The 288,358-nt window shown below is 42.4% G+C and overlaps 2 protein-coding genes and 2 pseudogenes across 16 annotated transcripts; 3 read left to right on the forward strand and 1 right to left on the reverse strand.

Annotated features, from left to right (window-relative positions):
- Nucleotides 1-52,657: 52,657 nt before the first annotated feature.
- On the forward strand, nucleotides 52,658-53,220 carry LOC133242704 (large ribosomal subunit protein eL31-like; annotated as a pseudogene).
- Nucleotides 53,221-63,158: 9,938 nt separating this feature from the next.
- ADGRG2 (adhesion G protein-coupled receptor G2) lies at nucleotides 63,159-190,667 on the forward strand. Of its 10 annotated transcripts, XM_061408007.1 has the most exons (31): nucleotides 63,159-63,467; nucleotides 70,806-70,880; nucleotides 84,095-84,208; nucleotides 104,687-104,746; nucleotides 119,444-119,562; nucleotides 145,588-145,623; nucleotides 148,124-148,171; nucleotides 148,268-148,291; nucleotides 149,736-149,774; nucleotides 151,991-152,032; nucleotides 155,411-155,464; nucleotides 158,675-158,730; nucleotides 159,794-159,849; nucleotides 160,711-160,753; nucleotides 161,218-161,255; nucleotides 162,865-162,959; nucleotides 163,498-163,564; nucleotides 166,539-166,930; nucleotides 168,384-168,555; nucleotides 168,759-168,915; nucleotides 170,056-170,199; nucleotides 171,277-171,399; nucleotides 172,026-172,071; nucleotides 172,192-172,295; nucleotides 173,053-173,174; nucleotides 174,756-175,024; nucleotides 177,992-178,091; nucleotides 178,746-179,029; nucleotides 183,528-183,629; nucleotides 184,601-184,753; nucleotides 188,920-190,667. In XM_061408007.1, exons 5-31 carry the CDS (start codon nucleotides 119,445-119,447, stop codon nucleotides 189,102-189,104), a joined length of 3,069 nt encoding a protein of 1,022 aa, XP_061263991.1. In that variant the 5' UTR covers nucleotides 63,159-63,467; nucleotides 70,806-70,880; nucleotides 84,095-84,208; nucleotides 104,687-104,746; nucleotide 119,444; the 3' UTR covers nucleotides 189,105-190,667. The 10 variants fall into 10 exon arrangements, with proteins under 10 accessions (XP_061263991.1, XP_061263990.1, XP_061263996.1 ...); XM_061408006.1 differs by lacking the exon at nucleotides 104,687-104,746; XM_061408012.1 differs by lacking the exon at nucleotides 104,687-104,746 and having other exon boundaries at nucleotides 160,714-160,753.
- LOC133242234 (etoposide-induced protein 2.4 homolog) lies at nucleotides 132,286-133,344 on the reverse strand (annotated as a pseudogene).
- A 4,815-nt stretch (nucleotides 190,668-195,482) lies between the features above and the next one.
- PHKA2 (phosphorylase kinase regulatory subunit alpha 2) lies at nucleotides 195,483-287,145 on the forward strand. 6 transcript variants are annotated; one of them, XM_061408017.1, is made up of 35 exons: nucleotides 195,486-195,690; nucleotides 196,091-196,298; nucleotides 224,068-224,226; nucleotides 227,449-227,496; nucleotides 228,944-229,112; nucleotides 233,175-233,257; nucleotides 235,518-235,598; nucleotides 236,717-236,815; nucleotides 238,876-239,022; nucleotides 240,692-240,745; nucleotides 241,432-241,554; nucleotides 246,960-247,055; nucleotides 251,578-251,685; nucleotides 253,403-253,481; nucleotides 255,764-255,898; nucleotides 256,557-256,666; nucleotides 257,769-257,913; nucleotides 258,187-258,265; nucleotides 262,904-263,073; nucleotides 263,959-264,132; nucleotides 272,666-272,754; nucleotides 273,719-273,852; nucleotides 274,233-274,389; nucleotides 275,083-275,162; nucleotides 275,359-275,437; nucleotides 275,522-275,651; nucleotides 275,754-275,855; nucleotides 280,165-280,283; nucleotides 281,020-281,049; nucleotides 282,113-282,166; nucleotides 283,641-283,811; nucleotides 285,010-285,063; nucleotides 285,921-286,121; nucleotides 286,483-286,636; nucleotides 286,894-287,145. In XM_061408017.1, exons 2-35 carry the CDS (start codon nucleotides 196,221-196,223, stop codon nucleotides 286,950-286,952), a joined length of 3,750 nt encoding a protein of 1,249 aa, XP_061264001.1. In that variant the 5' UTR covers nucleotides 195,486-195,690; nucleotides 196,091-196,220; the 3' UTR covers nucleotides 286,953-287,145. The 6 variants fall into 6 exon arrangements, with proteins under 6 accessions (XP_061264006.1, XP_061264001.1, XP_061264003.1 ...); XM_061408022.1 differs by lacking the exon at nucleotides 275,754-275,855 and having other exon boundaries at nucleotides 195,483-195,690; XM_061408019.1 differs by lacking the exon at nucleotides 282,113-282,166 and having other exon boundaries at nucleotides 195,487-195,690.
- Nucleotides 287,146-288,358: the final 1,213 nt, after the last annotated feature.

Raw genomic sequence — 288,358 nt, forward strand, 5'->3', positions numbered from 1 at the left:
CATAGCTTTTCTTCCAAGGAGCAAGCATTTTTTAATTTCATGGCTGCAGTCACCATCTGCAGTGATTTTGGAGCCCAGAAAAATAAAATCTCAACTGTTTCCATGTTTCCCCATCTATTTGCCATGAAGTGATGGGACTGGATGTCATGATCTTAGTTTTCTGAATGTTGAGCTTTAAGCCAACTTTTTCACTCTAGTCTTTCATTTTCATCAAGAGGCTCTTTAGTTCTTCTTCACTTTCTGCCATAAGGGCGGTGTCATCTGCATATCTGAGATTATTGATATTTCTCCCAGCAATCTTGATTCCAGCTTGCATTTCATCCTGCCCAGCATTTCACATGATGTACTCTGCATAGAAGTTGAATAAGCAGGGTGACAATATTCAGGCTTGACGTACTCCTTTCCCGATTTGGAACCAGTCTGTTTTTCCATGTCCAGTTCTAACTGTTGCTTCTTGACCTACATACAGATTTCTCAGGAGGCAGGTAAGGTGGTCTGGTATTCCCATCTCTTTATTTTCCATAGTTTGTTGTGATCCACACAGTCAAAAGCTTTGGTGTAGTGAATAAAGCAGAAATAGATGTTTTTCTGGAACTCTCTTGCTTTTTCTATGATCCAGCGGATGTTGGCAACTTGATCCCTGGTTCCTCTGCCTTTTTGAAATCCAGCTTGAACATCTGAAAGTTGTTGTACTCTGTACATAATATACTGTTGAAACCTGGCTTGGAGGATTTTGAGCGTTACTTTGCTAGCATGTGAGATGAGTACAATTATGCAACAGTTTGAACATTCTTTGGCATTGCCTTTCTTTGGGATTGGAATGAAAACTGACTTTTCCAGTTCTGTGGCCACTGCAGGGTTTTCCAAATTTGCTGACATATTGAGTGCAGGACTTTGACAGCATCATGTTTTAGGATTTGATATAGCTATTGTCAACGAAAAAAAAGAGATGTACAACTTGAGAGTTGTGAGTTAAGTTTTATTTGGGGCAAAGTGAGGACTGCAGCCCAGGAGGCAGCATCTCAGATAGCTCTCAGAGACTGCTCCAAAGGGGCAGTGGGGGAAAGTCAATATATAAGGTTTTGGTGAATGGAGTTCTATGCCATGAAGCACTCATTTTACAAAAGATTTTTGTGAGTCATGAGGTCACCCTGAAGGGATTTAGTGCTTCTCTAGATATGAGGAGATGCAAGGATTGAGATCATAAAATCTGTTGCTAAAAACATCCAACTATCTGAAGACCTGTCCCTCCAGATTCCCTGGAGCACAGAGTGCCTCACTCCACCCTGAACTCCCTCAGGGATTGTTGAAGGTCAACAGAAGCAGCATGGGGTTCAGTCTCTGTAGATGCAGATGGCAAATGCCTTTGTTGTTCAGTCATTGGCAGTGCTCTTGGTAACTGCCATTTGTGGTCATAAATCCGACCATACTTTGGGGGGCATTTCATGACCATTTTACCCCACGTTGCTAGGAAGGCTCATTCCCAGTTCTGAAGAAGGTTTTGGTGATAAGACACTCGATGTGCTATTACTGGACTAGGTCTTAATAGTCAAAGATCTCTGGACACCTGTCTTCTAGTTATGGTCCAGGAAAGTATTCCCTCTCACTGCATCTTTTCATACCTAGAGGTACACTATTACAATCATTCATCATTATCGAGCTATACATTTGATCAGCTGCTTCAAGTCTAGTCATCATTTTTGTTGGAGGCTCAGTCATACACTTGGTAATATAAGAAATAATAATCTTGTGAAACAAGCAAAATACAAATGGTATAGTGAATAACATTAGTGGAATTAAAAGTAAATATTTTAGCCATGAGCCTCCCACACCAAACCAGTTTTTTTTTTTTTTAAAGATCATCAAGACTAGGGAATGGGTCACTATAAGTAGAAATCTGATTTTTCATGTGGTTCATCAAATGTGTTACATTAAAGTATTTATCAAGTATGAAAATATAGCATTCACTTTGAATTATACCACAGGTATCTTCCCCAAATGCTGTAAGGTGTCAAGGGCCTTGCAGTTGTGTAGCACTGCCTTTCTTATCATAGAGATCTCAGAATTCAATAGGCTAATAGCCCGGTTACTAACATTTAAAGCTTATGAAAGTTGTTAAGGCTTCGATATGGTCAATTACATCCTCCAACCCCATTGAAGGGGCACACACACAACACACAAGCTGCTAAATTGTCATGCCAGTAGAATACAGGTCTTTGACCCACTGGGATCATACCAATGGTAGATTGGTTGGGGTTACCTCTAATTTGTTAACATGTATGACCTTAAATTCATGGGAATCCCAGGTTATACCTTTGTATCCATCCCTGTAGATGTCAGGCCATAAATTAGTGCCACAAATCCACTGAGTTCCATACCAATCACTCTCTCTAAGAGTAATAATAGGCATAGTTCATAAAGCACCCAGCTTTGTCTCATAATTACCAGGTTGATCATTTTTAGTATGATTTAACCATTCCCAACATAGAGGAGCCTTTAAACTTAAATGACCAAGGCCGGGTGTTAACCATGTAGATCCACCCTATAATTGTGAGAGTTTTCCTTTTAATTGATGAGAGGTTAATTTTTTTTTTAATTGAGACTTAGCTTGTCACTCTGCTTGAGTTTGAATGACCCTAAGAGAAAACTTAAATCTATGGACAGCATCAGAGCAAGTATTATTAATTGGCCATGTGAGAGGATCTCATCTAGTAATATCATGAATAGATAGAACAGGACTGAACACTCATCTAAAATAAATTTCCTAGGGGGTATCCAATCAGAGCCCTAGAGAACAGAAATCCACCAAGGTAACCCAGAAGTACTAGGCACAAGTATTTGGCCACAATCCAACAATTGGATTGAGTTTTAAACTAGCATAGAATCGTGTCCATGATAGAAAACATGTGGTTGATAGTCTTAGGTCCAAGAAATCAAGAATACATGATAAATGATTGTAAAAGTCAGATCAGCATCTTGGGCAAGCAGTCTACTTGTGATGTTGCCTTCTTCTCATCCTCATGTATTATAGTTTCCTCTGTTTGAGCTTTGTTTAAGGTGAGTTTGAGGTCAGCAGGCCCCTCTGTAGACCAGCCCAGCTTAGGGGTCTTTCGAAGTGGGAGTTAACCCAAGAGTCAATTTCCCTTCAGTTTCACTGTGCATGAGCTAGTGAAGAGTACCTGATAGAAAGGTCCTTCCAGGTTGGAGACAGTTCCTTAAATTATGTCTTCTTCCAGTCTTGATTGCAGGTCATGTGTGAGGCATCGTATCTTTATCCAAAAGACAGATTACTGAGATAAGCTTCAGAAACAACCTTAGAGTGTCCTTTAATGATTCAATTAAATTTTACATTCAGTTCAGTCACTCAGTCATGTCCGACTCTTTACAACCCCATGAATAGCAGCATTCCAGGCCTCCTTGTCCATCACCAACTCCCAGAGTTCACTCAGACTCACGTCCATCAAGTCAGTGATGCCATCCAGCCATCTAATCCTCTGTCGTCCCCTTCTCCTCCTGCCCCCAATCCCTCCCAGCATCAGAGTCTTTTCCAATGAGTCAACTCTTCGCATGAGGTGGCCAAAGTACTGGAGTTTCAGCTTTAGCATCATTCCTTCCAAAGAAATCCTAGGGCTGATCTACTTCAGAACGGACTGGTTGGATCTCCTTGCAGTCCAAGGGACTCTAAGAGTCTTCTCCAACACCACAGTTCAAAAGTATCAATTCTTCAGTGCTAAGCTTTCTTCACAGTCCAACTCTCACATCTATACATGACCACTGGAAAAACCATAGCCTTGACTAGACGGACCTTTGTCGGCATAGTAATGTCTCTGCTTTTCAATATGCTATCCAGATTGGTCGTAACTTTTCTTCCAAGGAGTAAGTGTCTTTTAATTTCATGGCTGCAATCACCATCTGCAGTGATTTTGGAGCCCCCCAGAATAAAGCCTGACACTGTTTCCACTGTTTCCCCATCTATTTCCCATAAAGTGATGGGACCAGATGCCATGATCTTCGTTTTCTGAATGTTGAGCTTTAAGCCAACTTTTTCACTCTCCACTCTCACTTTGATCAAGAGGCTTTTTAGTTCCTCTTCACTTTCTGCCATAAGGGTGGTGTCATCTGCATATCTGAGGTTATTGATATTTCTCCCGGCAATCTTGATTCCAGCTTGTGCTTCTTCCAACCCAGCATTTCTTGTGATGTATTCTGCATATAAGTGAAAAAAGCAGGGTGACAATGTATAGCCTTGACATACTCCTTTTCCTATTTGGAACCAGTCTATTGTTCCATGTCCAGTTCTAACTGTTGCTTCCTGACCTGCATATAGGTTTCTAAAGAGGCAGGTCAGGTCGTCTGGTATTCCCATCTCTTTCAGAATTTTCCACAGTTTATTGTGATCCACACAGTCAAAGGCTTTGGCATAGTCAATAAAGCAGAAATAGATGTTTTTCTGGAACTCTCTTGCTTTTTCGATGATCCAGCAGATGTTGGCAATTTGATCTCTGGTTCCTCTGCCTTTTCTAAAACCAGCTTGAACAACTGGAATTTCACGGTTCACGTATTGCTGAAGCCTGGCTTGGAGAATTTTGAGCATCACTTTACTAGCATGTGAGATTAGTGCAATTGTGCAGTAGCTTGAGCATTCTTTGGCATTTCCTTTATTTGGGATTGGAATGAAAACTGACCTTTTCCAGTCCTGTGGCCACTGCTGAGTTTTCCAAATTTGCTGGCATATTGAGTGCAGCACTTTCACAGCATCATCTTTCAGGATTTGAAATAGCTCAACTGGAATTCCATCACCTCCACTAGCTTTGTTTGTAGTATGTTTTCTAAGGCCCACTCGACTTCGCATTCCAGGATGTCTGGCAAACACCCTCTTCCAACAACACAAGAGAAGACTCTACACATGGACATCACCAGATGGTCAACACCAAAATCAGAGTGATTATATTCTTTGCAGCCAAAGATGGAGAAGCCCTATACAGTCAACAAAAACAAGACCAGGAGCTGACTGTGGCTCAGACCATGAACTCCTTATTGCCAAATTCATACTTAAATTCAAGAAAGTATGGAAAACCACTAGACCATTCAGGTATGACCTAAATCAAATCCCTTATGATTATACAGTAGAAGTGAGAAATAAATTTAAGGGCCTAGATCTGATAGAGTGCCTGATGAATTATGGAGAGGTTTGTGACATTGTACAGGAGACAGGGATTAATACCATCCCCATGGAAAAGAAATGCAAAAAAGCAAAACGGCTGTCTGTGGAGGCCTTACAAATAGCTGTGAAAAGAAGAGAAGTGAAAAGCAAAGGAGAAAAGGAAAGACATAAACATTTGAATGCAGAGTTCCAAAGAATAGCAGGGAGAGATAAGAAAGCCTTCCTCAGCGATCAATGCAAAGAAATAGAGGAAAACAACAGAATGGGAAAGACTAGAGCTCTCTTCAAGAAAATTAGAGATACCAAGGGAACATTTCATGCAAAGATGGGCTCGATAAAGGACAGAATGGTATGGCCCTAACAGAAGCAGAAGATATTAAGAAGAAGTCGCAAGAATACACAGAAGAACTGTGCAAAAAAGATCTTCACGACCAAGATAAATTTTACATTAATATACCCTAACAGCAAAGAAATATACAGGAAATGAGTCTTAGTAGATACAGACCTCCATTAACAAACTGAACTTTAACATTCATTGAAACATCTTTTTCTCCCTAAAATCACTGTCATTTTTACCAAATATAACCAAACTAAGACCTGTTTGTAATATAGGGCTGGTCTCAATAAACTTGGCCTGATGGTTTATGTGGAGAAGGCAATGGCACCCAACTCCAGTACTGTTGCCCGGAAAATCCCATGGATAGAGGAGCCTGGTAGGCTGCAGTCCATGGGGTCGCTAAGAGTCAGACACGACTGAGCGATTTCACTTTCACTTTCCACTTTCATGCACTGGAGAAGGAAATGGCAACCCACTCCATTGTTCCTGCTTGGAGAATCCCATGGACGGAGAAGCCTGGTGGGCTTCCATGGGGTTGCACAGAGTCAGACACGACTGAAGTGACTACTCAGCAGCAGCAGCAGCAGATGACGTATGTAACAATAATTGATCAAAGAATTTTTTGCTTTGCTGAGACTTTTATAGAGTTTCAGACTGAACTTTTATCTGATAAAGTTACTAGAAACTAAGAGCTCCCAATCTCTGGAGGGTTCAGATAGAGAGAAAAGATAAATGTTTCAATTTGTTTATAAAATACAATTTTACCAAATTACTCTCATAATTAGTGTGAGAGGAAGGTTGGTCTTTTTTTTTCTTACACCTGGAAAACACAGATTCAAATCAGTAATTTTTCAGATAGAAATCATAAAAGTTATAAGCATATTCACCAGTTCATTCAGTCTTTTGTTAACCTTTGTGAAGTCATGGGGTTTTCTATTAGAATCCTTACCCAGTTCAGAAACTGATATTTATCTAAAAGTCCTTGTTATAAATCTTGTTGAAAAGGTGAAACTTGGTTAGTGCTATGACAATATTTTGAGATAGTAACTAGAATTATGACTGATAACATTTAACCCAAACATATCAGAATTTTAAGAACTCCATACAGTTTCTAGGATATCTATATTAATAACATTTACCATGACCAACCTAGACAGCATATTAAAAAGCCCAAAGAATTGATGCTTTTGAACTGTGGTGTTGGAGAAGACTCCCTTGGACAGCCAGGAGATCCAACCAGTCCATCCTAAGGAAATCAGTCATGAATATTCATTGGAAGGACTGATGCTGAAGCTGGAGCTCCAATACTTTGGCCACCTGATGCAAAGAACTGACTCATTGGAAAAGACCCTGATACTGAGAAAGATTGAAGGTGGGAGAAGGGGACAGCAGAGGATGAGATGGTTGGATGGCATCACAGACTCAGTGGACATGAGTTTGAGTAAACTCTGGGAGTTTGTGATGGACAGGGAGGCCTGGCATGCTGCAGTCCATGGGGTCACAAAGAGTCAGACAGGACTGAGCAACTGAGCTGAACTGAACATTTACCATACAATATAACACCGAGACTTTTTACTCACTTGACAATACTTCCCATCTAATTCTGTATACAAAATGAATGTAATTAGTGTAATATCTTTCTTTGGGATGTTTCAGGGGCCCTCTGAAGCATCCCAAAGTTAGCTAGAAATCTTCTTCACTAGAATTATTTAGGAAGTTTTGTCAACAAATATCAAAAAGATTTAGAACACTCAGTCAGATAGGCTTATAGGTCATTGTGAAACAATGGCTATGTACTTAGCCAAAATAACAATAAAGGATTTCAGACCAGACCATTTAAGAGATAAAGAGACTTAAATCTATTATCAAAGGCGGTTCAGTATCTGAAGAAAAGGTGTCCTCTTAACAGAGAGAAAAGCTAAATTCAAGTTTTTGCACCAGCTTACTTTACTTAAAAGGTAAACCTAATTAACTTTATTTTAAACTTCAGTTCAGTTCATCCCCTCAGCTGTGTCCGACTCTTTGTGACCCCATGAATTGCAGCACGCCAGGCCTCCCTGTCCATCACCAACTCCCTGAAGTTCACTCAAACTCACGTCCATCGTGTCGGTGATGCCATCCAGCCGTCTCATCCTCTGTCGTCCCCTTTTCCTCCTGCCCCCAATCCCTCCCAGCATCAGAGTCTTTTCCAATGAGTCAACTCTTCGCATGAGGTGGCCAAAGTACTGCAGTTTCAGCTTTAGCATCATTCCTTCCAAAGAACACCCAGGGCTGATCTCCTTTAGAATGGACTGGTTGGATCTCCTTGCAGTCCAAGGGACTCTCCAACACTTAGTTTAGCACAAACAACCCTTAGAAGTTCAGGTTACCCCAATCTGGAGAGACTATTTTAGACAGACATTCCTAAAGCATCATTATCCTTTTTTTTTTTTTAACATCATTATTCTTAACAGAGTTTATCTAAAGGCTCATATCTCATTTACGTTTTTTAAGAAGTTTTTTCACTGGAGGTAATTTCCTTGCTGACAAACTTGTAACATATATAATATTTAACTTATGTTAAAACTAAGTACAATAAAAATATTCTGCTTAATGTTAATTACTCTTAGACATGTCTACATTATTTAGATAAACAAATAAACATTAATATCAGATGTTTAACACTGAATATTTCCCAGTTCACATGAACCTGAAATTCATTTAGGTTAATTTCTCTTGTATTTAGAATTATTTGATTTGTAAATGCTTACTTTTTTTTAAGGCCAATTAGATTAGAGCTCATTTACAAACTGATCTCAGCAATATTATCCAAAAAAAAAACAAAGACACACACTGAGATATACATATATCCAAATAGATACAAGAGATCCTATAGCTTTGTTTTCCAAACTTAGTTATGAATAAAAAATGGTTGGAATAAGATTTTTAAAGGCTTTGTTTCCTTTTTTTTTCTTTTTGGTTTCAGAAATTAGATGTGGTCTAGATAAGTGATCCCCCCAAAAAAGTTTCCCCTCCCAAGGGGTTCCCAGGTAGAGTGCAGAACCTTACAGTGAGCAATTCCCACATTAGCTCAAGCAGTTTGTACCAGATGTCTGTGCACTCAAACCAAACCAACAAAACCAAACCAAACCAGAACTTCACCAGCCAGGATTCAAACTGCAAATGAAACAAAAGGCAAAGAGATACCCAGAAATCAAAAGCCAAGTGGCAAGAATGCCCCCAAAAACTGGTAAAGTGATGCCCAGAAATCAAAAACCAAATGGCATAAATGTCAAACGTGACTTTCCATTTCCACTAGCCCTGCGACCTGGCAAAGTCAGTGCTAGCAGCCTTTTTTTAGTTTTGCTATAGTTTCAAGCAATTTCTTGTTGATTTTCTGCAGAGAGGTTACTCTATCATTTCCTGTTTTATAAGCTTCTAGATACCAGTCAAAATAAGCACGGCCAGGCTTTTCTAATTGTGTATGCAAAGAATATCAATTTTAGAATATCAAAAGAACCCCAGTTTGGCCATTTTAGATTGAGATCTCTTTTAGTATAATGTCTCCAATTAACTAGGTACTTGCAAGTATGAGCTCCATACTATTGTACACGATCTGGCTAGAGCTTTAGTCAGAGGCTAGCTTTCTGACCCTCTTTTGTTTCTGTTTTTGAGAGATTTTTGTTTCCCATTTTCAGCTGAATTTGTCAGGGATAAAAATCACTAGTGAACTTGTGTAGTGGGCCCATGTGCTGCTTGTGAGTTTAATTCTTCCACCTGTCACCCCAGAGTTGTTTCAGCTTATCTTACATGTCTTGGATTCTGCCTCCAGCAATCTAAAACCACCGTGGCTGCTCAGGTCACTGAATGGCCAGTTCTTATGTGTGACCCCCGGACAAGCAAGTATTTTAATTAATGAATGGGTTTCCCTATGGGACCACTGCACAGTATGAAGACTAGGCCTCCACCACTCCCGTAAATTTCTCAGTCACCTGAGAAAACCAAAACTGGCCGGGAGGAGTCTTGTCCCTTTTCTTCAAAGCAAAGCTCTCATGTACTTTCCTCACTTTTATCCTGACAAATTCTATAAAGGCAGTCAAATTGAGGAAAAGTGTCAGATCAACCTCTTACTTAACCACTCAGCCAAGACCATTTAGTCCCCTACAACGGAGCAACCTTAGCATCTTTCAGCCGAGCCCTGGGTATTCCTTGATTTTTTCCCCTAATCAAGCCCTCCCCTACCCAGTACCTTTCCACTGGGTGGATAATTCCCCCGGCATCTTTCAGCCAGCCCCCTTCCCAGTATCTTTTGCCTGGGTGGGGATTTCTTGGTATCTTTCAACCGAGCCCCACTCATTGTCTAGACCACGAGTGGGTATGCCCTGGGTGTTTCACTGGGGCCCCACCTAGTATCTTTCCTACTGTAAGGGGGCAGGTAACCTGCTTCACTGCCAAATAAAACTCAGAATCTCAACAATACAGGAGATTCGAGAACCAGGAGAGACTTACCCAAATTCATCTGCACTCTCCGAGGAGGCAGATGGGCACAAGGGGCCACTGCTGGTACCAAAGCTCTGGTTCCTTGTGGAGTCCAGTCACAGGAAGGAGGTGCACTCTGGATTGCTTCGTCAGTTCCCCTAACTGTTGACTAAAAAAAGATGTACAACTTGAGAGTTGTGAGTTAAGTTTTATTTGGGGCAAACTGAGGACCGCAGCCCAGGAGGCAGCATCTCAGCTCTCAGAGACTGCTCCAAAGGGGCAGTGGGGGAGAGTCAATATATAAGGTTTTGGTGAAGGGAGTTCAATGCCATGAAGCACTCATTTTACAAAAGATTTTTGTGAGTCATGAGGATCTGAGGTCACCCTGAAGGGATTTAGTGCTTCTCTAGATATGAGGAGATGCAAGGGTTGAGATCATAAAATCTGTTCCTAAAAACATCCAACTATCTGAAGACCTGTCTCACCAGATTCCCTGGAGCACAGAGTGCCTCACTCCACCCTGAACTCCCTCAGGGATTGTTGAAGGTCAACAGGTATAGCAGCATGGGGTTCAGTCTCTGTAGATGCAGATGGCAAATGCCTTTGTTGTTCAGTCATTGGCAATGCTCTTGTTAAGTGCCAATTTGTAGTTGACACAATGAAATAGCCTATGAAATTACCCAGCCTTATAAAAACAGACAACCTCATACCCTGGGGCCGCTCTCACCTGAGATGGCCCACACTCTGTCTGTGGAATGTGTTTGTCTCCGAATATATCTACTTCTTAACTCACTTTTTTTCTCACTGAATTCTTTCTGTGATGGAGACATCAGGAAGTTTCCTGAGACCAGGTGTGTGAGCTCAGTTAAAAGATCTTGGGTTCAAGTTCCAATCTGAGCTATATTCATTCCATTTTCAAATCCCTGTCCTACCACTTTCTTGGTCTTTTCTTGAACAAGTTACTTGATCTTTGGCCCTCAATTTTCTCATCTGTAAAAATAGTTAATTCTCATTTTTCAAGATCATAATTACAGATAATCTATAAAGCAGTTAGCATGGTGCTTGACAGCAAGCTTTTAGTAAAAACTGTCATAATTGCTGTTTTATATTGATATGTCTATTGTTGTAGGGCTCCACTTTTACGCAATTCCAATTTTTACTTCCTTCTCTTGAAGTAAGTACAGATTCAACTATAACCCCTGTTTTGGAATGCAAATTCCAGCGTCCAACACCCAGTGAGGCCAAACAAACTGAAGCATCAGAGTTTGGAGCAGAGGAAGGTTTTCTGCAGGGCCAAAGATGGAGAACAGATGGTTCACTCTCAAAAATACCCTGAACGCCTCAATAGCTTTTGGGGAGAAATTTTTATAGGCAAAATTTGGCATGAGGGCTGCAGGATGTGTAAATTTCTTCTGATTGGTTGGTTGTGAAATAATGGTGGTGTTCCAGGAATCTTGTGCTCAGCCTGAAGTTACCATCCTCCACCTGGATGGGGGCCTTAGTTCCTTCAGAAGAACTCAAGAGACATTGTTATGTATATCTGATGAAGGACCAGGACTTTGCTTTGTTGTTGTTGTGCAGTCACTCAGTCCTGTCCAAGTCTTTGTGACCCCATGGACTGCAGCACACCAGGCCTTCCTGTCCCTCACCATCTCCTGGAGCTTGCTCAAACTCATGTCCATTGAGCTGATGATGCCATTTGTTTTTACCATAACCACAGTACAAAATACAGTATATGCATTTATAATGGAAATAAAAATTTTATATGAGCAATACTTGCCCTCACTAAATGCAACACATTGCTATTTTATTTTATCCTCTTCTGTGCCATTCTGTTGCATTTTATTCTCTTTTCGTCTATTTAATTTTTAATATCCTGTTCGAAAGTCACTAAATTGACTTCACAGCCCATTACTGGGTTCCAGTATGTGGTTTGAAAACACTGGGTTAGGAGCCATGTGAGTTTGAGAGTTGGAGTAAAGAGAGGTGACTCGGGATTCTTGGCTTCAGACACAACAGAGATGGAGGGTGTGTTATATTGCTAGGGCTGCCATAACAAGGTACAACAGAGTGGGTGGCTTAAACAGCAGAAATACAGTTTCTCACTGTTCTGGAGTCTGGAAGTCCAAGCTCAAGGTGCTGGCAGAGTTGTTTTCTCCTGAGGCCTCTCTCCGTGGCTTGTGGATGGCCACTCTTTCTGCCTCTTTACATGATGGCTCCTCTGGTGTCTCTGCCTCTTTTTATAAAGACAGGAGGAGACTTACTGGGGTAGAAGTCTGCCCTAAAGGCGTTATTTTAACTTAATTGCCTCTTTAAAGACCTTATTTCCAAATATGGTCACATTCTGATATACCAGGGGTCAGGACTTCAACACATGAATTTCAGGGGGACATGATTTAACCCAAAACAGAGAGAGGGCATGAGGATATAAGCCCTGCTATGGTCTTTCCATAATATGAAAAGGCAAAAAGATAGGAAACTAAAAGATGAACTCCCCAGGTCAGTAGGTGCCCAATATGCTACTGGATAACAGTGGAGAAATAACTCCAGAAAGAATGAAGATACAGAGCCAAAGAAAAAGGGAGTTGGTGATAGACAGGGAAGCCTGGCATGCTGCAGGCCATGTGGTCACAAAGAGTTGGACACGACTGTGCAACTGAACTGACTGACTGATGGTCTTTCCAGTAGTCTTGAACGGATGTGAGAGCTGGGCCATAAAGAAGGCAGAGTGCCGAAGAACTGATGTTTTCAAACTGTGGTGCTGGAGAAGACTTGTGAGAGTCCCTTGGACAGCCAGGAGATCAAACCAGTCAATCCTAAAAGAAATCAACCCTGAATATTCATTGGAAGGACTGATGCTGAAGCTGAAGCTCCAATACTTTGACTACCTGATGCAAAGAGCCAATTCATTGGAAAAGCCCCTGATGCTGGGAAAGATTGAAAGCACAAGGAGAAGGGGACAACAGAGGATGAGATGGTTGGATGGCATCATTGACTCAATGGACGTGAGCTTGAGCAAACTCCGAGAGATAGTGAAGGGCAGGGAAGCCTGGCATGCTGCAGTCCATGGGGTCGCAAAGAGTCAGACACGACTGAGCAACTGAACAACAACAACATGTTTAAAGAATTAAAGAAATATATGATAATAACGACTCATCAAATATAGAATATCAAATAAAAGCAATTTTTTTTTTATTGCTCCAAGAGATAGTGAAGGACAAGGAGGCCTGGTGTGCTGTAGTCCATGGATAGCAAAGAGTCAGATATGACTTAGTGATTGAACAACAACAACAACAAAGTCTTTAAGGCAGAGGGTGATGGTGAGGCTGTAAGTGTTGGAAGGGGAGGGTGGGTCTTGCAAGGGGCACTCAGTGCTTTGGGGTCCCTCTTCCCTCCCACCCTTGGAGGCTTGGAGACCCAGAGAGCAGTGTGCTGCTGCTAAGTCACTTCAGTCATGTCTGACTCTGTGCAACCCCATAGACTGCAGCCCACCAGGCTCCCCCGTCCCTGGGATTCTCCAGGCCAGAACACTGGAATGGGTTGCCATTGCCTTCTCCAAAGAGCAGTGTACCGAGCTTAATTGATCAGTATCTGGTCTGCATTTAAACCTGGAGCTGTTTTGTTATAGCTTCTTATTAAGATGGTGAAGACATAATCTGTTTTTATTCTGGAGTAAGGAGCTTGTGAAAGTTTTTCAAAATTGATTTTCTTAACCAGCTAATCAAAGTGTAACAAATGAAACAGATTGGGAATGGGGAAATGAAGGGAAGCAAGATTCAGTGGCAGGGATATGTTACCATAAAACTCCAGATGCAGGACTTTCCTGGTGGGTCCAGTGGTTAAGAATCCACCTTGTAATGCAGGCATTGCAGGTTTGATCCCTGGTTGGGGAACTAAGATTCCCATGTGCCAAAGAGCAACTAAGCCCACGTGCTGCAACAAAAGATGCCACATGATGCAGCAAAGGCCTGACGCAGCCAAATAAATAAGTAAATTTTTTTTTAAAGACATAAAAAAAAAAAAAAAACCACTCCGGATGTTCATGGAATGCCTAACATACTTTGTCCTTGTACATTCAGTAAGTACCTACTGGGTACAGTGAACCTTAGGTTTAGTCAGAGAGGAGAAAGTATATAAAATTAAACCACAATCACTATAAGAGTTGAAGGAAAAAATATGCATCATTTTAACTTTGTGCAAAGCAACAATGCAGAAGTACTAACAGGTCTTAGACTAAAGGAAAACTGAGAGCATAAAGCATGTTACAAATAAATTACTGCTATCTTAGTGAAAAAGAGAAGTTGGTTAGGCTCAAGTCGTAAATTTTGAATTTGAAAGAAAATATAAATGTCTGTGCTTGCTGATATTAATATCTAATGAATATTTTCACAGTCGCTTTTGGCTTATTGATCCATGTTTGAGTCAAGGTTCACTTATCATAAATGAGAACTGGAAGTTCTTTTGCATTTGGACAGGGAGGCTGTCTAGTCTCAATAAGCTATTTCTGAGAACATTTGAAGAACAGAATAACATTTTCTTTGCAAACATTAACTTGCCACATTGTATGAAAGTATTCCCCTTGGACCACCTATATCAGGATGGTACCACCTCAGTTTTCCAGATATGGAACAGCTCAATTTTCTCCCTGAGGTTGCATAAAGCACCAGTGGCTCAAACTAATGCCAAATTAAGCAATCAACTGGTTCTCATCCAATACAGCTAAACCAGATGGGCTTTTTTAGTGACTTCAAGGCCAATTCTACCCATCTTTCAACCCAAATTTAATAGATTGGTGCATTGTTTGTCTTTCAGGAGGGAGAAAAAGAGAACTTTGTTTTGGGGGGCTACTCTCTAGTCGCAGTGTGCGGGCTTCTCACTGCAGTGGCTTCTCCTGTTGCAGAGCACAGGCTGTAGGTCGTGAAGGCGCAGTAGTTGTGGTGCATGGGCTTAGTTACTTCACAGCATGTGGGATCTTCCTGGACCAGGGATGAAACCTGTGTCTCCTGCTTTGGCAGGTGGTTTCTTCACCACTGAGCCACCAGGGAAGCCCAAGAGCAGATTTTTAATACCTCGTTTTTTTAGTATATATTTTATACCTTCCTGTTCATGGAAAATGACAAGTTAAATAAAAATGAAATATAGGTCATCCATAACCCCACTGCCCACTTTAAGGCTTTAACATATTTCCTTCCAATATGTTTAATGGATTTTTATAATGAAAATTATTCTACTTAGAAACAGGTATTCTTATCCTGCATGACTTGCTCAAGATTAGATCCAACATCATTCTCATTCCACTTAAACTCTTACTAAGCATCATTACACATATTTTTCCTTATGTGTATCCAATGTAAATAGGGAGATGGCACTCCAAGGTGAGACTCAAGCTGAGAAAGTAGTCCAAAAAAAGTCAAGGGCAGACGAGAGATATGTTAAAAGGGCCAAGATGGTCATCAAGAAAGCAGACCAAGAGAAAGCCCGACCAGAGCTTGTGGTTGATAAGCCTTGGGGTAGAATGTTGGGGAAGGGAGAGTTTGTTGCAAGAAATTAATGTCCCTATGGCATAGCTGCATGCTGCAGTTCGCCACTTCTCTTGAAATCTCGAAGTGTATTGCTGAATCCAATTTATCACCCTAAATCCCATCTTTTCTAGATTACTTATTTTTGGGGGGCCCCTATGGTCCTTCCATATAAGTGGGCTTCTGTTAGCATCCTCTTCCTCCCTACTGAGCCTACCAAACATGTTTGTATGTATCAAAACTCCAACTGTGGGTTTGAGTTAATGCTTTTTCTGCTTTAGCACCCACGTGTATCAGGGCTTCCTTAGTGGCTCAGTGGTAAAGAACCCAACTGCCAATGCAGGAGACATGGGTTTGATCCCTGGGTTGGGAAGATCCCCTGGAGAAGGGAATGGCAACCCACTCCAGTATTCTTGTCTGGGAAGTCCCATGGACAGAGGAGCCTGGTGGGCTACTGTCCATAGGGTTGCAATAGAGTCGGACATGACTTAGTGACTGAGCATGCACAGACACCCATGTGTATCAGTTAATTCAAATCTATACTCAAAGTGTGGAAACATACAACATATTTGAGTCTGTGTTCTGGCCTAACTGGGGCCTCTGCTACAGTGATGTACCATTATTCTAACAAGGGGATTTCACTATTATAAATAATACTGTAATAAATGCACTGTAATGCATTTTTTTGCATTAATCTCTGGTAATCACAGGTAATTTCTTTCAGAAAAATTCCTAAAAGTGAAATCACACAGTCATAAAGTATAAGCATTTTAAAGAGTCTTGATATATAATGCAAATTCTTTTTCCCAAAGGTGGTTTGAATTTTCACTTTCAGCTGTGACCTAGGAGAGTAGAAAAGGCACGTTTTGGAATATATTTCTGTTTCTAAGAGTAGGATGGCTGATGGGTGCACTGACTGCTGGAGTTACAACCAGAGAGCCTTGGTTTAAACCCTGGCTTCCCACCTATGTGACCATGGTGGGTCACTTACTTTTTGAAGACTAGGTTTCTTCATGTATCTAATGGGACTAGTGACATCTTCCCAAAGAAGTATTAGAATGAATAAAAGAGAAATTGCACATTTAAGGCTTAATTCACACCCCTTTTCAGATCTTCTTGGAGGCGAGTTAATTTGGGGAATAAATGAGTTTATATTTTAATGACCAATAATGGTCTAGTGGACAACTCTTCCCAGTAATCTTCATCTAAGCAGAGTACATGGGAACAATCTCCCCTCTTCCCTTCCCCCTCTCTTCTTTTTCCGTTTTGACTGGCCAAGCTTAGAGGCTGAAGGTGGGGGCTTCCACAGAACCCCTAGACCACACAGTGCCAGTACTGCCTGCCCTGCCCTCTAGTGGAAGGTCACGCCATCCCACTTTGATAGGATAATAAGCCGCATGGTAGGTGCAAAAGTTTGGACTAGCATTTCTGGTTTAGAAATGATTTTACTGTTCTGAATTCGACTGAGTACCACACTTGCCAATAGCAAAGTAAGAATACAATTCAGCACCTCATTAATCCCAACATTATTACATGTGTGGTTTTCATTTCACATTTAATATTTATTTTTCTCAAGAGCAAGCCAGGATCAAGTTAGGCATGTTATAGTCATCCAGCCCAAAGGTCAGGAAGGTACTGGTGGAGGAGGGAGAGGCAAGGGTTTTGGCGGGAAGCAAAGACTGTGGCTGACTTTCGTTCATGTTCTGATGGGAATTGCTCATTGATCATTTGTGCAGACTTCAACATTGAAGTGGATGTTGGGACCGACTAAACTAAAATCATGGGAAGCATGAATAAATTTAGTCTCTGAGTCTTTGAATCTACTCACCTATACATTTCCGGCAACCACAGCTTCAAATCATAGAACCTTGTTAATAACATGTTAGCTCTAAAATGGATCTGTGAGACAGCCTCCTTGTTTTACAGATGAGGAAACAGGTTCAGAGACCTTACATGACTTGTTCAATATCACATGAGCTGTTAAGAGAGGAGCCAGGCTGTACACCATCTTCCTCCCTCTGTCTGCATTTGTGAAACATTTATGATTACAATACCTATTGTAGTTTAAACAAACTAGAAAGCAATTGGAAAATCACTGGCTTAGTCTGTGCCACTGCCCCCCAACAATGTAAGTTAAATTCCAGTATAATAAACTACAGGAGGATATTCATCTGGGGCATTTTGTTCTAATTCGGCTGATAAGAGCCCTAGCTCAGGAATGAAAAAACTGGGGATGAAGAATTTGTTTCTATTCCAGGCACAGAAAATTTTTGAAGTGCAAAAAAGTACTTTGAAATTCTCTGAAGTAGAATAAAGGTAGAAGTGTAATGCTGAGCTGACTTTTGTCACCTTCCTTTAAGCTTTTTGATTCCTCAAATATTTAGCAACTGTGAGCAGACAGGTCAGCAGGAGCACCAGACACATTAAGGCCTTCAAGGGCTCTGTGGGTCAAAGGCTGGGCTGGGGTCTGGGCAGGCTGTGAGAGGGTTTGGGGGAATTCCCAGGAGTCCAATGGTTAGGACTCTGCACTTTCACTACTGGGTCAGGGAACTAAGATCCCACAAGCCATGTGGCATAGCCAAAAAAAAGGGGGTGGGGTTGGACTTTTGTTCACTTATAAAGTGGGGTAATAGTTAAGGATTGAGAGCAGGGGGAACAACACATCCAAGCAATGCTTTCAGTTCAGTTCAGTCGCTTAGTCATGTCCGACTCTTTGTGACCCCATGAACTGCAGCATGCCAGGCCTCCCTGTCCATCACCAACTCCCAGAATCTACCCAAACCCATGTCCATCGAGTCGGTGATGCCATCCAGCCATGTCATCCTCTGTCGGCCCCTTCTTCTCCTGCCCCCAATCCTTCCCAGCATCAGGGTCTTTTCCAATGAGTCAACTCTTCTCATGGGGTGGCCAAAGTATTGGAGTTTCAGCTTCAACATCAGTCCTTCCAATGAACACCCAGGACTGATCTCCTTTAGGATGGACTGGTTGGATCTCCTTGCAGTCCAAGGGACTCTCAGGAGTCTTCTTCAACACCACAGTTCAAAAGCATCAATTCTTCGGGACTCAGCTTTCTTCACGGTCCAACTCTCACATCCATACATGACCACTGGAAAAACCATAGCCTTGACTAGTAGTAGTAGTATTAGTGAAGTCGCTCAGTCGTGTCCAACTCTTTGTGACCCCATGGACTGTAGCCCACCAGGCTCCTCCATGCATGGGATTCTCCAGGCATGAATATTGGAGTGGGTTGCCATTTCCTTCTCCAGGGGGATCTTCCTGACCCAGGGATGGAACCCGGGTCTCCCGTATTGTAGGCAGACACTTTACCGTCTGAAAATATATGAAGCAGAAACGCCAAACCTCAGATGGCTTTAAGGAGAGGGAAATAATGTAAAGCCCAGGATGAAAGCATGGCATCTCTGGGTGAGACAGTTTTTCCTCCACTGTTATTTGCCCCTTTCCTTTGATCACAGACCCATGCAACCCCTCAGGATTTGGTTCGGAAGGTGGGAGGCAGCTACTGTGACTTTTACTCCTAACTGGAGTAGCCTGGGTGTTGACCCAAATTGGGATGAATTATTTTCATGAAATCAGTAAATATTTATTGAGCATCTTCTAGGTGCAGGGAACTGAATCAAACGTTCCGTGGCTTGTAAATATGTCTGTCCTGGAGGACCTTAGACTTTGATAAGGGAGATAAGATTCACACATCAAAAACTCTAAAAAGTCAAAAAGAATAAATGCTCCTCCTCAGCTCTAACTGCCCTTTGTACTTGTAACCATTAAAGCAATTATAACAATATTAATAATAATAGAACCCATTTATAGAACACTTTCAGTAGTCTAGACTCTGTGAGGTAAGAGTTATTGTTGTCTTATTTTACAGATGTGGAAACTAAGGCACTTGCCCAAGTTCACACAGCCAATTAGCATTGGCACTGAGATTCAAATCCAAGCTGTCTGGCTGCAGAGCCCACACTCTTAACAACCGAACTTCCTACCGCACCATCATTTTTTTTTAATATTAAGTTGTACGTGTACACAGCTATTTCCCAGTTACTCTGGAAGGTTCTGTGAGGTAGGAGACTTGTGTTTTCATTCTTGTGTTCTAGCACTTCTCACAGAGTCTGGTCCCAGAAGCTTCTTAGTAAATATTGAACGAATGAATGAATGAACTTGAAGCATGGGTGAAGCTCTGTGACTGTTCAGAGAAGGGAAAAAATGACATTTATTCATAGGCATTAGGGAGGGCTGCATGGAAGAAGTGCCCTTCAGTATCTACTTCGACTGGTGACTAGGAGCCATGGTTAGGAGGAACGGTTTTCAATTCTGTGCAGAAGGTGCAGACCTTCAATCACTTGGGAGGATGCTGACTGATTAGAGGGCCTACAGCCTGTGATGTTAGCTCACCTGCTCCCCAGAAGAAATGGACATTCCATTGACAAGTGCCTAGAGCCATGGGCCCATCTGGCTCCAGAGGCCAAGAGACTGCTGGAGATGGAGCCACTGGACAGATACCCCTCAAATGGAGGACTGAGCATGTGGGAAGCTGGGCAGTGAGAGGCAGCACCACCCGGCCGTGCTGGGCTGGGTCCACCCCAGAGCCCCAGGACTCTGAACCGAGGCATTGCTAGTCCTGGAAATATGGACACAGGGGCTGCTGCTGCTGGGTGGGACCCACAATGGGAATCTCATGGCACACCAGCATGGTGCCCAGGGCAGCCCACCTTGTGGTGCTGGTAGTGGGGCTCAGTTCAGTTCAGTCACTCAGTCATGTCCGACTCCTTGCAATCCCACGGACTGCAGCATGTCAGGCCTCCCTGTCCATCACAAACTCCCGGAGTTTACTCAAACTCATGTCCATCGAGTCAGTGAAGCCATCCAACCATCTCATCCTCTGTCATCCCCTCCTCCTCCCGCCTTCAATCTTTCCCAGCATCAGAGTCTTTTCAAATGAGCCAGTTATTTGCATCAGGTGGCCATAGTGTTGGAGTTTCAGCTTCAGCATCAATCCTTCCAATGAATGTTCAGGACTGATTTCCTTTAGGATGGACTGGTTGGATCTCCTTGCAGTCCAAGGGACTTTCAAGAGTCTTCTCCAACACCACAGTTCAAAAGCATCAATTCTTCAGTGCTCAGCTTTCTTTATAGTCCAACTCTCACATCCATACATCCATACATAGCTTTGACTAGACGGACCTTCGTTGGCAAAGTAATGTCTCTGCTTTTTAATATGCTGTCTAGGTTGATTATAACTTTTCTTTCAAGGAGCAAGCGTCTTTTAATTTCATGCCTGCAGTCACCATCTGTGGTGATCACTGTTTCCACTGTTTCCCCATCTATTTCCCATGAAGTGATGGGACCAGATGCCATGATCTTAGTTTCCTGCATGTTGAGTTTTAAGCCAACTTTTTACTCTCCTCTTTCACTTTCATCAAGAGGCTCTTTAGTTCTTTGCTTTCTGCCATAAGAGTGGTGTCATCTGCATATCTGAGGTTATTGATATTTCTCCCAGAAATCTTGATTCCAGCTTGTGCTCCATCCAGCCCAGCATTTCTCATGATGTATTCTGCATATAAGTTAAATAAGCAGGGTGACAATATACAGCCTTGATGTGCTCCTTTCCTGATTTGGAACCAGTCTATTATTTCATGTCCATTTCTAACTGTCACTTCCTGACCTGCATATAGATTTTCAGGAGGCAGGTCAGCTGGTCTGGTATTCCCATCTAAAACAAGATATTGGCAGATTGCAAAAAGCCCAGACAGAGCCTGGGCCTGAGGAGGAATCATGTGGCTCTGAGAGCTATCACATCAGTTGGGACTGGGTGACCTTGGGAGGGGCCTTACTTGTACTGAAAACTTTGGAAATCAGACTTCAAGGATGCTTTGTAATGAAGGGAACCATTCACATGGGGCCTGTGGAGAATTGAGTCGTGGTTCAAGGCTAACTCCAGGGGCTAATAACTGGATTGTTGGAACTTCATTGACAAAGAACCCAAACAGAATTGCTTCAGTTCAGTTCAGTTCAGTCGCTCAGTCGTGTCCAACTCTTTGCAACCCCATGAACTGCAGCACGCCAGGCCTCCCTGTCCATCACCAACTCCCAGAGTTCACTCAAACTCAGGTCTATCAAGTCGGTGATGCCATCCAGCCATCTCATCCTCTGTCGTCCCCTTCTCCTCCTGCCCCCAATCCCTCCCAGCATCAGTCTTTTCCAATGAATCAACTCTTCGCATGAGGTGGCCCAAGTATTGGAGTTTCAGCTTCAACATCAGTCCTTCCAATGTACAACCAGGACTGATCTCCTTCAGAATGGACTGGTTGGATCTCCTTGCAACCCAAGGGACTCTCAAGAGTCTTCTCCAACACCACAGTTCAAAAGCATCAATTCTTCGGCGCTCAGCTTTTGTCACAGTCCAACTCACATCCATACATGACCACTGGAAAAACCATAGCCTTGACTAGACGGACCTTTGTTGGCAAAGTAATGTCCCTGCTTTTTAATATGCTATCTAGGTTGGTCATAACTTTCCTTCCAAGGAGTAAGCGTCTTTTAATTTCATGGCTGAAATCACCATCTGCAGTGACTTTGGAGCCTAAAAAAATAAAGTCTGACACTGTTTCCACTGTTTCCCCATCTATTTCCCATGAAGTGAATTGCTTAGGAACTCATAATGCTATAAGGTGGGTTTTTTGTTTTTTGGTTTTTTTTTGCAGGGGGTTGGGTTCCAAGCTGTGAGGCTTGTGGGATCTTAGTTCCAAGACCAGGGCTCAAACCTAGGCTCTCTGCATGTACTAAAAGTGTGGAGTCCTAACCACTGGACCACCAGGGAATTCCTCATAATGCTGTTAAGTTGATGGGGAGATTCTTGGCACCCCGCATGATTGTTTACCCTTCTGATCCCCAGTTTGGATTATGTAAAGTACTGTGGAGAAGTGACTCTCAGTGTTAAGTGGCTGGTTGTGCGTTAGCAGCAACAAGGGATGGAATCAGAAAATCCTAGGTACAAAAAATAGGCAGTTTTAACTTCCTGTTTGATGACACCACAGCTTGGCAATATCAGTAAAGCCCAGATAGAGTAGCTAGAGAAAACCAAAGGCACTTACTCTGAACCTTAAATTCTCTACTCTCAGATGGCATCCTCCTTCTCCCACTGTCCATTGCAACTGTTTCAAATTTTCACAACAGGAACCTCCCTGGTGGTCCAGTGGTTAAGACTCCGCACTTCCAATGCATGGGGCATGGGTTCAATCCCTGACTGGGAAACAGGATCCCACATGCCACAGGGTGTGGCCAAAAAGTAAAACAAAAACAAACTTAGACACATTTTTTTGTTTTGGTTGTGGTGCGGCTTCATTGCTGCTTTCTCTAGCTGTGGAGAGTGCGGGCTACTCTCTAGTTGCAGTGTGCGGGCTTCTAATTGCAGTGGCTTCTCTTGTTCTGGCACAAGGGCTTAGTTGCACGGAGGCATGTGGGATCTTTCCAGACCAGGGATTGAACTGGTGTCCCTTCCATTGCAAGGAAGATTCTTAACCACAAGACCACCAGGGAAGCTGCAACAACATACTTTAAGTCCCCTACTTTCAGCATGTGACATTCTCACACAACACAGAGAACATGATTGCCGGGGACCAGCCCCAGCAGGATCCAGGGGTACCCTCAGGATGACAGCCTAGGCGATAAGGATAGCAAAGCAGAGAGCAGGGCTTGATCTTTCTTGATTAACACAGAAAGCCAATAAAGCTCCTGTGTTTTAAGGAGTCATCCTGAAAGAAAAACAGAGAGAAAAAAGGAGGGAAAAGGAAAAAAAGAATGACACGGGGAGACCAAGCTTCGGTGAGCAAGGCCTATAACTTTATTTTTAAAAGGAACTTTTATACCTTGACTTGTACATAGAGGGAAATGAAAGATGCAAAGTCATACAGAGTCAGCCCAAACATTACATCTGTTTTGTCTTTATCAAAACCAGGATTTTTTTTTTGCATACCTTTTCCATAAACAATATTGTGTACAATATTTTCTGGCCTTGGAGGCCTGTGGACATTTTATGACCCTTTTTTGATAAAGGCTGATCTGCCAGAAAACTTATCTTTTCTTAAAGTGTTTTTTCTCTGTTTTTTCCAGCCTCAGAAAATACTAAATAAAGTTACATTTTCACGGAGCAAAGGTGCAGTGGGTCACAACAAAGAAAGAACCAATTAGGCCAAAGGTCTGATGTGGTTAATTTCAAGGCTGCTACTTGTTTTTCTTACATTTTAACTATGTTAACCAATGCGCTCCCAGGTGCACAACGGATAAGGGAAGGGATATGGGAACTTGGCAGCAAGCATTGGCCCAATAATGAAGCCCTTTACCAGTACTATTTATTTTAATAATTTTTCATCTCTTAAAGGACTCTATGCTCATTAGGACTTTTAGAATGTTTTGGCTTCCCGTGTCTTTTAAGGTTGGGAGTTTGGAACAATCATGTGTGTTAATTGAAAAAGTATGGATAAACCTGTCAGGCAAGCTAGAATGTCAACAGAGGGGTTTGAATTGAAATACTCCTATCATGTCCATTAACTAAAGCCCTAAGTTGATTTTTTCCAGAGAAAGGTGGTCGGGGACAGCCCCCTGTTAATGTCAGAAGAGTTGGTGAAAGGCACAAAATAGTAAGACAGACAGATTTTGGGGTGGATGTTCGAACAGACTCAGAGGGTCCCTTGAGGCCTGATCCGCCTTTGCCTGTCAGGTCTCTTTCACATGACCTTTGTCATGAGTGGGATCTCCCGTGGTGGCTCCCGGCACATGATGTCACCTTATAGCCACCCCCTGGAGAAGGAAATGGCAATCCACTCCAGTATATTTGCCTGGAGAAATCCATGGACAGAGGAGTCTGGCGGGCTCCATAGGGGAAAGTTAAGTTCATGGGGTCACAAAAGTCAGACACAACTGAGCGACTAAAAACACACACACACTTATAACCACCTGGGCAGGAATGCCTCTCCCTTCCCCCTTCTTCAGTGACTTGATTCTTCTGCATCTTCAATCCCCATGCCTCCTGTGCCTTTTATTCAGCTAGGACATAAACACTTTCAAATCCAACTCTATTCTCTCTCCCATCTCGCCACAGCCATTCCCCCCCCCCTTTTGATCCATCTTTTTATTATGATCTTCACTTCTCACTCCCATTCATTATTCAAACCACTTCGATTTGTCTTCAGCCCTGAACCAGTCCCAGCAACCGCTCACACAAAGGCAGTTAAGGACCTTGTTGCCAAATCTGGTTCACACTATGCTGCTGGCCACTGCCTCCTTTTTAGAATTCACCTCCCGTGACTTACCTGAACACCATGCTATCCTCTTGTCCCTCCTGACCTATGATTGCTCTTTCTTTGCCTTCTTCATGGGCTTCCCATGGTTGCTGCTTCTGTCCTTAAATATTGCTGTTTTCTAAGCTCTGACCTCGGTCTTTCAGTCACCTCTCCTCCCCTCTCTTCTCCCTCTCGACACCTCTTCTTTTACTGCCTCACTTCTCATTTCCACTTTTCTCTTTTTCTTCCTCTCTCCACCTAGCCCTTTCTCCATAGATTTCGCCATTCCCAGGATCTCAATTACCACCCATGTGTAAATGGCCCTCCCCTCTGCCATCTGTATTTTCCTGGCTGGGATACTCTCCTGAACTCCAGACCTGTGAAGTCAGCCCGTCTGAATGGTTCCACTTGGATACTCCCACACTTAGCACGTCTGAATCTGAATGTGCCTTTCACAAAATTCCCTCTCTCCTCTGTGATCTCCCATCTTGAGGAACAGTGCTTGTGCCTAGCCCATTACCCAAGTGGGAAACCCCAGAAACCTGGCAGTCTTTCCTCATGACTTCCTCTCCTTTCCCCCTTCACACATGGAGCTGCCAATATCTAGAAGGTCTTCTGTCATTTCAACCCTCTACTTTCTATAGATTTTTTTCTGGCCTGGATCCCAGCACTAATCCAACCCATCCTCTGTCAAGTACTGCTGACAAGCTTGCTGTCAAGCACACCTTTGGAAGTGAACACCTTTTAGATCATTCCCCTGCTTCCTGTCGTGAGGAAGCTCCAAATGGCCTTCAAGATGAAATCCAAACCTCTCACTGTGACCTCTGAGGGCTCTGATTTCTGCCCAACCCCACACGCTACACTTCCCTGGATCCCTCCTCACTCTCCTGCCATTCTTTCTTTTCCAAAAAGTTTTTTTTTGTTGTTGTTGTTGTTGTTTGGCTCTGCCAGGTCTTAGTTGAGCCATGTGGGAATCTAGTTCCCTGACTAGGGATTGAACCTGGGCCCCCTACATTGGGAGCATGTAGTGTTAGCCACTGGACCACCAGGGGAGTTCCTCCCCTACTGTTGTTTCTACCCAAAGCACTCTCATTCACTCTGTCTCTTTCTTTCTTTTTTTTTTTTTTTTTTACTGTCACTTCATCTCCTCTGGGAAGTCTTCTCCAGTCTTTCTCCTTTCCCCATCTCCAGGCTGGGCTAGGTGCCCCCTATTCTGCCCACAGCCCCCTACACATTTCTCTTGTAATCCTCAACACACTGCCGAGTTTCCTTGTCTATCTCCCATTATTGGTCTATGGGTAACGTGACCTTGTTAACCTGTGTACTCCAGCATCGAGTACAATACTTGACACATAATCAGTAATGTTTGATCCATGCAAGAAAAATCCTGGACACCATGATGGAGAGGGCCACAGATACCACAAACACACCCCTGAAAATAGAAATATTGAATTCTTGGGCACCTCTGTCATGAAGAATTCAATGCTCAGCCTGGCACAGCACAGCCTGTAACCTAAAACATTTACTTTCTTGACTAACACTGTTTGGGCTCCAGGGAAATGCTTCTGCACACCTCTTATCCTGTGGCCCTAAAACAAAAGGCAGCTGTGTCCAGCTGCTGTAAGTGTTCATGCTGGCACAGCAGTCGGCCTAAAGGAGCTATAGCTTTGGAGTACAGGGAAGATTTCGGTTGTGGAAAGGCCTAGCTAAAACACAAGTTAGTTAATTAACGTTCCTCGTCAAATATAATGAATGTAACGGGTCTTTGCATAATGAAATATTGCTTCCAGCAGCCCCAGACATCCAATTTTTCCCTTCCCTTCTTGTTTAAGAGATATTCGTGAGGTAGTATGGTATTCAACTGTGGTTGCACACGGTGGCTAGCAGACAGTTTCCGATACTAAACAATTTATTAGTCTTAACTTTGTGTGAATGGGTAGATAGATGAAAAATGTGTGAAACACGTATGACACTGATTTGAATTTGGTAAGGCTGCTCTAAACTTTCTTTTTTAAAAATTGTGATCAAAATATAATTGATTTACAATGTTCTATTAGTTTAACAAAGTGTTCAGTTTTATATATATATATATATATAATTCTTTTTTAGATTTTTTTTCCATTGTAGGCTATTACGAGATATACAGTATACTTCCCTGTGCTATGCAGTAGGTCCTTATTAGTTATCTCTTTTATATAAGTGTATGTGTGTGCTCAGTCATATCTGATTCTTTTCAACCTCCTGGAGTAATACTCTAGGCAAGAATACTGGAGTGGGTTGCCATTTTCTTCTCCAGGGGATCCTCCCAACCCAGGGATAGAACCCAAGTCTCCTGCATTGATAGGTGGATTCTTTACTAGTGAGCCACCCGAGAAGCCCCATTTTATATATAGTAGTGTGCATATTTTAGTCCTAAACTCTTTATTTATCCCTTCCCTGCTTTCCCCTTTGTAACCATAAGTTTGTTTTTTATGCCTATGAGTCTATTTCTGCTTTGTAAATAGGTTCATTTGTATCATGTTTTCAGATTCCACATATAAATGATATAATTTGATATTTGCCCTTCTCTGACTTACTTCACTTAGTATGATCATCTCTAGGTCCATCCATATTGCTGCAAATGGGCATTTAATTATTTTTTATGGCTGAGTAGTATTCTATTGTTTATATGTACCGTATCTTCTTTATTCATTTCTTTGTTGATGGATACTTAGGTTGCTTCCATGTCTTGGCTGTTGTAAATAGTGCTGTTATGAACACTGGGGTGTGTGTATCTTTTCAAATGATAGTTTTCTCCAGATGTATGCCTAAGAGTGGGCATATATCATGGAATCATATAGTAACTATATTCTATTTTTAGTTCTTTAAAGAAGCATGAATGATACTGATTTTATTTTGGTAAGGCTGTGCTTTCGTTGGGCTTCCCTGGTGGTTCAGTGGTAAAGAATCCACCTGTAATGCAAAAGACCTGGGTTCGATCCCTGGGTCGGGAAGATCCCCTGGATGACGGCAGGGCAACCCACTCGAGTATTCTTGCCTGGATAATCCTATGGACAGAGGAGTCTGGTGGGTTACAGTTCATGGGGTTGCAAAGAGTCGGACATGACTTAGTGACTGAGCACACAAGCATGCTCTTTCATTATTCTGTGCTTTAGGAAAACCATCATTTTATTATTATCTTCAAATGGTTTAGTTGCAGTGACTTCTAAATAATTCAGTTCATGCAATGGTTTGTTATTAGTTCATTGCAGTGTGTCTGGTAAGTGTGGAGTGTGTTGATATTCATAAATACAAAGGTTTTTAGAGAATTGAAAGACAATAAAATTTGAATAAACTTTCTAACATTCCTTTAAATATCTTCAACATAAATCTTTTGAATCTGAGAAAAGACAACGAAGAAATAATTCCAGTAATGAACTGCAGCCTGTTAAATTTTCGGGTAATGGCAAAAATCACAAACAGCTTGAAACATCCTTTGATATCAGGTAAGAATCAGTTCAAAGTAAAATAATTTGTAATTCTACAATTAAAAAAGCAGCTTGAGGACTTCCCTGGTGGTCCAGTGATTAGGACTCCATGCTTCCACTGCAGGGTATACAGGTTCCATCCCTGGTTGGAGAATTAGGATCCCACATGCCCAGCTGCTGCTGCTGCTGCTAAGTCGCTTCAGTCGCGTCCGACTCTGTGCGACCCGAGATGGCAGCCCACCAGGCTTCCCCGTCCCTGGGATTCTCCAGGCCAGAACACTGGAGTGGGTTGCCATTTCCTTCTCCAATGCATGAAAGTGAAAAGTAAAAGTGAATTCGCTCAGTCGTGTCCGACTCTAGCGACCCCATGGACTGCAGCCTACCAGGCTCCTCCGTCCATGGGATTTTCCAGGCAAAAGTACTGGAGGGGAGTGCCGTTGCCTTCTCCGCCCAGAGGTACATCCAAACAAGAACAAAAACAAAAAAAATCAGCTTGATTATTTCAACAAAAAATACATGTAGTTTATTAGTCCTACTGACACAAATGCTACATTCAAATGGACTAAAAATTGTATCACTAATTTGAAAGTGCCAAACTGCTTTTTCATCAAAATGACAATCACGTTCTATTAAAACTCATGGTTCAGGGCTTCCCTGGTGGCTCCTTGGTAAAGAATCCACCTGCCAATACAGGAGAGATGGGCTCAATCCCTAGTCTGGGAAGATCCCACGTGCCTCAGAGCAACTAAGCCTGTGCTCCACAACAAGAGAAGCCATCACAGTGAGAAGCCGGAGCACCACAACAACAATTTAAAACAAAAAACTCACGGTCCAAAAAACATTCACAGTCATCAATCACAGAAGATTTGAAATAGCATCAAGAATCAATTCCATAAAGCTTTTGAAATAGTAAAAACATCCCCCAAATATTTAATCAATTCTCAAAAAAGCCAATAAAAATATTTAGAAAACACACTCAGAATTTTAAACATTGTCTACTGTGCAGTTAAAAGTAATCAAGCTTTCTCAGGAAGGAAAATGTTATGAGAAATTCAAAGAAAGAATAATATTGATATAAGCATATAATGCAATCTAGACTTTAAGTCCTTCTTATGAAACTTATCTTGTGAAATGACAAAATAATTTTCAAGAAAATATAAAGGAAGATGATACAAATTTTAATGATTACCAAAAGTGCTCCAACTATTCACACAAAAGAATTTTAATGACATACTTAAATTATGAAATTCAAGACAATACAGTTTAATGGGATTTGTTGATATTATAAAACCAAAAGGAATAATATATTAACTCTATTTTTGGTGCTTGGGAAAAATATTTAAATGACAAATATTTACAGGAAAACCTTATTGCTTGAGAAAAAGAATGAAACTTCAGTCAAAATTTAAGAAACTTTCTGGATATTTTAGTTTGGAAATAAGCCACTGAATTCAATTATTTGGGATGATCCAATAAAAATGTAAATTAGAGAGAACAGAGATCCTTCCTTGGGCCCACGTGCCAAATCTGGCCCACTACCTGATTTTGTTTGGCCTGAGAACAAAAATATTTTGCGACCTGAAAATTATATAAAATTCAAATTCCAGTGTCCATGATACAGTTTTGTTGGAACCCAGCCATGCCCATTCATTAACAAATTTGTGACCACTTTTCTGATATAGCAGCAGAGCTGAATAGTCACTACAGACACCCTGTGTCTTGCAAATCCTAAAATAGTCACCATCTGGCCCATTATAGTAAAAGGTTACCAACCACCAAAGAAAAATATTGAAAATCCTTTCTCCACAAATTTTATGATATGATGCCATACAAAAATAATGATGGGGAAGGATTAAGTAAAATGTCTGGAAACTGAAAGCAATAAAAATGAGAATATTTTTATCTCCTGGGGCAGGCTGTAGAACTAGAAGCAGCAGGAGCAGTTTGGAGATGATACCTGACCTTGTATAGTCATGTTAATTGAAATTATTGAATGGAATTAATTATTTGGAAAATGTAATATTTTAAAGAGATTTAGCTGAATTCAATAATATTCTGAGATGTCAATAACTTTCTTCAACTCTCCAAGAAAGAAAAGCTTTGATATTAAAGCTTGCAGATTAATTTGATGGAAAGGGAAAAGTTATTAGTATATATAATAAAGTATAAAGACAGATGTATGATATTATTAGAGATAGAGAATTAGGACCTATCCTTTCAAAGTGAGTAAATGGCAATTCCAAGAAGAAATACTATTCACTTGCTTAAAAATGAATGCATTGTTTAATGACAAATATGAGGGAAAACTGCATAATATTAAAACCTGAAATTTGACCAAATGATGTTTATGAATCTCTTTGGATTGAAGCAGAACAAAAAGTTTTTGAATTAAGACGACTAATTTTATATATATTTCCAGTAGGTGATTTTCAGAGCTTAATTCTAAAATGTCAAGAAAATAAAAAAGATTTTGAATCAACAAAATTCTCAGAACTGTAAGATCCAGAAAGTCTTCAAATGCCAATGCTGTAATCTCAGCAGAAGCTGAAAGAGACATCAGCACATCAGCACCATGAACAATATAATATTACAATGGATTTTCTATGAATTGAGACGACAGGCTACCAAATGACTATGGTTTAATGGTGTGGTTGTTAAGAGAACAGCTGTTGCTCCTGCTTCAACTCACTGCTCACTCTGAGACCTTTAGCGGTAACAGGCTCTGTGGAACAAAAGACCAGATTAAGATTTTATAAAAATCAACTAATAATTTTTAAAATTTAAAAATAATTTTTATATGGACCATTTTTAAAGTCTTTATTGAATTTGTTACAGTAGTACTTCTGCGTTATGCTTTGTTTTATGGCTGTAAGGCATGTCGGATCTTAGCTCCCCCACTAGGGATTGAACCCCATTCCCTGCATTGGAAGACAAAGTCTTAACCACTGGACCATCAGGGAAGTCCTAATCAACAAATAATTCAGAAATTAAAATTGTGATGAATTATTTAATAAGCAGCTTTATAATATATAAACACAAAGATTTAGAGAATAAAAGAATTTATAAGTATTTAATTTCTATTATATACTATATATCAATATATCCAAGTATGTCTTTGTCTTTATCTACACATACAGTATTTCTGTATCTGCATCTGTGTCACTAAGAAAATATTAGTTGCTCAGTTGCATCTGACTCTTTGAGACCCCATGGACTGTAGCTCGCCAGGCTCTTCTGTCCTTGAGATTCTCCAGGCAAGAATACTGGATTGGGTTGCCATTCCCTTCTCCAGGGGGCCTTCCTGACCCAGGGATCAAACTCAGGTCTCCTGTATTGCAGGCATTTTCTTTACTATCTAAGTCACCAGGGAAGCCCCTATGTTACTATACCTGTTGTTAAATATTTTGACCATGGCCCTGAGGCACAACTCACATTCCATACTGGTTTTCTGTCCTGGCCTCACCTTTTGGATGGCACACATGAAATTGATTTTCCAGCGCTGACCTTGGTTCCAGTCAAGAACTATTCTGGTTCTCCCCTGCAGCTGGCTGCACTGCCACAGACTGCCTTGAGTCACACCCCTTTTAACTCAGCCCAGGCCTTGGGAACCTTCCTTCCCTGGCCTAGCCAGTGGGGAGCACTCCCACTTATCTTGCCTCTGTCAGTCTCAGCTGGCCCCGAGTAGTTGAAGGAAGCCGGCTCATTCCCTTTCTGCCTGTATCAAAACTTGTGGTCAGGAAAACATCTGAACTCTTAGTCACAGGCTCTTTTCCCAGGGGCTATTTTCATTTCATGTCTTGCAGAAGGAAAAGCTATATTCTTTTATAGAAGAATTTCAGGCATCAAAGGCAGGTGGGGAAGAATTTTGGGAGCTGAAGAATCTAGAATCCTAATGTTTTATGAGTCCACCTGCAAGTCAAAAGAGAAAAAATTTGGACTTTTAATATATTGTTTTTCCAGAGGTGGAAGGAGAAGTTCTTCTACATTCTTTGGTTTCTGCTTTATTTTTTGGATGGATCATGCAAGCACCACAGGCTTAAACAAGATGAAGTTGCTGTCTGATACATCACTTGTTATGTTATGGAGTATAAAGTTATGAGGTTTAAAGGAAAAATACAGCTTGAAAAGACATCTGTGTAAGCTTTTAGAATCATGTTCAAAAGGTCTTAAATCTTAACATTGATTAACTGGCCATAACTTGAAACCACTAAGTATGTATCTTTGATAACCCATTCAATAAAAAATAATAGCTAGCATTAATTGGATGCTTCTTCTATGCCAGATGTTATGTTAAGAATTATATATATAATCTCACTTAATCCTCAAAACAAATTTATGAAATAGTTACTGGCTTTTGGTTTGTGTTTGTTTAATTTTTGGCCATACTGCACGGCATGTGGGATCTTAGTTCCCCAACCAGGGATCACACTCATGTCCCCTGCATTGGAAGAGCAGAGTCTTAACCATTGTACAACTGGGGAAGTGCCAATAGGTACTATTTTTATACCATTTACACATTTTACAGCATGCTGGATATTGTCTGCTTGAATCCCTCTTCTTAATCCATTTTTGGCCCATCTGGGTCCTACTCTGTACCCTAGGACTCTCGTATCCCCTGGATTCTGTTTGGGTTTGGACAATAGGAGTCATCACAGGAGACTGAAGGATGGGAGAAGAAAGAGAGAGATTGAGGTATTCTTCCCAACTCTTCTCTTCTCCATCTGTATGATGATGGCAGCAGCCGCCTCTGTTCACTACTACAGCTTCTGTTACCAACCCCTCTCCGTAGCTCCAGCTCTCACTAGGAGCATGAAACACCATTGCTTCCCCTTCTCCTTTCCAACCCAGGGATAGTAAACATACCACTGTTGCTGATATCTCTTGGTTCCCTTAACCTTGCACACATGTCTATAAATAGTCTCCTCACTAAATTGTCTTTACAGATCCCAGCTGAGTATGCCTTCTGTTTCCTGCTAGAACTCTGACTAATAAGTTAATATTTGATCTCAGAATTACCTGCCAAAGATCCTGTCCACTTAACTTCTTCACTTACTGTGCTTTTCTAAATACTGTATTTTTGTTTGTTTTGAAATATTTATTTGACTTTATTTGAAGGGAGCTGATCTTACCATAGTTACCTATGTTTCAGGTGAGCACTGATTATTTTAACCTTTCACTGTAGGAACCATCTTCTGTAGCTATATATACATATTCAAGGGTATCAGTCCTCTCCATGGTATTCAGTCCAGTCCAGTTCAGTTCAGTCGCTCAGTCGTGTCCGACTCTGCCACCCCATGAACCGCAGCACACCAGGCCTCCCTGTCCATCACCAACTCCCAGAGTCCACCCAAACCCATGTCCATCGAGTCGATGATGCTATCCAACCATCTCATCCTCTGTCATCCCCTTCTCCTCCTGCCCTCAATCTTTCCCAGCATCAGGGTCTATTCCAATGAGTCAGCTCTTCGCATGAGGTGACCAAAGTATTGGAGTTTCAGCTTCAACATCAGTCCTTCCAATGAACACCCAGGACTGATCTTTAGGATGGACTGGTTGGATCTCCTTGCAGTCCAAGGGACTCTCAAGAGTCTTCTCCAACATCACAGTTCAGAAGCATCAATTCTTTGGTGCTCAGCTTTCTTTATAGTCCAACTCTCACATCCATACATGACCACTGGAAAAACCATAGCTTTGACTAGACAGACCTTTATCGGTAAAGTAATGTCTCTGCTTTTTAATATGCTGTCTAGGTTGGTCATAACTTTCCTTCCAAGGAGTAAGCGTCTTTTAATTTCATGGCTGCAATCACCATCTGCAGTGATTTTTGGAGCCCAGAAAAATAAAGTCAGCCACTGTTTCCACTGTTTCCCCATCTATCCCCCATGAAGTGATTGGACTGGATGCCATGATCTTCGTTTTCTGAATGCTGAGCTTTAAGCCAACTTTTTCACTCTCCACTTCCACTTTCATCAAGAGGTTCTTTAGTTCTTCTTCACTTTTTTCCATAAGGGTGGTGTTATCTGCATATCTGAGGTTATTGATATTTCTCCTGGCAATCTTGATTCCAGATTGTGCTTCATCCAGCCCAGCGTTTCTCATGATGTACTCTGCATAGAAGTTAAATAAGCAGGGTGACAATATACAGCCTTGACGTACTCCTTTTCCTATTTGGAACCAGTCTGTTGTTCCATGTCCAGTTCTAACTGTTGCTTCCTGACCTGCATACAGGTTTCTCAAAAGGTAGGTCAGGTGGTCTGGTATTCCCATCTCTTTCAGAATTTTCCACAGTTTATTGTGATCCACACAGTCAAAGTTTTTGGCATAGTCAATAAAGCAGAAATTGATGTTTTTCTGGAACTCTTGCTTTTTCGATGATCCAGCAGATGATGGCAATTTGATCTCTGGTTCCTCTGCCTTTTCTAAAACCAGCTTGAACATATGGAAGTTCATGGTTCATGTACTGCTGAAGCCTGGCTTGGAGAATTTTAAGCATTACTTTATTAGTGTGTGAGATGAGTGCAATTGTGTGGTGGTTTGAGCATTCTTTGTCATTGTCTTTCTTTGGGATTGGGATGAAAACTGACCTTTTCCAGTCCTGTGGCCACTGCTGAGTTTTCCAAATTTGCTGGCATATTGAGTGCAGCACTTTCATAGCATCATCTTTCAGGATTTGAAAGAACTCAACTGGAATTCCATCACCTCCACTAGCTTTGTTCGTAGTGATGCTTTCTAAGGCCCACTTGACTTCACATTCCAGGATGTCTGGCTCTAGGTCAGTGATCACACCATCATGATTATCTGGGTTGTGAAAATCTTTTTTGTACAGTTCTTCTGTGTATTCTTGTATTCTTAATATCTTCTGCTTCTGTTTAGGTCCCTATCATTTCTGTCCTTTATCGAGCCCATCTTTGCATGAAATGTTCCCTTGGTATCTCTCATTTTCTTGAAGATATCTCTAGTCTTTCCCATTCTATTGTTTTCCTCTATTTCTTTGCATTGATCGCTGAGGAAGGCTTTCTTATCCCTCCTTGCTATTCTTTGGAACTCTGCATTCAAATGGGTATATCTTTCCTCTTCTCCTTTGCCTTTCACTTCTCTTCTTTTCACAGCTATTTGTAAGGCCTCCTCAGACAACCATTTTGCCTTTTTGCATTTCTTTTTCTTGGGGATGGTCTCAATTCCTGTCTCCTCCATGGTATTAATCCTTCTTATTCATGAATGTGTAATTAGAAAGTCTCAAGGGCTGGCATTCAGTTAGACACAAGCACACATTTTAGTAACTGGCAAGCAATTTTTATCCCTTTAAACCAAAACAAACATTTGGGGGCATTTCTGGAAGATGTGATTAGGCAAATTTCAGTAAGATGCTGTTTGTGGCTTTAGCAAGGTCTGTGTGGAGAAGGACTTTCTTTATTGGTAGCTCAAGGAGTTCAGCAGCTCAATTGCATTCTTTGGAAAACTTGAATATTTTCAATTTAATTTTATAAATGGATAAATGTTCTTGTGTTTGGGCAAATTAATGTGCTTTTAAAATCAGAACAGAGATTGAAAATAGAGGCTGGAGTTGTAGCTTCACACTGGCCCCTAGTTTCTTAGAGGTGAAGTAAGAAAATATGTTTAAAAGCTTGTCCTGGAATCTATATGCCTAGACATAACTCAGTATCAAATAATGTGTAAGACAACCACACACATAATGAATTTTAAATTACACATAAATGTAATCCAATTTTCCTTTTCACAACCTTCATGATTCATATCTTCTTAGTCACTGAAATTCTTACATATAGTTTCCAAGTTGATAGGATTGACTTTTTTTTTTTTTTTAATGATGGCATGACTAAGCAGAGATAGCCTCTTGTTAGAGCTAGGGAACTCCAGGCACCAGTTTACCACCTGGGTATGTTCTGCCATGGGCATGCATATGTTAAGATAATTGTGACTTATCAAAGTCCAATTCTAGATTTTAATTTTCTCAGTGCAAGTCCAAGGAACAAACAAACAGAAAATACACATCATAGCAGTGCATAAGTCTGAATTCCACTTTTAGGAAAGAATGAGATTTTCATCCAAACCAACCAACATAGTACTTAAACATTACCTATTATAAGTGTAATTTACACAAGTAAATAATACAATTAGCTCACTTAATTTTTGTTTTCTAACTTGTTGTTGTTCAGTCATTCAGTTATGTCCAACTTTTTGCAACCCCATGGACTGCAGCAGGCCAGGCCTCCCTGTCCTTCACCATCTCCTAGAGCTTGTGCAAATTCATGTCCATTGAGTCGGTTATGCCATCCAACCATCTCATCCTTTATCATCCCCTTCTCCTCCCACCTTCAATCTTTCCTAGCATCAGGGTCTTTTCCAATGAGTCAGTTCTTTGTATCAGGTGGCCAAAGTTGGAGCTTCAGCATCAGTCCTTACAATGAACATTCAGGGTTGATTTCCTTTAGAATTGACTGGTTTGATCTCCTTGCTGTCCAAGGAACTCTCAAAAGTCTTCTCCAGCACCACAGTTCAAAGGCATCAATTCTTTGGCACCCAGACTTTTTTATTGTTCAGTTCTCATGTCCATACATGACTACTGGAAAAAAGTAGATCTAATATAAAACTAAGAAGAAAAATCATAAATGGTCTTGACCACAGAAGGATAATATTTTCAATCTTTTATCATTCATTTAAGCATTAGTGGTGATAAGGGATCTAATAAATCAAAAAGAGAATAAAAAAGCAGTGGGATCTGAGAAGAGAAGAAGGAAGGGAGCAAAACTGAATTAGGGAAGGAAAGCTAAAAAGATTCAGTACTTGGCACTTAACTGGTTAATCAAGAATGATTTGTAGAAAGAAGGGGGAAGAAAGGAAAAAAGAAGGAAGGAAGAAAGGAAGCCAGGAAGAAAGTATTGCTCTTTTGTTAATGCTTTGGAGATATAGACCTGTTTTACTGATTTTTCTTTCCCTAAAAACCCCAGCACAATATCTTGCCATTTAAGGAATTTGGATGTAAAATCTTTCCTTTCTTTGGGATCTGATACATTTTGTTCTCCCTTGAAAATGTCACATCATTTTGTCCTCTTCTTATATATCACTCTCTCCCACTAAATCATGCATTCTCAATGGGAGTGGCATGGCCTCTAAGGGACCAAAAAGCTTAGGTATGGCAGTGATTTAGGGCTCTCCAAAGCACCATAAAGACATAGAGTGTACCTCTGAATTTAAAATTTCGTGAAGGGCACTCTATTATGGGAAAAAGAGGTCTACATAGGCTCCTTAAGTGAGGAAATAATGAAAACAAGATTGAGAAACACTACAAAAACTCAGAGTTCCTTGATGTCTGTAAAGAAGTCTCATTCATTCTGTGTTCCCAGAGCCTAGCATGGCACCTGGTACCCAAAAGGTAAATGAATGTTTGTAGAATCAATAAAGAAATGTCCAGAAGGGGACTTCCCTGGTGGCCCAATGGCTAAGACTTTGTGCTTCCAGTGCAGGGGGCATGGGTTTGATCCCTGGTCAGGGAACTAGATCCCACCTGCTGCAACTAAAGATCCTACATGCAGCAACTAAGGCCTGGTGCAGCCAAATAAATTCTTTTAAAAAAAAGAAAGAAAGAAATTTCCAGAGGGACAGGTTGATAGAGAAGAGTTCAAATATACAAAGAAATATTTCATTAATATGACAGTTTGGGACTACCTCAGCAGTAGCAGCAGCTAACCCCTGCCCTACCAACTATGCCAGACAGCAAATGAATTCCATCTACCTACCCCAGAATGTATGAACCTTGATGCAAAGGTTGATGAAACAGAGAACAAAGATGAAGACAGAATTTAAGCAGAAGCAAAAGAGTTGAAAAAAAGTATTATTTCTAAAAGTACCAGAAGAATGGGAAAGAAAAGAATAGAGTGGGGAATGTGAACAATTTTCTGTCCTCATCTATCTCTGTTTCTCTCTGTCTCCTGTTTTAATATTTTCACCTTTCACAAAAGTTTTTAAAAGTTCTGAGTCACCTGGCAGGAAGACATTGAAACTTCAAAAATAGCTCATCTTTTGGAAGACTAGAGGAAATCTGAAAATGTTTCTCACAATGAATACAATATTATTTGAAGTGATGTTTCCCCTAAATTCTGGAGTTTCGATGTGTACTTGTTTGAACATATGGACTAAATGCAGATTTTTCATAAAATATAAATGCCTACACATGTGCATGTGCACACACAGACTTATTATACATACACACACAAAAGACACATGCTTTGCTATTCTGTAGGGCTTCCCTGATAGCTCAGTTGGTAAAGAATCCACCTGCAGTGCGGGAGACCTGGGTTTGATCCCTGGGTTGGGAAGATTCCCTGGAGAAGGGAAAGGCTACCCACTCCAGTATTCTGGCCTGGAGAATTCCATGAACTGTATAGTCCATGGGGTCCCAAAGAGTGGGACACGACTGAGCGACACTCACTCACTTTGCTATTCTATAGAAATAACCTAAAAGGAAACTCTGTGTGGGGTTTGACAATGTTGATCACCTTGGGGGCCCCTGATGAATTCATTTTGGTAGATCAGTTCTAGGTCATTCCAGCTGATGACTTAACAATGAATGCATTCTAAATGTTTTTTTTTCAATAACAGTTTTTTAAAGATATAATTCACATAACATACAACTCACTGTTTAAAGTGTACAATTAAAAATTCTTTATATTACAGTTGTGTAACTGTCACCACAATAAATATTAGACCATTTCATCACCCTAAAAAGAAACCCCATACCCATCAGCAATCAATTCCCATTTTCCCTCAAACCTCTCCCTTGCCCTGCTCCAGCCCTAGGCAACCAGTAATCTACTTTCTGTCCCTATATATTTCCCTATTCTGGACATTTCATATAAATGGAATTGTACAATATATAGTTTGTGGCCTTTTATGACTGATCTCTTTCGCTTACTGTCGTGTTTTCTACAGTCATCCATGTTGTAACATCTATCAGTATCTGTTTTGTTTGGCAGCAAATTATGCTTAGAGACTGAGATTGTCTTTGCCAATAATCTATTTAACACAAGCTCAGTGCAGGAATTATAATAATTTCACAAGCCAATAGCATACAGGATAATTTCTCTTAATAAGCCAATAAAGAAATATCCCAAACCAATGAGAGATTAATCACACTACTATTGCAGGCAAAGGGGAGATGAAAACAAAGTCCAAATTTAGATGAGGTATACCCTTCTATGACTTGGTTCTCAGGAGAGTTGGCTTAGCCAACCAAGCGCTGACATCCAGCTGCGGGCGCAAAAGTGCAAGTTCCTTATTTGTAGAGCATATTGCCAGGGAACACAGGCGCTGCTGTTGGCTGGCAAGATGATCTCTTTTGGGGGGCATTTATGGTTTTCACCACTGCCAGCAAAGAGTCATTTTGCCTGGGCAGGAGCTAATGCCCCAAGGTCTTTGGAGAGCTGTTTCGATCAACAGAATAGACTCGTCCAAACTGAACACTCTATAGTTGCTGGTCAAAACGCTCCTATTTAAAGCTTAAATAGACCCCACCCAGTGGCTCCTCCCCCAAGTTCAGTAGCTCAGTATCTAACCTACTGAGTGCTTATCGACAACCACACATGTGATGACATCATCCTGACACAGCCTCCTCCGTGTAAACAACTTCACTCTTAGAACTAAAGCACTTCATTCTTAGATCAGAACAAATGGATTTGAAGTCATATCAATTCAATACACAGAAATACCTCATTCCTTTTCGTGGTCAAATAGTATTTTATTGTATGAATATACAGGATTTTGTTTATCCATTCATCAGTTGATGGACATTTGGCTGTTTTCAATTTGGAGTTATTATGAATAATGCTGCTATGAACATTCATGTGCAAGTTTTTGTGTAGACATATGTTTTCATTTTTCTTGAGTATATACCAAAGAGTAGAATTGCTGAATCATATGGTAACTACATGAAACTTTTTGAGGAACTGTCAGACTGTTTTCCAAAATAGCTGCACCATTTTACATTCCTACCAGCAGCGTCTGAGGGTTCCAATTCTCCATATCCATACCACTACTTGTTATTTTCTCTTCTTTTTATTATAGCCATCCCCGTGGGTGTGAAATGGTATCTCACTGGGATTTTTATTTGCATTTCCTTGATGACTAATGGTGATGAGCTAATTTTCATGTGCTTGTCGGCTATTTGTGCATCCGGTCCCTATTTGTGCATCTGGTCCCATGACTTCATGGCAAATAGATGGGGAAACAATGGAAACAGTGAGAGACTTTATCTTGAGGGGCTCCAAAATCACTGCAGATGGTGACTGCAGCCGTGAAATTAAAAGACACTTGCTCCTTGGAAGAAAAGCTATGACCAACCTAGACAGCAACCTAAAAAGCAGAGACGTTACTTTGCCAACAAAGGTCCATCTAGTCAAAGCTATGGTTTTTCCAGTAGTCATGTATAGATGTGAGAGTTGGACTATAAAAAAAGCTGAGCACCGAAGAATTGATGCTTCTGAACTGTGATGTTGGAGAAGATTCTTGAGAGTCCCTTGGACAGCAAGGAGATCCAACCAGTCCATCCTAAAGGAAATTACTCCTGAATATTCATTGGAAGGACTGATGTTGAAGCTGAAACTCCAATACTCTGGCCACCTGATGCAAAGAAGTGAGTCACTGGAAAAGACCTTGATGCTGGGAAAGATTGAAGGTGGGAGGAGAGGGGAACGACAGGATGAGATGGTTGGATGGCATCACTGATTCGATGGACATGAGTTTGAGTAATCTCTGGGAGTTGGTGATGGACAGGGAAGCCTGGCGTGCTGTAGTCCATGGGGTCTCAAAGAGTTGGACACGACTGAGCAACTGAACTGAAGTGAATTTTAGAGAGATGTCTGGATCCTTTGTTTTTAAAGTGGTTTTATTATTATTATTATTATTGAGATGTAAGAGTTCTTTATATTTTCTAGGAACAAGTCCTTTATCTGTTTTATGATTTGCAAGTGAGGGGGAGCAGAATTTGCTACCCCTAAATATGCATCCTTGGCATATTGATTATTTTGAGCTGATTCTTTTGGAGAGGCTGCAGGTACAGAAAAAAGTCTCTGAAAACAGAGTGGAAGTTGCCCTTTTGTTAGAGACATTTACATTTATAAGGAAAAATCTCCACTTGTAAGGGTGTCTCCATCTCTGTACCAGGAAGAAAAGAATGACTAAATTTCTAGAAACTCTTATCAATGGCGAAGGCATGAACTTATATCTGCTTGACAGCCTTACCCTTGTTTACTGTGCATTTCCTAGTCACCTCCCCTTAACAGGCTTTCCCCAGTTCTACCCACAACATCTCCTTTTGTCTTTAGCTGGAGATGGTATTGAAGTTGGGGCTTGGGCCATTTCAGGGAGTTACTCAGTTCCCCTGGGTCTCTCACTTGTATACCACAGGTGTACATGTTCTTAAACTTCTATTTTTTTTCTCCTGTTAATCTTTTTTTTTTTTAATTATGGTGTGGGTTGGGGATGAGTCTCAGACAAGAACCTAAAAATGTAGAGGGAAAATAATTTTTCCTCCCCTACACAAATATATTCTTTCAATCTGTAGTTTTCTTGTTATTTTCTTTATCTTTTATTTTTTCATTGGAGGAAAATTGCTTTACAATGTGTTGGTTTCTGCCATACAGCAATGTGCTGCTGCTGCTGCTAAGTTGCTTCAGTCGTGTCCGACTCTGTGCGACCCCATAGACAGCAGCCCACCAGGCTCCCCTGACCCTGGGATTCTCCAGGCAAGAACACTGGAGTGGGTTGCCATTTCCTTCTCCAATGCATGAAAGTGAAAAGTGAAAGTGAAGTCGCTCAGTTGTGTCCGACTCTTCACGACCCCATGGACTGCACCCCATGGACTGTGCCTTCTCTACAGCAATGTGAATCAGCCTTAATCAGACATATATTCCCTCTCTCTTGAGCCTCACTCCACTCTCCCTATCCCACCCCTCTAGGTCATCACAGAGCTCCAGGATGGGCTCCCTGTATTATATAGCAATTTCTCACCAGCTATCTATTTTACACATGGTAGTGTATATATGTGGAGAAGGCAATGGCACCCTACTCCAGTACTCTTGCCTGGAAAATCCCAAGGATGGAGGAGCCTGGTAGGCTGCGGTCCATGGGGTCGCTAAGAGTCAGGCATGACTGAGTGACTTCACTTTCACGCACTGGAGAAGGAAATGGCAACCCACTCCAGTGTTTTTGCCTGGAGAATCCCAGGGACGGGGGAGCCTGGTGGGCTGCTGTCTACGGGGTTGCACAGAGTCGGACACGACTGCAGCAACTTAGCAGCAGCAGCAGCAGCAGCAGTGTATATATGTCGATGCTACTTTCTCCATTCGTCCCACTCTCTCCTTCCCCTACTGTGTCAGCAAGTCCATTCTCTATATCTATGTCTCTATTCCTTCCCTGCAGATGGATTCATCAGTTCCATTTTTCTAGATTTCATTGTTATTGTTCAGTCGCTCAGTGGTATCTGACTCTTTGTGACCTCATAGACTGCAGCACGCCAGGCTTCCCTGTCCTTCACCATCTCCTGGAGCATGCTCAAACTCATGTCCATTGAGTCGATGATGCCATGAAACCATCTCACCCTCTGTCTTCTCCTTCTCCTCCTGCCTTCAATCTTTCCCAGCATCAGGGTCTTTTCCAGTGAGTCGGCTCTTCAGATCAGGTGCAGATAGTATTGGAGCTTCAGCTTCAGCATCAACCCTTCCAATGAATGTTCAGGATTGATTTCCTTTAGGATTGACTGGTTTGATCTCCTTGCAGTCCAAAGGACTCTCAAGATTTCATATATATGGATTAATATACCATATTTGTTTTTCTCTTTGTGACTTACTTCTCTCTGTAAAACAGGCTCTAGTTTCATCCACCTCACTAGAACTCACTCAAATGTGTTCATTTGTATGGCTGAGTAATATTCCATTGTGTATATGTACACATCTTCTTTATCCATTTATCTGTAGATGGACATCTAGATTGCTTCCATGTCCTGGGTATTGTAAATAGTGCTGCAATGAACATTGGAATATATGTGTCATTTTGAATTGTGGCTTTCTCAAAGTGGCTCAGAGGTTAAAGCATCTGCCTCCAATGCGAGGAAACCTGGGTTCGATCCCTGGGCTACGAAGATCCCCTGGAGAAGGAAATGGCAACCCACTCCAGTATTCTTGCCTGAAGAATCCCATGGATGGAGGAGCTTGGTAGGCTACAGTCCATGGGGTCGCAAAGAGTCGGACATGACTGAGTGACTTCACTTTCATGGTAGATTTATTCCCAGATTTTTAAGGAATCTCCATACTGTTCTCCATAATGGCTGTATCAGTTTACATTCCCACAAACAGTGTAGTAGGTTTCCCTTTTCTCTGCATCCTCTCTAGCATTTATTGTTTCTACAATTTTTAATGATGGCCATTCTGACTGGTGTGAGGTGATACTCCTTGTATAGTTTTGATATGCGTTTCTCTAATTAGTGATGCTGAACATCTTTTCATGTATTTATTAGCCATCCGTATGTCTTCTTTGGAAAAAACATCTGTTTAGGTCTTCTGCCAATTTTCTGATCGGGCTGTTCATTTTTCTAATATTGAGCTATATGAGTTTTTTGTGTATTTTGGAGATTAATCCTTTGTTAGTTGTTTCATTTGCAATTATTTTTTCCCATTCTGAGGGTTGTCTTTTAATCTTGTTTATTGTTCTTGTTATTTTCTTAATGATGTCCTTTAAAGCACAACAGCTGTTAATTTTAATAAAGTATCATTCATCTATTTTTTATTTTGTTGTTTGTGCTTTTGGTATCATGTCTAAGAAATCATTACTTAATCCAAGGCCAGGAAGACATAGGCCTATATTTTTTCCAACAGTTTTACAGCTTTTGCTTTCATATTTCAGTCTTGAAGTTAACTTCAAAAGTTAACTCATTTTGAGTTAACTTTTGTATATGGTGTAGCAGTAATCCAACTTAATTCCTTTGTGTGTGGGTATCCAGTTGTCCCAGAACCATTTGTTGAAAAGACTCTTCTTGCTTTACAGAATTGTTTTGGCACCCTGGTTGAAAATCAATTGACTGTAAATGTGAAAGTTTATTTCTGGACTCTTAATTCTATTCCATCGATCTATATATGTGTCTGTCCTTATGCCAATACCACACTTTATCGATTAATGTAGTTTTGTATTAGGTTTTGAAGTTGGTAAGTTTAAGTCCACATTTGTTATTCTTTCTAAAGATTGTTTTGGCTATTCTGGGTCCTCAACATGTCCATATAAATTTTAGGAACAGCTTGTCAATGTCTGTAAAAACAGCCATCTTAGGCTTTGCATTTAATGTATAGGTCAAGTTGCAGACTATGGCTATCTTAACAATTTAATTCTTCTGATCCATGAACATGAATATCTGTTCATTTGGCTAGGTCTTTAATTTCTTTCAACAATGTCTTATAGTTTTCAGAATGTGCTAAGTCTCTTCAGTCATGTCTGACTCCTTGCAAACCTATGGACTATAGCCTGCTAGGCTCGTCTGTCCATGGTATTTCCCAGGCAAAAATACTGGAGTGGGTTGCTATTTCCTTTTCCAGGGGATCTTCCCAACCCAGGAATCAAGCCTATGTCTCTTAGGTCTCCTGCATTGATAGGCGGGTTCTTTACCACTAGCACCACCTGGGAGTTTTCAGAATATGTTTTCATTTCTTTCTTTAATTTCATTCCTGAGTGTTTTATTCTTTTTGATGCTACTGTAAATGATGATGTCCCCTTTTCACTTCTGATTTTATTAATTTGAGTCTTCTCTCTTTTTATCTTGGTCAATATAGCTAAAGATTGATTAATTTTGTTGATCTTATCACAGAACCAACTTTTGTTTCATTGATTCTATTGTTCTATTTTATTAATGTATGCTCTAATCTTTATTATTTCAATGTTTTCTTTTATAAGTGAAAATACTGTGGCTCTAAGAAGCAGAGAGAGTTGCCCTAAAAAATTAACATACATACATGTTATCCTTTCTTTTACATGTAAGTCTTAAGCTTCAGAAGTATAAAATGAATCAAGTATCAAGACTTAAGATGCACAGTATAGGGTTTTCATATATCCCTGTTCACCGTAATAATCAATCTTCCATGTATGAAGGTGCTAGAGAGTGGCTAGCTGATCACTAAAACTAGATCTTCTTCCTCCTGAACACCTAGGTGAACTGCATTTCCCAGCCTCCCTGCAGTATATGCCATATAGCTGAGCTCTAGCTTGACCAATAAAATGCAAGCAAAAGTGAAGTGCACTATCCAGACCTGGCTCATAAAACTACTTATTCATGGACTTCCCTGGTGGTCAAGTGGTTAAGAATCCTCCTGCCAATTCAGAGGACACAGGTTCGATTCCTGGTCTGGGAAGATCCCACATGCCTCAGAGCGACTAAGCCCACGTTCTGCAACAAGAGAAACCACCGAAACAAGAAGTCTGTGTGCCATGACGAAGAGTAGTCCCGGCTCACTGCAGCTAGAGAAAGCCTGCTCAGCAGCAAAGACCCAGCATAGCCAAAAGTAAATAAATAAATATTTAAAAAACAACTACTCATTCACAGTCCTCCCTGTCTTCCCCCCACCTGCTGGCTGGATGTTGGCCCTCTGGGCCATTTTGAACATCATAGACTGCAGTTGGTAGAGCCTCTCTTAGTGGCTGTGTCTACCCTATTCATTCACACTCAAGAGTAGTGTAACCAAGTTTATTTGTGATTTTTTTTTATTTGTGATTTTTGTTATAAAGAAGAAAGAATTGAAACTTTGCAGAATTCAACCCTGAGATGACTGTAAACCTTGTAGATAACAAAGTTTTCCCACTTGGATATTCTGTAACCTCTGTATGCCTGAATCTTTAGAATTTGCGTGGTGATTTAGGTGGTATAAAGGGCTGTCATATATTATCTCATTTAATCCTAAAAACAGCCTTAGAATGGAATGTCCTGAGAGTAGAGAATATGTATATCTTGGCCCCTTCCTCAGCTTTAGCACCTCCCACAGTATCTGGCACATAATAGATACTCAATAAATACTTGCTGAATGAATGGATAGGAAAGCTTGATTAGTTTGAGGGTATGGAGAGAAAGACAAGAACCTATAAGCCAATTTAAACTGTGATTCTTATGTCTAGAGCAATATTAATGTACAGTATTAGCATCTGGCACATAGTGGACATGAAATAATATATATTATTTATATATACCTATAATGTATATATGGAGAAGGCAATGGCACCCCACTCCAGTACTCTTGCCTGGAAAATCCCATGGACGGAGGAGCCTGGTGGGCTGCAGTCCATGGGGTCTCGAAGAGTCAGACACGACTGAGCGACTTCACTTTCACTTTTCACTTTCATGCATTGGAGAAGGAAATGGCAACCCACTCCAGTGTTCTTGCCTGGAGAATCCCAAGGATGGGGGAGCCTGGTGGGCTGCCGTCTATGGGGTCGCACAGAGTCGGACATGATTGAAGCGACTTAGCAGCAGCAGCAGCATAATGTATATATACTGTACATATCACATATGCTATTATTATCTACTTTGAGTGTGTGCTAAGTCACTTCAGTCATGTCTGGTTCTTTGTGACACCATGGACTGTAGCCCAACAGGCTCCTCTGTCCATGGGATTTTCCAGGCAAGAATACTGGAGTGGGTTGTCATGCCCTTCTCCGGGGGATCTTCCCGACCTAGGAATCAAACCCAGGTCTCCAGCATTGTAAGTGGATTCTTTACCACTAGCACCACCTGGGAAGGCCATTATATACTTTAATATAGCATAATTTTACTAATTAATTTACATATATATGTACAATTGGTATTAGAATAACTTTAGAACTTGATCATCTAGCCAGAGTAAACTTGACAAATAGAATCCAGTAAGAGGCATTCAAGTGTTTCAGCCCTTTGAGATAGGATAAAATTTCATAACAGTGAAATAAAGCACTCTGGATTGAAAGTTTTTTTTTTTTTATTGACTCTTATCAGATGAAAAAGATAAAAGAAGTTACAAAAGTAAATAAGCCTTGACTTGAACTTACTCAGGGGATTCTGAGAGCAAAACTGACCTCATTTATGGAACCTGAACTTGGAGTTTTCTGCTGGGATAGCCATTATGAAAAAACGTGGGGAGGGGAGTAGGCACAGTAAAGCAGTTTAGTTGTAATAAAGATCGTTATGAATGTGTGTAGCTCCAGGCTTCACATTCTGACCAAATCTCAGTCAGCTGAGAAGATAACTCCAAATTTCACTTGGTGTGTGGCCCCAAATTGCTTGCAATGACACCATTGTCTCCTTAAATGGTACCTTTAACCCAGGGTTTCTCCACCTTGGCACCACTGGTATTTTGGACTGGATAATTCTCTGTTGTGGGGAACTGTCCTTTGCACTGTAGGGTGTGTAGCAACATCCCTGATCTCTATCCACTAGATGCCAGCAGAACTTCTCCCCAACTCAGATTATGACAACAAAAATGTCCCTGGACATTGGCAAATGTGCCCTGTGAGGCAAAATTACCCTCGCTTGAGAATGTTTTGTTGAGGTTGTTGTGTGTGCTCAGTTGCGCCAAACTCTTTGAGATCTTGTGGGCTGTAGGACACTGGGGTCCTCTGTCTATGGAATTCTCCAGGCAAAAATACTGGAGTCGGTTGCCATGCCCTCCTCCAGGGGATCTTCCTGACCAGGGATGGAACCTACGTCCCTTGCATCTCGTGCATTAGCTGGTGGATTCTTTACCAACTGTGCCACCAGGGAAGCCCTTTGAGAACCTCTGCTTTCACCCTATGAAGATTTACAGTTAAGTGTAGAGCTAGAGAAATAAATCAGACCTACAGTATAAATATTTTTGTCTTATATGTGGGAATTCTTTGTGTATATCTACTTGCAATGTTTAAGATAATTTTGAGTATTTAATTGTCTAACAAATTGGCCTTATGTTTCTAACTTAAAATGTGAACATGACTAATTGATTTAGGCTAGTGATGACTAGTTTACCAAGTTTGCAAACCGTATTAGGACATTTGAAAGAACTTATTTAGAAGATTAATTTATTAGATTTATTAGAATCAGCTACAATCTTGAGGTTCTTTGTTAAGAAACCACTGATATTTTTAAACAGAAAATAAAATCTATTAAATGTATAAACTTGGCTTAAAATTTTTTAAAAGAACTTAATTAATTGGCAAAGGCCCTGTAAAATTACTGATAAAATACAATTACATTTATAAAGAAACAAAAAGATTTGTAAGTTGATCTTAAAAGCTAAAGAAAGATCTTAGTTTTTGTTTTAAAATTTGCTAATTTAATTTAAATCAAATTTTATTTCCATGAACCAAATTAGACTCTGATTAATATTTTCTGTTTGTGAAAGCCATCCTTGAGGATACAAAAGAACTTCACATTGACAATAAGGAGTTAGTTGCCTCATAAGGGGTGTGACTGATGGTTTTACACTTGGTCCCTGGGGGCTCTGAGGAACAGTCTTACACCCTCTTTTTTCACAGAATCATTTTCTGGAATGATGAATAAAATGTATGACTAAAAATGAGAAAATCAAGGGGGATAATGTAGGGAAAAGTATTCCCTCCAAATGAGGGAAAATGGAAGACATTAATATTTGGGAGTTTTTAAAATTTCTTTTGAGGGGAAAAATATTCAGGATAAGTTGTCAATACTCTCCTAAATCAATTTTTTAAAATATGGAGTAAGAAGATATTGTATAAAAGTGTCTAAAACAGTATTTCTTAAATTTTTATGTCCATACAAATCACTTGGGGATCTTGTGAAACTACCATTTCTTGGACTTCCCAGTGGCCCACTGGTCAAGATTTCACCTTCCAATGCCGGGGATGTTGGTTTGAGCCCTGGTCTGGGAGCTAAGATCCCATATGTCTCATGGCCAAAAAAAACAAAACATAAAACAGAAATAGTATTGTAAAAATTTCAATAAAGACTTTAAAAATGGTCCACGTTAAAAAAAAGAAAATACCAGTTCTGTTTTGGAAAGGGATGGCATGATACTTTTTTGGCAGCTCCACCCAGCTTGTGGCATCTTAGTTCCCCAACCAGTGATGAAACTTGCGCCCACTGCAGTGGAAGTGCGAAGTCTTAACCACTGGACAGCCAGGGAAGTCCCAAAATTGCTTGTTTTATGGGAAAAAAAAAAAAGATATAAAATAAAAACAAAAAGCACCACAAATTCTGATGAAGTATGCCTGGAGTGTGTCCTGAGACTCTGCATTTCTAGCTAGCCCCCAGGTGATAGGTGCCACTACTGGTCGTAGGACCACACTTGAAGTAGCAAGAAAATGAGAGGATCAGGCTTAACAATTCTGTTCTCTAAAGACAAGAAATATCCTTAACTTTCATAAGCAGATACCAAAAAAAATCTGCCTTTGTAAGGGAGGGAAATGGAGTGATTAGGGTTGTAGCTGGTGGTCTTTGCTTCCTTATTCACATAGGTGCCAATCAAGGCTCCCACCCTCAGAGACATGGGTATCAACAGCCAATATCAACTGAAATATGTTGAACCAAGATTACAAGCAGCAGCATTCTTAGATCTTTATGCTTCAGCCAAGGTCTTTGAGTGTTCTGAAATAGAACAGAAGGCTTATGTCAGGAAGGAAAGCATAGATTTTCTTTTCCTCCCACAGAACATCAAGGTCTTTGTATCTGTGTCTGAGTTCTCTCTTGATTGAGCCTGAAGAATATGGAAGAAATGGGTCTGTGTCAGAAAATTCATGGTCACTAAAATATTTAACAATCTTCTAGGCAAAAACCAGTAAGTAAAAATAAATGTTAGAAGAATCAGAAAATAGTCTTATAAAATGAGACTGATTTGGTGAAGTCTCAGGTGACCAATGCTATATTCAATGAGCTTGGGGTTTAGGGTTGTGTTGATTTATGAATTTGTTTGGTAATATGGTAAACTGTAAGTCCAGAAAACATGGAATTTTTTTTTTAATCACGATGTCATTGGGTTCTCTGGTTGTGGAATTTCACTTTTCCCGGATTAAAGTCTCTTCTTTTTAAATTTTAAAAAATTAAAAAAAAGTTAAACTAATGATTTTTTTGTTCTCTGAATAAACTCTGCATTAAAATAGAATATACCAAGCATGATAGTTTTAAAGACCAGTCCTAATTTTGTGACATTTTTATTTTTCTAAACTGAGAAAGAACTATATGGCTGTCAAGGGCACTGAAGATAGGCAATGGAGAAATATTTTCAATTTAATTTACAAAAATATAATCCCAAACTTCGTTATTGGGTTTTCTCCACTTATAATTAAAACATTTGTATTTTACATCATTAATAATGAGTAACTTTGGGAATAAATGTTTATTTTGGTTAAAAAATGGTACAAAGACTAAAATATTAATGAGAGGGTCCAGAAAAAATTTGAGAGGCAGGGATAGAAATAGAATAATTTATCTTGAGAATTATCAGTATAAATATTAGTAACGACCAACACTGAACCTTTACTGTGTGCTGGATAGTCTACTAAATCCTCAATGCCAGTGCTTCTCAAATTGTAGCATGAATAAGAATCATTTGGTGCTCAGTCACTCAGTCGTTTCTGACTCTTTGAGACCCCATGTAGCCCGCCAGGCTCCCCTGTGCATGAGATTTCCTAAGCAAGAATACTGGAGTGGGTCTGTTACCGTGTCCAAGCTCGCTCTGCTTCCCACACGATAGGCCAATCAATCTGGGAGACGAGGTCTTGAGGCAAGGAAGAGACTTTAATCCGGGAGCCGGCTGACCAAGAAGATGGCAGGCTAGCACCTCAAAATAACCGTCCTACTGGGGTCTGGATGCCAGGTACTTTTATAGATCAGAGAGAAAGAAGCAATGAGGAACTAAAGTCAAATGGTAGAACAGAGAGGGAGATGCAGTGGGGAAGTGAAGTGAAGGGTCTTCAGTATTGCAGAACATCTCCAAGGGAATGGCCAGCCTTCAGAAGGGGTATGTTAATCTCTTCTATTCACAGGTGGGCAGGGACAAATTCTCTCTCCATGAGCAGAATGAAGGCACTTTAGTTTACAGTCAAGTAGAGGGGCAGGGTCCAGGCAAGCCATTGAGTATGAGTATAATAACAAAAGCAAGTCAAAGAAACAGTTTCCAGCATGGAGTCAGAATTGGCTTCCTCCCTGCCACAGGTTGCCATTTCCTACTCCAGGGAATCTTCCCGACCCTGGGATTGAACCCTCCTCTCTTGGTTAAAGGCAGATTCTTTACCACTGGGGCACCTGAGAAGCCCTTAAGAATCATGTAGAATCATTTGGGGATCTTTAAAATGCAGATTTTGTTTCAGTTGGTCTGGGGGTGGGAAACCTGAGATTTTGCACTTCTAAGAAGCACCCAAGTAATGCAGAAACCACTGGTTAGGTTTGTGAACTAAACTTTGGATAGCAAAATGTTGGTTGGATCCTGTCATTGAATTCTCATGATAACTCAGTGTACTACTAATGTCTCCATTTTGCAAATAGAGAAACTGAGTCCAAGGGAGATTAAGTGATTTGCCTAAATAGTGAGGTCGGCATTCTGACTCTAACTCTACATTTTAAAATTAGAATCATCTAGCCAGTAGTTCTCAGCTCTGGCTGTATATTCGCTCGCTCACTCAGTCGCTCATCATGTCCAACTCTTTGCGATCCCGTGGACTGCAGCATGCCAGGCTTCCCTGTCCTTCACCATCTCCCAGAGCTTGCTCAAACTCATTTTATTTTATTTAAATAAATTTTTTAAATAAAATAAAATATTAAAAAAAATTTGGCCCCATCGCATGTGGGGTCCTAGTTCTCCAAGCGGGGATAGAACCTGCACCCCTTTCATTGGGCCGGCAGAGTCTTAACCACTGGACTGCCTGGGAAGTCCCCTAAAGAGCTTTAAAAATACTGGTGGCTCCACCACTTAAATCAGATTCTCTAAGGATGGTGCTAAGCGTCAGTATTTATTTCAAGCTCCTCGGTGATTGTAATGGGCAGTCAAGTCTGAGTAGCTTTGATCTGGATCAACCCCCTTCTTTTAGAAATAAGGAAATTGAGCCTCCCTCCCCCCAAAGGAGTCAGTGTTTGTAACAAAGAAACCAAGACCCCTGATTCAGTCAATATCCTGAAAGGAAGCCACTCTAATACAGGCTGGGGTTGGGAGGGGGAGATGTTTATCTTTGTTGGAAAAAAACACCTTAATTTAAACTTTATTAAACTTTCAAGTAACAAAAGCCTACAGGGTACTCACTCTAAGACACTAAAGATAATCTAAATTAAAGTAATTTACTTTATTTTGAGGAAAAAGTGTACTTGACTGTGTTTCCAGAGACAAAGCAGGATCAGAATAAGCCTCAAAAAGCCAAAAGAATGTAAGGGTTAGTGGATATGATGGGTCTTAGCATAATTCCTCTAGTTTCTGCTTGGAAGAAACTTTAACAAAGAAAAAAACAACAAACTGTACTTTGGCTGGGTAAAATCATGTGAATATCTCAATAAATTTCACACCTATCCTCAGTGTGCATAAGATCACCAATTTTGAAGATTTCTAGGTTCACTAAGGAAAGATTACACTCTTTCCAACCCAGGCCCGGCAGAATGGCTCCCACAAAGAAGGGCAGCAAGAAGGGCCTGTCTGCCATTGACAAGGTGGTAAACAGAGAATAAACTATCAACGTTCACAAACGCATCCATGGAGTGAGTTCAAGAAGCGTGCCCCTTAGGCACTCAAAGAAATCCAGAAATTTGTCATCAAGAAGATGGGAGCCCCAGGTGTACACCAGGCTCAGTAAAGCCATCTGGGCCAAAAGAATAAGGAATGTCCCATACCATATCCATGTGCAGTTGTCCAGAAAACCTAAAGAAGGTGAAGATTCACCAAACAAGCTCTACACATTGGTTACCTATGTACCTGTTGCCACTTTCAAAAATCTACAGACAGTTAATGTGGATGAGAACTGCTGATTCTCCAATAAAGTTATAGACCCTCCAAAAAAAAAAAAAAGTTTACACTATTCATGAAATGATTCATCCACTCATTCAACAAATATTTGTTAAGCACCTGTTATGTACCAGACACTAGATCCTGAAAATATAGCAGTGAACAGGATAAAGAGGTTACAATCTGAGAAGGGTCCTGCCCATTGTAATGCTCTAGCCCTTCACTTCAAGTGGAGGCATGTGACTTAGGCTTAACCAATCATAATACTCTATTCCCCTCACCATGTGATGGTCCAAGCTGGGCCAGTGAGAATCTGTCCCTGAGATTATTGTACACAGAACCAGGAGGCAGCAGTTATATTTCTTCTCCGGGATTGCTGTCTGGGCTAACAGAAGCTAGATTGTCTACAACCCTGTCTCGTGCAACTTAGCATGAAGAAGCCCTGTGAGAAGGGAGTGGATTGGGACCAATTGCTGAGACAGAGATCTGATGATATAACTTGAATTCCTGTATCCAGAATTCATTCCACGTCTGTCCTTCCCAGATGTGTGCACTGATAGATTCCCTTCCTTACTTAACTCGGTTTTAGTCAAGTTTCTGTCACACACCCAAGAGAGCTCCGAACTCAGACTTACAGACTTATTGAATGAACAAGCAACAGGAACCTCTGAGTTCTTCTAGTACAGGGGCTCTCAAGTGTGATTCCTATACCAGCAGCCTTGGCCTCACCTGGGAACTTGTTAGAGACACCAACCCTGGAATCCTATCCTAAACTTGCTGAATCAGTAAGTCTGGAGAAAGCACCCAGCCATCAGTTTTAACAAGCCCTCTGGATGATGTCAATCCACACTAAAGTTTGAGAAACTGTTTTAATATAGCTCTTTCCATGTATGTGGAACTAGAAACCCAGAAAAGTTTGGTGACTTGCTAAAGTTCACAAAACTAGTTAGAAGGTGCTTTAGGTCCTCTCAGTAATTTGGGGGCTGTGGGCTTTGAGAAAGGAGGGCCACTTGGAGTTTTGAGGGAAGTAACACATGGATTGGCAAATAGAAGGGGAAAAAATATTTTGGGTCAAATAATACAGTATGGTTGGAAACACTTGCTGTGTGTTTCCACAGGAGTTTAGAGAATATTTTATTCATCTTGGCTCCCCAGCTGAGCCAACAACAATGTGTTAAAGCTCCATAGCCAGTGGCAGGGATCCAGGAGAGTCCTTTTTATGTGCCAGCAAAGAGGAATTTCTTAGAAAAGCTACAGAAATTACACTACTATCACATTTCGCTTGGTGGAGTGAAGGAATAAAGAGGATGAAACAAAAAGCAGGGGATTTCAGTTATTCCTAACAGTCCCACCTCTCTGCTTGGGAGAAAGGGATTTTATTGTTGTTCTTGCCAGGGCAGAAGTTCCCCGGAGGGAAACTGGGCACCTAACCTGGTGACTTGGAGAATAACTTGCGTTTTTTGAACTTTTATTTTCAGGTGGAAGAAGAGAGCAGCAGTGTTCCAGAGTGTCCCTGGAAACTCTATTTAGGAGCCTGTTTTCCGATGATTTGCCCAGCCTGCCCTGGGGACGTGGTCCATCCAGAGGCAAACCGAAGAGAAGAAAAGCCCTGGCACCAACATTTATGAAGCTTTCATTAGTTTGTCCTTCTCCTCCTCTTGAGTGTACAGATAGGAGGGAGCAGAGCAAAGGGTCAAGGGAAGTTTCCAGCACTACAGGTTTTACAGAGTATAAGTTTTTAAGAGGCCATGTACACTTTTCCTTTAGTGTATCTACTCAGGTAAGGCCAATGCCCTCCAGGAAGTTACCTGATAGAAAAACAAAAGCATCACCTTCTCTTATATGAATATATGATTCACACAGTCATTCACTCATCAAATACTTACTAACTATCAACTAAGTGGCAGGGACATTGGAAAAGGAAATGGCAACCCACTCCAGTGTTCTTGCCTGGAGAATCCCAGGGACAGGGGAGCCTGGTGGGCTGCCGTCTATGGGATCACACAGAGTCGGACACGACTGAAGCGACTTAGCAGCAGCAGCAGCAGCAGGTGGCAGGGACAGGTCTAGCTAGGCACTGGGGACACAGCAGTAACAAAAATAGTGAAAACAACAACAAAAACAACTTTGCCCTTATGGGATGTATGAAACTTAGTTTCTATTGTTTGGGGGAGATAGACAGTAAACAAAACAAGCAAGTAACATAAGTTGGAAGGAGTGCTGTGGGCTGGTCTGAGGAGCCAGTGGGACCAGTCACAACAGAAGTACATGGGCGTCTGTCAGAACACTACTGCAGCATGTAGCTATGAGGGAGTGAAGGCCTGAACCAGGGAAAAGAGGGCATAGTGCCTGTGCCTTCAGAGTGGGGTTTAAGAACCAAGAGCAGCCTCTCAGGTCTCACTCCACACATACTGAAACAGAATCTTCATTTTAGGAAGATGTGTAAGTGAGGCACATTAAAGTTTGAGGAGCATTGGTTTGGCAGACACCAGCTGATTGTCTACCTTCAACCCATTCCTCTCTTCTAGTCTTTTTCAGGCATTCATGCTTCCCCCAAGCAGCTCATATGACTCAGGGTACATTGATCCCATCCCCAGCTGCAGAGTCAGTCTGACGAGTCTATCCAGTGGTGCTCTTAAGTGTGGTTCTCAGGCTAACAATATCAGCATCACTTGGGAGCTTGTTAGAAATGTACAATCAGAAAAGGAAATTCTCAAGACCCCTGCCCTCCACCTCCCCAAGACTACTGAATCAGAAACTCAGGGGTTGGGAGCCGTGCAGTTTGTATTTTAATAAGCCTGTCTGCTGATTGTGATGCAGGCTTATGTCTGAGAACTACCTGTCCTCACTAGTCATGTTAATCATTTTCCTTGATAGTTACTGGGTCCTGAATCCAGGCTTAAGCCAATCAGTGTCTGGTATTCCCCTGGTAGCTGAACTTGTCCAGTCATGTGACTGAATTTGGCCCAAATCAGACTGAAGAGAAGGCTATTGAAGCCATAGTTGAAGGAAGATTTTTCCTTCCCTAACCTTGCTTCCAGGACCCTGCTCCTTCCCTTATTCCTTTGGATACACAAGTGAGGTTGCCTTCTTTGCAGGTGATTGCCAACACACAACCATGAGGGAAACTAGGCTGAGGACAGAACTGAAACGGTAATAGTGAAAAGGAGCCAGAACCCTCGCACTGTGCCTATTCCCAGAAATAACACATTTTCTTATGATTTAAGCTAGTTGGATTTGTGGTTTCTTGTACTTATAGCCAAAAATGTCATAACTACAAAGAAGTTATGAGACCAAGGAAGTATGGGGCCAGTGGGCATACCAAAAATATGATGAAGGATGTATTTAGTTAACAGGCATGTTTTTCCACCAAGTTCTCAAACACTAGACCCAGCTAGAATGACTTACAACTCAGGAAAAGCAACTTAGGACAAATAAAATGGAACATGACTTCATGCAATGGGTCCCCACGTGGTGAACTGACAAAAAATACACAAATAATCTTTTTTAAAAGAGAGGGGGACTTAAGACATCTTAGGTGAAATGAAAAAAGTGGAGTAATACACAAGGTGAGCCTGGAATATATTGTTTCCAGAAAGTAAAAAAGTTCTTGAAAAAAAATGGGACACAGGAACCAACCTGAAAGAGCTCTCAATAACTGAAGCCAAGATAATTTGATAACAAAGTAAATAATGATAGCTTTGAATTATAAAGCAAAGACTAATAATTACCTGTGAGCCCATACTGATATAAATAAGTAATTGAATAAAGAAATGGGAGAGAAGATACAACTCTTACCTATAAAAGAGTTCCAATGAATTAATGTAGATGGAACGAATGAGAGAAATGAAAAACACAGTTAGAACACCACAGTTATCATTGTTGCAAGTGTGATCAGCTGCTAAAGTGAACGGAAGAAGGTTTGAGGAGAAGCAGGGTATTTGTTTTACTCTCAAAGGATCTTCCCCAAGGGAGAAAATGAACGTACAAGACAAACAAGGGTGCCCTAGGGCTATGTCTGTCCAGAGTTTTCCCCTGAAATATGCTCTGTGGTTTCAGAGACAGGTAAACGGAGAGATTCAGTTTAAAACTGCATGTCCAGGACTTCATGGGTTCCTCTAAGAAATAAGAAGGGCCATTGCTGTTTAGAAACCTTCACTTGGGACTGAGCTGGGTGTGGCCTGGCTCAGTGTTGTCCCCTGTGTCCTACTGAAGAACCCAATGGGCTTATCTTCCTCATGACTCCCCATCTCTACCCCAACCCCAAGGCCCTGGGATTGCTCCCTTCGGGAAATGTGGTGGTGAGTTGCACAAGCTAATGCCAGTGGGCAGATCTACTGGGATGTGTTTAGTTTTCTATGGATTCTCTGGTTGGTTTTCTGTGTTGGCACGGGCCCATGCTCAGTCCCTCCCAAATTGGAACACATTCTCTGAAAGGGCTGGATTCATCATCCACATCTTGGTGGAGGTCAAAGTCTGGTTTCATTTTTCATTCAACTGCTATTTGTAACTTTCACTGAACAGAATGACACCATGTCCAACTGTCTTCCTTCAGTATTTAAATGAGAGAGTTTTTTGCCTCCCATGAGAGTGTATGATTTCCTTGTCTCTTGCATTGTGCAACAGGCTCACCACCATTACAACTAGAGCCATGTTATGGGGAAAAAATTTTGCTGTATCACACAGTGACCTCACTCACACCAGCAGTGACTGGTTTCTCACCTAAGTCCACCAAAGCCTGCACCACAAAGGATGAGATCACATCACCAGAGACTTCTCTGGTCTGAAGGTGAGTGCCTGGAGGGCTGCGATCATCTCTTGCTCATCTTCATCTGCCCAGAGTCCGGTACATAGTAGGTGGGATAGTCATCAGTGCATGAAGTATGATGACATACCTCCCCACTTCCTAGGTCCTTGTAGGGCTGCATTTCCCAGCTCTCTGTGCCTGGGCGATACTATAGGAATGGTGCCAGTTGGTGAGTTGGGAGGAGAAGTGCTGCAGATCACTTCTGGGCTGGAGCATTGAAATGCTTGTGGTCTAGAACTTTCTTTTCCTTCTAACTCAGCAATCTGCCTTGTTTGAGAAGGTGGTTACTCAGTCAGCCTGGATCCCTGAGTGACTGCAGGAAGTAGAGCTCCTTGTTCCAACCTTTAATGACAATGTAGTGTAAGACATAAACCTTTGTTCCATTGTGCATGCTGTCTGCTAAGTCACCTCAGTCATGTCCAGCTCTTTGAGATGCTATGGACCGTAGCCCACCAGGCTCCTCCATCCATGGGATTCTCTAGGCAAGAATACTGGAGTGGGTTGCCATGTCCCCCTCCAGGGGATCTTCTGGACCCAGGGATCTTATGTCTTCTGCATTGGCAAGCAGGTTCTTTACCACTAGCGCCACCTGGGCCATAGAGACTTTGAGAATGGTTAGGCAATGGCAACCCACTCCAGTACTCTTGCTTGGAAAATCCCATGGACGGAGGAGCCTGGTAGACTGCAGTCCATGGGGTTTCGATGAGTTGGACATGACTGAGCGACTTCACTTTTACTTTTCACTTTCATGCATTGGAGAAGGAAATGGCAACCCACTCCAGTGTTCTTGCCTGGAGAATCCCAGGGACAGGGGAGCCTGGTGGGCTGCCGTCTATGGAGTCGCACAGAGTCGGACATGACTGAAGTAACTTAGCACTGCAGCATCCCTCAGCTGGTAAAGAATCTGATTGCAATGCAGGAGACCTGGATTTGATCCCTGGGTTGGGAAGGTCCACTAGAGAAGGGAACTGCTACCCACTCCAGTATTCTGGCCTGGAGAATTCCATGGACTGTATAGTCCATGAGGTCGCAAAGAGTCAGACATGACTGAGCAACTTTAACTTAATCACATACTGCAGCATCACCTAGGCTATCCTCACCGATACTGTAGGCATTAAAAATAAAATAAAATGTTTGTTGTAGGAATGAATGACTTAAACCAGAAGAGACTTCTGAGCAGTGGTAGCTCCAGAATTTCTAGGGAAATTCAGAACTTGGTAAGCTGATTACAATTTTGTGTGAAGTGGGAACCATGTTGACTAGGGGATTTTTATTTATGTCAGATCAGATCAGATCAGATCAGTCACTCAGTCGTGTCCGACTCTTTGCGACCCCATGAATCGCAGCACGCCAGGCCTCCCTGTCCATCACCAACTCCCGGAGTTCACTCAGACTCACGTCTATCGAGTCAGTGATGCCATCCAGCCATCTCATCCTCTGTCGTCCCCTTCTCCTCTTGCCCCCAATCCCTCCCAGCATCACAGTCTTTTCCAATGAGTCAACTCTTCGCATGAGGTGGCCAAAGTTACTGGAGTTTCAGCTTTAGCATCATTCCTTCCAAAGAAATCCCAGGGTTTAAAATCTCCTTCAGAAAAAATAAAATAAAATAAAATAAAATCTCCTTCAGAATGGACTGGTTGGATCTCCTTGCAGTCCAAGGGACTCTCAATAGTCTTCTCCAACACCACAGTTCAAAAGCATCAATTCTTCGGCGCTCAGCCTTTATTTATATAGTACATTCTTTTTGTTAGATGCCTTTTATTTGGAGTGTTGGAATGTTGGTGTAGATTGTGGAGGCCTAAAACACCCCACGCCAACTCTTAGCACTACCACTAGAGCTTAGATTGATCTTGTCACCCCTTATGTATATTTTATAAATGGGGAAACTGCAGTCTAAGTGACTGCACCAGTTAGTTTGTGGCAAAACTGGTAGGCCCCAAATCCTTCATTTCCTGATTGTCAGATAAACATTTCCTGATTGTCTATCTGATGCATTTGCCATCTCAACAGTCCACCTTTTATATTCAGACATTAAGATTACAGGAACTGGAGAATAACACTGCCTGATTCCATTCCTGGCTCTACCACATCATAGATGGGCATCTTAGGAGAAGCTACTTAATCTCTGCATGCCTCAGTTTCCTCAGGTGCAACCCACAGTGGGTTGGCATGAGGGTTTAGTAACAAAGTACAAAGTATGTAAAAACTGAGTAAGTATGTTCATCAGCCTAGTTCCTCTTCCCACTGTTGTGACTTGCACTCATGTTCTTGTTGTGCTCATTTCCCCTGGAAAATAATGAATCTGTTTGAGGCCACTGTGTGGTATATCTTTAGACTATTTGGCCACAGGTAAAGTTGCATTTCAAGTTCTGAGGAAAGAGCTGGGCCCTGAGCACGGGCGAGCTGCCCTCCTCTGCCACCTCCCTTTGCTGCCTACACGGGGCCCACCAGTGGGAGGGAGCAACAAGACGAGGACTTATGCCTTCCCCGCAAGGTCGCTGCCATGTTTCCTGAGCAACTGAGGTCTGGGAATCAAACTGTATCACTGGGGAATTCCCTGGCAGTCCAGTGGTTGAGACCTCACCTTCCAATACAGAGGGTATAGGTTCTATCTCTGGTAGGGAGCTAGGATCCCACATGCCTTGAGGCCAAAAACCAAAAGAACAAGAGAAATGGAATATTTCCTGCCACATCGGTGAACAAAGGATGTCATAGTCATCAGCAATTCCAGCCACCAGGGAAGGTGAGCTGGTGAGCCCTGAGGGAACTCAGGAAGGAAAAGAATACCTGCCATCTAGGAGCCATCAAACTGCAGTCGCTCCCTAAGATGAGCCCTGAGGAAACTCAGGATGTGAAGAAAAAAACAAAACAGGAAACTGGCCCCAGATAGCTGAGGTGCTGCTGCTGCTAAGAATTTCAAGCAACTTTTACTATGAGCTCTACATATTTTAACTTTTTATTGAAGTAAAAGATACATAGAGAAAAGTACACATATCATAGGTGAACAGCACAATGAATTTTCACAAACTTAACAGATCGTGTAAGTGGCACCCAGATCGAGAAACATTGCCTGTGCCCCTTAAATCCTCCGTATCATCCTTGTAACTCCTTCCAGTCATCAACTCCCCAGTGACCACCATCCTGACTTCTAACTTCATAGATTGTCTTTGCTTGTTGTATATTTTGTATAAACGGAACCACATAGTATGTCTGCTTTTGTGTCTGGTTTCCTTTGCTCAGTATTGTTTCCGAGGTCCGGCTACACTGAGCGTAGCCGTGGCTTGTGCATTCTCTGTCTGGTATTCCATTTTGAGAGGATACCACTGCAATGTTTTCAATCCATTCTACTGCTGATGGGCATTTGGGTAGTTTCCAATCTGAGGCTATTACAAGTACATGGCTATGGACATTCTTGTTCCCTATCCTCTGGTAGACATATGCACTAGCTTCTGTTGAGTATATACCTAGAAGAGGAATTGGGACATTGGGTAGTTTTGTGCTCATCTTTAATTGATTCTGCCAAATAGCAGTGTATGAGATTTCTGGTGGTTCTACACAATATGAAGTCTATATTCTCTAACATATGTAAGTGTTAATGCAAATGTGAACAATTTAACCCTTTGGAATAGCATTCAATCTGTTTATTAAGAATACCATTTCAATGCCATTCTCCCAAATCATCCTATGCTCTCCAATTAAAATAAATAAATAAAAATAAATAAAAAATAAAAGTAGAATAAAAATACTATTTTCTTCCTTATCATAATTCTGCTTCCAACTTGTTATGTTACCTGGATGAGCTTCCTGTCACCCACTCCCCCTTAATCCAACCAGTCAAAAGTCTCTCTGAAAACACTTTCCATTCATTTATCCAGCTAGACTGTTATGAGTGTTAATTGGTGTTTGCAAAACAAAATCAATCCCTCCTGCAACACGGAGTATATCTCTCACGGGCGTTGTGTTTAATATGACAGAGTTAGGCACGAGTGTGCTCTGCAGATCTGCACTTTTAAAACATCCTCTCCAAAGCTCTGGATGCAATTCAGAATTTTGGTGGTAAAGAAAAATGGAATATTCTCCTGTAGGTTTTAGCGGAAGAGACTGCGTGCATTTAAAGTGGTAAAATATCTTGCAAATATTGGAGTTAGTTGACTACAAGGAGGAGGGCTGGAGAGGGTAGTGTGGGGGGAGGGTGTAAAAGGGGCCAGAGGGCCTTGAGTGCCTGCTCTCTACAACCAATCTTATTGTAGGACCGAGCTAAGTTCCTCTAGGCCTATTTTATCATCCAGTAACTGGAGAAGGAAATGGCAACCCACTCCAGTGTTCTTGCCTGGAGAATCCCAGGGACGGGGAGCCTGGTGGGCTGCCGTCTATGGAGTGGCACAGAGTTGGACACGACTGAAGCGACTTAGCAGTAGCAGCAGCAGCAACACTGGTTCAGATCAGATCAGATCAGTTGCTCAGTCGTGTCCGACTCTTTGCGACCCCATGAATGGCAGCACGCCAGGCCTCCCTGTCCATCACCAACTCCCGGAGTTCACTCAGACTCACGTCTATCGAGTCAGTGATGCCATCCAGCCATCTCATCCTCTGTCGTCCCCTTCTCCTCTTGCCCCCAATCCCTCCCAGCATCAGAGTCTTTTCCAAACACTGGTTAGGTGGTGTGTAAATCCTGTCCAGATCTACTTTTTTATTCTAGACTGTGCACAGGTAGGAGATGCTGACAGAAAAGGTAGAGGGGACCAGGAACAACTCACTTAATATTCCACCCCATCCTCCCCCAGCAGCCATTGCGCTGGGGATCCCAGTTCCTAGGTATCTGGTGTATCAGGTAACCATGGAGCTGAATTCATTCTCAGGACCTTTTCTTTTTACCGACTTCTCCAAATCCCCTTCCAAGAGGTCTGACCTCTGCATCAGAAATATTGTGGCAGACGGGCAACCTCGGGTTTCCCACCCATCACACTGCACGGTGCTGAAAGTGGTGGGACAAGCATTGGGGTACCAGGGCGACCCCTAAAGGTGAGCGGCTGGGCGTGGAGTCTGGGGTCCCCGAGGAGCACGCCGAACCGGATGCGGGGCGTCGGAGGAGCAAGCGGTCCAGGAAGTCCGGAAGCGTCGCGGGGACCTCCGCAGGGTGGGGTGGGACCTCCGCAGGGTGGGGTGGGCCGCCCCGCCCCCAGCTTGAGCTCCACGCCGGGCTTCGGCCGCCGGGCGGTTCACTCACACCCTTCTTCCTCCGCGCCCCGCCCGCTCCCCACCTCCGCGCCTAGCCTCGTCGCTGCCGAACGCCGGACGCGCCACGCCGCGTTAGGCAGCTGGAGAGCGGGCGGGCGAGCCGTCCGGGAGCGGCGGGGGCGGTACCCAGCCCGCGGGCGGGAGTAGGAGGGACGCGGCCCGAGGGAAGGCGAAAAAGGAGGGCTGGAGAGCGCCAGCTGCGAGGCCGTCGGCGGGGACCGGCAGGTAAGCGCGCCGCGCCGGGATGGGTCTGTCTCCGCGGGTTTCTGCGACCCGGCCGGGGAACTGGCGACGGGCGCGGGCGGCTGGGGCGTAGCGCCGGGACGTAGAGTGCGACGGGACGGCGGGACGAACGCTCCCTCCGCGCGACTAAGGCTCGGCGGAGCTGGGGCCCGGGGCCGCCCTGAAAGGCGGGGGCCGAGGGCCGAGCTCCGGGGGCCGGCACCCCGACAGTGAGAGAGTGCGCGCCGCGAGAAAGGGGCTCTGGCGACGCGTTCTGTGAGGGAGAGGGGTGTGTGTGCCCTGAAGCTTAAAACGGACTCCAGCTCTCCCCCGCCCCCCCCACTCCCCCACCCCCCCCACTCCCCCACTCCCCCCTACTCCCCCACACCCCCACTCCGCGAAAAGGAGCCACGAGCCGTGTTTGCGCCGGCGGTCTTCGAGAACCGACTGGCGGGGACTCAGTTTTTCGCGCCGCTCAGTGGGTGCGGCGGAGCCCGAGGAGCGCGGACGCGCCCCGGGCCCCGGACGGCTGGGCGCTGCCGCGTCAGACTGGACCCAGAGCAGGTGGCTACGGGCGCGGCGCGATGGAGCGGCAGCTAAGAGCCTGAGGGTGAGGATGGGCTGGAGGCCTCGGGTGAGCGCTTTTCCACAGCGACTTGCCGCGTCCAGGCTCCGGAGCGTTTCAGGTGAGAAGGAGCGCTGACGGACTTCCTGAGAACCAAATGAGGCAGGCGGCGGAGGTTTTCCATGGCTGCTTCGACAGTGACTCTTCTTTGTGTGTACTGTTCCCATACGAATTCCCTGGGGACCTTGTTAAACTACAGATTCTGATTCAGTAGGTCCGGCCGGGGTGGGGCCCGACCGTCTGCACTTGTGACTGGCTCCCAGATGCAGCTGCTGCTCCGTGGACCACATGGCAGGCCCCGCAGAAGTACTTTTTGTCCAACAGACTGAAAACCTTAGGAACATTGGGAGAGGAGATCCTAAGGCTTTACAATCCCACCTTCTCCCCAAATACACAAATTTCAAAGATTCCTACTCATTTAGTAGCAAAACACCTTACTCTTCTTACTGCGTCACGAGTCAGATATATTATCTGATAGGGCTGGCTTCATGGACATGCAGCCTGTATTTGGTTTAATGTTATGCAGTCGCTTGTCGAAATTCTGAATAATTTTTGAATGAGGGGCTTTGCAGTTGGCCGTCGAAATTCTGAATAATTTTTGAACAAGGAGCTTTGCATTTTTATTTTGAAATTGGCCCTATAAATTATGTAGCTGATCCTAATAATAGTCACCATAGGCAGAAAAAGGACCCCATTTCTTTGATTGGGTTGGGAGCTGGTGGGTGATGGAGAGTGAAGGTTTATTAAGTAAATACTAGCTAAATGTTGCAGTTTCTTCCATCTCTTAACTTCTCCTCAGCTATTTTAAGAGATAAGCCTATGTGTATAATCTCAGTTACACATGGTATGCCAGTATTTTTAAATCAATAATTTATCAAGAGCTTAATTATTAATACAATTAAGTTTAATTTTGTGATAGTTTATGGGTTGAGCGACGAAAGTGTATGCCATTTCCAAAGGATTTGGGGGGGTTCTGTTTAGTGTCCGAAGTTTTGCTTAGTTAAGATCTAAAGTGAGCTGGACACTGCTTAGTTGGCTGCTTTTTCAGCTCAAGTGCAAAGCTGGAAAACAAAAAGTGGCCATATTTTGAAGCTGCTCAGGGGTTATTGCTTTACAGGGCCTCAGTGCGATGCCAGCCCCTATCGGGTTTCCTCTGCTTTTATCATTCCCACATCCTGGCAAGGTGACTTTCAGTAAAAGGGGGATAGAGCAGATTTTGCTGTTGAAAAACACTGAAGAAGTGCAGGACCAGCATCAGTGTTTTCTTTGTGAATAATCCTTGCCCCAAACCCACAGATTTCAGATGTGTGTGCTTTTGTAGAAAAAAAAAAAAAGATTGGTGACACAGAAAAGAAACAAAGAAGGAACTTTAATTATGGATATGATTTTGTTCAGCAGAAGGAGGAAAAAATCTCAGAAATGGCATTTCATTGGTGGGTTTGGCAGGCAAAGGAGAGCTGCTGTGTTTCTGGTACCAGGAGCAGCCTTTCAGAAATGGCGAAGTGAGTTTGTTCAGGTGTTAGAAAGAGCTGGTGAAGAAGCTGCTCTTCTGTGGCTAACGTGGTCATTCTGGGTGCTCCCGTGTGACTAACGTTTTCATCGCTCACATGAAACCGACCAACACACATTTTTCCATTTCGCCGCCTGAGAGTGCCAAGATACTTCAGATACATGCTACAAACTGGGAAGAGTACCATTACTTCAAAAAGAAAGAGAGGGGTGGGGGGGAGGGGAAAAATGCGTATCTGTTAGCAGTTCTGAAGATACAAAGGAGAGAGTCTCTACCTTAAAATAGAGAAAAACAATTTTTCTTTTAAAATGTTTATGGTTTTAAAAATACATGGGTCTTTAATCCACATGGAAATTATTTGAGGGGCATGGTATGAGGTAGGAGATGTTGAATGTTAAGAAATGGGCTAAACATTTGGGAAAAATTATCATAAATTCCCTCAATCAAATAAAAGTCTGTGAACACTCTGTTCCATTTAAAAATCTACTTAATTAATTCTTGAGCTGATTCCATGCTTTAAAAATTTAAGTGCAGTTTATTTAGAATAACATTCACCCTTTTTAGTATATAGTTCTATAAGCTTTGACAAATACATGCACTCATGTAACCGCCACCATGGTCAAGATCTAGAAGAAGTCCATCACTCCAAAAAATTCCTTATGGACCCTTTGTAGTCAGCCCCTCCCACCACTCACAGCTCCTGGCAACTGCTGGTTTGTTTTCTGTCCCTATAAATTTGTCTTGTCCAGAAAGTCCTGTGAATGGCTTCATACACGATGTAGCCTTCTGAGTCTGACTTTTTTCACGTAGCATATGAGATTCACTCATGTTGTGTGAATCACTAATTTGTTCCTTTTTATTGCTGGGTAATATCCCATATTTTGTCCATTTACCAACTTTTGGTGATTATGAATAGGGCCAATATAAACATTCACATACAGCTTTCTGTGTGAATGTAAATTTTCAGTTCATTCCAGTAAATAACCCAGAAGTAGGATTGCTGTATTGTGTGGTAAATTTAACTTGATAAGAAACTGCTGAACTTTTCTTAAATGGCTACTCCATTGCCCACTCTCACCAGTGTGGGAGAGATCCCATTGCTTGGCATCCTTGATAAGCACTTGGTATTGTCAGCTTATTTTATTCCAGCAGGTTTATGATGGCATCTCTGTGGTTTTAGTTCACACTTCCCTGATAACTAATGATGTTGAGCATCTTTTCATGTGCTTTTTGATCATTTGTGTATCTTTTATGAAATGTCTGTTTTTTAATTGTATTGTGTGTTGTCTTACTGAATCATAAAAGTTCTCCATACATCTGCACACAAGTTCTCTGTCAGATACATGTATTGCAAACATTTGCTTTTAGTCTGTGGCTTGCCATTTCATTTTCTTTATTTTTTTAAAAACAGTTGTGGTAGGAACACAACATGAAATTTACCCTCTTAAATTTTGAAGTGTACAGAACAGTCTCGTGAACTATAGGCATGATGTTGTACAGCAGATAGCTGGAACATTTTCCTCTTGCATGACTGAAACTTTATACCGTCCGAACAGCAGTTCCCCATTTCCCCCTCCCTCTAGCCCCTGGCGACCACCATTCTACTCTCTGTGAGTCTGACTGTTTTAGTTGACTCATATCTCATAATATGTGGAATTAATGACTTTTCTTTTGAAGAGCAAGCATTGTAAATTTCGATAAAGTCTAATTTATCAGGATTTTTCCTTCTATGAATACCACTTTCAGTAACCTGTCATAAATTGTCTTCCTCCTGTTTAGCAAGATTTTTTCTTATGCTGCCTTCTGGATATTTTATAGTTTACCTTTTATATGTAGGTTTTTTACTTCATTTTCAGTTAATTTTTGTATGAGTCAAGGTTCACTCTTTTCCATATAGATAGCCAGTTGTTGTAATACCATTTGTTGAAAAGACTATACTTTTCCCTCATTGTATTCCCTTGACCTCTTTGTCAGAAATGAATTTACTTTATGTATGTGCTTTGAACTTTGAACTCTATTCTGTTCCATAGATTTGTACATCTGTTCTTATGCCAGTACCACACTGTGAGGTGCTACACATTCGTGTTAGGTGAATTCCTGGATTGTTTTGTGTGTAATTTGTATTGCTTTTAGAAATTGTAGCCTTCTTTCTCCATTTCATGTTGTTATGACTGTACTATTGTACACTCAGGTGGCAGAGTTGTAAAGAATCTGCCTGCCAGTGCAAGAGACACAAGAGTGGCAGGTTCAGTCCCTGGGTCAGGAAGATCCCCCCGAGTAGGAAATGGCAACCCACTGCAGTATTCTTGCCTGGAAAATTCCACAGACAGAGAAGCCTGGCGGGCTCCTGTCCATGGGGTCATGAAGAGTTGAACACAACTGAGCGTGCGTGCACACACACAGTATTATATAGACAGGCTTTTTAATTTTTTTGTAGGTCTAGCATAATCAAGTCATGTTACTAAACTGTCATTAATTCTTATAGTATTTCAGTCAATTTTCTTCAATTTTAAAGGTAAATAAGCTATCTACAAATGGCAGTGGTATAGGTGTCCCCCCCTGCTCCTGATAGTTTTTCCTCCACGTGTCTGCTCTCCTTAGTGGCTGGGCTGCCCTATGGAGCAGGTGGAGGAGGAACATCTGACTCGGGTGGAAATGCTTCTCCTAGCTTACTGCTAAGTATTATGCTTGCTGTGGAGTTCTGGCATTTGCCCTTATTAGTACCTTCTGGAGGTTTTCTTTGCATTTCATTTTTAGCTTCGAAATGTTAAAAAATTTCATTTTAAAATCTCTTGTTCTGTTTGGGTGATTTTTTGTTTCATGGAAAAGCCTAACAGTTTAGAGGTGAGTCAGTCTTGCTGGCTTTGGAGGGTCATATTTTGATTTTCCTGGAGGAGCAGATAGTGTAGCAGAAGTCAATTTGTTTTTATTTAGACCAGAAAGAAACTACCTTTGGAGCTTTTTAAATAATATTCTCATCTACAGGGAAGGGGCGGGGGATGCCAGGTATAGTGAGGAAAGGAGAGAGAATAAAGGAACAGTTTATATGTATAAGTAGATGTTGTTCAGTTGCTCAGTCTTTGCGACCCCATAGACTTCAGCACACCAGGCTTCTCTGTCCTTCACCATCTCCCAGAGCTTGCTCAACCTCATGTCCATTGAGTCAGTGATACTATCCAACCATCTTGTCCTCTGTTGTCCCCTTTCTTCTCCTGCCTTCAGTCTTTCCCAGCACCAGGGTCTTTTCTAATGAGTTGGCTCTTTGTATCAAGTGGCCAAAGCATTGGAGCTGAAGCATCAGTCCTTCCAATGAATATTCAGGGTTGATTTCCTTTAGGGTGGACTCATTTGATCTTCTTGCAGTCCAAAAGATTCTCAAGAGTCTTCTGCAGCACCACAGTTCAAAAGCATCAATTCTTCAGCACTCAGCCCTTTTTAAGGTCCAACTCTCACATCCATACATGACTACTGGAAAAACCATAGCTTTGACTATATGAACCTTTGTTGGCAAAATAATGTCTCTGCTTTTTAATACACTGTCTAGGTTTGTCATAGCTTTTCTTCCAAGGAGCAAGCGTCTTTTAATTTCATGGCTGCAGTCACCATCTTCAGTGATTTTGGAGCCCCCCAAAATAAAGTCTCTCAACTGTTTCCATTGTTTCCCCATCTATTTGCCATGAAGTGATGGGACCGGATGCCATGATCTTCGTTTTTTGAATGTTGAGTTTTAAGCCAGCTTTTTCACTCTCCTTTTTCACTTTCATCAAGAGACTCTTTAGTTCTTCTTTCCTTTCTGCCATAAGGGTGGTGTCATCTGCATATCTGAGGTTATTGATATTTCTCCCAGCAGTCTTGATTCCAGCTTGTGCTTCATCCAGCCCAGCATTTCGCTTGACGTACTATGCATAAAAGTTAAATGCAAGGTGACAATATACAGCCTTGACATATTCCTTTCCCAATTTTGAACCAGTTCGTTGTTCAGTGTCCAGTTCTAACTGTTGCTTCTTGACTTGCATACAGGTTTCTCAGGAGACGGATAAGGTGGTCCGGTATTCCCATCTGTTTAAGAATTTTCCACATTGTATGAATGAACAATGAACGAACAATAAGTAGATATCTTATGTGTAAATAAGGTAGCTTTTGTTAGTGGTTTTCAAACTTTTCTGCCCACCATTTACAGTGATAAGTATAAATCTCAGCTCAGTATGAACGTATCTATATATAATTGAAACAGAATCTCAAGAAGTATTATGCATTTTTCCTCTGTGAAGCGTATTCTGAAATTTTCAATTCTCTTTCATCTGTTGTATTCATTTTAGAATGATGATCATTGCATTGATTTGACACTCTTTCATAAAACTACTGTGTTATAAAACTGTTTGTTTAGTTTTTAAGTCCCCAAACTGCTGAACTGTGTTCAGGATAGATTCATTTTATATCAGATCCTCTTATGATGCTAAGTGAGTTCATTTTTAATACCCTGAGATGACGGTGCGTGTTGATTTGCTTTAGTTGTGTCCGACTGTGTGTGACCCCCCATACTGTAGCCTGCCAGGCTCCTCTGTCCATGGGATTCTCCAGGCAAGAATACTAGAGTGGGTTGCCATTTCCTTCTCCAGGGGATTTTCCCAACCCAGGGATCTCGAAGCCAGGTGTCCTGCATTGCAGGCAGCTTGTTTACTGTCTGAGCCACCAGGGAGATAATGGTAGCTACCCCAATTTTTCTCTCAAATTTATATGTAGCCTGTAACCCAGTCTCCCAGTGCCCACCCTGACCCCAGAGAATTACCAGTAAAGGCAGTCTTGTAAATCTACTGCTCAAATCCTCTACCATGCTTACACTAGACCCCTAGCTCCTTCCTGTAGCCTGAGGCCCTATATGACCTTTACCCCATTCTTCCCATACTTTTCCAGCTATGCCAGCCTTCTTGCTATTCATCACGTCAGCCAAGCATTTCCCTGCTTCCCAGCCTTAGCATTTGTGGTGCTGCCTGCCTGGAGCATCATTTCACCAAATAATCTCCTAACTTGTCCATCTGTTTCATTTGGGGCTTCTCTAACCCTCATTCTAAATCAGCATTCCTCACCTACCACTAGAAATGTCCACCCCCTTCATCCCACTTTTGTTTTCTTGTAACATTATTATCTGCAATTATATTATTTAGTTATTCATTCACTAATTCCATGTCTTTTTTTCCCTTGCTAGAAAACAAGTTCCAAGAAGGCAGGGACTTTGTGTCTCTTGCTCAGGACCTAGAACAGTGGACATAGTAGATGCTCAGTAAGTATTTGTTGAATGGATGAATGAGTGCACTTAGAATCTAGAAGAAATCAAGCACTAATCTTAAGAGAAATTCAAAGCACTCTGCTTTTTTGTTCAGTTTTGGTGTGGAAATTTCTTTAGGTTAAACAAAAGAGTATATTTTATTTTTATTATTTTATTTTGGCTGCACTGAGTCTTTGTTGTGTCATGTGGACTTCTCTTGTTGTGAAAAACAGTCCCTAGATCACGCTGGCTCAGTAGTTGTAGCAAGCAGGCTTACTTGCCCCTCTACATGTAGGATCTTAGTTCCCTGATGAGGGATCGAATCTATATCCCCTGCATTGAAAGTTGGATTCTTAACCACTGGACCACCAGAGAAGTCACTTATTTTATTTATTTTTATAGTATATTTTAATGTGAATACTTCGTAAATCAACAGACCTCTGGTGTCCACTACATTTCTCATCTGTGATAATAATAATATGTGCTTAGTCACTCAGTCGTGTCTGACTCTGTGACTCTGTGGACTATAGCCCATCAGGCTCCTCTGTCCATGGGGATTCTCCAGGCAGGAATACTGGAGTGGGTTGCCCTTCTCCAGGGGATAGTAATAACTAACAGCTAATATTTATTGGGCAGGTGGTGCTCTTACTGGTTTACCTTTGTTAACTCATTTAACACTCCCAAACTCTTGAGACAGGTACTATTTTTTATTTAAGTGTACAGATGAGTATTCACTGTTTTTTTTTCCCCACCATATTTATTAGAATGGTCTTTGCCTTCAGAAAGTTATAAACATGCCTTTAGCATTTAAGATGTGCTGCTAAGTATCCCAAGGCTCCTCAGTCCTTTATGTAGCAAACACACCCATCCACCATCGAGGTGGGTACTATTAGCATTTTACAGATGCGGAAACTAAAGCATGCAGAGGTTAAGTTTGTTCGTGTCCTTTGTCCACAGTCGCACAAATGATAAGCAGTAGATCTAGGGTTTGAACACAGACCATCTGATTTCAGAGGTGTGGGTTTTTTCTTAATTGAAGTATAGCTGATTTATAGTATATATTAGTTTCAGATGTATAACATACTGATTCAGTATTTTTTACAGATTATGCTCCATTAAACGTTAGTAAAAGATAGTGGCTCTAGTTCCCTGTGCTATATGATACATCCTTGATGTTTATCTATTTTATACATAGTAGTTTATATCTTTTAATCCCATACCCCTACCTTGCCCCCCTTCCCTCTCCCCAGTTGTAACCACTAGTTTGTTTTCTATATCTGTGAGTCTTTCTGTTTTGCTGTATACCTTCATTTGTATTATTTTTAAGATTCCACATATAAGTGACATCATACAGTGTTTGATTTTTTTCTCTGACTTATTTTACTGTCCATTAACAGATGAATGGATAAAGAAAATATGATATACACACACATACACACAAAATGGAATATTACTGAGCCATAAAAAAGAATAAAATTCTGTCGTTTTCAGCAGCATGCATGGATGTAGAGCCTGTGTTTTTAACCACAGTGCTCATAGCAATGAGGAGCATACACAATTTTTGATCTTTAAAAACATGTCATGTTTATGGCCTTTGTTTCTGTACCCAAGCAAGTGCTGGTGTGCCTATGGCACAGAAAGCCAAACTTGACACTGGGTATTTGCAGCAAAGTCAGGGTTTACTGTAGCGCACCAATCAAGGGAGTGGGAGACAAGCCTCAGATCCATTCCAACTTGATCTTTGAGTTAGGGGCTTTTTTAAATGGGGAAGAACAAAGAGGCTGGGATTAATCATCATTTTGTGATGTTTCTGTGATATTTCTTCATCATAGCTTTGAGAGTCAGGATGTTTCTGGTTTACGATTCTCTGGCCAGGTCTGTTACTTCAACTTACCCAGGAGAAACAGCCTGAGTTTGTATATTAATGGTGATGTCTATAATAGCAACTTCAGTACATTAATGATGTTATTAATGACAGTAGTTTTAGTCGTCTAACTTTGGTTGATTAGTATTCAGTTAGCAAAGGATTGAGGTCAGAAGGGACAGGAAAGGGAATAAAGTTTTGGATGCATGCATGCTCAGTTGCTTCAGTCGTGTCTGACTCTTTGTGACCCTATGGACCATAACCTGCCAGGCTTCTCTGTCCATAGGGTTCTCCAGCAAGAATACTGGAGTGGGTTGCCATACCCTCCATGGGATTTTCCCGACCCAGGGATCAAACCGGTGTCTCTTCTATCTCCTCCATTGGCAGGCAGGTTCTTTGCCACTAGTGCCACCTGGGAACCCCAAAGTTTTGGATAGAGATATTAATTATAAACTCACTAAGGGAACTCAGTAGAGGTTTCATTTCCCTAGCATAAGTGGCTCTCAACCAGGGTCAGTTCACCCCCTGCCCTGCCCCAGGGCAAATGTCTGGACATTTTTGGTTCTCATGACTGGCAGAGGTAGTGGTGCTATTGGCATCTAGTGGGCAAAAACCAGAGATGTAGCTAAATACCCCATAATGTGCAGAAAATGACTCCCCACATCCCTTTCTCCTCACTGATAATTATCTGGCCCAATATCCATCATGCTGAGGTTGAGAAACCTGGCCTTAACACAGTAGCTCTGAAAGCTGCCTGTCTATTTGAATGACTTGGGGAGTTTTTAGAATAAATACTGATGTCTAGGTCCAGGTCCTGACCTTAATAAACCACAAATGGATCTTCAGCATTGCCTGGTGATCCTACCATGCTTGAATAGTGGCTGTGTCTTTCCAATTTCCAAAACAGCTATTTTACCCTTCTTTTACTTTCTCTGTTCCTCCTACTTCAGCTGCTGACTCTGTCTCTTTAGCAGAACCCTCCTTGTATTCTCACCACCCAGACTCCCAGCATGTGTACAGGTGCCCAGGTGAAACTGACTGAGATGCCCCGCTGTTCTGTGAAACTGACTGAAACATCCCCAGTGTGTCAAAGACCGGCTTCTTTGCTGGGCTCTGGACTTCTCATCCTCTTTGCCTTCTCAAGGACATGTTCTCCCCAACCCCCCCATTAAAAAAAAATTGGAAAGAATTTCAAACTTTACTAATAAATTGCAAACATAAAAATTGCACAGAGAACATCCATATACCCTTTAACCAGATTCTTCTGTCCTTAACATTTGACCCCATTTGCTTCATCCATTGCACTCTTCTTCATGCACATAATTTTTTTCCTGAACCGTTTGAGGCTAAGTTACATGCATCATGACTTTTACTCCTAAGTACTTCAGTATGGATTTTCTAAGAATAAGAATATTCTCTTACATAATCACAGTAGTTGTCAACTTTGGGAAATTTAATATTGATACAATATTGTTTTTAATCTCCCATCTGTATTCCAGTTTTAAAAATAAACCTGCTAACATTTACAGCCTTTTTTTCTTCTAGTACAGAATCTGATCTAGGGTTGTTCAGGCATCTAGTTGTCATGTTTCATAGCCTCTTTTAATCTATAACATTTTCACAGCCTTTCTCTGTCTTTTATGACATTGGCATTGTGGGGGAGGAAAAATCATTTTTCCTTTACCCTTCTAGGTTCTTGGCTGAGACCTCCCTATAATGAAAATACATTAATTAGAGAAAAACAAATGGTTTAATAACATGCATATGTGGCAGATACCCAGGAAAACTGAGAAACTGTGAAATGGACCAAGCCACCTTAAATGCCATCTCTAGCTAAAGATAAAAGATGTTGGCTTGGGGGAGGCCAGTTATAAGACTAACAGGCAAAGCACAGTAAACAAGGGTCATGTTGTAAGGGTCAGGTTGTTAGGCACATTGATAAAGAGTTTCTAGAGATTAAAATCATCTTTCTGTCTGTTATAGCAAGAAATATGTCTGTTGTAAATTGTCTCTTACAAAAGGGTAACTTATACCAGGTTTTCAGAGCTTCTCCTGTATCTGCTGTTTCTTAAAAATAATCAGCCTAAGGACTTCCTTGGTGGTGCAGTGGTTAAGAATCTGCCTTACAATGCAGGGGACCCATGTTTGATCCCTAGTCGGGGAACTAGGATCCCACGTGCCTAGGGGATACTGAGTATGCACACCTCAACTAGAGAGAAGTCTGTGTGCTGCAACAAAGACCCAATACAGCCAAAAAAAAACACACCAAATAATAATAATAATCAGCCTAAAATAATCAATATGCCGAAGAGGCATATTTTGGGATGCCATATTCTGCTCCCCTTTAACATTTAGAATGAAAACAGACCACCTCCCTCTCCTTTTTATTTTATTTTAAAGTTTTTATTTATTCATTTATTTTTAGTTTTGGCTGCGCTGGGTCTTTGTTGCTGCTTGGGCTTTTTCTCTCGTGGTGAGCTGGGGCTACTCTAGTTGCAGAGCATGGGCTTCTTGTGGTGGCTTCTCTTGTTGCAAATCATGGGTTCTAGGCACATGGGCTTTAGTAGTCGAGGCTTGCAGGCGCTAGGGTGCTGGTGCTCTCTCTGTCTCTGTCTGTCTGTCTGGCTGGCTCTCGCTCTCTGTCTGTCTGTCTGTCTCTCTTTCTCTCTCTCTCTCTTTATATATATATACACATATACACACCTCTTCAGATTCTTTTCTCCCATAGGTTATTACAAAATACTGAGTATAGTTCCCTGTGAGATATAGTAGGTCCTTTTTGGTTATCTGCCATTTATTTATTTATTCATGTATTTATTATTAGTATGGACTCATAAATTTCTGTTTTTCAATACTCTGTAATTAATTACTTAAATTATTTTGGTGCTCCAGTTGTGAAGGACTTGACTTATTCCAGTTCCCTCTTTTTTTACTGCTTTGCCAAGCATCCTCCTCTCTTTTCTGGATTGTTCTCATCAGCTCATAATCATGATCTAATATGTAGTATATCCATTGGCTCTGTATCCCCTCCAGTTGCTCCCACATTTCTAGTTGCCTCTCAGAGGAACCTCTTAAAAGGCTGCATATAGTTTATTGCTGCACATTCTTCCCTTGTCTAGTCTAATCAGGGTCCTGTCCTGAGTGGGGCTCTTCTTGGCAGTCCTTGATGAACTCCACGTTGCCAAATTCATCAGTTGTCCCTTCTCTGGCTTATTGTGCTTGACTTTGCAGCAACATTTTCTCCTTTTTTGAACACTTTCTTCTTGTTGCTTCCATTACCCTACACTCTTGATTTTCCTACTCTTGCTGGTAACTTACTCTAAGTCTTCATCTCAGGCTCTTCCTCCTCTACTCAACCCACAAAGGTTGGTGTCCTTCCCGGGCACTAGGACTCTGTGCTCTCCTGATATGATCCATCCAGTCTGCGGCTTTCCATTCCATGTAGATGCCAGTACCCATGACCTTTCCCACACCTCAAGATTTACTAATTCACTTTAAAAAATGTTATTTTAGTTGATTTACAATATTGTATTAATTTCTGCTCTATAGGAAAGTGGCTTAGTTATATGTATATATTATTTTTCATAATTTTTTCTGTTATGGTTTATCACAGGATATTGAATAGAGTTCTCTGTGCTATACAGTAGGAACAAATTCATTCTTTTAAAAGACTCGTCTGTACTCCCTGCCCTTCTGTCAAGCTTTATTGAGATATTATTGACAATATGAATTGTATATCAAGGTGTACAATTTGATGTTTTGGTTATGTGTATATTGTGAGGGGCTTCCCAAGTGGTGCCAGTGGTAAAGAATCTGCCTGCCAATGCAGGAGATATAGGAAACACAGGTAGGATCCCTGGGTTGGGAAGATCCTCTGGTGTAGGAAATGGCAACCCACTCCAGTATTCTTACCATGGACAGAGGAGCCTGGAGAGCTACAGTCCATGGGGCTGCAAAGAGTTGGACACGACTGAGCACAAACACACACTGTGAACTGATTACCGCACTCAAGCTAACTAATGTATCCATCACCTCACAGTTAAGTGTGTGTGTGTGTGTGTGTGTGTGTGTGTGTGTGTGTATGTATGGTGAGAACACTTAGGATCTACCCCTTTAGCAAACTTCAAGTGTACAGTTACTATTAACTGTAGTCACCGTGCTGTACATAAGGTCTCCAGAACTCCCTTGTCTACACTGATTTTAAGAAGTAAACTCCAGCCTCTTTAGCATGGATTTCACACTGCACTACCACTGTTCAGTTCACTTCAGTCGCTCAGTCGTGTCTGACTCTTTGCGACCCCATGAATCGCAGCACGCCAGGCCGCCCTGTCCATCACCAACTCCCGGAGTTCACTCAGACTCACGTCCATCGAGTCAGTGATGCCATCCAGCCATCTCATCCTTTGTCGTCCCCTTCTCCTCTTGCCCCCAATCCCTCCCAGCATCACAGTCTTTTCCAATGAGTCAACTCTTCGCATGAGGTGGCCAAAGTACTGGAGTTTCAGCTTTAGCATTAGTCCTTCCAATGAAAACCCAGGACTGATCTCCTTTACGATGGACTGGTTGGATCTTCTTGTAGTCCAAGGGACTCTCAAGAGTCTTCTCCAACACCACTGTTCAAAAGCATCAATTCTTCGGCACTCAGCTTTCTTCACAGTCCAACTCTCACATCCATACATGACCACTGGAAAAACCATAGCCTTGACTAGATGGACCTCTGTTTGACAGAGTAATGTCTCTGCTTTTGAATATGCTATCTACGTTGGTCATAACTTTCCTTCCAAGGAGTAAGCGTCTTTTAATTTCATGGCTTCAGTCACCATCTGCAGCGATTTTGGAGCCAAAAAATAAAGTCTGACACTGTTTCCCCATCTATTTCCCATGAAATGATGGGACCAGATGCCATGATCTTCGTTTTCTGAATGTTGAGCTTTAAGCCAACTTTTTCACTCTCCTCTTTCACTTTCATCAAGAGGCTTTTCAGTTCCTCTTCACTTTCTGCCATAAGGGTGGTGTCATCTGCATATCTGAGGTGATTGATATTTCTTCCGGCAATCTTGATTCCAGCTTGTGCTTCTTCCAGCCCAGCGTTTCTCATGATGTACTCTGCATATAAGTTAAATAAGCAGAGTGACAGTATACAGCCTTGACGAACTCCTTTTCCTGTTTGGAACGAGCCTGTTGTTCCATGTCCAGTTCTAACTGTTGCTTCCTGACCTGCATACAGGTTTATCAAGAGGCAGATCAGGTGGTCTGGTATTCCCATCTCTTTCAGAATTTTCCACAGTTTATTGTGATCCACACAGTCAAAGGCTTTGGCATAGTCAATAAAGCAGAAATAGATGTTTTTCTGGAACTCTTGCTTTTTCGATGATCCAACAGATGATGGCAATTTGATCTCTGGTTCCTCTGCCTTTTCTAAAACCAGCTTGAACATCTGGAAGTTCATGGTTCATGTACTGCTGAAGCCTGGCTTGGAGAATTTTGAGCGTTACTTTACTAGCGTATGAGATGAGTGCAATTGTGCAGTTGTTTGAGCATTCTTTGGCATTGCCTTTCTTTGGGATTGGAATGAAACTGACCTTTTCCAGTCCTGTGGCCACTGCTGAGTTTTCCAAATTTGCTGGCATATTGAGTGCAGCACTTTCACAGCATCATCTTTCAGGATTTGAAATAGCTCCACTGGAATTCTATCACCTCCACTAACTTTGTTCGTAGTGATGCTTTCCAAGGCCCACTTAACTTCACATTCCAGGATGTCTGGCTCTGGGTGAGTGATCAGACCATCGTGATTATCTTGGTTGTGAAGATCTTTTTTGTACAGTTCTTCTGTGTATTCTTGCCACCTCTTCTTAATATCTTCTGCTTCTGTTAGGTCCATACCATTTCTGTCCTTTATCGAGCCCATGTTTGCCTGAAATGTTCCCTTGGTATCTCTAATTTTCTTGGAGAGAGCTCTAGTCTTTCCCATTCTGTTGTTTTCCTCTATTTCTTTGCATTGATACCTGAGGAAGGCTTTCTTACCTCTTCTTGCTATTCTTTGGAACTCTGCATTCAGATGCTTATATCTTTCCTTTTCTCCTTTGCTTTTCACTTCTCTTCTTTTCACAGCTATTTGTAAGGCCTCCTCAGACAGCCATTTTGCTTTTTTGCGTTTCTTTTCCATGGGGATGGTCTTGATCCCTGTCTCCTGTACAATGTCACGAACCTCCATCCATAGTTCATCAGGCACTCTTATCTATCAGACCTAGGCCCTTAAATCTATTTCTCACTTCCACTGTATAATCATAAGGGATTTGATTTAGGTCATACCTGAATGGTCTAGTGGTTTTCCATACTTTCTTCAATTTAAGTCTGAATTTGGCAATAAGGAGTTCATGATCTGAGCCACAGTCAGCTCCTGGTCTTGTTTTTGACTATATAGAGCTTCTCCATCTTTGGCTGCAAAGAATATAATCAATCTGATTTCAGTGTTGACCATCTGGTGATGTCCATGTATAGAGTCTTCTCTTGTGTTGTTGGAAGAGGGTGTTTGCTCTGACCAATGCTTTTTCTTGGCAAAACTCTGTTGGTCTTTGCCCTGCTTCATTCCGTATTCCAAGGTCAAATTTGCATGTTACTCCAGGTGTTTCTTCGGAGAAGGCAATGGCACCCCACTCCAGTACTCTTGCCTGGAAAATCCCATGGGCGGAGGAGCCTGGTAGGCTGCAGTCCATGGGGTCGCTAAGAGTCTGACACGACTGAGTGACTTCACTTTCACTTTTCACTTTCATGCATTGGAGAAGGAAATGGCAACCCACTCCAGTGTTCTTGCCTGGAGAATCCCAGGGATGGGGGAGCCTGGTGGGCTGCCGTCTGTGGGGTCGCAGAGAGTCGGACATGACTGAAGCGATTTAGCAGTAGCAGCAGCAGCAGCAGCCAGGTGTTTCTTGACTTCCTACTTTTACATTCCAGTCCCCTATAATGAAAAAGACATCTTTGTTGGGTGTTAGTTCTAAAAGGTCTTGTAGGTCTTCATAGAACTGTTCAACTTCAGCTTCTTCGGTGTTACTGGTTGGGGCATAGGCTTGGATTACTGTGATATTGAATGGTTTGCCTTGGAAACGAACAGAGATCATTCTGTCATTTTTGAGATTGCATCCAAGTACTGCATTTTGGACTCTTTTGTTGACCATGATGGCTACTCCATTTCTTCTAAGTGATTCCTGCCCACGGTAGTAGATACAGTGGTCATCTGAGTTAAACTCACCCATTCCAGTCCATCTTAGTTTGCTGATTCCTAGAATGTCGATGTTCACTCTTGCCATCTCCTGTTTGACCACTTCCAGTTTGCCTTGATTCTTGGACCTAACATTCCAGGTTCCCATGCAATATTGCTCTTTACAGCATCGGACCTTGCTTCTATCACCAGTCACATCCACAACTGGGTATTGTTTTTTGCTTTGGCTCCATCCCTTCATTCTTTCTGGAGTTACTTCTCCACTGATCTCCAGTAGCATATTGGGCACCTACTGACCCGGGGAGTTCCTCTTTCAGTGTCCTGTCTTTTTGCCTTTTCACACTGTTCATGGGGTTTTCAAGGCAAGAATACTGAAGTGGTTTGCCATTCCCTTGTCCAGTGGACCACATTCTGTCAGACCTCTCCCCCATGACCCGCCCATCTTGGGTAGCCCCACGGGCATGGCTTAGTTTCATTGAGTTAGACAAGGCTGTGGTCCTAGTGTGATTAGATTGACTAGTTTTCTGTGATTATGGTGTCAATGTGTCTGCCCTCTGATGCCGTCTTGCAACACCTACCGTCTTACATGGGTTTCTCTTACCTTGGACGTGAGATATCTCTTCACGGCTGCTCCAGCAAAGCTCAGCCGCTGCTCCTTACCTTGGACGAGGGGTATCTCCTCACAGCCGCCCCTCCTGACCTTGAACGTGGAGTAGCTCCTCTAGGCCCTCCTGCACAGCCACTGCTCTTTGGACTGGGGTAGCTCCTCCTGGCCGCCGCCCCTGGCCTCGGGCATGGGGTAGCTCCTCCCGGCCACCGCTGTTAGATTAAAACATAGTATTGATTTTATTGTGTAGTGGAAATTGTCTCAAAAATATCTTTAAGATCTTTATACTGGCTCAGAAATTTCATTGAGAAACACTAGAAAACAATGTTGATAAATTGACTACTTCTAAGAATGCTAAAAGTTTTGGGGGAAAGTTGAACTATTAACAGGCTCAGAAATGAGAGTTATAGAAATGAAAAATGGAAGGAAGTATAGGAAAAATCATGTTCTTAAACATTTTGTGCCTTTATTTATTTATTTTGCCGCTCCACATGGCGTGTGTTATCTCAGCTCCCTGACCAAGAGTCAAACTTGTGCCCCCTGCTGTGGAAAAGCAGAGTCTTAACCACTGGACCACTAGGGAAGTCACCATTTTGTGCTTTTTAAATATAAAAATTCAAAAATCTTGAAACAAAGAGACCTACTAATCCACATTTTTGATTAAAGCCAATTTTTGATTCCCTGCCATCTCCATGCCATACTTGATTTTCTCCCCATGACACCATCTCAGTGTATGACACCACGACCCATCTAGTTGTTCAAGCTCTATGCCTACAAATTTCCTGCCCCACATCCAACCTATCTACAGATCTTGTCACTTTGACTTCCAGAGTGTATTCCAGGTGTTCCAACCTCTCTACTTGGACTCCTCCACGATTCTCCCTTCTGCCGCTATCTTTCTTGGACGATTGTAGTGGCCTCCTATAATCCAATTCCCATACAGCAGCTGGAGCATCTCTTTAGAAGTATTAACTGGATGATGTTACTCCCCTGCTGGATTATGGTGTTCTGCCATGTTCTGACCCCTGCTCTTCCCTGTTGCAGACCACACTTCCTCCTTTTGATTCTTCCAGCACATCAAGCTCCTTTTGGTCTTTTGTACTAACTGTTCTCTCTGGAATGTTCTCTCTGCCCCTCTCTCATCTTTCTCTGGCTGGCATCATTCATCTCTCAGTTTAAGTATCACCTCTGGTTCCTTGCGGAGAAGGCAATGGCACCCCACTCCAGTACTCTTGCCTGAAAAATCCCATGGATGGAGGAGCCTGGTGGGCTGCAGTCCATGGGGTCGCTAAGAGTCGGACATGACTGAGCGACTTCACTTTCACTTTTCACTTTCATGCATTGGAGAAGGAAATGGCAACCCACTCCAGTGTTCTTGCCTGGAGAATCCCAGGGATGGGGGAGCCTGGTGGGCTGCTGTCCATGGGGTCGCACAGAGTCAGACACGACTGAAGCGACTTAGCAGCAGCTGGTTCCTTCATCCAAAATAGATTCCAAGTCACTCACTGTATCATTCTCACCTTACTGTAATTTTCAACATTGCACTTATCATTATATTAGCTTTATTATTTATTTATATATTTATTGTTCCCCTCTCCTTCTCTGCCCCACCCCCCTGCTCCCATGATAGAATGTGAGCAGGGCCCACAGTTTATCCCTGGTACCTAGTATTTGGTATATAGTAGGTATTCAGTTAAATGAATGAATGAGTAATAAACTACCTAACATGATCTCCAGTACATGAAATGAAAGTCACTTAGTCACATGAAAGACACTGAGTAAATGTTCTCTTTCTCCAGAAATTCATGTCTCTGGGCTAAGTCTAGAAGCTGCTGGTGAGAACAGTGATCTGATGAACAAATTAATATCTCTGTGTTAGCATCCTAAATATTAGAGTTTCCAGACATAAGGGAATTACATTTTACCAAGAAAAAAACAGTGATAAAATTCCAGAGATCACCAATGTCACATTTTTTAGTGGGGGACTCTTCTGGTCCTAACTATAAGACTGCTTCTCAGATTTTTAAAAAACTTGGACATGTTTTCCTTGAGTTTTAGACATGTAAAGTTTCTAAACCTTCTAGATATTCACAAATTGAATATATGGAAGGAGAAGGAGAAAGATTAGGAGGATGTATGCCAAAGTGATTTCCCTTTTAGACATAATTTGAAAGTTAGCCATGATTTTTAGGTAAACTCTAATAGTACATTCTGTATAGTATTGAAGCTTCCAGGAACAATCAGTACAAATGACCTCCACTAGTGATTTTGCTATCCAGATAATTAACTTTTTGACAGAATATATCACATGTCTTGGAGTATTTGGAGAAACCATTACCCTTGTGAAAGTAAAAGTTGCTCAGTTGTGTCTGACTCTTTGCAACCCCGTGGACTATACAGTCCATGAAATTCTCCAGATCAGAATACTGGAGTGGGTAGCAGTTACCTTCTCCAGGGGATCTTCCCAACCCAGGGATCGAACCCAACTCTCCTGTATTGCAGGCAGATTCTTTACCAGCTAAGCCACAAGGGAAGCCCACCCAATAGTATTTATTTTTTACATTGGATCGATGCTCATTTTATATCCATAGTTCATACATGAGTCAAAAGCTGTGTACCATTGTTCACTCTCCTCATATTTATCACCTATGTGTCATTATTAGTCATTTTTCTTTCTAGCATCCATTTTTAGTGAAAGTAGGCAAGTGTGGCAAGCAGTATTTCTTAGATATAGAGTCTTATTCTTTGTGACTCATCTGTGAAAGTGGATAAAATGTATATACATATGTTTATAAAATTAAACTTTTTAATGAAGTATACACTATATGCGTTATAAGTGTATAGCTCAATGAATTTTTACCAACTTTGCACACTCCTGTCACCAGTCCCCCATCAAGAATCAGAACATGAGCGGCTCCCATAAGTCCCCTTCATGTCTCCTCCTGGGCACGCTCACCCCCCAAAAGTAACTACTATTCTGATTCTAATGTCATAGATTGATTTTGTCTGCCCTTGAATTTCATATATATAGTACCACACAGGATATCTGACTTTTCATTTTTGTCTGGGAGATTCATCCATATCATTGTGTTGTGTGTTGCAGTTACTGAATAGTATTCCACTGTATGACTGTACTGCAATTTACCCTTCCTACTATTGACGAACCTTTGGTTAGTTTCCCCTTTTTGGCTTTTATGATTAGTGCTGTGAGGAACACTCTTGTACATATCTTTTATTTTTTAAACTTTTTTATTTTGTATTCAGAAATAGCTGATTAACATTGTTGTGATAGTTTCAGGTAAACAGCAAAGGGACTCAGCCATACTTAGACTTGTATCTGTTCTGCCCCAAACTCCCCTCCCATAAAGCCTGCCACATAACATTGAGCAGAGTTCCTTGTGCCGTACAGTAGGTCCTTGTTGCTTATCTGTTTTAAATATAGCACTGTGGATAATACCTATCTTTTGATGAACACATGTGTATGTTGACTTAAAAAATATTGGCAATCCAAAAGTTGATAGTTATGTTTTATTCGGCAGGAATTTTTAGGACTTCAAGCCCTGGAGACAGCATCTCAAGTAACCTTAAGGGAACTGCTCTGAGGAGCCCAGGTGGAGAGGCTGGTTATATAGAAGTTTTGCAACAAAGGGCAGGTAATCTGAATGTCAAAAGATTATTGTTAATTAAAGAAAATGAGATATCCCAAGTTAAGGAATTCAGTGTTTTTCTATGTATGGGAGCTTCCCTAGTGGCTCAGATGGTAAAGAATCTGCCTGCAATGCAGGAGAACCTGGGTTGGGAAGGTCCCCTGGAGAAGGGAATGGTAACCCACTCCAGTATTCTTGCCTGGGAAATCCCATGGACAGAGGAGCCTGGCTATAGTCCATGGAGTCACAAGGAGTCAGACACGAGTGAAGAACTAAGACTTACAGCTATCTGGGGCCTGTATTCTGTGTTTTCTCACCCTGAGTTTCCTCGGGGCTCATGATAGGGAGTGGCTGCAGTCTGATGGCTGCTAGATGGCAGGTATATTCTTTTCCTGAGTTTCCTCAGGGCTCACCAGCTTATATTGGAGGGCTGCAATCACTCTTGACTGTGACATCCCTTATTTACTGATAGGGCAGGAGATGTTTTTCTCATGTGCATTGCTACTCTGTAAATGCTATAGGAGAAGAAAAAGAACGTTCCCTCTACCCTCCTAGGTTCTTGGCTGAGACCCACCCTGTAATAAAAAGACAGATGAACAGGAGAAAAACAAACAGGAGTTTAATAATATATATCCTCCTGTATACATGGAAGAGACCCATGAAAACAGAGTAACTTCCCCTAAATGGCCCAAGCCCCACTATGTTCAATACCATCTTCCACTAAAGACAAAAGATTTTTTGTGGGGTGGGGGAGGCCAGTTCTAGGAATTATCAGGAAAAGCACAGTGAACAACAGTTGGGGTGTTATGCAGATTTGAGTCTTTGCCTTCTCCATTGAGAAGAGTTTGTAGAGATTTAAAGTGACTGTTCTGGTATGAAGAGGGAGACACCCTTACAAATGGAGGTTCCCCTTATATATGTAAATATCTCTTACAGAAGGGTCACTTCTACTCGCTTTTCAGAGCTGCTGCTTTGTATGCTGTTTCTTAAAAATAATCAGCCTCAAGATAATTCTTACACCAAAGAGACATTTTGAGATGTCATATTCTGCTCCCCTTCAATACCTAAAAAAGAACGCTTGTGATGTTGTCGTAAAGTTGCTTACTCGTGTCTGATTCTTTGCAACTCCATGGACTGTAGCATGCCAGGCTTTCCTTTCCTTCACCATCTCCCGGAGTTTGCTCAGACTCATGTCCATTGAGTCAAGGATGCCATCCAAAGAAGGCTTCTAATGCATTTCTACTTATTTTCATGGTTGTCAGTTATTTTGTACTCTGAATGCAATTAGGATTAGTAACCACATCTGCGTATACTTCCATGTCTGTATCCATATACCGTATTGAGGCTTTTTATTCATAAGTTGAATTAAGTTTTAGTATGAGTTGTTTTTCTTTAATGTTTGTATGTTCATTTATTCCTTTACCAGCTACCTATATCAAAATGTCATTTTAAAATTTCTTAAGAATTTTAACTTTTTTTCCTGTGATACATACACATGATTATTTTGAAATGAATGACACTCCTGGAACTGTCAAATGTATTTTACAGATACTGAGGCAAAGGTTTACCCACATGAATAGTCTTAGAATGGTACAGGTTTATTAAGCAGTGATTAATTTTGCCAAGGAGGCAAAAAGGGAAGAATGAAATAAATGAAAGAGGTTTTGAAAAACTAAAGTATGCTTTATTTTGTTGTGATTACACCCAGGTTTGCAGGTTGACACGATTATCTCCCTTTGTCCCAAATTTGTCCCAAATTATCCCATTCAGCAAATCTGAAGTTTAATTTTACAAACTGAATAGAGCACATTATCCTGAAATGGAGCAAATACCTTCCACTTGACTTCGGTAGGAGTCACAGTCGCTGAATATACTCTTTATGCAGAGAACACTTGGTGAATTACTATAGTCTGTAGCCGTGCTTTTTAGATATACAGGTAGATCTTTTTGAAATGTAGATGCGGGTCCTGGGACAGGGCTGGAGATGCCTCCTTTTGGGGGACCATACTTTGAATAGTGAGGCTTTAAGCACAGCTGGGATCTTTGTCCATAGCCCTTTCAGGAATGATAAACATCCCTGTCCTCGCCTCTCAGGTTGGCCTCCCAGCACGGGCTGACAAACCAGACGCGTTCAGCCTGCATTAGAGCACAAAGCCCAGTACTCCTTGGGTGTTTCTTTAAATCTCAAGTAGCAACTCCTTTCAGCCTTCCCTCACCTAGTCTCTTCTCAAACATTCCAAACAGCTGAAGAAAACCCACTGAACTCCTCAAACGCATGCCAAACCCACACACACACACACACTCTCTCCCTCTCTCTCTAAATCCCAGATACTGACTTGAAGGGAGGAGTGGGGCAGGGCAAGAGTGAAACTGCCTTCTCTTCTGCTGGCTTCGGTGCCTCAGACTTCCTCATTTATTCCACAGAGACCGGGTGTCCGTTTTAAGATCCTGGGCCCTGAGCACCGCGGTACACCCAGTCCCCTTCCAGCCACTAGCTGGACATTTCTCTCCACCCATGTGGCAGCCTGGAGTGCCAGGATAAACCCTTCCCAGCCCACCCCCGGGAGCAGCCCTCAGCCAGGGCTGGTAGGTATTTAATCCAGCTCTTTGCCCCTGAGTGGGACCCCTGAGACAGCTGGGCAGTCTGCACTGGATCCCAGAGCTTCCAGGAATGAGACAGCCTCCCCCAGTGGTAACAGGCTTGATGATGCATCTGTATGAACTGCCTTCCTGCCCCCATCTCACCTCCCCATTCTCCTGTGTCCTGGGATCACATGCTAAATAAATTGCTTGCTCTCGAATCTTTGCCTCAGATTACCTTCTGGAAGAACCCAAACTATAGCAGGGCTCTTTGAGGCCAGCAGTCAGGAAGTACTTTTGTTCATTTTAATAAAACCCATGATATGAAAACATGGGAGCCCCTTGGGTTGGTCCTCGGGAGGACTTCACCAATGTCTAGTTATTTTGTTGGCGTGACACCAAGCATTCAGGTGGCTGGAAGTAAGCCCAATCTTAGAACGCTTCCGTGTTCTGGACTGTCAACAGAACTGATACCTGGACTCCCAACAGAGCTACCTCTTGTCCTTCTGAGTCTTGCTGGGCCAGGGGTGGGGGTAGGGGGAAAGTGTATCTCTGAGTTCTGCCTCAGAGCCGTTGAGCACATCTTGTGGCCCTGGCAACCCTCGCCCTGGCTGCATCCTACTTCCGTGTTCCTCTCTGTAGGCTTCCCTCCCTGGGGTTCTCCGTCATGTGCTCTCTTGCCAGCCCCTTAGGACTAGGAGTCCTTTCTTGGACCTTCAGTTTACTGCATGGAAGCTCCTGACTTTAAGATTCAAGGACGTACCACCCCTGTTTTCCAAGCTTTGTGCCAGTGATCAGTGCTCCTCTAGTCGTGTTTGTTTTTTAATTAAATTAATTTGTTGGCTGCCCTGAGTCTTCATTGCTGTGTTTAGACGTTCTCTAGTTGTGATGAGCAGGGGCTTCTCACTGTCGTGGCTTCTCTTGTTGCAGAGCATGGGCTCTAGGGAACGTAGGCTCAGTAGTTGTGTCTCCCAGGCTCTAGAGCACCGGCTCAATGTGGTGGTGCACAGACTTAGTTACTCTGCAGCATGTGGGATATGCCTGGACCAGGGATCAAACCTGTGTTCCTTGCATTGGTGGGCGGAGTCTTTACCACTTGACCACCAAAGAAGTCCATAGCCATGTCTTTAGCTTGTCCCCCTCCTCCTGCCTTTCTCTCCAGACTGGAGTTGGACCCAAACTTTGGTATAATTTAAACTTCTCAGTGCATTTTAGAACTGTCTGTGCTAAAATTGGGGATCTTAGCCCTTCTATATACTCAGAAGCCTGCCTTTCCCCCTCGAGACCTTGTTTGCAGCATTCCCCTTTCTGTGGTTCCTTGAATGATTGGAACCCACACCAGGCACAGATATTTGGGAGGGTGGCCTGACCTGGCATCTAGAATGGATTGCTCACAGTCTTGTTGTACCCCTGCCAGGGTGTGCTGCCCACTATGTCTTTGTTTGGGCCTCCTGGGATTCCTGATTAGAGACCCATGTTCCTTTGGATTTGGTATTTTAGGAGTACCCACTACATCAATGGGACTAGCTTTAATGTAAATATGTATGAAAACATCAAGGATGGATGGTTAGGTGAGTGCTTCCCTGTGACTTTGGGCTCTCTTCCTGGCTTGTAGACTGCCACCTTTTTGTTGTATTCTCAAATGATGGAGAGAGGTGATAGGAGAGAGACTTTTTCTCTTCTTAAAAGGCTTAGATTAGGGTCCTACCCTTATGACCTCATTTAACCTTAATTATCTTCTAGAGATTTTATCTCCAGATACAGTCATGTTGGGGGTTAAGGCCACAAAATATTAATTTGGGGGTGAGGAGTGGGACTCCAGTGATAGCAATAATTGTGCTTAGCTTTCCCCCCAACTCCTCCATTCATGTAGCTAAATCCTGAAATTCCACTCTTAGAGATTCATTTCTTTGACTTAAATAGTTGTTAAAATGTAAATGAATTACAGAATTTGGTTGATGTGTCTTGATATGAGGTCATCTCTTAAGAGCAGATAGGATTCAAAAAGTAGGAGGCCATTGGGTGTCGACAAGTTGTGAATGGGCCCTAAAGAGAGAAAGAGTACTAAAAAGGAAGTCAGTTTTCCCTGAGCAGCATCTTTTTGTTAACTTTGCCAAGGACTGTTCCAAGTCCTCAGAATTATTTAATCAGTTCCTGCAAAATAACGCTTAAAATCAAATAACTGAGTACTTAACCTAGCTTTCTTGGATCTACAAATGATTTGAAAGCCTTTTAAAGAAGTCTTATCAACTCTCTGCAAAGAGAGAAGTATTGATAGAAGTACAACTTCTCATTGGCTTATCCAGCCTTCTGTCAACACTTTTTATTAGCCAACAAATTATGTGTAATGACAACAGATGTTTGTAGTAAAGATTCTTGTGTTGTTGGAGCCTAAAGTACTTTTTGAATCACCAAAGATTAAATTATGTACAGGATAGTTTTCATATTAACTGTGATATTGATAAAGTCTTGGTTCCTGCTTGTTACTGAATGATAATCCTTTATCGGCCAGGATATTTCCATTTCAGTACTTTGTCTTTCTCCGGTGCTAACATTGAAATGGTACCTGAGTTAAAATGAGCCCTTCTTGTGGCTTGTTACTGCTAGGATAGGCTGCTTTGGGATAATTAAGGTAATCAGAACACTGTGTATGAGTCAGGCATGTGGCTTTGACCCCAATGTGGCCTTTGCTGTTAAGGAGACCCCTAGAGAGTGGGTCAGTGTTTGTTCAGTTCTGCTAAGGAAAGTGCATGGAATTCCATCTCCTTTGGACCTGCTCCATCAATGGTGTCATTTAAGTCTTCAAACCTGGCCATACATTAGGTTTTTTTTTTTAAAATTATTTATTTATTGGCTATGCCACGCAGCATGTGGGATCTTAACTACCCTGACTAGGAATCGAACCTGTACTCCTGGCATTGGAAGCACAGTCTTAACCACTGGACCACCAGGGAAGTCCTCGTTAGCTTTTAAAAAGTGCACAGAAGTAAGTGCTGTCCTGAAATTGGTCTTCATCTTCTCATATGTTTCTTTATACTTATCCTATATAGGAATATGTCCCTTAGTAAGAGAAAATGCTGCTTGCATGCTTTTTTTTTTAATTGGAGTATAATTGGTTTACGATGTTGTGTTGGTTTCTGCCGTACAGCAGTGTGAATCAGCTGTATGTATACATATATTACCTCCCTTTTGGGCCTTCCTCCCATCCCGCCTCCTCCATCCCACCCCTCTAGGTCATTATTTGCATGCTTTAAACTATGTGGTTGGTATTTTTTTTACCCCCACATTATTCTGCAACTTTAATTTTGTCATTGTCTTTTTTGTGAGATTTGTCCTCATGGCTACATGTAGCTCTTACGCATTTCTTTTTCTCTGCTCTGTAGTAGTCTGTTGTGTAAATATATAATCTATTGGTACATTCTTCTATTGATGGCCATTTAAATTGCTTCAGGTTTTATTATTAAAAATGAAGCTGCTATGAACAGCCTTGAACATGTTTCCTTGTGCTAATATATTTCCATAGAGATTATATTTAGAAATGAAAGTACTTAAAAAAAATCTTTTTTAAATTTAAATTGGATGATAATTGCTTTACAATATTGTGTTGGTTTCTGCCAAGGAATGGAAGTACTAGGTGGTAGGGTATATGCCTCTTCAACTGTACTGGTTATTTCCAGATTATTCTCCTAAGCACCTGGGAAAGAGACTTCCTGTTGCTCAGCATCCTTGCCAACACTTAGCATAGTCAAACGAGATTTTTTTAATATTGCTGAAATGGTATTGTATCTCTTTTGGTTTTAATATGCATTTCTCTGAATATTAGTGTTCACTGACTGTTTAAATTTAATCTTCATGAAATTCTAGTTCAAGTTTCTTTTTTCTTCTATCAGGTTTTCTGTATTTTAAAATTGACTTGTAGATGTTCTTTATATACTCTGGATACTGGTTTTTAGTGATATATGTTATAAATAATACCTCTCAGTCTGTGGCTTATTTTCTTACTTTTTATGGTGTTTTCTAATAAGATTCTTTCATTGTAGTCAAATTTCTTTCTTACTTCTTTTATGGTTTGCACTTTTATGTTTCTGTCCCAAAGACCTAAAGATATCTCTGTTGTCTCCTAGAAGTTTAAAGTCTTGGCTTTTGAAATAATTTTAGTCTAATTGGAATTGAGGGAGCAGTCTATGTGTGAATTGTTTTTCCATGTGGAAAAACACTTGTCACAGGATTAGTTATTGAAGAGTTGATCCTTGCCCTCCCTCAGCTGCATCTTCCCTGGTCCTCTTTTGCTATATCAAGTGCCCCTATATGTGTGAATCTGCTTCCAGGCTCACTAAAATTTGGCTTCCTGGTATATTTGTCAAACCCTGAGTAATAAACAGCCTTGATTACTGTAGTTTTCTAAAGAGTCTTGGTATCTGGCAGTTCAGGCCCTCCTTTGTTATTCTTTGTCAGATTGTCTTGGCCACTTTCTTTTACATTACATATACATTTGGCCCTCCATATCCATTGGTTCCATATCCAGGAATTCAACCAACTGCAGATTGAAAATATTTGGAAAGAAAAATTCCAAAAGATTCCAAAAAGCGAAACTTGAATTTGCCATTAAGTCAGCAACTATTTACATCACATTTATGTGGTATTAGGTAGTATATGTAATCTAGAGATGATTTAAAGAATACATGCTCTGTAGATTATAACTTGCCTGGAAAATCCCATGGATGGAGGAGCCTGGTGGGCTGCAGTCCATGGGATTGCTAAGAGTCAGACACGCCTGAGCGACTTCACTTTGACTTCTCACTTTCATGCATTGGAGAAGGAAATGGCAACCCACTCCAGTGTTCTTGCCTGGAGAATCCCAGGGATGGGGGAGCCTGGTGGGCTACCGTCTATGGGGTTGCACAGAGTCGGACACGACTGAAGTGACTTAGCAGCAGATTATAACTGGCCACTTTATAGAAGGGACTTTAATATCCTCAGATTTTGGTATGTGTGGGGTTTCCTGGAACCAATCCCCCTCGAATACCAAGGAACAGCTGTACACCTTGTTGTTTAGTCACTCAGTCATATCCGACTCTTTTGTGACTCCATGAACTGTAGCCTGCCAGAGTCCTCTGTCCATGGGATTTCCCAGGCAAGAATACTGGAGTGGGTTGTCATTTCCTTCTCCAGGGGATGTGTCCAACCCAGGGATTGAATCCGAGTCTCCTGCATTGCAGGTGGATTCCTTACTGCTGAGCCACCAGGGAAGTCCCAGTGTACACCTTAGAATTACCATTAAGTTCCATAAAGAACTTCATTAAGATTTTGAGTGAAATTACCTTGAATCTGTAGCATTATTTATTTTTCCAAATTACTTTGATATAGATTATCCCGTTTGTGTCTTGCAACAGCTTGAGAGTTAAGTTAATATTGCCCCCTTTTCTCAGATGAGGAAGCATATTAGAGAAATTAAATGCCTTGTCCACAGCTCACAAAGCTAGTCGATGGCAAGAGTCTGGTGTTCTGTTTTGTTTTGTTTTGATCTCCCCCTTTTTTGTTGAGAAATAATCCACATACTATAAAATTCACCATTTTAAAGTGTACAATTTGGTGGATTTTAGTGTATTCACAAGTTTCTGTAACCATCACCACTATCTAATTCCAGAACATTTTCATCACCCAAAAGAGAAGCCCTGCACTCATTAGTGGTCACTGCCCACTTTCCCCTCCTCCCCTCAGACACTGGCGGCCATGCTCTACTTTCTTACGGCTTTGCCTCTTCAGGAGATTTCATAGAAATGGAATCATGCACTATGTGGTATCTGGCTTTTTTTCACTTAGCGTCATGTTTTCAAGGGTCCTCCATGTCACGAATCACAACTCCACTCCTTTCTCTTTCCCTTCATTTTTTTCTTAGATTCATTTCCTTTCTTCATTTTCATCTTCTTTTCCTTTTTCAGTCTATTCCGTTTCCTTCATTCCTTCAGCTAAGTCTTTTGACTCAGCCCAGTGGTCTTTTTACAGTTACCATGTTAAAGCAGTCAGTAAGTGGAAATTTATTTCTTTAAGAAATTAAGGATAAAATGGTAACGCATGAGCCTAACAACGAAGTTCTCCAGCCTCACTCCCTGTTGGCATTCATTAGGTGCTCAGACATTGAGCTGAGTGCACCAGAATAAAGGATCAACGTCAGAGATCTTTAGAAGAGTCTTGCCAGTGTTGTTCTTCTATGCTAAGCCAAACTTTTGCTAAGCTGTGTGCCTGGAAAGCGGAATATTGTTTAGGTTATCAGCTGTGCATTAGATATACATACTTGTTTTTGTAGAAGAGAAGTCTTATTTTCTTCCAAAGAACTTGAGGTTGTTCAGTTGAATGTGTTATACAGATCTTGGTTTGAAAGAGTTACATAAAGCACTGTGTGTAAAGAACCCTTCTCTCTTTAGAAATGGACTTATTCAGTTCAGCAGTATTTTGCTGTTAACCTTAACCTTCAGTTGAACTATGAAGAAGAATCAGAATGAATGACACTACAATTTGCCAAGCCCTGAAGTTAACTAGGGACAAATATGTATGTTTCCCTGCAAAGTATGCTGAATTAATTCCTTACCACTCCTCAGACCACTCCCAGTGAACAAACAGAACCCACATTTGTTAGGGTCAGGAGAGAGGAAAGATTAAATGTGCACACACTCGCGTGTGTGTGCACACACAGACACACACACACATAATTAGTTGATCTGCAACAAACCTCAAGCTGTTCTCTTAACTAAAATTAAATTCATTTAGGTTTTAACCAGCTATTTTGGAAATTGTTTTATAAGGCTTTAGTTCTTCCAAATGTTCACAACCCACAAAATTGGTTTTGGAAATAATCATTTTTCCCTTTGCCTACAAGGAATCGCAAAATTGAGTTTGAGTTCATTTGCAGTCATTTTTCTTCCCCTAGGTTTTTAGATATCATTTTTTTTCTCTGTTTCCTTTTTTTACTGGCCATGGATTTTCCCTTCTTTCCCTAGTAGTATGTCCAGCTCCTTCAAAATCTCTCCATTCATCTATGCACTCTTTCAACAAGTCTTTCTAACATTCCTACTATGCCCAGGCACGCTTCTAGTCATTAAAGACTCAACAGTGAACCCAACAGGCAAAACCTCAGCCTTCAACAAAGCTTATTTTCCAGTGAGTGAAGCAGATAATAAAGTAAATAAAATACACATTATGTTAGATGGTGATTCATGCTATCTGTAGAGGAAAATGTATCAGAACAGCGGCACAGGGAGCATGGAAGGGCTGCAATTTTAAATAGCATTTCTGTAAGTCAGGGGTTGGCTAACTTTGGCCTGTAACCATCCACCTTTTCCTGTAGATAAAGTTCTATTAGCACACAGCCACATCCATTCATTTACAGGTTGTCTGTGGGGTTAATTAGTTGCAACAGAGACCATATGGGCAAAGCTGAAAATATTTACTCTTTGGCCCTTTGCAGAGAGATGCAGATTTTATTTATTTATTTGTCTGTTTGGCTGTATTGGGTCTTAGTTGTGACACTCAAGATCTTCGACCATCATTGTGGCCTGTGAACTCTTAGTTGCGGCATGTGGGATCTAGTTCACTGCCCAGGGATTGAAATCCAGGTCCCCTGTGTTGGGAGTGCTGAGTCTTAGCCACTGGACCACCAGGGAAGTCCCTGCAAATTTTTAATTACGATAACAGTGTATAATAGTATGCATGTTGTGCTTTTCAGCTTCCAAATCTTCTTTATGAACTACGGCCTTGTCTGAGTGTGGCCAGCGGTATCAGGGTAGGTCCAAGTAGCTTTGTTTTACAGGTCACTGAATCAGAGAGGTTGCTGGGGTTGTCCAGGGCTTCTGCTCTTGTAAAGTGGTGATGTTTAGCTCTCACAGCTGGTGCATTTCCCGGCCTGATCTACTGATGATAAAGACAACCCAGCTTTTTAGCACTGGGAGCTTCCTAGCATACACAACACAGGCAGGCGATACTAGGTAGGCATCAAGAGTGTGGGCTCTAAATCTAGGCTGTCCAAGTTCAAATCCTCACTCTGCCACTTCCTTCTGTGACCTCTGTACTGTGCCTCAGTTTCCTTTTCTATAAAGGAGTTATAATAATACGGTTTCTGGATAGGGTGGTGATGCATCCCAGTTTGCCCGAGGCATCTTGGATTCATGCCTACTTTCTCTGCATTAAGTAAGAGTGTCTTCATTTTATTCCCAGCTGCTCCAGTCTGAACATTAAGTTATATACGTACCCTAGCTAGGGTTGTCGCTGGGCTCGAGTTAGTACAAATAAGGCTTTTAGAATCCTGCCTAACCATAGTCTGTAGCAGTGGTTTCTTATCTCTGCCGTGCCAACTCATCAGTTCATTTTCTTCTGACTCATTTTTGGTTCCATTAAGTCCAGACTTGTTCCCTTGTGAAGTGATTTTGTGTGTCTGGGTTAACAGGTGATAGAGGATCCTTCTTTCAGGGTACAGAGCCCTCCACCTGCAGTGTTCATCCCCCAGCAGGCCTCTGGCCTCACTCCCTGACCTCCTTCCACAGGTCTTTGCTCATATGTCATTGTCTCATGATGCTTTCACAGGCCACTTCTCTAACTTGCCATACCATCCCACATGCTTCGTGTCTACTAACCTGCTTTAGTTTTCTACCTAATACTTATGTAGATTACTGAGCAGCTAATAATGTTTTTAGTGTAGTTTTGTTTTGCTGTTGGATAGAAAGAAAAAAAAAAACCAAATAGGCCTGTGAGATTACTTTTTTTTTAAATAGTGTAGCTTTATTGCTAAAATTTGAAAAATTACAGAAAACCACAGGGCCACAAATATAATCCACCCATAGTCCCACCCCTTCCCGCATGGTTCTCATTTTGAGGTGTATTAAGAACAATTTTATCATAGAACTTTAGCTAAACAGCTATAAGCAAGTGAAAATTTACTTAGTTCTCTAAGGATTATAATTTTGATTCCTTTAAGGTAAACCTGTCTTCATGTTTTCATCTGAAACTGTTCTGAGAAAATATCAAAGCACTGGTGCAGCCTGGTCCAAACCCCAGAAGTAAAAGAAAAAAACATGGCAGAGAGTGGAGTGAGAAAGCAAGCTTCCCCACTGGGAGTTAAGGTCTCTTGGCGTATTGGCAATGCGTTAGCTTGACTCTTGACAATGTGAATGTCTTAATAGAAAGGATCTTATGGTGACATGTTTTTATTTGCTGATTTCCTTTATCATATGGAACAAGTTGCACATTCTTTGTGCCTCACTGTTTCCCCTAAGAATATAATTCAGCTGTGTGTGTTTGCTCCGCAGCCCTCTTTAAAACTTGTAATTGTTTCATGTATTTGTTCATTTACACTTTTATTTGAGTGCCCCACCAGCATGTCAGTTCCAGAAGGGCACAGTTGCATCTGTCTTGCTCACCAGTGCGTTCCTAGCACCTCACGTAGTGCCTGGCACATGGTATTTACTCACTAAATATTTGTCAAATGGGGAGTCCACTGAGCCTGGTGGCACACACACCCCCTCCATGCAGGGGACCAGGGTGGGGACGACCCTTGTGCAGGGTTCTCAGTTGCAAGAGACTAAAGCCCTAAAAGATGGCCCTGGCCCCTCAAATATCATCCTCATTTTCTCCCCCAGTCCCCCAATTCCTTTAACAAATGACAGAGTTATTAATTCAGCCATCTGAGTTGGTTTAAAGTGTTGATGAGTTTTGAGACAGTAAGCTCATTAAGACCTTCATACTCAGGGATCAACAGGGATTCTCACTGTGGTCCTGTGAGGTGGTGGGGGGGAGGGCAGTGATGATGGGGTGGGAATGAGGAGAAGAGCCCAGGGCAGGGAGGTGGAAAGAGGGCTTGGGCAAAGTGGAATGGCCAGAGCGGAAGAACACAGGAAGGGTAGTGGGCCCACTGCCCACACAGACTGTATTTAGAGAAGCTCGTTCAATTTCACCCGCAGCCCAGGCCTTTGAAGCAGTCAGCCAAGTGCCTGACACACCTGAGCAGTGGATGATGGCAGTGAGGTCATCGCTAAATGTTTTGAACATGTACTATTAATATGAGCCACACTCTCTGCTCAGCACATTTCCTGTACTTACTACTCCTTTGCAAGAAGTTTAGGAGACAAATACTACGATTATTCCCATTTTATGGATAAGGATCCTCAGTTGGCAAGACGTTTAATATCCGAGACAACTTTGTCCTGCGGCTTGTGGCAGGCTAAAGTTACATATTCGTTCTCATCAGTACTCAGTAAAAATATCTTGGCCTCCCCACCACCTCCCTTTGTTCTGCAGTATCCTATATGTGAAAGTGCTTTGGCAATTTCGTCAGTAATTTGACATGATTACTGTAGAATAACTAAAAGCAACTTATAATACGTGTGGAACATGAGTTTTAACAGCAGCTCTTTTGAGATACTGTGCCCTTTTTCTTTGCTTGCACAAGCCCACTACATCTTTATTCAGGCAGATCATGCCCATATGAGATGCTGTGTTCAACATAAATTTCTAACTACAACATTGATTATTACTATTAATTGAGAATTTGCTATGTGCCAGGAATTATTTTAGGTGTTTCATGTGTAGTGACACATTTATATGTCCCAACAACTGTGAGATGGATGCTGTTGATATTATCTCCATTTTATAGTTGGAGAAACTGAGGCACACAGATAGACTGAGTTAATTGCCCAAAGGTTTTAGGAGCAGCAGGTAGCAGAGCCAGAATTCAAAGGCAGGGGCTTTTGTCTCTTTAAACACTCTGCCATTTGCTTCAGGAGTGGGCACGGCGACCTTTCTTTACTGTGGTTAATATTTATTGACAATTCATGAGGAAGTTACTGAATATTCCTTCCTGAGATACCCCACCAGCTGACTTTCCCACTTGGGTTCATTTCCTTTCAACCTGACCCTTTCCAATGAGAACCCAAGAGATGGATTGAAATATTCTCTTTCATATTCATCTTGCAGTTTTTTACTGTGAGTTTTTTCATCTATTTCTGAGACTAATGTGTGTGTTATACTTTGGAAGAGAAGTAATCTTTACTTTTTTCCTCAGCATTCTAATTATCATTCTAGTTGAGTTGCTGGTTTCACCAGTAAAATGTTTTAGCCTCCATTCTCTGTGTAGCAAGCTTGAAGTCCACATGGCAGAAGGACTTCTAGGAGCTGCCTTTCTGCTATCAAGTTTTCTGACCCCTTGTAGAGTTCAAGGTCAAATTAACTGGCCCACACGGGATATCATATGACTTTCCTGCAGTGTATTAGAGTGAGTTAATAGGGCTTCCCTGGTGGCTCAGATGGTAAGGAGTCTGCCTGCAATGCGGGAGACCTGGGTTCGATCCCTGCGTCAGGAAGATACCCTAGAGAAGGAAATTTCAATCCACTCCAGTATTGTTGCCTGGAAAATCCCATGGACAGAGGAGCCTTGCAGGCTACAGTCCATGGGATCACAGAGTCGGACATGACTGAGTAACTTCACTATAGACCTTCTAACAGGCAAGCCCAGTGTGCCTCCAGGTTCAAGGAGACTTTGGGGTCTGGTGGCAGAGTTGAAGCTTTGGGACCACTCATGTGATCTGCTCCAGATTTCCAAAAATGTCCGGGGAGTTAGACTTTTGCTGTAAGGGAAAAAAAAACAATACTCTCTCACCACTTGGAACACCTCAGTTTTGGAAAAATCATTAAAAAAAAAAAAAAATGCCATGAAGCCACCCATGCTGCATCAGTGCTGGAGGGTCATTAGGCAAAAGGCAGCGTCCAGACACTTGTGGGAGGTATGATTTTTATGGGCTGTTTGTGTGTCCAGTTTTCAGAGGAGGACTTCACTGGGGTATTCAATGAAAACCATTGAACCTGTCATGCTGTTGTTTGCCAGGTTGCCTGGAAAAACACCCTGGGCGGGTCAAAGAGGGGAATACTTATTAAAAAAAAAAAAAAAGATGGACAGCCCTGTTCTGGTGTGAGGCCAGGGCTCAGTGTCACAGCCAAATTCCCTGGTGAGAGAGGAGTTTCCACCAGGGCAGGCTTTCCCCACCCTACCTTACACCATCCTGTCTGAAAAAAATAATTCCACTTTCGGTGGAGCCAAGTAGAGTCACTTGAAGGCAGTGTAAACAAAAGGAGCAGGTAGTGTTGGTTGATGCTTGCAAAGAACATTCTAATGGGGGAGAAAAAGAAATGAAAAGACCAGCTAGCAAGTGGGAGGTTTTCCTGGCTGTATGAGAGCTGCTTGGAATGGCATTGACATCTGGTTTCTAAGGACCAGCCCAGCAAACCTAAAGCTCTAATGTAGGCAAACTCTCCTTGGGCATCTCTTCCCCATCTGTTCCCTTTTGCCCTCACTGAGCTAACGGCAAGTTCCCATCTCAATGCTCCTATTGTCTGTGTCTGACCCCGCAGGGCTCTCCCTGGTCATCCATGCCTGTGTTATCCCCACTCACCAGCAAAGCTGACTTGATCAGTTGAAATTAGCAGTCTTTAATGGGTGTCAGTGCCTTGCAAAAAGAGAAAAATCAAGCCTTGACAGGTGGTCTTTTAGTTATTAGTCAGAAATTAAGAACTCTGAGGGTAGGAGAAGAGTTCTATGCTAAGCTGCCTTTAACAGGGCAGCCTCTCCTTCAGTCCTGCTGATAACGGAACAAGTTTCTTAGTCCTCCACCTCCCAAACACACAAAAGATAGAACCAGTCACTCCCATATTTGTGTCCTCAAAGCTCGCTCTTAGAACTCCAGCACATTTTATAACACTGTTCATCTGTGAGTAGGAATTGGAATGAAGATGTTTCTGGCTTTTCCAAAACAACCCATTTAGCCTTTCCCAGTGCAAATAATGGGCCAGCCTCCATTTAGAAGGGAGTCTTAATTAGGAGCCAACTTCCTATAGATGATGTTATCAACCGTCAAAGGCTGCTAACAGGAGGATTTAGCTGTGGACTGAGAAGTCACTGCTGAGCTAGGTGAGGTGGGAGTCCTGGGTGACCTTGATAAGAGTAGCACAAAATCCTGTTTGAAATCATTTCCAGAGAGGTTGGGAAGAGAGAGAGTGGCCATAGCAAGTATGGACAAGCCCTGAGCAGGTTCAGTGAAAGGACTAGTTACAAGGAAAAACTCTGCTTCCTCGAAGAACTGTTTTCTCCTCTTCATGGATGAATTCAGAATGGAACGTGATTCTTTTTCTCTTTGGGCACCAGAGAGCCCTGTTTGTGGTTTGATATTTGATAATACAAATGTGAAGTCCTTATGTCCTTGCTATTTGTTTTCTAATGCCCCTCCTTGGTTTTGATCTCCTTTTCTAATGTGTGTTCTCCTTGAATCTGCTTTTTTTTGTGTGCAAGGAGAGAGAGGGAATCAGAATGGCATCTTGTCATCTTTGGTCTCCATTGTTGAGTACCTCTTGGCTTTTTGTCTGCCATAAATCACCATACAAGTGGAAGGCATAATTGCTATCAAGAACAGATGAGAAGGAGGACAAGTAATTCTCTTTATACAGAGGGGTTCTATGGATAGTTGTGGAACATGAGAAGGGAGATACTGGAAGACACCTGAGGCAATAAAGCCTTCCTCAGCTCTTCCAGAAGCTGGCATTGAGAAATCGAGAAAAAAATCCTAGCAGTGTGTTCCAGAGGGTGTACTTCTGATTTACTCTTGTTGATGGAAGCAGTAAAACCCCTGTTGGCCTGACAGTTTGATGGTCAGTCTCTGAATACCTTCACGCATGCACCTAGAGAAGAAGCAAACCTCTGCAGGGAATCCTAGGGAGAAAAGAGTTCCATTGAAAACACCATTAAGAAAAGTGACCATTTATCCAACCCTGACATCTAATTTGCCCTTTCTAAACATTTAATGTTGTAACCACAAACAGATGACAGGTTCCAGGACGCCAGGGAAAAGTAAGCTTTTAAAAAGTCTGTGAAAACATCGTTCAGGGGAAAAAATAAGTTAGAGTGGGAGTAAAGTACAGACTATAAATGAGGAAGAGGAAAGAAAAGCGTTTTAAGAAATGACCTTCTTGTGGCTTCTGAGTTGTACCAAGTGGTTTGATGTCATTAGCCAGATGATCCTATTGATTTTCTTATATTCATGTAGTGAACAAATGGAAATCTAAGCATTTTCCCACTTCATAGTGTGTTGTTTCCTATAGTTATAAATATATCTTCCAGTCACTTAGGGTGGCCAAGTAAGGGAAGGGGTCTTGGGCTATGCTCCTTAACCCTTGGGTGTCTGGCCTGACAGGCCCATTTTCTTATTGTATGTCCCCTCTGCTGACAAGGAGTAACAGGGCAAGGGGGTGGCTAGGACGCCTCAGGAGTCTACTCCACAAGTCACTGTGATAAATGACTCTCCCAGGGAGATTTTTACCAGTAAATGCCCAGAGGTGGGCTGCAAACTGCAAGAGTCCACCCTTTTGCCTGCCAGTCCCAGAAACATCTTTCCCATCACTTTATGAGCACGTCCCAGAGACCATGTGAGATGCCTAGAATCTGTTTTATGTGGGCTTCAGAGGGATGGGTTAGGAGGAAATGAGACCGACTTTGAATTGAACTAGCCCAGGCCACTGTCTTTTGTGCTTTGTGGGTTCTTAAATGGGTACCTGTAGTACTCACAGAGAAGGAAATGGCAACCCACTCCAGTATTCTTGCCTGGAGAATCCCAGGGATGGAGGAGCCTGGTGGGCTGCCGTCTATGGGGTCGCACAGAGTCAGACACGACTGGAGCGACTTAGCAGCAGCAGTACTCACAGAAGGAAAAGAGAAATGCAAAAAGCATGGGGGGAATAATGAAAGGGAGGAAAGGTAGCTAGAGAGGAAAAGAAAGGTGAAGAGGAAAGGAAGAAGGAAGATGCATAAGTTAGCTTTTTCTGTGTAACAAAACACCCCAACATTTAGTGGTTTAGATAAAGCCACAGCCATGTCATTTGTTCCCAGTTCTGGAGTCTGCAATGTGGGCTGGGCTCTGCTGGAGTCTATTTGCTCACTCATGTCCCTGCAGTCAGTCCCCTGCCAGTCAGCTAGATGACTGTGCTGGAGGTTGGCACAGTAGTGGTAAGTGGTAAGTGGGCACACATGCCTTTAACCACCCAGCAGGCTAACTCAGGCTTGTTCTCCCTCTCACATAGTGACTCGAGGTTCCAGGAGCAGCAGGAAAGTGCAAACTTCCATAGTCACACACTTTTTAAAAGAAATATTTGGCCACACCATGTGGCACGTGGGACTTTAGTTCCTTGGCCAGGGATTGAACCTGTGTCCCTTGCACTGGAAATGTGGAGTCTTAACCACTGGACCTCCAGAGAAGTCCAAAGCACTTTTCAAGCTTCTGATGGCATCACATTTGCCACTGTCCTGTTAGGCAGAGCAAATGCGAGTCCATCACACATTCAAGAGGTGGGGAAAGAGATCCCGCCTTTTGCTAGGAGGAGTTGCAGTCACAATGCAGATGGATTGGCATACTGGCATAGGGAGAATTTATGGCCAGTTTTGCAATCTCCCACAGAAGGGAAAGGCTAGAACTCTTTTGCTGGCAGGATTGGCAGAGATGTAGCAGTGTAGAGATTAAGGCCCTCACCTTGAATTTTAAAATGATACTATAAATCACCAAGTTCCTATATTCCACAGGTTATCTGTCGAATAGGGCTGGATAATAATGTAACCTCTTACTCATTTCCAGTGGGAACAAGAAAAACTTTATGGGCAAAAGTTTCCTCCTCTTTTACTCCCTGGAATTGGACTAAGGAGGAGTTAAATGCTTAGTACGTCTCAAGTGGCAAATGTATTTGGAAACAGAAAACTTTAAGGCAGTAGACTTAATTTCTAACTTGCGTTGAAGATGCAACAAAAACTTAACAAAGGAAAAACTGGGAACTTTTCCTGGTGGTCCAGTGGCTAAGATTCCAGGCTCCCAATGTAGGGGACCCAGGTTCAATTCCTGTCAGGGAACTGGATCCCACATTCCGCAACTAAGAGTTCGCATGCCACAATTAAGACCCAGCACAGCCAAATATAATTTTTTTTTAAAAAAGGAAAAATTGACATGGTGGTGTTCTTAGTTACTTGGTGAGACCCATCCTATACCTAAAATTGTTTGTTTTTTTCCTCATCTGTGTATCTTTTCATCATATTTCATTACTGAAAACAGTATCAAAGCATAGTTTAAGTAGAGGAAAATGCTCAGAATTTGTTGCTATCCAGTGGAAAGAGGAGTTGAGAGTTAATTAGAAAGCCTCAGGTCTGGCAGTTGGAATTGATTTAATGCAGCAGTAGTTATCTAAATTCAGTTTTCTTCAGGAAATGTTTTCATACAAAAGGAAGAAAGTCCATGTCTAGTAAACTTTGTATGAATATAGCTTAATGTAAGACTGTCATTAAAAAAATCAAGTAGGTGTTTTTGTGAAATAGACAACGAATGCTCTGAGAAAGAATTCATTGGTACATCCTTACCTACAGATTCACTTTTAAGATGGTAATTGTTTATACCCTAAGGAAAGGCATGCCCTAAGTTTGGAAATGCCTTTAGTTCTGCCATGTTGCAGGGAGACCTGTGGTTGCCTCACCCAGGGGGTCGGGTCTGCTGATCAAGAAGTCATTCGAAGGGGGTCCCTCCCTTTGTGCTCCTTAATACCCTCTTCAGCTCTGGGCAGAGGTAACCATCAACATTCTAGCCCATGGGGTACATTTGGAAAACCTCAAGCTTAGAAAGGGGAGGGAAGGAGAAGAGGGAAACTGTAGGATGAAGGAGAGTAGAAGGGAAGAGAGGATGAAAAAACTGGAGAGGAAGGAGGAGAGAAAAGGAAACGTTCAGTGCCACAGAAAAAACATCATTGGACCAACCGTCCAAGAGGTCTGCCAGCTCCTTACCCTGGCCTGGTTCATTCCACCTCTGACCTGGCATCACCAGTGCCACTAAAGAGGTCATCTTTGCATGGGACTTCCATTGTGGTCTAGTGGTTAAGAGACCACTCACTTTGCATTGCAGAGAACTTGGGTTCAATGCCTAGTCAGGGAAGTAAGATCCCTCATGCCTCAGAACATGGAGCCCATGTGCCACAAGTAGCGTGAATCTTTGTGCTGCAATGACAATTTCACGTGCTGCAGCTAAGACCCAGTGCAACCAAATAAATGAATAAATATTACCACTGATGTAGTGATTCTGCCAAACAGAATATCACCCATAAATAAATAAATATTAAAAAAATAAAGCAGTCATCTTCTTAGATGTTTCAGAAAGCAATTCCTTCTACAATTTAACAATGCTCTGAAGCAAGATGTTTCTCTTAATTTAAATCCTTTGGGCTGTAGTTTAAAGCTACCTTCTAGCATTGCCTTGTGCCCACGGCAGAGATGAAGACCACCTCCCTGTCACGGTTCTTCTCTGAGGGCCTTGTGTACATCATGGGTATTATTCCTAATCCATCGTAACCTCCACCTGGACTTGCAGTGTGGATTTTTTCCAGTCTATTCACAGATTATGTTTTTAATACATTTTCCTGGGTTGTCTGCTCCATCCCTCCAGGTCCCTTTTGACCATTCTCTGCTTTGCTTTTGATGCTTCAGCAGCATCAGACTGACTCTAGCCCTGCCCACTCTGTGCCAGTCTTTGGCTCTGTGTCTCAGTTGAGGCACTTACCTCTTCATGTAAAGAGAGTTCCACATCCTTTAAGATGCAGCGTGACTGTTACCTTCTGGAGGAACCTGCCAGATTCGTTTTCCTCTGCCAGCTTAGGTTCCCTTCCTTGAAGCTCCCACTGTACCTGATTCATACGGAACTTCTGGAAAACCTAGCAGTCTGCATTCAAGCTCTTATGGTCCTGTTGGCTAAGTGCCTTTGGCAAGGGTGTAACCTGAACACCCCTGTTCTTTGGCATACAGTAGGCCTTCAGTAGAGTTTTGTTCAACTAATTATCTTTGCAATCTTACAGAACCATCTCAGTTGGACTCCTCTTGAATGGTGGCATCCAGAACTGAACCAGTCTGTGCAGGTAAAGATCCTATTAGGTGGGGTCCCCTCAGTAATGGGGCCACCACAAGGTTTGACAGCCATGCTTGTTTGTTCCTCGATGGCCATACTCACCATTCTGTAGCCAAGCCTGGCATATCTCTGACCTTCTTCTGTATCTGCCCAGCAGCCTCACCTTCATCCTCTCCATCTGTGAAGTTTGCTTTTCCTACCACTGTAGAGAAGCTTACCCTTGCTTATTTCTGCTCCTCTTCCCAGTTTATTGAGGCTTTTGGTCCTTTTTCCATGGTGTTGGTGTCTTTGTCAGGAACTGTGAGCCACTCTCTGCCCCACAGTCTGGGCCACTAAATAATCATTAGGTTCTCAATGAAGCAGTGAGCCCTCAGGATGCTGCACATCACATCACTGGTTTTGTTTTAGTTGCTCCTTGGACCAGCATCACATTACCCAAGAGGACAGTGGGCAACTCTCTGGAGCTGCAGTTACCTGTGCAGTTACCCAGTGGTTTCGTTGATTATCCCAGGATGTGTGGACCCCACAGTCAGCACCTGGGCCTCTGAGCAGCCAGTGAGTACAGGTGTTCCAGTTCTTGGATGCAGCCGCTCTGAGCTTCCTCTGCTCTGGAGCTGGGCTCTGAGTACAATCAGAGATAATTTCCTTCCCGTCCAAGCCACTTTGTATGGTGTCTCTCTCTCTCTCTCTTTTTTTTTTTTTTCTGGTTATGCTGGTATTACCCTGGGTTTTAGCCAGCTTGATAAATAGAGGAAGTTGGATGCATTTCCAGCCTTCATGATGTCATGGTTTGGGGCAGTCTGCAGCTGTGGGAGGTTTCAATTAATCCTAGCAATTGGTGAGTTTGCTGTTCTTCTCTGTGAAGCTTCTCTGTTCTGTGCCATGTCTTACATAAGTCAGTATGGTTCCTTTTGTGACTTGCCCTTTCCTTTCAATGATGTAAGAAGCCCAAACATTGGCAGGCACTGTGTTTTGTTACTGGAGTGCTGGTGCTGATCCTCATCAGATCCCGAGTCCTGCTTAGTTTCTTGTGGAGATAAAGGGAAGTGGACATGTGGCAGCGATAGTGGCAAAGACAGATCCAGAGGCTGATGGATGGGCAGTTCTGTAATTAAGTTTAGGCCTCTGTGTCCATCAGCCATTTTCACATCATTGCTTTTGACATTTCTTTTCCACAGCTTGCTCAAGTGAGTTCTTGCTCCCTGGCTGGGTAGCTGGTTTCTTGGCTCTGAGAGCAGAAGTCTTTGTGCTCTCAATGGCCCTTTCTAATTGTGCTAGAGTGGGTCCAAGGGAGACGGTGTCCAGCTGAGCTAGTGATGGCCTTATGTTCTAGTTAGTCTCCCTCTGAGCTTGTGCGTTCTCTTTGAAAAACCTGGATGGCTTGGCCCAGCCTCCCTCTGTTCTGCCTTTTGCTAGAAAAAAAATATATGTAACTGTATAGTCATACGTGCGTCTGTGCCCATGTTCTATTGGCCTTTGTCCTTTCCCCCATCACATGCCTCTCTATGGAGGCTTGGTGGGTTTCCTTCCAGGCTTTTTTGTATGTGGCCACACTTGTCACTATACAAATAAGCATACATATATAGAGCTTTGTTTGTTTCTTAACATATCCTAGTAGCTACAGTATTAAGAAACTTGATTTTTTTGAATGACTTACACATATTGACAATCTCTATGTATCAACACATGTAGATCAACTTCATTTTTCTTAAGCATTGTATAACATTTCAGAATATGGATGGATCATCCTTTTTTTAACTATTCATTTACTGATGGATACATAGGCTTTTCCACCCTTATACAAAGCTGCAATAAGAGTATCTGTGTCTATATTTTTGTGTCTGTGTGTCGCTATTTCTGTAGGGACAATCTCTGGAATTAGAATTTCTGGATCAAAAGATATGCACATTTAAAAATTCAAAACATAGCTCAACTGTTATCTCAAAGTTTATGTATCCACCAGCAGTGTAAGCAAGAGTTCATTTCCCATGTTCCCTTGAACATGCTTTCCAGTTTTGGGTATTATTAGGCTTTTTAATTTTTTCATGCAGTAGGCAAAACAAATTTCATTGTTGCTTGCCCTATTTCTCTACCTGAAAGTGTTCCAAAGGAGCAAAGAGAGACTCATGTTATTTATTAATAAACTTGATTTACTAGGCACCACTCAGCATGCTTTATTGTGGTTATCAGTAAGGTTTTGGAAGAGGCAATGTGTTTGAGTTGTGAAATTTCATCAAAAACTCCTATGTAGAAAATTCTCATTTACACAAATATAAAGTGAAATTATTTCCATACTCAAGTCACAATCAATTTGTTTCTTTGTTTGATTATTTTAATGTTTTACAGTTGTTAATCTTCCATTCATTCCATGTTGAGCATTGGTACATGTGTTTATAATTTGTTCATCCTAGGACAGGACATCTTTCTTGGCTTTCCTTTTTGTCTTTAAACATTGGTTAATGAAGTTTTTCTGACATACTGGGCTTTTTTAAGAACTAGTCCTTTTTTTCCCTCTTAAAGAGCATATAATCAATAGTAATTCACCATGACTTCTTATTTCCTCTTTGAATTCATATCCTGTGTCCTCCTGGAGCATTGAACTTCTGTCTTAACAGTTTGTTAACTGAAGCCAGGAGTAGATCAGTTGGTTCCAGGATCACTCTATAGATTGTTACCTCTTGCAGTTCTTGATTTGAACATCGTTATGTCTGTATTTCTCATGAGGGGAGAGCATGGTGTGAAGTGACTGTCATCTTTGAGCTGATAGCTGTGCCCATATTTTGGTTTTGAAGCAAAGCATGATGGAATATTCTGAAACATACAAGTCAGGTGGTCAGTAATGTGCTCTCTCCTGAGTGGGCACATGATTTCCTTTCCCCAGAGTGCATCTGCCTTGGCCTTCTCTCAGGTCATTGCCAGTGCCTCTGTCTCCCCCTTCCAACTGTGAGCCAAACTGGACAATCAATAGAGAGTTATTTATTCAGCTCCTCTGTGGATAAAGAATTCTGCCCTGGGCTTTGGGGATGCAAGTGCCATAAATGACACCCAATCCTTGATATCAGGGAGTTTAGGTTCTAGGGAAATTAAGTCACAAAAACTGAAGAAAGGGCTAATGAAGTAGAGTCTCTCAAAAAGACCACCCTGCCTCAGAACTGATCACTTCATTGTTCAGTGCCACTGTGATGTGGTTGATGAAGCCCGAGTAGTAATACAGGCTACTAAATATTAACAAGGTCAGCCTCCAAAATGACTTTGTCTTGTCTTCCAATTTGTAATAAGTTCCTTAAGAGTAAGGTTTTCTTCCTGCATTTCTTTTGTAACTCTGCTGCCAAGTTCAAGCCTTCGTAGACAGCAAGGGGTCTAGAGTCCTTGGCCGATGTGCTCACTGTACTACTGAAGCATCATGGTGCCAAGAAGGCCTGGTTTCCATTGGTCTAATTCTTTGCTTTTTTAAAAATTTTTAGACTTGTGCAGAACTTCCTGCCAGGTGAGTGAGTCTCTTTCTGTGTGAAAATGTAGAAATGATGAACATGTTTGTTTTTTGTTTCAAATTACCCCCCTCAAGTCTCCCTCCCCTTAAACACTGTATTCATTTTGTTGGTTTGTTTGTCACTCTTCACTCCCACTTGGAGCCTTCTTTTCTTCAGACATTTTCTCTTCCTTGGTGATTCTGTCGTTGACCTATTTCTTCTCAGTAATCCAATTGTTTTTGAATAACTTCAGTAATGGGTACAGATTTTGAAATTACATGGTGCAGTAAAATCTGGGGAAGGAGAAGGATCATTTACGTAGAACTCTTTGGGATTTTGTTTCACAGTTTTCCCCTTTCCATCTCCCTGGACTGGCTTCCCTATCTCTAACAGCATTTCTCATGTTTTGAAATGGACCATCAAAGTATTCTCTCTCTTACCCAAAGTGCTATGCATACATATATGGCTTCCAAAGACTCCTCCCCAACAGGTTTCTGCTCCTAACCCCCTTCTAAATACAACTTCTGAGGTCACTATTGACTTGGATTTCCTATTTCCTCTGAGACTCATAAATAAGGATGATTTCTGGTATAAATAATAAAAATCTTGTCACCAATGCAAATATTTATTATAGTTAATGTAAATTAGAATTCACATAGCTACAATAAATGCTGATAAGTTACTGTTAGAAACAAGGTTAAAACACTGGAGCAGAGTCACACAGCTAATAAATGACCAAGTGGGGACTTGGAACAGGAGTTGGCATGCATGCTCAGTCGCTTAGTCATGTCCAACTCAAGAGTACTAGAGTGTGTTGCCTTTGCTTCCTCCAGGGGATCTTCCCGACCCAGGGATCGAATCCGCATCTCCTGCTTTGGCAGATGGATTCTTTACCACCTGGCCACCTGGAGGTTGGCTTGATGTGACAACAAAAGCAAGGAAAGGCACAGAATGTTGGTGGGTGGTTCCCTTTCCTTAGGACCTTCCTTCCTCTCAAATACGATCTCCTGAGGCTCCAAACCCCATGTTTCTGCCTCATCTCTGCTCCTACCCCCCCAGCCTGATCAATACCTTGAGGATGCTTTGAAGGAGTCTTCTATTTCTCTCCTCTACATATTGATAGAATTATTATACAGCAATAAGTTCCAGACCAAATCAATTTTAAAAATCTTTTTTGAGTGCCTACTGTGATTGGAGTTGCATGTTGTGAGGGTTGGGGTGGGGTGAGGTGGAGACTAAGTCTATGTAGGACAAGATACTACGTTCTGGTGCTTTGTTTTGGTTTTTAGATCAAGTTGAGTCTTATGGACTATGAAGAGAAAGTGTCTTTTAAGTAAAAAAAAAAAACAAACAAACAAACAAAAAAACACCCACCATTTATTTGGCCACACCAATGACTGGTGAATCTAAACAGTGTCTGTAAGCTCTTGAGGGCAGGATAGATACCTGTCTTGTTTAATGTAGTACCTTGAGTCCCTAGCATAGTACCTTGTATGTAATAGAACCTCAATAAATGTTTGTGAACTAGTTGAATGAATGCAAGAAATAATTCTGAAGTCTATTTACATTTAGTGCTAGGGTATACTATAAACTTGTCTTCTAATTATGCTTGTAATAATAGCCAACATTTCTTGTCTATACTAAGATCTTGATTATATGGCCTCATTTTATCACTGTAGAAGCCTATAAAGTAGATTCTATTGTTACCTCCAGTTCTTTGGAAGAAAAATTTAGGTCCAGAGAGGTTAAGGAACAGGCCAAGGTTACACTGTTAAGTGGTGGAACTTAGATTTGAAGGCAGGCAGATGACTTCCCAGGATAAGGCAATGGCACCCCACTCCAGTACTGTTGCCCGGAAAATCCCATGGAGGAACCTGGTAGGCTGCAGTCCATGGGGTCGCTAAGAGTCAGACACGACTGAGCGACTTCACTCTCACTCTCCACTTTCATGCATTGGAGAAGGAAATGGCAACCCACTCCAGTGTTCTTGCCTGGAGAATTCCATGGACGGAGAAGCCTGGTAGGCTGCAGTCCATGGCATCGCACAGAGTCGGACACGACTGAAGCGACTTAGCAGCAGCAGCAGATGACTTCCCATGTGTGCTCTTGTACCTTATGCTTTTCTGCATGTGTTTTAAACATGAGCATTAGGGGAGGAGCCTGAAGAGTGAGGGCAGAAGAAAGTAGGCTTTCACTTTGCCTTGGGTAATTCAAACATGGGTAGTCAAGAGGGTCGGAGAAGGCAATGGCACCCACTCCAGTACTCTTACCTAGAAAATCCCATGGATGGAGGAGACTGGTAGGCTGCAGTCCATGGGGTCACTAAGAGTCGGGCATGACTGAGCGACTTCACTTTCACTTTTCACTTTCATGTATTGGAGAAGGAAATGGCAACCCTCTCCAGTGTTCTTGCCTGGAGAATCCCAGGGACGGGGAGCCTGGTGGGCTGCCGTCTATGGGGTCGCACAGAGTCAGACACAACTGAAGCAACTTAGCAGCAGCAGCAGCAGTCAAGAGGGTAGATTACAGGTAGGACAGTGGAGAAATTTGGAGATGAATGAGAGAGTGGAAAAATATAACACCTTTCACAAGGTTTTGTGAATATTTGTTTACTTTTAAGTATATAATTTATTTCTAATCTTACATATCTGGTATTGATTCACTTGTTTTATTGAATAAAGCTTTTTTCCCCTGCTGCGTTAGAAAGCATTTAGTTCGTATTAAGAAAGTCATTTTCACTTTGAAGACCAAACAAATTATTTTCCTTCCCTTTGCTCCTAGAGACAAGAAAGCTTTAAATTATCATCATGCTGTGTAGTTCACCATTGACTTTACTTTGGCTATGACAAATGATATCCAAAGCCGCTGTTTTGGAGTTCATATTCAGCCCTTAACAGTTAACCCACTTTCTGTTTAGAACTTTTTTTTTCTTTCTAGCGTACAGAATGCCGTTTCTCCTACAGCATTGCTGTCTGGCTTTAGTTCTTGGTGATTTTATCTTCAAAAAATTTTGTTGCTGAAGTGTGGAATAGTTCCTTTTGTCCTATATTTCTTCAAATTACAAGCTTTGAAATTGCTGCTAGACATTTTGGTGAGCATTCCAGAGAATTCTGTGAATAGTCTCATTTGGTTTATAAAGTGGGTAAAAACATGAGGACTTTCCTTGTCAGGTTTTGGCACCAGGGTTCTCCTAGCCTAGTAAGCATGAATTAGGCTGTTTTTTTGTCTGTTCTTTGACTTTTTGTGAGGTTGGAATTCCTGTGAAAACATCTGGGCTTGGAGTTTTCTTTGTGGGGGAAATTTTGAGACCTTTTAATTATACATCTATTTAGGTTTATTATTTCCTCTTGATTCCTTCTTGGAAAGTTATATTTTTTTTTCCTAGAGATATGCATATTTTTATCTAGATTTTAAAAATTATTGAATAAAGTTCTTACTAAGATCCTTTTATCTTTTATGTTTATAGCATTTTCATTTATATTGCTTTTAAAATTTTTTCTGTTGGTTATTCGCTTACACTTCTCTGTCTTTACCTCCATCTGTAGCCTTCCCTCCAACCTCCTTGTAATTTTGCCACAATAGTCTTTTCAAAGAACAGCATTGGCTTTATTAAAACCTTTATTTTATGTCTTTTTATCTTTTATTTTTTTATTACTTCCTTTCCTCTTCTTTGGGTTTATTTTGCTGTTCTTTTTCAAACTTCTTAAGAAGGTACTTAACTCATTAATTTTCAGCCTTTCTCTTTTTTAAAATATGTGCATTTAAAATAGAAATTTCACTCTAAATATCTTTAGCTGTGTCCTGCATGTTTTGAGATTTAATGTTTTTATTATTGATACAGTCAAATATTTTCTGATATATGTTAGGACTTCTTTGACCCTAAAGTTATTTGTTAAATAATAGTTGAACTTTTTATTATAACTTAATTTTGTTGTGGTCAGAGAACGTAGTCCTTTTCTTTTTTCTAAATCTGTTTTTGAGACTTCTTTTATGGCCTGGTTGGCTTTCATAAATATTCCATGTGTACTTGAAAAGGTTATGTACTCTGTAAGGTTCATGTATGGTCATTAAGTCAGGTTAGTTTAATGTGCCATTCAAATATGCTATATCCTTAGTGACTTTCTTTGAATTTTATCGATTGTTGATAAAGATGTGTGGATCTCTCTCAATGTGATTGTAAATTTGTTCTATTTCTCCTTATATTCTGTTAAAAATACTGGTTTGTATATTTTGAGGCTGTATTATTAGTTGCATTCACATGTAGATTTGTTTAGTCTTCTTACAGAATTAATCCTTTTATGAATGCATCATTTTATTTATAGGTAATGCTTTTTGCTTTAAAGATAATTTGTCTGATATTAACATAAACATTAATTTTCTTTTGATTAGTAGTGGCATTGAATATCTTTTCCATCCTTTTATTTTCAAACTTTCTGTATCATTGTTCTAGTTGTGTGGTCGTAAACAGCATATAGTTGCATTTTGTATTTTTTCAGTCTTACAATCTTTGCCTTTTAATTGAATGATTTAGTCCATTTATTTTTCATACACAAATCATTGATTTGTGTGTTTAAACCCAGCATCTTTTATTTTTCCTCACTGTTCTCTGTTTCTTTTTCTCCCCTTTCTTGCCTTTCAGAATGGCTTAATATTCTAAAAAATCACCCCTCCCTGTACTAGTTAGGAAATTATATACCTCACTTCTGTTTTTTACTAGGTCTTATTGAATTTATAGCATCTACTCAGCTTTTCGATGTCATAAGATAATCAATACCTTTAGCCTCCTCTAGGATAATACAGGGACCTTGGAAGACCTTAATTTTTTTAATTTCACTTTTCATCTTCTAATTGATATGTTAAATATAGTTGCCGTGTTTTTTTTCTATCATGTTTCACTTATCCCTGCAAGATATTATTGATATTTTATATTTTGAATTTACCACTATACAGTACTACCCTTAACTCTGGGCAGCTGTGGCCTCTGCCCTATGTCGCATGCTTTAGAGGCTCCCTCTCTGGCCCTTCCCTAGTCATATCCCTCTCCAAAGGATGAGGACTTTTTTATACAAGGAAGGCAAGCCCAACTCCTCCCCCAACCCTTCTTTCTAGATTGTGTACTGGGAACCCAGGAGTCAGGTATTTCCTGTCCAGATATTTTGTATCTATTTCCAGGAGCTGGGCAGTCCTCTTCTGCAGACAAGCCATGCTGCAGGTGTACATTCCTCTAGACCTGAGGGATGACCAAAGGATAGCTGCTTAAAGGAGAGAAGGGGGTTTAGATCTATGGACTGAGGTGTCAACATCTGTGTGCACAAAGCCTCTTGCAGTTTGAGATGCAGCCTTAGTGGAATAATAAGGGCAAACTGGATCTCCTTTCAAACTTTGACCTGTATATTACAAATGTTAGGAATGGGTCTGGTCACATTTTTTATTGCATCTCAGATCTTACATTTTTTGCCTGAACATATCTTTTAGGATTTATTTAGTGACGATTTGCAAGTAGGGAACAATATCACAGTTTTTGTTCATCTTCTGGTTTCCATTGTTGCTTCTGAGGTGATAGCTGTCCATCTTACAGATGCTCCTTTGGAGGTTAGCTGTCTTGTTTACTCTGGCTACTTTCACGATTTTCTCTGTGTTTTTGGTTTTCGTCAATTTCACTATTTTGTGTTTACATGTCGGTTCCTTTTTATTTATTGTAGAGGTTCTTTGGGCTTGTTGGATCTGTGGATAGGTGTGTGTGTGTTTTTTTTGTTTGTTTTTCTTACCAGTTTGGGGTCAGTCTGTCAGTATGACTTCAAACATTGGCTCTTGCTCCTTCTCTCCTCTTTGAATTTTGTTTAAGTGTATGTTAGACCTTGTGTTGCTTTTTTCCATGTCTCCCAACTGTTCTTTTGTATTTTGTATCTGGAGCTCAAGCTTGCTTCATTAGGCCCAAACCCTCAGGCATAAGTGGCTCCTTTGTTTGAGCAAGCTCTGGGAATTGGTCATGGACAGGGAAGCCTGGCATGCTGCAGGCCATGGGTTCGCAGTGTCCGTCGTGACTGAATGACTGAACTGAACTGAACTGAACTTGCCTATATTATCTCCCTGAATTCCTCCTTTGGCTTCACCTTTGACCTGGTGATTCTTTTCTATCTTGTCAGCTCTCTGATATATTAAAGAAAATGCTTTTTAATATTTTATTCATGATTTTTAGTTGTCTCAGCAGAAGGTTTGATCTAAATAACCTAACCCAACATATTCTAGAAACACTGAAGAAAAAGAAATTGGAGATATTTGTTGTATCAGGATCTTTTAGTAGAGTTAAAATTGAAATTTAAGTATGCTTTTAGTTTCTTGATTCTTTTTTTAAACATATAATCAAAGATTCTAAAGAAAACCAGCCCTGAGATTCTCTGACTTCTTTGACAGTTGAATGATCAAAGTCAGTTGCTTTTTCAGCTTTTAGTTCTTGATTTTATCTGCCCTCTTTAGTACCTCCTTTTACAATTTCTCCTTGTGCTAGTCTTGTTAGCCAACATTCATGATTCAGTGTAAATATCTCAAAGGCATAATATTTTCTAAAGATAGATTTATGATTTATTACCATTCAAGGTTGCACCGATGGTCTTTAAAAATATATATGTATACTATTTAATGAAATTGAAGAGATCTAGAATAATTTCTTGGAGTGGCATATAATTTCTTGGAGGGCCATGGCTTTCAGTCATGTAGCTTATGTACTGTCCAACCCTAGGGGTTGCCATTTACATCAGTCTACAACCCTAAGAGATGAATCTGGGATAATCTTTAATTTGTGGATGTGTTAATGTCAAGGTCTAGTTTTACCGTTCAAATGCCAGCAAAAAGTTTTCTTTGTCATGGATGTTGTCTCACAAGCCATCCTCAGCAACTTGAAATTTTGCTAAGAACCAGTGGCTCTTCAAGTCACCTCTGTTGATGACCTAGATTGCCTTGACCTAACCCATCTTAATCCAGGAGATGAGGAATAAATAGTTCCAGCTGAAAAAGATAAAAATGACTTTAATGTACAATGAGTAAGGGTTTCAAAATCTACAGCTTTCCCTCTTTGATCAGTGATCCCAGAAATGTCCTGACCCTGTAGGATGTTCTCTCGTTTATGCAGAGGGCAGTAGGGGTAGCACTATTTTAAATAGCATAAACTCCTTCTCCTATTAGGAAAGTATATATTCAGCCTTGAGGAAACATACTCCAGGCTTGACAGTGAAAAGCAGTCTTTTCAGTGATGCCAGGTCTGTAGTAAGTTCTTCCTGAGCCATATTTTCTCTCCTAGATGATTTCTGGAGTCACCCTTCATTTCCGGCCTTTCCTGCCGTCATCTGGGGATTGAGTGCAAGCTCTCTTCAGTGGAAAGGCATGGTTTATTTTGGTCAGAGGCCCAAGTCACAGCACATGTTAACCAGTCTCTGTGTCCCATGACTGATTTAACTTCGACCATAACTTATAAACCACTTATGCCCTACCCTCAAAGTTGGTAAAGCTCATGAATGAGGTTGCAGAAATTTTGAAAATTCTGTAATAGCATTTTGAGTTTGTTGTTTCATTTCGCCTTGGAAGTTTGCTTCCGAGGGGATCATTTCTCAGGAATGCCAGCATTGTGGCCTGGTAGAAAGAGTAGGAGTCCCACCAAACAAATGACCATGACCCTTCCCCTGGAACAGGGATCCCTAACCTCTGGGATCTAATGTCTGATGATCTGAGCTGGAGCTGATGTAATAATAATAGAAATAACGTGCCTAATCAATGTAATGGACTTGAATCATGCTGAAACCAACACCCCTTTCCCCCTACCCCCTGGTCCATAAAAAATTTGTCTTCCATGAAACTGGTCCCTGATGCCAAAAAGGTTGAGGACCACTGCCCTGGAATATATTGGGCATCTTTCTATACCTATAGAACAAGAATCTCAGCTAGGTGAATTCTGAATTCCTTTCCAAAAACAGACTTCTCTGGTACTCTTTCTAGAACTAAAATTAGATACTTGTGCAATAAATCTTCTAAGTCAGCTCTTTGAATTCCAGGTGGAGTCAGGCCTAAGGCATTTGTATAGGAGAGTTTTTTTGGTAGAGATTTGGTTCATTAAATACAGCTTTTTTAAAAAAGGAATGCTCCAGCAGAAGCAATATGGGAAGCTGCTGTATAGCACAGGGAGCTCAGCTGGGTGCTCTTTGGCGACCTAAATGGGTGGGATGGTGGGGGGAGGTTCGAGGGAGAGGATATACACAGCTGATTCATATCATCATACAGCAGAAACTAACACAACATTGTAAAGCAACTATACTACTGCAATCAAAAAAGAAAAAGGGAATGCTTTTGAAGGGGCAGCTGAGTTCAAAAATTAAAAATAGATTATTTTTTAAACTTATATATGAAACTTATGCATATAAGTGTTTAATTCAGTCAATTTCTGGAACTGAACACATCATGTAACCAGCAAGCAGAATATTACCTGAACCTCAGAAGCCCCCTTGTGCCCACTTCTAATTGTTACATCCGCTGCTCCTTTCCAAGGATAATGACACTCCCAACCTCACTCCATCGATTAGTTTTGTGTGCTTTTGTTTCTCATCTGAATGGGATCACGGGCAACATGCATTCCTTTATGTCTGGCTCTTTTATCTTACAATATATTTCTGAGGTTCATCGATATTATTGTATGTAGCTGTAAGAGACACTTAAGTTTTTCTCCAGAGAGACATTGCTGTATCTTTGCACAACGATATTAGCATTATCGTTCAAGTGACTCATTCTGGAGGATCAGCAATATACCATTATGAACAAAGAGAGGATAAAAGTGCTGGAGAGGAGGGACAAACCAGAGGCGCTTTATAATTTATTAACATAGCATGTTATTAATATATAATACAATTTACAGTATTGATTTTAAAAATTTAAGTCCTCTTTGGAAGGAGGATTCACTTCCTGCCCAAGGACGTTATCTTGCCATGCATGTCCAAGGAAAGAATTACCTCCCTGGTACTGGCAATGGCTATTAAATTATAGGGTTCCTTTTATTAAAAATTTTTTTTGTTTATTTTATTTTTGGTTTCACTGGGTCTTTGTTGCTGCAGGAGCTTTTCTCTAGTTGTGGCGAGTGGGGGCTACTCTCTAGTTGCAGAGTGAGGGCTTCTTGTTGCGGTGGCTTCTTTTGTTGCTGAGCACATGCTCTAGTTGCATGGGCTCAGTAGTTGTGGTACATGGGCTTAGTTGCTCTGCAGCATGTGGAATCTTTGCAGACCAGGGATCAAACTGGTGTCCTTGCATTGTCAAGCAGATTCTTATTCACTGGACCAGCAGGGAAATCCAAAATTATAGGACTCAACAATTGCCAGCTTTTCCTGGAGACTGAGAAATCGTAATTTATTCCCATGTTTCCATGTCCTCATCTCTGTAATCCTCACACAGATGAGGTACAGGGTAGCTGTTTGTTTACTGACTGACTGAAGAGTCTACAGCTAGCATTTATAGTCCCTTCACAGTGCCAGCCCCTGTGCCCAGATGTCTGCTTTAATCACCACAGCAACACTATCAGGCTGGCACTGTTATCACAGTTTGTTAGGTGGGGAATCTTGGCCATTGGAAATAACTTATCCAAAGTCACTCAGACATTGTGTGGCAGAACCAGGACCTTTGGCCCCATGCTTTTTAGCCTTCACTGTGGTGCTGCATACTGTCTATCTTGAGTTCAGGGAGGTGCAGTGGTGACTGGGTTTGTGGGTGCCCTGTGGCCGGGAGCTCTGCCAGCTGAGAACACATAGCCTAGTGTGTCCTGGCCCCTTCCCTGATGGCTGTGTAGAGGGAGCCTGCTCAGTGGGCTCTTGCTGCCTGAGCCCTGTAGGTGGATTGTGATTTCCTGGCTGGCTTTTTCCTCCCTCAGCATCTCACGCCAGCAACTACTGCTGGTGCTGACTACCTGTCCTGGAGTTCAGTTGGTCATCTCCTCTGCAGTTTTCTGTGTGCCGAGCTCCTCCCAGCCCCTGCCCCACCTCCACCACATGTATTTCATCTAGTTACCACCTAGTCAACCCTCACATCTCATCTAGTGTATATTGGCTCTCAATGAATATTTGTTGGAACAAGGTTAATAAATGAATGGTAAATAAGACTTTTAAATTCAGTACTGATACAAATTTTGCTTTTTGAAAAATGTTGACTCTGCTGAAAAATGTCGAGTAATAAAAATGGTAATGAATTAACATCTAATAAAGAGGAAATGGAACATATCCATCCTTTTACAGCCTAAGACATAAATGGGATAAGATTCTGTGACCTCTTCTGATTCTTAGCAGTTTTTTAACTAGCCTTTATATAGTGGTAATCGTTACATATGCAGCATTTTGTGTTTTTAAATTCCTCTTGATATTTTACAGGTATTGATGTAATAGGGGACAGCTAGTTGGATGTTGGATCTATTTCTTTGACTTTAACCTTTGCTTTTCATGGCGTTTGTTATTATGTGGTTTAGTCACTAAGTCATGTCTGACTCTTATGACCCCATGGACTATAGCCTACCAGGCTCCTCTGTCCATGGGATTTCCAGGCAAGAATACTTGAGTGGGTTGCCATTTCCTTCTCAATTTGTTGTTATAATCATACATAATGTCCTACCTCAGGGGACCCTGCCCCTCTGTCAGAATGTTAAACCAAAGTGCCTTTGTTCAGCTCACAGGGAGACAATCTGCCCCTGCCCTGTGAATGGCTACAGAAAGAAACATGTGCCCTCCTGTTTTGCAAGATAAATGGAAATGGCCTTTTTACTTTACTTCCTCATCTCCTCTCCCTCTCTGTTCTATAAAATAAACTGGCATCTAGACCCCATAAGATCAATTTTGGGGGGGACACTAGTCTACCAGCTTGCTGAATAATGTCATACTCCTTGCGTTGAATACCTCATCTCGTGGTTTATTGGCCTGTTTTGCTACAAGTAGAGTGAGCTTGGACTCGGTAACATTGATGCTTTCCATAAATCTACATGGACTACCTTGCCAATCATTTTTAATGTATATTATCCTAGTGGCTGGGTCACCCATAATAAACATGGGTTTTGCTTTTTGTAACCAGTGCCCACCTGGCATTGCCAATTCTCTGGAACTAGAGTATTTTAAAGGGAGGGGTGTTGCAGGTTGTCTTGCTTGAGGAACCGACCTTTGGACATTGCTATCTTACGATTATAGCAAGCTGTGATGATGTGTTTTCCCCTTACTTTATTTCAGGATGTTTTTCTCTGGTGGGCAGTGTGGCCATGTTGGCAGACCTGAAGAACTTTTACTGATGTTTAAGATAGCCCTTGTCATCATTTTTCTTCATATTACTCTGGTTACATCCCTGGAAGGTAAGATGCTCATTTTCCTTTATCTTTTTTTCTGTTTTATCAGTGTGTATGTTTGTGTGTTTGGGATTTTTTTTTACAATGGCAAAATTAGTGTAAAACATTTTAACAATTTTTAAGTGTACAATTCACTGGCATTAAATGTGGTTCACAATTTTGTGTAGTCATCACCACTATCCATTTCCACAACATTTTCATCATCTCAGATAGAAACTTTGTACCCATTAAGCAATAACCTGCCTCCCCGCTTCCTCCCAGACCCTGGTAACCTCTGTTCTTTCTGTCTTTATAATTTTTCCTCTTCTAGGTACCTCATATAAGGAATTATACAATATTTGTCCTTTTGTGCGTGGCTTATTTCTCTTAGCATAATGTTTCCAAGGTTCATCCACGTTGTAGCATGTATCAGAATTTCATCTCTTTTTAAAGCTGAATAAATGCTCCATTGTATCTGCATATCATACTAAGTTTATTTATTCAGTGTTAATGGCATTTGGGTTATTTCCATCTTTTGGGCTACTATAAATCATGCTACTGTGCACATTGTTGTGTAAGTATCAGTTTGAGTCCCTTCTTTTGAAAGTAGAATTGCTGGTCATAGGTAGTTCTATGTTTAACATTTTAAGGGTCTGGCAAACTGTTTCCCACAGTGACTGCACTATTTAACATTCTTACCAGCAAGTCACAAGGATTCCAAGTTCTCTATATCCTCACTAAAATTTGTTACTTTCTGTTCTTTTGATAATGGGTGTGATACGGTTTTTGTTTACATTTCCTTAATGATTAGTTATGTTAAATATTTTTTCATGTGCCCATTAGAATCATTTGTGTATCTTCTTTAGAGAAATGTCTATTCAAATCTTTGGTCCATTTTTGAATTGGATTGTTTGGGAGTTTTTGTTGTTATTAAGTTTTTGGAGTTCTTTATATAGTCTGGATATTAATCCTTTACCAGATATACGATCTGCAAAAATTTTCCCCCTTCTGTGGGTTGTCTTTTCACTCTTTTAAGTAGTGTCCTTTGATGCATAGAAGTTTTTAATTTTGATAAAATCCAGTGTATCTATTTTTACTTTATTGCCTGTGCTTTTGCTTTTATATCAAATAAATATCATTAAGATTTTCCTCTATTTTTCTTCTAAGAACTTATAGTTTTAGCTTTTATGTTTAGGTCCTTTGATCCATTTTGAGTTCATTTTGTATGTGGTGTGAGGTAAGGATCCAACTGGGCTTCCCTGGTGGCTCAGCAGTAAAGAATCGGCCTGCAGGGAGGGAGGAGGGAGGAGGGTTCAGGATGGGGAACACGGGTATACCTGTGGCGGATTCATTTCGATATTTGGCAAAACTAATACAATATTGTAAAGTTTAAAAATAAAATCAAATTAAAAAAAAAAAAGAATCTGCCTGTAATACAGGAGCTGCAGGAGACTCTTGTTCAATCCCTGGGTCAGGAAGATCCCCTGGAAGAGGAAATGGCAACCCACTCCAGTATTCTTGCCTGGAGAATTCCATGGACAGAGGAGCCTGGCAGGCTACAGTCCATGGGGTCACAAAGAGTTGGACATTACTGAAGCGACTTAGCATGTGCACGCACAAGGATCCAACTTCATTACTTTACATTTGGATATCCAGTTTTCTTAATACCATTTGTTGAAAACACTGTCTTTTCCCCATTGCATAGTCTTGGCACCTTTGTCAAAAATTAATTGACCATATATGTGAAGGTCTGTTTCTGGTGCTTATTTGTTTATAAAAGTAGCTACTCAAAGGCACCTCCATATGGAAATTTAAGGGAGATAGAGAATCACACTAATGAAGCATTATTTTCAGAAAAGAAGATCTCTATAAGCTTATGAAAGAAGGAGAAAAGGTACCTGAGGAGGGCAGTAAAAAGACCAGAATTACCAGGGCTGCAATATGTTTGGGTACAACTCCCAAAAGAATATAGTGCTGTGTAAATGTAAAGAATCATTACAGGAACTTCCCTGGCCATCCACTGGTTAAGACTGCACTTCCACTGCAGTGGGCTTGGCTTTGATCCTTGATCAGGGAACTAAGCTCTCACATGCCACATGGCGTAGCCCCCTCCCCCTAAAAAGAATCATTATAAAGAAGACACTATTAAGGACACACAGAAATACCTTTCTTATTTAGAAGAAAATTGCAGGACCAAAGAATCTTTGTTGGATAAAACAAATATGTACTGGCAGCAAACAGTGTAAGTATAACACACATGGATGCACACAAATAGAAAACTTCACAACAGACTTGTACACAATTGGCAGTCTTTCAAAAGTAGGCACTGGGGCATATTGTCAAGGAGCCACGATACTTTACACGAAGAAATAAAGAGTCAATATGTATTGACTACTTACAGTGTGCTGGGTCTCTATGTGTTTTGCATATCAATACATCCAGTCTCTTAAGCTGCTAAACCAAGTCTGTTGAGGGGAAATCCTAGTCTTAGCACCATTTCACAAATCAAGAAACTCAGGCTCAGAGAGATAAGTAACTTGCTCAAGGAAGTGGCTGCTGTGGGAATTGTACCTAACTTGGAATTTTGTACTTGTAACCACAAAACCAAAGTTTCCAAACTTGAGTGTACATCAGAATCACCTAGAAAGCTTGTTAAGACAAACCCATCCATGAGAGTTTTGGATTAGTAGCTTTGCGGGGGCCCTGAGAATTGGCATTTCTAACAAGCTCCCAGGTGATGTTGATGTGACTGGTTCAGAGGCAATCCCATTGCCTCCACAACTGGCAGAAGACATAAGTAGGAAGAGAGAACTCCAGATATACATCATGGGATACAAACTCTGTTGTGGCCACGTGACGTTCTTATAAACTGTGCTCACTCACCATCTCCTTGGGGCATCTTAATGTAAGTATAAGAAATTACTCGTACCCTGCACACTGACATCCCTGTGGGATTGTCAGGGCAAAAATCAAACGTCCTCACTTTACTGATGAGTAAATGTCCCCAGGGACATTATTGGTTAGGAAGCGGTGGAGCCAGACTAGATACTAGATCTTTGGTCTCATGTTTCAGTGCTTTTTCCACCACAGGGTAGATGAGGAACAAAAGTGGAACACGAAGGGGAAAAATCATCCGAAGGAAAGCTGCTTGGTAGAAATAAGTCTGTTTTGAAGAAGTATATTTAAAAATGATGAAAATAGGGGCTTCTGTGAAGCCAGAAGGTGGTCCAGTGGTTAAGAATCCACATGCCAATGCAGGACACACGGATTCAATCCCTGATCTGGAAAGATGCCACATGCCGTGGAGCACCTAAGTCTGTGGTACCACAGTTACTAAATCTGTGCTCTAGAGCTTGGGAGCCACAACTACTGAGCCCACCATGTTCTATAGCTACTGAAGCCCGAACGCCCTAGAGCCCGTGCTCCACAATGAAACTGTAGCCCCTGATGGCCAAAACTAGAGAAAAGTCCACACAGCAACGAAGACCAGCACAGCCAAAAGTAATAATAAAATTAATTAATTAATTTCAATAAATGGTGAAAATGGGCCAGGTAAACAGGAAAGGACACGGCTCTGACACCAACCCGAGCAGGGAAAACCTGAGTGGATGCTAAGGTCACTGAATGTATTTCTTGCTCTGGCTCTCTGATGAATTAATTTCTTCAGGCAGTGGTTCTCAGAGTGTGGCCCCCAGATAGGCAGCATCAGCATCACCTGGGAGCTTTTCAGAAGTGCAGATTCTCAGGCCCAGCCTAGACCTGGTGGGTTGGGAACTCTGGGGGTGAGGCCCAGCCATCTGTGCTTAAATCAGCCCTCTGGGTGTTGTTGATGCCCACCCAAGCATAGAACCACGGTCTTAAAGAATTGGCTGAAACTTTACTGTGCCGCATGATATAGTAGAATATGGTGAGATCCAGGGTTCGAGCCCTCCACATGCCTGCCACCTGCTATTGTATGATCTCGATTTGCTACTAGACTGATACAGGGCTCAGTTTCCTCATCTTCAAAATGGGTGTAACCCTGAGCTCCTCTAGAGGGCTTTTGTAAGGCTCAATATATGTTAAAAAAGAAACTTTATGATGGCAGACATTTTTCTCTTCCAGTCCTATTGACATACAACATTGTATATGCAAAGGTTTTTCTCAATGAAGTGTGTTGGGATCTGGAAAGGGCTAAATTGGAGATCGTTATTGTCTTTCAGAACTCCCATTAAGAGTATTCATTCATGTTATTTAATAATTACTTTGATAATATTTACCTTGTGCCAGCCACTGTTCTGTGGAGAAGGCGATGGCACCCCACTCCAGTACTCTTGCCTAGAAAATCCCATGGACGGAGGAGCGTGGTAGGCTGCAGTGGAGGTCGCTAAGAGTCAGACATGACTGAGCGACTTCACTTTCACTTTTCACTTTCATGTGTTGGAGAAGGAAATGGCAACCCACTCCAGTGTTCTTGCCTGGAGAATCCCAGGGATGGGGGAGCCTGGTGGGCTGCTGTCTAAGGGGTCGCACAGAGTCAGACACGACTGAAGCGACTTAGTAGCAGCAGCAGCAGCAGCCACTGTTATGAGCCCTTACAAAAAGCTATTTCATTTAAAGCTTACTCAGTAACCCTTTGTAGTAGGCACTAGTATTATTAGCTCCATTTTACAGGAAACTGAGGCACAGAGAAGGTAAGCAACTTGCCCTAGCTTGCACATTTTCATTGCAGAGCTGCAATTCCAACTCAGGTCATATGACTCAAAGTTTGTGTGTTTAACCACAACACTATCCTATCTTCTAGCATCCTTAAGCTCTCTGCTACACTAGGTTGTGTACTCTGCATAGCAGTTGTATATCTGTAGGTTAAAAATAAAGGTGGAATCCACTTTAGGACTGGATGTCAGACTGGATCATCCAGATGGCTTATAGGTACCATCTTTCTGAGCAACTTTGGGCTGAGGCAGGTTCTCCGCAGTTCAGGATGCTTGGTCTTTGATGAAGGCTGAGGGGACCTGCTGATTGTACTACACTGGATAAGCAGTTGTGTTGTAATGAGTACCTGCTGTGTGCCCAGCATTACTGCCTGCTGAGAGAGCATCATCTCTGAGTCCAGGGAGTTTACACTCCAGTTGGAGGGGCATGACTAGGATACATGAAAAAAAGTACAAACTATAACTAAATCGTAAAGTGTGAGTCAGTGCTGTGGGGCTCTAACATATATGGCCTCTGGCTAAGTTCATGCATGACGCTAGTAGGATGTTAAGCACCTGTAGCAGATGCTATTGGTGCTCTGCCCATGTCCGCTTGAGCCACCCAGAGGTTATCTTCAGACAGATCCTGTGCCTTCTTGATGGCTCCCATGTCTCACTGACTGAGAATCATCTGTGCCCATGGGTCTATGCTTGGCCTGTGCAAGGAGCCAGCTAGTAGTACCAGAGAGTTAATACCCCAGAATGGTGAAGAATGGGAGTTGGTACTTAACTATGCCAGCTTCCCCAGCCCTTGGTGGGATCATGCTAAAGTGTGTTCTGTACACCCAGTGCATTGTTGGATTGGGCCCCAGTTGTCCACGGTAGCAATGTGCTCATTAATGTACCCACTGTTGGCTTTACTCCCTTCCCTACTCCCTCCCTCTGCTTCCTGGGGTCATCTCCATTGGGAAACATGCTCATTCTCCAAAGTGCAGCCCAATATGACTACCTCTAGAGAACCTCCCTTGACCTCTTCAGAAGAAATAAATCTCTCTTGTCAGTGCTCCCTTTTGTTTTTATCCATGTCTTTTTTATACTTGTCACTTTGTGTCATGTCACTTTGTCTCATGTCAAGGAAGTCAAACGTACTTCCTTGGCATCATGAGTCTTTTCAGCACATGGTATGTGCCAAGTGAGAAGGGGGAAGAAAAGTTTGACAAGGTGGGTGAGAAACTCATGGGATGAAAACTAATGAGTATTGAGGACCTGCCCTGGGGCAGGCCATTGAAGGTGCTTTACATAGATCATCTTGTTTAATCCTCGCAAAAACCCTTTATGGTAGATATTTTTCATTTCTGTTTGCAGATGAAGAAACTGAGTGTCAAAGAGATTAAGTCATTTGCCCAGAGTCAAACAGCTTGGAGGATTCCCCATTGGAATCAGTAGCCTGTACTGTTCCTACTCTACCTGGTTGCCCAGGAAGGGAAGACTGAATGAACATGGCATGAGACATGAAGAGAAGATGGAGAGGGAGCCTGAACTAAACTGCCAGAGAGCAGCCACTGCCCCTGGCTCTGGGGATGTGGACTGCAGGCATGGTAGCTTCATCTGGACGCCTGAGAGATGACTCAGTAGCTCCTAGCAACGAGGAGAGATTGGACTGATACTCTCTTGTTAGGTTGCTGGCCACCAGACAGAGCCCGTAGAACTTCACACTTCCAGTTGTGTAGTTTGGTGGTCATTCGTGTAGTTTGGTAGCTTCGAGGGAGTCATTCTTTGTCTACACAATGCCCAAATGAGCTTTGACAGGTAACTCTTACTTACTTACCTCTGGTCTCTAGCTCTCTTGGGCTATGCCAATGTCATTTTTTCTTTGCTTTTTTTCCTCTGTTGCTGCTGCTTTTTTGTCTTCCAAGGAGGTCTCCTTTTAGGTACAACTATTTTCCAGAGGGTGAGATGACGTATTAGTGGAAGATGGTTATAATTTCATTCTTGCAGAATTGTCTTTCCCACTTGGAAACAATTACACATAAGAGCCAGTTTGGTGATCTCATGAGCTATAATCCCAACTTAGTCTCTTTCTGGGCTGGATCTAGATCTTTCTGTACTGCAGGCATTTCTAGTGATAGATTTCTAAGTCCCCTTCTCCAAGGCCTCACTGTCTTCTCTCCTCTTACCCTCTCATGCTTTGTCCATCCAAGTCTTTGTTCTTGTACAATGCATGTCAGAGCTGTAGGAGGTAGACTGTGTGCTCCTGAAAGGCAGGGAAACACTCTTGTATGTAAACCCAGTGCTGGTCTACTTGTCCCTCAATTCCTCTCTATAAAATTGAGAAGACTCTTGAGAGTCCCTTGGACAGCAGGGAGATCAAACCAGTCAATCCTAAAGGAAATCAGTCCTGAATATTCACTGGAAGGACTGATGCTGAAGCTGAAGCTCTAATACTTTGACCACCTTATGCGAAGAACTGACTCATTGGAAAAAACCCTGATGCTGGGAAAGATTGAAGGCAGGCAGATAAGGGGACAACAGAGGATGAGATGGTTGGATGGCATCACTGACTCAATGGACATGAGTTTGAGCAAGCTCTGGGAGATGGTGGTGGTCAGGGAAGCCTGGTGTGCTGCAGTCCATGGGATCGCAAAGAGTCAGACACTACTGAGCGACTGAACTGAACTGAAAGTTGAGATTATAAATACCACAGTGGTGATCTGATACTAGGTTAATCTCTCAACCTCCCAAAATCCCCCACAGGCATGATGAGGTCACTTCTGTTGGGTCCTGACTCTTTCTCTGATAGGTAGAAGTTGTGACAAGGAATGACAGAGACTCTGAATGGGTTGAGGAGGAAACTGAAACCAGAGGAGATTGTGTCTCACTTTCCACTTAGAATTCTGGGTGAGAACTCCTCACGGTGGCCCACACATCAACAGAGAGCAATGGTAGGGATGAGAAATGGCAGCACAGTGTGTTTAGGCAGAGAGGAGGCTGGAGGTGGTGTTCCGTCCAAGTCTCTCTCATTTCTTGTGTGAAGGAAAGGGATTCTAAATGGTTCTTGTGTTCCTAGCGGGTAGCTCTGCTGAGAGCCAGGGCTGCAGAGATAATGGTGTGGACAGCTGAGACCAGGGGCCACAGGGAGGATGTGACAGACACTTGGTAGTAAGATCTGAGAGGAACTGGGTCAGCAAGAGTGGGGCCCCCAGGTTGGGCAGGATTCTGAGAGAACAGAACATGGGGCCCACTGGACATGGCCTTAGCAGTGGATACCAGTGGGCCCCGAAGGAACCCTGCTGGGTGAGGGGGATCTCCGGAGAGGCTGTTGAGAACCCAGGGCTCAGCACGAGGTAAGCTCACTGATGCAGAGCCCTTCTCCCTGCTGTGAGAACACTGGCTTCCCCTTCCTGACCTAGAAGCAATCTTGACTACCAAAAGGAAGAGGAGGGAAAACAAAGATTGCGCATTTATCTGGAAGACATGGGGTTGACTAGAGAGTGTTTTAGAGCAGAAGAGAGCATTCTCTTTAGTCATTCATCAGGTTTAAGGATCCTTCTCCTGTACTTCTGGAATGGAGGCTCCAGCACAAGATGGAGTCATCCTGAACATCAAAGGAAGCTTGAGGGCTTTTAAAATTTTGCTTGTTTCTTGTTACTACTGTTCGTACATCTAAATTTTGTCCATACATTTTAACTCTTAAAGCACATGCATATTGAACACTTAGGCTTTGTGAGAGCACTGATAGGAATTGTTGAAGGCTGTCACTATGTCCTGAATTCTGCTCCTCCTCATGGTTTTATCTTTGCCAATATGAAGTAATATCTGGTCAGGTCCCAAGTTCAGGCTCAGGTCCTCTCTGTGTCCTCCAAAGTGTTAGCACATAGTAAGCGCTCAAGAAACTGGCTGCTTGGTTGCTTTTGATTTGTGGCTCTATTCTAAAGTCTAGAGATATACTAAAACATGGACTGCCCTCCTCAGCTTAAGGCACCAGTACTATATTCATCTGAACCCAATGAGTTCTGATACAACATATATTATTCCCCTAAACTTTTGCATAGACTTCAGTGAGGTGGCTGGACATGAGCACCAATTACCCTTGAAGAATGTGTTTCCTTTCCTCCATATGATGAAGGGGCTCAGCTGATTGCCTGTTAAAGTTCCTTCACACTTTGACATTATGAGTTCAATTATCCAGTAGGTTCTGTCTTTGAATTCCTGATCTGTTGTCCTGGGATACTGGGGATCCTTGGGGTTTGCCTTGAACTAAGAACCACTCATCTCTGCAACCCCATTTTAAGGCTGCTCTCCTATTTGAAGCTCCTAATAAGAAATTGAAAACAATTTAAAAGTCACATTTTTTTTCCAAACTACATTTTTCTATTTGACACGATTTTAAAAGCTCTTAAAGTTACAACGAAGCCAGTGAATCTCTTGGTTTCCGTATTGCTGAAAGCTCCAGAAATGGCTTTTGCTGACTGGTAAATCTCCCAGTGACCAGTGCTATCCTTGCCTTGCTGATCACGGAAAAGTTCCAGGGTCTCTGTAGGATCCAGTGGCAACAGCACATAGTAGTGAACATTAAGAACAGCAGCAGCAACCCCTCTGGACATTCCTGTAGCTCTTCATGGTCTGTGGAGCACCTTGGCATCCATCATCTCCCTATGTCCCCCTGAAGTGGGTGGAGAAGTTTGTATTATCTTCACTTTGCTGATGAGAAGACTGAAGCTCAAAGTGGTGGGTCCTTTTCTAGGTTACCCAGCAAGAAACAGTATCAGGGTGCCAAAAGCAGCTCTCCAGAACTTTTCTTCTACAGTAGCCCATATGAAGTGCCTACTTTTGGCCATATGAGTACGTTTTAGCCAAGATCTTTAACATGGGTGACATTAACCATGAGGGATGTTGTTCTAGATGAGGGCTTGACAAGCTGTTCTTTAAGGAACAGGATGATAAACATTTTGGCTTTGTAAACCATATGGTCTCTGTAGCCAACTGCTAGGCTCTGCCCTAGTAGCTCAAAAGCAGCCCTAGACAATATGTAAATGAGCTGAGTTAAGTTGCTTAGTCATGTCCAACTCTGAGACCCCATGGACTGCAGCACATCAGGCCTCCCTGTCCATCACCAACTCCTGGAGCTTACTCAAACTCATGTCCATTAAGTCGGTGATGCCATCAAAACATCTCATCCTCTGTTGTCCCCTTCTCCTCCTGCCTTCAGTCTTGCCCAGCATCAGGGTCTTTCCCAATGAGTCGGCTCTTCACATCAGGTGCAGAAAATATTGGAGCTTCAGCTTCAGCATCAGTCCTTCCAATGAATATTCAGGGTCAATTTCCTTTAGGATTGACTCGTTTGATCTTCTGGCAGTCCAAGGGACTCTCAAGAGTCTTCTCCAACACCACAGTTCAAAAGCATCAATTCTTTGGCACTCAGCTTTCTTTATGGTCCAACTCTTACATCCATACATGAGTACTGGAAAAACTGTAGCTTTGACTAGATGGACCTTTGTTGGTAAAGTAATGTCTCTGCTTTTTAATATAATGTCTAGGTTGATCATAACTTTTATTCCAAGGAGGAAGCTTCTTTTAATTTCATGGCTGCAGTCATCATCTGCAGTGATCTTGGAGCCCAAGAAAACAAAATCTGTCACTGTTTCCTTTAGTTCCCTATCTATTTGCCATGAAGTGATGGGACTGGATGCTATGATGTTTTGTTTTTTGAATGTTGAGTTTTAAACCAGTTTTTTCACTCTCCTCTCACTTTCATCAAGAGGCTCTTTAGTTCCTCTTCACTTTCTGCCATAAGGGTGGTGTCATCTGCATATCTGAGGTTATTGATATTTCTCCCTGCAATCTTGATTCCAGCTTGTGCTTCATCCAGCTCTGCATTTCGCATGATGTACTCTGCATATAAATAAGCAAGGTGACAATATACAGCCTTGGTATACTCCTTTCTCAATTTGAAACCAGTCCGTTGTTCCATGTCCGGTTCTAACTGTTGCTTCTTGACCTGCATACAGATTTCTCAGTGGGCAGGTAAGGTCTGGTATTCCCATCTCTTGAAGAATTTTCTACAGTTCAATGAGACCATGTGCTATGCCATGTAGGACCACCCAGGATGGATCGGTTATGGTGGAGAGTTCTCACAAAATGTGGTCCACTGGAGAAGGGAATGGCAAATCACTTCAGTATTCTTGTGTTGAGAACCCCATGAACAGTGTGAAAAGGCCAAAAGATATGACACTGAAGGATGAACCCCCAGGTCAGTAGGTGCCCAATATGCTACTGGAGAAGAGTGGAAGAGAAGTAGCTCCGGAAAGAATGAAGAGGCTGAGCCAAAGTGAAAACAATGCCTACTTGTGGATATGACTGGTGATGGAAGTAAAGTCTCATGATGTAAAGAACAGTATTGCATAGGAACCTGGAATGTTAGGCCCATGAAGCAAGGTAAGTCGGGTGGTGAAATAGGAGATGGCAAGAGTGAACATCGACATTTTAGGAATAAGTGAACTAAAATGGACTGAAATGGGCGAATTTAATTCAGATGAACATTATGTCTACTACTGTGGGCAAAAATCCCTTAGAAGAAATGGAGTAGCCTTCATAGTCAAGAAGAGAGTCCAGATTGTAGTCCATGGGTGCAATGTAAAAAAGGACAGAATGATCTCTGTTCGTTTGCAAGGCAAACCATTCAATATCACAGTAATCCAAGTCTATGTCCCAACCACTAATGTAAATGAGTAGGCGTGGTTTTGAGACAGTAAAACTTGAGTTGCAAATACAGTTGGTGGGTGAGATTTGGCCCATGGACTGTAGTTTACTCCTGATCTAGACAGTACAGAAGCTGTGTGGAACTTACTGCTGATCATTAATGTTACAACCATGCTTTGTTTTTTTACTTGCTGGCTAAGCCTGGCTTTGTAGGATGCTCTCCTCTTTCCACCCTTCTCATGAGTAAATCCTGACTTCTTTTTTTTTTCAGGTTTAAAGGGTTTAATAAGTTTACTCCTTCAGTTCCTATTTTCAACACCCAATATTCTTTGGCTTCCAATATTCCAGGCTTCCCTGGTGGCTCAGATGGTAAAATATCTGCCTGCAATGCTGGAGACCCAGGTTCGATTCCTGGGCTGGGAAGATCCCATGGAGAGGGGAATGGCAACGCAGTCCAGTGCTCTTGCCTGGAGAATTCCATGGACAGACGAGCCTGGTGGGCTACAGCCCATGGGGTCTCAAAGAGTTGGACATGACTGAGTGACTTACCCACAATACTCCTTTGAAACACCAGACAGACCCTGAAGTGGCCAGCAGTCAAGTTCAGACCTCCAGAGTTTAAAAGTTCAGGTTCTTTGAGCATTCCTTGTTGCAGTGGCACTTGTCTGAAATTGGTACCTCCCTATCTTTGGCGGATCTTTAAATGTACCAGTGAAAAGGCTTTTTCCCCTTAAAGGTGGAGAAGGAAAATCATTCCTCAAACACAACGGAGATCTGGCTGTGAGGTCTTTCTTCTGTCCTGTGTCTTCCAGCTCCTGTTTTGTTTTTTGTTTTTGCAGTGGAGCAAGAGACCAAAATCTAACCTGAGTTACAAGAAACAAGACAGTGATGACTATAAAGTGAGTGACCAGGAGCAGCCGAGCCTCCTGTCCCTCCCACATTGAATATATGTGCTTCACAGAAAAACAAAAATAACAGGTCCACCAAATACAACAGGTCGAATTACAAAAATCCATTCATCCAAGAGTGGTGGAAGTCAAGATGGGGAAGTGAGAGGGGAAATGGCACAGGGAGAAAGAGTATTCAAATCAATCCAGGAATGGGGCTGGCATATGCTAGAAAAGAACTGCAGAAAAACCTGTGGTCCTTTCAGACTCACCGGTGTTGAAAATCCATACTGGTTGGTATCAGGAAGATTCTGCCTTTTGCATGCACCAAAGACAAAAATCTGGATTCCTCAGAGACAATGGAGTGTGGGCAGGGCTCTTGGCAGGGTAGGCCTCACCTTCCCTGGGAGGGGATGGAGGTGAGCCAGGAAAAGAGCTGCCACAGCGTCTTTCTGATCCTACCTGCCTACTCTGGATGGTGGGTGACCAACTCAGTGGCCCACAGCAGCCTTCAGTTTGGCAGGAGATGGATGTGGTGATGGGAATTCTTCTGCAGAAGTAGATCTACTTAGGGCCGACAGCAGGTAGGCTGTCTTGTGGAAGAGTCTTTTGCTTAAGAAAACTACCAAGGAGAAGAGGCACAATTGGAAAAGGTATGCTTTGCCAGGCGTCTTTGCTTCACTGGTGCTGATAATGAATAAAGGAAAGAGCATAGAGAAGAGGCAGCCACCGACAATGAAGGAGGACTGCATTGCTGTGAGGAAAGCCAGGGGTAAACCAAATCCAAAGTAGTAAGGCCAATTCCTTTCCATGTTTGGCAGCCACTGGTGCATTTCAATTCCTTTATTGAACCAACGATATTTGAAGCAGTATAGTATGCAAGAGATTAACCAGCTGACCAATAAGATGAATGGGAAAGAGAGTCACAAACATCCCTTGGAGGAGGAAGAGAACCTGAAGCAAGCGGTTGAAGAGCATGTCAGCAATTATTTTGCTGATACTAGGGAATGGGTGAGGCTTCCTCCCTGATACCTCAAATGCCAACCAGGTTGGCTATATCCTGAAACCAAATCATGTTGACGACTTTGTTGAGCACAAAGAGGGCAGCACCCAGAGAGCACTGAAAAGTGATGTAAGGAAGAACTCCAGCCATGACCAGACATCCCCATGTAGTATGGATCACCAATAATCTGGGCCGTTACTGACTGAAGGACAGGAATTCGAAAAAATAAGAGGAGACTGAACCAGAAAACTCCACCATTCCAAGCGCAGCACTGAAAAATTCTCCTAACAATATGTGGTTCACTGCCTTGCTTCCTTTCTATGCTCTGGGCTCTCCTCTGAGCCAGGACACTGCTTGCCCTTCTTCGACGCTGCTCCTGTCTCTTTTGCTGAATTCAAGCATTTAGCTTTGAGATGGTACAAATTCCCCAGATGGAGTCTTTGATTCTCCTGGCAAGGTCCTGCAGGAAGGTTTTGACACTGTTAGCTGTCTCTTTACCGCCCAAACTATCAACTACAGAAAGAAGGGAGAAGTGTCCCCAGATATTTCATCATGAAGGACCCGAGAGATTCGCTGCCATGGCTCTAGCTCCAGCCGGGCCCCTCGCCCACCATGGGCCAGCTCAGCTCCTCTGAGCCCCTCCGTGCCCTGCTGCCTGCTGTAGCTTGGGTGCTGCCAGGGCTAGGGCTGCTGCGCCTGCACTGAATCCTGATTATTTTAAGCTACCTGTGGAAATGGTTTTCCTTGCCAATATTTGATTTAGGAATAGGCATGTGACCAGCTTTAGCCCAAAGAGACACCTGGGAAAATCTGCTGGGGGACTTCTAGGAAAAACTTCCCCACTTTTGACACTCCAGGTTTCTCCTCTTCCTCTAGACATGCACTCTCTTCTAATATGATAGCCACTAGACACATGTGGGTATTTAAAATTAAAATAATTAAAATTAAGTGAAATTAAAAATTCAGATCCTCAGTCACACAAGTTACATGTCAAGCACTCAGTGTTCACCTGGGGCTAGTGGCTGCCTTATGGGACAGTGCAGACACAGTATTTCCATCATTGCAGAAAGTTCTATTTGATGATGTTGTGCCTGGATATTTTGAGTTTGGATTTGATGCTGAAACAGTGATAGCCATCTGAAAAACATTGAAAGGGGCTAGGGATCTCAAGTGAAAATGCAGATAACCTGAGGTTTTGAAAGGTTGTCTTCCCTGATAGCTCAGTTGGTAAAGAATCTGCCTGCAATGCTAGAAGATCCTGGTTCGATTCCTGGGACAGGCTACCCACTCCAGTATTGGGCTTTCCTTGTGGCTCAGCTGTCAAGAATCTGCCTGCAATATGGGAGACTTGCATTCTATCCCTGGGTTGGGAAGATCCCCTGGAGAAGGAAAAGGCTACCCACTGCAGTATCCTGGCCTGCAGAATTCCATGGACTGTATGGTCCATGGGGTCGCAAAGAGTCAGACACTGAGTGACTTTTCCTTCACTTTGAAAGGTTGAGTCCCTAAACTAACAGTATCTGCAGGATGAAAGAACAGAAGGCTGGAGAGCGTGTGGGTCTTCATAGAGGTTTACATTTGTCACATCATTTTAAATACTTTGGGACTTTTCCTGGTGGTCCAGTGGCTAAGACTCCACAATCTCAATGCCAGAAACCCACATTCGATCCCTACTTCGGGAACTAGACCCCACGTGCTGCAACTAAGAGTTCACATGCCACAACAAAGATCAAAGACCCCACGTGCAGCAACTCAGACCTGGCTCAGCCAAACAAGTATTTTTTAAAAAGCTTCATGTGTTACCTTAGTGAATCCTGACAGGAGCTACAATCAGGTGTTAATCCTTTATTTTCTAAATGAGGGAACTGAGGCTTGGACAATTGGAGTCACTTCACACAGCTGAAAAGTAGAAGTGGTAGCATTCTTGAGAGCTGTACTATAAAAAAGGTTGAGCACTTAAGAATTGATGCTTTCAAGCTGTGGTGCTGGAAAAGACTCTTGTGAGTCCCTTGGACTGCAAGGAGATCAAACCAGTCAATCCTAAAGGAAATCAACCCTGAATATTCATTGGAAGGACTGATGCTGAAGCTCCAGTACTTTGGCCACCTGATAACAAGAGCTGACTGATTGGAAAACACCCTGATGCTGGGAAAGATTGAAGGCAAGAGGACAAGGGGGTGACAGAGGATGAGATGGTTGGATGGCGTCACTGACTGAATGGACACGAGTTTGAGCAAACTCTGGGAGATAGTGAAGGACAGGGAAGCCTGGCGTGCTACAGTCCATGGAGTTGCAAAGAGTTGGAGACGACTAAGTGACTGAACAACAACAACAGCATTCTAGAACTTGGGTCCTTAACCACTCCCTCAATATTTAGTCCCTGAAGCAGTTGAAAGTTACTTTTACACAATTTTTACTGAAACTTTGCTGTATTCATTTATCTTGTGATGGATTTTTACCTCCAAGACATCTGAGGAATAAAAGCAATAGTTTTGCTGATTTAATCTATTAAGAAGTAAGTTGATGTTCCAAGAGAACATGCTGTTTGAAACGTACCATGATGTGGGTACATCTTTACTTCAAGGAAATAAGAAGAAACAGATTGATCTTGGCAAGAAGCCTCGTGTTCACAAGATCACAGTGCTGTAAAAAACCATCAAGGTAAATTGAGGATGCCTTTGCAATGATGTCTGTGGCAGTAGTGCTTGTTTTTAATATAAGTGTCTTATATGACCTACACCCTTGCCTTTTCTTTGCTTTTAGGAATGCAAACGACATAAAGTTTGGATTAGTAAAGAACTTTCAGTGATAGAGTATTTTTCAAGGTGGAAATTTAAAACTTTCAAGTGAGTTGCATAATATCACTAAAATGTAAACTCTGTTTGCAGCCAGGGGTTTTGTTTTATTCCCTGCTTGTATTTTATTCCCTGCTTTATACCCCCAGTGTCTCGTATACAGTAGGCCTTGAAAAATTGAAATTAATGACCAAGCTTTGGGCAGATCCCTTCATGTTCCTGAACTTCTTCCCTCCCTTGTAGACTGAGGGGCTTGGACTGATTTGGTATCTAGTCTTTTCCAGACCTATGGCTTATAATACTTTTCTTCCAGTGAACTCCAGGTCCTAAAAGATCTGTCTTTCAAATGATATAAGTAAAATTTTCCTCCCTTTTTTGTGTCGAGCAAAGACCACAGAGATAACTGTATCCAGTGTTTGTGATCAGCAGTAGAAAACCAGGAGAAAGCTAATTTCAAATAAAGATCACACACTCTTTCCTCATGCAGCCTATGGTGGGTAAATAAACGATTTTTGAAGTAAAGAAATAATGGTGTAAGTGACTACCTTTGCCACTTTTCTGGATTTACAGTATTCTACTAGGTCATCTCAAGTCTCCTTCACCTCTGAAATGGTTTCTGTGAACTTCGATTTCCTGATGTGTAATACAAAATGATGGAACCCATGGTCTTTCTAGGCAATGTTGCTAAGCTAAGGAAACTTGCATTAGACAAACACAGTGTTGTAGTAGATACTCTGACTCTTCAAGCATTAGTGAACAGATAGGAATGTTTTAGAATTAGAATGGAAATGACATCATACAAGTCTTAGAGAGAAACTACATGATTTTTTAAAAATGCTCCTCTGCAAATTATTTATATCACATTGTTTGCATTAAGAAAAGCAGTTTATTATATAAAGGTAAACTTTATCCAAGGACACAAAGTCATATAGCCTGAATTAACATTAAAACTTACTGTGGAAACTGTGATAAAAGTACTTTGTAAATGTAATATAATTTCATTTAGAATAGTTGCCCCCATTTTACAGATGAAATGCCAGAAATTTATTCACAGCAGAGCCAGCATTTGAACGTCTCCCTTAAGAGCCTAGTCTCTTATTCACATTTAAAGTTATTTAAGGAGGCATGCTCATTCATCCTTTGGAAATAGAGTGGTCTGGGTCAGTCTCTCAGGGAAGATGATATTTGAGCAACATTTGAAAGAGACACCAGGGCAAACCAAGAGGTTCTCTATGGGAAAAGTATTTCAGGCAGAGGGAGCAGCAAGTGCAAAGGCCCTGAGGTGAGGCTATGCCTGGTGTGTTGAAGAGACAGCTGGGATGCCAAAGTGACTGAGGGGAGGGCCAGGGAGCTGAAGTCTGGATGGAGGGCCGTGTTTCATGGACATGGAAGTAGATTCCATGAAGATGCCTGGACTTAATACCAGCATTCAATAGAGGCACACTCCCTCGCTGCCTCTTAAAGCACTAAGCATTTACATATCAGACTAAAAAGCTCCAGAAGCTACAAGCCTTTAGAAGTAGAGTGAACCCAAGTTGTGGCTAGCATTTTACAATGGAAAGCATAACCCAAGTACTCCATTATCTGCACTGGCCTTGACCAGAAGCCTAGATTACTGTCTATATGTCTAACTGCACAGACACTGGGAAGTGGGGGATGATGCTCTCATATCCCTCACCTGTCAGAAATAGTTTACTTCAAGGCTCTCCTCCTTCCTAAAGTGCACATCCTTCCTGGTGGAGCAGGGTGGATGGCCAGCAGGTCAGTGGCCCATCGTTGTTTTAGATCACAGCCCAAGGTGAGAAGCAGCCCAATGTAGTAGGGCTGGAAAGGCTAGGCTCAGACCCTAGCTCTATCCCTTTCCATGTTACTTGACCTCCTGTGCCTCAGTTTCCCCATCTGTAAAATGGGGATTACTTTCCATGTAATATTGTCATGAGAACTATGAGATAATATTTTTGAAGTGCCAGGTCATAGTAATGCTGTATACATGCTTGTCAACTTAAATAGACTTTCTTTTGGGACTCTATTCTTCCCGGAAAAAAATGCATGTAAATACACACAAAATGCATCTTCTAGATTGTCTGCTAGATCTGTTAACCCCTGAGAGAGGCCAGATCAGCTCTGGAGTGGTTTTCCTATCCTCACCCAGGAGAGGAGCAAGACCCAGAGGCTGGGGGATCAAGAACACATTTCACTCTTCCCATTTTGGCCAAGGCCCACTTACAATTGCCAGTTGTTTGCACTTGGGGAAATTCCATCAGCTAGGAGCTGAAGTTTTCTTTAGTGATGTCATTACTAATTGTTTAATAAAAATATTATGTCAGTATTTATTGAGCACTGTGACGTGAGATGGTCACAGCTTAAGTAAACACATTTCGGTTGTGTCACTGTAGAAATGTTTTCATTCATTTTGTCTGTTATGTAGTAAAGTCTGAAAAATATGCTTCTTGGAAGAGTCCTTGAGAGCTAGTATAAAAAAATACTGTTTTGTTTGGGGTTCCCATATAAGAGTGCCTAAGGCGTGGTACCTTGTTTTGAATCATCTTTCATTGAAACGGTAATTCAATCCAGAGAAGGACTGTCACTGGATTACAAATTTTAGTTGGGTCTAAAATATTCATGCTAATGGGTCTAGTCATTCTTTTTCGACCCATTCCTAAAAGATTAAGCCTTTATCTTTCCCATCCAACTTGGGGTGGGGGTATGTGCTGGGAGTAAAGAGTTACTACAACAGTTTCGGGTTTAAAGACAACTGACTGTCTCCCATTTGAAGTCATATATTTCCCACATATCAAATAGCAGAAGAAAAAGGAAAAACCTCAGAAACCTCACACATGACCTCGTATGACTTGGGTGCAGGTTGTTTTTGAGTTGATCCCAGGAATCAGGAGTGAGGGAGCAGGAAGAGAGCATTAGGAACAGAGGAAAGGTCAGTAAAGGTATAGTATTGAGATGTTGCTGCAGGAGATGCTTGTTTGTTTGAATAGCCATTTTTGTGTTCCTTTGGAAGATATGTTAGGCAAGATGGAGTGACAGTTGTGGTTACTACTCCAGAGGGCAATTTTGAGCAATAACCATCTAAGAAGTATTAAGTCATTCCTTCATGGACTCGGCCTCACTGCTCTCACTCAGATCTGCCCATCTTTCCCCTGATGTGCTTTGTATCACAGGGACTTGACCCCTTGAAGTATTTGCATTAAATTCCTGCTCTTGAACTACCTGTCATGTTTTTCTGATCAGATCAGATCAGTCGCTCAGTCGTGTCTGACTCTTTGTGACCCCATGAATCGCAGCACGCCAGGCCTCCCTGTCCATCACCGACTCTTGGAGTTCACTCAGACTCACGTCCATCGAGTCAGTGATGCCATCCAGCCATCTCATCCTCTGGCGTCCCCTTCTCCTCCTGCCCCCAATCCCTCCCAGCATCAGAGTCTTTTCCAATGAGTCAGCTCTTCGCATGAGGTGGCCAAAGTACTGGAGTTTCAGCTTTAGCATCATTCCTTCCAAAGAAATCCCAGGGCTGATCTCCTTCAGAATGGACTGGTTGGATCTCCTTGCAGTCCAAGGGACTCTCAAGAGTCTTCTCCAACACCACTGTTCAAAATCATCAATTCTTTGGCGCTCAGCCTTCTTCACAGTCCAACTCTCACATCCATACATGACCACAGGAAAAACCATAGCCCTGACTAGACGAACTTTTGTTGGCAAAGTAATGTCTTTGCTTTTGAATATGCTATCTAGGTTGGTCATAACTTTCCTTCCAAGGAGTAAGCGTCTTTTAATTTCATGGCTGCAGTCACCATCTGCAGTGATTTTGGAGCCCCCCAAAATAAAGTCTGACACTGTTTCCACTGTTTGCCCATCTATTTCCCATGAAATGGTGGGATGCCATGATCAGATGCCATGATCTTCGTTTTCTGAATGTTGAGCTTTAAGCCAACTTTTTCACTCTCCACTTTGACTTTCATCAAGAGGCTTTTTAGTTCCTCTTCACTTTCTGCCATAAGGGTGGTGTCATCTGCATATCTGAGGTTATTGATATTTTTGATAGAGACTCCTTAATGATGTCAGGCAATCCAAACATATTTTGAACATCTATCACATACAAAGCCCTGCACTGGATTACTGAAGATAATAAAGCATCAAGCAGTAGCATTTAGTTGGGAAAACAAGACATACAGGGAAAAAGTTAAATATTAATAACAGTGCCCAGTGGTATACACCCAAGTGCTAAGTAAATGGTGGAGTCAGTGAATACACTTTTAAGATAGAAAGAGGAGAGAGCCGTATCCATCAGCTTCCTGCCAGAGCATGGTTTCAAGGGCTAGAGAGCTGACAGAGGTCATCTGAAACTTCCAATTTTAGAAGGGTAAAATTTTGGAATTTTATTTGAAATCTGATTTTTAAATGTTGGTAAGTCAAACTTTCAAAAACTTCATTGTGAGTCCTATTATGTGGGCAAGATAAAACAACGGAGCTCAATTGGAATTGTGGCCAGTGGTATGCATTCGGTGGCTGGCTCACTGAACTGTGGGAGAAGTCAAATGTGAAGAACGTTAGGATCCTTTCCAGTTGAGAAGATTCCAGCTCCTAATATTTCACTTAAGTCTGAGGCGATCAAGATCTGGGTTTAGAAGTGGGCAGTGTGCATGGGAAGAAAGAGATGAGAGAGAAATTAGGGAATATTAGTAATAATACTCCACATTTATATACTAAACTTATGGTCTGCAGAGTTTATCATGGGAAGCAGAATAGAGGGTAGCCTCTGAAATCAGACTGCCGGGGTTCAACCCCCATCTCTACAGAGAATTCTGAGGGAGCCCTGGAACAATTCAGAGAACCTTGCCCAGCCTTAGTTTCTCAAACACTAAAAAGGACTGATTCTAAGGAATCCACGTATTTCATACAGTTGTTGGCTGATTAAATAATAAAATGTGTATGAAGCCCTTCATGTGTCAAGCCTGGCTCACAGGAAGCATCAGTCAGTGTTCACTGTCACTACCATCACACACACAACATTTCTCTTTAATCCTTGCAAAAGCTCGCTGCTATGGTGAGAAGAATACACAGGATGGATGACTGGATCTGGAGGTGGGAGGTGGAGAATGGGAGGAGTCAGGAGTGAGACTTTGGTTTGTAAACTCAGCTATGTTGCTGAAACTAACTCTAGGGTTCTGGGCCCTTCACTTTAGCCCTGTGGGACTTTTTCTTCACAAAGTGTGGTTCCTTGCAACTCATATTCTCTGTAAGTTTAAAAAATTGAATTTTTGAGTCAAAAGGAAAAATAATTACTCCCCAAAGATGTCCCCTCCTAATACCTGTAACCTTAAATATGCAGCCTTTAAGGGATTTTTCAGACATGACTAAAGACTAAAGATCAGGACTATCGGATGGAGAGATGATCCTGGATAGCCTCGGTGGGCCCAATCTAGTCACTTGCATTCTTAAAAGTGGAAGAGAGAGGCAGAAGAGTGATTCAGAGGGATGCTACATGAGAAGGACTTCCCCACCCCATCCACTGTAGCTAGCTTTGAAGATTTAGGAGTGGAGCATGAGCCAAGAAATGTGGGTGGTTTTTAGAATTGGAAGTTTCTTACAGCCAGCAAGAAAATGAGGACCTGGGTGCTCCAACTGCAAGACACTGCTATTTATCCAAATAAGGAGAACACATATTTTCCCTCAGTCTCTAGAAAGGAATGCAGGCTGTTGACACCCTGATTTTAGTTTGGCAAGACTGACCAGACCAGGTGAACTTCTGACCTGCAGAACTCTAACATAATGAATTTGCATTGTCTTAAACCACTAAATTCATGGTAATTTGTTACAGCAGCAGCAGGAAACTAACGTACTAAAGTTTCCAGCTTAAATTGTTCAGCTGGTATTACTAAGTCAAGCTCACTCTGCTAGCTGCACAACAGCCCACTAAGTCTACAGAGAGGTGTTGAAGCGAGGAATAACAACTATTTGGCAAGACAGCAGACTGAGAAGATGGCAGACTAATGTCTCAAAATAACCATTTTATGGGGTCTGGATGCCAGGTTCTTTTATAGAACAGAGTTGGGGGAGGTGAAGGAAAAAGGCCATTTATCTTGAAAAATAGGGGATATATTAATTTCTTTTCTGAAGCCATTCCCAGGTGGGCAGGGTCAGATTGTCTCCCTGATAGCTGAACAAAGGAACTTTAACAGTGAGGAAGAAGAGGAGGGTTCCCTGAGGCAGGCCATTATGTATGATTATATTAACAAAAGCAATGAAAAGCAAAGGTTACAGTCAAACAGATCCAACGTGGAGTCAAAATTGTCCATTCCCTGTTAATTTCCAGCAGTCTATCAAATTCAAGAATGATAAGATGGAAATGCTGTGGGGTGATGAGGGACTAATTCTTAGATGGGTTAGAGGGGCAATGAGAGTAAGGTGTTCACATGGCAGTGCTCAGACTACACTTGGCCATGTGGGATTGGATTTGAGGAAATGGTGGCAATAACTTTGAAAGAATGTGCCAAGGAGGTGACGTAGGGAAAGAAACTCCATGGAGGAGAGGACGGGGGCAGTTTCTTGAGTTTCCAGTTCCTCCATTTGACTTCCATTCAAACCTTAGCCATGCCAAACTCCTGTTCATCATAACTGGAATATATGGACTTTGTTTTTAAAAAATCACTAGGGAGTCATATTGAGTAGATTTTATAGATAGATCACAATAATTTTATTTATGGACTTAAATCAACACTTCAATAAATGAATAATGCTTTGAAATTTGCTTTTTGTAAGTTTCCAAAGGAAAGTCTGAAAAATTTAAGTGTTTTTCCTTTCCTTGCTTGTGAATCTTTTTAACAATGGAAATGTTTTGTCTCCTAAGAGTGGCATGGAACTCAAATATATGACTCACTGGAAATGCCGACCACCTCTTTGCTAGTAACAAATGGGAAGTGAGTTGGGAGAGAGCCCAAGAGAAACAGAGGCTGATACTCAGGAAAGTGGAAGGCCTATGGGGACATCTCTATGTTGAACCAGGAGGAGTGATGTGGAGCATTATAATGAGAGACAGAAAAAGTGAATAAAATGTTAGTCATTGATAATTGGGCCATTAGAAGGGGGAAAAAAAAGCCAAAGGAAAAAAGTGGACAATAACAATTTAAAAATCTCTAGCTTTTATTTACTGGATTCCCTCCATTCATCAATGTAGGTCTCTGCTGGGAGCCCTGGAGGCTGGGCTGATCTAGCCTTTGATCTATGTTTTGATTAGGTTTTTCTTGATTGTGAGTCCATGCCTACCAAACTTGTCTACCCAGAGATGGCCCAGTAAAGTTCCCTTCTCTACTCTGGCTCTCCTGTTACCCCTGAGTTGTCCATTTCCTCTAGCATCTAAGAAAGAGGTAAAATGCAAATCAGCCCCTTTCCCTGTGGGTACATGCTGCTGCTGCTGCTAAGTCGCTTCAGTCGTGTCCGACTCTGTGCGACCCCATAGATGGCAGCACACCAGGCTCCCCTGTCCCTGGGATTCTCCAGGCAAGAACAATGGAGTGGGTTGCCATTTCCTTCTCCAATACATGAAAGTGAAAAATGAAAGTGAAGTCGCTCAGTCGTGTCCGACTCTCCACAACCACGTGGACTGCAGCCTACCAGGCTCCTCTATCCATGGGATTTTCCAGGCAAGAGTACTGGAGTGGGGTGCCATCAGGTACATAGTTCTCATCAAAGGATTTTGCAATGGAGAAGCTAGAAACCATTGGTGACTCAGGTAAGCCACTGGACAAAATTAAAAAGGAAGCAATATTATCCTGTGTTGTCCTTCAGCATCACTCTCCATCCCTTTTTCCTGATCTCAACTTTAACTCAGTGCTGTTCCCTGTCTGTGCCATGTTCCCACCCCCACTCTACCTCACCTGCCTAAACCAATGTGTCATTTTCAGGTAGCCCATACTGAATATTGATTCTTCCCAGAAATTTTCAACATGGCTCAGGATGGTAGATCTTTGCTACATAATAAAACTTCAGCCAACTGGAATTGATTCATTCTAAGTTGTGAATAACTGATTTCCCTTTAGTGCTCCCAGGAGCATTCTCAAAATTAAAATCTTGTTAACACAACAGACTCATTTGATTGGTGGAATATTAAGGTAGCATGAAGGGATATATTGAAGGGCAGATTGAGAAGAGGCAGTGCCAATTAAATTAGAGAATCAAGGCACTAACTACTCTGCACTACCCACTTGAACATTCATTCAGTGTGCTTTCAAGCAGAACTGGGTTTTATCCCAGAAAATAATCAGTACCCTACCACCATGTAAGGAAAATAGGTTCCCACAAGTTACCAGGTATGCTTCACTGTGCAATTTTAGTTTTTAGTATACTTACTCTTTCTTTTTAATTGTGTATCAAATACTACTATGGAAATAACCATACCTTTGTAACTAAAAACAGTTTAAAAATTTATAACCCCCTATGTGGGTTAGAGTTTGGGAAAGTAATAGTCATGTACTGCAAAGGGCAGTATAAATTGGTTTGTTTTCTGTAGGTCATCTTGGCAATCAAAATTCATGGAATTTCTGAAGGAAATAACTGAGTGTGTATGCAAAAATTTACCAAGAGGATTTCTTGCAGCATTTTTGTAATCATGACAAATTGTACACCCTAAAATGTCCATAAAAGGATGTTTGTTATATAAATTAGTGGCACATCCAATCAATGAAATGCAATGCAGTCATCACAAAATTATATTGGAGATAATTGTTTAATGATCCAGCACAATGTTTAGGATATAGTGTTATGAGAAAAATCATGTTACAAATACAAATTTGTGACATGATCTTATTGTACATTTTTGCTCAGTCATATTTGACTCTTTGCGACCCCATGAACTGTAGCACACCAGGCTTCCCTGTCCTTCACTATCTCCCAGAGTTTGCTCAAACTCACGTCCACTGAGTCAGTGATACCATCCAACCATCTCATCCTCTGTCACTGCCGTCTCCTCCTGCCCTCAATCTTTCCCAGCATCGGGGTCTTTTCCTGTGAGTCAGCTCTTTGCATCAGGTGGCCAAAGTATTGGAGCTTCAGCTTTAGCATCAGTCCTTCCAGTGAATATTCAGGGTTGATTTCCTTGAGGATTGACTGGTTTGATCTCCTTGCAGTCCAAGGGACTTGCAAGAGTCTTCTCTAGCACCGCAGATTTATATGTATTATCTCTGGATGGTGAAATTATAGGTGGTTTTAATTTTCTTCTTTTTGTTTATCTGTGTTTTCTGAAGTTTCTCCAGTAAGTGTATTCATTTTCATTGAGAAAAAATAGAAATACTTTTCTTTTAAGGAATCTGAGCATCCTCCCAAAATAAATAACACAGTAGTTTTTGTAGTTTTTATACCCAGAGGTGTCTGATCTAGGTTAACTCAGAATAAATGAGTGGTTTAATTAGAGGTATAAAGTCTGTGCTAATAGGTATAAAAAGAAATACAGTTAAGGGAAGTTTAATTTATGCAGGTATACACATTTACACATTCTAATGAACATTAGCCAACAACCAAAGTTCTTAGTCATCATTTTTAGTTTAAAATGTACTAGACCATTATATAACAAATATATAGGGCACTGTCAATAGTTAAATTGGAAGAATTGCTTCACCAGAGATAAGTCTTTGTGGAGAATTGATAGAACTGATTAGACTGTTGAAAATAATAGTAAATTATCATACTGCCCTCTTTTGGTAGCTATTTGTAATTCATTTTACATTCACTCCCATTAAAGATGTTAATGTACAAATTCATGCACTAACTAAACCAATTTTGTTGATTTAAAATTTTTTTCATTGAAGTATAGTTGATTCACAGTCAATGTTTTGTTTCAGGTATACAGCAAAGTGATTCAGCTATGTATATATACTTTTTCAAATTCTTTGTAGGTTATCCTATTGAATATTGTTCCCTGTGTTACACAGTAGGTCCTTGTTGTTTATCTACAAACTAAACTAACTTTAAATCACCTTTTCCCTCAACAGAACATGCTTACAATTCCAGTTTGCTGTCACCATCTGGTAAGATTGTTACTTTATGACTTTGGGGGCATTTCAGGAATAAAGTTCTCCATGCAGTGTCAGACCCAGCAAAATTGTTTTCTTGCATGAAGCTTAATTCAATTCTGTCATTAAACTTACACCTGAGAAATCAATAGCAAAAGACAACAGGACAGGCATACCTATCCCCCCACATTGTTAAACAGCTGGAGACTAAATTGTGGATTTTCATCATGGTAGCTACTAATGTTCTTCAGTGTTCTTTTTAGTATTCTAGTTCATAAGTGTCCTGAAGAGTATCAAGAACATAAACATGCTGAATGTTCCTATAAAGCGTTGAAATGTTCTCTTAAATATACTTCGTTAGCACCACACTAAATGAATATCTTTCAAAAGGCTTAGGACTCATGAGAATGGGAAGGCAAATGAGTTAAAAAGTTTATAACTGGGACCCATCTTGGCAGGAACCAGGAACAGAACCCACATTTGAGACTGCTGGCTGTAATGGGACCTCAGGGATAAAGTGGTACTACTATCCCTTAGTTAATGACACAGTGATGCCTGTAACAGTTGAGTAACTTATTTAATTTCACACAGCCTTTTGCCTCAAGAGGCAGCAGGTAGCTTCTCTGACTCCTCCTCCTGTATTTCTCTCTTTCTGCAACGTATATATAACAATCTTTTGTTACAGAACAATCTTTTTTTTTTTTTTTGTATAAGGAGTGAGTCAACTCATGTTCTGTCCTTAGTTGCATGAAAATGAGTTTCTACTGTTATTAATTCATTCACTTAAATAAAATTAGTAATCATTGTTACTGCTCATGCACATACTACATGCCTAGGAGTCTTCCGACATCTCATTCTGCTTCCAGTCTTACAGTATAGGGATCATTATATTCATGTTCTACATGAGGAAACTGATGGTCAGACAGGATGAAACTTGCTCATTCTCTGGAGCCACGCTACTTGGGTTTGAATTTGGCCACTACCCTCCCATCTCCATTGCTAGCTGTGTGACTTTGGACAAGTTCCTCCACCTTACTGTGCATCAGTTTCTTCATCTATAAATTGGGGAGAATAACAGTACTTACTTCATAGGCAAGTTGTGAAAATGAAATGAGATAACACATGTGCCTGGAACAGAGTAAACCCTCAGCAAGTAATAATGATTGTTATTATTAAGTCATCAGGCAAAGATTCAGACCCAGGACGGCAAATCTCCAAAGCCCAAGCTCTTTTTACCAAGCTAGTTTGCTCCTTCTTTGTTACACTTGTAGGATAAAATGAACCACTGTATTTTTCTTGTGCTGCATTAGTCTTCTTAGACTTAATCATGGTGATATCTTTGCAAAGCCGTGTTTGCATGGAATGAGGTCGGGGTTTGGAAATGTACATGGATGCTGGGCACAATCTTGGGGCCCAAGGGGGAGAGCCAGCACACATCCAGGGATGGACAGACAGCTGTGCCTGCAGGCCTCTTTGGGTGGTGTCACCATTCAGAAAAATGAATAGTCATTCATTAAAAGCCAGCTTTGGCCAAATTATATTGTTCTGCCCCAAAAATAAAGGATTCTGTATTCACACTTTGAATGTTGTTGCTCAAGAATTGCCTTGCTTCTCAAGAAATATACTTGGTAAGTTTTAAAAATGTAGTTAAATAAATAAATGAAAGAACTAAAAAAAAATGTAGTAAATGACAAAATTTGGAAGCAGTAATGTAGGACAGACAGGGTGTGTGTGTTTCAGCCAATGCATGAATGGTCTAAAACAGACAGGCCGGCCAAGTGCCTTGACACACCCAGATGTTGTCCTTACCAGCTGAATATCAGGCTCCCTACTGCAAAGCTTGTTTTAGTTGTAAACTGTTTATTTGTCTTGTATATATGGAGAGGTCAAATTATTGGATATTTTTAATATTTAAACATGCAAAGCGTGTGCAATAGACTGACCTCTTAGTGTAAGTGGAGTTATTCCACAGGAAATTTACAATCTGATTATTGATTGCCTTAATAGCAGCCGTATTTTAAAATAACTTACCAGGAAATTGTGTTAGGTAGTACAGTATTGAGTGATAGCAGTGTTGTTTTTTAAAATCCTAAATTCACTGTGAGTAGAGTTACCAGGTGTGATTATAAAACAGAGTAGAACCTATGTGTCAAATTATTAAAGTATAACATGTCTAGAACTGTCTGACTGAAAAAATTTGAAAATACTTTGTTGTGGTCCCTAAACTTATTTCCATAATATTCTATAGGTCACAGCAGGCTTTGCAGTCATGAGTCTCATGTTGGCTGTGAAATGAAACAGTTATATTTATTTCATCTCCTAGGTCCTTTCTTTGTGATTTTTCTGATAAAATGTATACTCACTGAGTGATTATGGGACTTACAGGTTTAACTAGATATTGGTCTGATAGCATGTTGTCTACTTTTCGTGATTATATCTCAAAAGTTCTAACTCCTTAAAATTCAGTAAATAAATTTGTTTCAAAGTATTTATTGGAATTTTTTTTCTCCTGCAGCTGAATCATCTCCCGTTGATTTTGTCCCCTACTCCAATGGTACTCCAGGCAAGATTTTGAAAAAATTTAACCTAGATTTACCCCAACTTGTTAAGCTTTGATTTAATTATACCTTTTTCTTGTCTTTTTTCTTTGGGATAAAAGAGGTTGAAACTACAAGCCTAAATGGTAAGAAGTTTTCTAAAGCAAGTAAAAATTGAACCCTTAATATAATGAATGAATGTGTAATGAATGATGTTGAAAGTTTCCTTATTCAAATAACAAACACGAACACAAAAAATCCCCCAGACTCTCAACCCTGGAGAGCAACCTAGATTTTCTGGTTTATCGTGGAAGAAGAACAGTGTCTGCCACTCCCTATTCTCTGAAAGGAAAGAACTATCGATCACATTTTGAGAGCCTTCCTTACTTTCCGGAACCATGCCAACACACTGTACAGGACAGATTGTTTAAATGGGAAAAGCACATCCAGTGACTTTAATATGATTCAGCCTGGATTTAGAGGCACAGAGTGTTCAAAGACAGCCTTTTACAGAAGATTTTATCAATTTTTAAATAGTATCAAATACCAAAAAAAAAAAAAAAACAACCAACAACAACACTCTGGCTTCAGGAAAAGAGCAAAGAATTGGGCTGTATTCGAGGGAGGTGGGCAAGGCGGCACACTCTGTTCCCTTCCTCTGTGGGTAGACAGCTTCCATCTTACTGAAGTCAAAACCCAACACTTTTCACAATCTCTTAGTTAAAATGAAATCTCACCATGTGGTTGGTGGTTAAGGAGCTAAACAATTAGAGATGCAATGCATGCTGATCAAAACTGTCTTAAATTCACATTTGGTCCAGTGGAAAGGGCCAGACATTATCATTTTTATGTGCAATTACTTTTTTACAGTGAAAGAACATCTTTAAAATCACTTGGGCAGTAGTTTTTAGATCCCATTTATGTGGGGTTTTTTAAAAGTGTGATAATATAATACATACCTTTTTTTTCCCCTTAAAGTTTCATCCAGAATAATAAATTCTAGAAGGATTTTCATTTAAAGAAATACCAATAGGGTAAATTTTAAGTAAAACAAGATCAAAATGAGATTACCTTAAAAGTTGGTTAAATACCGTGTTCAAGATCTCCGAATTTAAATTAGAATTCCTTAAAGATTGCTTTATAAGAGGATACCATTAGGTACAAATGCATTAAGCATCTATAGGGCTATGTATTAAAGTTAGTACTAACTGTAGAAGGGATACTAACTGTATCCCTTAGGGACTTTCATTATGATAGAGAAAAAAGGGGACAAAATATTAAGCAACATGAATGAGTTTATTTAAATCTAATAATTATAGGAGTGTTGCTGTGTTTTAGGCACATAACATGTGTTCAGGAAACACATTTTTAAATGAATGCTTCTCAGGCATTGTCTGTGGGAGTTGGGGAGTGATAGTGTGGTAAGGGGGTGGGCAGCAAATACATTTGCTAGTGCCAATTGGCTTTTGCAAAACTCTCTTAACTTCTCCAGGATTTGAGGGAAAGTGAAATGTTTAAGGAACCTATGAAGATGCATGTATTTGTTAATCATGCCAATAAATTGTGCTAATTTTTATTATTTTGTTTCAGATGCTACTTCAAGCGTGTTATCTACTTTGAACAAAACAGGTAATGTCAAATTATTTCTGAATATAATAACTTGTCTTCTGTGGCTTCTTGAGTTTCTCACTGTGTTCCTCTGGGTTAGTAAAAGTTATCTCCTTGCCCATTTCCTATGACTCCCAACTGTTGACTTATTACTCATTTTACTTTGAGCTCAAACTGTATAGTTCTGGTGTCACCACACTTCTGAGCTTCCAAACTCTTACAGCAATAGCATTCTATTTAAAATAACATTTATTATTTTTCTGATTATAGTAGTAATTCATCTTAACTCATAAAAATGAGGAATATAGAAAAATGCAAAGAGGAAAATTATAATCATTTTTAATATTACTTTCCTAAGACTATTACTGATAATAATTTGGTATATTTCCATTCACTATCATATATATATATAGTATGTATATGTGTATAACAAAATCGTCATAGTTTACATAAATTTTTATATCTTGCCCTTTTGACTTCATACTAAGCTATAAGTATTTTCCAGCATCCATTACTACTTTTTTGCTTCAGTTGATTTTATTTATTTATTTTTGCCACTTCATTTACTTTTTTAATTGAAGGATAATTGCTTTATAGAATTTTGTGGTTTTCTGTCAAACATCAACAAGCATCAGCCATAGGTACACCCATGTCCCCTCCCTCTTGAACCTCCCTCCCATCTCCCTCTCCCCTTCACCCTTCTAGATTGTCACAGAGCCCCTGTTCATTCAGCATCCATAACTATTAGTGACTTAATAATATTCCATCTTGTACTGTATATGAACATTAAATTTGTTTTTACTTTTCAAATTAAAATAAATTTATATTAAAAAATAAAATCATAAAAACCTTGGGGAAAAAAAGAAATTGTTGCAGTGAACATCCTTGTGCCAATATCTTTGCATTCCTCCCTAATTTCTGTAGAATGCTCTTCAAGGATTAGACTTATTTAGATCAGCATTATGAATATTTTAAGGCCCTTGACACCTACTACGCAATTACCTTCTAGAAAAGTTGTACCCAACAACATTCCTTCCAGCAATGGATGAGAATGTCTTTGTAACTGTACCTTTGCCCAGAGCTGAGACTATATCATATTATTATATCTTCCTCTCAATTCCATAGGTTCCATTTTGCATTTTTTATTTGTAAGGCTAAAGAACTTTCTTCCCTAAAAGCACTTTCTTTTTTCACTAGAACCAGGAGTTCATTTCACAGTTGTGTTTTATTTACTCTGGAAAGCAATGTATTGGAACAAACCATATATTTAAAGGATTCTTAATGCAAAAGGCTGTCAGCCTTTATGATTACCACCAATCATTGCCCATGGCTCTTTCACATACTGAAACAGAAACTCGTCAATAACATATAGAAATGAGATTTCTGAAACTCAGAATGCCATCATCATTAAGTGCTCCTCCAAGATCTGACCTTGATGTTTTCTTCAGAACTTGCCACTAACCCTAGGAGACAGACCTTCTTAGCAAATCTGTGCCCTGAACACAGTCTCTTACATCATCCTTACAGTAAGGAATTATGAGCCTGATTCTCTCTTCACTGGAAACCAAGCCATGGGCTCTGTCCCCAGAGTGTGTTGGGAGGGTATTTCTAAGGTTTGCTTCCTCAGAGTATGTTAATATTTGCCTGTGAATCAAGACTTTGAACAGTTCTCTCCTGGTTCTGCTATGAGCTTATTGTATGACTGTAGTTGGATATTCTCTACTTCTCTGAGGATAATTTTATCTGCAGTAATATTACATTATTATTATATTAATGTCTTAAGAAAATAGCGGGATACTTCATGATATTAGAGTATTATAGCAATATTTTCGATCTTGTGTTTACTGTTTACATTAATGTTCATTCTGAATTGCCCTCTCTTTAAAACCTATCACATGAAGATCCTTATAATGACTTAATTCTGCATATCTGATGTGTAAATCCACATTAATTTGTCTAGCAGCAGCACATGGAAACTGTGGTAGAATTATGCAAGCAGTGGGGTGTGTAACAGATGTGATCCAACTGGGGAAACAGCAGTCCAAATCCAGACCCACCCTCTGCCAATGATCTGAGTACGTAAAGCTCATTCATCCTGCTGCTGAGATGACCAATAGTGTCTTGAAGGTGTCAACAGTATGATTTTCTTAATAGTTCACTGAAATGATACTCATGGTAAATTGTTTTTAAAAAATAAGTAACAATTCTGCTCTAATGTTTAAATTGCTTCTTTGCAGAAAAAACTAAAATCACTATAGTAAAAACCTTCAATGCATCAGGTATGACTTATTATCAATATGTAGACTTTCTTTTTTTATACCTAAAGTTAAATAAATAGTGGTGGGTGTTTATATTTTCTTTTACCTTTTTCCTGTCTTTTAAAAATGAAATCTGTACATAATGAATAGATGTTTATGCACTGGGTACCTTAAATTGTACTAAGTGTTTGGAGTTATATAATAATGTACTGTGTTGTGTGCTGTGCTTAGCTGCTCAGTTGTGTCCAACTCTTTGCGACCCCATAGACTGTAGCCCGCCAGGCTCCTCTGTCCATGGAATTCTCCAAGCAAGAATACTGGAGTGGGTTGCCATGCCCTCCTCCAGGGGACCTTCCCAACCCAGGGATCGAACCCAGGTCTCCCGCATTGCAGGAGGATTCTTTACTGTCTGAGCCACCAGGGAATAAAAGTTATTATTATATAATAATAATTAGACGCAATTCCCACTCTCTAGAATCTCCTAGTCTATGGGGAAAGACAAGAGAAACAAACATAACTATATGAACATATGAGCGAATAAAGGCAATGATTACACAAGTGTTTCTGACATGGTTAAAAGGCATGGGAGATAGGAGGACTGCTGCTAATGATTATCAGTGGTATGCAGTTTATGAGGGAAAGATTCTTAGAGGAGTGAACCTCAGAAATTATTTAAATCCAAAAAGGAATGTACTTTTAAGTACCTATTATAAGATTAAGGATTCATGATTTGCTTAACAAAGGCTTCCAATTGATCCAAAGCAGGGTTTGGCAAACTATGGCCTGTGGGCCAAATATGACCCACCATGTATGCATGTAAATACAGTTTTATTGGAACACCACCATGTGCATTTGTTTATATACATTGTCTATGGCTACTTTCCTGCCACAATGAATAGTAAAGTAGCTGCAACAGAGACAAAAAATATTTTAGACACACAAAGCCCCAAATATTTACTATTTAACCCATTACAGCCAAAGTTTTCTCACTCATGATTTAAATGCTGACCTGTGGCCATATCCTTGGGGGAAATTATGGATAACAGCCCTAGCAATTGGAAAGAAAATTCTCAGTATGCATGAACAGCAGAAGACATATATCACTGGAAATGAAGGTACTACTAAAAATTTAGAGAAACAGGAGAGATGATAGAATGAAAAGCTTAGTGAGCAATAGACCAATGGTTGTAAAGAACATATAAACCATTACAACCCACCATCCGTATATTCTATAGTATTTGCATAGTATATGTTTTCAATGAGTTATATCCATAAGTAAGTATATTTTAAATGAAATCTTTCTATTTTGGTGTGGGTAACATTGCTGGACCAGTATAGAAATCTACATGTCAGGTACCTTTCACCATCTAAATTGTTTGCTCACAGAATCAAAACCCTTAGCTGAAACATGATGCCTACACACCAAATGTCAACTAAATCATTCTGGCAGGAACCACATCACATGTACTAACTCAAAATATAATTTTAGTTTATATCCAAACTAGTTCTCTTGGGAAAGAATTAAGCACTCATAAAGTGCAGTAGAAATAAAATAGCAACCAGACATTGCATACATAATTTTGACCAAACCAGACCTAACAAGGACAGCAAAATATTTCTTAATATGACAACCTTTTCCCCTCAGCAGTCTGCTAATACACAGTCAACATTTGTCCCTCACTTTTGTTATAGATTTTTGATAATTCGCCAAAAGGGTGAAATTAATGAAGGAAAGATTCTCAGTGGAGTAAATTTTGAGCTCTTTTGAAATCAAAGAAAAGATGTACCTCTCTTTTCACCAAAGGAGAAGGTATTTCTTAGGTTAATATTTGTGAAGTTTTTTGTTCTAACATGGCTTATTTCTCCTCCTACTCATCTCTGCCTCCTTTGTATGCCTATGTCATCTGTTGTACTGGCCATCACTCCATTTTGCCTTCACTATAACTTTTTATAACATCATGTGAAATGCCATGCTGGATGAAGCACAAGCTGGAATTGAGATTGCCAGGAGAAATATCAATAACCTCAGATATGCAGATGACACCACCCTTATGAAGTGAAGAACTAAAGAGCCTCTTGATGAAAGAGAAAGAGGAGAGTGAAAAAGCTGGCTTAAAACTTAACGTTCAGAAAACTCAGATCATGGCATCCAGTCCATTCACTTCATGGCAAATAGAAGGGGAAACAATGGAAACAGTGGCAGACTTCATTTTCTTGGGCTCCAAAATCACTGCAGATGGTGACTGCAGCCATGAAATTAAAAGACACTTGCTCATTGGAAGAAAAGCCATGACCAACCTAGACAGAAACCTAAAAAGCAAAGACATTACTTTGCCAACAAAGGTCCATCTAGTCAAAGCTATGTTTTTTCCAGAAGTCATGCATGGATGTGAGAGTTGGACTATAAAGAAAGCTGAGCTCCAAATAATTGATGTTTTTGAACTGTGGTATTGGAGAAGACTCTTGAGAGTCCCTTGAATTGCAAGGAGATCAAACCAGTCTGTCCTAAAGGAAATCAGTCCTGAATATTCATTGGAAAGACTGATGCTGAAACTGAAACTCCAGTACTTTGGCCCCCTGATGCGAAGAACTGACTCACTGGAAAAGACCCTGATGCTGGGAAAGATTGAAGGCGGGAGGAGAAGGGGACAACAGAGGATGAGATGGTTGGATGGCATCACTGACTTGATGGACATGAGTTTGAGCAAGCTCCAAGAATTGGTGATGGACAGGGAGGCCTGGTGTGCTGTAGTCCATGGGGTTGCAAAGAGGCAAACACGACTGAGCAGCTGAACTTATCGCTTTTTATTTACTGGCCAGTATCCCTCACTAGATTGTAAGCTCCTTGAGGGCAGAGTCTGTATCTGGAACCTCCCAAAGCCTATAGAAGGTGGGAGATGTTCAGCCAATATTTTTTGACTTTTACAGGTTTTGCCCCTGTGAAAAGATATCACACATTGATGTTATTTCATACATATGTTTACATAAGGAGCTAAGACCAGCATTAGAGTGTTCATGGACTCTCAGGAAAGGAAAGAGGATCTATGAGTAAGGAAGGGCTACTTCATTTAAAGTCTCTATACTCAGTTGTATTCATGCTGTTCCTTCTTTATTGGGCAGAAAAGGGATTAATTGGGAATGGGACAAAGAAATTTTCAGGAGGAGTAGGGGATCGGATACTGACACACTAAAGAATGGTGTGAGTCCACTTCCATAGCTTAACTACTAAGAAATGAAAACTCATTCCTTTAGTTTTTGTGGAATTAATCATAGCCAGTTATATCCAACATATAGTATTTTGGGTACATGTTCAATGCCTGAATTTGTGAATTCTCTTAATGTTGTATTTAAGTGCAGGTGTTAACATGTTTAACCCGCTGGGTTGTGTTTTCTTTGCAGGTGTCAAACCCCAGAGAAATATCTGCAATTTGTCATCTATTTGCAATAACTCAGGTTAGTTCTTGTGTACATTACACATGACCAAATAAATTAGCTCCACAGAGAAACGGTTTGTTTTCCAGCTGTTAAGTATATGATGTGGGACCCTCTGATTTATCTCTTTTCATCACACCTGGCTACCCAGAGTCTCAAATGAAAACCAAAGCAAATTTTAGATATGATTGAAAGTGAGATAATGGGTTAACTCCTTTAATATGAGAACATGAAACTCTGCAGCAAATATTTTTCACCATAGCTAATATCCTTAGAGTTAATTCATGAACATAATTAATAATGGATTTAATTATTGAAAGCCATTTCTTGTATATAAAGTCCTCAAGCTTTTCTATAGGACCTTCAGTATTATAACTTAGAAACAGGATGTTGTCTTTTGCTAAAAATAAAACAAACTGCTTTACTAGAATGTTGAAAATCTCACATACACCTTGTTTAATTGGACGCTAATTGCAGGAGTGCCCATAGTGTATTTTGCCATCACTAAGACTGTCCACTGTTTTTAAAAATTAAAATGGAAACCTCTTGAGAACATGCTATTTTTGAAATGGGAATATTTTCCCTTCTGCCATGGGCCAGAAGGAGTGAAGCAACCACTTTTCTCACGTTGGTTTGGCTCTCTGGCCTCCCTTCCTTATTAAAATCAATGAAAGCAGATGTGAAAAACAGAAAAACATGGTGTGACAGGTCAGAAGTGGATCACGGGAAGAGAGAAGAGGAAGGTAACAGTATTTTATAATGTTAAAAGTTTTAGTGTGGCTCCAATGATATAAAAAAGCCAATAATTATGGGAATACTTTCATTTTATTCTGTTCCTTTTAACAGTTTAATACTTTGTTTGAAAAACATAGGAAACAATTTCAAGTAACATACGTTAAGGTTGGATAGTTGAGAAAACAAGCAAACTTTCCATTGAAAAAATGTTCCACAAACACTTTCTATTTGTGTGAATGTAAAGTTTACTTACGTGAGCTTTCTGCTAGTAGTATTCTCCAAGTTGAATATAGCAGGAAAATATTAGCTGACTTTGATTAAAGAAAAAAGAACGTTTTGGATACATTTCACTTCCATGTATTGTGTAACTCTCTTCTCTCCTCACCTCCCGCCCCTCGTACCCCTCTCTTCACTGGATACTCCATAATTTCATTATTTTCATGCTTCATTTATGTTTTGGACTGGTGACTAATGTCTAGCTTAATGTTATGTCTACATGATGTTTGATAACTGTTTCAAAGTTGAACATTTAGTAAAAAAAAAAAAAATCCTGGTCATCTTGAATAACAGATGCCGGGAAGCTAGTTGGAGTAATGTTTTCCCCAGTTAAGCTACTGAATTGACCATTTGTTTTAGTGTCTGGTGAAAACAACCTTTTCAGGGGAGCAACTCTTTTGGCACCAGAAATTCCACAATATCCTGCCAGAAACCTTCACTTCTTACAGATTCCAATCTGGATTTATTAAGGGAAATGGAGGCTGGTGAGAAAACTGGGATCTGACCAGGTAGAGTCAGGCTGAGGGTCAAAAGGTAGTGGCTTCCTGGCTGCTCTGCTACCATTGTATGCCCAGCACATTCATGAAACTGAACATGTGCTCAATGAGACCGAAGGATGAACTTGGAGAATGGAGAGGCAAGGGAGAAAAATTGTGTGTCAGCACACATACAGTTGCTAAATAAGTTTTTAAAAGCTAAGATTTTAGCAAAAATGGACAAGCAGTTCTATGCATTTATAAATTATCTCGGGGCTTCCCTGGTGGCTCAGTAGTGAAGAATCAGCCTGCCAATGCAGGAGATGTGAGTTTGATCCCTGGGTCAGGAAGATCCCCTGAAGAAGGAAATGGCAACTTGCTCCAGTATTCTTGCCTGGGAAATCCCGTGGACAGAGGAGTCTGGTGGGCTGCAGTCCATGGGGGTCACAAAAGTCAGACACAACTGAGCAACTAAACAACAGCAACTGATTATCTTTGCTTTTAATAATTATGTAGTGTATTAATTTAAATTTCAGTATCAATATGCAGAATTTGGGGTTCTCAGTAGAAAGGTGGCTGGAAAAGGTAAATCATGTTCACTGGTCTAATGGCATTGTCAGCCATTTTAAGTGGAAGTGGACTGCTGGGTCCTTGGCTATGGGAATCAGTTGTATTTTGGAGTGCAATGAAAGATGAGATTGGGAGGCCTTCCACCCTCTAGCTCAGGAGTTGGCAAACTACTGCACATAGTTCAAATAATAGCCTGTCACATGTTTTTGTAAATAAAGTTTCGTTGGAACCCAGCCATGCCATTCATTTATATACTGACTATGGCTGCTCTTACACTATAACCACAAAGTTGTATAGTTTCAACAGAGAACATATAGCCCACAAAAACTTCAAATATTTATTTTCTGATCTCTTACAGAAAAGTTGGTTGAGCCCTGCTCTAGTTTATACAATATCCTTGCCTTTCTGCTCAGGAGGCCAGTTTTTTGTCTCTAGATTATGAAGTGCACACAGTGTACTTCTGTTAAGGAGTCTCTGTTTTATTAGTTTCCACATGGAGCCAAAGCCCCTCCGAGTATACCCTGCAGGAAATGCTTTGAGTTCTGAAATTGAGTTCAGTATTTCTCAAAGCAGGTGTTTCCAAAACAGAGTTTTCTGGCTTTTCTGGGATGAAAGTCACAAGTTGTTCAACTGAAGAAAGGATTTGCTCTGCATTCTATTCAGGTTTCAAAGCAAAATCTCAACTGTGTTCCTAGGAAAGACAGTGCATTTGGTAACTGCATTTTAAAACAACAACAAAAACTGCAAATGGCAAGGAATAAATAGACTTCCATAAGGTAGCTTAACTGCTGAGAAATACTTTTTCTCTCCCTTCCCTGTCTCCTATAACTGCAACTATAACAGCTTAAAAAGATTTTCAGCATTAGAGCCACAGTTCCCCTAGTTAACATCTTGACAGAAAACAGTCTTGATGAGAAACAGGTAGGGATAAAATTTCTTGACAAGCAGATAAGCTTTTTCTTTTTCTGCATTGCCACATAAAATGTAGAGTTGATATTTTCTGAAAATTGTACTGATTGATAATCATTGAATAACTTTCTGACAGAAAAGAGAGTAAATGTGAATAACAAAGACTTTGTTATAAAGTAATATGATGATCTTTTCCTGTGTCATATTAATCCTCAAACTCTTAAGGATGCAAGTCTCAGATTTCTTTTTGAAATTTTATTTTTAGCCTTTTTTAGAGGTGAGATCATGTTTCAATATGACGAAGAAAGCAATATTACCCAGGTAGGTTTTAAAGATTTTTTAATTGCAATTTAAAAATTGAATTCTCAGATATTCAAAGATTTAAGGTTCAAATTATTTATAATATTTTGCATATTTACTTTTATGACCAAATGTAAATAAAGTATGTGTTGTTGAAACACTAGCTTTGTCAGGAGAGCTTGATTTCATGATAATCATGGAGTTTTGTTAAAAATTATGTTTTAGTTTTCACTGGGTTTGCTGCTGAATATGAGTGTTTATATGATATAGTTCTATTGCCAGTCAGAATTTTAAATTATATTAGAAACTCCTAGCAATAGGAAATACCTTGATTCTAAAAATAGTCTCAATCTGATCCTGTTCACTCCCATCTGGGACTCAGACAAGTAGTATCAGCCTTCCCATAACCTAGATTGGTTCAGAAAGTGAAAAGTGAAAGTATTAGTCACTCAGTCCTGTCTGACTCTGTGGGATCCCATGAAGGGTAGCCCCCCAGGATCCTCTGTCCATGGAACTTCTCAGGCAAGAATACTGGAGTGGACTGCCATTTCCTCTCCAAGAGATCTTCCCCACCCAGGGATCGAACCTGTGTCTCCTACACTGCAGGAAGATTCATTACCATCTGAACCACCTGGTTCAGAAGCCCAGATTGGTTCAGAAGATCCCAGCCAAATATGGTTTGTTAATTCCACGAATATTTCCTGAGCACCTACTATGTGCCAGGCAATGAGCTAGGTGCTAGAAATGCAGTGATGGTTGTTACCAAGTATCCCTTTTTACATTCACACAGAGAGCTTTAATAGTGTTCTTTTGGGGGGAATTCTTGAAATAACAAAAGATAGAAATTAGCACGTCAGACTTGCTGATTCAGAATATTTTTTAAAGAAAACATAAAAACAAAGACTGACTCAGCCAATATGTATTCACTCTTTTGCTAGACAACATTTCATGTAGTTAGGAATCACAGTCTTTGGGGTGTAGGTCTTTAGGTGCCCAACAAAACTAAAGAACAACTTCTTGTTAGAAAGTGTTATAAAACAAAACAATGATTGCTATATTCTTAACGATGTTGTGCTTCTAACAGAATCAAGTTATGGCTAATGGCACGGTAACTGGAATCCTGTCTCTAAGGGAATTGAAGTGAGTAATCTTGCAGTTTGATTTAAAACCTAAGACATCAACTCTGGAAAGATACTTGTTGAGCTATCTTTACTTTTGGAAACCAAGAATAGGATAGAGACAGACCCGGAGATATGAAGAATTGGTCCTTGAGTTCTTCACAAACTAACCATAGTAACCTGTTATCAACTAATATCCCCGTGAGGATGTTCTCTTTGATGCTACTGAATTATGTAAGATCTTCACTAAACCAGATTTCGTTTTGCCCACTGTGCAACAAGCTAAAAAACTGAGAAGCCAAGACTTGCAGCAAAGAGAGGGCTTTTTCCTAACGTAGCCACATGAGGAGAACAAGTCTCAGATCTACCTCTCCAAAGGCCAGCAACTTGGGGCATTTATGGAGTAAAAAATAAAGTGGCAGGGCGGTCTGAGGTTGTGGAGTGTGGGGACCATGGCTGGAGAGTGCTGGAGGGTGGAGGAGGGTGTCAGTTGGAGAGAAGGAGGAAAAATCAGAGACAGAGGGCCCCCAGGGTGAGTGACTAGCCAGTCTCAGAAGTTTTGCCTTGGGCCAGCACTTCCTCTGGCCCTTTGCCAGAGGCAGCTGCCTGGGAGTTGCAGTAGCCTAATAAGTAATAAGATTGTTTAACCATAATTTATATCTTGCCATTGGCTGGAACCAATACAGCGTCTTTCTGGTTTGTTTCCCTTGTCATATTAATTAATTTTACCCACATAGGAATCTCTTACTGTACCCAGTATTTCTTCAAAGTGAACACTGCAAGCAATAAATACCATATGCTTCATGTAATTGCTAAAATTCTAACTTGTTTTGAACTTAACGTCATCAATGATCGCCTTCATGTCAATTTCTCATTTTATTAGCAGACAATCAGAACTCAACAAAACTCTGGAAACCTTAAGTGAGGTAATCATAGTACATCCTGTACTTGTTTATAATTATTGTTATTATTTGGGGGAGAGCCTGGAGTTCTGTATTCCTGAGGAGATAGGTCTTCAAATTACCCCCAAATCTGCTGTGTAAAAGAATGAATGGGCAAGTTATATTGCTCCAAAAATCAAAACTAGGCTCAATGGATGGATGTTACACAGGGATAGATTTTCCTTTAAGTAAAACCAAGTTTCTTAAACCGGGGCTTCAGGAGAATGTGCTCCCTTGTGTGGTAGAGAGTTTCCTGACACTAGAGGTATCCAAGTAGAGCCTGAATAGCTTTGATCATGTGTCATTAATCTGGTAGGAATGAGAATTAGATCATTCCTAGGAGTTGTTGTCGTTCTAAGATTCTGTGATGCTGTGATAAATCCTGGGTCATCTTGCCTGATATTTTCAATTATCAAACTAACATTAATACATTTTTTCTTTTGTTTCAGACTTATTTTACAGAGTGTGATGCAGCAGAGTCCCAAAGGTCAGTCATTTTTCATACCTTTTTTATTAAAGATCATTATTTCTCTACTCATGAGAAATAAAGTATGAGGAGTCTTAGGGTACAAATTCAAAGGTATTCCTCTAGAATAAATACACATTAGTGATAGTTTGGATATATAATTTTTTATTTTTCCAAACACATATCACAGTGATATCCATCTTCTCATTTCTTTATGAAGCTCAGAGGGGTGTGGGAGGTGTTGAACCATTTACCTCTGGTTCTATGAAGCTGAGGCTCATCACTGCCCTTAGCCCCACAGGCCACCAATAGGACCAACAAATGGCTCCCAGTGGTCTAGTCAGGGTGAAGGCCACACAGAGAAGAAGGAACATAATATGGAGCTTGATGAGGGACTTCCCTGGTGGTCCAATAGCTAAGTCTATGTGTTCCCAATGCAGGGGGCCTGGGTTCAATCCCTGGTCAGGGAACTATTAGATCCCTGGGAATCTAATTAGTCAGAACTAATAGATCCCATGTGCCGCAGCCAAGAGTTTGCATGCTGCCGCTAAAGATCCCACGTGCCACAATGAAGATCGAAGATTCTGAATGCCACAACTACGACTCAGCACAGCCACATAAATAAATAAAAATATATATTTAAAAAAAGAGACACTCATTTCAATTTTGAAAAAATTATGGAGCTTGGGGAAAGGAGAGAGGAGGAAGGAAAAGATCGGAAAGAATAAGAAATTAAAAAGTTCGTGCAAGGTTGAATCACAGATTGCCTGACAGCTATTTGAGGTTGCACATCATTTGAAATGTTGTTCACTGGCTGTCCTAGCTGCATAAGCCAACAAGAATAGCTTTTAGGTCAGTAGTCTGACCACCTGAATCTTGAGCATTCCATTCTAGTAAAAGTCCTAGAAAATAACAGTTTCTGCTCATCTAATGATTCACTGGTACAAATAATGACAAGTTTCCCATGAAGCTGTAGATTGGATCCCTACCCACCATATGTATTTAGTTATTTCACTTCTCATTATTTGCAACATTAATATTTTGTTCGGCATGCTGCAGTTCATGGGGTCACAAAGAGTCAGACACAACTGAGTGACTGAACTGAACTAAAACCAAGACAAAAGTGAAAAAAGAAACAGAATGTCTTAAATTCCTAGTTATCTGATGACCTAAATGGAACTGCCAGAGTGGTTTTGGATTTAAGAGACCTTGATATTTGTCTAGGCTGGGATGTCAAAGGGCTCTCATGTTGAAAACCCATTGGCCTCCAGAAACCAGGCAAGCCGCCACCGCTCAGACTCTAGGTGTCAGGATACTTGTCTTCGTAACCAGGTTTCCACCCCCACATGTTCATTATGCAGGTAGGCAAAACGAATCAGCAGCTGTGTATGGTCAGAGGGTCTCTGGTTTGCATTCTCTGTGAATGTAAACCTCTCTAAATGCTCTGTCATAGGAAATCTTTGGGGTAAAGTTCCACCCATGGTAGGTGGGTGTTTACAAGCTTATTGGGGTGACATTGCAAGTTAACAGTGTCAGTGTCCCCTTTCCCCACTGTTTGAAAAAGAGCTACAAATATGTAGGTAGGTTTCCAGTTGAGTAATGCTCTGGTTATATATATTTCTCTTTACAGCACAGTAAATTGTACATTCACCATAAAATTGAATAAGACAATGAACATATGTGCTGTGATGGTTGCTTTCCAAACAGTAAAGATTCGACCCATGGGTAAGTTGTCGCTATCTTTATGGCCGTGTTCATTTTCAAATGACTTTGATGTAATCTTTTTCAAATCGAAAATATAATGAATAAATTTACATATGTTACAACTTTCTGTTTTGAGTCTTTTGTCGTTGGGCAGTTGTTAGGGATCTCTAAAAGGTGCTTTTTCCTGCTTTCTCAGTAAAGTCTCAGTATACTGTTTTGGAAATCAGAATAAAACAACCCTATTGAGATAGAGAATTCTATTTGGGGTGCTCGATCGATTGCTGCTGGGATATATTTACTTCGGAATTTCTCTTAGGAGTTGCTGAAGAGCAATTGATACTGCATACAACCCCATATTATTCATTCAATAAATATTTTAAGCACTTATTATTTATATATAATTGTCAATATAATGGAATCCAATTTATTTTATCATCTGTTTCAGACTTAAGTTCTTTCAAATGCCATCAGTGTGAGCATAATACTTGAAGGATCTGAGCTTCTCCCTTGCCTTGTTCTTGACCTTGCATTTTCATACTTTTCCTTTTGTCTCCTCCAGAACAGTGCTGCTGTTCTGCCAGGACCCCCTGCCCTTCCTCCCTGGAGGAGGTAAAGAAACTGCAGTGGTATGTAGCAAATATGCTGATCCTTTTCCTAATAATAATAATAATAATTTAATCACCATGCTGGCTAAGGAATTTTGAAATTTTGATGGTGAAGAAGGGTTTTCAATTTTAGGAAAAAAAGCAATTTTCTTTTGTATGAAGTTTCTGTTGCCTGAAATCAGTGATTTGCAATCTTGGTTGCACATTAGAATCACCTGAGGAGTGTGAAAAATATTCTGCCTTCCCAGCCTCACCACCTGAATGTGTCCTCATATTTAAAAGTTTTTCCAGTGTGGTATAGGAAGAATAGTATCTTAATGTTATTTGTACTTATCTTATTAAAACTGTTTGGACATTTCTTTCATATATTTGGGGCCATTTTTGTATCATTTCTGTGAATTGTGTGTTCATGTATTTTTCCCATTAGATATTTAATCAGTTTTTAAGAGAACTGTATATATTGTGGATAATAGACCTTTGTCTGTGGTATACGTTGCAAATATTTTCTCCCAGTTTGTCAGTTATCTTCTGACTTTGTTTATGAAGTTTTTGTTATGCAAATAAAAATTTTAAATGTACCTAAATTTTATCAATCTTTTATTTTATTGCTTGTGGATTTAGAGGCATTATTTGTAGCCTTTCCCTACACCTAGATATAGAGGAATTCATCTTTGTGTTTTTCTAGTACTTATATGATTTTTGTCTACATTAGATCCACTTGGAATTTATTCTTATTTGGTGGGAGGCATGGGAGTAATTTAATCTTTTCCAAATATCTATCCAGTGGTCCCAGCACCATTTATTAAAAAGTCCACCCTTTCCTCAGTGATCTGAGATGTCACCTTTGTCATATGCTAAAGTTTGGTAGCTATTTGGATTAAACTACAGATGTTAGATGTTAACATTGGGGGAAGCTGGGTGAGGAGTGTATGAATCTCTGTGTTATTTTTGCAGTGTTTCTGTAAGCCTACAATTAGTTCAAATTAAAAATGTTTTAAAATTTTGATTTCTGGTCTCCACCCTCAGTAATTCTGGTTAAATGAGTCTGGGGCATAGCCTAGGGATTAAGAGTTTTAAAAAACTTTCCTGGTGGTTCTAATGGGCAACTGAAGTTGCAAATCACTACCTTAACCTCTGCCTCAGTGGAGGTAAGCAGGGAGATGGATTCTTCAAAATAGTAGATGATCCCAAAAGTCATGGATGGTGTGATCAAAAGTGTATGAAAATATACATGGAAAAACCCAGGAATTGAATGAATGAAAATGCTCACAAGAGTTCCCAGTGATTGGCCTGCCTGCTGGATGGTCATTTTCTTGTTTACTTTTTTTTTCTTTGCAGCATTTTGTATACTTTTCTACAGATAAAAATTGTATTTTTTAAAAAAGGACATGAATTTTTTAATATGAAACTTCTCATATGGGAATAAAAGGCTAAGTGTAGCCTGTCTGCCCTTTGTGGACCAAATTTCTGGGATATATTGAAACATTAGGCACCTAGGAGTAGCTGAAGAACTTTAGTTAAGGATATGTAGCATTTTATGTAATAAAGGTAAAGAGTACTTGAGTTTTAAGCTTAATATACCCCCATCAAGGTGGAGGGTTGAACCCCACTTGGGAGATGGAATTTCTGAAAGCATCAGGATCCAATGAGGAGACTTTACTGTCACCTCAGGACCAACTAAATCAGACACTGAGGAGAAGGCCACAGAAATCTCTAATTTTTAAAAGGTCCTCTGGGTAATTCTCAGGCACAGCCAAGATTGGGAACCACTGGGCTAAAGTAACATTAAGGGTGTAGCTGATGTATAAGCTGGGACCACCCCTTTGGCCCCAGCTTGATTCATTTTTTTCATTCAGCAACATTTCTTCATCAGGTACTGTATGCTAGTTAGTACTTTGGCAGGCTATGCAGTATAAAATTGATTCTGGCAGATTTCTGTGCTCATCAATTTCACACAAAATTGTATATTGTTAATTCCAACTCAAGATTTTCTTGAAACAAAATTCAGTAAGTTGAAGCAAAAAATGGCTGTGTGATTTACCTTTCCCAGTGTCACCAATGCATGTGAATGACCTAAATTTGAAGTTTCTTGGAAAGGAAAAGCTTATTTGTGAACCACCAAGACCAGTATGAGAATTTCCTGAAATTAAAAACTCTACTGTACAAATCAATAATAATTATTTTTACATATTTTTCTATTGATCAATATGCAGAAGATTGTAATTGTAATTAACAGAATTATGTACTTTGTAAAAAGTGTAAGAAAAAATTGAAGAACATTTTATTGTTACTGACTAATTTAGAGCTGCTTTTCAGTTTACTCCTTACCCCTTTGAGCTCAGTGTTAATACTGAGTTGACACAAGAGTTAGTGAGTTAGTGTATCTATTATGGATGGACACACATAGTTTTGAAATGGGTATGCTTTAGTTTCTAAGTCAAATCAGTTGTCTTAAAAATGATGAGCCAGTTTTGTCAGTGTGGATTTGAATATTACAAGAAAATTACATTTTGGTATTTGATTCTAATTTTAGAAAAATGTTAAGTTTGTTTGAAACAGTTTGGGCCTGTGATTCCATTTTTTTTTTAAGAATAAATTTTGTGAAATCTAAAAAGACTCCTAGTATATGGAAACCACCAGTTTGGTTGCAGGGCATTCAACAGCTCCCTTCCCAAGAAGTACCTGGCAGTGGTACATGCTCTTCTCAACTGACTGAAAAGTGATGACGTGTAGAATCAGGGAGTAGCAGTGAACAAGTGAAGCAGAACTGTGAATTCAAAAAAGAGCATCCCTCCTGGCTAATTCCTCTCCTGGGGAGAAGGTGGTGGAAGTGGGCAGGGGCAGGAGACCATTGGCAGGTACAGAGAGGATCTGCAAATGCAAGTCCACAACGGAGCCGTGTCGCCTTGGTGGTGTCACATGGTTGCCACGAGAAGAGCTTAGCCTCTGTAGCTTGTTTGTGTCTCATATGCATCTCTCTGATTCTTGCCTTTAGTGACCTGCAGGATCCCGTTGAGTGTCTCGCTCGTCATCCACACGGCCCACCATTCTCTTCTTCCAGCAATGCCATCCCAGTTGCTCCTCCGGCCACCATTGTGTCCCAGATCTCTAGTGCCTTCTCTTTTGCTGAGCCTCTAGCTCATCCAGTTGTAACCCAGAGCCCTCACTCTCCAACAGGGGTGATTCCACTACCTTCTCCCCAGCCTTCAGCTCCCATAACTTCCAGCCCAGCCATTGATATGCCCCTGCCATCTGGAACTGTCTCTTCCCCTAAGCCTCCACCTGATCTTCCCCTCACCCTGTCCCCTGGGAAGTCGTCAGCCCCCTCTCCAACCACGTCTGCCCCTGTGAACGTCAACATGACCGGCATACCTCCTGACAAGACAGGTAAATATGACAAGCCACACTGCTCCCATGTTTTTGTCATTCGAGCCACCTGAAACCCAGCTGCCTGCCAAATTATGATGTCTGCAATGAGACCACATTAAGCCTTTCTTTTTGTGATGTCTGCTTGATTTTGAGAGCTTTCCTTTGGGCATTCGTAGAACACAGATACAGTTGAGATTGATTGTTTGGCCAAGATAAATAGCTCTGAGGCAAACACAGATCTCATTTTATCCAGATGAGTTATTTTACAGGTTTCTTTCTCCTGCAAAAGGTGGGTCACTGTTTTCAACATTCTGAAGAGACCAGTTTTCAACCATTAAAAGCAGGAACTCCATTTAGACAAAACAAAAGAAAAAAATTGATGTTCTTGAAATGGCACAGAATGCCAGAGCTGGCGATGAGCCAGAGGAGCCATGAGAAGGGGAAGACCATTCAGAAGACCTCAGGGCAGGTCTGCCTAGGCCCTCACAGGTGGTGGGATTTGGAATAAGCCTTTTAGCTCCTCCTGACTGAGCCTGGTCTACCTTAAGATGGAAATAACCACACTAACCACATAGGTTTGGAATAATGGTGAATATGAGAATGCCACAGAAACTGCACCAGGCTCCCGGACACAAAGTACGCTTGAGAGTGAAAGGATAAAGGGAAGAGGGAAGGAAGCAGAGAGAATTCTGCATAATCTCTGGAGTTTAAGTCCAGTGAATAAGATATAGCAGGTCTTCCTCTAGAATTTGGAGGGTGAAGCAAAGTGAAATTCTTGGAGACACGAGACTTGAGCTGTTGTGTTCTCGCCTCCTCTGCCTCAGGCAAGCCTGTCCAGGAGATCTGGAGCCTCTGCCAAATGGCTTGAGATTTTTTTTGAATTCCACAAGAGAGGAATGATGAAATATGATATGCCACCTCAATAGCATGTCTAGTATGCAGCTGTGCATAAACAGACAGAAACTTGGGGCATTTTTTAAGTCTTAAGTGAAGTGAAAATAATGCAAAAGCAAATATTTAGTTTGCACATCATGTTTATAATAGTGTTTTATTGTGTGGATAAAGATTAGAAGGGAATATGCAAAATAAGAAATAGGATGTTAAGTGGTAGAATTTAGCAACTTCATTGTTAGGAGACATACAGATAGCCAGTAGACACTTGAAAAGATGCTCATCATTGCTAATTATTATGGAAATGCAAATCAAAACTATAGTGAGGTATCACCTCACACCAGTCAGAATGGCCATCATCAAAAAGTCTATAAATAATAAATTCTGGAGAGGATGTGGAGAAAAGGGAACCCTCCTACACTGTTGGTAAGAGCCTACTATAACATTTATGAACATGTTTTCCTTACCCTGGGGCAAATACCTAGGGTTGGGTTTTCGAGGTCACAGAGTCTATGTATGTTTCTTTATGAGTGATTTTTCCATTATGTTTTCATAAAGTGATTTGGTTCTCTTGTTACAGAAATTGTTCATACCAGCAGCATCAGTGTTTCTGATCTTGAGAACCAAGTGTCCCGGATGGAGCGGGCTCTGTCCTTAGGCAGCTTGGAGCCTAAACTCGCAGGACAAATGATAAACCAAGTCAGCCGACTCCTTCATTCTCCGCCCACCTTGCTGGCCCCTTTGGCCCAAAGGTATGACTTAGCACACTGATATGGTCATGAGAGGGGATCTTCTAATAATAATGATGCTTCTAGATGATTAATTATACCCAAGTATTTTTCTCCCACTTATGAGGTTAATAATGACTTGTTAAGTTTCTTTTCTGTATTCTGCTTACACTGGGGAAAACAATTCAGTCAGAGTGCTGAATTTGAACTGCTACTTCTCTTTACAGATTGCTAAAAGTAGTGGATGACATTGGCTTACAGCTGAATTTTTCAACCAAGACAATAAGTCTGACCTCCCCTTCTTTGGCTCTGGCTGTGATCAGAGTGAATGCCAGTAATTTTGACACAACTACTTTTGCTGCCCAAGACCCTGCGAATCTTCAGGTACATCCTAATTTATTGTAGGAAAGACCTTTTCTTTTATATGTTTATAGTCCTCATGTACTTCATGATTAAAGCCATTACTATTTATACCATGGGTGATATTCAAAATATTTAGCATCTAGAACAATGAGGCATCACAGAATCAAAAGAAGGACATTGTGTAATATCATATAAGAAACGAATCGCCAGTCCAGGTTCAATGCAGGATACAGGATGCTTGGGGCTGGTGCACTTGGATGACCCAGAGGAATGGTACGGGGAGGGAGGTGGGAGGGGGGTTCAGGATGGGGAACATGTGTATACCCGTGGTGGATTCATGTTGATGTATGGCAAAACCAATACAATATTGTAAAGTAATTAGCCTCCAATTAAAATAAATAAATTTAAATTAAAAAAAAAAAAGAAGGACATTGGCTGGAGCAAGATCTCAGAGGTCCTCATTGCACCCATTGTTAACCCTTTAGCAACTGGATTGTGGAAGTTTGGGGGGAAGTGGGGGAGGTGTCCAGTGGGTTCTAGGCAGTTGGGAGTGTGCAGGGACACCAAATGTGTCCCTACTTTTCAACCCATTTCAATATTTTAACCTATTGAAATAGTGGTGCTGAATATCAATCCTGCTTCTAGTGTTTTCTATCCACCTATTAGAGGGATGGGTAGGTGGGGCTGCTGAAAACATGCGAGTAAAACCAAGTCTTGTCTTTTAACTTCATTTTTGTAGTCTTCCCTTTACAAATTTTGTGCATGTGGTTCTACAGTGACTTTGCCCTAACAGGTCACTAAGTTGGTATGTTTGCTACTGTCGTCTCCCTGGGCTCCCTGTGCAGTTATCCTGAACTTTATCTTTTCCCCAAGCTTTACTGAGATATAATTGACATATAATATCCTGCACTTTCTGATTGTTTCTGCATTTCCTTTATCCATAAAATGTTTTCTCTCCTGATCCAAAGCCTCATCTCCCTATCACATCTCCCTACACAGCCTCTAATTCCATAGTAATCAGAGAAACCAGAACCAATTGTACGTAGAGATACCACAAATAAATGCCTTTACAGGACCCTCCATCTTAATTACTTGTTGTGTTTTCCCTGTCCTCATTATACGAGCCCCAGACATTTTTATAATCTTTTGCTTCATTTTCAGGTTTCTCTGGAAGCTCAGGCTCCAGAGAACAGTATTGGCGTTATTACTTTGCCTTCATCGTTGATGAGTCATTTACCAGCTGATGCTGTGGAGCTGGCTTCCAGGGTGCAGTTCAACTTTTTTGAAACTCCTGCCCTGTTTCAGGTAAAGTTGCCTCTAATTGCTCTTGGTTTAGATTCTGGGAGACTGGAGTTTTATTTCTTATAATCCTCCAATATTCTTAAGCTGGCATGCATGCCAAGTCCCTTCAGTTGTGTCTGACTCTGTGCAACTCTGTGGGCAGTAGCCTGCCAGGCTCCTCTGCCCATGGGATTCTCCAGGCAAGAATACTGGAGTGGGTTGCCATGCCCGCCTCCAGGGAATCTTCCCGACCCAGGGATCGAACCTACATCTCTTATGTCTCCTGCATTGGCAGGCAGCTTCTTTATCACTAGTGCCACCTGGGAAGCCCATTCTTAAGTCTACTATAAGTCAGATGGATTGATGAAAAGCTGTAGTTTATTTTTAAACAGGACCTAATGATGCTGTTGAGGATAAATAACAATAACCAACACAAAGTATTTATCAATTGCTGTGCAGTATCATAAACACTTAGAAATGCTAACTCTAATCCTCTCAACAACTCCCTGAGGGAGAAACTATTAAACTATTAACCTCATTTTACAGATGAGGACATAGAGGCATAGAGAGGTTAGGTAACTTGCTTAGGAATACAGTTTAAATGGCTTAATGTTATTATGTTCCTTTAAGATTCATGAGGGTCTCGTGTCAGTCTATGAAATTTAATTCAGTTTTTAGAGCATACTATAGTGGAACAAGCTCTGCTTCTCATTATGGTCCTTGGGGAAGTCACTTTACTCCCTGTCCCTGAATTCCTGACATAGGCAGTAAAATAAACAGTGTTGACTAAATAGTCCTTAGGGTCCCTTCTGGGCTTCCCTCGTAGTTCAGTCAGTAAAGAATCTGCCTGCAATGCAGGAGACCTGGGTTCGATTCCTGGGTTGGGAAGATCCCCTGGAGAAGGAAATGGCAACCCACTCCAGTATTCTTGCCTGGAGAATCCCATGGACGGAGGAGCCTGGCAGGCTACAGTTCATGGGGTCGCCAAGAGTCAGACACAATTTAGCGACTAAACTACTAACTAGGGTCCCTTCTAACTCTTAAATTGTCTGATAACATTTCATTTTCTCTTGCCATCTTGTTGATTCTTTGATGTGCTAGGACCCTGCCTTGGAGAACCTCTCTCTGATCAGCTATGTCATTTCCTCAAGCGTTGCGAACCTGACAGTCAAGAACTTGACAAGAAACGTGACGGTTACCTTAAAGCATATCGACCCGAGCCAGGTGAGAGGGGTCTGTCTGGTCTGTGTGCCTTGGCCAGAGACACCTCATGCAAACTCTCCCTGTGTGACTTAGCCTGAAAAAAGTCGGTCCAGCAGCACCTTACACCCAGTTAGGGCTGTGTGTGAGACTAGAATCATGCTCATAGGGTTTGAGCGTGCCTAATAACTGCCTTCCTACTTTCTAGGAAGGAGCAGTGTAAAAAGCAAGCTCTTATTGCCAATTTTCAGTGCATTTAGATCTGCAGCTCCAGGTCTGATTCTCACCTCCAAAGAGAAAGCATCTTGCAAAGTCCAGTTCACTGAGCATCATCTATGACCTCGCTGCTCAGAGTATGGTTTGCAGACCTGCAGCTCCCCTGGGAGCTTGCTAGAATGCAGACTCTTGGGCCCACCCCAGACCCAGTGAATCAGAATGTGCCTTTTAACACAAGGCAATTGCACCCAATGGCTGAGGTTAAAAAGTGCTGACCTATATGAGACTCACTGACTTCTAGAGACCCGTATAAAATAAGAACTCCCCTAAAATCTAGAATGAGATTCTGAAATGTTCAAATGTCATTTTTTTCTAATTGCTTTTCAGTTTTTTTCAGTTGGATAAATTATTGGTAATGTGTCCTTCTGTTACAGGATGTCTTAACAGTGAGATGTGTATTTTGGGACTTGGGCAGAAATGGTAGGTTCCAGACGTAACTTTTTCAAAGTCTTGAGTGGGAAAGGGGAATGGGGAGGAAGGAGCAGTGATTGGTGCAGTGGCCTTTCTGCAGGGACAGACACTCTTTCCCATGCCCCCTAGGTGGCAGAGGAGGCTGGTCATCTGATGGCTGCTCTGTCAAAGACAGGAGGCTGAATGAGACCACCTGTACCTGCAGCCACCTTACAAGCTTCGGCGTTCTGCTGGTAACATCCCCACTTTGCCTGGCCTTAGATTCTGGGTCTGAGGGGTAGCTGGGCATTGTGCTATGAAGTCTATCTGGTGGATGACTTGATGGATCAGCAGATTTCATGATACTGTGGCAAAGTTAAAGACCAATGAAATGACTCTTCTAATATGCATATATACTTGAAGAAAAATATTTGAACAAAGTATTTTTTCTTATTCTAATTTTACATTTAAGTTCTTTTTAAAATAGCTATAAGAGGGCTAGGGAATTCAGATTAAAATGGGTAATGAAAATGGTTTAGTTGGCAGTGTACTTTAAAATTTTTATAAAACATGACATAAATTCTCTTATTTAATCTACCCAACAATCCTACAATATAGGTAGAATGGGGTGTTTTTATTGTCATTTTAAAGACTCATTTGTGAGGTAATTGTCCACAGTCATAGACTAAGAAATATAAGAGCCAGAAGTCAAATTCACATCTTTAGGCTCTAGCCTGGGGCTTCTGCAGAGCACCATAATGTAGTGATCAAGTACATGGGCTTTGAAGTCAGCCAGACCTGGATCCTGGTTCCTCTACTTCGTAGCTTTGTGACCCTGAGCAAATTACTTAACCTCTCTGGGTCTCATTTTTTATTATCTCAACAGGATGATAATAATTGTGCCTACCTTGTAGGCTTGTTGAACAATCTTAGACTACCCAATAATGTAAATTATAACTGTGTCATTTATTTTAAAATATTTGGTCTTGAAAGCAATATTTTCTTTTCTAGGACTTGTCTCGAACATCCTTGCCACCAGCTCAGATGATGGCCCTAACATTTATTACCTATATTGGTTGTGGGCTTTCATCAATTTTTCTGTCAGTTACTCTTGTAACCTACATAGCCTTTGAGTGAGTATCCACAACTAGAAACTGGATTATATGATGTAGTGGTCACCTCAGTGGCCAAAATGTATTAAATAAGTGCTCCTTGGCCTAGCTTACCCTGTCCACCCCTCTAGTGGGGCCATGTATATGTGAAACTTAATGGGACTTTGGTTTACATGCTTACTTACTTCCAGTAGTTTGTACACTCACTGAAGGCAGGAGTTGTGTCTTAATCATCCTTGTACCCTAAAATGATGCTTGGTACCTAGTTGACATTAAGTGAGAAATGAAAGATAGATGCAGACCTGGAAAAACAAGAGCTTACAATGTGAAACAGGCCATAGCTCCATACACAGCAGAAGAGCTGTGTTTAATATATTGTTTCTAAATTATACCAAGCAAACACAAAAGATTAAATACATTAATGGGTGTGGGGATGAAGAAGAATAAAGGATATCAAGCCTCCCTGAAAAATATAGATACAAATTGGGTGCAGCTTTGTAGGTCAAAGAAAGAATGACATTCCAGATGACAGCATCTCCTTGGCTTACCAGAATGGTCCCTTTGGTTACTTTGTTGGGGGGGGGGTGGGTGGGATTCCAATAAATTCTGTCAGAAAAGAAGGAAACATAGGCACTTTTTTTACATTTGTGCTTAGTCATTCAGTCTTGTCTGACTCTTTGCAACCGCATGGACTGTAGCCCACCAGGCTCTTCTGTCCATGGGATTTTCCAGGCAAGAATACTGGAGTGGGTTGCCATTTCCTTCTCCAGGGGCTCTTCCCAACCCAGGAATCGAACCAGGTTCTCCTGCATTGCAGGCAGATTCTTTACCAGCTGAGCTACCATGGAACCACCTCCCCAACACTATTTTAAATGAAACAGTATATAAGTTCTGGGGTTTAGATTTTTGGACACTAATCAGGAAATACACAAATTCACTTTTAGTGCCAAACTTAGGGTCCAGCTGTGAGTACAGATCTTCTAGTGGACCGTTAGAAGGATTAATGACACTAAATTACTATAAGGCCAGCCATTACTCAGAATGATCTCACCAGATCTAATTTCACACACGTAAACATGTACATGTCATCAATTAACTGTATTTTCCTCTGCCTGTTTCATTTAGCTATAGTTTGAACTCTTGTTTCCATGATTTCATTTTAACTAGTAACATAAAATAACAGGAGAATCTGGCTATGTTTTGAAGATCTGAATAGAGGAGCCTATTGTATGAGAAGCAGCGATGCTTCCAGGAGTTTGGGAGAAATGGGGGTAGGTGCTCATGAGACTCTACTACATACTATTTGAAAGGGTGGGTCAGTAGTCAGCATGTTAAAGATTCCATAGAAATATAAACATAAAATTTCCACATGGTTATCACAGATGATTCCGTTTAGATTTTTCCTTTGTTGCTATTGTTAGTTGTAATGCCTCCACCTACCCACCACACACACACATACAGACATGCACTCAAAGAGAAGAAATTTATGCATATAGACAGTCACCAAAGAATAAAAATAAATCACTTTGAACTCAGACATGCTAGCTCACATAAGCATCAGCAGACTGTGATGCTAATTCTTTTCTTGTCCTTTCCTTTTAGAAAGATCCGGAGGGATTACCCTTCCAAAATCCTCATCCAGCTGTGCGCAGCCCTGCTCCTGCTGAACCTGGTGTTCCTCTTGGACTCGTGGATTGCTTTGTATGACATAAGAGGCCTCTGCATCTCAGTGGCTGTATTTCTGCATTATTTTCTCTTGGTCTCATTCACATGGATGGGCTTGGAAGCATTCCATATGTACCTGGCCCTTGTCAAAGTGTTTAATACTTACATCCGAAAATACATCCTTAAATTCTGCATTTTTGGTTGGGGTATGTATTATTTTTGCTCACACATTGCCTGGGCTTTTCCTGCTTTTTCTCCAGTGTTTTGATTTTTAATCAAATAGAAACATTGATGAAGCAGGTCACACTTGGCAGGTTTCTAAAACAGCTTTATTCTTCTTTTCATGTTTCATTGCCCAAAGAGGAGCCTCGTCAAGTCTATTTCTAGAACACCTGTATATTTATGCTGGATTGGTTATGACCGCAACACTCTGAGGTTAGGGCTATGAATCTTTTTTGTATCTCTAGTGACTAGAACTGGGGCTGGCACACAGAAGGCGCTCAGTCACTTGAAAATATTAGCTTGGTGATAATGAGGTCAGACTGTCAGTCCCTGAGCTCCCAACTAGCCTCACTCTGCTCTGTACCTCCCAGATTCACACACATGCACAGCCGTGTGCTCAGCAGGGCAGAGAGAGAACATACAGATAAAGTCTAATGTAACTTCATCACCATACCAGCCCAGTATTCCTGATTATGCCACCTGTTGATTGTTGGTCACTAAATCTTAGATGCCCCAAGATCTTGAAGAGTTCTTCATTCAACTCTCCACCAAATGTAGGAACCTCCTGGACTTGACTTAGTTTTGACTAGAGATAATTTGACCTCTGCTTGAATACTTCTATTATTGGGGAGCTCATTACTTTAATTACAAACAAGATTCTACTGAGTGCGTTTGAGAGATCTTTCAGGCTTTATTGAATACTTCATGAATTGGGCAGCATCCCGTCTAGCAGACAGAAAGGAGATTTGAGGAGCTGTACTAAGTGAAAGACTTTATAGGCAGAAGGAAGCAGGAACAAGGAAGTCAATCTGGGCAAAAAGTGGGTTGGTTATTGCAAGCTTACTTTCCTCTGAGGATTTCCAGGGTCTCTCAGACAGGTTACCTAACTAGTGATGATTGGGCAATTTCTGATTGATTGGTTTAAGATTTCATTTCTGGGAGAGCCAAAGCTGTGATGGAGTTAAGTCTCAGTTCGGTGAACTGTGGCTAGCATAAGCAACTCGATTTTGGACCTGTTGTCTTATTTTTAATACCTTACAAGACAGCCAGTGACCATTTTCTAAAGCTCTACAGTTCTGGTTTTCCATTAAGTTCACTTGGCTCTCTGGTAGCACTTACCCATCGATCTTGGTTTTGCTCTCTTAGGAAAAAAATAATAAGCTGACACTTCCGCTGAACAGTCCTTTAGATAATCAACAAGTAATATATAACATTATGTATAATACTTTATGTCTCGATGTATTTTCACACAAGTAACCCCATAAAAAATAAGCCAGGGGAATTCCCTGGCGGTCCAGTGGTTTGGACTCTACACTTCCAATGCCAGGAGGCCTGGGTTCAATCCCTGGTCAGGGAACTAGGATCCTGAAAGCCCCAAGGTACGGGCGGTTATTGCTAATACCAGGTGAAGACGTGATTTACCCTAATTCCCACAGCTCAAGAACAGCTGAGGCTGGCTTTCTCATCTCTTAGGCATGCCCTTCTACTGCATTAGAGCTGCCACTCCTCTCAGACTCCTCCATCTTCTTCAGGCTAAATATTCCTTCACATATTCCCTACACAACAGATTACCTCCCTTGTCATCCTGCCTGTTGTTATATCTTTGTGAAGGGTACAGAACAACCCCTTTCCACAAGATAAGTCACTTATTCCCAGAAAAATAAGTCACTGCTTCTGATCTTGGGCATGGATTTTGTCTTCTTTGTAGAATTCAGAAACATCAGGTTCCCTTGTCAAGGACAAGCTCCACACCCTCAATATTTTATTTTTAGGAAGGAGTCTCCCTTAGAAAGTCACCATATGTCAGTGTCTCCATAATGTCCAAATACAAAAGAATTTAATGAAATATCATGTTAGATGGTACCAGGTAGCTGTCTTTATTTACCAGAGCCTTGAGATTGGATGTCAGGCTGGTCTGTGTGCACAGAGTGTGAGATGTTGGAATGGGGTGGGGGATGATGAGGTGGAGGGCTGAGGACTTGGACTCCTGTCCAAGTCCACTATAAGAAAGGAGGAGACTCCTCATTATGCTTCCTGTTAATGGAAGTGCCCTGGGCCCTTGAGAGAGCCAGTGGTGGCAATCAACACCCCCAAATAACTAGGGCAGGCTTCTCAGTCCATCAGCAGATTCCAGATAATCAGTTGAAGACATTGGGATTCATAACGGAAGGTTTTCCAGAAGTTGCTGCTGCTGCTAAGTCGCTTCAGTCGTGTCCAACTCTGTGCGACCCCATAGACGGAAGCCCACAAGGCTCCCCCGTCCCTGGGATTCTCCAGGCAAGAACACTGGAATGGGTTGCCATTTCCTTCTCCAATGCATGAAAGTGAAAAGTGAAAGGGAAGTCGCTCAGTCGTGTCCGACTCTTAGCGACCCCACGGACTACAGCCTACCAGGCTCCTCCATCCATGGGATTTTCTAGGCAAGAGTACTGGAGTGGGGTGCCATTGCCTTCTCCGTTCCAGAAGTTACTAAAAACCAAACTAGGTTAATTCTTTGGTTTACATTTTGGAGTTTGCCTGCCACCTGACCCTTAAAATTACATTCCAGGTGGGTAAGGGTAAGTGGGTTGCCATTTCCTTCTTACTCATATGCCGTCCAGTTAGCAGGAGTGGAGGGGGTCTCTGGTCTGTGCTTGTTTAGGATCCAAGCTGCTAGAGACTCTGTCTCAGGACAGGGCTTCCAAGATTGCCCTCAACTGGGGAGAAAAGAGTAGAGAATCTCACAAGTGGTTTTATGGTCTAGGCCTAGAGGGTGAGCAGATCACTTATGTCCATAGTCCACTGGACAAGACCTAGTCAGGTGGCCACATACACCCACATGCGGGAGGCAGAGAAACTGGGTGTGATGAATTGCTATGCTATTTCAGAAGAAAACAGAAAATCTCCACTCTTTTTTTCTCACCACCTTTAGTTATTAGAACTATGTGTGATCAGTGGTTCCTGTCTTCCAGGCATCCCAGCTGTGGTTGTGGCCATCGTCCTGATTATATCTCCAGATAACTATGGGCTTGGATCCTATGGGAAATTCCCCAACGGGTCACCTGATGACTTGTGAGTACAAAGCACGACATGAAATTTTAAGTGAATTGGAAAGCAGAATTCTCCAAAAAATGGAGGATCTAATCAGCATATCAGGTGGCTCTCATCCTAATAAAATCCAGTAATATTTACAGCAGACTTTGCAATTATATATGTAAAGAGATCAGCTAGTTAGAAAAGTCATGCTGCTGCTGCTGCTACTGCTGCTAAGTTGCTTCAGTCGTGTCCGACTCGGTGCAACCCCATAGACAGCAGCCCACCAGGCTTCCCCGTCATACTACTACTTAAGTATTTAAAAATTGAATTATATTTCAAAATACTTTTATAAGCCTCTGATAAAAATAAAATACAAGCTATACTATATTAGTAAAGATTCATGGAATAGACTTACTAGGATTGAAAGAGGATAAAATCTTTTAGTGTTTTCAAATAATATTTTTAAAATACTTTCAATCACCAGATTTCCTGAAATAAACTCTCTTGGATTTCTTCCCTTAGAGCTGTTAAGTGGCTATGGAGGTCAGAGGTTTTATCCTTTTTTAAATTTTGTGCTTATAGGATAATGTTTCAGTAAAACAATATAGGTTCATTGTTACCATTTTCAACCATATTTCAGCAAGAAAAAACCAAAACACATGTTTTCCCTGTTTTTCCCCCCAATTCCAGTTGCTGGATCAACAGCAATGCTGTATTCTATATCACGGTTGTGGGGTATTTCTGTGTGATATTTTTGCTGAACATCAGCATGTTCATTGTGGTCCTGGTTCAGCTCTGTCGAATTAAAAGGAAGAAGCAACTGGGAGCCCAGAGAAAAACTAGTATTCAAGACCTCAGGAGCGTCGCTGGCCTTACATTTTTACTAGGAATTACTTGGGGCTTTGCCTTCTTTGCCTGGGGACCAGTTAATGTCACCTTCATGTATCTCTTTGCCATCTTCAATACCTTACAAGGTAAGCTCTACAGCAAAAAATAAACACTGGATGACTCATTCGAACGGAAAAATATTGCAAGTAAAAGTTAGAGTATCTGCAAAGTAGCTTAAGATACAGGGAGGGGATATATGTATTTGTAGGGCTTCCCTGATGGCTCAGATGGTAAAGAATCTGCCTGCAATGTGAGAGACCCAGGTTCGATCCCTGGGTTGGGAAGACCCCTTGGAGGAGGAAATGGCAACCCACTCCAGTATTCTTGCCTGGAGAATCCATGGACAGAGGAGCTTGGAGGGCTCACAGTCCATAGGATCACAAAGAGTTGGATACAACTGAGTGACTAATCCTTTCCCTATATGAAATAAAAAGGCACTTACTCCTTGGAAGGAAAGTTATGACCAACCTAGGTAGCATATTCAAAAGCAGAGACATTACTTTGCCAACAAAGGTTCGTCTAGTCAAGGCTATGGTTTTTCCTGTGGTCATGTATGGATGTGAGAGTTGAATTGTGAAGAAGGCTGAGTGCCGAAGAATTGATGCTTTTGAACTGTGGTGTTGGAGAAGACTCTTGAGAGTCCCTTGGACTGCAAGGAGATCCAACCAGTCCATTCTGAAGGAGATCAGCCCTGGGATTTCTTTGGAAGGAATGATGCTAAAGCTGAAACTCCAGTACTTTGGCCACCTCATGCGAAGAGCTGACTCACTGGAAAAGACTCTGATGCTGGGAGGGATTGGGGGCAGGAGGAGAAGGGGACGCCAGAGGATGAGATGGCTGGATGGCATCACTGACTTGATGGACGTGAGTCTGAGTGAACTCCAGGAGTTGTTGATGGACAGGGAGGCCTGGTGTGCTGCGATTCATGGGGTCGCAAAGAGTCGGACATGACTAAGCGACTGATCTTATCTCATCTGATGTGATACATGGACTTCTCAGGTGACTCAGTGGTAAAGAATCTGCCTGCCAAGGGTTCGATCTCTAGGTCGGGAAAATCCCCTGGAAGAGGAAATGGCAACCCACTTCAGTGTCTTGCCTGGAGAATTCCATGGACAGAGGAGCCTGGCGGGCTACAGTCCATGGGGTCACAAACAGTCAGACACTAATTAGTGACTAAACAGCAGCAGCATATATCTTCATCTGGCTGATTCACATTGTTGTACAGCAGAAACTAACATGATATTGTAAAGCATTTATACTCCAATAAAAAAAATCAAGTAAAATAAAAAACAGATTTATTTTTTAGAAAGGGTGCTCTGAGATCGTTGGAAGAAAGGCCAAATTCACTAAATTCAAGAAGTGGTCCCTTTCCCTCCTTACCATCACTGCCTCCTGGGAGGGAACAAGGATATCAAGGGGAACCTACCAGTAACTGTTTCTGGGAGAGTCAATCACTCTTCCGTCACCTGGTTCCTTATCTTTTTTTTTTGTTTAATTTTGCTACTGAAGTATAATAGACCATGCATACAGAAAAGTACGCATACCATAAATGTCCCCGTGAGATCTCACCAGTCTGAGCTCCTCTGCCTGCACTTGATTTGAGGACAGTGATAAGCGAGAAGTCAGTGGCAGCAGCCTGGCCCAGTGGCTAATCCCTGTGCAGTTCTCTGTCTAGACATACAGCGGACAAGCCAGACTCTGTGGCCCTTGACCTTGGAGCTGCCCACTTAATGAAGCCTAGCTGCAGTCATTTGGGAACGCTTCTCCTCTGTATTCTTTACAAAAGCAAATTACTCATTCTTTTGTTGATGCTTTTGTCCTACTCTTTGCGACCCCGTGGACTATAGCCCGCCAGTCTCCTCTGTCCTGGGATTTTCCAGGCAAGAATACTAGAGTGGATTGCCATTTCCTTTTCCAGGAGATCTTTCCGACCCAGGGATCAAACCCATGTCTCCTGCATCGTAGGCAGATTCTTTACCACTGAGCTACCAGGGAACCACACTCATTCTTTTAGATCAGCTTTATAAAAGAGTTGTCAGCCGTGACTAATACTTAATAAACGCACCTTGACATCAAAAGCCAAGCAAACTAATAGGTTTGCATAGATGAGATGGTTGGATGCCATCACCGACTCGGTGGACATGAATTTGAGCAAGCTCCAGGAGTTGGTGATGGACAGGGAAGCCTGGCGTGCTGCAGTCCATGGGGTTGCAAAGAGTCGGACACGACTGAGTGAACTGAACTGATAATAAGCATTCTTATCCCTTGGTTGTCTTTTATTCCAAATCTTCTGTTGGGAAGCCTTTTAACTGCATTTTCATCAGCTTGTTTTCATCTTTTCCTGGTGGCTTTTAGCTCCCATAGCATCCTCCTGTAGTTCTATCTAGGCAGTAGTTCATTAACTTGAGATAGAATTCAAGTGCCTAATTTGGCTTATTTTATTTGGAGGAAGCCAGTCAATGTGCTTGTTGGCTACATGCCATGTCTTCGTTTTTACCTACAGTGTACAGTTTCTGAACTTGTATATCCAGGTGTTGTGTTACTTATTGTAGAAAAGTTTTATTTGCCAACAATGGCATGCTAAGAGACACTTAATTTTAACGAGAAAAAATATATGCCCAAATCATACTGATCATAAACCTGAAAGCATGGTACCTACCCTCACATACTTATGGTAGAAATGAGCCTGCCCCTTTCTTATTTCCCCAGAATGACTTCTCATTAGAATACAAATGGACAGAAGGAACATATTGTTTCATTTGTAAAAGGGAACTAAACCCTAATTCACAGGACTTTGGGGTTGAGTAAAGGAAAGATGTGTACAGGTTCTGATTTGGGCCACGAGTACCCCCATTTTAGTCTCTCATCTGTGCTGCTTCTCCCCTAATGCAACCAAGTATAGCTGCCCAGGTTGGCAGGTGGACAAAGATATGCATTATTTGAGATGTCAGTCTTTAGAATGGGCACGTGCATCTGACTAAAAGCAAACCTGATATTTAAAAATGAAGGTCTTCTAAGTAGATAGATTGGGGTTTGGGGCAAAGGAGGATTCAGAATTTGTCCATTCATCCAGCTAATATTTATTTGCTTTCAAAGCCTTGAGGAGTGGTAGCAAATGGGCTGCATGGGGAGCCCTGTACCTGCCTGTGATGGGGAGGGGGAGGCAGAGCCTGAGGGCCTCTTGAGGTCTGTAGTGGCTTGGGAGGAAGAGGGGAGGGCCCAGGGAAGGGATGTGGCTGTGGACCCGAGAGGTGAGCTGAGGGATAAGAGACAAAGGAGGAGACAACATTGACAGAACTTGGAAATCGATGACACATATGGAGGGATGGGGAGGTGGGAGCCATGGACGGAAGTAAAAAAAGCACAGTGTGAGAGCTGTGAGCTCCCATTTTCTTTGGGGGACTACAGCTTGGGAGATGGCCACTCAGGTGGCTCTGAAGAACTGATCACAAGAGGTACGGCGAGGGAGGTAGACATACATACAATCAACCACACATCTTGGCAGAAGGTTACTGCCTGTCATAAGGCCCAGATATCTTAGTGATTTTAGTGCTTTTCTAAGTGTGGGAAAATGCAAGAAACTACCTCATAACATTTTCTCCTGAAAATACCTAATTATCTGAAGGCCTATTCTACCAGTTTTCCCACAGCATAGGGCACCTCATTCCCGATCTCCAGCCTGAAATCCTTTCAGGGTGTGTGGAAGGTCAGGGACTGCAGTGGCTCATGACTCAATTCTTGTAGAGCTACATGGCCAGAGATATTCTTTAGCTGGCTGATCCTAGGTCTGAGCTGGTCTCCTGGGTGGATGGCTTGTACTTCAAAACAAAGATTGTTGTCGTTGTTCAGTCATTAAGTCGTGTCTGATTATTTGCAGCCCCATGGACTGCAGCATGCCAAGCTTCTGTGTCTTTCAGCATCTCCTGGAGTTTGCTCAAACTCATCTCTATTGAATCAGTGATGCCATCCAACCATCTCATCCTCTGTTGTCCCCTTCTCTTGCCTTCAGTCTTTCCCAGCATCAGGGTCTTTTCCAATGAAAGGGTTCTTCATATCAGGTGGCCAAAGTATTGAAGCTTCAGCTTCAGCATCAGTCTTCCAATCAGTATACAGGTTGATATCCTTTAAGATTGACTGATTTGATCTCCTTGCTGTCCAAGGGACCGTGAAGAGTATTCTCCTGCACCACAATTCGAAAGCATCAATTCTTTGGTGCTCACCCTTCTTTATGGTCCAACTCTTACATCTGTACATGACTACTGGAAAAAAACATAGGTTTGACTATATGGACCTTTGTTGGCAAAGATAGGGAAGGCTAAAGACAGGATGTAAGAGACCAGACAGGTAAATTTTGGAAATATGGAATGATAATTCTTTTTATAAATATATTTTTTAAATCTTACAAAGATAGTTCTCCCAGGATGCCTTTTGATAGCAAACTTTCCCAGGACTTTGGGCTTTATTTTCAATCTGCAAATCATTTTTCCTATAGCTGCCAAAGATTTTATCATTGTGTGAAGTAAGCTCATGACATTCAGGTCTCAGTTTGGAATTCATTGTGTTGTGTTTTCCCCCACCCTATAGGATTTTTCATATTCGTCTTTTACTGTGTAGCAAAAGAGAATGTCAGAAAGCAGTGGAGGCGATATCTGTGTTGTGGAAAGTTACGACTGGCGGAAAATTCTGGTAAAGATTTACCTTTTTATCCTTTTCTTAAATCTTGAGGAAGAGATTGCATAAGTTAAGATCCAAAGCAATTAATGCCAGAGGAATATTGGATCTAGAAATGAATGAATGGAACCTGCTCAACAGAAAATATCCAGTGTGAACATTATGGAAAAAAAACCTAGTGAATTTAAAAAAAATTAGTCATACTGGGAACTTAGTGAGCAATATAATTAATGGCCTGGCTGCTTCTGCAATGAAGCAGCAGTGAAATGTTTAGAATTCATTTCCCTTTGAGCACACGTTTTCCATTTGTCCAGAGTAATTTTTCATATTTACCTTCCTAATGTTTTAAATCTTGACTCAATGTTTTCTCCACAGGTCCTGGTTGTCAGTGACTTCATTTATTTGTTATTGGGCCAGACTTTACATAAAAGTCTTAGCATACATTTGGTTACTTTGAAGTTATTTTCAGCTATGCCCTTCTGGGTTATATAGCAAATAGATCATTTTTAAGAAAATAAGAAAAATGAAGTACTCTTTGAAAATCTCAATTCCTTTTGCATAAATATTACCCACAAATACAGGCTTTGCTGTATTGCAAAGGTCTGGTTGCACAAGATCAGAAAATGGCAGTATCTAGAGTTCAGTCATTTGCCTGGGTTTAAGAGCCATGAGTCATCACAGCAGGTCGATCCATGTTCTTGTGAAGATAGTCTTTGACTCTGAAATATTACCTAATTCAGTGGCTATTTATGGACACAATCAAATTAGCCTGGCTTTTAGTTCTGAGAGAATATAGATTACTTTTGACCAGTGAGTCATTTAAAGGACAAATGTATATATTCTTAAATGAAAATACCTGTGAAATGTGGAATTCTCTATAAGATCTGAGAGCGAGAGATCATTTCCTAGAAAGAGTTACCCTGTGTTTCTTGCATTTGCACTTCAACACTCTTCCCTGTTTTTCTATAATGCTTATCCTGCTATAGACTGGAGTAAGACTGCTACTAATGGTTTAAAGAAGCAGACTGTAAACCAAGGGGTCTCCAGCTCTTCAAATTCCTTACAGTCAAACAGTAACTCCACCCACTCCACCACGCTGCTAGTGAATAATGATTGCTCAGGACTTGCCAGCGGGAACGGTATGTATGTCTTGATGTACTATTTCTCAAGTTAGTGTTTGTTTTATTAAAGCAGCTTTATCCTTTAATGGCACTTTTGCTTAGCAAAGTGAATAGCTACATATATGACTATTGGATCAAAATGTAGTTCCCTTGTTAAAGAGAAAGTTGATTCATCCAAATTTATCCATTTTAGAGCAAGTTTATTTTTAAGATTACTCCTTGGAAGGAAAGTTATGACCAACCTAGGCAGCATATTCAAAAGCAGAGACATTACTTTGCCAACAAAGGTTCGTCTAGTCAAGGCTATGGTTTTTCCTGTGGTCATGTATGGATGTGAGAGTTGGACTGTGAAGAAGGCTGAGTGCCGAAGAATTGATGCTTTTGAACTGTGGTGTTGGAGAAGACTCTTGAGAGTCCCTTGGACTGCAAGGAGATCCAACCAGTCCATTCTGAAGGAGATCAGCCCTGGGATTTCTTTGGAAGGAATGATGCTAAAGCTGAAACTCCAGTACTTTGGCCACCTCATGCGAAGAGTTGACTCATTGGAAAAGACTCTGATGCTAGGAGGGATTGGGGGCAGGAGGAGAAGGGGACGCCAGAGGATGAGATGGCTGGATGGCATCACTGACTCGATGGACATGAGTCTCAGTGAACTCCGGGAGTCGGTGATGGACAGGGAGGCCTGGTGTGCTGCGATTCATGGGGTCGCAAAGAGTCGGACACGACTGAGCGACTGATCTGATCTGATCTGATTTTTAAGATTTAGGGTTTTTAGAAATATTTATTTTTAATTGATTGATGATTGCTTTTAAAATATTGTTTTGATTTCTGTCATACATCAATGTGAATTAAGCATAGGTGTACATATGTCACCTTAGGGTTGTTTTTTCTTAAAGATTTAATTTCTCATGATGAGAATGGATGATGACCTAAAAGTTTTAACGTGGCAAATCCTGACTTAGGTATTGGCCAAAGACTTCTTATGTTCTTTCTGTGCAGTCAGTACCTAAAATAGTAAGACTATATCAGTTTTTTAGTATATCTACAGATATACACATCTTCAACACTTCTGAACCTTCCTACTTTTTGCTTATCATCTTGTTCATTCTGTGCCCCAGTGTGGCTGCCTTGTGACAATTCCCAAATCCCCATAAAGATATCCAGTACTGAAAGATGAATTGTCTCCAATAGACATACAGATGATTTCTGTTGTGCCTCCTTTACTCATTAATTCTGACATTTCTAGCTTAAATTTCCTTTATGTTTTCTTTCCTTTGTAAGACTGAGCTGTTCATAACTCATAAAAACTTATCTATTTCTATCTTCTTTGACTTCTTAATATAACTTCATTTTTATAAAAACTTAAATTATCCTGGTATACTTTCCCCTTCCCTGGAGAATTCACCTTTACTTATCACTTTAGGGTATTAGTTATTTGTATGATAAATGCAGATAAATTTGTGAGAAGGTTCATATACCTACCAAATAGTTTTCCAGCCTCCCAAAGATGGGAGGTCTCACTGGTTTGTATAAACTTTTAAAATAGCAAAATAAGAGGATGCCTCTAAATCAAGGTTTCTCAACCTGGGCACAATTAACATTTGGGGCTAGATAACTCTGTTGTGGGGGTGATGTTCTGTGCATTTGAAGATGTCTAGAAACATCTCTGGTCTCCACCCGCCAGGTACCAGTAGTACCCCTACACTCACCCCATGTTGTGACAACTAAAAATGTCTCTCAATATTGTGAAAAAATTTTCCCTGAGGGGTAAAATTGTCCCCTTGCTGCTTGTGGAGAACCCTTGCTGTATAAGATGAGGACCATTTCTATATAAGATGAGCTGCCATGGGGCCTTAGCTTTTTATTGTAGATACCAAGGGCAGAGCAGGGCTTTATGTCAAATAGCTATAGCAGGAGTGACTCAATGTAGGTAAACAGAGTAGATGTAGTGGCAGTCAAGGCTGGTTAATAAGTTTGTGTGACAAACCAGATTCTAAGTTGAGAAATCAGAGGTGTGAGCTAAGTCATCAAGAATCATAAGAATCACAACCTATCAGTAAAGCCTATTGGTTTGGATAGAAGTGTTTGGGTCTCTTAAAACCAAATTTTTCCATATTCTAGAAGGAACTCAGAGATGAAGCCTCACTTGCCTAGCCTATCAATATGTTGCCATCCTTCAGGGAATGAGATCAGATGGAAGCAGCACTTTTTGCAGAGTTAGTTGACATGGTTGATTTGAAATAGCTGTTTTTGACAGCTGACAGTGAGGGTGGGATACATTTTAGGTTACCAAAATGGCCACATGTTTAATATCATGTAACTTGCATATCAGATAGACTTCCTTGACTCCTCATTCCACACATCAGGATCTGGGATGGATGAGGGAAAAGAAGCTGGAAGATCAATGGTTTGTTTATTATACCAGGTCAAGTTGTTCCTGCACCAAAATGTCCTCAAACCAAAATGCCTAACTCAGAATAGCAGCCTTAGACAGTCATTTGCCTATCTCTGTGCCCAGAGATGGGGCTTTGTTAATCATATCCATCACCTAGTTTGTGTGAATACTGTATATTTCAGTTATGCCTCAGAGGCTTAATTTATAGTTGTTGCTAAGTCGTGTCTGACTCTTTGTGACCCCATGGACTGTAGCCCACCAGGCTCCTCTGTCCATGGGATTTCCCAGGCAAGAATACTGGAGTGGGTTGCCAGTCTTTCTCTAGGGGATCTTCTTAACCCAGGGATCGACACTCCCACCCCACCTCGTCTCCTGTATTGCAAGCGGATTCTTTACCATTGAGCCACCTGGGAAGCCCAGAGGCTGGGTTACTAGCAGCCATCTGACTCAGTACACAGGGCCACAAGCTCACAGTTTCAAAGAAACATCACATGTTGACTCTTTCACTTCTGAGCTATGTAATCCTGAGCAAAGCATTTACTTTCTGAAACCTTAGTTCCATCATCTATGAAATGGGGGTAATAATAGCACTCAAGCTGTAGAGTGATAAGTGAGATGATACTTATAAGGTTCTCAACACTCTTATTATTAGTATAATTATGACATGAATTAACAGTTGGGCTTATTATTTAGCTTTCTACATTGTCAGAAACATGGTGCCAAGGAGCCAGAGGATCTCAGCAGCTGTGCCCACCCCCAACACACACACAGTTCGGGGCCTGCTTGGGGTTGGGGAGGCCCAGCTCCCCTGGCTTGGACTTTGATGTTGTACTCGGTGGTTTCTTCTTGGATATCAGTCTTATCCTGACTCAGAGGGACTGTTATAGTGTACAAGAGACGATTTTTTTTTTTCTTGCCAGGACTGTTGTCACTTGGGATTTCTCTATTACAGAGTTTTATTTTATAGGACTCTTAGGAATCCAAGAACCTTGTACAGGATCTCTCTTAACCTTTGGGGGAGACCAGACTATTACCCCAGGTTATATTACACATATGCTAGTACTTGACTGCAGTATGTGGTCAACCAGAGTTAGGAATTGGGCCTTTTAAAATCAAATATATTACTTTGCTTCATATTTTTACAATTTCATTTTTAACAAAGTTACCATAGGAAGTGGTTTTTGAATGATTCTCCAATTTGTTTTGTTTACTTTGAGTGGTCTTAGGAAAGGAAAGGAATGAAAAGTAAATAAAATATGACAATATATCAGAAAATTTTTTAAAAGATAGATTGTCTAGAACAAATTTTGGTTCACATTTGTGTGTATCTACTTTTGGTTTTATTTTTAACTAATTTTTTTTGGGGGGTGCTGTGCTGGGTCTTCGTTGCTGCACAGGCTTTTCTTTAGTTGTGGAGAGTGGGAGCTACTCTCTAATTGCATTGTGTGTCTTTTTCATCGCGGTGGCTTCTCTTGTGGACCACGGGCTCTAGGGCATGCAGGCTTCAGTAGTTGCGGCTCCCTGGCTCTAGAGTACAGGCTCAATAGTTGTGGCACACAGGCTTAGTTGCATATGGGATCTTCCCAGATAAGGGGTCAAACCTGTGTCTCCTGCATTGGCAGGTGGATTCTTTACCACTGAGCCACCAGGGAAGCCCCAGAAATATGTTTTTAAAAAAGACTTCATCTGCATGTGCATACTTAAGAATAAAGTAACATTTAAGTTTGTTTATTTTGAAAATGCTTTCTGTGGATACTTCATGACACCAATTTTGTTTTTCCTTATACAGGGAATGCTTCTACAGAGAAGAATGGTGTTTCTTTCAGTGTTCAGAATGGAGATGTGTGCCTCCATGATTTCACTGGAAAACAGCATATATTTAATGAGAAAGAAGATTCCTGCAGTGGTAAAAACCGTATCGCTCTAAGAAGGACTTCAAAGCGGGGAAGCTTACACTTTATTGAGCAAATGTGATTCCTTTTCCTAAAATCAAAGCATGTTGCTTGACAGTGTGAAAATGTCCAATCTTACCTTTTACACAATGTGAGTTGTATAAAATCAACTAATTTTATACTCAGCAACTTTGGGATGAACATAAGCTAACTGAGGGCAATGGTTGCTATTGGAAGAGGAAACCAAGACATAATACCATGGTTCTAAGACATTTGCAATTTGGTTTCTTATCCTTCATTTTAAAAGAAGATTGGTTTTAAACAACACACTAAGAATAAGACTCATTTAAAACAAAATCAAAGCAGTTCATTTGCAGCCTCTTTTAAAGAGGCTAATATATCTTTGATAACATCATAGAAAGCCACTGTTGACTTCATCCTGTTGGTGAGTTCGTTGTGCATGCCTTTGTTGTAAATAAGCTAAACTCTAGTGATCCACATGTCAAAAATCTTCTGCATTTTTGGTATTTATTTTCTACTGTGTAAATTTCTTTCTTTGTAGAATCATGGTTGTGTTGTTGCGTCTAATGTGATAATTCAGAAAATCGTTGCTGGTTCAGTGAACTCTAAACCTCCTTTTGGAGATTATATGGGATGTGAAATACAGGACCCTCACTGAAATCAAGAAATAATGACGCCAGCCAGACTGGAAAAATGTAAGCAGACAGTGCCACAATTAGCTCATACAGTGCCTTGGAGTGAGTTAGAAAAAGGTGCTCCCACTGGGCAGACACAGTGTCATGGGCTCATGATTTGGCAGAGTGGAGGCCATATTTTAGCCTCATTCACTCTCTTGGGTACACCATTGTTCAGGGTACCAGCTGTACAACCATACGTAGCATCCAATACCGACACCCATCTCCTGACCTCATTCCTAATCATCAGATTATGGAAGCTGCACCAGGATGTTTAGCTTAACACCTTGGTGACAGAGAGGGATGGAAGTGTGATCTGGACCGTATGGCAGGAAGATCGTGAATGTGCAGGAGATACATACACTGCCACTTCTCAAATCCCCAGAGTCTTTCAGAAAAGGGGAGTAGAGCAGGATTACTTTTTAAAAGAGATGTACATCAAAAGAATCATATTGCTGTTCTTTAAAAGGCAACTGCATGGTACTTTGTTGATTGTTATGCCTGGTACACTCTAGCCCAGCCAGAGCTATAATTATTTTTTAAAATACTTGTCTTGATGAATGTATAGTGACAAGGGGGAGCAGCTATTGGGAACAGTGAACTATCCTGCAATGCTATTGTTTCCATATATATCGAACCCTTATTGCTCCTAGTCACAGCAAGTCTGTCTTGCTTCCTACCTACAACTTCTTGAGCAGTGCTTCGTGTCCTTATTAGGAACATTTTGAAACCCTTTAGTTAGGTCTTTCACTAAGGTTCCCTTTCATATATATTTCAAGTGAATGCTGTATCCCAGACTAACCGTAGTCATAATGTAATACACTTCTGTGAGTGCTGATTAGTCTTTGCGCTATTTCTTTTCCAATTTGTTTAATTGTCTTGTATTTATATGTTAAAATCGACAAAAATGTTAAAAATCGCCAAAATAAATTTGCAGTTAAGTCCTTTAAGTTTGAGAATTTTCACAAAAGGAAAACATTTGCAATCTCTTTCCCTGGCGGTGGAGCATGATAAAACAGTTGGACCAGCCTGATGAAGACCACGTGACAGTAGCAGCCTTTGGCAGGCAGCAGGCATGCTGTGAACGTTAAGTCAGACCAACGATTGTCCTGTCTCCTGAGACTGCTTTCTGAGGTCTCTCTTTCATTTTCCTCTTACTCTTTCAAGATTATGTCTTTTACACATGTTGCCATTGGCCACACAAGCCCCAGATTCGGATCCCCTCCAAGTATCTACTTCCTCAGCATCAAACAGTAGGATTTCAAGAAGGTGAGGATTGGATTGGGGGTTTCTCGGGAGCTGATTAGCATGTAGGAACCACAAATGGGGAAAGCTGGCTTCAACTGCATAAGAGGTTTCTGAGTGATCTCTCCTTCCTCGGTGGTCAATTGCTCCAAAGATGCTGCACTAATTCGATAAGAAAGGTGATGAGATGCTCTAAGTTTGGGGGGTGAGATATCAGAAGCCAGATCTCTCAAGGCAGATGAAACAAAGTGTACACAAAAGGACACACAATGTCTGACATCTTGTAGGTCCTGCCCCCTGCCGTTTTTCCCATTGTGTTTTGTGTCTGGGCAACAGTCATTAAGTCAAGTTCTCTTGTCTGTATTTTTACTTCAGACAGATAAGGGGCAGGACAGAGAAAATGTTCCTGAGAGGCATCCTTCTTTGGGTTTAAAATTGGTCCCACAATCTGAGACTCTACTGAAGGAAACAAAGGTGATGGCAATAGGAGGAGGCAAGGAGTATCACAGCAGTGACCAGTATTTGAAGGAGCGTTTTCTCAGAACATTTGAGAAGGTTTTTTTTTTCCTTTTTCCCAAAATATACTGCAATCATTAATCCCACAAAGTAACTCTGTTAACTTCAATGAGCGGGATTGTGATTGTTCTCAGTAAAAATGGTGAAATGGCTTCATTGGGGATACTGGGTTGTGTCTAACGAGGTTACCTGGGAGGCAGGTTAGTTTGTTGAAGGTCATTTCCACAAAGAGCTAATTTATTGAACAAGCAATTTATCAAATGGACTAGCGTGTTGTCATTTTGTCTCCATAAGAGCATTTGAAGGACTATTCAGTTTGTTTCTGCCTTAGCTCCTTGCTGCTGCAGTTGGAGTCTGAAGGACAGATGGGAGAAAGACTGAGTGGATATAAGAAGATTATCTTGAATGGGAAGAATTCTTACTTTTATATATATATATATATATACATACACACATATATGTATGTATGTGTGTGTGTATATATATATATATATTTCACCTCAGTCTCTAGGTACAGCAACAAAACGCTGGGGCAGACACTGAATACTTTATTTCCAGAGTATATTCTTTTAGGTATATTTATAAATATATACTCCACTGTGAAGAAATCTCATATTCCCTGGTGTTTCTCTCTTTACCTCTCAAAGTAGCTGCAGGAAGCTAGAGCAGAGACACATTCAGCATTCTTTAAAATATTGTGATAAAAAACAAAATGATCTCCAGCCAACTAAAATTAAACTGTCATAGAAATAACTAAATTTGGCAAATTGGCTATTTTCAGCAAATTAATTCAGAATGGACTTTCTCCTCAGTGTCTAAGATGGAGTGCTTTTCTTTAAAGTCAAAGACTAAACCCTCCAGGAGAAACATTTGTTGGTTTCTGCCTTGGACACTGACGTGTGGCTTTCTGGAAACTTCCTTGGCAGCAGCCCCCTGTGGCAGGACAATGGGCAGATCCTCTGGTTGGTGCCAGAGAAATTATACATGGTGCTACCCCAAGGTCAAGTTTTGGGTTTTCATCTTTGTAAAGACCATGAATCAGCTTCAGAAAGAACAACATACCCCATCACATTCCATATCTGATTCTTAGCGAACATTTGAGGAATGACTTGGAAACAAGTTTCTAGTGGGACACAACCAGAGAAAGCCTTCGTGAATAGAAGGACCAACATATGGAGGTTTCATATCTCAGGAACATAGAATACTAAGATACGAGTCTAGTTTTTATATAGCACAGCTTCTAGTCCAAAAAGAATCACTGAAATTTGCTTGGAAATTTAAAAGCTTAAGAGTAGTTGCCTTCCTTCTTTTTGGTTTTATTCCTGAATTTCAAGCTTATTGAAAAATACAGCTTATATGATAATATACATTAAAGCATGCTGCTGCTGCTGCGTGTTCGCTCAGTCATGTCCAACTCTTTGTGACCCCATGGACTGTAGCCCACCAGGCTCGCTCTTCCATGGAATTTCCCAGGCAAGAATACTGGAGTAGGTTGCCATTTCCTTCTCCAGGGGATCTACCCATCCCTGGGAATCAAACCCGCATCTCCTGCATTACAGGTGGATTCTTTACCACCTGTAATGAATGAGCCACCAGGAAAGCCACATTAAAGCATAGACCAAAGCCTAAGAATGCAGGCTGGCTATACACCAAAAGAGGTGTATGTGTGTAGTAGATTTTACAGAGAATGAGATCAAGAAACTGAAAATGTTTTTGTACTGGATGGAAATGTACAGGTAATATATAAAGGTCATCAGTTATATTCCCCTGTGGTAGCAAAATGGACTCTTGAAGAAGAACTCAATGTGAACAAAGGCAGTAATGATTCCAACTTTTAGATACAGTATACATAAGAGTTTTGTAAGGGGACATACATGCCAAGAGATTTCATGGTGATAATTTAATGTCTAGTTTTATTTACCCCTTGTTGTTGACCATAGCAAATTCTTCATGGAGGTACATCACATGGATTGCTGCATCATTTAAGAGCCAATAGTAAGAAAACTCAACATTCAAAAAACTAAGATAAAAAAACTAAGATCATGGCATCCGGTCCCATCACTTCATGGCAAATAGATGGGGAAACAATGGAAACAGTGACACACTTTATTTTCTTGAGCTCCAAAATCACTGCAGATGGTGACTGAAGCCATGAAATTAAAAGATGCTTGCTCCTTGGACGAAAAGCAATGACAAACCTAAACAGCATATTAAAAAGCAGAGACATACTTTGCTGACAAAGGTCCATCTAGTCAAAGCTATGGTTTTTCCAGTAGTCATGTATGGTTGTGAGAGTTGGACCATAAAGAAGGCTGAATGCCGAAGAACTGATGCTTTTGAACTGTGGTTCTGGAGAAGAATCTTGAGAGTCCCTTGGACTGCAAGGAGATCCAACCAGTCCATCCTAAAGGAAATCAGTCCTGAATATTCATTGGAAGGACTGATGCTGAAGCTGAAGCTCTAATACTCTGGCCACCTGATGTGAAGAGCTGACTCATTAGAAAAGACCCTGATGCTGGGAAAGATTGAAGGCAGGAGGAGAAGGGGTTGACAGAGGTCGAGATAGTTGGACGGCATTACCAACTCAACGGACATGAGTTTGAGCAAGCTCTGGGAGATGGTGAAGACAGGGAGGCCTGGCATGCTGCAGTTCATGGGGTCGCAAAAAGGACATGACTGAGAGAGTGAATAACAACAAGAAAAAAGTGAGCTACTTGATTTGGTGCTTTAGCTGAGTGAGGCAAGTTTCAGTTTAGTTGCTCAGTCATTTCAGTTCAGTCGCTCAGACACAGTTTATGTTACGGAATTTCGAAAAAGAACTTGGTTAAGGATGATACATAGGGGACCCAGCTGAATATGACTGATTTTCTTTCATTCACTCATTCATTCAATTCTAATTGAGCTATAACTACATGCTTAACACTGTACCAGGCACAGTGGGAGATACCAAAGACTGTTTCAATGAGTAACTTACCATCCAGTTAGAAAAACATGCCTCACATGGAAACAATACAAGGCAATACATTGTTGTCAAATGATGATTAGCTAGGATTTATGAAGTACTTTTCTATGAGCCAGGTATGGTGCTAAGTGCTTTATATTCATCCTCTTGTTCAAAGCCACCCTAGGAGGTAGGTGCCATCATTATTCCCATTTAAAGATGAGAACATTGAATTTCAAACAAGTAAAACATGCTAAAGTTCACACCACTTGTAAATGGCAGAACTGGAATTTGAACTCAATTTGAACAGATTCCAAGACCTAAACTCTCGCTAAAGAAACATGGGAATTCAGAGTATGGGGAGGACTAATAGAGAAGAGCTGAGGGGGCCCTTAAGAGGCTTCAGAAAGGCGAGGAGGAGGTCTACTGGGTCAGTTCAGTTCAGTCGCTCAGTCGTGTCCGACTCTTTACGACCCCATGGACTGCAGCACGCCAGGCCTCCCTGTCCACCAAGCATACAGTAAATGCATGGAGAGTAGCAAAGGAATTTAGGAAAGGCTATTAGCTGAACTGTCAGATTATGGGACCAGATTTTGGTAGAAAATGAATAATGGGCTGAAGATGGTAAAAAACAGTGGGTAATTAGCCACGAAACACGAATGCCAAGTTTCAAGTTGTAGGCCTGGAGGTGGACCGCAGTTCAGGCCAGGTGAGCTTCTCCCAGGTGCCTAGTGTTGAGGCTGCAGGCGCGGTGAGCAGCTGGGGTACCCTGCCCTGCCCCTGTCCCTCTCCTCTCCTCTCTGAGTCCCGCTAGTCTGCTTCCGCTCGTGGGCAGAGACGCGCCAGGGCAGAGCTGCTCTTCTGGCCTGCGGAGGGGTGCCCAGGCAGCAGTGGTGGGCGGGCATATTTCTCCCCACCAGGAGCCCTCCCTACGACCGCTTGAGAAGCCCCGTCGCCCGCCCCGCAGCCAGTTCTTTATCTCCCGAGCTCTCAGCTCGCTGCTCCGCAGCGCGGGCGTATCTGGAGGCGGTGCTAGAGGGCGGGGCCAGGGATGCGATTGTGAGCTCATCTCAGGGGAGGGCGGGCCACCGTCCAAGCGTTTTAGAGGAGTTCTGCGCCTCCGGCCCGGCTCCGCGGGTGGCGCTCCGCGCGGGGGCGTAGCGGGAGGCGGGCCTGGGGCGGGTCCAGGGGGCGGGTCCTGGACCTTCAGATGCCCGCGACGGAAGGGCCTGTTTCAACATCCCCGGCTGTGGTCGGCTGCTGGCGGCGAGGTAAGGGGCTCAGAGAGGCAAACTGGTTCCCGCCCGGAGCCAAGTTCCCCGCTACTCTCGCGGGCCACTTCGTTTTCCTTCCCCTGTGGGCCGGGACTCGGGGGGTTCGGTTCCGCGTTGGGGGCGCGGCCAGGGGCGGGACTGTGAGTAGGCTGCGGCGGGCGGGAAGGATAGAGTTCGTGGCCGGCCTCGAGGCCGCCTCGCGACCGCCTGCAGACCGTTCCTGCCCCACGCCCGAAACCCAGTTCCCTACTTCTCCCGCGGGGTTGCCAGGGACCCGCGAGCGTCGGGAGCGCGTCGGGCCTGGTCGAGGCGGGGTCTCCGCCTTCGCGCCTTTCTACTATAGGAAAACTAGCTGGCTGGCTTTCCAGTCATACTTTGGTTCTGTCGTTTTTAAAAGCCCCTACGTCTTACCACCGGGCTCCATCCCGAGAACTGACCGAGGCTGTGACTGTTTGGGAACCAGGCCCGCTCGGCGGCCGCAGCCCGGGCGACCCGCCTCTTTGCAACGGGTCGGACGCAACGCGGAGATGAGGAGCAGGAGCAATTCCGGGGTCCGCTTAGACGGATACGCGCGGCTGGTGCAGCAAACAATCCTCTGTTACCAGGTAAGGAGGGACCACGCCGAATTGCCCTCTCCAGGCACTTATTCTCTTACTCAGATGCTGGGAGGGATGGGGGCAGGAGGAGAAGGGGACGACAGAGGATGAGATGGCTGGATGGCATCACTGACTCGATGGACGTGAGTCTGAGTGAACTCCGGGAGTTGGTGATGGATATGGAGGCCTGGCATGCTGTGATTCATGGGGTCGCAAAGAGTCGAACACGACTGAGCAACTGAACTGAACTGAGGCACTTATTCTCCTACTCAGTCCCCTCTCATGTCTTTAGACTTTGCAGTTATGAGGGGTTTTGTTTTGTTTGTTTGTTTTTTTTCTTTAAATCCAGTTTTGCTAGCCAGTGGTTACTCCTCACCCCTATTCCCACCTCGTCCACTTTCCGAGTCGGGACCGAAGGGCTTTGGGACTACACTTAACGGGATTCTTTGACTACTGTTTGGGATCGAAGATAGGAGCCCTTTTCGATGCCCCGGGTACAAAATGCGTCTTTTTGCATGGACTCAGCTTCTTTCGGATGGAAGGAGGTGTGTGTAGATTGGACAGCACACTGAATGAGGATGGTGAGCTCTGGACTGTGACGACAGTAGACAGGAGGGGAGAAATTCTGGGGTGTGTATCCCACTCCCGGTTGTGTGGTGATGGCTGCTATTCCGCCCTGCGAGGGCCTTAGGGCTTACTCTGTTGCCCTCATTTTACTGATGAGCAATCTATGGGCCAAAAAGGTTACCGCAGGTAGCAGGATTAGACCCAAACGCAGGTGTTCGCTCAAGCTGGAGATCTGTGAAGCTTCTCATGTGGTCTGACATCTATCTATCTCCTGTCTTGTATTACTCAGCTAAAGTTTTGTGTGGCCCAACATGTAAGACCCCTGGACTATTTTTATTCTTCCTGAAGACAGCAGCTGTGTTGCTTGCCTTCAATCAACAGCAACTATTTATAGGACCTCCATGTCAGAGAAGGAAGTGGCATTCCATGATAGAGGCCTGGTCACTCCCAAGTCACTGACCCTTTTTCCCTATAGCCAATTTCACAGGCTTGTTTCTTCATTCAGGAAATATTTGTTGTGTACCTATTATGTGCAAGGCACTCTGTCTGGTGCTGGGCCTACAAAGAAGAGTAGATACTTGTAGTGCAGTGAGATTCATGTGTAGGGGATAGGTCCACAGTCCCTTGTTTGAAACTCTTGATGTCAGATGCGGTTTGCAAGTCAGAAATGTTTGGATTTGGGGTGGTAAACATATATTGAATATTCCCTAGTAACTGCAATGAAATCTAGGCAGCACCCTTAATCAAACACATTGTTTTCCACATCAGAATGTGGAGATTATCACTGAGTAGGAAAAGTAAATATGGAAAGCAGTTTCACACCAGTTCAGGTCAGCGTTTTGCCATCAAATGAGCTTGCTGAAAACTTATGAAAACACTTCAAGTTCTTAGAGCATATTGGCTTTTGAAATTGCACATGAAGGACTGTGATTCTTATTTTGGGAACCTTGCCCCATTTGGGGAGCATGAAGGAGTACTGGAAGAGATGATGTTCAAGTTGAGAACTGAAGAAGTAGGCCAGCAAATGGGGGGTGACTTTTCTTTTTGCCTTCCTCTTTGAAGTAGATTATAATTACTTACACACAGTGGTTTTAAAATCCAAGTTGAAAATCATTGCCGTTCATTACTGATCAATCTTGGTGATTATGTCACACCTGGGTTTAATCTCTAGCTCTTTCTTCAACTACAGGTGTAGCCATTTCCCACCTGAGTCCAGGCCCTTACCTATAAAATGAGGATAATTAACACCTGTGATTAGTGCTCAGTATGTCACCTGCTCTCCCCGCCTACTGCTGCTGCTGCTGCTAAGTCGCTTCAGTCGTATCCGACTCTGTGCGACCCCATAGACGGCAGCCCACCAGGCTCCCCCGTTCCTGGGATTCTCCAGGCAAGAACACTGGAGTGGGTTGCCATTGCCTTCTCCGGCCCCACCTACTACGCATTAGTAAACAGCGCTGTTGGTGGTGGTATAATTTTGATACGTTGTTGTTAGTCCCTGAGTCATGTCCGACTCTGACCCCAGGGGCTATATAGCCTGCCAGGCTCCTCTGTCCCATGTTATTCTCCAGGCAAGAATACTGGAATGAGTTGCCATTTCCTTCTCCAGGAGATCTTCCAGACCAGGGATCGAACCCAAGTCTCCTGCATTGGAAGGAGGATTCTTTACCACTGCACCACCCAGGAGGCCCTAATTTTGATATAGGCCACACATACTCAGGCCACAAGTCCTCGCCTCACCACCCTGGTCCAGGATGCTCCCTTTCCTGAGGGCCCTGATATAGCTACTAATTGCTTTCTGGTCTTTGAACATAATTATGTCTCCCTGTGGATTCTGTGAGATCCTTAAGCGCAGAGACCTCATCAGTTTTGTTCCTTTGGCATGAAGCAGTGCTCCAGACACATGAAAAGTACCTTTATGTCCTTGGTGATGAAATACCTTCCGCAGGCTCTGAGCCTTCCTAATGACCCAGCTATTGATCCAGGCTTACCTTCCCTCAGGAGCAAAAGAACTGTCTTCCCAGTAAAGCAAATCTGTAGCATTGGACTTTCCTCTCCAACATTTTAATGATTAAAAAACAGTTGTCTGAGCCTTTAGTTGTATTTATTTTGGCGGTAGTTGGTGAGAAGACCTCATGTTTGCCCTATGTTTCACTTCATGACTGCAGTCAAGCTTTCCTGATTAACCAGAACACTCCAAGTATAGTTCTGTTGGAACTCCCATGACTGTGCACGTGTGGAGCCACAGTCCTTGCCACCTTCCCCCAACTTGAAGCCATCCCACCCCAACAGCTAGTCTTCACAGCTGTAAAGTGCTAACCCATTTAGGGCCTCCTCATCGTTTCTGAGTGATCTTAGGTCACCTATCCAGTCAGTAAACATGAAAGAGCAATTTTATGTTATGCATATTTTAAAAATAATTTTATTTTTGGCATGCTAGGTCTTCATTGCTGCATGGGCTCTTCTCTGGTTGTGGAGAGCTGGTGCTACTCTTTAGTTGTGGTGCACAAGCTTCTCATTTCGGTGGCTTCTCTTGTTGGGGAGCACAGGCTCTAGGGCATGCGGGCTCAGTAGTTGGGGCTCATGGGCTCTAGAGCACAGGCTCAATAGTTGCGGCACATGGGCTTAGTTGCATGTGGGAGCTTCCTGGATCAGGGATTGAACTCATGTGTCTCGCATTTGCAAGCGAATTCTTTACCACCAGGGAAGCCCTATGTTAGGCACGTTTTTACCACAGTAAAAAAAAAAAAAAAAAATGAATGAGCGGACTGTAAACGAGTGGTTTCTAAAGTTTATGCTGGATAGGTTTATGCTGTCTTCTATAGAAAGGTGCAGATGTTTATGAGGCAGTTTTCACTGTCAGCTGATACAAGGCTGGCCTCTGTTTCTGATATTTTTTTTAAAATATAGTTGATTTACGGTATTACTTTCAGGTGTATAACTTCATGATGCAATATTTTTATTGTTTTCCATTTAAAGTTATAAAATAAGGGCTATATTTCCCCATGCTGTACAATATATCCTTGTAGTTTGTCTCATACAAAGTAGTTTTTACCTCTTAATTCCCTACCCCTGTCTTGCCCCTCCCCTTCCCTCTCCCCACTAATAATCACTTATTTATTCTCTATACCTGAGTCTGTTTCTGTTTTGTTTTATTCATTTGTTTGCCTTATTTTAGATTCCACATATAAATGATAAAATACAGTACTGTCTTTCTCTCTGACTTATTTTACTAAGCCTAATACCCTCTAGGTCCATCCACATTGTTGCAAATGACAGAATTCATAACTTTTTGTGGTCGAGTAGTATTCCATTATGTGTATACACCACATCTTCTTTATTCATCCACCAGTTGATGAACACTTAGGTTGCTTAGGTATCTTGTCTATTGTAAATAATGCTGCTATGAACATTGGAGTGCATGTGTCTTTTTAAATTACTGTTTTTCTTTTCTTTGGATATATACCCAGGAGTGCACTTGCAGGATCATATGGTAGTTCTATTTCTCATTTTTTAAGGGAACCTCCATACTGTTTTCCACAGTGGCTGCACCAATTTACATTCTCACCAACAGTGTACAAAGGTTCCCTTTTCTCCACATCCTTGCCAACATTTGGTATTTGTGTTCTTTTTTATGTTAGCCATTCTGACAGGTGTGAGGTCGTATCTCATTGTGGCTTTGATTTGTATTTCTCTGATTAGTGATGTTGATTGAGCTTTTTAAATTGAGATCAACTTACTTTGATTTCACTTATTAGAAATCACTTAACATTAAATATATTGAACTCATAATTATTCTTTAGTTTGAGATAATACTTTGTTTATATCAGCTGGCATATCAACTAATTTCCCTTTCCTGTGTCTGTGAAAGAATATCTTCCTAGTCATTTGTCAGATATACTTCGAAACTTTATTTGAATATTTAAGGCAAAGAAGGAAAGAGCTATATTTATAAAAGGGTCCTTTTGCACAATTGGTTTTGAATGTACTGAAAATATTAATATAAACTTTAAGGAGTACCTGCTTAGATACTCCTTGAAGTCCCTTGGATGCAAGGAGATCAAACCAGTCCATCCTAAAGGAAATCAGTCATGAATATTCATTGGAAGGACTGATGCTGAAGCTGAAACTCCAATACTTTGGCCACCTGATGCGAAGGACTGACTCATTTGAAAAGACCCTGATGCTGGAAAAGATTGAAGGCAGGAGGAGAAGGGGATGACAGAGGATGAGATGGTTGGATGGCATTGCCAACTCTATGGACATGAGTTTTAAGTAAGCTCCAGGAGTTGATGATGGACAGGGAAGCCTGGCGTGCTGCAGTCCATGGGGTTGCAAAGAGTTGGACACGACTGAGCGACTGAACTGAAGAAGTTATCTCCAAAGTATTCAAAGTATCTTTTAAGTATTTGTTGATTTAAAATTTTTTTTAAATTCCTAGATTTATTTTGACCCTGAGAAGAAATATTAACTTTGTACATTTTTTCAATATCAGCTCTGTTTGAAGGCTCATTCATAAAAGCGTTAAGTACAAAGTGGTGATAAAAGAATACGGATAGGAAAGAAAAATAGAGACTTCCCTGGTGGTCCAGTGGCTAAAACTCCACGTTCCCAATGCACGGGGTCCGATTTTGATCCCTGATTGGGGAACTAGATCCCACATGCCACAACTAAGACTGAGAACAGCCAAATAAATAAGTAGATATTTAAAAAAAGAAAAAGAATGATCGAGGCATTGTTCACTGTAACTGCAGATAATTTTGTATAAAAAGCAGACAAGAAATCAGGACACTAAGTAAGTATTGCTATCTAGTCATAATAGAATTTAAAATGAGAATAGGATAACTAAAACATGGAGTATGGAACAAATTGTAATCATAATAAAGACTACTTTGAGGGAAGGTTGAAAGAAGATATAATTACATATTGGGAAATAACGTGGCAGAAGAATGGGAGGAAAATGGAGTTAAAGTATTCTTAAGGCCCTTATGTTAAAAGGAAAGTAGAAGTTTTATATATTTTGAGTCGAGGTTATATTTAAGTCTTACCATTAAAATTAAGTTGAAAAAATAACTTTAAAAATAATGGGAGACTGTCAAGCTACCAATGGTATTTTTCAGAGAACTAGAACAAATAATTTCACAATATGTATGGAAATACAAAAAACCTCAAATAGCCAAAGCAATCTTGAGAAAGAAGAATGGAACTGGAGGAATCAACCTGCCTGACTTCAGACTGTACTACAAAGCTACAGTCATCAAGATAGTGTGGTACTGGCACAAAGACAGAAATATAGATCAATGGAACAAAATAACCCAAAGATAAATCCACACACCTATGGACACCTTATCTTTGACAAAGGAGGCAAGAATATACAATGGAGAAAAGACAATCTCTTTAACAAGTGGTGCTGGGAAAACTGATCAACCACCTGTAAAAGAATGAAACTAGAACACTTTCTAACACCATACACAAAAATAAACTCAAAATGGGTTAAAGATCTAAACGTAAGACCAGAAAGTATAAAACTCCTAGAGGAAAATATAGGCAAAACACTCTCTGACATAAATCACAGCAGGATCCTCTATGACCCACATCCCAGATTAATGGAAATACAAGCAAAAATAAACAAATGGGACCTAATTAAACTTAAAAGCTTTTGCACAACGAAGGAAACTATAAGTAAGGTGAAAAGACAGCCTTCAGAATCGGAGAAAATAATAGCGAACAAAGCAACTGACAAAGAATTAATCTCCAAAATGCACAAGCAGCTCATGCAGCTCAATTCCAGAAAAATAAACAACCCAATCAAAAAGTGGGCCAAAGAACTAAACAGACATTTCTCCAAAGAAGCCATACAGATGGCTAACAAACACATGAAAAGATGCTCAACATCAGTCATTATCAGAGAAATGCAAATCAAAACCACAATTAGGTACCATCTCACGTTGGTCAGAATGGCTGCTATCAAAAAATCTGCAAACAATAAATGCTGGAGAGGGTGTGGAGAAAAGGGAACCCTCTTACACTGTTGGTGGGAATGCAAACTAGTACAGCCACTATGGAGGACAGTGTGGAGATTCCTTAAAAAAACCTGGAAATAGAACTGCCATACAACCCAGCAATCCCACTGCTGGGCGTACACACCGAGGAAACCAGAATTGAAAGAGACACGTGTACCCCAATGTTCATTGCAGCACCGTTTACAATAGCCAGGACATGGAAGCAACCTAGATGTCCATTGGTAAATGAATGGATAAGAAAGCTGTGGTACATATACACAATGGAATATTACTCAGCCGTTAAAAAGAATGTATTTGAGTCAGTTCTAATGAGGTGGATGAAACTGGAGGCTATTATACAGAGTGAAGTAAGTCGGAAAGAAAAACACCAATACAGTATATTAATGCATATATATGGAATTTAGAAAGATGGTAACGATGTGAGACAGCAAAAGAGACACAGATGTAAAGAACAGTCTTTTGGACTCTGTGGGAGAAGGCGAGGGTGGGATGCTTTGAGAGGGTAGCATTGAAACGTGTATATTATCATATGTGGAGCAGATTGCCGGTCCAGGTTCGATGCAGGAGACAGGGTGCTCAGGGCTGGTGCACTGGGATGACCCTGGGGGATGCGGAGGGAGGTGGGGGGGCTGGTTCTGGATGGGGAACACATGTGCACCTGTGGCTGATTCATGTCAATGTTTGGCAAAACCACTACAATATTGTAAAGTAATTAGCCTCCCATTAAAATAAACTAAAAAGAAAACCTGAAAAAAATTAAAAATAATAGAATAAAGAAAATTTGATCACTCCGGGAGAAGAAAGGAAAAGGGTGCTTGGGGAGTGAGTGAGTGAGTGAAAGTTGCTCAGTTGTGTCCGACTCTGTGTGTCCAACTGTAGTCCATGGAATTCTCCAGGCCAGAATACTGGAAAGTGTAGCCTTTCCTTTCTCCAGTGAGGGGTGCTTGGGGAGTGAGGGAATTTTTTTAAAAAGCACAAAGGACAAAACAGGAAGATGAAAATAAGTCTATAATAGTAATCTCAATAAATGTTAATTTTTAAATTATCCAGATAATAGACATTAATTTTTAAAAAGTTGTAAATATATATGTGATTTGAGACAAACCTAAAATGGGGGATACATAAAGGTTGAATATATAATTAGTGAGGCAAGATATACTATACGAATGCTAGCCAAAAATAAGTTTGTGTAATTTTATACTAAAAGGTAGAGATTTTGAAATTTAAAATAATTCTATTAGGAATTCAGAAGTGGTGTATTACTAGATGATAAATGGATAGTTCACCAAGAAAGCAGTTTTAAACACACAGAATATTAACAACATATCAATAGTTTCAAAATGTTTAAAGCAAAACTTGACCTAACTGCTAACAAAGCCATAGCGGGAGTTTTTAAATTCCTTTCTCTCAGATACTGCTTTATAGATAAAGCAGAGAAATAATTAGGACATAGAAAATTTGAGCACTTGCATAAGAAACATAAGTGGCAGGCAGAGTCACATTTAGGCAGAGATGGGGTTTTTGTGTGGTGAGTACAGTGCAGTGAGAGAGGAGCAAGAGATTAGCAAATAACCCCTATCTGAAATGAACTGTTTGAGATAAAAGATAAAGAGGAATAACTGCCAACTCCTTTTATGTGGCCAGTATCCCAAGATACCATAGTCAAATAAGACATGATATTTATGAAATTATTATTGGAGGAAATTCACTTATGAATATTGATGTAAAGTATAAGGTAATACAGTGAAGCCAACAATGTATTAAAAATAGATCATAATCAAGTAAAGATTATCTCAGTAATACAAGGAAACTTAAGAAAATCTATTAATGTAATACCACATTAAAAAAGGAAAAAAAGGCTTCAACTTTATCTGTAACATTTTATTTTTTAAAAAGAAAGGAATCTGGTATTATGGTGGAATGCTTTCCTTTGTTGGGTCTGAGTGGTGGGTATTGATTACATTGCTTTCCTATGTGTTTGAGATCTTATTATATTGTAAAAATTAAGGCTATATTAATAAACATAGTCTAGGAGTAGCGTAAGAGTCAATTTGGATTTCTTCTGTTCCCTCTTGCCCCACCAAAAAGTGAGAGAATGTACTGATGAGTTAGATCACCAGAATCTGTCTCGGCTCCATCCACTTCTGTGCCTGTCCACTGCCCCTGCCCTAGTCCAGGCCACCACCATCTCATACCTCGACTGCCCCTCTAGCCTCCCAATTGCTCCTTGCTTCCACTCTTGGCCCCTCGTCCCCAGGAGTAAGCATCCTTACATCAGGCACCAGATTGCACTACTCTCCAGCCTACATCCTTCCCATGGCTTTTATCACTCCTAGAATACAATGCAGTGTTCTTCCAAATATTGCAGTCTAGCTGTAGCCTAGCTCTCCAGCTTCTCTCACCACCAGAGGTGTGCTGGTAAAGGGTTAACCAGCTCAGCTGACTTGAAAACTTGGCTTCTTTATCAAGAGCCATACCAGGAGGGAGAAATGAGAGAAAACCACTCCCCATATGTTATGCCCAACAGCAAACTCTTGATCTTTCCTGATATATCTGGATACCACAGCTCATGTGGAGCCTTGAGTCAGCCACCCAGGAGTCTTTTTGACCCCTTCTTTTTTCCTTTCCGGCTTGTATCTACTTCATCACCAAGCTCAGCTGATTTTTTTCTCGATTCCATCAGCTGCTTCTGCTCCGCTTTGCCATCACCACCCTCCTCGGTAAGCCACCAGCCTTGCCATGCTCTATCCCTGTACTAGCTTCCCTACTTGTCTTCTCTCTGCAGCCACTCTCAGTCCCCTCCCAGCTTTTCTCCAGACTGCAGCCAAAGTGGTCGTCTTCAAAGCAGGTGTGCCCTCCTGCTGACCCTCACTCTGGGTAACATCTTAACCTCCCTTCTACCTCGGCTCCTCCGGGGAAGCCCTCCCTCCATGACACCGTCACAGCATGGCACACATCCCCTTTGCTGCACTTAACTGAGTGGGAATTTTACATCTACTTGTGTGACTTAAAATGAATGAATTTCCACTAGACTATAAAGTCCACTGCACAGGACCAAGGATTTCTTTTAACTACCATTTATTCTTAGCACTTAGCATGTGCGTGTGTGCTCAATCGTATCTGACTCTTTGTGACCCCATGGACTGCAGCCCTCTAGGCTCCTCTGTACATGGAATTTTTCACGCAAGAATACTGGTGTGGGTTGCCATGTTCTCCTCCAGGGGATCTTCCTGACCCAGGGGTCGAACCTGTGTCTCTTGCATTGACAGGTGAATTCTTTACCAGTGAGCCTCCAGGGAAGCCCCTTGGCCCTTAGTACCTGGCGGTTTGTAGAGATTTTAAAAACATTTGATTGAATGAATGAAATAAAATGCTTACCATGTAGTCTGTGTGCTGTAGTATGGGCAGTAGTATGTGCAGTTAATAAATGACTGCTGCTGTTATTATTTATCAGACCTCTACCATCCAAAGTTGCTGCAACCTGTCATCTGTTGTTCTTAGTTTCAGTTACTCTAGGAGGAATTTATTTAATAGTCACAATGGGAATGAGAATAGTGGTGGACCAGGGCACGCACAAGCATTCTGGGAAGCACTGAGTCGAAAAGGGGCAGAAGTGACACTTTTAGTCCATAGTCAGACTGATGCTTATCTGGTCTGTGTGTCAGTTTGAGAAAAGAGCATAGATAACATTTTCCCCTTCTTGGTATTATCCCAGGCCCTGCCTTCTGCCATCTCCCACTTCAGTTCTCTTTAGGGGCAGCCAGGAGGAGGACTTTTGCTGTGCTCTTTTCAGGACAGCTTTTAAATATTTTACTGACAGATGAAAAACATTTGAGTACTTCAGTGAAAATCCTTGAACCTTCATTTACAAACAAAGGACCATGTTTCCAGTTTTGCAGGGATCCAAAAGATCATCTACTGAGATCACCCAGTCTGCTTTTACAGTTGAAGAATTCCAGCCAAGAGAGTTGTTTTTCAGGTGCTCAGTCATATCCAACTCTTTGCAACCCCATATACTGCACCATGCCAGGCCTCCCTGTTCCTCACCATCTCTCAGAGCTTGCTCAAACTCATGTCCATTGAGTCGGTGATGCCATCCAACCATCTTGTCCTCTGTCATCCCCTTCTCCTGCCTTCAACCTTTCCCAGCATCAGGGTCTTTTCAAATGAGTCAGCTCTTCGCATCAGGTGGCCAAAATATTGAAGCTGCATCATCAGTCCTTCCAATGAATATTCAGGGTTGATTTCCTTTAGGATTGACTGGTTGGATCTCTTTGCAGTCCAAGGGACTCTCAAGAGTCTTCTCCAACACTGCAGTTCAAAACCATCAATTCTTCAGTATTCAGCCTTCTTTATAGTCCAACTGTCACATCCATACATGACCACTGGAAAAATCATAGCATTGACTATATGGACCTTTGTCGGCAAAGTAATCTGTCTGCTTTTTAATATGCCGTCTAGGTTTGTCATAGCTTTTCTTCCAAGGAGCAAGCGTCTTTTAAAGGAGTTGAAGGGACCTTTTCAAGGTCATCCTTTTTTCTGAGCTGACAGCCCCATGATAAGTACTCAGTCTTGTTGGAAACAGGCCAAAGAGTGGAGATAAATACTTAAGACACACCAGATTGCTGTGAATACCAAATTATGTTGCATTCCCTAATAGAGTGAAGTAAATATCACATCTGCCTCAAAATAATAGGTGAGGAGAACATAATTAATGTTCATAAAATTACATTTAGAGAAGTGGTTCTTAATCAGATGGGTTACAGACCCATTTGAGAATTTAATGATGGCTGAATATCTTCTGGGAAGAATGCTCACAAAAAAGTTCTAGGAAAAAAAATTCCAGGAATCTCAAGGACCTCTAGCTTTGTGCCCTAACAAAGCCCATCTGTGGACTCCTGACCGACATGCTGGAGAGCCCAGAGGCAGAGGAGCGTGTGTGGTGCCACCATGCTCTCAACCCGTTTTGTTGTTTAGTTCCTCAGTCATGTCTGATTTTTTGTGACCCCATGGACTATTGCCCACCAGGCTCCTCTGTCCATTGGATTCTCCAGACAAGAATCCTGGAGTGGGTTGCCATTCCCTTCTCTAGGGGATCTTCCCGACCCAGGACTGGAACCCATGTCTCTTGTATTAGCAGGAGGATTCTTTACCACTGAGCCACCAGTGAAGCCTGAGCCTAATAGAATAAAGTCTTATTGAAAATAGCAAATAGAGACATTTGCAATTTTCCTGTTCAGGTGAAAGGGTGCTAGCGTGGCACCCAGTCATCCTTTGACACCTCTGATTTAGGTGTAGCCAGGAGGATTCTCACAGCCCTTGAGTTTGGATCTGTTCTGTAAGTTTCCACAACATGAGGCAAAGGACTAACACCTCAGGCTAAAGAATTTGCGAGAGAGGCAAAGAATTAAAATCTCCTTAAAGAGGAGTAAAGTAATTTACATATTTGATTGTAGCAAAGGGGCCCAGAATGGTTTCTGTGAATTTTGCAAGTTTGAAGATGCGTATTGGGTTCTGGAATGAAGCTAGAATGAAGTGGATTCCTGTAACCCTTGGCTTCCAACCCAGCTTGTTTGCCTATAAGCCACCATTCAGTCATAGGAGATGATAAAAATGCACCAGCCCAGGACAGCTTGCTGCTTGTGCATTATTTGTAAACCCAGAGGGTGAAATTTCATCAGCAATTTAGAAAAAGACATGATTTGAAAGTGAGAATTGCACACCTGTGATCTCCCTAGGTAAAACATGAGCCTGCTGCATGTCAGAGCTTAAGTTGTCAACATTATTTTCTGAAAGCCTGAGGTTTACATACCAAATTATGAAAAATCTACCTTTTAAACTGAAGAAAAAAATAAAGGTTACTCACATAACCAGTAGTCTCAATTATAGATGCAATCATTTTAGAACAAATGCTATTATAATTCCTACTTAAAACTCTCAAGCCCAAGGCATTGCCCTTCCCCATCCCCTTTAACGTTTCTAGCAGCAGCTGCTAGAACAAAATTCCCATACACTAAGTGAATTTAACCAGTTTTTGTAATAGAAATTCTCACATTCTGTTTGCCTTACTAGCATAGGGGTGGTGGGGAAGGGTGGGAGGGACAAGTAATCATGTGTTTTCAACATTTATCCTGACTTCTTCTAAGTATTTTGTTTGAATCATTAAACAATATATTCCTCCCTTGAAACTGAGCAAGGTGGTAGCATGAACATAGCAATTCTTAATCCAAAGGAAAGAAGACCAAGGGTAGGAGTTAGCTTGGAGGCCTCTGACCTCTGTCCCTTGGAGCATAGGAAAGGAAGTTCCAGAAAGGCTTCGTGGAGGAGGGAGTATATGAAGGAGGGGTGTTTGCTAGAGGGCATTACAGGTGGAAAGAAGAGTGTGTGCACAGGCACAGAAGTGCGAGAGCAGAGCACGTGAAGGAAATATAAATTCAGGTTTTCTGGGGGGCTAGGGAAGGCAGTATGGGTGGTGAGGCTAGATGTGAGAGGAAGAGCCAGCCCATGATGAGCCTTGTATGGGTGCCTGAGGGACTTTGATTTTATCATTGGGTTGGAGAATTCTTGTGTTTTGTTTTGTTTTTACTTTTTATTTTGTATTGGAGTATAAGCCAGCTAACAATGTTGTGAGAGTTTCAGGTGAACAGTGAAGGGACTCAGCCATATATATACATGTATCTATTCTCCCCCAAACTCCCCTCCCATCCAGACTGCCACATAACATTGAGCAGTTTCATGTGCTATACAGTAGGTCCTTGTTGTCCATTTTAATATAGCAGTGTGTACAGGACCAGTGGTAAAGAATCTGCCTTTGACACAGGAGCCACAGGAAACTTGGGTTTGATTCCTGGGTCAGGAAGATCCTCTGGAGAAGGGCATGGCAACCCACTCCAGTATTCTTGCCTAGAGAATCCCATGGACAGAGGAGCCTGCCGGGCTACAGTCCTTGGGTTCACAGAGAGTCAAACACAGCTGAAGCGACTTAGCACGTTAGCACCGGCAACCATAAGTTCATTCTCAGAGTCTGTGAGTCTATTTTGTAAATAAATTCTTTTATATCCTTTTTAGATTCCACATATAAAGGATATCCTTCTCTGACTTAACTTCCCTCAGTGTGACACTCTCTAGGTCCATCCATGTTGCTGCAAATGGCATTATTTCGTTCTTTTTAATGGCTGAGTAATATTCCATTGTATATATGTACCACATCTTCTTACCCATCCCCCTGCTGATGGACATTTAGGTTTCTTTCATGTCTTGGCTATTGTAAACAGTGCTGCAATGAACACTGGAGTACACGTATCCTTTTGGATCATGTTTTTCTCTGGATACATGCTCAGGAGTGGGATTGCAAGGTCAATGGTAGCTCTATTCATACTGTTCTTCATAAGTGGCTGCACCAATTTAAATTCCCACCAACAGTGTAGGAGGGTTCTCTGTTCTCCACATCCTCTCCAGCATTTATTCTTTGTGGATTTTTTGATGATACCCATTCTGGCTGGTGTGAGCTGATATCTCATTTTAGTTTTGATTTGCATTTCTCTAATATTAGCGATGTTTAGCATCTTTTCATGTGCCTCTTGGCCATTTGTATATCCTCTTTGGAGAAATGTCTGTTTAGGTCTTCTGCCTGTTTTTTTGATTGGGTTGTTTATTTTGATGCTATTAAGTGTCATGAGCTGTTTGCAAATTTTGGAGACTAATCCCTTTTAGGTCACATCATTTGCAAATACTTTCTTCCAATTTGTGGGTAGTCTTTTCATTTTTGTTTATTGTTTCCTTTGCTGTGCAAAAGCTTTTGAGTTTAGGTATGTCCCATTTGTTTTTATTTCCATTATTCTAGGAGATGGCTTGAAAAAAGGTACTGCTATGATTTATGTCAAAGAGTATTCTGCCCATGTTTTCCTCTAGGAGTTTTAATGTGTCTGATTTCACATTTGGATGTTTAATCCATTCTGAGCTTATTTTTGTGTGTGGTGTTAAAGAATGATCTAATTTCATTCTGTTTACATGTAGCTGCCCAGTTTTCCCAGCACCATTTGTTGAACATTGTGTAGTCTTGCCTCTTTGTCATATATTAATTAACCATAGGTGCATGGGTTTATATCTGGGTGTTCTTTCCTGTGGGTTGGAGAATTCTGAGCAGAGCAATGAAGTCTTGAGATTTTGGTTTTTTTCTGTGACTTCCCTTTGTGGAGGATGGGTTGGAAGGAACTAGTACTAGAGGCAGAGAGAGCAGTAAGGAGCTACTCCGATTTTCTTTTAGGATGGAGGGATTGAAAGAAGGAGTCTGTCCTCTCTGTGCATTCATCTCTGTGCCCTCCAGCTAGAAATTGAACTGCATGCTAAATTAGATAGTTCGATGCTACCATCTAGCTTGTGTCTTGTGTATTTTGCCTTAATATTGCCTCAATCTTAGATTTCTTTAATGGCATCAAGTGTTTTTTTACAGTATCTAGTTCATCATGGTCATTTAATAAGAACTCATGGTCTTATCTGTCAGGATTCTTTCAGATGTAAGTGACACACCCACCTTAAATGGCCTTTAAGCACGAAAGAGAATTTATTGCTCAAATAACTGAAAAGTCCAAGGGACTGTTCTAGATTCAGGCATGGCTGGATTCAGGAGCTCAAATGATTGAGTTTATCTCTTTGTATTACTTGACCCCGTTTGACTCAGAGTGGCCTTTATTCTCTGCCAGGCTCTCCTAAGTGGTGGCAGAGGTGGTCCCTTGGCAGCTCCAGATTTATCCTTTCAGATTGGTGCCATCTGCAGAAAGAGCTTTTTCTATAATGGCCCCAGACAAAGTCCTGACTGAGAATGGCTCTCAGTTGGTCCAGCCTGGGTCATGTGCACATCCCTGAATTGTGCCTAGATTGGCCAGGCTGGGTCACATGTCCTTCCCTGCAGCCAGGGTCATGACCAGGGGGCAGGCAATAATGGAATCAGCACCTCCCCCCAAGAACCACACAGTCACAGCAGGGAAAATTATAGGCCATTACCAGAAAAAGGAGGAACAGGTACTGGACAGGCAGAGGCTACAGTGTTTCCGTTAGAACAGGAATAAGTATAGGGCTTGAGAGGACACGAACCCATGCCCTCCAATCTGCTTTGAACCTTCCTTTTTATACAAAAGGAAACCACAGATCACAGAAGTTAAGTAATTTGCCCAAGATCACATAGCTAGACTGGCAGCACTGTTTTGCACTCCCACCATGTCTGAGGATTCAAGTGGCTCTATGTCCCTGTCAACACTTAGTTTTGACATTATTTTTTTCTAATATTTTAGATTTTTATTTACTGAAGTATACTTGATTTACAGTGTTGTGTTTCTGGTATAAGCAAAGTGATTGTTCTATACTTTTCCATTATGGTCTGTCACAGGATGCTGCATATATTTCCTGTGCTACACAGCAGGACCTTGTCATTAATCTATTTTGTGTATACCAGTTTGTATCTGCTAATCCCAAATTCCTAATTTATCCATCTTTATTTTCTTTCCCCTTTGGTAACCATAAATTAGTTTTCTATGTCTGTCAGTCTATTTCTGTTTTGTAAATAAGTTCATTTGTATCATGTTTCAGATTCCACATATAAGTGATACATGGTATTTATCTTTGTCTGACTGACTTCACTTAGTATGATAATCACTAGTTGCATCCGTGTTGCTGCAGAGGGCATTATTTCATTCTTTTTTAATGGCTGAGTAGTATTCCTATGTGTGTTTATGTAGTGTGTGCGTGTGTATACCACATCTTCTTTATCCGTTCATCTAATGGTGGACATTGGGGTTGAGTTCATGTCTTGGCTATTGTAAATAATGTTGCTGTGAACATTAGAGTGCATGTACCTTTTCAAACTACAGTATTCTCTGGATATATGCTCAGGAATGGGATTACTGGATCATTTGGTAACTGTATTTCTACTTTTTAAATAATCTCCATACTGTTTGCTGTAGTGACTGTACCAGTCCAAATTCCACCAACAGTGTAGGATAGTTCCCATTTCTCCACATCCTCTCCAGCATTTGTTGTTTGTAGACATTTTAGTTATGGCCATTCTGATTGGTGTGAGGTGATACCTCATCATAGTTTTAATTTGCATTTCTCTAATAAGTAGTAATGTTGAGTATCTTTTCATGTGCCTATTGATCATCTGTATGTCTTCTTTGGAGAAATGTCTATTTAGGTCTTCTGCCCATTTTTTTATTGTGTTTAGTTTTTTGTTATTGAGTTGTATCAGCTGTTTTTATATTTTGGAAATTAAACTCTTGTTGATTGCATCATTTGCAAATATTGTCTCCCATTGCATTGGTTGTCTTTTGTTTATGTTTTCCTTTACTATGCAAAAGCTTTTAAGTTTGATATGGTTCTGTTTAGTTTTACTTTTATTTCTGTTACCTTGGGAGAGTGACCTAAGAAAACATTGCAACAATTTATGTCAGTGAATGTTTTGCCTATGTTCTCTTCTAGGAGTTTGATATCACATCTATGTTGAAGTCTTCAGGATATTTGAATGTATTTATTTTTTAAATTATTTTAATTGGAGGCTAATAACTTTACAATATTGTGGTGGTTTTTGCCATACATCGACAAGAATCAGCTATGAGTGCACATGTGTCCCACCATTCTGAACCCCCCTCCCACCTCCCTCCCCACCCCATCTCTCTGGATTGTCCCAGAGCACCAGTTTTGAGTGCCCTGCTTCACACATCAAACTTGAACTGGTCATCTATTTTACATATGGTAATATACATGTTTCAGTGCTGTTCTCTCAAATCATCCCACCCTCGCCTTCTCCCACATACTCAAAAAATCTGTTCTTTACATCTGTGTCTCTCTTTGCTGTCTTGCATGTAGGGTCATCATTACTATCTTTCTAAATTCCATATATATGTGTTAATATACTGTATTGGTATTTCTCTTTCTGGCTTACTTCACTCTGTATAATAGGCTCCAGTTTCATCCACCGTATTAGAACTGACTCAAACGTATTCTTTCTATAGCTGAGTAATAGTCCATTGTGTATATGTGCCACAACTTCCTGATCCACTCATCTGCTGATGGACATCTGGGTTGCTTCCATGTCCTAGCTATTGTAAACAGTGCTGCAATGAACATTGGGGTACACATGTCTCTTTCAATTCTGGTTTCCTCAGTGTGTATGCCCAGCAGTGGGATTTCTGGGTCGTATGGCAGTTCTGTTTCCAATTTTTTAAGGAATCTCCATACTGTTCTCCATAGTGGCTGTACTAGTTTGCATTCCCACCAACAGTGTAAGAGGGTTGCCTTTTCTCCACAGCCTCTCCAGCATTTATTGTTTGCAGACTTTCTGAAAGCAGCCATTCTGACCAGGATGAGATGGTACCTCATTGTGGTTTTGATTTGCATTCTCTAATAATGAGTGATGTTGAGAATCTTTTCATGTGTTTGTTAGCCATCTGTATGGCTTCTTTGGAGAAATGTCTGTTTAGTTCTTTGGCCCATTTTTTGATTGGTTCATTTATTTTTCTGCTATTGAGCTGCATGAGCTGCTTGTATATTTTGGAGATTAATTCTTTGCTTTAATTCAGTTGCTTTGTTTGCTATTATTTTCGCCCATTCTGAAGGCTGCCTTTTCACCTTGCCTATAGTTCCCTTCCTTGTGCAAAAGCTTTTAAGTTTAATTAGGTCCCATTTGTTTATTTTTGCTTGTATTTCTATTACTCTGGGAGATGAGTCATAGAGGATCTTGCTGTGGTTTATGTCAGAGCATGTTCTGCCTGTGTTTTCCTCTAGGAGTTTTATAGTTTCTGGTCTTATGTTTAGATCTTTAATCCATTTTGAGTTTATTTTTGTGTATGGTGTTAGAAAGTGTTCTAGTTTCATTCTTTTATAGGTGGTTGACCAGTTTTTCCCAGCACCACTTGTTAAAGAGATTGTCTTTTCTCCATTGTATATTCTTGCCTCCTTTGTCAAAGTTAAGGTATCCATAGTTGTGTGGATTTATCTGTGGGCTTGTTATTTTGTGCCATTGATATATATGTCTGTCTTTGTGCCAGTACCATACTGTCTGGACGACTGTAGCTTTGTAGTATAGTCTGAAGTCAGGCAGGTTGATTCCTCCAGTTCCATTCTTCTTTCTCAAGATTGTTTTGGCTATTCCAGGCTTTTGTGTTTCCATACAAATTGTGAAATTATTTTTTCTAGTTCTGTGAAAAATACCATTGGTAGCTTGATAGGGATTGTGTTGAATCTGTAGATTGCTTTGGGTATTATATTCATTTTCACTATATCGATTCTTCCAGTCCACAAACATGGTATATTTCTCCATCCATTTGTGTCATCTTTGATTTCTGTCATCAGTGTTTTATAGTTTTCTATATATGAAAAGTGAAAGTTGCTCAGTTGTGTCTGACTCACTTCCCGTTCCAGATCTGGAGTTCTCGTCTTCAAGGACCGGAGTGTGGTAATTCTCCAGCAGATCTTCCCAACCTAGAAATCAAACCGGGGGTCTCCTGCATTGCAGGCGGATTCTTTATCAGCTGAGCTATGAGGGAAGGTCTTTTGTTTCTTTAGGTAAATTTACTCCTAAGTATTTTATTCTTTTTGTTGCAGTGGTGAATGGGATTATTTCCTTAATTTGTCTTTATGTTTTCTCATTGTTAGTGTATGGGAATGCAAAGGATTTCTGTGGATTAATTTTATATCCTACAACTTTACTATATTCATTGATTAGCTCTAGTAATTTTCTGGTGGTGTTTTTGGGTTTTCTATGTAGAGGATCGTGTCATCTGCAAACAGAGAGAGTTTTACTTCTTCTTATCCAGTCTGGATTCCTTTTATTTCTTTTTCTTCTCTGGTTGCTGTGGCTAGGACTTCGAAAACTATGTTGAATAGTAGTGGTGAGAGTGGGCACCCTTGTCTTTTTCCTGATTTTAGAAGACATGCTTTCAATTTTTCATCATTGAGGATAGTGTTTGCTGTGGGTTTGTTGAATATGGCTTTTGTTATGTTGAGGTATGTTCCTTCTATGCCTGCTTTCTGGAGAGTTTTTGTCATAAATGGGTGTTGAATTTTGTCAAAGGCTTTCTCTGCATTTATTGAGATAATCATATGGTTTTTAATCTTTCAATTTGTTAATATGGTGTGTCACATTGATTTTGTGAATATTGAAGAATCCTTGCATCCCTGGGATAAAGCCCACTTGGTCATGATATATGATCTTTTTATTTATTTATTTATTTATTTTGATCTTGTAAATATGTTGTTGGATTCTGTTCTCTAGGATTTTGTTGAGGATTTTTACATCTAGGTTCATCAGTGATATTGGCCTGTAGTTTTCTTTTTTTGTGGCATCTTTGTCTGGTTTTGGTATTAGGGTGATGGTGGCCTCATGGAATGAGTTTGGCAGTTTATCTTCCTCTGCAATTTTCTGGAAGAGTTTCAGTAGGATAGGTGTTAGGTCTTCTGTAAATTTTTGGTAGCATTCGCCTGTGAAGCCATCTGGTCCTGGGCTTTTGTTTGTTGGAAGATTTTTGATTACAACTTTGATTTCTGTGGTTGTGATGGGTCTTTAAAAATTTCCTATTTCTTCCTGGTTCAGTTTCGGAAGATTATACTTCTCTAAGAATTTGTCCATTTCTTCCAAGTTGTCCATTTTATTGGCATATAATTGCTCATAGTAGTCTCTTATGATTTTTTGTATTTCTGTGTTGTCTGTTGTGATTTCTCCATTTTCATTTCCAATTTTATTGATTTGATTCTTCTTCCTTTTTTTTCTTGATGGGGCTAGCTAATGGTTTGTCTATTTTATCTTCTCAAAGAAACAGCTTTTAGTTTTGTTGATTTTTGTTGTAGTCTCCTTCGTTTCTTTTATTTCTGCTCTGATTTTTATGATTTCTTTCCTTCTAACTTTGGGGTTCTTCTTTTCTTCTTTTTCTAGTTGGTTTAGATGTAAAGTTAGGTTGTTTATTTGATGTTTCTTGAGGTGGGCTTGTATTGCTATGAATCTCCCTCTTAGCACTGCTTTTACTGAATCCCATAGGTTTTGGGTTGTCGTGGTTTCATTTTCATTTGTGTCTATGCGTATTTTGATTTCCTTTTTGGATTTATTCTGTGATCTGTTGGTGATCCAGAGCGTGTTGTTTAGCTTCCATATGTTTGTATTTTTAATAGTTTTTTTCTTGTAGTTGACATCTAATCTTACCACACTGTGATCAGAAAAGATTCTTGAAATGACTTCAGTTTTTTTAATTTACCAAGGTTAGATTTATGGCCCAGGATGTGATCTGTCCTGGAGAATGTTTCGTGTGCACTTGAAAAAAAGGTGAATTCCGTTGTTTTGGGGTGAAATGCCCTATATATATGTCAAGTAGTTCTGATTGGTCCATTGTATTATTTAGAGCTTGTGTTTCCTTGCTAATTTTCTGTTTGGTTGATCTATCCATAAGTGTGAGTGGGGTATTAAAGTCCCCCACTATTGTGTTATTGTTAATTTACCCTTTCATACTTGTTAGCATTTGCCTTACATATTGAGGTGCTCCTATGTTGGGGCATATATATTTATAATTGTTATATCTTTTTCTTGGATTGATCCTTTGATCATTATGTAGCTTCCTTCTTTGCCTCTTGTCACAGTCTTTATTTCAAAGTCTATTTTCTGACATGAGTATTGCTACTCATGCTTTCTTTGGGTCCCCGTTTGCATGAAATATCTTTTTCCAGCTCTTCACTTTCAGTCTCTATGTGTCCTAAGGTTTGAGGTGGGTCTCTTGTAGACAGCATATATAGGGGTCTTATTTTTATATCCATTTGGCCAGTCTTTGTCTTTTGGTTGGAGCATTTAACCCATTCACATTTAAGGTAATTGTTGATAAATATGATCCCATTACCATTTACTTTGTTGTTTTGGGTTTGTTTTTATAAACCTTTACTGTGTTTCCTGTCTAGAGAAGATCCTTTAGCATTTGTTGAAGAGCTGGTTTGGTGGTGCTGAATTCTCTCAGTTTTTGCTTGTCTGTAAAGCTTTTGATTTATCCTTTATATCTGGATGAGAGCCTTGCTGGGTAGAGTAATCTTGGTTGTAGGTTTTTATCTTTCATCACTTTAAGTATGTCCTGCCATTCCCTTCTGCCCTGAAGAGTTTCTATTGAAAGATCAGCTATTATCATTATGGGGATCCCCTTGTGTGTTGTTTGTTGCTTTTCCCTTGCTGCTTTTAATATTTGCTCTTTCTGTTTGATCTTTGTTAGTTTGATTAATATGTGTCTTGGGTTGTTTTGCCTTGGGTTTATCCTGTTTGGGACTCTGAGTTTCTTGGACTTGGGTGGCTATTTCCTTCCCCATATTAGGGAAGTTTTTGTTGAAGTCTTTAGGACATTTGAATTTATTTTTGTATATTGTCTGAGGGAGTGTTCTAGGTTCATTGCTTTACATGTGGCTGTCTAGGTTTCCTAGCACCATTTGCTGATGAGACTGTTTTTCTGCATTGTATATGCTTGCCTACTTTGCCGAAGATGAATTGATTGTAGGTATGGGGGTTTATTTCTGGGCTCTCTATTCTGTTCCACTGATCTATATGTCTGTTTCTGTGCCAGTACCATGCTCTTTTGATTACTGTAGGCTTGTAGTATTGTCTAAAGTCTGGAAGAGTTGTGCCTCCAGCTTTTTCCTTTTTCCTCAGGCTTGCTTTGGCAATTCTGGGTCTTCTCTGGTTCTGCATAAGTTTTAGGAGTATTTTTTCTAGTTCTGTGACAGATGTCCTGGGTAATTTGATAGAGATCACATAAGCTCTACATTTAATCTGTAGATTGCTTTGGGTAGTATGACCATTTAGCGATATTCTTCTAATCCAATAACGTGATATCTTTCCATGTATTTAAATCATTTTCCATTTCCTTTATCAATGTTTTCTAGTTCTCAGCATGTAAATTTTTCACCTCTTTGGTTAGGTTTATTGCTAGGTATTTTTTTTGTGATTTTAAGAGAGATTGTTTTTTACTTTCCATTTGTGATATTTCATTGTTAGTGTAAAGAAATGCAACATATTTCTGTATGTTAATCTTGTATCCTGCTATCTTGCTGAAATTGTTTATTCTGGTAGTTTTTGTGTGGAGTCTTAAGGGTTATATATATTATGTGTGTGTCTGTGTGTGTGTGTATATATATATAATGTCATCTGCATATAATGACAATTTTACCTCTTCTCTTCCAATTTGGATGTTTTTAGTTCTCTTTCTTGTCTGATTTCTGTGGCTAGGATTTCCAGTACTATGTTGAATAGAGTGGGCATGCTTGTCTTTTACCAGATTTTAACAAGGCTTTCAGCTTTTCACCATTATTATGTTGGCTTTGGGCTTGTCATCAATAGCTTTTATTATGTTGAGATATGTTCCCTCCATATCCACTTTGGTAAGAGTGTTTAACTTGAATGGCTGTTGAATTTTGTCAAATGCTTTTTTGGCATCTATTGAGATGATCATGCGGTTTGACATTATTTTCTTTTTTCTTTTAGCCATTCAGTAGATATGTAGTGGTATCTCACAGTTGTTTTAATTTGCATTTCCTTAATAGCTAATGTTGGCCTTCTTTTTATTTGTTTCTTTCATTTATTTATCTATATATATTCTTTCAGAGAAAGCAATGGCACCCCACTCCAGTACTCTTGCCTGGAAAATCTGGTAGGCTGCAGTCCATGGGGTCGCTAAGAGTCGGACATGACTGAGCAACTTTACTTTCACTCTTCACTTTTATGCATTGAAGAAGGAAATGGCAACCCACTCCAGTGTTCTTGCATGGAGAATCCCAGGTACGGGGGAGCCTGGTGGGCTGCTGTCTATGGGGTCGCATAGAGTCAGACACGACTGAAGCGACTTAGCAGCAGCAGCAGCATATATTCTTTGGTGAAGTGTCTGTTCAAGGTTTTTTTTAAAACAAGTTTTTCAATATTTGTTTTCTTACTATTGAGTTTTGACTGTTCTTTCCCCCTTTTTTTTTTGAGAGAGAGTTCTTTCTATATTCTATATTGTTGAGTAAGTGACATGCAAATAGTTTCTCCCAGTCTATAGCTTGTCTTTTTATCTCTTAAATGTCTTCCACAGAACAAAAGTTTTTAATTTTGAAAGAGTTCAGCTTATCAACTTTTCTTCTATACATGGTACTTTTGGTATCATGGCTTGTTCTACCTAATTCTAAGTCCTGAAGGTTTTTCTTCTGTGTTTTTCTTTTAAAGTTTAATAAATGTACATTTTGCATTTAGATCTGTGATCCACTTTGAGTTAACTTTGTGTAAGAGGTGAGATTGAGATTGAGATTCATTTTCTCGCATGTGGATGTTTAAATGTTCCAATATACTTTGTGTTTAGACATTTGTCATATTTGTGTGGATCGACTTCCAGTCTCTGTTCTGTCCTAGTCACTATGTGTGTATCCCTTTGCCTCTTGTCTAGGTACATACACATGTCGGATTATTATGTCTTCAGAGTGAACTGACTCTTTCATTATTATGTAACATCCCTTTATATCCCTGGTCATTTTCTTTGCTGTGATGTCTGCTTTATCTGACATTAACATCTCAATTCTTTCCCCCTCTTCTAGCTACTCTAAAGAGTGAAGTGAAATGAAAGTTACTCAGTCGTGTCTGACTCTTTGTAACCCCATGGACTATATAGACCATGGAATTCTCCAGGCCAGAATACTGGTGTAGATAGCCTTTCCCTTTCTCCAGAGGATCTTCCCAACCCAGGGGTCAAACCCAGGTCTCCCGCATTGCAGGTGGATTCTTTACCAGCTGAGCCACAAGGGAAGCCCCAAACCCTAGAGAGTAGGGTTTCAGTTTATTACTTTAACACTTTTTCATAAGTCCAAAAGCCAAAGGCCAGTAATTTATTACCATATTAATCTCTAAGCACTTTAGATTCAGTAATTGGTGGGGTGTGGAAGACAGAAGAGTTTCCTGTGCTTCACAGCTGGCAGATGAGGTTATCAAGACAGCATAGTTGTTCAGTTATTCACATAATGATTGTTCATTTATTTGCTTCTCATCTCTGGGAGAGGCTTCTCCACATCCCTATGTTGAACTTAGGAATGGTCGTGTGACTTGCATTCATCACTGAGATGAGAGAGGAAGTGGTATGTGTCAGTTCTGGTGAGCACCTGTAGGAGGCAGCTCATGGTTTACTGTGTCTGTCTTCTCTGGTATGAGATGGGCAGTGTTGTGGGGGTTAGCTTGGTTCCTAGTGGCAAGATAGCACAGAGCAGAACCACAACTGAACATGGATGGACACAAGGCTTGGATGAGAAATACAAGCCACCAACATTTTATTCTTGTCTGTGACTGCAGTATAGGGGGTCAAGGCCTGGGCCCAATCCATTCTAGGCCTCAAGGCCCTTCCTTTTTTTTCTTCTTTGATAAATAGGAGTTAGGAACAGCATTTCCCCTAAATAGAAATGAAAATATGTTGGAGAGGGGCCTACAAATGACTGGATTTGAAAGACAAGCTGTCCACTTGTTCGCCCTTTGCTTTTGCTGAAAGCACAGTTTATGTTTGGCTCATCTGTGTTGGTCCACATGTTCTACAGTTAAGCGATGTCATTGTCAGTTGTCCTGCAGGAGGAGAGCTAAGTCTCAGCACAGGTTTGTGCTGCTGCACTGGGACACTACCATTGACTCTTTGTAGCTCTCCTCGTAGCTTCTCCCTCCTCTTACTGAAGAGTGCTCCCATTCTTGACCATTCTGCCCACATGACCTAATTATCTCCCAAAGGCCCCACTTGCAAATACTGTCACACTGGGAATTAAATTTCAACATATTAATCTTGGGGAGACCAGGCTTTCAGTTCCTAATAGTACTCCTTTTGATGAGTGCAGCAGTACCCTAATGTAACATGGCTTATATATGCAGTTTTGAATGTGGGGATCCCCTGCAACACCCCAACTGCTTCTCTGTAGTGGAATGAGGCTCAGACAGTGTAGCTCCACTTCAACAGTTAAACTAAAGAATCAGAGGTGACTTTCAGGTAACAGGACAGTGACATTTCATAATCCAAACCACACTTGGCACTCTGTGTAGGCGGTCGCTGCTGTGTCACTGGAAAGCTGTTTGTCTCAGAATTGACTCACGGTTGATAAGTACGCCAGGGAGGGGCCGAGTTCTTTCTCTGATCTCCTGATGGCCCCAGAACAGATAAAGATGCTTATGATATACCTTGTTTGTGCCAGTAATTTTTTAAAAAAGAACTCCAGGAGTCCACTATTGGGAAAAGACTTGTACCTTCCTTCAGCCATTCCTACAGTTCACTTCTGATTGATTTTTGTTTTTTTGGGTTTTTTTTGGTTGATTTTTTATATCATTGGTTTATAGTTGTTGACTGTAGAACAATGTCAATACATGGAATGCTGCTTCCCCTAAAGGAGTACCAGTTGTATTTTAGATGTTTTTGAAGAAGGCATAGATTAGTTAAAGGAGAAAGTCAAATATTTAATTCCTTAGGTGGGACTATCTGAAACTATGCCGATATTTTTTTTTACCTAGTTACCTTGGCATTCACTTTGAAAATACTCAACGGAGTTGTTTTTTTCTTGCTTTTTTTGATTTCATTTGTTTTGATTTTGGCTGTGCTGGGTCTTCGTTGCAGCACAAGGCTCTTTGTTGCACCACATGGGCATTTTTTCCTAGTTGCAGAATGACTGGGCTTCTCTGGTTATAGTGCACGGGCTTCTCTTGTTGTGGAGTACAGGCTCTAGAGCACAAGAACTTCTCTGGTTGCGGCGTGCAGAATTAATTGTCCTGTGGGCATGTGGGATCTGGTTCCCTGACCAGGGATCAAACCTGCATCCCCTGCGTTGGAAGGCAGATTCTTAACCACTGGCCCACCAGGGAAGTCCCCCAACAGGGTTTTTTAATGAGCCCTTTTGTAAATAATTTAGTACTCTTTTGAGTAATATTTTAAGCTGGCAAGGTTTTGATTGCTATGATGTATTTTATTAGATACATATTTCTTTGCATAATTTCAGGAAAAGTCAACAGATGCTTTATATTTATGTGACTCTTCTCCTATCTTATCAATTTTACTTCTAGGCACAGAGTTTATTAGGACTAGATTCTTAAAAAAATAGCTTTCTTGAGATATAATTTCCTTACCATACAATTTATCTAGCATGTATAGTTTAATGGGTTTTTTTTTTAGCATACTCAGAGTTGTACATCATCACCACAGTCAATTTTAGAACATTTTCATCACCCCCCAAAAGGAAAAAAACCTGTTAGCAGTCACTCACTCACTCCCTATTTCCTCCCACTCACTCCTACCTGCAGCCGTAGACAACTACTCATCTACTTTCTATCTCTCTAGATTTTCTATTCTGGACATTCTGTACAATTGAAATCGTACAGTATGTAGACTTTTGTAACTGGCTTCTTTTACTTAGCATAATATTTTCAAGATTCATCCATGCTGTAGCCTGTATTAGTACTTCATTCCTTTTTATTCCTGGATATTTCAGGAATATTGTTTCAGGAATAATATTGTTTGGACCATGTTTTGTTTATCCATTCATCAGTTGATGGACATTTGGGTTGTTTCCTCTCTGGGGCTATTATGAATAATGCTGTTATGAACATTTGTGTATACTTGTTTTGTGAAGGTCTGGCTTTTTAGTGACTCAGCTGTCCTTTTACATACTGGTGATATCATAGCTCCATAGGACCCCCCGATGGCCTCTTGTTCAGCGCCTCCCTTTTAAGGCAGGCAGTTTCCCCAGGCACACACAGCTGGAGTGGTGGAGTGGGGCTCCTTGTTCTCATGTTCAGTGCTTTACCAATTGGAGTGGAAACACCACAGGAGAGGAAGAATTAATTCCATACTACACAGGTTTGTAAAAGCCTTGTAGGCTTTTCTGTTTGCTGTTTCTTCTGTTTGTCACTTAAAACAGTATGGTCTCATCTGAAAGCAAAACAACAAGTACTACAAGTTAAAAGTTGCCTTAGAGATATTTTTTAGTCTAATATTCTCATTATGCAGAAAACCAAAACCTAGAAAAGTGATGTCACTGCCCACCCAAGATCACACTGTGGTAGCAGGGCAAGGATTGGAACTCTGGGCTCTTCACTTCTCGTCCCAGTCCTCATTGTGCCCCGCTTAGGGTGAGCGTTCCTGGCCCAGGTGCTGGGTGAAAGGTGGTGCTCTCATTTCGTGTCTCCTCTCTGATAGAATCCCATCACGGGGCTGATGTCAGCCAGTCATGAGCAGAAGGACGCCTGGGTACGGGATAACATCTACAGCATCCTGGCCGTGTGGGGCCTGGGCATGGCCTACCGCAAGAACGCCGACCGCGACGAGGACAAGGCCAAGGCCTACGAGCTGGAGCAGGTAAGGCTGACTGGCAGCTCTGGCCTGGCGCTCAGCACCTTTTCCTTGGACTGAAAAGCCTACAAGGAAGTAACTGTGTGCAAAACAGCCTGGTGCAGGTGCCGCCTCCATTTCTGTTGTAGGCTATTTGGGGGAGGCACTCTGGTCTCTTAACCTCTCATGTCTCTCCTTTTGAGATTTTTTTTTTCCCTCCATAAAAAAACAACAATCACACTGAGTAGATATCCAAATTTCTAACTAGCTACATTTCTCTCTCACATGCTCTGTCAGTTTTATACATACTCACGTATGAGATGTCATTATAAACTAACCTGAATGTTTTTAAAGCAGCACACTAGAACTCCACATTTCAAAATGCATGCTCTGTGGAGTCCTCATGTTGAAAGGATATTTATTCAAACAGTGTTGCCACTACTTAAAACAGTTTTGCAAAATGCCTTTCTAGTTTGAATCATTCCAAAGCAGTCTTATTAATTTGCAATACCCTTTAATTTTGAACCACACTGATATTGTCCAGTTTTCATACCCATGTTATCATATGGCACAATGAAATCCTTTATTGTTTTCCAAAATCAGAAACCAACATACCTACCAAAGCAAAGACTTGCCGTCAGTAAGTATGTAAGAAGATAATCTACCCCTGAGCATGGAGGTATTTTCAGAGTGTTCCCAGTAACAGCCTTGAAGTAAGGAGTGAAGGAAAGTTATGTGGCTCAAAATAGCCTGGAGTTAAAACTCCCCTCCCCTCCTCCCCACCATTCTATGCAAAATAAAGAACACTCTCACCGGAAGAAAACAAATGGACATTAAGGTTGATTACACCCAGCTCCCAGCTGGTCCAGCCTCTGGTGATCTCCAGAATTCCTTGCCCCAGCCATTTAAGAGATAATTACTCCGAACAACTTTGGAGAAGAACAGGCCCCCTTAAGACAGTAGATTTCCACATATATGCCTATATATACTTATTCTCTTCTTGGGTTAGGGCAGCAGGTCACTAATCTGACTGCTGCCCCTTCTCGCCTCATTAAAAGGTGATCTGTTCCTTAAAGTGCCGGTCTCGTTCTTTTTCCGAACCTTGCCTTCTTAACTCCCTTACCCTACAAGGCGCATTGATGTGTAGAAGTATCATTCTCATGGCATGAGAGCCTTTGGGATTTGTCTTTGATTTGCACACTGCTTATTGGCCCACACAGCCAGTGGGTCATCAGATCCAGGTAGAATTCTTGTGGCCCAATCATAAACAAAGTGGGCCTGAGTGTCAGGCAGCCTTGTCAGCAGTAGGGAAGCTAAAAGAGGAAACCTGTCTGTGCGAGCAGGGAAAGGACCATTTGAATTTGACTAGACGTGCTAAGTATGAGGTGATGAAATCACCTAGTCTTGGAGCTAAGGGGTAGTATTTAAAATGCATACAGCAAGCATTGAATGCTCCTCCAAGAACTTGGATGGCAGTTACATAAGTGAATCATTCATTTAACAGTGTAATAATTTGATATTCATGTTCTCCAAATTTTCTACACACACACACACACACACACACACACTCCACCACCACCACCCCCACCCCCCCACTACCTCTCTACTGTAAGCAATTTCTGATCTGGGTTAGAGTTGACTAGATTTGCCGCTCTATGACTGACAATAGAGAGGCACAAACAGACCACATTATTTGATTTGTTGAGTGTGGTTAATAACTGCAGCAGACATCTCCCTTGATTATGGAAAATAACACTGGATCTTCCAATGATCCTCGACATGGACACTATTCCACTTGGGGCTCAGGCAGTACAGCTGCTCATTGTGTGAGACTGTCCCATGCATTGCAGCACACGTAGCATCCTTAGTCCTTACTTACTAAATGCCTATAGCTCCCATCCCCATCAGAGTGACAATAAAAATGACCCCCACATTTCTAAATGCTCCCCCACCCCCAGGGGATGCTAATGTCACCCCCAGTTGGGAACCACTGGGCCTCTTCACAATGGAAAATAACCTTATTTGAGGGGAAGTCAATTGGCAAATGTTTATGCTTCACACTGTAGGAAATATTAATTTTGACAGTGTTAATTATACCTTTTAATGAGGTAATATTTTCTGCATCAAGAGAGTTTCTGACATAAAGTGAGATTATACTCTAGAATCCTAGGATTTTAGAGAATGAAGAATCTGAAAGGTGATCCATTTCAGACTTTTCTCCCATAATTATCTTTGGTGGTCTTAGCCTGCAAACCATGTTGATTATGTAAGAGAGGAGATGCTAATAGCCCTGGGAGGGAAGTTCTTTCAGCCAGCCTACTTTGACCTAAAAATACCCCATTCTCTAGCCACTTGAGAAGTCTTTTTCTCGTGGATTTAATAGGACGTATGAGGACCATCTTTCAGCGGGCCTGAACTGTGGAGGAAGAGAGTGGCAATATAATGTATCGACAAGGAGCTCAAACTCTGGAGTCAGAGGGCCTGGGCTGTGTCCTGCTCCACCCCTCACCAGCTGAGAGACTTGAGCAGTGTTGATTCATCAGCCTCATGTTCCTCATTGTAAAGTGGGGAAATAATAACACCCACCTCAAAAGGGCGTTGCAAGAATTAGTGGGAATCTAAGTAAAATGTTTTCTACAATACCGGAACAGAATGTATAATTATCATGTTATTATTGTTTATAATAATAATTATTGTTATACGATATTTCTCCTTCTCTGTATGACTTACTTCACTCAGTATGACTCTCTCTAGGTCCATAATTGGTTCTAACATGTATTACTAAGAAACTTTGGCAACTACTTGCATTTTGTAAGAACTTTACTCAATAGTCCAGTAATGGTGTCACAAATGGCTGTTTTGGCAAAGCATCGTTACTTTGGGGCAGGCAGGGTGGACTTAATTCATCCTTAGTATAACAAAAATGAATTACTAAGAATTGAGACATAAAGCTCCAAGGTACTAGGCTTATAAAAATTGTCTTGAATAAAATAGCAGGAGTCACTGGATTTCAGCACCAGAAGATACCATCTGGTCCAACATCTTTATTTGAGATAAGTCATTGCATCAAGATTTTCTTTCTTTGTGATGGAATGGAGAAGTAGAAATAATCTAAACAATCCAAGTGCTTGTATATGCCTTCTTGGGGAAGGTTCCAGGTAGCACTGGCTTACCTGTCATGTGGGGAGGAGGTTGTTTTCATGGAGCAGGGAAGCTGGCCTTGTTACTGATCCCATTTTATTTCCACAGAATGTGGTGAAACTGATGCGAGGTCTTCTCCAGTGCATGATGAGACAGGTAGGCAGAAAACGACAGATGTATTTTTGGGTCATCTGAGTGGGCGCTTTATCATTTTCCTGGTGACAACTATCAGCCTTAGAGTGTTTTGAACTTCTCAAGATGAGAAATTGAAAAATTTAGCCTACTTTCTCCATTTAAAATTATCTTCAGTAATTTTAATATACCATAGAACCAGACTCAGAGAATACTTTCTCAAAGTCTTTTCAGGGCTTCCCTCATAGCTCAGTTGGTAAAGAATCCACCTGCAATGCAGGAGACCCCAGTTTGATTCTTGAGTTGTGGCGATCCACTGGAGAAGGGATAGGCTACCCACTCCAGTATTCTTGGACTTCCCTTGTGGCTCAGCTGGTAAAGAATCCACCTGCAATGCAGGAGACCTGGGTTCGATCCCTGGGTTGGGAAGATCCCCTGGAGAAGGGAAAGGCTACCCACTCCAGTATTCTGGCCTGGAGAATTTCATGGACTATAGTCAATGAGGTTGCAAAGAGTTGGACACAACTGAGCAACTTTCACTCACTTCTGTAAAAGAAGAACATGCTCTTTTTCTAAACAAGGAAGAAAACATTGTTTTGAAAAGTCATTCCTAGAAAGCCGTGTGCTGTTGTTTATTCTGTTAAGTTTATAAAAGAGTTTCTTTGAATTGAGGACTTCCCTTGAGGCTCAGCTGGTAAAGAATCCGCCTGCAATGTGGGAGACCTGGAATTGATCCCTGGGTTGGGAAGATCCCCTGGACAAGGGAAAGGCTACCCACTCCAGTGTTCTGGCCTGGAGAATTCCATGGTCTATATAGTCCATGGGGTCACAAAGAGTTGGACACAACTGAGCTGCTTTCACTTTGAGTCGAAATGCTCGAGTTTTTAAAACTTGACAGTAATATTTACTGGTATTCTCAGTGAGAGGTAGAACAGTGTCTTGAGCGTGTACTGTGTACAGAACATCGTACTAGGATCTGTACAGATTCCAAGATGAATATGGTACAGTCCCCACCTTTGATTGGCACATTCCCATTAGTTTTGAAAAGCATTGTTGTTCTTTTCTTTTCAACATAAGGAAATAGGATTGGAAATTTAAAGAAGAAATTTACAGAGGAAGAAAAGGGCCTCTTCCTCCCCTCTTCCCTCATTCCTTCCCTCCCTCTCGTTGAGTTCCTACTATGTGTCACAGCTCATGCTAGGAATAGCAGACAAGGAAACCCTTTGGCTTGACCTTTCAAGCTTGCAGAGCTTGTTAAAATCCCAGTAGACTAAGACATTTCTGGTGATGGGCAGGAAGAGACACACACCCCCACCCACTCTGTGTGGTGCTCACTAGTGAGCATCCGTCCCCTACCTTCCATCCCTCTGTCTCCCAGAGGTAACAGATAAAAGGTCTAAATCCAAGATAATGACCCTGCTAGCCATGAACCCCTTAGGGTTCCATGCAGCCAGCTTGCTATCTTCCTCAGGTGGATAAAGTGGAGAGGTTCAAGCACACTCAGAGTACCGAGGACAGCCTGCACGCCAAGTACAACACTGCCACCTGCAGCACTGTGGTGGGCGACGACGAGTGGGGCCACCTCCAGGTGGATGCCACCTCCCTCTTCCTCCTGTTTCTGGCCCAGATGACAGCCTCCGGTGAGCCAGGCCTGATGGAGCCCATTGAACTGGGAGTGACCATCCAGAAGGGGGCGGGGAGGGGCAGGCATTGACCAGTATTCAAAATAAGCTGCTTTTTTGCATTACATTATGTGCCCTGATTCTGTGGCTCTGTTGACAGTCAGCCTCCTGAGCCCTCGTGGGACCAGGGCTGTTGCGCCTGCTCTGTGCACCAAGTGGCCTTGAGTTAGGCCACTTAGCTGCTGTGTTGCAGAGCTGTTCCCTTCAGTCCCGTAAATTCATGCTCCTGGGTTAAAGGCTTTGCATTTATTTCAGACTGCAAATGTGAAACTCCAAAAATTGGAGAAATCAGGAAATAGTGTTCTGGCTTTGTGAATAAACCTGAAACTTGAAAAGGACATTTTGGTTATGAAAGTTAAGATGAGCTCACTGTAGATGGTTTGGAAAATATAATGAAAAAATCTCACTGATAATTTTCATTTGAATGTGTCTCCTCCAGGTTTTTTTTCCACTGTATTTTAAAAAACATATTTCAGGTCATATGGTATGCATATAGTGTTTTTATTACATAGCATTTTAACTTAAGCATTTCCCCCATAATATTAAAGGTGTTCATAAACAATTTTAGTGACTTTACCAATGGATATTCCATAATTAAACTATTCCTTTATTCTTCTGTTTGTTTGTTTACCTATCATAACTGTATTGCAATACAAACTTTGACCCTCATATTTATTTGCTTCCTTCTCTTAGTTTGATATCATTCAAAGGCTATTTATACTCATTGCCAAATTGTTTGCAGAACAGTTTACCAGTTTGGAGAAGGAAATGGCAACCCACTCCAGTATTCTTGCCTGGAAAATCCATGGACAGAGGAGCCTGGTAGGCTAAATAGCCCATGGGGTCGCAAAGAGTCGGACATGACTGAACGACTTCACTTGCATTTTCTTTTTTACTTTACCAGTTAACCACGCCCCCCCAGTCATGTAAGAGTACATATCTTACCCACACCAGTTTCAAGAATTCATACTTTACATGTATTTGTCATAACCAGCTGTACATTCAAGCCTGCTCTCCTGGTTATTGCCTGCTTCGGTACATGGGTGCTCCTCCTGGGCAGGTGCTGGGAGCTGGCCTTTCCATGAGTTGAAGAGCCATTGCCTGTGGTTAGGGGCTCTCCTTTCCCAACCTGGCCACTGGGGGAAAATACCCACCCTGTGCTTTACTCAAGGATAAGACAGTGGTTGTGCTGGGCTAAAATGCGGGCTCTGTGGAATCTTCTCTGCACAAATCCCACACGTATATGAAGGCCCCACATCTCTTTCAATCATTTCTCCTCCTAGGCACACAGACAAAAGTGGAACCATTCTTATCTTCCATTGTTCCTTGGCTCCCTCCTTCATTCCCTCCCTTCTGTCCTCACTCTTTCCTTCCCTCATTCCTTATTTTCCTCCCTACTTTCTGTCTTGCCTCTCTCCTTCCTTTCTACTTTCCTTCCTTCATCCTGTCCTCCCCTCCTTTTCCCTCCTTCCTTCCATCCCTCCTTCTTTCTTCCCTCCCTCCCTCCCTCCTTCCCTCCCTCCCTCCCTCCTTCCCTCTTTCCATCCTTCCTTCCCTCCTTCCCTCTTTCCGTTCATCCTCCCTCCTTGCATCCATCCTTTCTTCACTTGCTCCTCCACTTCTTCCCTCCCTCCTTCCCTCCCTGCTTCCTTCCTCCCATCCCTCCCACGTCCCTTCCATTCATCCCTCCTCCTTTCCTGTTCTTGTTTCTTTCTTCACTCCCTTCTTCCCCCTTCCATCCTTCCTTCCTTCCCTTCTTCCTACCCTCCTCCTATCCTTCCTTTCCTCCCTCCTTCCTTCTCTCTTCCCTTTCTTCTTTTCCTTCCCTCCCTGCCTCCTTCATTCCCATCCTCCCTCCTTCCTTTCTAGCCTCCTCCCTTCTTTCCATCCTTCCCTCCTTCCTTCCTTTTATTTCTCACTCTTTCCTTCTCTCCTTGCTTCTTTCCCTTTCCCACCTTCCGTTCTTTCTTCCTTCCTGCCCTCCCTCCTTCCTTCTTCCCTTCCTTCCCTCCCTCCATCCCTACTTCCTTCCCTCTGTCCCTCTTTTCTTTATATCCTCTTTTCCTCCTTCTCTCCATGCTTTCCTCTTTCCTTCCTTCCTTCCTGTCTACCCTCCCTCCTTCCTTCCCTCCCTCCTTCCTTCATCCGTCTATCCCTCCCTCCTCCCCTCCTTCCTTCTATCCCTCCCTCCTTTCTCTTTCCCTCTCTCACCCTGTTCTCTCTCCCTCCTTCTTCTCTACCCTCCTTCCTTCCATCTTTCCATCCGTTCCACTTTCTACCCTCCTTCCCTCCCTCCTTCCTTCCCTCCTTCTCTCCCACCTTCCCTCCTTTCTTCCATCCATCCCTCCCTCTTTCCTTCTCTCATTTCTTCCTTCCCTCCCTCCTTCCCACCATCCATCTTCCTTCTTTACCTTATTCCTACCCACCTACCATCTTTCCTTCCCTCTCTCCTCCTCTCCCTCCTTCCTTCCATTCCTACCTCCTTCATTCACTCCCTCCCTTCTTCCTTTCTACCTTCCTTCCTTCCACTGTCCTGTCCTTCCCTCTTTCTCTCTCTCCCTCCCTCCTTCCTTCCTTCCCTCCTTTCTCCCTGACTGCTTCCTTCTGTCCTTGCCCTGCCTCCTTCCTTCCCATCCTCCTCCTGTCCACCCTTCCTTTCTTTCCTTTCTTCCCTACTACCTTCCTTCCCTCTCTCCTTCCCGCCCTCCCCGCCTCCTTCTTTCCCTCCCCTCCTCCCCCTTCCGTACCTACCTCCTTTTGTCTTTCCTTCCTTTGTTCCCTTCTCACCTCCTTCCCTCCCTCACTCCTTCATTCCATCCCTCCCTCTTCCCCGCCCTTCCTCTCTTCTTCCCTTCTCTCTCCTTCCTTTCATTGCTCCTTCTTTCCCTCTCTCCTTCCTTATTTCCCCTTCCCTCCTCGCCTGCTGCCCTCCCTCTCTCAGCCTGTCTTCGTCCCTCCCTCCTTCCCTCCCTCCTGCCTGCCCTCCCTCCCTGTCTTCTTCCTTTCTAGCCCCCTTCCTCCCTTCCATCTTGCCCTCCTCCTCTCACCTCCCCTCCTTCCTTTCTGCCCTCCTCCTCCTCCCTGTCCTCCTCTCCTCCCTCTTTTTCTCCCCTCCTCCCTTCCTCCCCTCTTTCCATCCTTCCCTCTGTCCTTTCTTCGCTACTTCCTCCCTTTGTTCTTTCTGTCCTTCCCTCCCAGCTTCTTTCCCTCCTCCCTTCCCTCCTCCCTTTCTTCCCTCCCTCTTTCCTTCCTGCCCTCACCTTCCTTCCTTCCTTTCCTTTTTCTCTCCTCCTCTCCCTTCTTTGTTCACTACTTTCCTCCCTCCCTCCCACTCTCCTTATTTCCCCCTCTCCCTCCTTTCTTCCTATCCTTCCCTCCTTCCAGCCCCTTCTCCTTCCTTTCTACCCTCCTTCCCTCCATTGTCCCTTCCTGCCTCATCCTTCCTTCCCTCCCTTCCTCCTTCCTCCTCTCCTTCTTTCCCTCCTTCCCTCCCTCCCTTCTTCTCTCCTTCCTTCCTAGTCTCCTTATTCTGTTCTTCCCTCCCTCCTTCCTTCCCTCCCTCCCTTGTATCTTTTTTCCCTTCTGTCCTCCTTCCTTCCTGCCTTTTCTCCTTCTATCTTTCCTTCTTTCCCTCCTTTCTTATCACCTTCCTTCCTTCCCTCCCTCGCTCCCTCCTTTCCTTCCTTCCCTCCCTCCTTCCTTTTGCCTTTTCTCCTTCCCTCCCTTATTCACTACCTCCCTCCTCCTTTCCCGTCCTACCTGTTTCCCTCCTTCCTTTCTTCCTTCCCTCCTCCATCTTTCCCTCTCTATCCTTTTGTCCCTCCTTCCTCCCCTCTTTCCTTCCTGAATTAGACATTAACTCTTATGACTGACTTCATACTTAATTTTTGATGCCCTAGTAAGAAAAATGCAAATGAGGGTATATAATTTATTTTCTAGTATAAGATTTGTCATTCGTAATTGGCAACTCTCTCTTTACAACATAACTCTGTAAACTTACTGTTTGTTTTTGTTTTGTAGGCTTACGTATTATTTTCACTCTTGACGAGGTGGCCTTCATACAGAATCTTGTTTTTTACATAGAAGCTGCATATAAAGTTGCTGTAAGTTCAAATCCAGTGTTTATTTTCCAGTGTTACAGCCTCAGGAAGGATAAAAATCACACATCTGTTTGAGGGCCAGGCTGTCTGGGGCTGACCCGAAGGTTAGCAAGATTAGCAGTACAAGATGATGTCACCTCTGCACACAAACTGCACATTTGTGTCCAGGAACTCAGTTGGGGAGCTTTTGTTGTTGAAATGTGCCATATGCTCTGTTTGAATTCATTAGGTTCATTTTAAATAAGACCCTCAAATACCCTGTGGCATGTGTACTGGGAGCCTGAATCAGGGTGAAGGGCAACACCAGTGCCCCAGGCAGTGCACAGGGAGAGAGGCAGGACCCAGACAGGTGCCTGGGCTAGGTGATGGGTGGAAATACGTACACACTCAGTTCCTCCAGGCTGCTGTCTGCTACCGAGAGCTGAGCCTCACACACTTGTAGAGAACAGCTAAACTGCAAAGCTGGCCAGAAGAGCAGTAATGAAAGGCTAGAGTTTGCTTTTTGTTTTTAATAAAGAGCTACCAACATCAAAGCAAGGATCAGCAAACTTTTTCTAGAAAGGGCCAAAGTACATCTTCTCAGCTCTTCCAGTCTCTGTGGTCTCTCTTGCTGCTATTTAACTCTGCCATTGTACTGATACCACACAACCAGCTGTAGACAACCTGTGACCTCGTGAGTGCAGCTGTGTCCCAAATAGACCTTATTTCTGGATCACAGGTGTAGCAGACCTGATTCGGTGCCAGGGTAAGCACTTGCTGACCCCAGGTCTGAAGCAGTAATCATCCACCAGGAGCAGTCTTTGGCTCTCCCAGGGAAACCAGGCAATGTCTGGAGACATTTTCGATGTTGACAACAGGGGAGTGGGTACTATTGGCATCTAGTGGGTGGAGGCCAGAGATGCTGCTGAACACCCTACAGTGCACAGGACAGCCCCCTACAACAGAGAATGAGTAGGCTGCAAATGTCAGTACCATCGAGGTTGGCCAAGCCTGGTCTGAAGAAACAGGAAGGCTTTGTAGAAAGGGTGGAGCTTGAGTGGGACGTTGGTAGATGAGTAGGGCTCAGATAAGCAGGAGGAGGGAAAGGGGTTCGAGAGTATCAGGAATGGCTGTGAGTGTGGGGGAAGGGGAGGGGTGGTTGGGGAAAGAGGGGGTGGAGTAAAGGAGTATTCTTAGGGTGACAGCTGAGTGCTCCAGAATAGCAGGAATTAAAGTCAGCTTGTGGACAGGCAGGAAGTGTGGGGCTGGATCATAAAGGTAAGGCCATCAGAGAGATTTGAACATGATCCACTTGGGGATAAACAGGTCATCAGGTTAGAGTCTCGTGCTGGGGAGCAAGCTGATCAAAGCAGTTTCTAAGGATGAGTCAGGCAGTTGGCTCCAGGGTTGGAATGAGGACGGGTTGGAGTGGAAAGGCCCCGCTGTGCAGAGGACTGAAGGAATGGGTCCTGGAATCAGCCACGAGGCCTGCACGGCAGGCAAGAGTCTAAAGTCACTCTAGTATGTCTGAGTCTAAAATGTCTTATTCTGAAAATGTTCATCTTTCTCTAATAATAATAAGTGCCAGAATGTTGGCATTGGTCCTGTTCTTCTTGGGTTGTAATCCTTCAATAGTGTATATAGCATTATTTCAAAATGGTATCCAGTGCCTGGATTTCTTCAGTGAAAATATGAGCTATAAAAGTTAAGTATGTATGTATCAAGTCCTCTATGTGGACGGGCTATGCTAAGCCAGTTCATATTAATTCATTTCAAAATACCAGGCAAGTTTAGTGTTCTGAGCCTCAGTTTTGACTTTGCACCCATTACTGCTGAGCATTTTTTCTCAAAAGGTAATCTATTAAATTATTTTAAATGGTTTGGTTGATTTCACCCAGTTATAACCCATTTCTTCTTTATTCCATCTTACAATTTAATACAAGTTTAGACATATTAGGTGAATAAAGGTCAGCCTTTTAAGATAAAATATTTTGTTCTCTATAAATCATGAGTTTCTTACAAATGAATAACTTTTAGAAATAAGAAAACTGAGTGTCTTTGCATGCATTTTTGTTCTACTTGAGTATTTATTTCCAGAACTCTAACCAGAGGTCAAATGAACTGAAATCAAGAAAGAATACAACTTGAGTGTGTAAAGGCATGAATTTGGTAGCCTTTGAGAAGAGATAGTCACATTTCATGATGCCTACAATGACATAAAGGAGTTATTTTTCCATAGTACTTGTCATCTATTAATACCTCTTTTCTCCTTTTTCTCCAACAGGATTATGGAATGTGGGAACGTGGAGATAAGACTAATCAGGGTATTCCAGAATTGAATGCAAGCTCTGTAGGAATGGCCAAGGTGACAGTCTGGTCTTGTTTGTTCTTCCTCCTTGCCTCTTTAACGGCTTTGGTTTGGTTCTTATCCTTAGGGGTTTGGATTTGATCTGGTTAGCTTATTTTTCAAAAGTCAACAGCAAGTATGAAATTCAAGTGGTACATGTACCCCAACCAACTGAAATTATAGGTAAAGAATGGAGGTTTCCTACACCTAAATCTGCATGTGCCTGAAAATCAGTGCATTCCCTCCTTATTATCCAGTATCATCACCCATGCATCTAAGCTCTTGCTATTATCTAAAAAACTGGATATATGATGTCCAGTCTTGTTTCCTGGGTCATAAAGAGGGCTGAAGAATACGAGCATTTTGTAGGACAGGGCTCACACATTTAAAAGTCTACAGGGTCAGGTCAGGCACATAATATAAACAAGTGAAGCCAGCCAGATAGAAAAATAATGGGGCAGGAGTGGCATGTGTTGAGGACACTGCAGACTTTGTAAAGGTGTTCTAATTTAAGATCATTTTAAAAACTTCCTCAGGCCAAACCAAACATGACCATGGAGCCGTTTCAGCCAGCTGGCCACCAGTTGACATCTCTTGCCTTAGATATTTAGCATGCCTCCTCCATTCCCTCTTCCTCAAGGCTGAAGCATAATTTTACAGAGTAAAGACTCCAGAACTATAATTTTTAAAGCAACAATAAATATTCTCTGTTAAGGTCAACCGATGGAAAACATACTTAATACTAAAAAAGTTTACTTTCTTAAGTGCCAAACATGCTACTGTTAGAAGTTAACCACTGAAATAGATGAAAGAAAAACCAGTCGTGAATTTAGCCCCCCACCGCTTACACACACGATGCTGTGTTGTTAATATTTTGCTTTTTGGTAGAATACTAATTTCATTTTGGGAAATGGTTTTCTGTTTTCTCTATCTTGTTCCTGCAACGAGGCAAAACACCGGAAAGCTCTGAAAATAAGGATAGAACACAAGTATAGGATACTTTAGCTGGATTTTAAAGACAAATTGCATCACCTATGGGAAAACATATATGCTCGATTGCTTAATGAAAAAGAAGTACGAGATATGGGACTGTATGTGTACTACTCATACTCAGTAATTCATACTTGTGCTTGTAGGCAGCCCTTGAAGCAATTGATGAACTGGACCTTTTTGGAGCCCATGGAGGTCGCAAGTCTGTGATCCACGTCCTGCCGGATGAGGTGGAACACTGCCAGGTGATGGTTCTCACATCCAGAGAGTCGAGATGGAGACTCATGGCACAGAGCACTTGGGCTCCAGTTCAGACTCCCCAGCTTCCTAGCTTGGTGGCTCTTAGCTTCTTTGAGCTTCAGTTCCTTCGTCCATAAAATGGGCATACTAGGACCTACCCCCACTGCTGCACAAGGTGGTCATGAGAATCAGAATTAATCAACTTAATTTGTCAAAGTACTTTGTGAGCCAGAAAGGACCGCGCAAACATAAGATACAGCAATGGTGTTTCTATGGAGTCAGCAGTCAAGACAACTGTGTTCTGTTGGAGGCACATCAATTTTACGGTTTTTTTTTTTTTTTTTTTTTGAGCATGTACAAGGTTTTCTCTTAGGTTTATTTCATGAGGTCCCCAAATTTGATGATTGACAAGCAGTAGTTCACTTGGCGGAGAAGGCAATGGCACCCCACTCCAGCACTCTTGCCTGGAAAATCCCATGGACGGAGGAGCCTGGTAGGCTGCAGTCCATGGGGTCGCTAGGAGTTGGACATGACTGAGTGACTTCACTTTCACTTTTCACTCTCATGCATTGGAGAAGGAAATGGCAACCCACTCCAGTGTTCTTGCCTGGAGAATCCCAGGGACGGGGAGCCTGGTGGGCTGCCGTCTATGGGGTCACACAGAGTTGGACACGACTGAAGTGACTCTGCAGCAGTAGTTCACTTGGGCGGGTAGTGGAGTCTTGTTAGAGGGGTAGTGACAAAATGAATGGTGGAGGAGAGATGATATGGGAGAAATGGCAAATCAGTAAAACCTCCATGAAACACATGTTAGAGAAAGGGGGACAGATTAGGTGGCTCCATTTATCAGACAGTAGGTCAGGAGTTGCTGGCAAATCAGCAAACTTGTTTACTGGAGGCTCACTGTATGCAGGCACTGTGCTAGGGGTGTGTGAGTGAGAGGCATACAAAGTTGTATGCAGAGCTTCCAGTGGTAATGTTTGTTTCAGGCAGAGAGAGCCTAGGGAGAGTGACTGGTTAAAGAACTGGGCTTGGGGGTCAGTTGGCTAGAGAACATTAAGCTTTGTTCTGAAGCTGAAGGGTTCCCCCCTTATTTAGCCCCCTTCTAACTCATTCCATTTTCCCCATTAAATAGTCCTTAGTGGGGAATCTACTGTTTCTTGGGGTGTGGTTTAATAAAGTTAAGCTGGTATGCTTCTTAATAGATGTGTAGTCCCCAGTGGAGATGGCATGAGCTCTGTAGCTAGCTGGGCCTGGGTTAGAATCCTAGCTCTGTTGTAGACTAGCTGCATGCCCATCAGCATGAGTCTCTGCGTCTCCAAGTCCTCATGTGTGATTTGGACATAGTTCTCGAATTCCTTCTTCACATGGAAGAGTTAATAAGCTTGTGCTTGCAGGAATCTAGTCCCATGTCTGTACATGTTAGATTGCAGGGTTAGCTCCCTTTCCTTCCCAAACTGTTCCTTATAATTTCACCTTCCTTTAGTTTACAGTGCCTAATCCAACCACCTTATAATTGAGGCCATATTATAGTGCCACTAAGTAAGCCATTCTTTCTAGGACTAAACTAATTCTGTTTGGACTAAAGTGTTTTGCCTGTTGGTGTGGTCTTCTAGATTTGACTCCTTTACGTGGTTTCTGAGTTATCCAGTCCAGCTGGTCACCTCCACCGAAGCCAGGCATTTCTCTGTGCTGGTCTTGTATGTGTGTTCTTCTTTGTCTTTGCAGTCAGGAGCGCTAACCTGATGAGGTAGTCCTTAGTTCCTCCACTGCGTGCCCTAAAGGCCCAGCAGTATCAACAGAAGGTACAGAAGGAAGGGAGCCAGTTCTCAGCACGTGCTCTAGGCATATCACTGTTTTCCCGAACCCTCTTTTCTCCTGTGAGGAACAGGACACATGGGCTGGGTAGGTGCGGTCACGCAGCAGGGGCCATGTTGGTAGGCAAAAACTCTCTAAAAATTGGTAAACTCATTCATATGTTCCCTTGGGGTCAAGTCATAGTCTCTAGATGCTGTACATAACTGTTAGTGCTTCCGGGGTTAACACCTGTTTGTTTTTCGTTCAGTCTATTCTGTTCTCCATGCTGCCAAGAGCCTCGACGTCAAAAGAGATCGATGCTGGGCTTCTTTCCATTATTTCTTTCCCAGCCTTCGCGGTGGAAGATGTGAACCTTGTGAATGTGACAAAAAATGAAATTATTTCCAAGCTCCAGGTAAGCATTGGTCACGCTGGTACCCTTCTGCCCTGTGTTAAGTGCCCCTTCCAGATAGTGACGTGGAGCAGCTCACTCAGGCCTGGGCTGTCCCCACAGTCGATCTCTCAATATCAGAGTGGACTGACAGATGGAGGTACTCAAGGCTGAGAACGGAGGGGAGAAAATGAAGTCTCTGAGCCATCAATACCCAGGTTCTTTTCTTGTGCAGTAGAGTTTCAATTCCAGCTGGCACATTTAAATCTCAATTTGTATCACTCCTGTGCTTCTAAGACAGAGCTTCTGAACCCTTTAGAGATCCTAGACAGACTCCCTTAAGAATCTCATGAAAGCTACAGTCCCTGTCAGAAAAAAATGCACATGTCCCAATATCCTCAAACTTGACACACGATTTCTAGGGACTTGAAGATCTCCAAGTTAAACTGAGATTAAAAATCCCAGGGATGCCCCAGGTAGTCCAGGGTTAAGACCTCACCTTCCAATGCAGGGGGTGCAGTGTTCCTCCCTGGTTGGGAAACTAAAATCTCACATGCCTCACAGTCAATAAACCAAAACAGAAAACAGAAGCAATATTGTAACAAATTCAGTAAAGACTTTAAAAATGGTCCACATAAAAAAAAAAAAATCTTAAAATCCCTGCTCTGAGGTGAGATGCAGAAACTATGACACATTATACCAAACTGAGAAGGTTATACAATACTCTAGCCAACTGAAGTTATCAGTGAAATGATAAAAAAAAAAAAAAAAGTAAGTTTTCTAAACCACAATCTGCATGTTGATGATCCCACTTAGATTTGGTGAAAAATGATTTTAGCCTCTGGAAACCAAGGGGTAAAGGGTCTCCAACCATATCCCCAGAAGGCACTGCCTCAGTTAGGAGCCGGTGGAGAAAACAGAACCTGTTTAGTTTGTAGAAGTAGGCAGAGAGTTCATGTAGAGAATGAAGCATTTCAAGGGGAGCACATTCTAGACTGGGCTTCCCAGGACACCCCAGACACTATGGGATTGGCCACTGGGAGTGCGTTTGCCTCCATGGCCAGTGCTAGAACAGCCCCAAATGCTTAACTGAAGAATGGACACCCAAAAGTGCAATCCAGGGATAAGGGAGGCAGATTCAGATGGCACTGCCACTGCCCTTCTTTCTTGGCACCCGAGAAGCTGGAGAGGAACACTGAAGCCTGCAGCAGGAAACCCAACAGCCATGGCCTTAAGCTACAGGAAGCCCTGCCACCTCCCTCCTCCACTTCTTGCAGGATGCAGGCTTCTTTGCATCCAGAGCCTAACTCCTATGAGTCTGGAGTCGCCTTGTGGCCTTCCAGTCTGTCAAGTAGAAGCAGTCCAATCAATCCACATATCACCATGGGTGGCTTCTCCAAGCAGTGAGGGTCCCTTTGCATCTTTGTACAATACAGCAAAATCAGAATAAAAGGATGGTCGTTCTGTGAACCATGGAGTAATTAATCTCTCAGCCCTGACTGCCACTCTAATGGAAAGTTTTGGCATTCCCTTCCAAGTACTGATCAAACCTTATTTTGGTTTGCTTATTACTTAAAGATGAGTTTTTGTACTGATAGCAGTGAGCACTTTGTTGTTACTAAAAGGGCTGACTTGAATCAAAGAGATAAAGAAATTCTTCTGTTTCATCAAATGCTTCTTTTTGTCTTCTTAGGGGCGTTATGGATGCTGTCGCTTCCTTCGAGATGGTTATAAAACCCCAAGAGAGGTTGTATTTAAAGATTGTTTCTTCTGATTCCTTAACTGCTTCATATCTAAGTTGCCACTGTGGCATTCTCCCTCTGTTGATTATAAAACTTACACGTTGGAATATTGGAAAGAGCAGTCTTAATTTTGGAGTCAGCAAGCTGGAGTTAGGCAATAGACTAGTAAGATCATTAGGAGAGCAGCAAGCTGGTGATTTAAAACCAGCTTGCTTACATGGACAAACAGTTCTCTCGCTCACATGTTTTTTAAAAGGCCACCTGTGGCCTCCTTGGGTTCCTTTGCCATAGGGACTGATAAAATGATGTCAATAAAACAGTCTGCCCAGCACTGCAAGAGTCAAATTTCTCCTTATTTGTTATAGAGATAGAGAAAGCTTAATCTAATAAACTACCAAGTAATGTTATGTGCATTTGATTTACTGTTCTGAAATTTTACCATGGATAACTGCCAAAAATAGCTTCAGTCATGTCTGACTCTGTGCGACCCCATAGACGGCAGACCACGAGGCTCCCCTGTCCCTGGGATTCTCCAGGCAAGAACTCTGGAGTGGGTTGCCATTTCCTTCTCCAATCATACCAGCCTCAAAGTTGCCCTGAGTCAGAAAGCAAGGGACACTCAGTGAGGCACAGTGGTATTATGTATGTAATCTGACATTACCTTTTAGAACGTTTACCTGTTTGCTTCCAGGACCCAAACCGATTGCATTATGACCCTGCTGAACTCAAGCTCTTTGAAAACATTGAATGTGAATGGCCTGTGTTCTGGACTTATTTCATAATAGATGGAGTCTTCAATGGTGATGCCGTTCAGGTGAGAAAATGCTGGGCGTTGTGTTGGTAATCAGCATTTTCATGGCAATGGTGTGCTGATGGTTATTAGAACATAGGGTTATGCAAAAATTCAGGGGCACTGTGTCAGTTACCTGTTGCTGCCAACAACCTTTCCTAAAACTTTGTGAATTAAAACAGCTATTGTGTTTGCTCAGTGCTGTGTAATTTGGGTAGTGCTCAGCAGGAACGGGTTTCTCTGCTGCTTCTGATGTCAACTGGGATCAGTAGGGCTGCAGGAACCGGCCTCCCTCACGTGGTTGCAGCTTGATGCTGCCTGTTGGCCCAGAGCTCAGGTGGGCTGTTGGCCTGGGTCTTCATTCTCCACTTGGGCTTCTCACAGCATTGCAGTCTCTGGACAGTAAAGCTTTTTACATGGTGGTCATCTTTTCCCAGAATGCAAAAGCAGAAGCTGCCAAGCTTTCTTAAGGCTTTAGGCCCCAAACTGGCAAAGTGTCACTTCTGTTGCATTCGGTTTTTTCTGGGCTAGTGTTGCCAAACTAGGTTTGTTTTGCCAGAGCACAGCAAGCCAAAATGCTGAAATGCCGAGGTTTGCAGCAAAGAGAGGGTTTATTCGCAAGGCTGCCATGCAAGGAGAACAAGTCTCAGGTCTGCCTGCATGAAGACTAAGGCTTGGGGTATTTATGGGATAAAGAATAAAGTGGCACAGTGGCCTGAAGTTGGGGAGAGGTGACTGGAAAAAGGAGTGGTAATTCTCATTCTGCCCAACTGTAGGCCACAGGTCTCTGCACATTCCAAAATGGAGGTGCTTAGCATGCTCTGAGGGTGCAGTTTTTAGCCCTCTGATGCCCCAAAGTCACCAGACACTCGCCCATGCCCTGTTGGAGGGTGGGTGGTCCTAACCAGTCTTAACCAGCTCAGTTGGAACGAGACATAGTTGACTCCAAGTTCCTGGAAAACAACTCGAGCAAACGTTGTTTAGACTATGCACTGCTTGGAGGACATGGGAGTCTTAAAAGCACCTTGATTAGTGAAGGCCTGTTACAGGTAAAAATAGATTTGACTAATGACTACCCTTGGTTTTAGTCCCCCCTATGTTTTGATCATTTCTCCATGTCAAGAGGAGGAGGACAAAGACCCCTCTGGATATTTCCTGCCTATAAGGGGCGTAGACACAACTAGGGCTTGAGGAATGAAACCTCTTAGCACTCATTTGAAAATATTCTCTTGATCCTGGTTTCAGGTTAACATTTTGATCTGAGCAGTTACCACCTATGCATCAGCTGTCAAGGCATTCACAGGCCCAAGATTGGTAAACTACAGACAAAGATGTAGCCTGAGGGGGCCTGTAGAATGGCAGACATTGTTAAAATTTTCATTCTTTTTTAGCAGTTTTATTTAGGATAAGCCAGGGATCAAGTGAAAGCGAAAGTCAGTCAGTCGTGTCCGACTCTTTTTGACCCCATAGACTATGCAGTCCATGGAATTCTCTAGGCCAGAATACTGGAGTGGGTAGCCTTTTCCTTGTCCAGGGGATCTTCCCAACCCAGAGATAGAACCCAGGTCTCCCGCATTGCAGGCAGATTCTTTACCAGCTGAGCCACAAGGGAAGCCCCAGGGATCAAGTGTCTTACCTTTTTCCATATTGGAGTGTCTCGATCATTATCTGTTTGGCTGAAACACTTAGATATTAAATGTGGAAGGACCACAGGCTTGGAGAAGTAAGTATGGTTTCTATAATATCCTGACCATGTAGAACCTTGGCAGGGGTAGATGCCACAGTCTTTTTTTTTTTCTCTTTAATCTGAGGACATGAGGAGAGGACCAAATTTCAACTTAGTGTAGGAAAAAATAGGTGACAGGAAATTCTCTGTTGATTAGCTTAACCCAGTATCTACATCTGAGGGCTTTCTATTGTAAGTCATTCAAGGGGAGGACACGGCATAAAGGCTCGAGAACTAGGAGATGGGGTTCTCTGGGGTGGGGGGCGCGAGTCTCCCACAGACGAGTTTTGTTGTTGCTGCTGCTCTTTTCTGGCCAGCTGTAGTTTGCCATCTTTAAGGCTACTCTTAGCTAGTGTGGTAGTGCTCTGTGCTTAAGTCGTGTCCAGCTCTTTGCAAGCCCGTGGACTGTAGCCCACCAGGCTCCTCTGTCCATGGGATTCTCTAGGCAAGAATGCTGGAGTGGGTTGCCATGTCTTCCTCCAGGGGATCTTCCTGACCCAGGGATTGATCTTGTGTCTCCTGCATTGGCAGGCTGCTTCTTTACCACTGAGCCCACCTGGGAAGCCCTCTCTTAGCTAATATCTTATTTAATGTATCAGCTGCATAACGGGTATCCCAGCCCACAGCCTCGCTTCCTGTTATTTCTCCACACCATCATCAGAGTGATCTTATTAAGAAAAAGATGATGCTACTGCTTGTCTTAAAAGCTTTGAATGGCTTCCTGATTACTTTTGTGATGAGGTACAGGCTCTTCACACGTTTTATAGGGTCCCAGAAGATCTGTCCCTTGTTTTCACCACTGTAGTCCAATTTCTAATTATTTCCTTTCTTGAGTTCTGTGATCCAAGCAGATGGAAACTTGTTCAGGCCTTTGGGCAGGCCAGGCTGTCTCTCCCATCTTCTCAAATACCCAGCAACTGTCCTGAATATTCATTGGAAGGACTGCTGGTGAAGTTGAAACTCCCAATACTTTGGCCACCTGATGCGAAGAACAGATTCATTTGAGAAGACCCTGATGCTGAGAAAGATTGAAGGCAGGAGGAGACGGGGAGGACAGAGGATGAGATGGTTGCATGACATCACCAACTCAAAGGACATGAGTTTGAGTGAACTCCGGGAGTTGATGATGGACAGGGAGGCCTGGTGTGCTGCGGTTCATGGGGTCGCAAAGAGTCGGACACGACTGAGCGACTGAACTGATGCTTTCCACCCTTAGCTTCCCCTCCCCCTTCATTTGATTCGTTTTAAGTGTCACTTCTTTCAGAAAGCCTAAAAGCTTTTATATATGCCCCACAGCTCTTATAACAGCCTGGCACCTATCAGTGTATTTCCCACTTAGCTGTCAAAGGACCCTGCTAGCGATGGTCTCTATCCATCTGGGGCATATGCCCCATTCCTAGTATATACTAAGTGCAAAATGGATATTTATTAATACAGTGTTCATTTGTTCAAGACAGATTTCTTTTTTATTATTTATTGAAGTATAGTTGAGTTACAATCTTGTGATAATTACTGCTGTACAGTGAAGTGACTCAGTTGCACATATAGATATTCTTTTTCATATTCTTTTCCATTGTGATTTATCATAGGATATTGATAAAGTTCTCTGTGCTATACAGTAGGACCTTGTTTGTTTGTTTTTTAAATTGGAGGATAATTGCTTTACAATGTTGTGTTGGTTTCTGCCGTACAACAATGCAAATCAGCCATAATTTTATATATATATATGTGTGTGTGTGTGTGTATCCTCTCCCTCTTGGGCCTCTTTCCCCTCTCCCATCCCACCCCTCCAGGTCATCACAGAGCACCAGGCTGGGCTCCCTGTGTTATGTAGCAGCTTCCCACTAGCAATGTGTTTTACACATGATAGTGTGTATATGTCAGTGCTGCTCCCTCAATTTGTCTTACTCCTTGCCCTGCTATGTCCACAAGTCCATTCTCTCCATTTGCATCTCCATTTCTTCCCTGTAAATTGATACATCAGTACAATTTTTCTGGATTCCATTGTATATGCATTAATATACAATATTTATTCTCTTTCTGACTTCGCTCTGTATAACAGGCTCTAGGTTCATGCACTTCACTACAGTTCAGTTCAGTCGCTCAGTCGTGTCCAACTCTTTGCGACCCCATGAATTGCAGCACGCCAGGCCTCCCTGTCCATCACCAACTCCTGGAGTTCACTCAAACTCAACGTCCATCGAGTCAGTGATGCCATCTAGCCATCTTATCCTCTGTCGTCCCCTTTTCCTCCTGCCCCCAATCCCTCCCAGCATCAGAGTCTTTTCCAATGAGTCAGCTCTTCACATGAGGTGGCCAAAGTACTGGAGTTTCAGCTTCAACATCAGTCCTTCCAATGAATATTCAGGACTAATCTCCTCTAGAATGGACTGGTTGGATCTCCTTGCAGTCCAAGGGACTCTCAAGAGTCTTCTCCAACACCACAGTTCAAAAGCATCAATACTTCGGTGCTCAGCTTTCTTCACAGTTCAACTCTCACATCCATACATGACTACTGGAAAAACCATAGCTGACTCAAATTTGTTCTTTTTATGGCTGAGTAAAACTCCGTTTGGCATTTGCTGCCATGCATACTTTGGTGAGCAGAAAAGAGCTGTTCTCATGAAGTTTATGTGACTGAGGAACTCATACATCTTGCTGGGTTTTAATCTGCTCAGTCACATGTTCTGGCGTAGGATACACAATCTAAGATTCATTTTAGTTTTTGAGAGCTGCCTCTGTTGAATGCTGAAGTGTTTCAGAAGTGGCAGTAAGCTTGAAATATTAATATTCCCTCTTTGTTGACTTTTACGCTTTAGTGATTATCTTAGGTCTTATGTTTTCTGTCTTTTTACCCCAGGACTGACAGATCTCAAAAAGATTGAGTTGGAATTTCAATTATGAACAAGTTTGACAGTTACCAGAAACAAAAGGCTAAGGAGACAGAAAATCCTGTGCTTAGTACCTTATTTTGTAGGTCTCACAGGATTTATTATTCTTACCCACCAAGCTATCTCTTCTACTCATTTTAAAAGTGATGCACCCCATCATGCTTTGCTGTCCATAAATTTCAGAAGAAAAGAACATGAGATCTGAAAGGCATTTGATTGACTCTCCAAGGATGAAATGTGTTAAATAGCTAGGTGGCTGGTTAAGGGTTTTTCCCCTCGCCATTTCCCTTTTAATGCATAGGTTTTTATCACTGCTTTTTAAATTTAATAGAAGCATTTACATCAACAGCTTTTACTGAGTGGCACATCCTAAGTATTGGGGTACATGGATCATAATACACACACTTCCTTTTCTTCCCATCTGATTCGTTCAGCAAACATTTCTTGAGCAAGTTTGAGCGCTTTTTCAGTAGAAGACTACCAACAGGTGGAAATAGGATGCACTGCTTAAGATCTGGCCTCCACTCCAAAAAGCTTATAGTCTAGCTGGTAAGACAAAATTTAACTGTGTGAGAAGTTAAGAGTGTACTATTTAAATCATGAGTGAAAAACAACACATAGAAGACCAGTTGCTTTTCGCTCTTCCTAACATTTGGTATCAGCACAGTCCGGGCTCCTCTTGCACTCCGAGCTGCAGGTGTTTATGCATTTCTTAGCCCTGTGTGCTACTTCTAATCTCTTTGTTGCCCAGAGAGCTGTTTTTCTGTCTTGTGCTGTCGTTTCACCCCATGAGTCATGGTGCTGTTTTCTAGGTCCAAGAATACCGTGAAGCCCTGGAGGGGATACTGATCAGAGGCAAGAACGGGGTCCACTTGTTGCCTGAACTCTACGCCATCCCGCCTGACAAGGTAACCATGTACTTGATTATCTAGAAGGAAGTGAGTTGGGCTTGGCCATTTGGTATTTTTCATTCCTCTTTCAGACCTAACACTTTTTCTCCAGAAGTGGTTTCTTGAGTCTTGGGTAGCATTGCTGTTTATCACAGAAGTTATGGATTTAGAGCCATGCTTGACCTGGAGGTTGCCCAAGGGAGGCGTTAGTTGAGGACTTTCAGAGGGTACCTGTCCTTCTTCCAAGCTCAGGACCAAGCAGGCCCTAAAATCACAGAACACTGTTGGGTGCCATGTTGTTACACGTTTCCGTGGAAAAAGAAACCAGACAGAATCTCCCTGGGAGAGGGGGAGAGATGTACAGGCATACCTTGCTTTACTGCCATTTTGCAGGTAACTTTGCATTTTCTTTTTTTACTTTTACAAATTGAAGGTTTGTGGCAAGCCTTCATTGAGTTTTTTCCAATAGTATTTGTTCATTTCATGTCTCTGTCACATTTTAGCAATTCCCACATTTCAAACTTTTTCATTATTATATTTGTTACAGTGATATGTGATCAGTGATGTTTAATGTTACTACTCGTAAACTTGACGGTTCGGGTGATGGTTAGTATTTTTTAGCAATAAAGTATGTTTAAATTAAGAGAGGTACATTTCTTTCAGACATAATGCTGTTGCACACTTAATAGATTACAGTATGTAAAAGTGTTAAGTCGCTCAGTCATGTCCGACTCTTTGTGACCCCATGGATTATAGCCTGCCAGGCTCCTCAGTCCATGGAATTCTCTAGGCAAGAATACTGAAGTGAGTTGCCCTTCCCTTCTTCAGGGGATTTTCCCAACACAGGGATCTGAACCCGGGTCTTCTGCATTGCAGGTGGATTCTTTACCATCTGAGCCACCAGGGCAGACCTTAGTATATAGTGGTATAGTGTGAACATAATGTTTTATGCAATGGGAAACCAAAAGTTTCATGTGACTCCATTTATATTCAGTTTATTGCAGTGGTTTGGAACCGAGGTCTGCCTGTACAGGGGTAGTTCAGAATCTCTTCCTTTCAGTCACATAGTTCTTGAGCTAGAGCTTGAGTGATCACTTAGAAGCCATCCTATATCAGGAAAAGAGAAACTGGCCAGTTCCAGGAAGATGCCCAAAGGTAGTTTTGTTCTATTCTCTTTCCTAAATTGGGTTATGATGGATTGATATATCTTAATGGGAAGATTTCCCTGTACATATCTCATGTTAAGCAGAGAAGAATCCTCATTTCAAGGCTTATTCTCTTTTGAATGTTCCTGTGGCTTTAAAGCTTCATTAAGACATTTTGGGACAGAAGAGACTTCAGAGAGCAAGGTTCCTCCTGCAGCTGACAGGGCCTGCACTAGAGCATAACCCTGCGGTCACATAGCAGCTTGGGTCTAGGAGTTTGTGGTAGAATCAGGCCCACAAGCACATGGTCAGGGGACTGGTAAAGGCCTTGGAAATTATCTGCCTCAGTTCAAAGAGGCTGTGGAATCTGTCAGAGCTCAGACAGCACTGGGGTCTGCTTGGAATTAGACCCCAGTTCAGGGCCTCCTGACAACCGCACCGTGCTTCCCACTGGGTGGTGCATTTTGGGGGGGGGTTGAGAGTCCGTCATTGTACAGACCAAACCATGGAGCCTGCAGGGGCTGTTTTCTTTCTGAGTTTTCAAGGCCTAGATTTCCTGCAAATGTATTCATTTTACTATGTGTGATGAGTGTTGTTGGGGGTCTGGGTGCCGCTGCCGGTGGGGGCTGGGTAGTTACTTCCTAGCAACTGTGTGTTCAGGTTGCCCCTTTTCCAGAACTGAGGCACTTGACAATACTAAATTAGTCATGGGAGGTAATTTGGAACCTGGAAGCAGAGCAAGGGAAACTGAATAGCTTCAAGGATATTTTACCTATTTTATAGTGGAGATAACCATCCATCCATGTTCCACTAAAAGGCACATTTCCTGACTGTAGTAAATGCTAGGTGTTATATGCTTTTCTTGTGAATATTAACACTTCTGGCTGCACGGTGTAAAAGGTTACTCTGCAACTTTTTCTCATCTGACCTCCATGCTTGTACTTGTCATTTCGGCGTCCTCATTTAATCCAGTGTATTTACACATCAGCTAGGCACTGATTTTGAATATTCTTTTGAGCACAGTTTGTATTGGCTGCTTCCAGATGACAGCTGGGAAGGTTCACCCATCCCATCAGTAATACGGAGAGACTGCCGCAGACAGAGCCACCCAGACCCCTATGGCACCTTTGTGCAAATTAGAAAAAGGGCCTCATTCTTGGAGCAGCCACAGCCCTGGGCCAAGGCAGCATCCGCCCTGGGTTCCAGCGTCACTCATTTCCACAGCCGGACATACTTCTGCAAGGCACCACTGACCAATGGGGCTTCCGTTGAACAGCTTGAGACTCAGGCAAGCATGCCCAGCAGACGTGCTGAGGAGCAGCTGCTCTGGGTCGGGCAGCACGGCTGGGGCACAGAGGGGTCATGATGCCAGCTCTCCCTCTGCCAGCTTGCAAGCTAGGGAGGTGGGAGGAGCAAGTACATGGACTGAGGACAGATACCAGAGTGCCGTGCTGGTGGCAAAGGCTTGGTGCATTAGAGAACCTGCAAACTGATTGGAAAGACTGAGGTGGAGAGAGGGAGACACATACCTCCACGGGGAGGCAGGAGCTGGCCGTGGGTGGAAGAAGGGCAGAACTGGGCTCTTCTGTTCTTTGCATCAACCTGTTCCCATTCCAGATCTGCGCAGTCTTTCTTAACACTACTTACATTTCAAAAAGTTTTAATGTACCGTCTGACTGTGAAAGTAATCCTGCAAACTGCAGAACATTCAACATTCTATAGTAAGAAAATATTTCTCTCTAATCTTACATTGCAGTGTTTTGGAGAATCTCCCTCCACTTTTTATCCTATTTGATTACTCATAACATTTAATTCTGTTCAGTTGACAAGCTTAAGTTTGTCTCAGTTAACTACAGCAAAATTTAAAAAATTTACTGAATATGTTCACATGGGCTTCCCTGATAGCTCAGTTGGTAAAGAATACGCCTGCAATGCAGGAGACCCCGGTTTGATTCCTGGGTTGGGAAAATCCGCTGGAGAAGGGATAGGCTACCCACTCCAGTGTTCTTGGGCTTCCCTGGTGGCTCAACTGGTAAAGAATCCACCTGCAATGCGGGAGACGTGGGTTTGATCCCTGGATTGGGAAGATCCCCTGGAGAAGGGAAAAGCTACCCACTCCAGTATTCTTGGGCTTCCCTTGTGGCTCTCATGGTAAAGAATCTGCCTGCAGTGCGGGAGACTCCAGTTCCATTGTCCCTTCCTGGATCGGGAAGATCCCCTGGAGAAGGGAGAGGCTACTCACTCCAGGTTTTCTGGCATGGAGAATTCCACGGACTGTGTAGTCCATGGGGTTGCAAAGAGTCGGACACGACTGAGCAACTTTCCCTTTCAGGTTCATATTAACATCACTGATGTTATTAATCAACAAGCAGAGAATAACTCGCCTAATGATGTGAATTTTTCCTTTGGAGAAGATGTGTTTTCTATTTCCTTCAACTGGTTTATGTTTTCTGGAGAAGGAAATTCTCCAACCCCCAACCCCCAACCAACCAATGTTGTAATGATCAAAAACCCAAAGGTCAGCATGGACTTGACAACAGAGAAGATTGCAGACTGACTTTTACAACATGTAGCCAGCACTGCCCATCAGAGAGAACTGTAGTTTGTTTTAATGAGTCAAAAGCCCCAATGGATTCAGCGTTTTGAGTCCCTGATGGAAAATGAGTGATCTAATAAGACCCTGATGCTGGGAAAGATTGAAGGCAGGTGGAGGAGGGGACGACAGAGGATGAGATGGTTGAATGGCATCACTGACTCGATGGACATGAGTTTGGGTGGACTCTGGGAGTTAGTGATGGGCAGGGAGGCCTGGCATGCTGCAGTCCATGGGATCGCAAAGAGTTGGACATGATTGACTGAACTGAATTGTATAATTGTTTTTCCTCAATAAATAGCGCCACCTTCTGGTGATTTTCTTGCATAGGCACACAGAGTTCATGAACACCTGAGGAGAACAAGATAGAAAGCCAAAATAGCGTCCAGAACTACACTGCCTCGGCTGTTGACTGATGTTTTAGATTATTGTGCCCATAATACAGTCAGACATAAGCATGAGATCTGAAATTTCTTGTCGCCCAGAGCTGTGCCTAAAGAAGGCAGGCCTGACTTTCAGAGCCTATCTCTCTGCCTTTTGCCATCCGTATGCTTGTGGGCAGAGCGTTGCTTGAACCAGGCCTGGGCTGGAGTCCCACCTCTGCTGCTTTTAGCCACGTGGCCCCCACATGGCCCCCACGGGCCTCAGTTTTCCTGGACTCCCTGTCCCAGCTCTTGCACAGAACTGGTCTGGAGGATCAAACGAGTGGCACTTTTAAATCCTCTGTGCGCTCCCCATGTACAGTGCCACTGGCTGTTTTATCCTCTGACGTTCTACCTTGGGGTTTTCCTCTCTTTGCCAGGTGGATGAAGAGTATAAGAATCCTCACACGGTGGATAGAGTTCCCCTGGGGAAGGTGCCGCATCTGTGGGGTCAGTCCTTGTACATCCTCAGCTCCCTGTTGGCAGAGGTAAGGGACTTGGGGGCTTCACTGCCTGGAAACCATCCAATTGGAAGTTCAAGGGACCCTGGAGGAGCACAGGGGCTCTCTGTTCAGTGTGGCTGTGAATGTCCTTTGCATCTTCATGGCAGTAAAATCAACCGATTGGGGTTGGTTCTGAGGCTGGAGGCTTGGACTTGGGTCCACCCTTACGGTAAACCCTTTCCGGGTTACCTGCAAGCCAAGCACTCCCTGTCTCTCCCCCAACACCCCTTCCCGCTAGCATTTCCCATCTGTGGCTAGAACGTGGGTGAGTGGACAGTCAGGAGGAGGCTGGAAACTTCTCAGCCAAGGTCCGCACATGTGTGAGAGATGCAGGGTTTGGGAAGCTACTGCACGTGGTCTTGACTCTCCAGTGCTCTCTACAGGAAGGGACAGTGGCTGGTTTTCTGTAGTGAATTTGTGTCAGATGTTCCCTCAGGCCATAGTACCCCTGCTGCCTCTGACTCATTCCTTCTTGGGAAACATCTTTTTACCCCCAGGCTTACGTTTTTAAAATACAAATGCTTTTGTGACAGTCCTAAGTGTCAGTGCTTTTTATCACTTGGCTCCTCATTCCTGGGAGGATCCTGCTCAGCTGAGTGTCTGGACCCCTGGGGAGGGGTGCGGGGTGGGGGGAAGCCTGGGGAGCAGTGGGTTGGATGTCACTGGAGTTCCTGGTATGTGAGAGAAGACCCAGGTAAAGCTGTCACAGTGCAGGTGGCCCTTAGGTGCTGAGATGGAGTCGTGGTTTCATGGATATGATCATCTCTGCAATGTCATGGACATGTCCTTGGGCGTGGAAGCTGTGTCTTACACTTTTTTCTTTATGAGTAGGGAAAAATCATGTATCTCCTTTGGAAAGCCAACCCTGCCTCTGACTACTCTGTAACCTTGGGCAGGTCTCTTAACTTCCCTGGGCCTCTCTCTCTCCATCTTTATTTATTTACTTTTTTAATGTTGTACAGCTTTTGTTTAAATGTAGATTTTTTTTTTTTAAGTTTCCTCATCTTTAGAGTAAAGAGGTTGAGTTTGATCATCTCTGATACGGTCCAGCTCTGATTTCTGTATCAGTGAAATCAGGAACAAATCCCTCTGCTTTTGTTCCCTCCTCCCAGAGTGAAGGCCCTCATATAGGCCCAGCATAAGGTCCACCTTGTCCTCAGGACTCCCAGAACACCTTGGTCCCCTGTCTTAGGGTACCTGTCATTTATAGATCATGTGAGGAAAGCCACAGTCAGAGAGTACTCTGCCAGCAGGGAGGGGAGTTTTTTTGTTTCAGGACAGTCAGCTCTGGGCCAAGTCCTCATTCTGCCCCTCATCCTGAGCTCAGTGCCTTGGTTTCTCAGGCCAAGGCACCCGGTAAGGTGGTGTGAATGGTGGTGCCTACCCATTAGGAGGACTGTGCAACAGAGCTCAGCACTGTGCCTGGCACGGGGTGAGGGTCAGGGAGCACGAGTTACCCTTATTCTCCCAAGGTTGGCATGTTTGACTAGCCCTGGAGAGCTGGCTGCTGTAAACAGGATAGAGTGCCATCTAAATGATATAGTATACAATATGTTCAGAGAAAAGCAGTTGCCTTGGAAAAATATAAAGGACTAAAATACTGAAGATCTTGAGCCTCCACATATTTTATTTCCAAACTTAGGTTTAAGGTGAACTTTTAGTTTATCAGTGTATCATGGCGTTGATACTCCTATTTTCCTAGGGATTCCTTGCTGCTGGTGAAATTGATCCCTTGAACAGAAGATTTTCCACTTCAGTCAAACCTGATGTCGTCGTACAAGGTTTGTGTGTTTCCTATTCATATTTAACTTTGGAAAACCAATGTAATTTTTACAGCACATTTAATTTTTTTTAAAGACTGTGTATGGATATACTTTAGCATATATCAGTTCTATGAAGTACGTTCTATAATTCAGCAGCTCCTAATCTCAGAGTTGGTTTCTAGCCAGCAGTTTTCTTGAATCTAAACCTTGATTGCAACTGGGGCACAAGTGATTCATTGAGCATCATTTTTCATAACTGCTGTCTTTTAAAAAGTAGAATGTGACCTTGCTGAAAACTCAAAACCCAAGTGAGAGTTCACTCATTCCTCCCTTGGAGGTCTGACTTCTTTCCAGAGCCGCTGGTCCATGTTCTCACCTGCCTCCCCTCCTCTCCAGCCGGCACTTCCACGGAAGTGCAGGACTAGCCTAACCACTGCTGCAGCGCTGGCTCTGACCGCCCCGTGACTTCTCCTCTCTGTGCCTCAGGCTCTCCCTCCCACGGGGGACTCTCCCTCTCAAAGGGGACTCTCCCTCCCAGGGGGGACTCTCCAGGAGTGCACACGCCTCAGAGCGACCTCTACACCAGCTAGTATCAGCGCGTTGTGTCTATGCCTGTGTACCCTAGTGTACACTGTACATTTCTTAAGGACAGCGGCCTTATTTTTGTAGCTTCTGTGTTGCTTGATACACACACACTCAATATAGCAAAAGCAATTATTGAGAAAATGAAAGGAAACCCTGTCTGTGGCCACGGACGCATTTCGCTGCACTTGCCTGGGTTACAGCAGAGGTCGTGTGCAGGTCATCACCAGTCAGTGCTGTGTCCCAGGCCTGCCGAGACACGCCCAGCCATCACAGCATCTTGATGAGGGAGAAACTGTGACGATCATGGTTATCATCCCCCTCTTACATGTGAGGGACCCACAGCTGACCCCACTGTTTCTGCCTGTCACTGGAGCACATGCTGCCAAGTGATCCCTTCAGTCCACAAGGCCACTTTTCCAACTGTGGGCTGGCACAGCTTGACGGAGCCTGAGCACCATTTTTTTTTTTAATGCAACAGAAGAAAACAGAGTAGAAAATATCAGAGGTTGTGGCCTGGAGGAACGGGAAGTCCGGTCTTGGAAACTTCTCTGTGTGCAGTTCTGTCATATCAGCAGGCTCACAGGTCTCCTCTGAAAGAGTCACTCCCACACAGTGACTGCTGTTCGGCTGTGATCCATGCGGACCTCTGCATGGTGTTGGAAGCTTCCAGAGAGATGGATGTGAAGGGCAGCTGCTGGCCCACTCCTGCATGGCCAATGTCCCCATGCTGGGGCCTGGGGCTTACCTTCCTGTCTCTGCTTGGCTCTAACTGTAGGTTCCCCTCAGGGCCTTGTTGTGAGGCTCAGATGAGGTCATGGGTATTAACATACTTTGGAGAAGTCTCACATGTTATGTAAGTACAAACAGCCGCATTTGTAGGTATCATAGCTTCAGGAGTCACCGGCCTCAGGGTTCAGTGGTAGTGCTCAGGGGGCTACATCAGCAGTAAAGAAGTCTTTCCTCTGGCCTCAACACCGCCCCAAGCTGCTCCAGTTCCTAGCAGGCTCCACACAGCTGGACCTGGCAGTGGCCACTCTCTGTATGGCCAGAGCTCCCTTCCTCTAGCCCCCTCCCTGACACTCCTTCCCTTTGTCAATGCATGATCCCTTCTCTTAAAAGCCAGTGGTACTGGTACAGCAGGAATGGGGGTCTAAGCCCATCTCAAACCCCACATCCCAGGCATCCCAGAGCCCTGCCTGCCAGAGAGCCAGATGCCCAGCCTTGCTCCCTGGAGATGGGCCCCAGCCCGGCCCACTGGGGTGTGCGACCCACCTCTGGGGTGGCTCTTGCCCATCAGCGGGGTCCGTGTGCTCTGCTTCCCGGTGGGCCAGGCTGCCCTACTACCACCAGCCCACAGGTAGGTCCACCCTTCCTTCTCTCCTGAGTGTATAAAGCTCCTCCCCATCAGTCAGAGAGGCAGGACATTGGTAACTTGGCTTGTGACCTGTTGCAAGCCATTTCAACTGGTCTTAGACTGTCTTGTACATTGAGGGCACTTGTTAAATATGCATTGTAGGTGTTGAGGGGAGATGAGGCCAGAGAGAATTGGGAAGAGCAACAGGACAAGTGCTGTCCATTTCCCTTCAAAACCTCCCAGCCTGTGGCAAGCCTGCTCATGTGTCTATGACAGATCAGAGACAAGAGCAGACGGCAGCGAGTGTCTGTGAGGGGACAAGGGCCACCGTCTAATGCTGACACTACGTTCTTGTTCACAGTGACTGTTCTGGCAGAAAACAACCACATTAAGGAGCTTCTGAGGAAACATGGGGTCAACGTCCAGAGTATCGCTGACATTCATCCAATCCGAGTCCAGCCAGGCCGCATCCTTAGTCACATATATGCCAAGCTTGGTAGGTTTGGGGAAGTAGCAAGGTGTTTTTGGGGAGGTTGCATCTTGGTTCTAGGCTTGGGATCTGGGGGAAACTGTGATATATGTAAATTCTAAAGAGTTGGGCAAAGCACCAAAGTAGATGGTTTGATTGCTTTGATGTGAAGAGACAAGCCGGACAAGCACATTCCTCTCATGTCTGTTCAGGAGATGTCACCACAGGTGGCCAGTGATTTGTCAGATATATGGTAAAATAAAGAGCCATTTGGAAATTCACAACTGAAGCAGTCATTGGCATCTTGATAATGTTTCTAAATTTTTTCCGTGGTCTAAAAAATGCTCATTTACCCATTAAAATGGAGATGTGTTCTCTTTATCTCAAATCTGACTGTTTAGGATCGTGGTTCCATACTAAATAAATAAAAAGTAAACAATAAACTCCTCTTAATAGTTTTATTCCATATTGATGTTTTACTGGGTGCTGTTCTTATATATGCATGAAAAGAAGGGAGTGGAATTCTTAATTCATCCTTGTCCCAAAAAGGATAACAGTATTGGAAAAACCAAACCCTAGAGTGAGTTGTTTAACATATCAGTAAGTTCAGGCTTAGGCAGAATCACTTGGATTAGATGTCACTGTGCCTGCTCTAACTTGAATTTCTCTCTCACTTTCTACACAGGACGGAATAAGAATATGAGATTGAGTGGGCGACCGTATCGGCACATTGGTGTCCTTGGGACATCGAAACTATACGTGATTAGGAACCAGATCTTTACTTTCACGCCCCAGGTGAGAAGAGCAGGCCAGTAGCAAAGCAACAAGCATTTGTTTATTAAGCTCTCTTTTTCTGTTTGGCGAGCTACTTTGAATGCAGCAGGATGTGCATGCAAGTGTTCAAATACAGACAAAAGATGACATCCAAGACCTAACACAGTCCTTTACTCATGGTTGGTGCTCAGTAAATGCTGCTTAGCTCTGAGTATGCCATCAATTCCAGTATGAAATGCACACACTTTAAAAAGTGGCTAGTGCATGCCACTTACAGCCCTTGTGCCCCCTAACACTCTCTCAGCTTGTCAGCAGGGCCTCTGTCAGTGGACTCCCACATGGGGAGTCTGAGTTTTCAGGCTCCAGCCCCCTTGATGGGATTCTGAATATACTGCTTTTATGGGTCTTCTCTTTAGAGTTTTTGTTTCCAAAGGAAACTAGCCCTGTGGAATGCAGATGAGCAGCTAGAAAGGCCAGCTGAGGGATCAGTTTGTCAGCATGAGGCACAGCCCCGGGCACATAGTTGGCCATGGGCTCATGGGTCAGTCACCTCAAATTGCTCTTTCTCATCCAGCCTGTGCTGCTTGCTCAAATCTTAGGAGTTATTTCCCTTCATAACGAATTTTAGACCAGAGTGGAGTGTGCATGGGTCCAGAGGCCAGGGCAGCAGTATGATTTTCCTGGACACGATGCAACAGTGCCCATAGTTCACGTTAACCAGGCCGTCAGTCAGGTAAACAGTCTCCATGTCTCACCTGCTCTCAGCGGCCCTACTAGGAAAGCATCTCTGAGCTCAGCAGCCCTGGACCGCAACTGGAATTAAGGAGTTATTGATTTCCTTTCAGGGATAGCAGTGCTGGCTAGGTCCTTAAATCCTCATCTGAGGAGCCATAAATAGACCTAGCCTAGCGCCCTTTCCTCCCACAGTTAGTGCTAATGGAGCCCTAGCTCCAGGCTGGGGCAGATCGATGGGTGTGGTCACAAGGAAAGCCCCATGATGGAGCCAGGGTTGAGTCTCTTCTCTGGAAACAAAATGCAAGGATTGGTGCTGCGGTGAATGACAGCTGAGGTTGTGTGGAGGGAAGGCAGGACAGTGTTGAACCTGACCTGTTGTGACTTGCAGTTCACCGACCAGCATCACTTCTACCTGGCCCTGGACAATGAGATGATCGTAGAGATGCTGAGGATTGAGCTGGCCTACCTGTGCACCTGCTGGCGGATGACGGGCAGACCCACGCTCACCTTCCCCATCACGCATACCATGCTCAGTAAGTCCGTGAACTTGATCTGCCCTGACTCATGTCCCATGGGTGGTCTTTAATCTTTGCAAAATGTTTAAAATGAGTCCCATGGACAGAGCTAGGTACCAAAGAGGGTTCTGAGCAGTTAGGGTTCTGAGGTCGGGAACCTCCTATACGTACTTTAATTGGTTGGTGTTGATGAACACGTTTCAGCACATACCCAAACAAAGTATTCCCAGATGGAGTGAACTAATTCATCTGTTTTTTTTTGTTTTGTTTTTTTTTTTTTTGTCTTTTTAGCAAATGATGGCTCAGATATTCATTCCGCTGTTCTTGCTACAATTCGCAAACTAGAGGATGGATATTTTGGAGGAGCTAGGTAATTTGTGATTTTTTCTAGAAAACAAAAGTAACATTGACCTTTCTTAAACCCTTTTACTGCCCTTCTCCCATTTTTCATATCCACTGCTGAACATAGAAGTGTAGAGCTTTGGAGTAAAAAGGAAGTTAAAACATCTAACCCGGTTTACCCATATGAAACTGGAATTATCTCTAAGCAGTATTTGCTGGGTGTTTGTGAAGCTTGTATGGGTGCCAGGAGGCCTGGAGCATAGACCTGTGAGCGAATCAAGTCTCTCTGAAGTGTCCCCCTTGAGATGCATGTGTGGAATGTGGAGTCTGTTTCTGGTGCCTTGGGGCTGGTAGGTGCTCAGTAATCAAATCACTCCTTAGCTTGAGGGTGCCAACACCTTAAGGGATGGGGGCTCACCTCCCAGGGACACCCCTGTCACAAGGTAGAGGATTTCTCTGTAGCCTCTGTGTCTTGATCTCTGTGAAACTCCTGGAATATGCCAGAAGGGCCCCAGGAGAGCCTCAGCACGCAGCCAGCTCAAGTCACATGTGGCCTTTCCTGAGGTCAGGGAGGCTGCCACTAGGTCCCTGATGGAATGCCAGTTGCTAGAAGTGTTTGGGAATTGAAGTTTGCCTTTCTTCTCACATCCTCCCATGCCAGGGACCCTGCTGCCATGGTAAATTTTTTAAATTGTAAACTATATGTAATATAAAATTGCCCACCTTAACCATTTTAAGTGTACAATTCGGTTGCATTAAGTACATTCACATTGTTTGCAACCAGTCTCTTAGAGCTCTTTTCATCTTGTAAAACTGAAACTCTGTACCCCTGAAACCACTCTCCATCTGCCCCGCCCCTGGCCCTGACAACCAGGGTCTGCTTTCTGTCTCTAGGTGTCTCTCCTAAGTGGCCTCATCTAGTGTTTGCCTTTTTGTGACTGGTTGATTTCACTTAGCCCGATGTCCTCTGGGTTGAGTCACTGTATTATTTCTAAGCACCAGGGCTGGCACCTCTGCTCACTGAACTTGCTGTGGGGTTTGCTGCACACTTGAAGTGGCCCTTGCTCCAGGCTTCTCCTGGCCTTTCTCAGGAGTGTCAGCGAGGTCCTCCTCAGCATTCTGCTGTCAACATCCCAGGGCTGGTGCCATGACTGCAGTTGGCATCCACTTGTGTACAGTTCATCTCCAGCTTGGATAAGTTACCACCTGGCATATGGTGTCATAACCGACAGACAATACCACACGCCCGTAATTGACTGTTTTCCAAAATGAATTCTTTTTCTGAAATCTTAACATTGTCAAAAGGATACTGTGTACAATTGTTTGAGCATGCAGTGTATTCTGTCTATTTATGTGTCGTCTCACGTTGTCCTTTGCTTTGTCTTGAGCAAATATTCCTATTTTGTATGCAAAATATTCCTATTTTGTATGCAAGGATCTGTAGGCTCAGAGAGCCAGGGGCACAAGATGAGTAGGTGCCAAAGCGCCATGTAAATACTTTAACCACCGTGTTGAGCTGGATGGGGGCTTACAGGAATCGGGAGGGGCTCCTGGTTACAGAGTACGGCAAACAATTCCCAGATCCATGGAAAGAAAGAGGGATGCCTAGGTTCCACGATTCCTACTAAATAATTCATAATTAAAGTTGAATCTCATTTTGGCTCTTTTTTAAGTCTGAGGGTATTTGAGAAACTGAACTCACCGTACATGCCAGACTCTATCCTGTGGACCCACCTGGTTGTTGTTCAGTTGCTAAGTCATGTCTGACTCTTTGTGACCCCAATGGACTGCAGCCCGCCAGGCTTCCCTGTCCTTCACCATCTCCCAGAGCTTGCTCAAACTCATGTCCATCAAGTCAGTGATGCCATCCAACCAGCTCATCCCGTCGTCCCCTTCTCCTCCTGCCTTCAATCTTTCCCAGCATCAGGATCTTTTCCAGTGAGTCAGCTCTTCACATCAGGTGGCCAAAGTATTGGAGCTTCAGCATCAGTCCTTCCAATGAATATTCAGGACTGATTTCCTTTAGAATGGACTGGTTGGATCTCCTTGCAGTCCATGGGACTCTTAAGAGTCTTCCAGCGCAACAATTCAAAAGCATCAAATCTTAGGTGCTCAGACTTCTTGATGGTCCAGCTCTCACATCCATACGTGACTACTGGAAAAACCATAGCTTTGACTATATGGCCCTTTGTCAGCAAAGTGATGTCTCTGCTTTTTAATTTGCTGCCTAGGTTGGTCATAGCTTTTCTTCCAAGGAGCAAGCATCTTTTAATTTCATGGCTGCAGTCACCATCTGAAGTGATTTTGGAGCCCAAGAAAATAAAGTCTGTCACTGTTTCCATTGTTTCTCCATCTATTTGCCATGAAGTGATGGGACCCAATGACATGATCTTAGTTTTTTGAATGTTGAGTTTTAAGCCAGCTTTTTCACTCTTTCACCCTCATCAAGAGGCTCTTTAGTTCATCTTCGCTTTCTGCCATAAAGGTGGTGTCATCTGCATACCTGAGGTTATTGGTATTTCTCCTGGCAATCTTGATTCCAGCTTGTGCTTCATCCAGCCCAGCATGTCACATGATGTACTCTGTATATAAGTTAAATAAGAAGGGTGACGATATACAGCCTTGACGTACTCCTTTCCCAATTTGGAACCAGTCCACTGTTCCATGTCCAGTTATAACTGTTGCTTCTTGCCCTGTATACTGGTTTCTCAGGAGACAGGTAAGGTGGTCTGGTATTCCTATCTCTTAAGAGTTTTCTACAGTTTGTTGTGATCCGCACAGTCAAAGACTTTAGCATAATCAGTGAAGCAGAAGTACATGTTTTTCTGGAATTCTCTTGCTTTTTCTGTGATCCAACAGATATTGGCAATTTGATCTCTGGTTCCTCTGCCTTTTCTAAATCCAGCTTGAACATGGGGAAGTTCTCAGTTCAAATACTGTTGAAGCCTAGCTTGAAGGATTTTGAGAATGACCTTGCTAGCATGTGAAATGAGCACAGCTGTGTGGTAGTTTGAACATTTTTAGCATTGCCCTTCTTTGGTATTGGAATAAAAATTGACCGTTTCCAGTCCTGTGGCCACTGCTGAGTTTTCTAAATTTACTGGCATATTGAGTACAGCACTTTCACAGCATCATCATTTAGGATTTGAAATAGCTCAGCTAGAGTTCTATCACCTCCACTAGCTTTGTTCATAGTGATGCTTCCTAAGGCCCACTTGACTTCACACTCCAGGATGTCTGATCCTAGGTGAGTGACCACACCATCATTGTTATCCAGGTCATTAAGACCTTTTTTGTACAGTTCTATGTATTCATGTCACCTCTTCTTAATCTCTTCTGCTTCTGTTAGGTCCTTACTGTTTCTTCCCTTTATTGTGCTTATCATTGCATGAAATGTTCTCTTGGTATCTCTGATTTTCTTGAAGAGATCTCTAGTCTTTCCCATTCTATTGTTTTCCTCTATTTCTTTGCACTGGAGACCCCAGTTCTATTTTCCATTCCTGGATTGGGAAGATCCACTGGAGAAGGGATAGGCTACCCACCTACTCCAGTATTCTTGGGCTTCCCTTGTGGCTCAGCTGGTAAAGAATCCGCCTGCAATATGGGAGACCTGGGTTTGTTCCCTGAGTTGGGAAGATCCCCTGGAGTAAGGAAAGGCTACCCACTCCAATATTCTGGCTGAGAGAATTCCATGGTCTGTATAGTCCATGGGATCCCAAAGAGTTGGACAGGACTGAGAGACTTGCACTTTTACCTTTACTCGATTAGAAGGCTTTTCTCACTCTGAGGCAGCACTTCTTGCCTTCTTGAGGTTCAGAAACGTGTGAAATCATTTGCATTGCCTGCTTCTGTTTACTCTTCTCCAACTAAGCCATTTGAACCAGTCATAATCTGACCCTGGTAGCTCTGAGGCAGCCTATAGTTTTCTGCCTCCAGATCTAACATTTTAAGAATAATGTTAGAGAGCCACATAGTGCTGGCTCTCTTTCTGTAGGGTAGACATCGCAGGCTTGGGAAGCAAGAACTTGGAGACTGCTGCCTTTGTAGAAGAACCCCATACTGCCAAACCCTGTTCCCAGAGGTTCTGTGGAACTTTTCCCAGACTGACGATAGGGCGACTCTGAGCCAGTGTCCCTTCTGGAGATGGCCCACCCATCACATTCCTTCTAGAGAGAACTTGGCTCAGAGCAGTGACTCTCCCAACATTTACCCCCACTCTCCTCCCTGGGCCTTGTATGACAGGGACTCATAAAAGCTAGCACTAGTGCACCCAGAGAATCATTTCCTGTGGTTTTATTCTGGTCTAGTTGTTTTAGGGCAAAAAATCCTCAAGGGTTGGCTCTGTTTAAAAGTGGTTCGCTCAGTATGTTTTGTAAAACTTTGGTTGGTTCAGTAAAATAGATTTCTATTTGTGTTGGGTTTGGGAATAAGAAATCAGTATGATTCATTTTGGCTTCTAATATGCTGTGTGCTTCCACTTCATACTTGCTATTGAATTTTCATTTTCATTTCTTGGCTGGACTACTTGTATGGGGCAGTCTGCAAGTGACATATTTATGGATTCTGGCAGAAGTGCCACCTAGTTATTGAAAATCGTCTCTGGATGATTCATCATGGAAGTTTGTCCATGTCCACCTATATCTCTAACAAAGTGTCTCCTTGGCAGAGTAAAATTAGGGAGTCTTTCGGAATTTCTCACCACCTCTTTCTACACGTATCTGACCTTCCTGGATCCAGACTGTGATGAGAAGTTGTTTGATGATGCCAGTGAAGGGACCTTCAGTCCTGATAGTGATTCAGACCTGGGAGGATATTTGGAAGACACCTATAATCAAGGTACAGCTTGGAATGCCTTTGCAGGCAGTCCCTGAATTTATTTAAGCCTTAGCATTGTGATAAAGTTGCCCTAAAACTCAAGCACAGAAAATAATTGGTAACTAGTACAACAAAAAAGTCTTCAGAAACTTTGATGTATTAAAATGAATAAAAGAAAGTGTTAGTTGCTCAGTCATGTCAGACTCTTTGCAATCCCATGGACTGTAGCCCACCAGGCTCCTCTGTCCATAGGTTCTCCAGGCAAGAATACTGGAGTGGGTTGCCACTTTAAAAACCTAAACTGCAAAAGTGAGGCTTTTTTTTAAATCTAGAGGGACAAAGAGTTTCAGGAATGGAGACTTTTCACAAAATACAAAGAAACACATTTCCTGAATTTTCAAAGAAGTGGTAGAATGGTCTTGGCTCAATTGGATGTAAGTGATGAAATCTTACGTATATAACATTTCTCAAAGTGAGCAAGGTTGGAGTTGAAGTGACCTGTTTTTCACTTCTAGATAGGACTTGGGATTGGGTCTGTGGGGCGTTCCATAATGTGTAGCCCATTCAGGACAAATGAAAACCAAAAGATTGGATGTTGACTGCTGGCTCTCAGATTGTCTACATTTTCAGCTCCTCCTGGGATGATGTGATATAAACACCATCTTGACCTGTATTTTTCTTTTTTTTAGAATGAAGTTTTTCCAAACAATAACTTTATAAACACATGCATCATCTAGGTAAACCTCTTCCTTTCTAGAGGCAGAGTGGAAGTCAAGTATCTATATCAAAATGTTGTCTTCTGCTAAATCTGTTCAGCACTTGCAGCTACACATAATCAATTTATGCATTTAGGTTGTTTCTGCAGCTTGTTTTCATTGGCTGTCCTTCTTACCTGTGTAATTACAGAAAGCCAGGACGAGCTTGACCAGTATATCAACCACCTTCTGCAAAGCACATCCTCGAAGTGCTATCTGCCACCTCTCTGTAAGAAGACAGAGGACAACCAGGTTTTCAGCGCTATCCATTCCACTCGGGATATACTTTCTGTGATGGCAAAAGCAAAGGGTTTGGAAATTCCATGTACGTTATTAACTCTTCTCTGCCTACTAAAATAACTTCTTTTATGAAAGTAATGTGTGAGCGTAATGAACAAGTCAAAGGTCCTAAAGGCAACAAAGTGCAGCTGTTCACTTCCCCACCTTTCCCCGCCTCACTTCCCCACCTTTCCCTTCTCACTGCCCCACCTTTCCCCTCCTCACTTCCCCACCTTTCCCTCCTCACTTCCCCCAGTCCTTCTACTTAGGGACAACCGCTTTTCAACTCTTAATTGTTTCTTTTCATATTTCCATATCTTTGAATGACCTAAATCAAATCCCTTATGATTATACAGTAGAAGTGAGAAATAGATTTAAGGGACTAGATCTGATAGAGTACCTGATGAACTATGGACGGAGGTTCATGACATTGTATAGGAGACAGGAATCAAGACCATCTCCAAGAAAAAGAAATGCAAAAAAGCAAATTGGCTGTCTGGGGAGGCCTTACAAATAGCTGTGAAAAGAAGAGAAGTGAAAAGCAAAGGAGAAAAGGAAAGATAAGCAGAGAATGCAGAGTTCCAAAGAATAGCAAGGAGAGATATGAAAGCCTTCCTCAGAGATCAATACAATGAAATAGAGGAAAACAACAGTATGGGGAAGACTAGAGATCTCTTCAAGAAAATGAGAGATACAAAGGGAACATTTCATGCAAAGATGGGCTCAATCAAGGACAGAAATGGTATGGACCTAACAGATGCAGAAGAGATTAAGAAGAGGTGACAAGAATACACAGAAGAACTATACAAAACAGATATTCACAACCCAGATAATCACAATGGTGTGATCACTGACCTAGAGCCAGACATCCTGGAATGTGAAGTCAAGTGGGCCTTAGGAAGCATCACTATGAACAAAGCTAGTAGAGGTGATAGAATTCCAGTTGAGCTATTTCAAATCCTGAGAGATGATGCTGTGAAAGTCCTGCACTCAATATGCCAGCGAGTTTGGAAAACTCAGCCGTATCCACAGGACTGGAAAAGGTCAGTTTTCATTCCAATCCCAAAGAAAGGCAATGCCAAAGAATGCTCAAACTACCACACAATTGCACTCATCTCACACGCTAGTAAAGTAATGCTCAAAATTCTCCAAACCAGGCTTCAGCAATACATGAACCGTGAACTTCCAGATGTTCAAGCTGGTTTTAGAAAAGGCAGAAGAACCAGAGATAAATTGCCAACATCCGCTGGACCGTCAAAAAAGCAAGAGAGTTCCAGAAAAACATTTATTTCTGCTTTATTGACTATACCAAAGCCTTTGACTGTGTGGATCACAATAAACTGTGGAAATTCTGAAAGAGATGGGAATACCAGACCACCTGACCTGCTTCTTGAGAAACCTATATGCAGGTCAGGTAGCAACAGTTAGAACTGGACATGGAACAACAGACTGGTTCCAAATAGGAAAAGGAGCACGTCAAGGCTGTATATTGGCACCCTGCTTATTTAACTTATATGCAGAATACATCATGAGAAACGCTGGGCTGGAAGAAGCACAAGCTGAATCAAGATTGCTGGGAGAAATATCAATAACCTCAGGTATGCAGATGACACCACCCTTATGGCAGAAAGTGAAGAACTAAAGAGCCTCTTGATGAAAGTGAAAGACGAAAGTGAAAAAGTTGGCTTAAAGCTCAACATTCAGAAAACGAAGATCATGGCATCCAGTCCTATCACTTCATGGCATATAGATGGAGAAACAGTGGAAACAGTGGCTGACTTTATTTCTTTGGGCTCCACAATCACTGCAGATGGTGACTGCAGCCATGAAATTAAAAGACACTCCTTGGAAGGAAAGTTATGACCAACCTAGATAGCATATTAAAAATCAAAGACATTACTTTGCCAACAAAGGTCCATCTAGTCAAGGCTATGGTTTTTCCAGTGGTCATGTATGGATGTGATAGTTGGACCATAAAGAAAGCTGAGCACCAAAGAACGGATGCTTTTGAACTGTGGTGTTGTAGAAGACTCTTGAGAGTCCCTTGGACTGCAAGGAGATCCAACCAGTCCATCCTAAAGGAGATCAGTCTTGGGTGTTCATTGGAAGGACTGATGTTGAAGCTGAAACTCCAATACTTTGGCTACCTGATGCCAAGAGCTGACTCATTTGAAAAGACCCTGATGCTGGGAAAGATTGAGGGTAGGAGGAGAAGGGATGACAGAGGATGAGATGTTTGGATGGCATCACCGACTCAATGGACATGAGTTTAAGTGGACTCAAACTCATGGTGGACAGGGAGGCCTGACGTGCTGCGGTTCATGGGGTTGCAAAGAGTCGGATATGACTGAGCGACTGGACTGATCTCCTGTCTTTGATGCATCAAGTTTATTCAGTATCTGTGACCTTTCTCTTATGCAGGTGAGGAATTCACCTGTCTTAAATCACCCCTCCTCTACTTCACTTCCTCTAACCTGTCCATGCAGTTATATTAAGGTTTAGTTAAATCAGTATTCACTATTTCTGTCTTTGTATGTATGTAAATATTATTCCCAGTATTAAGGTTTAGTTAAATCAGTATTCACTATTACTGTCTTTGTATGTGTGTAAATGTTATTCCCAACTCAGTATTATAGTATACTACATTATCATTTTTGCTTTTCATTTTTTTCCAAAAATAACAGTTGCCCTTGTAATTAGCTTCACTTCCCTCCAGTGGCCACGCAATAGAAACTTCCACAAGGTCAACCATATATATGAAACTCATGGTCTCACTACTTAGAGTCCAAAAGTCTCCTCCTGTCTGACTGATTGCTCTCTAGGCCTTTTGCATACCTGGCATCCTGGGACTCTTCTTTATTATAATCCTTGGAATCTCCTTTGCTTATCTCTTCAGTTGGGTTCCCTGTTTCTTGATTCTGGCGTATTCTCCCTTCTCAATTTATTCCTTTGGTGGAATACATTCTAGAATAGTTTCAATAGTTTCATTGGAACAGGGCCCAGTGATGGTAGCCCTCATTGTGCGTGTTTCTGAAGTTCACTGACCGTTTTGGCCTGGCTGCCCTCTGTGTCCAGGATGTAGATTTTTTATTTCCAATTGGCTGCATGCTGCATGTAGGATCTTAGTTCCACAGCCTGGTATCAAACCCATGCCCCCCTCTAACGAGGGTATGGAGTCTTAACCACTGGACCTCCAGGGGAGTCTCCAGGATGTAGATTTTATCCTAAAATCTTCTTCACCATCATACTGGAGAATTCCTTCTTGACTCTTCTATTTTCTGTATCTCAGCTTTTCCTCTTGGTTAGTTTACTGTTTTATTTGGTGGAGGACATCCAGTAGTTCCTTGGGAAACAAGCTTATGTCGGGTAAAATTGTTGAGACCTTTCAAGTCTGAAAACTGTTGTTCAGTCACTAAGTTGTGTCCAACTCTTTGCAACCCCATGGACGGCAGCACGCCAGGCTTCCCTGTCCTTCACTGTCTCCTGGAGTTTGCTCAAACTCATATCCAGTGAGTCAGTAATGCCATCCAAAATATCATTCTCTGTGGCCCCCTTCTCCTCCTGCCTTCAATCTTTCCTAGCGTCAGAGTCTTTTCCAATGAGTTGACACTTTGCAGCAGATGGCCAAAGTATTGGAGCTTCAGCTTTAGCATCAGTCCTTCCAGTGAGTATTCAGGATTGATTTCCTTTAGGATTGACTGGTTTGATCTCCTTGCTGTCCAAGGGTGTCTCAAGAATCTTCTCCAGCACCACAGTTCAAAGGCATTGTTCGACACTCAGCCTTCTTTATGGTCCAACTCTCACATCTGTACATGACTATTGGAAAAGCCATAGATTTGACTATATGGACCTTTGTCAGCAAAGTGATGTCTCTGCTTTCTAATATACTGTCTAGGTTTGTCATAGCTTTCTTCCAAGGAACAAGCGTCTTTTAATTTCATGAATCCAGTCACTGTCTGCAGTGATTTTTGGAGTCCAGGAAGATAAAGTCTGTCACTTTTTCCATTTTCCCCCATCTATTTGCCATGAAGTGATGGGACCTGATGACATGATTAGTTTTCTGAATGTTGAGTTTTAAGCCAGCTTTTTCACTCTCCTCTTTCACCCTCATCAAGAGGCTCTTTAGTTCCTCTTCACTCTGTGCTGTTAGAGTGGTATCATCTGCATATCTGAGGTTGCTGATACTTCTCCTGGCTATCTTGACTCCAGCTGTAGCCTCATCCAGCCCAGCATTTTGCATGATGTACTCTGCATAGATGTTAAATAAGCAGGGTGACAATTTATAGCCTCGTTGTACTCCTTTCCCAATTTTGAATCAGTCTGTTGTTCCATGTCTGGTTCTAACTGTTGCTTTTTGACCTGCATACAGGTTTCTCAGGAGGCAGGTAAGGTGGTCTGGTACTCCCATCTCTTTCAGAATTTTCCACAGTTTGTTGTGGTCTACATAGTCAAAGGCTTTAGTGTAGTCAATGAAGCAGTAGTAGATGTTTTTCTGGAATTGCCTTGCTTTCTCTATGATCCAACATATGTTGGCAATTTGATCTCTGGTTTCTTTGCCTTTTCTGAATCCAGCTTGTACATCTGGAAGTTCTCAGTTCAAATACTGTTGAAGCCTAGCTTGAAGGATTTTGCTAGCATGTCAAATGAGCACAGTTGTTCAGTAGTTTGAACATTCTTTGGCATTGCCCTTTTTTGGTATTGGAATGAAGACTGACCTTTTCCAGTCCTGTGGCCACTGCTGAGATTTCCAAATTTGCTGGCATATTGAGTGCAGCACTTTTACAGCATTATCTTTTAGGATTTGAAATAGTTCAGCAGGAATTCCATCACCTCTACCAGCTTTGAAGTAAGGCCCACTTGACCTCACACTCCAGGCAGGATATCTGGCTCTAGGTGAGTGACTACCCCATTGTGGTTATATGAGTTATTAAGACCTTTTTTGTACAGTTCTGTGCATTCTTGCCACCTCTTCTTAATCTCTTCTGCTTCTGTTAGGTCCTTACTGTTTCTGTCCTTTATTGAGCCCATCTTTGCATGAAATGTTCCCTTGGTATCTCTAATTTTCTTGAAGAGATCTCTAGTCTTTCCCATTCTATTGTTTACCTCTATTTCTTTGCACTGTTCACTTAAGAAGGCTTTCTTTTTTTTCTTTTTTTTTTAATTTTATTTTATTTTTAAACTTTACATAATTGTATTAGTTTTGCCAAATATCAAAATGAATCCTCCACAGGTATACATGTGTTCCCCATCCTGAACCCTCCTCCCTCCTCCCTCCCCATACCATCCCTCTGGGTCGTCCCAGTGCACTAGCCCCAAGCATCCAGTATCGTGCATCAAACCTGGACTGGCATCTCGTTTAATACATGATATTTTACATGTTTCAATGCCATTCTCCCAAATCTTCCCACCCTCTCCCTCTCCCATAGAGTCCATAAGACTGTTCTATACATCAGTGTCTCTTTTGCTGTCTCATACACAGGGTTATTGTTACCATCTTTCTAAATTCCATATATATGCGTTAGTATACTGTATTGGTGTTTTTCTTCCTGGCTTACTTCACTCTGTATAATAGGCTCCAGTTTTACCCACCTCATTAGAACTGATTCAAATGTTTTCTTTTTAATGGCTTAGTAATACTCCATTGTGTATATGTACCATAGCTTTCTTATCCATTCATCTGCTGATGGACATCTAGGTTGCTTCCATGTCCTGGCTATTATAAACATTGCTATTCTTTGGAACTCTGCATTCAGATGGGTATATCTTTCCTTTTCTCCTTTGCCTTTCATGTCTCTTCTTTCTCAGCTGTTTGTAAGGCCTCCTCAGACAACCATTTTGCCTTGTTGCATTTCTTTTTCTTGGGTATGCTTTCGATCACTGCCTCTTGTACAGTGTTACGAACCTCTGTTGATAGTTCTTCAGGCACTCTATCAGATCTATCCCTTGAATCTATTTGTCACTTCTTGTGTATAATCATCAGGGATTTGATTTAGGTTACACCTGAATGGTCTAGTGGTTTTCCCTACTTTCTTCACTTTAAGTCTGAGTTTTGCCATAAGGAGCTCATGATCTGATCCACAGTCAGCTCTTGGTCTTGTTTTTACTGACTATAGAGCTTCTCCATCTTCGCTGCAAAGAATATAATCAATCTGATTTTGCTATAGACCATCTGGTGATGTCATGTATAGAGTTACCTCTTGTGTTGTTGGAAGAGGGTGTTTGCTATGACAAGTGTGTTCTCCTAGCTACAGATTTTCCCTATCCATATGAGAGATTGGCTGGGTATAGAATTCTAGATTGAAATAAATTTTCCTTGATAATTTTGAAATCCTCCCTTTGCTGTCCTCTTGCTGTCAGTGTTGCTGTTGATAAATCTGAACCCATTCTGATTTTTGATCCTTTAAATGTAAACTGTTACTCTCTTTCAAAGTTTTTAGGTTTTTCTTTCCTCTCAGGTTCTGACATTTCAATGGTGTGCTTTGTTCTGAGTGTATTTTCATCTGCTGTGGTGGCTGCCCAGTGGATCTTGTCTATCTGGAAATGTGTGTTTTTCAGTCCTGTGCAGTTGTTCTGATAATTTCTTGATTCATTTACTTCCTTCCATTTTCTCTGTCCTGTCTCTCTGGTACTTTGTGATTCTAATATTGACCTCCTGGAGAAGTCTTTTATCGTTTCTGCCCTGTCTTTCATTTCTGTCTTTTGCTCTGTTCTTAGGGCAGTTATTTGAACATTTTGTTCCACCTGCTCAATTGACTTTTTCCTATTTTGCTGTCATGGTTTAAATCTTTGTTCTCTGAATTGTATCTCTTCTTGTCTCATGCAATACAATTTTTAATTACTCTAATAAAGTTAATGGCAGAGATTTTTGGTTTTGTTTTTACATTTTCTTCTCCCTAAATCATCTCCCATTTTCCCCAAGTCAATGTTTCCTATTGCTTTTGGTCTGTCTTTCACATTAGTCTTTCCTCCAGTGCTGGGTGTCCCTTGGTTATCTGCTCATGCATGAGAACCTCCAAGCCTGTGAGTGGGGCCTGTTGAGTTTATGGGTGTAGGCGGGGCAGATTTCCCAGAGATGTTCTACAGTCTCCTTCACAATGTCCTTTTTAACCAGTAAAGGTCTGATTGCCTATACAGTCACTTATTCCCCCAAGGCATTTAGCAATGCCTTCAGACATGTGGGCCAGCACCCCCTCCAGAGATGCACATACCACCCCCTTTATACCCTCTTCAGAGAGACCCTTTAGTCTTCTATCAGGGTGAGCAAGGCTGTTGCCAAGTTATGTGGAGTTGCAGAAGGCATCTAGGGAGCTCACGGCCTCTCACACAGCTTCTTCTCTGTCTTCCTTCTTTTGGATGCCCTCTCTCAACCCCAGGTGCTAGAGGTCCGTGGTGCAGCAAGCTCCTTAGACGTCTGAGGATTCTCTGGTAGAAATTTGACTGGTGCTTGTTTTCCCCACTGTAGTCTTGGGGTTTGGTTGCCTTTTATCCATTGGCTTTCCAACTCTGTTATTGTCTTCTGCTCAGCTTCCCTATTTTTTAGGATTTGCCTTTTTAAAAAAATTATTTTTGTACTGTTATTCGGGGTTTAAGAGAAAGTAAAATTAAAGCTTATGTTTAATTCACTAGTATAACCTGGAGGTTTATAAATGCTTTTTAAATACACCACATCTTTACCTTGAAAACTTATTTTCTTTAGATGATACAATATAACCTGGCAGAAAAAGACAGCTTAATAACTAAATATTGATAATAACCTCTCATTGTTGTTTAGTCACTAAGTAGTGTCTGACTCTCTTGCGATCTCACGTACTGTAGCCCGCCAGGCTCCTCTGTCTATGGGATTTCCCAGGCAAGAATAGTGGAGTGGGTTGCCATTTCTTCCTCCAGGGAATCTTCCCAACCCAGGGCTCGAAATGGGGTCTCCTACAGTGCAGGCAGATTCTTTACCGTCTGAGCCATTGCATTGTAGGTAGATTCTTTAATGTCTGAGCCACCAGGGAAGCCCCTCAATGATAACATCTAAAGGTGGTTAAAAGAGGATTTCCCTGGTGGTCTAGTGGTTAGGATTCAGTGCTATCCCTGCCAGGGCCCGGGTTCAATCCCTGGTCAGGGAACCAAGAGCCCACAGGCTGTGTGGTGTGGGCTCCCCACAAAGTAAATAAAGGTGGTTATGAAACAGAAGCACTGACGCCCTGCAGTGGCGAAGGGACGCACAACAGTGGGCAGGGCCTTGGCCAATGGCCTGCTGTCTCTGGGCTTCAGTCTCCACATCTGAGAGAAAAAGAAGTCGGAGTTGATCATTTCTAAGGCCCCTTCCAGTTCTACATGCTATGTAGTTTTCCCTGAATTCTAAGAAAAGTGAAAATATATTCCTTAAGCCAAGATCTCTGTCCTGTTCATTGCTTGTTTCCACATTTAGCACATGATCTAGCCACATGAAAAATTCTTTTTGAAATTTAAGTAAGTAATCATTCCTTATTTGGTTTGTATTGAATAAGGAGTAGCCACCTTAGCTCTTGAAAAAAATTTTTTTATCCTTTCTCCTGCTTAGAAGAGCTCTTTATTCTTTTTTTCTCTAGTTGTTCCCATGGCTTTGCCAACTAAAGTTCTAAGTGCCCACCGTAAATCGCTGAATCTCGTTGATTCTCCTCAGCCACTCCTAAAAAAGGTAAAGTATTTGGGATCACTTTTTCAAGAAGTATAATGTTCTTCGGTGCTGGTATAATCCCAGGAGCTCTTGTAAATGGTTTGCCTCAAGAGAAAGAGCATATTTCTTGATATGCAGGACTTGTAGGGTTAGAAGCTGGGTTTTCACGTGCACCCACTTTGGTGTCTGGATTGTGGTTTATGTCTGTGTGCACACTGAATTTGACCCAGACCTTTATATGTTGGTATGAAGAAGGCTCCTGACATTCTGCCACTCACCGGAATCCGTGCTGCCGAAAGGAAACGCAGCAACTTGCTACTAACCATGGCCTCTCTGGGACCACCAGCCAAGGCTGGGTTGCTTCCAGAGCAGGGCAGGAAACCGGAAAAAGATTCCTCTGGAGAAGAAACTCTCAGAATGTTCCCCACTAGTTCCTATAATTTGTTACTTTAGTCCAAGTCTCCTTTGCTTTTATCAGAAAGATTTGGTGTCTGTTGGAGACTATTTTAACCACAATTTTATGTTGTTTAAAACTCACATTGTTTTTTGCCTTCAAAAAAGATTCTATTGAAGTTTAACATATAAAAAGTATATAAGACATAAGTATAGGGCTAAGTGAATTATCGCCAAGCCAGCAGGCCCATGTGAGGGACAGGCACCCTTGGTGCCCCTCCTGGTTGCCTCCTCTCCCTTCACACGTAACTGCTGGCATGCCTTCTAACACCAGGGTCGGTTTTGCCCATTTTTGACCTTCACATAAATAAAATTTACACAGATTTTAACCTGTTCAGTCTCCTGCAGAGAACGACTAACATAGTGATTCACTGTTCAGGGAAAAAAAAAAAAAAGCCACAAAAGATCCCATGAAAACCTGGAGCATGGCACAGCAGCAGAGTGCCAAGACCAGGTTGGTGTGTCACTTTCTCATCTTCTGGAAGTGCATGCCCAGCCCCTGTGCCCTTCTTTTTGTCTTTTGTATGGACAGGCCCCTGAAGATGACTTCCAGTTTCCCAGAGATGACCATGGCGATGTGGACTGTGAGAAGCTGGTTGAGCAGTTGAAAGACTGTTCGAACCTACAGGACCAAGCAGACATTCTGTACATTCTGTATGTAATAAAGTAAGTGCAGGACCTTGGTGAGGTCCGGCTTTCTCTCTCCTCCGTGCTTTGTCCTGGCTTCTTGGCCTGGCAGCCAGCTGCATCATGGTTGGAGTCACGCAGAGCACCCAGACTCCATCCCCCTCTGTGCCTGCTGAAATGAGAAGGCTGGCTGAAGCCAGGATCTCACCGTTTCCTGATGTCAGGCTTCTGTTTCAAATGGATAGAAGACAATACGGTCCCGTGGCCCCAAGTGAGGCTCACAGGCCGTGGGAGGGCCCAAGCACTTGGCACGATGCCCGTTGATGCATTCCCTTCCCTGCCAAGTGAGCTCCACTGCGAGAGGATCTGGCCTGTTAGCGTTCTGGGCCATACTTGGAGGGTTTTCCATTTCTTGACAGGGGTCCCAGCTGGGACACAAATCTCTCTGGACAGCACGGGGTCACTGTTCACAACCTCCTCAGTGAGCTCTATGCGAAGGCCGGCTTGAACCAGGAGTGGGGCCTGATCCGCTACATCTCCGGCCTCCTCCGGAAGAAAGTGGAGGTCCTGGCTGAGGTCAGAGCCACTGCGCGTGTGCGGGTTGGCTGTCTATCCTCTCTAGCCCCATGCTCTCGTCCTATTAGGAGAGCTGGAGGCAAGCACCTCATATTTGTAAAGGAAACATGGTACTTATTACACAGATGGAGCAGGTATTTGTCTCCTGATCTCCCACAGCTCTTGGAAGGTGGACAGCAGTTGAAATTCAGACTGATTCGTTTTGTTGCTTCTTAGCTGCAGAAAAGGATTTACTAAGAAATAAAATGAAAATGCTCTGTGGTCCAGCACCCTCCTAACCAGAACACTGTTATTTCTGCACATCTGTAGTACCGTCATCAGGGATATTTTAACCCTGAGACCCCAAATTCCAGAACTGCTTTCTATGACACTCAAGGTCATTATTATAGTATTGATTATATGTGAATAATGGGGAAACTGGAAATTTAGGACTATAATATGGTCATTAAGTCTTAACATCCGTGTTTTAGGACTCAGGACTCACAGGCCCTGCAGAGCCAGGCCTTGGGGCCACATCCTGGGGACACAAAGACCAGAGGGACCCAGCTCAGCCTGGGTTGCTCAGCCTGGAACCTGTATATGAATTTTCAAATAAATGACAGCATAGGTCAAGTTTATAAAGGCAAATTTATTGGCAGTGGCCCTTCCCCACCAGCTTTGCTGTTCTTTCTCCCCCTCTCCCTGACCATGCAGGCGTGCACGGACCTGCTGTCACACCAGAAGCAGCTCACAGTGGGCCTGCCCCCAGAACCCCGGGAGAAGACCATCTCTGCGTAAGTCTTCAGCTTGCGGGGGGACTCAGGTTTGGGGTGGGGAGGACACCTCAGCACCATCTACCATTCAGGAAAAGTCTTTTAAGAGACACTGTCCCTTGAGCCCTGCCACCTAGAAAATGAGGCTTTTCCACGGAGGGCTGGAGGTGCTCGTAGGCGTCATCCATAGTGTTTCTGTGCTGCTGCTGTTTCCTAGGCCTCTTCCCCCCGAGGAGCTCACGAAGCTCATCTACGAAGCCAGCGGGCAGGACATCAGCATCGCCGTGCTCACACAGGTCAGTGGGCCGTCTCTGGGCAGCAGCGGCATATCCGCCGCCACCCAGCCTCTGAAACCCCGTCTCCTCATGTGTCTGTGTCAGGAGATCGTGGTGTACCTGGCGATGTACGTCAGGGCACAGCCCAGCCTCTTCGTGGAGATGCTCCGGCTCCGAATTGGACTGATCATTCAGGTGATGGCCACGGAGCTGGCACGGAGCCTGAACTGTTCAGGTGGGATTCTCAAGGGCGGCTCACACTGCTTGAGTCCACCCAACTCTTCCTTCTCCTGCCACCAGTCCTGTATCTGGGAAAACTTAACACGTTTGTTTTCAGGAGAAGAAGCTTCTGAAAGTCTGATGAACCTCAGCCCTTTTGATATGAAAAATCTCCTGCACCACATCTTAAGTGGCAAAGAATTTGGTGTTGAAAGAAGCAGTAAGTTAGTCTTTCTTTCCTTTCCTTTCTCAGTAATCCTCACCCCCACTTCCTTCCTCCTATACCTAACTCTGACACATCCCTGCCTATGCAAATACAAATGAATCTCACAACTGCACAAGAATCACCATATTGCCTGATGTCCACGGGGATCTCCTTTACTCCTGTTGGTGTGGGGGCACTGCAGAGAAACCTAACGCAGCCAGGCCACTCCCACCACAAATAAGGAAGATGAACTAGAACAAGGAGGAGAAAAATCATCACCAACCAGTACAACCCCTGTGAGAAATGGGAACACATTTCTCCCAATACTGAACTTGTGGGGTGCAGTCAGTAGACCACAGCAGCAACAAGGGAAGACTTGGAACTTTGCGGTTCCCTCTTAGGAAGGATGTGGCTGAGACAGCTCTCCCTTGTCCAAGGTCACAGAGCTAGCTGGTAACAGGGCCTCATGAACCTCAGTTCCATACTTACCAGGGTGTCTGGATGCTCTCACAGGCCACTGCATTAGCACTCTGTACTAAATTCCCTTTATTTTATATAATAGATGGACTGTAGAACATCCCTTGCTACAGGAAGCCCTTTCTCAAAAGGAACCAGGATCATTTCATGATCCTTTGAAATTACTAAAAAGTACTAGATGCACCTTTACTACATTTACAATACCATGAACACCAGCTTAGTGCACAGTGAACCTGAGCGAATGTGCATTTCCCTCTAGTCTTGTTTTGGTTTTCATCTGTAAGATGCACAGCTGTGATGGCTGCAGGAAGAGGCCTCAGCGCACTGCCCCACGTGTTGCCATAGGCGATTCCACCAGAAACAGAATCGTTTTGCTTTCCTTTCTTCCTGACCTGCTTGGACTGCCAATTTTCAGAGCTTTTGAGAAGGCTGTTTCAAAAATGTTGTGGGTTTAGCATATTCCTAAGTGTACCTACCTGTCATCCTGTCGGTGCAGCCTCCTTCTGTGCTCACTCTTCCCCGGAGCCTGGCTCTGCTCCCCTCTCCCAGTCACCAGGAGCTGACCTTGCCTCCCTCCCTCCAGGCCAGCCCCCATAGCACTGGAGACCTGGCTCTCCGCCGTGGTCCTGTCACCCGAGGCCTTTCCCCACCTAGCCCTTGTCAGCTCTCTGTAGCAGCATCCTGTCCCTTCTCCAAGCTCCAGCCTTCCCTTCCCACCAGGCTGCGCGCCTCTTCCCAGGGCTGGTTTGTTCAGGCTGCTTCTCCTCCCTGGTCCCACGTGTGGCCATCTTCGCCCCACTGACTGTGCCCCTCACCCTGGCCCTGTGCGCGTAGCTCTGTCGCCATTTGCGGGAACCAACTGCTAAAAAAAAAAAAAAACAGCAGCACTTGGCCTAGGATCTCCCAGGATGAGCAGCTGCTGGAAAGGCATCCACTGGGGAAGCAGTGCACCTACCTTCATACCTCAGCTCCCTTCTGGTCACAAAGCAGTAGCTACAATCTCTGTGCCTCCTTTAAGGAGGATTTTTATTAACATTGGGCCCTCCCTGTCTTCTAGGACAAACTCTGAGTCCTTACCTCCTGACAGCAGAGAACTTAGGCAGTGCCCACCAGCCCTGCAGCCAGAGTAGTTATCTTCTTCCTTCCTTCCATGCCTTCCTCAGCCAGCCTGGGCTTTTCTGCCTCCATTTGACAGCATCTCTCTCAACTCCCCAACTATTTTCTTCCTATCTGACCATGTTTTCAAATGCCAGACCACCACAACCAAATGCTGGGCATAGGTCATTATAAACTCCACTTCAACACCCCCCCAACTCCTTAAGTGCCTCTTTCCCACCTCTCCCTCCACCCCCGAGTTTCCTTTTGTGATACACTACTTTCTCTTACCAAGCCCCTTCTAAGCTCTGTCCTCCTCTAGACCAGAGGTCAGCAAACACTGCCTGTAAAGGCCAGAGGGAACCAATCAGGCTCCATTTGGTCACAGGCCTCAGCTTTGCTGTCACAACATGAACACACAGACCACACGTCAGCAAAGAGAAGCCGGCTGCCAAAAAATAATCCTGGACAGCAAAACTTGAATTTCATATCATTGCGTGTGTCCTAAGATACTATTCGAGAGAAGGAAATGGTAACTCACACCAGTATTCTTGCCTGGGAAATCCCACGGACACAGGAGCCTGCCTGGCTACAGTCATGGGGTCACAAAGAGTTGGATACAACTTTGCAACTAAACAACAACAAAGATACTATTTGTTTGTTTTCTTCCCCCAACAATGTACAAAGCCATTCTTACCTCATAGGCTGTGCCAAAGCAGACAGTGGGTCGCCTCTGAAGTTTGCTAACCCCTGCCTTTCAGCTTTCTTTCCTCTGTGGGGAGGGCGTCAGGAATGGCTTCACTGAGGGTTTGACTGACATATCCAGCGCTGCCTGGAACTGCTTCTATACAAACAACATCAGTAATCATTGATTTGGGACACAGTTTGGGTGTAAGGTTCCTACTTCCCTGATATTGACAAGAGTCCTAGGTTTAAGGTTGTGACTTGGAGGGCTCTGTGATCCTCTGGCAAGCTGCTGGGGAGAGCCATGGGGGCACGTGGACATGGTACACCCCTCCGCACCCTGGCCTGCCTCTTGGGCACGGGGCTTAGAAAGGGGTGAGGTGACCAGGGGGTCCGCACATGAAGGCTGTCTTCGCAGCACCTGAGTGCTCCACCTTTAGTGTGGCTGAGTTCTCAACCAGACCCCCGTTACCCTTTGTAGGCCTGGAGAACAGCCCTGTGCAGCCTCACAACACCTTGCTGAGTTTGCTTCATCCTCGTCTTGCTCTCTCCCTTTTTCTCTGTACCGGAACCCTGTCTCCAGTGTTAGGAAATACAATTGCCCAAGTCCTGATGGAATTCTGTTCTCAAATGCTCCCTAATTATAATTGAGGCAATTATCATTTATCCTCCTCATAATAAAGTGAACTGATTTGCAGACACATTGGTGAATTTATTTCATCAAGCCAAAGAAATGCAGTGTGGGCTGTCATTCTTTTTATTTAATAAGGACATTGGGTACTTCAGATCTTTTTCTTTAGAGTGGGTGCCAGCAGGCAAACAAAGACAGCATCACACAGTCAGATGTGTTTTGGTGGTTTTTCTCCTTTCCTGAAGGAGGGACGCTCAGGATCCTTTTCCAAAAGTAATTTTCAGTCCTTTCAAATGCACAATCCTTGAAATGTAAATATACAAGATAAATATTTAATGTGTTCTGCTCATCAAAATAATATACGTGGTTTGACACAGATAATTACTGAAAAATTGCTACTAGATATAAAGCTATAGAAGCTTATGAAACTAGGAACAGAGTAATGTCACTTGAAACCATACATACGTCAGATTGCAAGCAAGGCCAGAAGAGGTCCTGTCTTTTTGCATGTAACATTTGTTAATTGTCCTTTATAATCCTTCAGTTTTTTTAAGCAGCCCTACCTGTAACTGTTCAATTTTTATAAATAAGAAAACTCAATTTTTATTAAATCCTGAGATGTCTGAAATTAATGTTTTCAGCTAATGCCCAGTACAAACAGGCCCCTTTGGCTTCTGTTTTCCACTCTCTCCGTGTCCTTCCTCCCACTCTGGCTAATCTTGGTGGGTCCTCCCTCTCTGTTGTCCTTGGGCTCCTTATTTGTCCACTCATCTGGGACGGGAGGGAGCCACCGGTGCAACACCCAGCACCGAGGGACTGCCTCGGAGGGGACAGCTGCGAGGGGCAGGTGGGTTCCAGTCGGTAGGGCTTCATGTGCCCTTGGGAGGCTTTATCCTGAAGACTGGGATAGGCCTGAAAAGAGTCTGAGTGGACAGTGACATGGTCCCCCATGTGCCTTTTAGAATGATCGCTGTGCGTACAGTGTGGAGCACCAGGGAGTGGGGCACGGCCATAGACAGGCCACTGCAGCAGGGTGGAGCCCCCCTGCCCCTTCTGGGATGGCCACTGCTGTGTCTTCACCTTTGGTTGGCTTGTTTTCCCAGGTCTTTCCTCTCTTGCCCCAAGGCTGGACCTTTATTGGGTGGACTCAAGTTTCTGCAAGGAAGGGGTACATTTGGAGACGTAAAAAGTTATTTTAAACAACATACTCAAAGCAATGAAGTGTTTTCTGGCCACTCAGTGTTTCCTGCATGCTGCTTAAGTCATGTTCACTATGTCACCCAAATGCATACTGAGCCCATGTTGTGTCGCAGGCCCTGCTCCAGGTCCTGGAAGCGGGAGTGCACAGTTGAGTGGGGAGAGATAAAAACAAGCACATGCATGTGTCCCTCTGAGGGCGGACGTGATATAAGGACCCTGTGTGTGTTTCCCTTGCAGTGCGACCCATTCACTCCTCCACACCTAGCCCTGCTGTCTCCATCCATGAGGTGGGCCACACTGGAGTCACCAAAACCGAGAGGAGCGGCATCAACAGGCTGAGGAGTGAGATGAAACAGGTAAGAAGAGCTCTCAGTGCCAGGAAAGAAGTGGTCTTCCTGTCTGGGCTCAACTGAGAACATGAGAGAAGCCCTGGGCATGCAGACCACAGCCCGCTTGGGAAAGGATGAGAGATCCCTCCTGTGCTCAGACATCCCAGAGCCTCTCATGTGCACCCACAAGCGCTTGTCTTTAGCGTTAACCATGTTAGGTGAGCATTCCAGAAAATACCCTGCCCCATGTTTGCCTGTTGCCAAGAACCAGTCTTTCGAGAGGACCACAACCATTGCAAAAGGTCACTGAATCCTCTCTCCATCCAATGTGTCCTTCAAGTGCAACGGTGAAATGAAGGAGTGTAGAAATAGACTGGAATGCTCGTGATATCCTTATTTTCCACCATCCATAGGTGTGTCTTTTTGGTGCTCACCTTTAATTCATAATAAATTCCTTCTGGACCGATCCCACAGGACTGCAAGTCAACAGCCTTTCACTCCTAATGGGTTTGGTACTATGCTAGGACTTGACAGTGATCTACAGTAGGAAATAGTTTCCTGCTGACTGTGACCTGCAGTGAGAAATGCACTGGGATTTTCTCCATTTCAAGTGTGGCTTCAGTAGATTGAGCCCGTGAGGCACTAATGGTCACGCCCTGCAGGTGGACCAACACGTCCTTGGATGTTCTAGACGGTGATACAAGTAGTAAGGCAGCCTTGATTTGAAACTGGTTTTTATTTTCTGATGTATTTTTGCTTTCAGATGACTAGGCGGTTTAGTGCTGATGAACAGGTGAAACATCTCTGTCTTCTTTCCTCCTCTACTGTGCTTTATGGTCTTTCTGGCTTGAATGTGGGAAGTGAGGCTGTGAGTACAGAGTGTCAAGCCATGGAGAACAGTTCTGCCCATCAAACAGGCTTGGGTGGAGGCGACTCCACAGGCTGTGGCAGGCAGCCCTTGGGACAGGCCAAGTGCACTCGAAAGCAAGAGAAGTGACCTTGCCCCATGCCTTGAGAAAAAAAATCCATTTATCAAACTCTTGGGTTTCATAAGATACTTTGTGAAACAGATGGATGGAGATAGGTTCTGCCTCCGCAGGAGTATCTGTTCAAAAAACGGAACTGAATAGGGACAAGTAGACTGTGGTCACTGATTATAGCAATAGAAAAAAATACTGGAGACCCATTCCTAACAGTGTCCTGTTTCTGTGACTGAGCACAGAGTCTCTACTGACGTGCAGATTTCCTGTTCAGTCCCAGGGAAAAACACATGTGCCCTCTCATTGGAATTTATGCTTTTTCCAAGTAAGGAACAGACTTTTCAAACGTCTTCCTGTGCCAGCCACTCGGTGGCACCATCCCTCTGGTTGCCCACATCCTGATGGTAGTTGACTGGAGCGAATCTGGGGGCTTCCTTCTGTCTGTTTAATGCTGTCTTAGCTTATTATGGGGACAGAATGATCACCGTTTCTCTTGCATGGGATTAGGTTCAGTTAGCCAGTGTAAGTATTATATTTGGCCACTTACTTACATCAAGGAAATACATTTTTCTCTTTCCAAAATTAACATAAAAGATTAGCATCTCAAGGCTCTGACTTTGGAAAATAAGTTGTATCCTAACTTGACAAGCTGCCTCCACACTGACTAGACACGGGGAAGCTCCACACTCAGAGAAAGCGGAGCTCTGCCCCTGCACCATGGGCTGCCTGCCTCAGGGGTGACTGAGAACTTCCGCTGCCCGCATCCTCCACGTCTTGCTTCCTCGGCGGTTTTCGGGGCTGCTCTGTGCTCCTCCTCTCTGCATGCATCCTCTGGTGTCAGTGCACGTGACTGAGTGGACTCTCTCTGTTTTGTAGCTCATTTCTGTGAGCCAGGCCGCGTCCAGCAGCGCGCGCTCCTCGAAGTCTGCGGTAAACCATGCATCCCCGCCGCCGCCTCGTTTGTGGTGTCCACATCCTCTCCTTGCCCTTCTCTTGCTCCCCCCACTCCCTCCCCCCTCCCAAGCTGTGAAAAGGTTTAAGTGTTAGCATGGGACTGTCACCATGACAGAGGAGAGGCTGGAGAGCAAGCAGAGTTGTGAAACTGAGAGCTTTGTTTTTCCATCTTGAGTTCTCTGCTTATGCTCTCCTCTGTGGGCTGTGAGTGAGCAACACTCTTCTCACCAATCCCCAGGAGCTTCTGGAACCTTCGGGGCAGTGGTTATGCATCTTTCTATTGAGCCATGGGGGTGAATCATTGCCCGCATGAGCCAATGGGCACTTTGTACGTGCTGTGGCCCTACTTGCCTGGAGGCCCCAGATGAGCTGGAGGAAATGTTCTAATTGCACAGGCAAGTCTGAATCTTCCTCCCAAAACTAGAGGGAGAAAACCAGCTGAGTCACTGATGAGTATGGCTGTAATTACTTTTATTTGTCTCTAATTGTTGCCGTATTTAAATGGCAGTAATGAGCCCAGTGGAATAACCCAGCCTAACAGCCTTTTCAAAATAAGATCCGATGAAGTCAAAACGTGTGCTCCAAGAAGCCTCCAGTCCTGCAGAGGTTTAAATTTGAGGTTGCACGCTGAGAAAGGAAAACTGCCAGGTAGTCCAGAACTCAGATCAAGTGCAAGGATGAAGGTTATTCCATCCCCAACTGGGAGGCCGCCTGCACAGTGGACACGCGCTTGGCCACAGGGAAGCTGCACCCAGGGAGCCCCATTCCGACCTCAGGCCCCTGGAGCCTCTCCTGTGGCCTCTGCAGTCGTGGGCGGGCCTGTGGCTCCCGAGGCAGAAGCCGAACTGCTGGCCCTGCCTCAGCGCTTCCCTCGGAGAGGCCAGAATAAATCCAGTCTCCAGGAGGAGATGAGGAGGAGATGGTACCCCAGCTCAGAGGCAGTCATCATCCCGAATGAGGAGAAAGCGCTATGCTGAGAACAGGCAGAATAGAAAGCGGCTGAAGAGGAAGGTGGACACACCATGGTCTGAGGCCTTCCTCCCAGGGCTTGCTGGGTGTTGTATTCCCACAGCCCCAGCCCCGCAGCGTGGTGACCACCATGCTCCACAGGAGGAATGTAGTCCCCATGCCTTGTCCTCCCTGGGCTGCAGGGCTGCCCGCGTCTGCACTCAGGGTGCCCGCCTGTGCTCCGCTGCTTACAGGAGGCCGAGGGCACAGAGTGAGAGCTGCTGGTGCGGAGTTGGGGTTCTCAGCCCCCCAGAGCCCACCCCCTGGCCTGCTGGGCCTCTCTGCTGGGCCTGGGGCCTCTACCGGTGCACCCCCTCTTGGTGGCTGGAGGAGTGCAGGGAAGAAGCTGGGTCAGCAAACCGGTAAAGCCAGCTGGTCTTTCTGACTAGTCCCCAGGCAGCCCTCCTGAGGCTTCTGAATGCCACGCCCTTCTGTCTTGCAGAGGTCCAGCACCCCGTCCTCACCCACGGGCACATCGTCATCAGACTCGGGCGGGCAGCACATGGGCTGGGGGGAACGGCAGGGCCAGTGGCTGCGCAGGAGAAGGCTGGACGGCGCCATCAACAGGGTCCCCGTGGGATTCTACCAGAAGGTGTGGAAGATCCTTCAGAAGGTGAGCCTGGCTGCGGAGCTGCATCACCCCCCACCACCCGGTGTGACCACTCAAACGTCACCAGGCGCTGACAAGTGTCCCCTCGGGGGTCAAGTGCCCCTGGTTGAGAAGTGCTGGCTGGAAACCAAACCAGTTAGATAAAGTGGCGGTCCAGGTTGTGTGGAGCCACCCCTGACCTATTTTCTGAACATAGCGAAGTCTGAAGGTAGGCAAGAGGCAGAGAAGGCCAGGAAGACTCGGGGTAAAATGCTGTAACCCACCTGACCTGGAACAGCCATGCATCTTGGTCCCTGCAGCTACTTTCTCCCTCCTCAGCCCCGGAGCGTGCCAGTGTCCTGCCAGAGGGACTGTCAGCCTCCATCAGAAGCTTCTATGCAAACCAAGAACCACACAGGACTGATTTTTTTTCCCTCAGTTATTTTTGTTAGCTTATTTCACAGTAGGAGAGGCCAGGAGAGAAAAGTCACCCCAAAGAGGGCGCACAACACCCGCTCCCCAGTCTCCTGCATTCTGCACCCTGTGAGGTCTCCATCAAAACTTGGGCACAGGGAGGTCCGAGGGCTCCCTGTCCTCTTAGCTGACTCTGGTCCCCACATGGGAGCAGAGGCCTCTAATGGTTCCTAGAAGACCTTCCCACTCTTCCTGGGGCCTCACATGCTTCCATACGGGCTCCCGCTGGCTTGATACCAAGGCGCTTTTATTATGAAGAAGTGGCACTTTGTACAGAGCCAGCGCTTGTTATTTATATACACGGGTGTGCGTGTGCGTGTCTGTGCATGTGCTCTAGTCTTTTGTGATTGGTGCTTATTATAGAAACCTCAAAAATAGACGCCTGTGAAGGCACAGAAGTATCACTTCGCCAGCAGGAACCATGCACATCTCCCTTGCTCTGGCACCAAAGGGGGCCTCTCAGCCGCCAGGACTGGGCTGCTGAGTGAAACTCGGAGCTCCCACAGAGAACAACCCAGCAGGTCCCTGGGGTGTTGTTCGTGTGAGATCTGAACAACGCCTGCCGGCTCCTTAGAACTGTTCCATCGAAAACACAGCCTGTGGGCAGTGAGAACAAGCTCTCTAAAAATAACTCTCACAGTCTGGCGTGTTCCAGTCCTCGCACTGGCTTCCAGGGCAGTGCAACGTGAGTGTGTGTGCACACTTTTTAATCAGGTTCTGACATGTGCAATGTGTGTTCTGCCTCCAGTGCCATGGTCTGTCCATCGACGGTTACGTGCTCCCGTCCTCGACCACGCAAGAGGTATGACGGGAAAACCCCACATGCCATGAGTTTTCACTGAGTGCTAGATTTCTTGGACTCTTTCCACTCACCCATATTTCAAGCTCATTACACACATACAGGCCATTTTCAGGCCCTATCTCAGGGCTTCCCGGGTGGTGCTAGTGGTAAAGAACCTGCCTGGCAATGCGAGAGACACAGGTTCAATCCCTGGGTCAGGAAGATACCCTGAAGGGGGAAATAGCAATCCACTCCAGTATTCCTGCCTGGAGAACCCCAGGGCTCCTCTGTCCATGGGAGCTACAGTCCATGGGGTTGCAAAGAGACATGACTGAAGCGTGTAGCACACATGCATCTTTCTCAACACTTAACCCTCAAGTTTTACAGTTTTTCCCCACATTTATTAGCATCACCTTTCTTCCTTCCCCTCAGAAACAGCATATCTGGACTTTCCAGATCTCTAGATTGCTCCTGAAAACTCTGGTAAGGGAAGAACTCCCTGGACCCATAGTAGCCACCTCTGACAAGTCATCTTCCCTGGTTTCTTTCCCCCTTTCATTCTTTAAAAAAATGATTTTTTAAATTTTACCCCACCAAAGGCACCATGCTATATGCCACAAAGAATAGTGAAGAAAGAAAAAACAAGATATGGTCATGTCACTAGAAGTCACAGTCCATGGGGATGGGTGACTAATGCTAGGACAGGGCTGGCTGGCTCTCAGCCTCCTGCTTCAGAGGATTCCTGTGAGCAGGATGAGCCAAGTGGCTAGCAAGGAAGCCAAGTTTTCTCTGAGTCAGTGGGTGCTGCGAGTGGCGTGGGTGACAGGGCTGTCTGTCCTCAGCTCGCTCCTGACCTGTCTCTCCTGGTCCCTTGGCAGATGACCCCGCAGGAGATCAAGTTTGCTGTCCACGTTGAGTCAGTGCTGAACCGAGTGCCACAACCCGAGTACCGGCAGCTGCTGGTGGAGGCCATCATGGTGCTGACACTGCTCTCGGACACAGAGATGAACAGCATCGGGGGCATCATCCATGTGGACCAGATCGTGCACATGGCCAACCAGCTGTTCCTACAAGACCAGGTGGGCATGCCTAGAGGCAGTGTAGCTGGGTTGGCTGCCATTCACCTCTGTTGAGGCTGGAGATCCTGTGTCCAGTAGGAAAGGTGGTTCTCAAAAAAAGAAAATGTCCTCACAGATGGTGAAAAATGTCAACCATTTGGTTTGAAAATGGTTTGTGGCCACTGGGAAATCTTGACCTTTGGAGATGGACAGGCCCCCTTCAGCATAGGTTTTAGAGCCAACACGTCCTGCCCCGTGTTAAACCAAAGTCGAGCTAGGAGAAGCCGTCCTCTCATCCTAGAATCAGTGCTGCACTGCCCACGTCCGGCTGGGAGCGCCGGCTCTGCTCACACGTTGCCTCTGCCTCTTTTTCCTGCTGCAGGTGTCAAGTGGAGCCACGGACACGCTGGAGAAAGACCAAGCCACAGGCATCTGCCACTTCTTTTACGACAGCGCTCCAAGCGGGGCTTATGGGACGATGACCTACCTAACGAAGGCGGTGGCTTCTCATTTGCAGGAACTGCTGCCCAATTCAGGTTGCCAGATGCAGTAGGGCCTCGGTGCTCAGTCTGTCCCTTTCTCGTGGGCACTTCCTTGTGTTCCCCAAGATGCCCTGTGCTTTCCCCAACAAAGCCTTGCCCATGAGAATCCCTGGCAGGGAGGGGATGATAGTGAACACACTTGAAAGCAGTAGACATCCAAACCCCAGAAAGGGCCAGTGACTTCTGTGCTCCCGTGAGGAGTACTAGGGGGGTCATCGTCTACACTTATCTCACTGAAACTTTTGTCACAGCATCTGGTCTCCTGGAGTCTGAGGACAGATTGGAAGTGGGTCTCTCAAGTGCAGAGTGAAGTGAAAAGGCAGCTTAAATCAGCTCTTGCGGAGTTCCCAAACAGGTTCCGTGAGCTAGTGACATATCTTCAAGATGGAAAGATCCTTCCAGCAGCTGCAAACCTTAACAAAGGGAACATCTTAACGGGTATGGTCTGTCTGTGGGTCAGATTGTTTACTGAATAGAACAGCTCTTTCTGTGGGGCCTGGTTTTCTCGTGCCTGGCTGGCTTTCTCAGCATCTTGTCCTTTGGGCATGGCTATCTTCACACGACAATTCTCTCACCCAGATTTAGAAAATTGCTCCCACTTCACTTTGGCTCATGGTCTGGTCTTCAAGGATTTTATCTTAGCCACCCAAGGGTTTCTCCTGCCTTGTGAAAAATCCCACATCTTTCAATCTAACCAGAAAGAAAAAAGGCAGAGGGGGCGCCAGCTCTTCTTAGAGCTGGGCCAGCTGCAGGCAGGGGGTCTGTGCACAGGCCTGTGCCCCACGTCCACCCTCCCACATGGGCTGATGGCCAGCAGGGAGCAGCACGACCCCGTGTTCTGGGGAGCCATGTCGTGAGTCTGCAGCATCCACTGCCACAGAGATGCAAGATGTGCTCAGGCCTTTCTCCCAGCAGCACTTTCACCGTAAGGCCCTCAGGTGGCTGGGGCTGGAGGCCGTGAGCACAAAGAAACAAGTATGTGAAACCTTTCTCCACAGATTACTAGACGGTTCCTTCCGTCATTCATTGGCACGTGTGGGAAGCTGTGTCAGGTGTGGAAATACAAAAATACAGGAGACATGCCTCGGCACTCAGGGTGGGGGCAGTGGGACGGGGGGATAAGGTGCGAGACAGGAAGGTGAGACCACCCCGAGGCCTGCCATTGGTGCGGCAGATCCCACAGACGGTGTGGGTAGGTGGGGCTGTACCCCGCTGAGCTCCCGTGGTGCCCAGAGCCTTCCTCTCTCTGCCACTTTCCTTGGAAGCCTGTTTGCTCCCTTTTGCCTCAGAGGGTCCATGGTGGGGGTCACAGGCCCCACATTTCATAGGAGCATTTTCATAGCCTTTATTTTTGGTGTCTTTAACACATGCTTCCCTGGTGGCTCAGTCTGTAAAAAATCCACCTGCAACGCGGCAGACCTGGCTTCAATCCCTGGGTCGGGAAGATCCCCTGGAGGAGGGCATGGCAACCCACTCCAGTATTCTGGCCTGGAGAAGCCCATGGACGGGGGAGCCTGGCAGGCTATCCATAGGGTTGCAAAGAGTCAGACTTGACTGAGCAACTAAGCGCACACACACACACATGCTTAACATAAACAAGACTCGTGTCATTGACCAGGTAACCTCCCTGGTGGGTCATTTCAAACACAGAGAACGTAAAGGTACAAGCTGCTAAAGGCCCGGTCACCTCTCGGGCAAAGGCTCAGGAAGAGTTAC

The sequence above is a fragment of the Bos javanicus genome, chromosome X, assembly GCF_032452875.1.
Source record: "Bos javanicus breed banteng chromosome X, ARS-OSU_banteng_1.0, whole genome shotgun sequence".
In the NCBI taxonomy this organism is placed as follows: domain Eukaryota; kingdom Metazoa; phylum Chordata; class Mammalia; order Artiodactyla; family Bovidae; genus Bos; species Bos javanicus.

Excerpts from the sequence above, each read along its gene's own strand:
- ADGRG2 (XM_061408007.1), top strand. The coding sequence starts at position 119,445 with ATGTTTTTCTCTGGTGGGCAGTGTGGCCATGTTGGCAGACCTGAAGAA. Across the intron at positions 148,172-148,267 it reads CTACTCCAATGGTACTCCAG|AGGTTGAAACTACAAGCCTA; the intron begins GCAAGATTTTGA and ends TTGGGATAAAAG. Across the intron at positions 149,775-151,990 it reads ATCTACTTTGAACAAAACAG|AAAAAACTAAAATCACTATA; the intron begins GTAATGTCAAAT and ends GCTTCTTTGCAG.
- PHKA2 (XM_061408017.1), top strand. The coding sequence starts at position 196,221 with ATGAGGAGCAGGAGCAATTCCGGGGTCCGCTTAGACGGATACGCGCGG. Across the intron at positions 233,258-235,517 it reads AAGCTGCATATAAAGTTGCT|GATTATGGAATGTGGGAACG; the intron begins GTAAGTTCAAAT and ends TTTCTCCAACAG. Across the intron at positions 275,652-275,753 it reads ACGGAGCCTGAACTGTTCAG|GAGAAGAAGCTTCTGAAAGT; the intron begins GTGGGATTCTCA and ends GTTTGTTTTCAG.